At 44.1% G+C, this 263,299-nt stretch overlaps 18 protein-coding genes, 3 long non-coding RNA genes and 1 other non-coding gene across 49 annotated transcripts; 10 read left to right on the top strand and 12 right to left on the bottom strand.

Annotated features, from left to right (window-relative positions):
- Positions 1-561: 561 nt before the first annotated feature.
- On the bottom strand, positions 562-8,042 carry shbg (sex hormone-binding globulin). Of its 3 annotated transcripts, XM_049027619.1 has the most exons (9): positions 6,918-8,042; positions 5,830-6,039; positions 4,739-4,836; positions 4,196-4,385; positions 3,606-3,767; positions 3,318-3,477; positions 1,805-1,947; positions 1,417-1,609; positions 562-1,104 (listed from the first exon to the last, which is right to left on the bottom strand). In XM_049027619.1, the coding sequence occupies exons 2-9, from the start codon at positions 5,923-5,925 to the stop codon at positions 923-925; spliced, it is 1,224 nt and encodes a 407-aa protein (XP_048883576.1). In that variant the 5' UTR covers positions 5,926-6,039; positions 6,918-8,042; the 3' UTR covers positions 562-922. The 3 variants fall into 3 exon arrangements, with proteins under 3 accessions (XP_048883576.1, XP_048883575.1, XP_048883577.1); XM_049027618.1 differs by having other exon boundaries at positions 4,305-4,385; positions 5,830-8,042; XM_049027620.1 differs by lacking the exon at positions 6,918-8,042 and having other exon boundaries at positions 5,830-6,059.
- A 150-nt stretch (positions 8,043-8,192) lies between these two features.
- zbtb4 (zinc finger and BTB domain containing 4) lies at positions 8,193-30,399 on the bottom strand. Of its 2 annotated transcripts, none has more exons than XM_049027617.1 (2): positions 30,271-30,399; positions 8,193-16,643 (listed from the first exon to the last, which is right to left on the bottom strand). In XM_049027617.1, the coding sequence occupies exon 2, from the start codon at positions 16,625-16,627 to the stop codon at positions 11,381-11,383; it is 5,247 nt and encodes a 1,748-aa protein (XP_048883574.1). In that variant the 5' UTR covers positions 16,628-16,643; positions 30,271-30,399; the 3' UTR covers positions 8,193-11,380. The 2 variants fall into 2 exon arrangements, with proteins under 2 accessions (XP_048883574.1, XP_048883573.1); XM_049027616.1 differs by lacking the exon at positions 30,271-30,399 and adding an exon at positions 21,315-21,837.
- Positions 30,400-36,793: 6,394 nt separating this feature from the next.
- polr2a (RNA polymerase II subunit A) lies at positions 36,794-52,574 on the top strand. The gene is made up of 29 exons (XM_049028404.1): positions 36,794-37,143; positions 38,024-38,156; positions 38,443-38,579; positions 39,066-39,239; positions 39,504-39,785; positions 40,030-40,191; positions 40,508-40,728; positions 41,126-41,258; positions 41,408-41,532; positions 41,771-41,981; positions 42,131-42,340; positions 42,490-42,658; positions 42,771-42,865; positions 42,990-43,193; positions 43,357-43,579; positions 44,244-44,427; positions 44,705-44,876; positions 45,038-45,143; positions 45,578-45,783; positions 45,936-46,160; positions 46,306-46,552; positions 46,653-46,753; positions 46,836-46,940; positions 47,105-47,287; positions 47,409-47,612; positions 47,762-47,948; positions 48,043-48,156; positions 48,274-48,423; positions 48,857-52,574. Exons 1-29 carry the CDS (start codon positions 37,057-37,059, stop codon positions 50,014-50,016), a joined length of 5,910 nt encoding a protein of 1,969 aa, XP_048884361.1. The 5' UTR covers positions 36,794-37,056; the 3' UTR covers positions 50,017-52,574.
- A 3,489-nt stretch (positions 52,575-56,063) lies between these two features.
- Positions 56,064-61,988, top strand: capgb (capping protein (actin filament), gelsolin-like b). 5 transcript variants are annotated; one of them, XM_049029839.1, is made up of 9 exons: positions 56,064-56,299; positions 58,174-58,367; positions 58,699-58,853; positions 59,537-59,698; positions 60,097-60,246; positions 60,709-60,795; positions 60,877-61,009; positions 61,116-61,207; positions 61,487-61,988. In XM_049029839.1, the coding sequence occupies exons 2-9, from the start codon at positions 58,175-58,177 to the stop codon at positions 61,550-61,552; spliced, it is 1,038 nt and encodes a 345-aa protein (XP_048885796.1). In that variant the 5' UTR covers positions 56,064-56,299; position 58,174; the 3' UTR covers positions 61,553-61,988. The 5 variants fall into 5 exon arrangements, with proteins under 5 accessions (XP_048885796.1, XP_048885795.1, XP_048885797.1 ...); XM_049029838.1 differs by having other exon boundaries at positions 56,065-56,287; XM_049029840.1 differs by lacking the exon at positions 56,064-56,299 and adding an exon at positions 56,758-56,915 and having other exon boundaries at positions 60,709-60,735.
- Positions 61,989-64,449: 2,461 nt separating this feature from the next.
- On the top strand, positions 64,450-73,683 carry si:dkey-219e21.2 (E3 ubiquitin-protein ligase TRIM39). The gene is made up of 11 exons (XM_049029804.1): positions 64,450-64,811; positions 65,867-65,934; positions 66,150-66,286; positions 66,392-66,490; positions 68,195-68,320; positions 68,570-68,701; positions 69,249-69,377; positions 70,526-70,577; positions 70,748-70,774; positions 71,290-71,316; positions 71,413-73,683. The coding sequence occupies exons 2-11, from the start codon at positions 65,874-65,876 to the stop codon at positions 71,943-71,945; spliced, it is 1,323 nt and encodes a 440-aa protein (XP_048885761.1). The 5' UTR covers positions 64,450-64,811; positions 65,867-65,873; the 3' UTR covers positions 71,946-73,683.
- Positions 73,684-77,845: 4,162 nt separating this feature from the next.
- LOC125751179 (receptor-type tyrosine-protein phosphatase eta) lies at positions 77,846-89,101 on the bottom strand. The gene is made up of 11 exons (XM_049029788.1): positions 88,974-89,101; positions 86,191-86,244; positions 85,234-85,749; positions 83,952-84,212; positions 83,591-83,845; positions 83,222-83,488; positions 82,518-82,784; positions 79,704-79,973; positions 79,198-79,295; positions 78,984-79,060; positions 77,846-78,523 (listed from the first exon to the last, which is right to left on the bottom strand). Exons 1-11 carry the CDS (start codon positions 89,008-89,010, stop codon positions 78,517-78,519), a joined length of 2,109 nt encoding a protein of 702 aa, XP_048885745.1. The 5' UTR covers positions 89,011-89,101; the 3' UTR covers positions 77,846-78,516.
- A 2,706-nt stretch (positions 89,102-91,807) lies between these two features.
- LOC125751036 (cellular tumor antigen p53-like) lies at positions 91,808-103,515 on the bottom strand. 3 transcript variants are annotated; one of them, XM_049029480.1, is made up of 11 exons: positions 103,406-103,515; positions 98,790-98,864; positions 98,184-98,241; positions 97,742-97,891; positions 94,411-94,597; positions 94,225-94,328; positions 93,831-93,940; positions 93,576-93,712; positions 93,401-93,489; positions 93,165-93,268; positions 91,808-93,083 (listed from the first exon to the last, which is right to left on the bottom strand). In XM_049029480.1, the coding sequence occupies exons 1-11, from the start codon at positions 103,498-103,500 to the stop codon at positions 93,029-93,031; spliced, it is 1,164 nt and encodes a 387-aa protein (XP_048885437.1). In that variant the 5' UTR covers positions 103,501-103,515; the 3' UTR covers positions 91,808-93,028. The 3 variants fall into 3 exon arrangements, with proteins under 3 accessions (XP_048885437.1, XP_048885439.1, XP_048885438.1); XM_049029482.1 differs by lacking the exon at positions 103,406-103,515 and adding an exon at positions 100,379-100,489; XM_049029481.1 differs by lacking the exon at positions 103,406-103,515 and adding an exon at positions 100,229-100,450.
- Positions 103,516-108,626: 5,111 nt separating this feature from the next.
- On the top strand, positions 108,627-122,427 carry LOC125750736 (solute carrier family 2, facilitated glucose transporter member 4-like). Its single transcript, XM_049028951.1, has 11 exons — positions 108,627-108,967; positions 112,362-112,457; positions 114,116-114,276; positions 115,724-115,848; positions 116,674-116,789; positions 117,084-117,246; positions 119,742-119,929; positions 120,042-120,146; positions 120,460-120,561; positions 120,902-121,105; positions 121,406-122,427. Exons 1-11 carry the CDS (start codon positions 108,935-108,937, stop codon positions 121,637-121,639), a joined length of 1,527 nt encoding a protein of 508 aa, XP_048884908.1. The 5' UTR covers positions 108,627-108,934; the 3' UTR covers positions 121,640-122,427.
- A 1,788-nt stretch (positions 122,428-124,215) lies between these two features.
- On the bottom strand, positions 124,216-128,412 carry LOC125750737 (Y-box-binding protein 2-A-like). The gene is made up of 9 exons (XM_049028953.1): positions 128,253-128,412; positions 126,929-126,992; positions 126,632-126,755; positions 126,305-126,553; positions 125,527-125,615; positions 125,249-125,438; positions 124,998-125,132; positions 124,653-124,724; positions 124,216-124,353 (listed from the first exon to the last, which is right to left on the bottom strand). The coding sequence occupies exons 1-8, from the start codon at positions 128,329-128,331 to the stop codon at positions 124,689-124,691; spliced, it is 966 nt and encodes a 321-aa protein (XP_048884910.1). The 5' UTR covers positions 128,332-128,412; the 3' UTR covers positions 124,216-124,353; positions 124,653-124,688.
- A 1,849-nt stretch (positions 128,413-130,261) lies between these two features.
- Positions 130,262-137,069, top strand: LOC125750679 (eukaryotic translation initiation factor 5A-1). Of its 2 annotated transcripts, none has more exons than XM_049028852.1 (6): positions 130,262-130,492; positions 132,511-132,685; positions 132,862-132,966; positions 133,227-133,358; positions 133,710-133,782; positions 134,589-137,069. In XM_049028852.1, exons 1-5 carry the CDS (start codon positions 130,470-130,472, stop codon positions 133,770-133,772), a joined length of 498 nt encoding a protein of 165 aa, XP_048884809.1. In that variant the 5' UTR covers positions 130,262-130,469; the 3' UTR covers positions 133,773-133,782; positions 134,589-137,069. The 2 variants fall into 2 exon arrangements, with proteins under 2 accessions (XP_048884809.1, XP_048884810.1); XM_049028853.1 differs by having other exon boundaries at positions 130,265-130,626.
- Positions 137,070-137,961: 892 nt separating this feature from the next.
- LOC125750678 (G protein pathway suppressor 2-like) lies at positions 137,962-144,541 on the bottom strand. 6 transcript variants are annotated; one of them, XM_049028845.1, is made up of 12 exons: positions 144,304-144,537; positions 143,775-143,892; positions 143,370-143,479; positions 141,865-141,977; positions 141,590-141,669; positions 141,134-141,213; positions 140,659-140,833; positions 140,367-140,450; positions 139,780-139,856; positions 139,308-139,403; positions 138,549-138,632; positions 137,962-138,420 (listed from the first exon to the last, which is right to left on the bottom strand). In XM_049028845.1, exons 1-12 carry the CDS (start codon positions 144,409-144,411, stop codon positions 138,202-138,204), a joined length of 1,344 nt encoding a protein of 447 aa, XP_048884802.1. In that variant the 5' UTR covers positions 144,412-144,537; the 3' UTR covers positions 137,962-138,201. The 6 variants fall into 6 exon arrangements, with proteins under 6 accessions (XP_048884802.1, XP_048884806.1, XP_048884804.1 ...); XM_049028849.1 differs by having other exon boundaries at positions 137,962-138,298; positions 144,304-144,528; XM_049028847.1 differs by having other exon boundaries at positions 137,962-138,358; positions 144,304-144,525.
- On the top strand, positions 143,224-143,297 carry trnat-agu (transfer RNA threonine (anticodon AGU)). Its single transcript has one exon. It is a non-coding gene; the product is annotated as a tRNA-Thr (tRNA).
- A 2,671-nt stretch (positions 144,542-147,212) lies between the features above and the next one.
- On the bottom strand, positions 147,213-149,957 carry LOC125750543 (gamma-aminobutyric acid receptor-associated protein). The gene is made up of 4 exons (XM_049028490.1): positions 149,740-149,957; positions 148,400-148,478; positions 147,908-148,026; positions 147,213-147,731 (listed from the first exon to the last, which is right to left on the bottom strand). The coding sequence occupies exons 1-4, from the start codon at positions 149,827-149,829 to the stop codon at positions 147,651-147,653; spliced, it is 369 nt and encodes a 122-aa protein (XP_048884447.1). The 5' UTR covers positions 149,830-149,957; the 3' UTR covers positions 147,213-147,650.
- Positions 149,958-151,607: 1,650 nt separating this feature from the next.
- Positions 151,608-164,051, bottom strand: LOC125750541 (CTD nuclear envelope phosphatase 1A). 5 transcript variants are annotated; one of them, XM_049028487.1, is made up of 9 exons: positions 163,299-164,050; positions 157,517-157,583; positions 156,573-156,691; positions 155,020-155,091; positions 154,786-154,902; positions 154,210-154,321; positions 153,340-153,424; positions 153,015-153,066; positions 151,608-152,859 (listed from the first exon to the last, which is right to left on the bottom strand). In XM_049028487.1, exons 1-8 carry the CDS (start codon positions 163,401-163,403, stop codon positions 153,030-153,032), a joined length of 714 nt encoding a protein of 237 aa, XP_048884444.1. In that variant the 5' UTR covers positions 163,404-164,050; the 3' UTR covers positions 151,608-152,859; positions 153,015-153,029. The 5 variants fall into 5 exon arrangements, 4 of the variants coding, with proteins under 4 accessions (XP_048884444.1, XP_048884443.1, XP_048884445.1 ...); XM_049028486.1 differs by lacking the exon at positions 153,015-153,066; XR_007400367.1 differs by lacking the exon at positions 153,015-153,066 and having other exon boundaries at positions 152,797-152,859; positions 153,340-153,857.
- On the bottom strand, positions 161,486-163,279 carry LOC125750544 (uncharacterized). Its single transcript, XR_007400368.1, has 2 exons — positions 162,966-163,279; positions 161,486-162,577 (listed from the first exon to the last, which is right to left on the bottom strand). It is a non-coding gene; the product is annotated as an uncharacterized LOC125750544 (long non-coding RNA).
- Positions 164,052-167,033: 2,982 nt separating the features above from the next.
- Positions 167,034-169,240, top strand: LOC125750869 (uncharacterized). 3 transcript variants are annotated; one of them, XR_007400446.1, is made up of 5 exons: positions 167,034-167,300; positions 167,377-167,463; positions 167,614-167,780; positions 168,023-168,144; positions 168,868-169,240. It is a non-coding gene; the product is annotated as an uncharacterized LOC125750869 (long non-coding RNA). The 3 variants fall into 3 exon arrangements; XR_007400447.1 differs by lacking the exon at positions 168,868-169,240 and adding an exon at positions 168,446-168,795 and having other exon boundaries at positions 167,614-167,734; XR_007400445.1 differs by lacking the exon at positions 168,868-169,240 and adding an exon at positions 168,446-168,795.
- A 977-nt stretch (positions 169,241-170,217) lies between these two features.
- On the top strand, positions 170,218-177,459 carry zgc:77439 (uncharacterized protein LOC378987 homolog). Of its 2 annotated transcripts, none has more exons than XM_049029274.1 (8): positions 170,218-170,286; positions 171,423-171,638; positions 172,341-172,479; positions 172,765-172,907; positions 173,682-173,734; positions 175,032-175,156; positions 175,249-175,563; positions 176,074-177,459. In XM_049029274.1, exons 2-8 carry the CDS (start codon positions 171,424-171,426, stop codon positions 176,434-176,436), a joined length of 1,353 nt encoding a protein of 450 aa, XP_048885231.1. In that variant the 5' UTR covers positions 170,218-170,286; position 171,423; the 3' UTR covers positions 176,437-177,459. The 2 variants fall into 2 exon arrangements, with proteins under 2 accessions (XP_048885231.1, XP_048885233.1); XM_049029276.1 differs by lacking the exon at positions 170,218-170,286 and adding an exon at positions 172,157-172,239 and having other exon boundaries at positions 171,510-171,638.
- Positions 177,460-181,475: 4,016 nt separating this feature from the next.
- Positions 181,476-186,415, bottom strand: LOC125751207 (uncharacterized). The gene is made up of 4 exons (XR_007400546.1): positions 186,317-186,415; positions 184,561-184,656; positions 182,757-182,819; positions 181,476-182,616 (listed from the first exon to the last, which is right to left on the bottom strand). It is a non-coding gene; the product is annotated as an uncharacterized LOC125751207 (long non-coding RNA).
- An 82-nt stretch (positions 186,416-186,497) lies between these two features.
- serpine1 (serpin peptidase inhibitor, clade E (nexin, plasminogen activator inhibitor type 1), member 1) lies at positions 186,498-191,745 on the top strand. Its single transcript, XM_049029330.1, has 9 exons — positions 186,498-186,590; positions 187,048-187,283; positions 187,862-188,086; positions 188,170-188,364; positions 188,626-188,824; positions 189,045-189,142; positions 189,794-189,880; positions 190,433-190,516; positions 190,654-191,745. The coding sequence occupies exons 2-9, from the start codon at positions 187,049-187,051 to the stop codon at positions 190,698-190,700; spliced, it is 1,170 nt and encodes a 389-aa protein (XP_048885287.1). The 5' UTR covers positions 186,498-186,590; position 187,048; the 3' UTR covers positions 190,701-191,745.
- Positions 191,746-202,574: 10,829 nt separating this feature from the next.
- On the bottom strand, positions 202,575-208,890 carry vgf (VGF nerve growth factor inducible). Of its 2 annotated transcripts, none has more exons than XM_049029796.1 (2): positions 208,704-208,890; positions 202,575-206,557 (listed from the first exon to the last, which is right to left on the bottom strand). In XM_049029796.1, the coding sequence occupies exon 2, from the start codon at positions 206,520-206,522 to the stop codon at positions 204,597-204,599; it is 1,926 nt and encodes a 641-aa protein (XP_048885753.1). In that variant the 5' UTR covers positions 206,523-206,557; positions 208,704-208,890; the 3' UTR covers positions 202,575-204,596. The 2 variants fall into 2 exon arrangements, with proteins under 2 accessions (XP_048885753.1, XP_048885754.1); XM_049029797.1 differs by lacking the exon at positions 208,704-208,890 and adding an exon at positions 208,281-208,365.
- Positions 208,891-222,907: 14,017 nt separating this feature from the next.
- Positions 222,908-230,731, top strand: LOC125750243 (beta-galactoside alpha-2,6-sialyltransferase 1-like). Its single transcript, XM_049027728.1, has 5 exons — positions 222,908-223,355; positions 223,623-223,720; positions 228,095-228,196; positions 230,158-230,332; positions 230,421-230,731. The coding sequence occupies exons 1-5, from the start codon at positions 222,908-222,910 to the stop codon at positions 230,729-230,731; spliced, it is 1,134 nt and encodes a 377-aa protein (XP_048883685.1).
- Positions 230,732-232,719: 1,988 nt separating this feature from the next.
- LOC125750941 (T-cell surface antigen CD2-like) lies at positions 232,720-262,309 on the bottom strand. Of its 5 annotated transcripts, none has more exons than XR_007400456.1 (7): positions 262,127-262,309; positions 252,595-252,903; positions 252,182-252,436; positions 251,654-251,839; positions 251,389-251,502; positions 250,849-251,295; positions 232,720-233,200 (listed from the first exon to the last, which is right to left on the bottom strand). XR_007400456.1 is itself a non-coding variant. In XM_049029311.1 (7 exons), the coding sequence occupies exons 1-7, from the start codon at positions 262,173-262,175 to the stop codon at positions 233,546-233,548; spliced, it is 1,026 nt and encodes a 341-aa protein (XP_048885268.1). In that variant the 5' UTR covers positions 262,176-262,309; the 3' UTR covers positions 232,720-233,545. The 5 variants fall into 5 exon arrangements, 4 of the variants coding, with proteins under 4 accessions (XP_048885268.1, XP_048885267.1, XP_048885269.1 ...); XM_049029311.1 differs by having other exon boundaries at positions 232,720-233,623; positions 251,258-251,295; positions 251,389-251,499; XM_049029310.1 differs by having other exon boundaries at positions 232,720-233,623; positions 251,258-251,295; positions 262,127-262,307.
- Between the last annotated feature and the right edge of the window lie 990 nt (positions 262,310-263,299).

Genomic DNA, 263,299 nt, shown 5'->3' with positions numbered 1-263,299 from the left:
AGGAAAGTACAGCAACAGGCCAGAGCGAAAGTGACAGGACCCCTCATACTTTCCGATAACAGGCTGGACACAGTCAGACGTGATGCATAATCCTGATGAAACACAGTGCAATATGTTGGAATAAATCGCTATTAAATTTACTTCTGAATGTCTGCCTAGTGCAAAATGGAACAGTACGATACGCAGTGAGAACTGCCAACAGTCATATTGTCTGCTTAAAGTATTTTGTTTCGTCTTACTCCTTGTGGATCTCATTCCCGTGTTTGTGTCGCGAACACATTTGAGTATGTCTCTTCGGCTAATCCTTGGATCTACTGTGATTCAAAGCGTATGGGAGTAAGAACCAGGTACACCCTGGATGAGCCTATCTGGGGGGAGAAAAGACGTCACAAAAGCAGATCTAGGATCAGTTTCAGACCTGCAAGCTATCCACCCTCTGTGCCCTGTCACTGATATCGCAAAACACATACTGTTGATCATAAATTATAAGATTTCTGTCTGATAATATACAAAAGCAGAAAATGGAAGAGCAGGACAGAGATTAGCCACACAAATCTTCGGTCAGGGATGATCATCTGCGCAGTTTTTATTGAAGTCATCTCTGAAGGGTATTTGGGTCAATTTCATTCAATCTCTGTCTTGGTTAATTGTCCATATTTTAAAGATCAGGTCATGTAGATCTCAAATGCTGCATAATTCCACTTTATAGGAAGTGGAGGTAATGTTGGGAGGTCTGGACAGAAGATGTGGAAAACCAGATGCAGAATGTCTTCCTGAGCATCACGTGGTGAAGGTCATGGGGTCAGAAGTGGAGCATTGAGGAACATGGAAAGAGTGACTGGGAGTGAAACAAGGACAATGGCCTGGAAGTCGAGTCTGAGGTCACTGACGGGTCAGATGAACCATGAAAGGTCACTGGAGGTCAGCGATCAGCAGTAAGCAAGGCTGAGGATTCGAGCAGGTCGGGCGAGGCGGGGCAGCTGTGTGATGAGATAGAGCTGTGTTTGTAGAGGGCATGGTCCAGATCTAATTCCCGGTCCTGAATTCTGATCCCCCATATACAACCGTGCAGATACTGAGAGTCACTAGTGTTTGTACTGTAGTCTGTGAGGAAGAGAAGACCAATGATGAGACAAGTTAGTGACAGCTGCGGTTTAAGGGTATGGACTCAAATCGCAAAATTTGTCAGTTAGGGCTCAACCATAAAATATTCATCCATCCGTCTTCTAAAACCACTTGTCCCATGCATGGTTGTGTGGGTCTGGAGCTGCAAACTCCACAGGCATAGCGCCAGGGGGGAGACTCAAACTCTGAACTGAATCCCAGAAGTGTGAGAGGAAAAGGCAAACCAATGTGCCAAGGTGCTAGATAGTCCTCTTTGGACTAATGGAATTTTAGGCTTAAGGAACTGCTCACCTGGTACTCCCCCAAAGGCCAGCAGCATGCCATCATCCCAGATGTTCAGCCAATCGCGTGCGTCATCTCTGAGCTCTGCGATGACTTTGTTACCCAGTGCAATTTGCATCACATTCTCTGATAGGTTTAGCAAGAGCTCATTTTGGGCCAATGACAGACTATCTGTCCGTTCACCAAATGTCACTTCCAGCTTCTGTGGGGAAAAGATAAACATATCCAAATATAATGAAATACTGACCATCATCTTAGGCAAAACGTTCACGTCATCCCAGAAAACATATTTAAAACATATTGATCTTGCATTGATGCCTGATTCTGGGCAGCGGACAACAGTTGTGCTTTGCTTTTGCAAAACATATAAGATGTGATTCTGGCTAGGATCCCGTACCTGTGTTTGGTTCTGGGCGGCAATGGTGAGTATGGCTTTGTGCTGGGAGTTCAGTATGGCCAGAACAGTACCAGTCCAATTGCCTATGTGCCCTTCCATTTCTATGGTGATGCTTCTGCCAGTTCCCTGGTGTGTGGGGAAGTCTGTGATGGTGTAGAGGGTACAAACTGTCACACAAACGCTAAAATGCTCCTGGACCCCCTCATTCTCCCTCCCTTGCTTATTGGGGATGCGGGGAACACGGTTGTGCCCCCTACTGGTCAGATGAAAATGCTATTCAAACAAGTTTTTATAAAAAATTCATTTCATTTTATTGTAAAGTTATATTTGATAATGTGGCTTTGTTAGTCATATCAGTGCGTAATAATAATCTATTGTACCTGTATTTGTCCTTTGTGGGTTTCTGCTCTCTTACCTTGCACCTAGAGTGACCGAGGCCCAATAAAAACCCAATCTATCCACCCTTCTCCAAGGAGGGGGGGTGCAAAGCCATTACTAGGGTGTCTGATGGAAATGGCCCACAACCAGTTTACATTTATTTAGGGGTGGGGGGGCGGGGGTTAAAGCCCCTGTAAAAGAGACCCCTGCTTTGTCCTGTCTATCAATAGCAAACGTCACATTCTCCTGTCACATAAAGTTAAAGCAGAAGAAGTTAGACTAGTTGTCCAGCAGGGGGCACTCTTCTCATTAGATGGTGCAGGAAGACTGTTCCTTCTGGTGCAACACGGGTCCAGCGTGCTGACTCTATCGTCATTAACGATCCTAAATCAGTCTAAGGAGATTATGGGTGTTATCACTAAGGGGTATCACTGTGTCCTTATAATAAAGTAATCTGAAGGAAAATTTTTAAATCCCATAGAATAACATTCAGTTAAATTCCTCACTTGATCATCAGAGGTGCGGTGAGCTGGTTAGCAACCATGCATCCCCTAAGTAGATGCAGGTTGAAGGTGGCTTAGGTGAGTAATCCCTACCCAAATACAACGGAAAATACCGGTCAAGCCCACTGGTCCCCCTGTCCAGGATGAAATGATATTGGTTTGTGATGTCAGCACCCCCTCAGAAGATGGTGCTCAAGGTGACCACCTGTGTCATCTAATGGGGTGATCAGCACTGATAAGTATGTCTGACTCCCTACAAAACAACAGAAACCCCCCTCCTCACTGCCATGTGCCTGCCTTAACCCAGAGTTTCCCAATCCGATCCTCAGGGACCCACAGTCAGTCCACATTTTTGCTCCCTCCGAGCTCCCTGTTAGACAGTCCACATTTTTGCTCCCTGTTAGACAGTCCACATTTTTGCTCCCTCCGAGCTCCCTGTTAGACAGTCCACATTTTTGCTCCCTGTTAGACAGTCCACATTTTTGCTCCCTCCGAGCTCCCTGTTAGACAGTCCACATTTTTGCTCCCTCTGAGCTCCCTGTTAGACAGTCCACATTTGGGAGGGAGCAAAAACGTGGACTATCTGTGGGTCCCCGAGGATCGGATTGGGAATCGCTGCTTTAACCTCTCACCAGAAGTGTTAAAAACAGCTAGGCCTGTCCCAGGGAAGAAGCTGCCCCTTCGAATGTGGGTGAAGCAGGTCCGGGGCTCCCCCACCAGCTCCGTGGCCCAGGGTTGGCTCAGGTTCAGCCAGTTCCCCGCTCTCACGCAGCCGTCCATCTCCAGCCGCAGCTGCCTCGCAGCAGAGAGACGACGAGGAAGAGAAACGGCACACAGAGCAGAATGAGCTAATCTACGAGGCTCAGCACTGCCCCCTGCTGACGGCTGATTGAAAGCTTTCATAAAGGGCGACTCCTGACCGAGTTGAAAAGCTCCAGGTCTTTGACCAGGATGCCCCCCAGGGACAGGCGAATGAGTCCCATGGTGTCCTGCTCGGCATGCTGGGAATGCAGCCCCAGCACCAGTGCCTGACTGCCGTTCACCTCCAGGACCACGGACTGACCTTCATTGCGCAGCTGCACCTTGGGGGAAGGGGGGTGGATACAAAGGGTAGCTATGATGTTATAAATGGTGAAGAAGCACAGGGAACATGAAAGACCAATGACCTTGAGCGACCTTGAGTGACCTTGAGCGACCTTGAGTGACCTTGAGCAACCTTGAGTGACCTTGAGCGACCTTGAGTGACCTTGAGTGACCTTGTCCTGAAGTGTTTCAGTTGTTATGGGAATTATAAGGTGAGCTGAAATGCCCCCCCCCCCTCCCCGAATTGGGACACACTAAATGTGTGCATCTCGGCGAAAAACTTTGGTTGTTGGTAAATATTGTTTAGAGCAAATAGGATATGTTCCATACGGGGGCCTGGCATAATGCCCTGGACGTCTCCTCCCTTGTGCCCTGTGCTTTGTGGTACAGCCCCCCCCCCCACAGTCACGGAACATGGGTCTCATACTTGGTGCCAGTGGCCGTTATTAAGCCTAGGACCCCCTGTCACAGCCACTATCATTCCTCTTTTCCTGATCTGCATCTCGGGAACGCCATCGCGCAGACCCAGCACGAACCACTCGGCACCGGCCTGCGTGTCCCCATACAGAACCAGGCCCTCGGGGTCCAGGGTCCGGAACTCGAATGTGGACCTGATGCTGCAAGAGGGCGACACAAACCACGACGCACCTTTCAGTGAAATAATTCACCTTTCAAGAAATTTTGTCCGCCTGTCGTTCAATGCACAGTTTCATACATCATAACTACTTGCATGTTAATGGATTCATTTTTGTACATATTACTTGCATATTACATGTCATGTCCTTTGTTTTTGTTTGCTAACTCAGTCTCTTTGTGCTGTTCATTCATTTATTCATTCATTTATTCATTCATTGACAATACAGAATTGAATCTTTGAATGACTGTAACTGCACAGGAATGACAATGCCTTACATACAGCAGATAATATTAAGGTCATCTGTACATTCCACAGAGGTTGGGATACACTGACCTTGTGACCTCTGTCAGATTGGCTTTCATGTGCATTAGGGGCGTCTTCAACCCCCACCTCTGTCCAAGGTCCAGAGGGCCATTTCCCGATATCAGCCTCTGTAAAACCCCACGCTTCCCTGTCACCATCCTTATACACAAACACACACACAGCGCTGTGGCCTTATACGCACTCGCACTACACACTGTAATATCCTCACAGCAAACGTCACAAGCGGACACCTACCTACAATACACTCACATACAACGCAACACTGCGACAGAAGGTCGCTAGTTCGAATCCCATATTCGATAAAATTATCACATTGCCAGCGAGCCTTCAGCAAGGCCCTGAACCCAGACCCTCTACTGTGACCCCAAGCCCCATATTCCCCCTGTGTATTGGTATCCCTCAAAAAAGGAGAGAGAGAGAGAGAGAGATGGAATATACAAAAAAAACGAAGAATTAATATGTACTTGTGTAAATCACACAATACAGCGTCTCATAACTGAGACACACAATACTGTCTCACCATTATAGACACACACACAACCACGCAATATACACCCTGCCATACACACACAGAGAGAACACTGCCTTCCTGTTATGCACACTGTCCCAGAGGTCACACTCAAACAGAGAAAAAATGTTTCATCATACAGTTATACATAGAAATGCATTTTGTGGAGATTCTGATTCCAGCAGCCAGACGTATCAGTTCAGGAAATTTACAGAGCGACACCATCTTATGCTAAACGGCGAGCCGTCTGTACAGCTCGCGGCCGAATATCCTTGATTCACTGACGCAAATGGGTCTTATGTGTTTGATTGGGTTTTTCTAAGACATCTTTCTCTACTCGCAATCATAAGATGATTTTTCTCCATTTGTTATCTGCTTATTCTCCCGAGAAGAAGCATATTGGAAGTTCAGCATCACTCAGTTTGTGGAACCTTTTCATAATCAATAGTGAAATTGAATCGGGCTGAAATCTCAGTCTCTTTGTTCGGGGGATGAAGAAACATTAAGTTTAAAGTTGACAGAAGAAAAAGACGAAAAATAAAAGACGCTGGTTTTTCCCTGCGAAGCCCATTGCGAGAGGAAAGGCACTTACCCCCCTGAGCGCAGGTCCCTCTGCTGTGTCTCGCGTGCGCTGGGCCAGACTCACACACAGCAGAAGCAGAGGCAGAAGCAGAGGCTGCGGGTCCATTCTTCGGCGGAGCAGCGACCACAGCGGCCGTGGAAACCCTCGCTATGCGATTTGCCGTGAAAAACCAGCATCTGTGCCTCTGTTTCGTCGCCTCCCTTCTGACCTGCTGGAGACCTACCAGGACAAACACGTCTGACATTTTGCTCCCTGGAAAGTATCGATCGGCAGAAGCATGTTCGTGTCAATCTGCCTGCTTCTCGCGCTTTTCTGTACGGGTCAGGCGACAGGGGCTGGGTCATCGGTGCCGGTCCTGAGCATCCGAATAGAGTTTGTTATGCTGATTCGCAGTTTGTCATAGTGGAAAGAGGACCTGCTCTGAATGTTTCTTTCAAGGACATCGATATTGGTCAGGGTCATGCGGAGATCTGGGGCCTGTACCAGATGGCACAAGGCCGAGGAACAGGGTACATGCTCACACATCAGCCAGCTTAGCCTAGCTGTATAACCTAACTTTTTCATAGGGCTGTAGGAAGCAGCCAGCGTAAGCCAAGGTAAACTTGTGTGACACAGGCAGGACATGTTAACCTCACACAAATACAAAAGGGTATTCAAACCCCCACCCCAGGAGGTGCGAGGCCATGGTACCACCCCCACTTAGAAACATTCAAGGACAGAGCTATGTGTGTCTGTCTCCTTGCACTACACCTAGTATAGTATTAGCGCTGTATTACTCTTACAGATTCTCAGTACTAAGCCCGATTTAATAATTATTGCTTATTAAATTATTTGTAAAATCCCTTTCGAAATCCCTTATTGATTACAGAGTATATTAAAGCTTATTATCTTATCACTCTTTACACTACGTGTAATAATGTTCAAAGTGAGTTTCTGCAGTGATTCTTTAAGTGGGAACTGTTAGTACGAAAACACTCAAATCACAGCCGAGACCCCCAACCCCCCAACCTCTGCTTTTTTTGCTGAGCAGGGTGGGCTCGTGTAAGTACGTTTGCAATGCCGGTGACCTTTGTATGCGGCGACTGTTGTTTACTCACCTGTTACAGGGAAACCTTGACTCACTCACGAGGTAGGCCTGCGTGATCCTGACATGTGGGTGCATTCTCCTTACCACACTAACCCTACTAGGGTTAGGTGCCGATCGATTGGGGCAGGGGGGCGGGGGGCCGCAAGGATTTCCTTCTTCTACTGTAGGGTAAACCACTTCAATGGCTCTGCTTCTCACATAGGGCTGATGATGTCAAACTCTTAACTGGGTTGGGAAATTCGACAAATTATATTGCATATGTGGAGTCTGCATGTTCTCCCTCTGTTACACAGGTGTCTTCCGGGAATACTGGTTTCCTCTCACTGTGAAAAGCTGTGCAGGTTGGTGATTTGGGTTCCCTAACTTGGCCATAGTGTGTGTCTGTGCCCTGAAACGAGTTTGCATCTCATCCAGGATGTTCGCCTGCCTTGTGTCCTATACTGGCATAGTTCAGTACCCCTCTCCCATGCCCCTGTACTAGGTATGAAGGTGGGAGATAGATATTTGTATATCTATAATTTATTATGTGTTTTCTACATACAGTTTAGCAGAATAAATCACTCTTCTTTCTGTGGGAATGACAGACAAAATGGCCGAGGGATCCCAATGGAATCCATGCATCGCTTCCCAAAATCAGTCAGGTGCCTGTGAGTTACTAGTTGCTTGCAGTGAGAATATATTCCCCAGTTGGTGCTTGGCTGCCTGATGCAGTGGCTGAGTGGTAGCTTGACAGTGCATGTACAGGAAAAGCTCATATTAGGTTCCCTCTGTAGATAAGGTACTTCTGTGAGCAGCTGTCCTGTAATACTGGACTGGAATTGGTTAATTCAGGGGGCTCCTTTGATGTGTTTAGAATTTGGTTTTGTAACGCGTAATAAAAAGTACCAGTGTTTGTGCTCGTCATCTAAGCTGTGGAATCTTCTACAAAAGCCTACACGGTAAAAAAAAAAAGGTGACTGAGGTCTACCGCCATTAGACCCCGAAGCCAGCCTTATTAAACCAGCAGGCTGTGTTTACATTAAATCTCTGTCTCCCTCTAGTGGAAAAAATTAACCTGACGTTAAAATTAACATCCATCGGTGTCCAAATATGATGGGCCTTCATTTGTGCCGCAATAATTTATAGCTGCGACCATCAGTCTGTCAAAAATATAAGAAGAAAATGCCATTAATATATGGGTTTATCTGCAGCGTTGCATCGCAATGTTATGGCAAAGCAGCTCTTGGAGAGAAACAGCAGTTAATGGGACATTATAACTGAGCTGAGCAACCGACAGACAACGGACTGGGTCATCAGGTTAATACTTTATTTGTTTGATTGTAGCGGGAAGGAAGAAAACAGGAAAAAAAATGAGGAATGAATGAAGTAAAATTATGAAAAGACAGAGGGTGGGATCGGTAGGGTCATTTGTGGGTACAAGCCTTTGTCAGACCTGTGGCAGAACTGAACTTTATCCCATATTCGTAACCGGCCTGTTCTACCTCCCTCCCTCCACTACGACTTTGGACCAGTGTCAGAGCATGACGTAGGTGCAGATTTCCCAGCTTCCCCTGCCTGATTGGACTCCTCCGAGCTTCCCCGTGAGACGAGAAGTTGCACGTCGCGTCAAACCCGAGCTCGCTTATCAACCTCTTACAGTCCTCTGAAGTCAGCATCGATGCTTAAGCACAGAAATGGAATGCCACATGATTTAGGGTAAAATTACCTTAACATAATTTCTCCCCCCCCACAAACAGGAATATCAGGTGCTCCTGTTCTAACACTCAGCCTCACGAGTCACCCGATCAGCTAGACAGTGCCAAACAGGCGTGTGCGTGCAAAACCCCCTGAAGGTCGCCGTCGTGGGAAATGTGTGGACACACAGCATAACTGGTCGGGTCTGGAGACATAATCACAGGTCCACACGATTCACATCACCATAACATGAAGCCATTCTGAGGGTTTTCTTAATGCTATTCAAAACACGGATATAAACGACTATAAATACAAATATAACTATAGGTGCGATTAATATACGTTGAGTTTCTTTAGGATTTGTTAACAAAAAAAAAATGCAAGAAAAAGTCAGTAGTAATGTGCTGTAGACACAGGTCCTGTTTTTTAATTTGTTTTTTTAGAAATAATTTTTAAAAAACAGGTGCAAATTGTCACACCAGTGCAAAAGTTCGCCAGATCGGGGGAGATTTGTTTGACCTTTGACCGTTTTTTTTTTTTGTTTTCTTTAACGAACCAAAAGGCTTGTAACCACACCCGAGCCATACGAGTGCTATGGCTTAACCTCCTGGTACAGGCACAGCAACGTAAAAGGTGTTTGGGGGAGGGGGGGGGTGAGTAAAGTGCTGGGGGAGAAAAAAAAGTGGGTGGAGTTTTAGAAGGACAGCTCCCGTTGTGGTCATGAAGACATGGAAGCCTTGTTTTGTTTTTGGTTTCAAATTTTGCAAATATGGGAAGGGGGGGTGAAATATAGATGTAGACCAAAAAAGAATCAAAAGATGGAGGGGAGAGTAGTAACTAATACAAATGAAAGTGAAGACATACCAGAGTTGATACTGTAAAGAAGCAAGTCTTGCTCATGCTTTGTAAATACAGAACCCAACACAAGTTCCTACAGGACTACTGTATATATACCAGACCATTCAAAAGTGGCTGTAGATCTTTAACATATTATTATTCAAGTCAGATAACATAATCCATCTACTTTTAGTTGTTATTGTTTTTTTTTGTTTCTTTTTTGTACTTCATCAACCTTGTGACTAAATTACATTCATTTTTTTTTTCTGTGTATGCAAACCCCTTTTTTACAGAACTCTCTGTCTGGTAACAAGGAAAAAAAAAAACCGCAAAACAAACGGAAGGTTGTGTATTAAAAAAAAAACAAAAAACAAAAACAGGGAGATACACATGAAAGAGAGGCCAGGAGGGACCCGGGAGGTCCGCCGTGATTGGCTGCTCTGCACACCCCCCCCTGCCCTGCCCCATCCCAGCTGGGGATGGGATCTGCAGCAGATGATACCAAACCCTCGTCTACTTTGGGAGAAATGGGAGAAGCGTATCCATCCGCTGCCCCCCCCCAGCTGTTACTGACACAAATATCACAACTTGAGAGAAACTGCCCCCATTCCTGTGCTCATTTTGGGGGATGAGTTTCATATATATTTTTTTCAATTATCCTGTCCTTACTTACGGCAATGCGACTGAAGGCAGACCACCCTAACCCCTTCAAATGTGTCTCTAGGAAATAACGCAAGGCTCAGACTGAATTCTTCCCTCTCTCGCTCGCTCTCTCTCACACGCTCCCTCCCTCTTCACAGACACACAGACACGCGACACACACACGCATGCTCCCCAGGCCCAACACACAGAACGTGTCTTTGGGGGGGGGGGGGGGGTGCACCGGAGAGGCGCGGGGGACTGAAAGAAAAGCTCACTGAAGTCAGGGTAAATCACTTTCTTCCTCTCCTTTTTTCTTTTCATTTTTTTTTTTCCCTTTCAATCGTAGGAAGAGATGAGACGAGTAACGAGAGTCGGAAGTACGTGAACCAGTGCCTGCTCTGTGTGCTGTGCGCTCACCCCAAGCAGCTGCTCCCCTGCAAAGCCTTCAGGGCTTAACGCGGCTGCAAGTCTGGAATATAACAGCTTATAAGTAAAAGTTAAGGTGGGGGCACCTGCAGCTCCCTACAGGTAAAACCAGAGGACCTCTTCACCCTCAGCTCGAACCAGCGTCCCTCCCCAAGCAGAGGTACATCTACCCCCGACGGCGCAGGCCAATGCTCTGCAAATGACACATCTGTCTGGCTCTCCCTGTCGGGCTACCTTTTCTGTGGCGTTTTGGAATGAAGTTGGGGGGGCACACACACACACACACACACACACACACACACACACACACACACACACACCGAACACGCCGCCCCAGTTGCCCTCTGACCTCCGCCGTGTGCAGTGATGCCCTCTCATCCTTTTCTCTCCTAAAACTTTACCAGCCTCAAGTGAGGTTTTTTTTTTTATTTTTTTGGATTTTTTTTTGTTTTTCTTTTTGCGGTCACTATAAAGGGAAGCAGACGGAACTAATTTTTGCAAAACACACACCCTGTTAGCTGTAATTATTGTTATATTATAGTTATTAATATTATAACAAGTCTGAGAGGACAGTTAATCGAGCACTAGTACTACCACAGAAAGAAAGGATAAAAGGGGAGAGGTGTACTGGAAGTGCTAGATAAACCGGGGGTGGGGGGAGAGGTCCTCCATCCTATCCCTCCCTCCAACCACCCCCTTTTAACTTCCCCCTCCAAAGCCTCGCCTCTTTTACTCCTCCTCTAAAATTGCCTAGGTCTCATCACTACTTTACAAAAGAGAGGCAGGGACTGAGCAAGTATATTCAGTCACAAAGGAAAAAGAAGCCCCCCCCCGCCCCCCCACCGAGAAAGCCCACCCGCCTTTTTAAATATTCCTCCTCTGAGCATCCCTGGCCTATGGGTTGCTGCTGTCCCTCTTCTTGCCACTGCCGCTGCTGCTGCCGTAGTGGCTGGGATTGGCCACCAGGGGGTGCGGCACTGCGCCCACATAAGGGTTGGCGCCGTAGTTTAAGAGGGCGGGCAGGAAGGGTAACGGCTCCACCTTGTCCCCCGGGGCCATCATGTTCAGGGCCATGGGCAGAGCAGCTAGGCTGTAAGGGTAGGGAAGCAGCTGTGGACCATACAGAAGCTGATATGGGTCAGGGTAAAAGGGCAGTTTAGCCAGGTCCCCATTGGCAACCATCTTCCCCAGGGGGCCAAAAGGGATGGGGCTGGCGGGGTAGGACACTAGGATGTTGTCTTCATGTTTCTTACTCGAACGGCAGCCCCCAGGCACAATGAGGGGCAGGGGGAACTCCTGGACAGGGTACCCAGCTTCTCCGTGGGAGCCCACAGAGGTGTCCTCCTCGGCCTTGGTCTCCGGCGGGGGGGCTCGAGGAAGTAGGAGGGCATGTGCAGACGGGCGATCGGTGGCTCTGGATGAGAATGGAGGCTGCAGGAGCAGAGGCCTCTCGGAAGCGCGGACCCCCCGCGGAGACGGGGAGGCCTCCAAATGCGCTCGTGCCAGGAGGTCTGTAGCATGCGGGGAGCAGCGTGGTGACTTGAGGGCTTTCTGCGGGGTGCTGGTTACAGTGGTCTGAGCAACAGAATACTCCGGAGTCTCCACCTCTTGTTTAGGCACCAGCAGGGTCACCTCCCTCTGGTCCATACCTGTGTTTGCCTTAGCCTGCTGAGTTAGCTCCCTTTCTCTCATCACGACGGACGGCATCGTCAGGTCCTGTGCTTGGCCGGGATTCGGGCTTTTGGGCAGGGCTGCCGCCCTGAGATTCTGAGCCGCCCTGGAATCGTCCATCTCGCCGTGTAACCTCTTGACCCCTCGGCCGAGATTGCTCTCGATCTCCTGATCTGCAGCACCCGCGCAGACCACCCCACCCCTCCCACAAGCAGCCATCGTTATAGGCGCTGCTGCAGTAGATTCCATTCGAGCTTGCAGCTTCATCGCCACGTCTGGAGAAGTGTCAGATTTCTTGTCTTTCTGGGCTGGGCTGTTCCTCTGGCTGTCCTTCCCTTCTGGGCTTCTCTCTCTCTGTGTTCTGAAAGAATGGGTGGCATCTATGGGTTCTTTTCCTTTGAGGACCAACACACTCTGAAGGTTAGACGATGGGCCAGTGACGGGGCGAGGAGGCTCACCGCGTGGACTCGGGTTTGGATCAGTAGCTAGACCAGTGTTCCTGTGCTCTGAACTGCCCCTGCTTCCCAGATTTTGTGGTGCTGCCTCTGCTTTTCCAGGATGCTCAGAACTTGCTGCTTGGGCATCAGAGCTGCCATTTGTCTGTGAGACTGATGCAGGGTAGCTGATAACTGGAATGGACTGAGCATATTCTGTCCTCACGTCCGAGTCAGTAGTCCCCGGTGGTGGCATTTCCTTTTCTGGAGCAAGGGCCCCACATTCGGAATCTTCCTCTGCAGCAGGACTGCCTGACTCATGGAGTTTGGCATGGCGCCCCAGTGCAGCGGCGGTCTTGCACACCTTAGAGCAGTGCGGACACACGTGCCTTACAGAAGGCCTTCTGCCCGCGCGCCCCGGGCTGCCCTTTTCTTGCTCAACCCTCTCTATCTCCATCTCTGGGTCCAAGTCCCGGTTTTGCAATGCGGAGGACGACTGCTCAGGGGCAATGTGCTGGACCCTCTGGTGCTTCTCCAGCCGGGCCTGGGATGAGAAGGTTTCTCGACAGATTAAACACACAAACTCCAGAAGGTGTGTCAGCTCATGCTTGTCCCTCTTGCGAGTGGTGGAAAACCGCCGCCCACAGGTCCCACACTCGGGTGAGTGCCCCATCAGCTCGTGCCTGTCCTGTCTGATTGGAGAAGGACAGGATGCTTTTGGGAAGACCTGGGCGGGGCTTAAAGCTGGGCTGAGTCCACAATCTGACTTTTTATTTTTTGTGTCCCAACCTTGCTGCTCATTAGTGGATATCGGACTGCCATTTGTAATATCAACAGAGTGCCTGTTCTCTACTCCTTCCTTCCTCATTCCCTCATTCTCCTCGTCCTCCACCCCCTCCTCATCCTCCTCATCCTCATCATCCTCATCCTCATCCTCATCGTCCTCATCATCCTTTTCCTCATCCTCCTCTTTGATGCTGTGGTCCATGATTTTTTCTGCTCTCTTCATCAGTCTAAGAGAGCGCTTGTATCGCAGTTTGCGGTGCCAGGAGGACTTCTTCACCCTCTGCACATGAAGCGTCTTGCGCTTAGGCTTGTAGGTGTAATATGGTCGCCACAGGTTATCCTCCGTATCCTGGTCACTGTCCTCCTCGCGTACCTCCTGACGGAAGTAGTACTCTCGGACTTTGCTGGGGGATTTGGGGGGTTTTGGGGTTTTCTTCTTGGTCTCCACCTCCAGATGCTTGCTGGCGTCGCGGTGCGGGCGATGCCTGTGCCGGTGGTGGTGGTGATGTGCGTGCTGGGGCTCGGCGGCATCCTGTGGAACAAGATCAGTCTTTCTTGATTTAGTGGACGGGGGAGGGCTTGTATCCCTCATGAGGTCCGTTTCGGAGATTCTTCTCTTGACGATGGCTTCCTCCCCGATACGCACCGTAATCTGACAAAGAGGAGCGACGCCCCTCACCTCGGATACGCCAGCCATGCAGGCCGGCTTAGCCATGTATGTTATGCTCTTGCTGTGTGCCTTGCGCCCCTTTGGGTGCCTCCCCTTTTCTTCCTCATCGATCGCCTCTGTGCTTCCGAGATTCTCTGCGGTAGTTGAGCCGTCTTCCTCCCACAAGCCCTGCTTCTGTGCCTGGATGTATTCTTTCAACATATGCTTTTTCATGGGTCGGTGAGTGGCCTTAGGGGACAGCTGACTATTGGCGGGTTCTGGGGAGGAGCTGTTGTGGAAGTTTGTGCCAACCCCGGAGGTTATCTGGTTGCTGTGCACGATGACAGAGGAGGAGACAGCTGTGCCATGGACAATGACCGAAGGCTTAGGATGTCCGTAAGTGATAACAGAGGAGACCGCCGCTTTGGAGCCTGAGTTCCCCTTAGGCAATTCAAGGTTGCTGCTGCTGCCCACAGACTCTTCCTTGGATGTCTCATCCTCGGCCGCGCTTACGGGCTTATCCAATGAAGCAGAGGAAACCTTGGAGGTTTCCCCTTGATCCAAACCCCCAGAGCCTAGTCTGAACGGGAAGTTGGTGGGGTCAGGCTGCAAGCCCTGTCTATGGTCATCTCCCATGAGTGAGCGCAACTCATCCGGACCCAGGGAGGTGGGTAGACTGCAGTCCAGGGGCAAAGGCAGAGGCATAGCAGAGTCAGGGGGCAACAATAGGCTATCAGCAAGGGTCTGACTGTAGGTTTTGTAAGGCCTCTTCTGGGATCGCATGGGCAGCAAGCGGTACAGCTTCAGAGCGTTAGCCTTCTGCTTGTAGCCACCATTGGCCGTCTTCTCGCTGGAGATGAGGCCAGGGCTGATACCATGGAGGGCTTTCTGATGTGTCTTGAGGTTATAATAGGTGGCGAATGCCTCCCAGCAGAAGATGCACTGGTAACGGCGCTCACCGGTATGCCAGACCTCGTGCTTGGTGCGGTATTCAGCCAGGGCGAAGACCTTGTCGCAGAAGCGGCAGGGGTACTTGCGCCGCCAGGAGTGAACATTGGAGTGACGCTTGAGGCTGGAGAGTGTCATGTAGGAACGCTCGCAGACAGCACAGAAGTAAATGATGTGTCCATCCACCACTTTCACAAAGTGGTCCTCCTCGGCGAGTAGGTCTACCCGGGGAAAGCTACGGTGGTGCCGCCCGACGAAGCCCCGTCCTTTCTTCACCGGTCGTCCAGGCCCCACGCGGCCTTGGTCAGACTGCTCCTCTGTCTCTCCTCCTCCTGCTGCCTCCTCTTCCCCCTCTTCTAGCGGCTCTTGCTTTGTCTGAACGGGTAGGATGGGAGGAGCCTGTCTGCAGACGGCCTCATGGGACTGGAGCCTCTTGTTGTGGATGAAGGCTTTGCCACAGTGCCGACAGCTGAGCGCCCGCCCTCCCCGGTGCAGCCTCATGTGGACGGTGAGGGACGAAGCGGAGCTGAATAGACGGTGGCAGACCCCACACAGCAGCTCGGGCTTTGGCGCTGTCTGGTCGGAGCCAGGAGGCATGGGAGGAGGAGAAGGGGATTGTGGCACAGGGTCAGGCTGAGGAAGGCCTGATCCTATGGACGGGCTAACCGGTCTTCCCTGTTTCTCACTTGGACACTGCTCTGGCTCAGCGGGCCTATGGCCCTGGAAGGCTGCAGTGCTCATGTTGAACAGAATCTGCGCTGTCTCTGCGGTAGAGCGCTCAGAGTCTACGCCTGCAGGGAAGCTGTCACCCATCCCCTTCTTTGGATAGACCAGCAGCTGTCCGGGGTGGGGCGTTGGAGGAAGGCTCTGGAATTGTGGAGAAGCGCTGGTCATGGAAGAGGCCGGCGAGGATCGTGAATCCTTCCTGGCAGGTGCAGTGAGGTCGATGGGAGACGACGAGGTGGGGGACGGGGAGCTCTCGGGCCTTTTGTGGAGGCGATGCAGCTGGCTGTCCACGGAGGCGGCCATCTTCCACTGGGACTCCTCAGAACTGGTCATGTAGGCTGGGGAGGAGGACGGCGAGTGGGAGGAGGTGCAGTGCTTTTTTGGTACAAGGCTGGGGAAAACCGTGCCAAGGGGGAAACAGTGGGGCGTTCTTGAACTCTTGGTGGCATCCGCCTTGTCCGTTTCCTCCATCCCGTTGATTTTGCCCAGTCCGCTTTTGCTTTTCATCTGATTTGACTCCCCCACTACTAGCCCAGCCAGGAAAGGCACACCCAGGCTACGACCTGCTTCAGAGAGTCGCTTGGTCCCCTTGGCGCAACGCTGGGAGACGCGAGAGGTGTAGATGTAGTCCAGTAGGTCAGACAGTACCTTCGGCTGAAGGTGAGGTAACTCAAGCACCCTGTCCTTCCCGAGGCTACCCACGGGGTGAGGGGGAGGTGGAGGTGTCAGAGCAGAAGGTGACAGCAGCTGTTGGTAGTAGGGACTGCAAGCAGCTAGTACGCTCTTGTGTGCGGAGAACTTGGTGTCGTTGGCGGCGATGAGCGTGATGTCACAGAACGGGGTGGGGCCGGCCAGCCGCTGTTCATTCAGCTGTGACAAGAGCGTGCCCGCGTGGAAAGGGTCCCAGACTTCTGTCCGGGACACCATGACCTCGCGCCAAAACCTAGCAAAGAGAACGGGACGGAGAGAAGGGGGGTCAATAAATAATGCAACACCATATACAGTCTAAATAAAAGGAAAAAAAATGTCCCAGCCAAAAGAGTGTTGCTGTGAAATACGGCAATCTGTCTCAACAAAGCACTATTTAATTAGCCGGTCACCATATGACATTGTGTCACAATGGGTGGGGGGGATATCAGAGGCTCGGAAACAAGTGTAAGTCCAGTTTTAAGCTCCAACTCCACTCTTTCCAGTCCAATCACAGCCAGTCTGTAATAACATCCCAGTGATCCAGGCAAGCAAATGTATGTGCAATGTGCTATAAAAAACATCCCAAAACATCCTAGAACTGCGTGCTCATCTTCCTTAGGTCACCAGGGCTGAAGGTACAAAAAAAAGCCACTGAAAGACAAACTGACGCATGATTCCTTGAATTCCCCTTTAATACTGTGGCTGCGATTACAGAGGATTTCAATGATGCTCAAAAAACAGGGCTTAGCTTAACTCGAACTGACTATTAACCTCAGATCATTTTAAATCGTCCTTTAAAAACATGGCGAGGACTATTTCCTTTTTTGCAGAGGATGGGAGTTTGAAGAGGGTCTGGGGTGGGCTGAGGGGGCTGGGGGATTTGGGGAAAAATGAGCTCTGGTAGATTCCCAGTTCTGACACAGGGACCTTCGGCGGTATCCCAGCGATCGGATCCAGTGTGGCGTAGCGACACCGTCGCCTAACAGAAAGCAATCGCGAGCTAATCAAGATTCCCCTAAATAGCGCACTGAGTGACACATGGCCGCTGAACTTAAAATAGACCCGTGACAAGCAGGCGGCTGAAGGCGAGGGAGGGGTCATTTTCATGGCGGGCTGCTCCTTTCCCGTCGTAGTCACTAGCGACCTTTCGCTGGGGGCCGCAGGCTTCGTTGTTACGGGCGATCGGGGGCTGGGCAGATGGGGGGGGTTAGTTTTTTTTCAGCTTGCTGCATCCGGCCTGATCTGTCGCAGCTCTGCTGGGGAAGGCGGAGAGCCGCTGCCCTTTGCAATATTAATTCCGCCTAGACAGCAGAAAGGCGCGTTTTGCGGCCATATTGTACGAACGGGGCCGCCTTGTGTTACTGCCGGAGGTTTTCTTTGTGGCGTGTGTGTGTGTGTGTGTGTGTGTGTGTTCTTTTTAATCTGCTGGGCCTACGCAGTGACAATCTGCGAGTCAGGACGACAGTTGGGACGTAACCATGCGGCAGACGAAAAAAAGGAGGCTCTCCTCCAGCGCTTCGGTCCTGCCGGCCCAGCCAGGCAGGCCCCTGTAAAATTCCACAAGCAGCCCTTAACCGACAGAAACTAGGTCAGCACTGTTATTGCAGAGAGGAAAGGAGGGAGAGGTGGGGAGAGACCGAGGCCGAGCCCAGGAGCACACAAGGCGGGACCCGCCAACAGGCGCCCTGCGTCCGCGCTCCGGTGCTGCGCAGCTACGCGGCGACACACTGCAGAGCCAAGCGCCAGCAGGAAGGAGCGGTCCAGACAGGCGGGCGTGCTCCTTGCAGGGACGGCCATATTTAATGGCAGGCAGGAACAAGAGAACATACAGCGCGGAGAGGGGCACGCAGGCCCAGGTGACAGAGTCAGATGCGAAGCGGCAGGACGGCTGTCCTCTGGCGGAGGGGCATACGTGTGCAAAGCACGAGAGGCGGAACAGCACCCGCAGGCCATCCGCAGAACACGCCGGAAACCCTGTTTTAAATTAAGATACAAATGAAGAGACGGGCAGACAAACAAGATGAGACTAAGTCACGATTTCAGGCGACGTTTGAGCTGACACGCACATCCACCGCCCCCTCGCTCGCTCGCTCGCTCTCTCTCTCTCCATCTCCGAGTGACGCACACTGCCTCACCACAAAACAGACCGGCCAAGCGTGACAGGGGCTCGGCATGCAGTCCCCTCCCCCTTCGCAGAGGGTCGACTGATCCCCCCCCCCCCCCTCACCCCCCACCAACACACCCCCAGCCACCCTGCTCTGGCCCCTACGTTCTCCTGGGTCACCACTCCAAACACTCACCCACCATTGGAGCAGCGGCTCTTACTGGCCAGCCAGAGCTGGATTCCCAAGTTCAGTTTGCTGCGATAAATCTGGTGCGATTGTCGGCGGGCGGGGGGGGGCGGTGAGGGGTGGCAGGGCACTAAACGGGTGATGCCAGTGCCCGTCCATCCGACTGCAAGCTTCGTGATGCAATCCAGGCCACATCTGGCCTCGCATGGCACTGAGAGTCCCCTGCGTTTTCGGGACTTCTCCATGGGTGCGTTTACTGCCTTATCTGGGCCAGCTCCTCACTTCAAATGGCGTCGATGCGCTGTTTTTAAAGCCCCCCCCCCCCACACCGGCATTTTCCACATTACCACCTTAGAAAAAGACCGTTCAGCTGTCCGTCGTTAAAAAAAGTACTGCTGCGATTATTATATACCAAAAAATTGCAATAAATGCGGTCAAAGTCTGTTTGGTTATAACAGCCTATGAAACCACAGGATGGTGGCGGCGACGATGACAACAGCACACGGCTTAGAGAAAACCGGCGCAGCAAAATGGAAATAAACGACATGAGAAACAACAAAGTGCAAGAAGCAGAGGCCGCAAAAGTGTCAGCAGGGCTGCGAGCTGGCTGCGGCGCATGGCGCCTTGGCAGTCGGATATGCGACCAGGGCGTAAAAGTTAGCTGCACGATCAGGAGTGACCAGCTGGTGTGTTCCCCTGCCCCCCAGGACTAATAGGAGACAGGGAATCGCATGTAGCGACCGGCGTCCGTGTGGGCAACTGCGGGGGGGGTGAGGGTGTCTGTCGTTAAAGGGTCTGCATTCTGCACAACCTTCGGCCAAAAGACAGTGCAAAGCCAATGAAGGGGAATAGGGGGTCAGGTGGGGGGAGAAGAGGAGGGGGGACAGTTTATTTCAAACACAACTCTTCCTTGTACAGATTTCATGGTTTCCTTGTCTTTCAGATTCTGCACAGCATGTCAGGACGCCTTCCTGTGCGCAGGCCACGCTACCGTGGCGATTTAGCACACCACCCTGCCCCCGCCATCTCGCCCGCCTGCCTGGCCCCCCCCCGAGACGCAGCACTTTCCACGCTCTGTCAGAGTTCAAAACGCCAAATAATTCCCCTAATTCTGCCACTGTAACCCAATCGCAGGAAGTTGTTTTCTTTAATTCCTTGATTTTTTCCGATGGGGTTTTTGATCACCAGCCTGCATGGAGGTGTGGGGAGGGCAATCCAAAGCACTTTGAGTCTCCCCCCTTTTTTGGATGTTTTTTTTTTTCCAGCTTTAAGGGAGCTCAAGGAAAAGCTTTAGTCTTCGGTGAAACATTCAGGGGATCGACAGACTATTTTCGGCGTCGCCTGACGATGCTGTGCACCGGTGGGTCAAAAAACGAATGGGGAACGTTTCCCACAACGCACCTGTGACCACAAAGTTATGGTCGGGCCTGTTGGGGCTGACCGTTTGCGTGACACGCTGTGCCCTCGCGGACGGGCCTGGGCACGTGAATTCCACACCGCGGTCTGCTCGCTGACGTTAGCGGCCACTGCGGGTTAAAAAAAAATGCAGCCTGTTTGCGTTTAAAGGCAGAACCGATAAGAGAAAAATGTGTGACGACATTTAGCAAGTGGGATCCCTGATCGCTGACCTCTGACCCCATCGCCCCCGTGGGCTTTACAGGCCAGTTTTTTTCACTTATAAAACGAAGCATAAAAGCAAAGCTACAGCGGGACCGACGACGAGGAATGTGGAAATATTTGGCAGACCTACTTTTTTTTCTCGTTGTTTTGGGGACGGGTTTGGGGGGGCTGGTGGTGGTGAGGGGTGGGTGCGGGGGGGCGGGGGGGGGTTTAGGGATATAACAACACAACTATGACGTCAATGTTCCCTCCTAGTTTTCGCAAAAACGCTCAGTTCCAAAAGGCGAAAAGGAGAAGAGTTCATTCTAATGACGAGGCAAAAGAGTCAGGGGAAGCTAGAGACCCGGGAACGAGCGGATCTACGCAGCTCCCGTATCCTCCGGGACGCGCAAACGGGCGCGTTACACACAACTCGCTTTGTTATTTTGTCACCAAGTGGATGGAAATCAAACCGTAGCAAAGAGACAAGGCCTCATTAAAAACAAAAAAAACAAAAAGATAAAAACCAAAAAAATCCCAAAGCCAGAGTCCTGTCCTTCCTTCCTTCCGCGATGCCCGCTCTACCCCCGGTGCCGGAGCTGCAAGCCTCTCAGTGTCGCTCTACCCTACGCTCCTTTTCTCCATTTTTTTTTTTTTAAATGGGAAGTTGCCTTTTATCTGCCCCCATCACAATCGCTAAACGAGTCATCGCTCCTGAAAAAAGCCCTGCGTGTTGTTCCGGCGAGACGGTAGAAGGACAGAGGAGACAGGCCCTCTCTAACGCCGCACACGCATTCACTTGCAACACACAGATGCGCACATACGACAAGGAGGGAGGGAGGGAGAGAAAAAAAAAACATTTGAAGTGCTCTCCTTCCGTACAAAACAAAAAAAAAAAATAAACAACAACAACAGTGGAGCGATTGAGGGGTAGAAAAAACAGTCAGAAAAGACGAGAGAGCAATGAATCAGGTGTCGTATTCCTCTCCTCCCTCTCTTTCTCCGCTAGGTAATCACACAACAAGAAAACATACCTCAAAGGCCCGCTGCTGCATGTCTGCTGCGATGTGTTCTCTCTCTCTCTCTCACGCTCCCTCTCCCTCGTTCTGTGTGTGTGTGTGTGTGTGTCAGAGAGAGAGGGAGAGTGTGTGCGTGTGACTGTGTGTGTCTGTGTGTGTGTCTGTGTGTGTGTGTGCGTGCAGGAGAGACGACGCACACACACACACAGGCAGCAGTGTGTAAAGACGGAGGGCAAGATCGGCTCTCGCGGTGACGCGCTCTCTCTCTCTCTCGCTTGGTCCTTCGTCCGTCCGCTCTCTCTCTCTCTCTCTCTCTCTCACTTCAGCGCTGCCTCTGACACATGATTCTCTGTTTTTGCTTTCTGTCTCTCCAGATAGAGGTCTTTTTTTTTTGCCCGCTCTTGTTCCTCCTCTTCCCTCCGTCACCCTTTTCCCTCGATTCCGGCCATCTTTCGCATTTCGGAGTGCTGTCCCCAGCGGATGGCGACATCCACAGGCACCACTTTATATACACAAAGCTCAGAGATAGAGGGGAGCAGTGAGGGAGCGAGCGAGCGAGGGAGAGCGAGAGAGAGGGAAACTGAGGGAGAGTGAGAGAGAGAGACGGAGAGAGAGCGAGCGAGAGGACGCCATTTAAGCAGTTTGTTACAAGCACTGCCAGTCCCCAAAATGGCTGAAAACAAACAGGAGCCATGCCAACAAAAAAGCCCGAGCTGGGGGGGGTGGGGGGCTGGGGGGGTGCAGACAATAGTCTGAACGGATGCGTGTCTCCCTAAATGAGCAAAGTTGTTGAAACGAGGCAGCGAGATTAAAGGAGGGCTGTAAAGTGGTGCGGAACATGCCGCAGTTTCGATTCACCTCCTTTATTGCTTCCGTAAAACCAGCGGCAGTTTGCGGCGACTTGTGGCCGCAGAAGTTGAGCATGACTAAGTAACTGCTTCCTGTATGTGAGAGTCGCCACAGCAGCGCTGAGGGCAGCCCCCCACCCTGCAAGTGCAATACCTGGAGCGGACACCTGTTTCACCGCCGTCCTGGAACCCCGCCCACCCCAGTCTGTACCCCTGGCCTGCGATGATCCCCCCACCCCTGACACACACACACACACGCACACACACAGTCCCCAAACCAGCCCCAAGAGGGAACTGTGGGGGGACAAGCTATGAACTTGGAAATGGGATGGAGGATCTGGGTCAGGAAGACACTGGGACACACGAGAGGGACATGGGGGTCGGGGGGGGCGGCGAGGGAGAGTCGGCAAATGGGAGAAGAGGGAATAGTGTGAAGAGAATACGGTAAAGGGAATGGTTGGTGGAATTTTCTGGAACCCTCTGCCTCACACTTCCCTCTGTTCTCTTTTGCGTGTTGACTATCCCTCCCCCCCCCCCCATCTACCACCAGCCCCTCCCTCCTGCCCTTTCTCTTTGTATACCCGCGCACTTGTCTCCATGGGAACTGCGTTTGGATTGGGTGTTGTTCCTATGACCTCTCCAGCTTTTAGAAGAACTTCGTGGCCGTTTTTTCCCCCCACTCTCACCTTTTTTTTTTTCTCCCCCTCATCAGGGGTAGGGGGGGGGGGGGGGGGGGGGACATCCCATGGGTGAACCCATGTGCGTGAGCCGGCCGGGCAAGACACCCGTGGCCTCGGCATCCTGAACCGACAGCTATGCGCTAAACCCACTCCTGCCCCGGTGCATATAATATATCTGCCTGCGATCCACCTTTACAGACGCAGCGGCTCGCCGGTGCATGTCGGCGGGGCGTCTCTGATGACACTCAGCGGAGGGCTGACATGAGCGGGCAAGTAGGCGCTGTCACCTCCTGACCAGCACTTTCGGGGAAAAGCGGTTTCACTTCAGCCCTGGCTGTCTGCTCTAAAATAACCGCGTTTCCCACATTGCGTTACGTTAAGTCATGCAGTCTCAATCCCGTCTCACATATGTTCACGGTACCCCTCCGGTTCTGATGTTTCCAGGCCAGCCTGAGGCCTCACACCACAAGGACATACACAGGCCGTAAACTAACAAGTCACTTTTACATATTCAATTCCAACACCAGTGAGAATGAAACTAACGATCTTTTTATAAAATTCGGCAGCTACGCTGGGTGATGCAGTGGCGCACTGCACTGGTTATCACTGCTGCCTCGTAGCAAGAAAATCCTGGGTTTGCTGCTCAGGTTGAGTGCAGGACCCTTCGGTGTGGAGTTCGCATCTTCACCTGGGTTTCCACCGGGGGCTCTGCCCTCTTCCCACCTTCCAAAAGTGTCTGCTTTAGGTTGATTGGTGATTCTAAGCTGCCCCTGTGTGCCGTGTGGTTTGTTGGTGCTGGGGTTGGTTCCTGTCTGTGCCAGTTGTTCTCAGGATAGGGACTGGTGACCCCAGTTAGGATTAAGCGATTATGAGGATGGATGGGCCGCCATGTTTGATCATGCTTTGACCATGAGACTATCGTCTCTACATAAAAAAAACCCCATAAAACTTAAGATCAGTCTATTTACAGCTGATCTCCGATGGCCAAAAGGAGAATGATCGCTATGGAAGTTGACCTGATTCACTTAGGCCTCATCTTAGGTCTTGCTGCAGGGTCTCATGCTCTGTGCACTTGTCCTGTAACACAGGGGTGTGGATCCTGTTCCACGGAGAGCCGGAGCCGGTGCGGGTTTTTGGGATCACCTCTCAATCAGCCAATAATAAAGCAGCGATTCTCAACTCCAGTCCTGGGGACCCTCTGTTATTGGCTGATCGAGATGCCATGCCAAAAACCCGCCCCCACACTGGCCCTCCACGGATCAGGTAGCCCAACCCCTACTGTAACATATACTTCCCCATTCACTTTCTTATTAGCAAATACTTTTTTCCGAAGGAACGAAGGAAGTTAGACAATCAGTGGAGCAATTGAGGGATAAGGTCCCTGCTTAAGGGCCCAGCAATAAAATCACTCTCCCGACTCTAACCAACAACCTTCCGATCACAGGCACAGTCTTCCATGCTCCTGGACATACTATGTGACAAACCCCAGCCCCATGACCCACACTTCTCCCATGTGCTTTCCTACATCTAGGCCTTATGGCTTTCAAGAAGACTATACCTGGCGCCCCTTAGTCTGACACCCCAGGATTCCCTGGGGTCCAGATCATCATGGCACCGATTGGTTGAGGAGTCATCACCTAAAATGGATAGATGGTCTGATTCAGTGGGGTGACTCATCACTTGCCATAGCCAGTGCGGGAAGGGGGGCTGGGGGCTGGCCCACGTAATAACCTTTGTGAAAGAAGGGGGGAGTACGCAGTAGCAGCCCGACCGGCCCTCCTTGGAGGTGGCAGCGTTAGCGTAACAGCTTTCCCCACACTGACGGCAGACGAGACTTCGGCCACTGTGACCTAACACCGACCTCCGAGCGACAAAGGGCCAAACGAAAAACAAAAAAAAAAAAACGATTCATGCATGTTCACACACTAACACTGTTTATTTTGGTCACAAGCTGTGACTAAATGTGTGACATAAAATCACAGTCAGACTAAAGGGGAAAAAAAAAAGCTTTAAGAAAAAGCAATCTAAAAAAAACAGCAATAAAATTAAACCGCAAGATTGATATCATGATATCATGCTTGTCGTCATAGTTACGGTTTATGCAATAGAATTTGTTTTTTTTCTGTTGACGCGACAATCTCCTTTTTTGAGCTGTGTCAGTCTGATGAATTGCTGTCAAAACGCTACAGTAAAACATGTCAGATGTGATTTGACTTATAAATGATAAATGTTAAATTTAAATGCAGACATTTAAACTTCAATGATTATTTTTCATGCCGCTTCAAAACCTTTTAAAATGCATGTCAAAATTATAGTCAAACAATGAATTTTACTGAACAAATGTAACCGGTTCCTCGCTTTACATCAATTCAGGCAGCCTTTCATTATAATTTTGTCAGCATCTGTAATCAATCCTCTAATATTTCCTTAACAAATTAAATCTGTCAAAAAGAGCATTACCTTATTGGTTAAATCTATCTTTTAAAATAAATGACTCATTAAGAGAAAGAAAACATTTACTCATTATGGCAGCCTGTTATGTCAGATACTTGAAAATGTAACCAAATAACATCCTTAAAATGTTTATCCTGTCATATAATGGTCATATGATACATTCTGTGTCACTGGCTTCTTCAAAAATGACAAAATCATTGATAAGCACTCTAATATATTTTTAGCATTGGTTAATTTGTTGTTAAATATATTTATTTCTGAGCTCAACTTAAAGGTTTAATGAATTTCAGTGAGGTTTGGTCTTCAGCCACCTGTGACAAGAAATACAAGATTAGAATGTCAAAATTATAAAATATTGTCCAGCATGGAAAAAAAAAACATATTTACTAAATACTTTTGTTGTCCCCTTTTCGCTCTTGTGCTGTAAATATGTTAGACATAATAACGTTGGAAAATGTTATTTAACTACTGTAACTGACTACAACACAGAGGAAAATTTATATCTACATTAAAAAAATAACATGTATCCTTTACATTGAAAATTAGTTTCATGTAAAAGATGACGTTTTTCATTAAAGATCATATCTGTTGCAGGGAATAATTCTGATATTAGCAAAGCTACTATTCAAATTTAGAACAGAGCACCTCAAGCATGTTACCCAGCGCGCGCGCGCGCGCGCGCGCACACACACACACACACACACACACACACACACACACACACACACACACACACACACACACACACACACACACACACACACACACACCTTTATATTAATATCTCTGTGGGGACCAGCCGTTAATTTCTATCGGAAAATCCCTAACCTCAACAATGACAACCTTAACCCCCACCCAGCCCTAACCTTAACCATAAGTAACCAAACAAAATAGACTTTTGACATTTCTAGTATTTTGATTACAATCATAGATTTTTATAAAATTGAGTTTCCCTTTGTGGGGATTGGGATAATGGTCCCCACAATGTCAACATAACATGTTTTTATCACGCTTCCGGGACATTTGGTCCCCATGATATAATATATACATGATCCACACACACACAGACACACAGACACACGCACACACACACACACACACACACACACGCACGCACGCACACACACACACACACACACACACACACACACACACACACACACACACACACACACACACACACACACACACACTCACACTCACACACACACACACACAGACGCTCACTTGCTCACTCGCACACGCACGCAAGCAGATCCCCAGGCCTTATGAGACCCGTTACATTATTTATACGAGTCACCCGAGCAGCTGGGTCTCGTACCCCAGTCTGACCACGCAGGGTCCACTTAACCGCTGCTGTTTATCAATAATTCCAATATTAGAAGTAATGCTGATGGATGAAATGCTCTTGAGCAGCGGGTCTGTGGTACGTTTTGGCAAAAGCGGCCCCCCCGAATTCCCCTCGCGGCAGAAATGCCTCAGGAGCGACGTGACACCGACGTGACGGTGGAGAGGCACCGTGTCACGGACAAGCCGAGGGATGGAGTGGGGGGGGGGCAGGGCGGGAGCGTCGGAGATGTGACAAGGCAAATGGGCAGCAAGCGGCTCAGGGATCCGAACAGGGGGAAGTGGAGCAGGTAGTGGGGGCACAGCGATCACGCGGGAGGCGAAATCGGGGAAGGAGAAGGGGGCTGGGGGGAGCGGAGCAAGAGGCCAGGAGAGACTGGAAGAGCTGGGTGGAAAATCAACAGGGAGGGGTGCCTGATGGGGGGGGGGGGCAATTTTTCCGCTGCCAGGGAAAGAACGGCTAAATCAAATTAATTAGCAGCTTCATCTCCCAGCAGCTACTCAGGCATGCTGTACCAACTGGTGGGGGGGGGGTTGTTGTGTTTGTGTTCCATGCAGGAGAGCTGGGAGGGAGGGGTGGTGGTAATTGTCTGATAAGGGGCAGGGTTGTTTTGCTGGTGTTCAGTAGTTAGGAGGGGGCCGTCTGCACCGTAATAGGAAGGGGGGGAGTGAGCCTGTGTGCTCCTGTGTTTGTTTCCGTCCACGACACGACGCTGATTGAGCTTCATATTTCCTGTTCCTGTGCCGCGCGGTTCCCAGCGCGCTGTCAAACTGCCCCCCCCCACCCCGCCAATTTCTCTTTAAATAGAGCCCTACTCCAGTTTGCGCCTGACAGCAAGCTGAGCGTGACAGAGGAAGAAAGAGTGGAAGGCGGGATGAGAGCGGGTCGGGCAGGACAGAGGGCGAGGGGCACAGATGCGGAGGGGCGGGCGGCGCGAAATGGGAGGGGCCTTAAAATAGGCGGAGGAAAAGAGAGCGAGAGGGAAAGGGCAACGACGGCACTGACGTCAGGAGAGGGGGAAAAAGCGAGAGATAAAGGGGAAAGAGAGATAAAAAGAAAGAGGGAGAGGCAGATGGTCAGAGATGGTGGCAGAGTGCCAGCAGAAACAAGGGAGGGAGAGAGAAGAAAAGCGAGGGGAAAGGTCGACTGAGCGACTGGGAGACCTGAGGAAGAGGCGGAGGAGGCCAGCCAGAGAGGGAGGCGTGGCCTGTGAGGGGGGGGCAGCCAGCAGCTGGCAGACAAAGAGGGAGCAGGCGGGGACTCGGGGCGGGGGGAACTCGGGGGCAGGGGGAACTCCGTGGCACTTCTCGGTCCAGACTTGGCTCGGACAGAGGAGCACAGATTAATACTAAGCCGATTGCAACGGAGGCCTGGAAAGAGGCGCAATTAATTTAGCGCCTGGGTTTTTCCAGAAGGAGGTGTTGAGTCTCCACAATGCGGGGACAATGGGGGTCCGCTTTGTCTGCATTCGTCTGTCCCTCTGGACATCCTGCCTCTCGGGGCCAGACCCGGTAAAAAGGGAAAAACACAAAAAAGAAAATCGTTTCAACCCATCTGCTTCGGCTGAGCATCGATCAGTGGCTCGCTGGCCGCTGACCGGCGGCCAATCGCACGCTGCCCTCGGGGGCTCCAGGCCGACCTCGGCTCTAGTGCCGCCAGGGACCGGGCCGCCGGAAAAAAGAGCCATGCTTCTGTTCCCGCCCAGATCCCGTCTGTTCACGGTCTGATTTACCGGCCCGCGTATTTATTTACGCAACCGCCTGAGCCTGCGGGACAGGGCGAGGCAGGACGTACAGGCAGGGGGGCTCCCTGGCAAAGTGTCTGGGGCATGACGGGCATTTTAAGCAGGGGATGGATGGAGGGAGGGAGGGGGAGTCAGGTCACACACACACGCACACAGACACACACACAGAAATAACATATAAATGAAAAAGTGGAAACGTGTGAAGTGATACCAACACGCACACATGCACACTCAGACGCGGCTGCACGCATACCCAAGATCACATGCGCTCCTAGCGATCACAGACCCGGAAAACATGCCTCGAATTTCTACCCATGACGAGCTCAAAAACAACATCTATTGGCTCAGACCTGCGTTCGGTTTAAATGCATATCAATTAGGTATGGAGGAGGATGCCAAAATAATCTGGGGAATTAAAAATATATGGATATTCTAACTAAGGTCTCAAAAAGAAAGGAGTTGATATTTTGGGCAGCATGAGGCTGAAATAGCAACAAGTGTTTGTGTTTATATCATATTCCTAGATGATGATTTTGAACGAAATTCAAAAAATAATCACAGCTGCCGAATAGTATTTAAAAAGGGAAAACATTTGGGTATAAGAGGAGAGGTATAAAACACAGCCCACAGACCAAGACACTTGATAAGAGCTTCCTGTTGCGAAGAACTGCACGGCGATGTCAACAAAACTAACACCATCAGAACAGGATGTACTCCTGCCTCCCCTGAGGAAACCAGGACTCTTTCCGCCCCGAATGTTCTTGCGTTCAGCTGACGTCTCCCATAAATACTCTCACGCTCTTATTTATTTCACACTGTTTGTACATGCCGGCACGCAGTCTACGGATGTCGAGGATATCTGTGCGACAGCATTCCATTCCGTCCTGACAGATGACCGCAGACTTGGCCTCTGCCTGCGTGCGAGATCACTCCCCAGCTTTCACGAGTATTTCCTCGTGAATGACTTACCTGACCGTGTTTTAAAACAAGTGTATCATTGTCATATATAAAAAAAGACAAAACATTTCCCAGAAGATATACTCCATAAAATTACACTAAATTGATTACTCTGGTTCTAAAGGGTTTTATGTGGTTTTTAATTCAATAATTCACCGTAAAAACATGGGCTAACCCAAGAACCAATTTTAAAAAGTCATGCATAAAATTATATGGATTATTGTGTCCATGATACAAAGGTGACTATCTGGTTTCATGTATTCATACAACATAATTTCTGTGTTGAGCATCTACGTTTCTGCTATGCCAAGTGACTCTCATCCTGAGGGACCATAAATTGTGTGGATTGCTTTCCCATTCTCCTATAGAACCTAAACGAGACCAGGCCAATCTTTAGCAGTGATACAATCTAACCTACCTCCCCAACTTGAAGTCAAACCATCTTACAGGCACGATGAGTAAACCTACTTTTAAAAACCTTGGAATCAGAGTCAGGTCAGAGTTGAAAGGTGAAGGTTATATTAAGAATGGGAACAGGATAAGGTTAAGATCTTGTCACTGACTCACTGATGCTGAAATGCCCCTAATTATGAAGCCATAAATAAAGACAAATATTCTGACGGTTCCTTCCTAGGCTGTCAAGCAGCTGAGCAGCAGTTACCCTTAACCCTCACGATGAAATACCTGCAGAGGACACAGCTCCCCTCTCAGCACACGTACACAGAAGCGCTCGACGGCCGCCCTGCACACGCACGTTCCCGACGCCGTGAAACAGGCGAACTTGCCGGCAGCAAATCAAAACACCCGCGCGTGCAAACACCCTGCCAGGCCGGTCGCTTAGGCCCCGCTACAGGCGCCTACGTATCACACCCGTGGTAAGAATGCAGCACTGGCACCAGAGCGAACGCCCCTACCCGGCTGTCTGCCCCTTACCCCTTACCTTCTGTCAGTCTGTCTAGCGGACGGTTTAAGAACAATCCGGAATTTTCTAGCCAAAATGGAGTCCCTTCTGCCTCCCCTATGCTGTTCATGCTTTGCTCCAGGTTCTCTTTCGGGTAGTCTCTCTCCCTCACCCTCCCTTTTTCAATACAGCCCCCCCACCCCACCCCCCCGGTCTCTCTCGCTTTCTCGCACTCAGTCTCACAAACACACGCACTCCGAGTCAGGCAAACACTGACATCGACAGGGAACAGCTCCCCCTGGGTCGACACATCTCCCATTCTTTTCCGTCTCTAAGCCGCTTTGTGTGCACCGGCCGACGACGTCACATCTAAACACAGACAGACACACCTGAGCATCTGCTTCTGTATCATGAAACGGCAACTCTACCAGCTGCACTTCTTTCTCTTGTTTTGCCTTGGGATTCATCCAGGGCTGTATCTGGAGAAGCGAGAGAAGCACAGGCACACTTTCCGTGATGATCTGGATGAACATTCTTTCTTGAGGCATCACGCAGCCAGAGTTCTCACTGAACTGGCAAGTCTGTTGCACAACTCGAGCCCACTGGCACAACTCAGAACCGTCCGAAATGCACGTAGGTCAGCTTGAGAGCCAAAGGCTGGTAAACCGTGTCCTTCCTGAATACCCATGTGACCTGTGACTATATCAAATAGAACCTCCTTTCCGGAAGCGCGGTACAAGGACAGGAGACGTCTCTCAGACGACGTCTGACTCAACAGTTCCTGCGGTCAGCCGTTCGTACTGCAGAACGGCAGGCAGTGGGGTCAACCTCAGATTTAAAAAGCTAACTCCACAAAGCCCTTGGCCATCAGGCTAATTACTCTACATGCTGTTGTCTATATTCATACACCATGAAGTGTTGGATCAATGATGGATTCATCTGCTTCATAGTCATACTTCCACTTATCTCCTCGAATTCGAGAAGCTGACATGGCTACCGGACACAGGCACTGCATTTCTAAACAAACCTGGACCCAGCAGCAAAACATTCAACAAAGCAGGTCGTGCCTGGAGGGTAACACGAGTCTTGGACAAACACTTTTTAAAAATATCATTTAATAGAAAATAAAATAAAACACTGAAATTACTCAAGAATGGCCAAGAGGTTTCCTACATTGCATGTTGCAGTGCACCCTTCGTCGGGAGGGGTTGCTGTAGTTTGTGTCTGTGAAGACAGTAAGTGGGGGTGGGTGAAGCCAGTAGAGTCATATTCAGTGACTAAGAACCACTTCCGGGTCACTTACTCCGACAAATTTCTGCTCTCATTGTACTCTCTTGTCTTTCATTATAAAATCTGCAGTCACCAAGGCCCATAGCATGTCTTTCAGTTTATTAAACAAAAATATATACCGCTGTCTTCCTCTAAAGATCAACTCTTTCATTTTGACAGTTACAACAATCCTCGCCGAAATTTCATGCTGATTTGACAATGCATTAATTATGTAAAACAATCAAACACAATTCTCAAAACCTATTACAAATAATGTATTTAGTACTAGCACTTTGTTACCTGAATTTGTGAACTAAGAACACCTGAGACAACTGTCACATTTCTACATTACATACAATATCAAGCATTCCATTTGAATTAATTTGACTATTGCTTGTTTTGTAAAAAAAAAATATACATGGTGATGTTTATATGGAGCCCAACATAATTTTAGGAATTATGTAACTGGCCCTATGTCGTACCAGCGACTGATTCCAAATGTGTTTTGAATTCTTAAGAAGGCTAAATAGCGCTTTTTAAACGGCAATTAAGATTAATATGGATTAAATGAATGTACCACGCACTTCACATAGGACCAACCAAAAATCTATCTTTGTAATGCAGCTAATCCCGGTCCTGGAAGCCGATTGGCTACAGGAAGGTTCGAGGCCGTGCTTCGTCCCCTGATAAAGTAACGCGTATGACCTGATCACCTTACTGTGTCAAATATCACTGCGCAAACTTCTGATCCCGTGTCCGTTTCACTGACTTTCAAAAGTAGTATTAAAGAGGTGAAATAGGAGTTTCCCAGTGAATTTATCAAATTATTTAAAATGTATAAAACAGGAATGACGCACTCTTATGAGACAGAAGTTGCTGGACTTAAAGCAACAGTGGTTGTTGTCTGGCTGTTTGATTATATATACTGAGCGCGTTCTGAATTTTCATTTAATCTAAAATTGTAAAAACGGACTTTTAAAATATGTTGTACTTGTAGAAGCAAATCTAGGTATTTTCTTGTAAATACGTAGCAGCGTTTGCCCTAAGATCAGAGCGACAGGCTATTAAAAGCAACCCTTCACTCGTGACTTCATTAACGAAACAAGACTTACGCGTTATTAATACAACATCCAGTTTTAATCTTGATTCCTATTATAATGGCAAAAGGATTTAAATGCTGCTCAAAGCGCTAAATCATCGGTTAATATTAAAATAAAGTTTCCACGCCTTTACCTAAGGCAACGAAGGCCTTACTAATGTGGTTAAACGCCCGGTATTATAAACAAGCTGAAAGTTGTGATGAAAGTTATTCAGATAAATAGCAAGTAAAGGTACCCATTATTCGGAAGCGTAACGTAACATTCAGTTCAGCCAAAACAACCCTGAAAAATTAAAACTTCAACGGGAAAAGTTAAGAGCTTTCGATAAGGAGCGTGTGCTCCACGTCTCATGCATGAGCCTACATGCACCACCAGGCGGAGCTATGCAGAAAAATAATGTTGCGCAACTTAATTACAGTAGGTAGTAATGTTCCTTCTCCGCTAGAGGGAGACAGAGGCTAAAAACGAACAGGGAAATTAAAGCGGTGAGGCCCATTTTAAAGTATGAAGCAAAATGTATGATTTACAGGTGCATCCGTCCACTGTTACATTTGCATGACAATTCTGATATGAGCCAATTGAAAATTATTTTATATTTGCACGCACTAACACAGCATCTCAAATATGCATGATAGAAAGTCATGGACATAAATTATGATTTTAACACAAATGCAGAAACAGGAGGTCCAGTGAACTAGTCAAGATAATTCGTCATAGATCTGTTCTGACGTGTTTAATGTTGGCACTTATTTTGAACTAGTTTCTAGCAAATGTCAAGGAATGTGTACAGTCAAACTTATGAAATCAACCAGGATGCTGTCAAATAATTCACTGTAAGTCTTGAAACAGTCCGTTGGAAGGCTCAAACGGGGGGGAAGAGTCATTCCAAGTGAACTCCACATTCCTCCTCCCACACATGTGTGTCCTTGCTACATCATGTGACGCAAAACTCTAAACCACACATCAGCATATGAGAGCGAGAACATTAGCATGATCACCAAGTAGCCATCTGGACAGAGCATAATTCCTTTGCATGCCAGAGAGATGTTTACAGACATAAGCGACCTTGTAGACTGGTATGAAGATGGTCTATTGCACCCCTTCGGAGGCTGAGAATGTTACTAGTCAAAACCGTAAGCATGCTCAAGGTTGTAAAACCATAAATTAGGGTAAAGACAGAGTAGCCAACAGTTGCAATGACCCCCCACCCCCCGATCTGGGCCCAAGAATCATTTTCTAATTTAAAGCCTTAACTTTTATGATTAACTATCTGTCACTGTGTCTTCAAATCATAACCAAGCAGTCTCCATATTATTAATATGAAATAAGAGATTACAAAAGTTTAGGAAACCAGTTACACTTGCATATTAACTTCCCAGGACCAGGTAAGACTGTGTGTGAATGAGTTTGTGAATATATAGGCAGAACATAAATTCTAGGCTACAAATATCATTAGTACACATCCTTCACTCAACAATTAAGTCTTATAGTCCTTGCATTTAAAACATAGCTTTACATCAAACAAAAGAAACGTGTAGGTCCATTAGGAGTTAATTTGGTGTTTATTAAAGCAAAGATACATGAATGTGTCACGAGTATACAGTTACAGTTCATTACACATCATCAAAAAGAATTAACGGTTTCGCACCCGCGCAGTCTTTATAAAGCATCAGAGGCAAGCATGCAAAGGTATACTCGCTTGGTACTTGTGAGGGTTCCAGGCAGGACATTCCATGTGGGTAAACGGGAATTATTTCGCATGCGCAGTACGTCGAAATTCCCAGCCATGCACAAGAACGACACTCACACACACAGGCCATTTTTGTTCAAGCGAGCCTCCTAACAAGATTATGCAACCGCCCGGCGGTGGTCGCCAGCTTCCCCATAGGGCTCGGCCGCTAACTTCACGGTTGAAGGACAAGCGCAACTCAGAACGTCAGTTTATTCCCAAGCCTTCAGTTTTTTTCAGCTTGGTTTAGGCTACATTAAACGAATTAAGGTTAACGTTCGTTGTTTCGACGCGGACATTTGCCCTTAGTTAGTGTGTAACTTATTTGGATAGTTATACAGCAGAATATGCTGTCCTTTTGTGCCCGCCCCGTTAAAAAAAAAAACTCCATTTTTACGACCCCCGCCCGCCATGTTAAGCATACTTAGGTAGCGCTAAAATAGTTACCTCTTCGGTTTTTCTCATTTTAAATAGGAGATGTTAAAATATTCCACGCCACCAATGCCAACGTACTTAAGAAAATAATTTATATCTAATTAAAGGCGTGCTTTAAAAACAGCGGGCTTCTGACAGATCGTTCTAAGCACAACACAGAGAGATTAGCTAACTAGGTAATAACAGACTGAGCTGGATGATAGTCTATCGAAGTTGGTGGTCTATCTACAGTCCATAGCTACCGAAGACGTCTGGAATATTATTTCACTGCGCGACATTTGGATTAATAGACAGCAACCCGTCGATAATAATAAAACTTTACCAAAATTTACATACCCCTGCGTCTGTACATGATTTAACCACAGCTCCATTACAAGAGTGGTCCTGGGGCTACTGTATAAACCTAATCGAAATGGCTGTTTTGTACACTGCCATTTCTTAGGGGAAAAAGAAACCTTTCGTGGAAACAAAGCCCTTCCCTAATAATTCACTACATTGCTAGTGTCTCCGTATTTGTCGAGCCAACAGCACGAAGCCGGCGGCGACTCGCCAGCTGCCCAACACAGCCAAATAAATTCAATTTCAGTCCGTGACAACGAAATTTAAAGGTCTTACTGTGAATAACTACATACAAAGTGCACAGTTCCTCATGACTTGCCAAGCCAATTCCATGTTGGCAGCCATATTGTTTAAAGAAAGCTACTTCACTGCTATTTTAACCCAATAAATCATATGAATCTGTACTCTCTCCCGCCTAACAATTTCGATTTCTTCAGATTTATTACTAATTGATAAGCATCTAACCGCACTGTCATATCTTCGACACCAATCTTTTAAATATCTCGAACTATTCGCCGTCGTGCTGGTTAGCAAGAACAAACCGCGAGTTAGCATTCCTTCTCTCGCCACCATTGCAGAGTATCGAATATAGTTACTACGCCACCTACGAAATCTAAAACTAATAATAATCACAATTGTACAAGACGACGGATAACTGTATTTTAGCCTTATCAAAACTACAATACTAAAAATCCAAAATATTCAAACTTTTGCCTCCTTTACGTAGTCTTAAGTTGTCGTACCAATTTCGGCCTTCCCGTTTATATTAGTTTTTTTGTGGAAAAATAAACTTGTTACCTTAATAAAACACATATACTATGCAATAGCGTCCTGTTTACTTCTACATTAGTCAGTTAACCATAATCCTTGAAAAGCAACAATATTATACAATACAGGCTTTCTTCGGATTTTCCTAGACGAGATAGCCAGAGAGAGTGCCGGCTGCCCAGCATTCGCCTCTACTGGAGACCGAGGAGCGGAGCACATTCCCGTAAAAAACGAAGAAAATGTTGAAAAAATAATAAAATATCGACGTCGATCAAAAACTGAAAGGAAATAACACCTGTGAGACCACTTTGTTTAGCTAAATTACCGTATTTGGCTGAAAAAATATTTCGGTTTTATGAAACAGTCTACGTAGGCCTTAACGCGCGAGCTTCTTTTCCAAGAGTCGTAGCTGATCCAAAGCGAGACGGGCGAGACAGCGCGGATTTTTTTTATTTTTGCTAAGAGGGAAAATTCCTATTCGGCCGAACTCGGAATTGTTCGGAAATAAGGCGGGACAAACAAGAATTAATTCAGAACGGTCGTTTCTTGATACTATTGGTGAGTTCTTCTTATAATTTACATATTCATTAGCCTTTAGACGAACCGTGTAAGACTTCAAGAAATACTTAAAAAAACTAACTGAATAATATATTGAAACTCCTCCTCGTATATAATATAGCCAATAGAAATATTTCTCAATTGCCTTATGCACTCCCTCTCTTCCAATTCGTCCCTAAAAAATAGCGTGCACATTCATTGGATGTACGTCCGATCTATTTCATAATTCAGGCGTATCTCTCGAGCAGCCAATTGCCGTTTTACTACACTAGCTTATTGCCCACCCCCAAACTGTTCAGCCCCTGCAGTGTGGACCTTGTAAACCTGTAGCCCATTGTACAGTCTATATAAAGACGTGTGGAAGCAGTTCTTGCTCAGATGCGCTTAGAGCGCACCGGAGTGTAGTTCGGGAAAAGGGAAGGAGGTATCCCTTAGTAGTAGTAGCTAGTTTAAAAACGTAAATAAGCAGCCTCATAGATCCGTAAACAACGTGGGTCCTTGGGAACTCGCCATCGGAGACATTCCGGTCGCCGGTGGGGGCTTGGACAGAGTCTCAGTGGCAATTTTACCTGTTCCTCTTTACAAAGCGGCGTGCCGAGGGAGGACGCGTCTCTTTGAATAGACAGGATGCACGGACCGCCCTCCGGCGACAGCGCATGCCCAATGCGCCTCATCAAGAGGGTGCAATTCGGCATCATCAGCCCAGATGAGCTTGTAGGTTTTGGTTTGGGGAGGGGGGACTTCATTTAACTTTTTGAATGGAGTATTCTCTTATTGATCCTCTATATCCAGATAAATATACCAGTGGATTTTCATTATTTATCCTTTTATTGAATGTGTTGGTCTTATTGTAGGCTAACGTAGTTAGCCTAACAGCTAGTTCACGTTAGAGACCGCATGTTTACAGAACTTCACTTTCACTGAAAAACGGATGTCTACAGTAATTAAAGAGAAATGCCCTTAATGCTTAAACGTGCTTTGATGGCGTCATGCATTTCACTGTAGCAGACAAGTTTAATGTTGCTTTTGTCAAACGTGCGTTTTCACATGTTATCGCATTCACACACACTTTCTTCGTGTTGATTTAGAATAACAGCTTTGCATTCCTTTATGTACTTTTAATCTGTGACTTTGACAATAAAGCCTGTTTTAAAGTTGTGCAACGCATGTCTTTCTATGACATTCACACGTATCAACGACTCGATCGCTGTGGTGTTCGCTGACTTAATGCGTTTTCAACGTGGACATTTTTTAGCTTTCTCGCTGCATATACAGGGGAACTTTCCCGGTAGTCTGTTTGATTATGACTCATTCGGCAGTTGAGGTTCCTGAATACAGTTTTAACTGGGATATTTTCTTACTGTAAATGAACGACGTTCCTGCATAAGTTGGAATTTTGGAATAACTGCGGCGCGCTTTCATAAATGCAATTTACGTTTATTTCCTTTGCACACGGCTCTTTGGCTTATAACATGCCACACGTATGTACACGTGCACTGCGTTATATGTTATAAGCTTCAAGTTATTTTGCTGCACCTTTATCATTATCATTTTGATCACATTTCTTTTTTCCCCTCTTCTCTACTCCTTTCAGAAAAGAATGTCGGTCACAGAGGGGGGAATTAAGTATCCTGAAACGACAGAAGGAGGACGTCCAAAACTGGGAGGTCTCATGGATCCCCGACAAGGCGTCATCGAGAGGTCGGGGAAGTGTCAGACATGTGCAGGTAATTTATTTATTTATTTTAACAAATAGCTCAGTCCTATACTTGTGACAACCATATGTTAGTCGAGTGTTTCCCAGCCCGATCCTGAGGGACCCGCAGAAGGTACATGTGTTTGCTCCTTTCCCAGCTCTCTGCCAGACAGTTCACATTTTTACAGAAACATGGACTGTCTGTGGGTCACCGAGGTTGGGAAACAGTGTATCAGGGCTGAATTGTGTGACACGTTTTGCTCTTAATTCAGCCCATGGCTCACAACTCTGCTTGCATTGTTCTGTGCTTCCGTCAGGTAACATGACAGAGTGCCCAGGTCACTTTGGCCACATCGAGCTGGCCAAACCCGTCTTCCACGTGGGCTTCATCACCAAGATTATGAAGATCCTGCGTTGCGTTTGCTTCTTCTGTTCAAAGCTATTGGTTGATGCGGTCAGTTTTTTTTTTTTTTTTTTTTTTATATATAAAATGCACGCAAAGACTATTTTGCAGATTAACCATAAACCCAACCATACTGCACTGGCAGCCGCTTGGGCAGTAGTTCAGTCCTTAGTTGTTAGATGTCATAACGTGGGTGTCAGTGAAGTATGATCTACAGGAAGCAGAACAGCCTAGGTTACCTGTTCTTGTGCTCCTGTTATTGCACATGCAGTAATTAGCATATGTTTTGCATGCCTGTAATTGAAGAAATTAAAAAGAATTTTGTCTTATGCAGCTATTTTTTTAGCACGATGAGCTTATCCTCACCGCAAACGTGTTACTTTCCATCATGCTTTCCAAAAGAGTCGTGCTCTTTTTCCTTGTGTATTTGTGCAAGTAATTGTAGGTAATCGTGTGGAATTAGTTTTGCCCGCAGTGCTTCCCCTCGCTGTTCTGTTCCAATAACATGACCCCTCCCCCCCCTCCATGGCCTTCCAGAACAACCCAAAGATAAAGGACATCCTGGCCAAGTCGAAGGGTCAGCCCCGGAAGCGTCTCACCCACGTGTACGATCTGTGCAAGGGCAAGAACATCTGTGAAGGTGGGGAGGAGATGGACAATAAGTTTGGTGTGGAGCAGGCTGAGACTGAGGAGGACATCACAAAGGAGAAGGTGTTGCCATCTACTGACCTTTGTTTGTACAGTCTGCTCTCAAATTAAATTGATGCCCAACTTCCTGCTTAGTTCTGTTCAGCCAGTATTTGTAATTAAGTAATGTGCTGTATTAACCTTGTCTTGAGGTGCTTTTTGCTAAAGACTTGACCTCTAATAATATGGTCACGCTACTGTCTCTACACACATTATTTTCCCCTTTCAGTTCAGCTACTCGTTGGGTTGTTGTTCTTCAAGGCTTCCTCCTGTTTGTGTTGCTGTCAGGGCCACGGTGGCTGCGGCCGCTACCAGCCGCGGATCCGGCGCTCGGGGCTGGAGCTGTACGCGGAATGGAAGCACGTCAATGAGGACTCCCAGGAGAAGAAGATCCTCCTGAGCCCTGAGCGCGTCCACGAGATCTTCAAGCGCATCTCCGACGAGGAGGATATCATTCTGGGCATGGATCCCAAGTTCGCCCGGCCTGAGTGGATGATCGTCACCGTGTTGCCTGTCCCTCCCCTGGCAGTGCGACCCGCTGTCGTCATGCAGGGCTCTGCTCGTAACCAGGTAATGACAGTCAACCAGCTCTCATAATGGGCATTTTATTTTGGGGTTTTTATGATCCTTTGGGGTCTGTACTGATGTCAGTCTCCAGTAGGTGACTTTGTGCATGTGTAAGACGCATTATGACAGACATTCGGGATGGTGTTCTGTGGTATTATGGTGTGGCCACTATCTTGTGTTAATAGGGAATGTGCTTGGTTTTGGGTGGCAACAATAAATGATCATAAACACCTCTTTCCCCTTGCAGGATGACCTGACGCACAAGTTGGCCGACATCGTGAAGATCAACAACCAGCTGCGGCGGAACGAGCAGAGTGGGGCAGCTGCTCACGTCATAGCTGAAGATGTCAAGCTGCTGCAGTTTCACGTCGCCACCATGGTGGACAACGAGCTTCCCGGCCTGCCCAGGGTACCCTGACCCACTGTGACCACCATGCTGCCATGAACCCTGATTACTTGCAAGCAAGTCTGAATGACAAGAGGGCCGAGCCCCTTTGGGGTAGTGAAGAGCAGGAGGAAAAGCTCTCTCATGCTTTCTAAAATACTTATTAACATTATTCCAGACTCATTCTGTGAGACTTGTATCAATTTAGTTCCTTACTAGCGTTCAGATTTGGCTTTATGTTCCTGAATCAGCATTCCCATGAGAGCACGGTGAATTGTTTGACTTGGAAGTTGTATTTTGTCCTGAAGCCAGTGTACTAAATGGCATATCGTGATTACAGGCGATGCAGAAATCGGGTCGGCCCCTGAAATCCCTCAAACAGCGGTTGAAAGGGAAGGAAGGCCGTGTCAGAGGGAACCTGATGGGAAAGCGTGTGGACTTCTCCGCACGTACTGTCATCACCCCAGACCCAAACCTGCAGATTGACCAGGTCGGTGTCCCACGCTCCATCGCTGCAAACATGACCTTCCCGGAGATCGTCACCCCGTTCAACATCGACAGGTACGCTGTGCGCGCGGTGAATACTGGTGATACTGTTTGTTCTCTGTGCAGGATTTAAATTCTCAGGCTAGTAGTGGACATTCCGGACAGTCCTCTGGAAATTTTAAAAACTGGAGAAGTTTTTAAAATTGAAGTTCTAAAGCGAGAGGTTTTCATTTAAAGTGTTATTCAACAACCTGTGACCCAGTAGGATAAGTGGTTTGGAAAATGGATGGATGGTATTATTCAACAAGCCTGAAATGATGGGGCTGGGACACTTTGCTTTCTAGTTCTGTTAATCTTCATGTGTAAATTTTAGTCACTTATTAGCCAGCAGTCTCTTATTGTGTAATTGTAAGCAGAAATGAATCAAGCTATTGGCCATCTGCTGACTGTATGTTGATGACATGTGCTTCAGGCTGCAGGAACTGGTACGAAGAGGCAACAGCCAGTATCCAGGGGCCAAGTACATTATTCGTGACAACGGGGACCGCATCGATCTGCGGTTCCACCCAAAACCCAGTGACCTGCACCTTCAGATCGGCTACAAGGTTAATGCACATTCCCTTCCCTCTAGTATCTTTTGCACTGGCTGTCTCCGTTACAGAATGGACTGTTCTGCCTCTGGCGTTCATAGTGGCCTGACGCTGTCCCACAGTTGGACTTGAGTACGATTAGGACTAAACACTTTTTCCTTCAGGTGGAACGGCACATGTGTGACGGGGACATCATCATCTTCAACCGACAGCCCACGTTGCACAAGATGTCCATGATGGGGCACAGGGTTCGCATTCTGCCCTGGTCCACATTTCGACTCAACCTCAGGTGGGCTTTTCAGGCAGTTTGCATGTGATATTTGACGTGAGATTGTCAGATGGGCCTCTTTCTTTCTTTTTCTTTCTTTCTTTCTTTCTTTCTTTCTTTCTTTCTTTCTTTCTTTCTTTCTTTCTAGTTAGTTGCAGGCTTCCTTTCTGGAAGGAAGGGTTAGGAGATACTGCATGTTTGTGTGATAATGAGCGAGACAGGCCAGCACTGACTTTCCTCCCCTTGTTTGCTCACCTAGTGTGACCACCCCCTACAATGCCGACTTCGATGGGGACGAGATGAACCTCCACTTGCCGCAGTCACTGGAGACGAGGGCGGAGATCCAGGAGCTGGCCATGGTGCCCCGGATGATTGTCACGCCTCAGTCCAACAGGCCCGTCATGGGAATTGTCCAGGACACTCTCACTGCCGTGCGCAAGTTTACCAAGAGGGACGTCTTCCTTGAGAGGGTGAGGCTGCCCTGCTCTCCGTAATGATGCCTCGGTCTCTGAGCTCTTGCTACGCTACCGATTCCTCCCGTTCTTAATGGCCATTTCTGCCGCCGAATGTTGTGTGTGTGTATAATTTCTTGTATTTGTGTCCAAAATATCCCTTCCAGGGCGAGGTGATGAACCTGCTCATGTTTCTTTCCACGTGGGACGGCAAAGTTCCCCAGCCAGCCATATTGAAACCTCGGCCACTGTGGACTGGCAAGCAAATATTCAGTCTTATCATCCCAGGTCATATCAATGCCATTCGGACTCACAGCACGCACCCTGATGAAGAAGACAGTGGACCCTACAAGCACATTTCCCCTGGGGACACAAAGGTAGCTGACCCCCCTTCCATAACTATACTGTTTAGGCATTAACTTGTCCACTGATACCCCCTTGATTTTTTTTTTTTTTTTTTTTTTTTTTTTTTTGACTGCTTTTAATACATTGCTTTTAATGCACTGCTTTGCCTCCTGATCTGCAGGTGATTGTTGAGAACGGGGAGCTGATTATGGGGATTCTCTGCAAGAAGTCCCTGGGAACTTCTGCCGGTTCTCTCGTCCACATATCTTATCTGGAGATGGGTCATGATGTCACCCGGCTTTTCTACTCCAACATCCAGACAGTGGTCAACAACTGGCTGCTTATTGAGGGTAATGGGTCCAGGACATCACTGCCAGCCTGAGTTTTAATGACGTGCCTTAAATCCGAGGCAAGTGTGTCAAAACAATGTATTTTAAGAACAAGTCTTGATGTCATATCCAGGTCACTCCATTGGTATTGGTGACTCTATTGCTGATGCAAAAACCTACTTGGACATTCAGAACACCATCAAGAAGGCCAAACAGGATGTGATAGAGGTGAGTCTATTGTTATGATTGCTAGACAAAGGCATTACGTTTGCGTGGCAGATCTCTGTTATACAACTTAGGACGTCTTTAAGTTGAACTTGTCAAATGTACTTGTTTCCTTGCTGGTGTCCAGGTCATCGAGAAGGCGCATAACAACGAGTTGGAGCCCACACCTGGCAACACTCTGAGGCAGACCTTCGAGAACCAGGTCAATCGTATCCTCAATGATGCCAGAGACAAGACTGGATCCTCAGCCCAGAAGTCCCTGTCGGAGTACAACAACTTCAAATCCATGGTGGTGGCTGGGTCCAAAGGGTCCAAGATCAACATTTCGCAGGTGAAAGGAAGGATAGTATAGTCGGTTCAGGTCTACTTTGAATGTGTCGTCACTGTACGCTTCCCAATGTCTCTGCCGAAGAGCACCAGGCACAGTTTTGATTAAAATCAAATTCAGAAAATTAGCCTGAAACAAATGTAAACCTTTCTCTCTCGCCCTGCAGGTTATTGCAGTGGTGGGGCAGCAGAACGTGGAGGGGAAACGTATCCCATTTGGTTTCAAGCACCGCACGCTGCCCCACTTCATCAAGGATGACTATGGGCCGGAGAGCAGGGGTTTTGTGGAGAATTCCTATCTGGCTGGCCTCACACCCACGGAGTTCTTCTTCCATGCCATGGGTGGCAGAGAAGGTCTTATCGACACTGCAGTGAAGACTGCCGAGACTGGTAAGTGTCAAAGGGGTCACCTGTAGTGTTGTGTACTGGCAGGAATCTGGGGATATGATGTGTGTCATGACACATGGGTCACTATTCAGTATACTGTGGTATTGTAAGCCAGGAAAGTCTCAAACTGTCTAAAATAGTATAAAAAAAACACACCACCATGTGCATGAAAAATGAGTAAATGGTACAGCTCTTGTCTATCTCTTTAGTGCCTTTATTGTAGAAGCTAAAATGAGCCAAACCTTCAGCTCTTTACATCATTGGAACCAATCTACTAACAGTATTGGATTCAGCCATCGGTGACAGTGTTACTAGTCGGCTAAGTTTCATAATGCTGATGTTGGCGGAGCACTCTTCCAGTTTCAGTTTGTTGCATTTGAGTGGAAGAGTCAAAGGGCTGAAGATGGATTACAACACTGCTCTCTGGTGGCAGGGGGTTTAAACGCAGCACAAAACCAAATGAATCGCTGTGTGGCGAATCTGCATGCAAACTATTACTTGATCAATAGATTTTTTTTTTTTTTTTTTTGAGAATGAATACAGTGTCACAAAACGTATTGCAATATTCACATGTATTTATTTTCTTACACCCCCGGTTAGCCACCTCCAAAAGTTTTCACCCCCGTTTGACCCATCCTCATTGCTTACTCCTTTTGTCTCCCCCTAGGCTACATTCAGCGCCGTCTTATCAAATCCATGGAGTCAGTGATGGTGAAATACGATGCCACAGTGCGCAACTCCATTAACCAGGTGGTACAGTTGCGATACGGGGAGGATGGACTAGCTGGAGAAGCTGTGGAGTTCCAGAACATGGCCACACTCAAACCCTCCCACAAGGCCTTTGAGAAGAAGTAAGGAATGCAGACGCTTCTCCATACATTTCTACTTATGTATCTCACCCAGTTCATCTTTACAAGTCTATCATCTAAGCTTCCTGTCTTTACCATAAAATGCCTTAGGATGTTGCTCTTGTTTTATTCAGAGTAAATTTAATAAACTACAAATCTTGCTGTTATTTTGCTTGTCTTGAGGAGGTCAGGGTTGGGTGATGGTTAGTAGATTGGCTAACTTGGTCCACAGACCACTTAAAGAGCTGCTTGAACACATCCACTTGCTCTTATCTCTAAGGTTCAAGTTTGACTACACCAATGAGAGAGCTCTTCGGCGAACCCTACAGGAGGATGTGGTGAAGGACGTAATGACAAATGCACATGTACAGAGTGCTGTGGAGCATGAGTTTGACAAGATGAAAGAGGATCGGGAGATCCTTCGAGCCATTTTCCCCACTGGGGACAGCAAGGTCAGAGGTCACATACATGCATGTCGTCATGCTCTCTCCACTAGCACTATAACAACAATGGTTGTAGTTCTGCATGTCTGCATGATGTATACAGTTTCCATTTCTGCATAGCATCTGTCCCACCACGATTTCATTGGATATACATCTTTGTCGTTCCCTAGGTGGTTCTGCCGTGTAATCTTGCCAGAATGATCTGGAACGCACAGAAGATTTTCCGCATCAATCCTCGCACCCCAACAGATCTCCACCCCCTGAGAGTTGTCAATGGTGTGTACCTCCCGGTATTACTTCGGTAACATCTGTTAGTGTAATAGAAAATGAATGTGGTCAGGTGTTTAAGTCCAGTGGTATGTCGTGCTTATGGACTGGCCAACCATTGATCTTGTGGCATCAGACTGTGGGACAGCACCTGAAATAGTCCATCTAAATCAGGTCGTGAACTTTTGCACTCACCCAACCTCTTTGCACTTGTTTAGACCTGAGCTCTTATTGCTATATTAGAAGTAGATTACTTGCTAAGTTGTGAGGATCAGTGCTAATGTGCCTTCTAATTCAACTTAATTTGTCTCCTTTATTGTACATCCAAGAGGGAAAACCTCCGCACTTTTTGAATTAATGAATTAGTCCTATGTGTAAATTCTAAAATTATACATCGCTGAAATGCACTTGGTCCTACTGATTGTGGGCGTTCATGTGTCCAGGTGTGCAGGACCTGAGTAGGAAGCTGGTGATTGTGAACGGGGATGACCCGCTGAGCCGGCAGGCCCAGGAGAATGCCACGCTGCTCTTCAACATCCACCTGCGCTCCACCCTCTGCTCGCGCCGCATGACTGAAGAGTTCCGCCTCAGCACTGAGGCATTTGATTGGCTACTGGGAGAGATTGAGACAAAGTTCAACCAAGCCATTGTAAGCTCCAGGGTTTGAGAGGAAGGGACAGTGTAGTTTTGTCTGAAAGCCTTAATGTTTAAGTAATGAGTTTAGACTGGTGTGGGTAATTAGAGGTAATTCAAGGAATGTTATTTTTTGGGTCGTGGTGCTAATGACTTATGATCTTCTAGGTGCACCCAGGTGAGATGGTTGGGGCTTTGGCTGCCCAGTCGCTGGGTGAGCCAGCCACCCAGATGACCCTGAATACCTTCCACTACGCTGGTGTATCTGCCAAGAACGTCACTCTTGGCGTGCCTAGGCTCAAGGAGTTGATCAACATCTCCAAACGGCCCAAGACCCCCTCGCTCACAGTGTTCCTGCTGGGCCAGGCGGCACGGGATGCCGAGAGGGCCAAGGTACCCCTCCCTCTCTGCTGCGGGCACCACTTTGGTTCACTCTGCTTTGAACTATGTAGTTTGCACATCCATGGTGGACTTTACTGTTGGGCCCTTGAGCAAGCCCCTGTAACCTCAATGTCCATGTGACCACCTCTTTCCAAAGGACATCCTATGCAGACTGGAGCACACCACCCTCCGGAAGGTGACGGCCAACACTGCTATCTACTACGACCCCAACCCTCAGAACACCGTGGTCACTGAGGACCAGGAATGGGTCAATGTCTACTACGAGATGCCTGACTTCGATGTGACCCGCATCTCGCCCTGGCTGCTGCGCATTGAGCTGGATCGCAAGCACATGACTGACCGCAAGCTAACCATGGAGCAGATTGCCGAGAAGATCAATGCAGGTCAGGACCGTATGCTATATATGGAGGAGGTTGTGGAAGTAAACGTGACTCGGGTTGGCATGAATGAACCTGTGGCTGTCCGGATGTGATCCCCCATCAGGTTTCGGTGATGATCTAAACTGCATCTTCAATGACGACAACGCTGAGAAGCTGGTCCTGCGAATCCGCATCATGAACAGCGACGAAAACAAATTCCAAGAGGTGTGGGTCTGTCGCTACTTTTAAGTAGCTCATTGCTGCGAATCTTAATGAATCTGAATGATTGGGTCTCTCCTATTCCCAGGATGAGGAGGTGGTTGACAAAATGGATGATGACGTGTTTCTTCGATGCATCGAGTCCAACATGCTGACAGACATGACTCTCCAAGGCATTGAGCAGATTAGCAAGGTATGGGAGGAGCCTTTTGATTGGTTGCCCTGTCTACACACATTCCAGTGTTCGTCCAGTGCATCATCAGTGTGAGAGCTATCAGACGACATATCGAACTTTATGGTTTTCGCTGTAAATGGTCATTTGCGATGTGATGTAAATCTTACTTCGTCCCCCCCCAGGTGTACATGCACCTCCCGCAAACTGACAACAAAAAGAAAATCATCATCACGGAAGACGGGGAGTTCAAGGCGCTGCAGGAGTGGATCCTGGAGACTGACGGCGTTGGCCTCATGAGGGTCTTGAGCGAGAAAGACGTGGATCCTGTCAGGACAACTTCCAACGACATTGTGGAGATCTTCACTGTAAGCAAGGCTTAGAGCTAGAATACATGTAATGTTCGTGCAATGCACAGGATATCTGACTTTCTCAGGAATGGTTGTATACTGTCGTGTCATGCATCCTTGGGTTTCCCTTTCCTTTCAGGTCCTGGGAATTGAGGCTGTACGCAAAGCCCTGGAGAGGGAGTTGTACCATGTGATCTCCTTTGATGGCTCCTATGTCAACTACCGCCACTTAGCCCTGCTTTGCGACACTATGACCTGCCGTGGTCACCTGATGGCCATCACACGTCACGGCATCAACCGGCAGGACACTGGACCCCTTATGAAGTGCTCCTTCGAAGAGACGGTTAGGATCAGAGTCGGCCTGGGGTGGAGTGTAGGGTGTGGGTTATGGTAGAGCTGATGGCAAGCGATGCTCTGTTTCTGGTCATGAAGAGATTTAAGAAATTGCCTAGACGGACAAATGCATCTGCATGGTTTTTTGCTGCCTTCTAGGTGGATGTGCTGATGGAGGCCTCCTCCCATGGGGAATGTGACCCTATGAAGGGTGTGTCTGAGAACATCATGCTGGGCCAGCTGGCACCAGCAGGCACAGGCTGTTTTGACCTGCTGCTGGATGCTGAGAAGTGCAAGTATGGCATGGAGATCCCCACCAACATCCCTGGCATCAGCATGGCAGGACGTGAGTGCCGAGCTGCTCTGTGTGTCTGTGTGTAGTGCGATCTCATCAGCAGACCCTTTCCAGAACATGCTTGCTCACCTTGTTCTCCTATCAGCAACCGGAATGTTCTTCGGATCGGCGCCCAGTCCCATGAGCGGGATGTCACCTGCCATGACTCCCTGGAACACAGGAGCCACACCTGCTTACGGGGCATGGTCACCCAGTGTGGGTAAGTACGCCCCTTTGCTCTGCCCTTCGGCTTTCACTTTGCCGATTGGCTGCCTGTTTGGTTCGCCTCTTCCCTATTGGTTAACTAAAGCCTGGTCTCCGGTCATTGCCTCTGCAGGAAGTGGAATGACTCCAGGCGCTGCAGGTTTCTCACCCAGTGCTGCCTCTGATGCCAGTGGCTTTTCACCTGGATATTCTCCTGCTTGGTCACCCACGCCCGGCTCCCCTGGATCCCCAGGCCCCGCCAGTCCCTACATCCCCTCTCCTGGTAAGTCCACACTCGATCGCAGTTGTAAGTATTGCTGCATCTTCAATCATAAGCATGGGTTTCTACTGCTTAAGTTCAGCTCCTTTAGCAATGCTGATCGTATCTGAGGGTTACGAATAACGATGCCAAAAACAGGGCAGGCATGTTGTGGCTGAGTTTGCCAAAGCTTCCCCTCACCCACCTCTTGCGTCTCTATCAGTTCATGGCATCAGTTGTCCATTTTTGAGGATGTTTCTGCTTTGACAAGCTCATAATAGTTACCTGACCTCGTTACTTCCCTTTCAGGCTGTCCTTTTTTAAATGCTAACAATTTCTCAAACGTCACCAGTTACTTGAACGGCAAATCAAACATGAAAGTAAATTCCTTCTCAATTGCGAGTTGCTGCGATATGTGTGGTTCTTGGTATCGTAAAATGTTCCTCCATTCCTCCAGGTGGCGCTATGTCTCCAAACTACTCCCCCACTTCTCCTGCATATGAGCCTCGTTCTCCTGGGGGCTACACACCACAGAGCCCTGGTTACTCCCCTACATCTCCCTCGTACTCGCCCACCTCCCCGTCCTATTCACCAACGAGCCCCAACTACAGTCCAACTTCGCCCTCTTACTCCCCAACCTCGCCAAGCTACTCGCCAACGTCACCAAGCTACTCGCCCACTTCCCCTTCATACTCCCCCACCTCCCCCTCTTATTCTCCTACCTCCCCCTCATATTCCCCAACGTCGCCTAGCTACAGTCCCACGTCGCCTAGCTACAGCCCGACGTCTCCCAGCTACAGTCCCACGTCTCCAAGCTACAGCCCGACATCTCCCAGCTACAGCCCCACATCGCCTAGCTACAGCCCCACATCTCCCTCTTACTCCCCTACCTCCCCCTCTTATTCTCCAACCTCCCCGTCGTACTCTCCAACTTCTCCGAGCTACAGTCCTACTTCACCCAACTACACCCCAACCTCCCCAAGTTACTCACCTACGTCACCGAGCTACTCCCCTACATCCCCATCCTACTCCCCCACTTCACCGAACTACACACCCACCAGCCCCAATTATTCTCCGACTTCTCCGTCTTACTCCCCGACCTCTCCGTCGTACTCCCCTTCCAGTCCACGCTACACCCCCCAGTCCCCCACCTACACACCCAGCTCCCCATCATACAGTCCCAGCTCTCCCTCCTATTCGCCCACCTCCCCCAAGTACACGCCTACCTCGCCCTCCTACAGCCCCAGCTCCCCAGAATACACCCCCACCTCTCCGAAATATTCCCCAACTTCCCCAAAGTACTCGCCCACCTCTCCCAAGTACAGCCCGACTTCACCCACCTACTCGCCAACCACGCCCAAGTACAGCCCGACTTCACCCACCTACTCGCCAACATCTCCCACTTACACGCCCACCAGCCCCAAGTACTCTCCAACTTCGCCTACCTATTCCCCAACCTCCCCCAAATACTCCCCTACATCCCCCACCTACTCTCCTACTTCCCCCAAAGGCTCCACCTACTCACCCACCTCCCCAGGCTACAGCCCCACCTCCCCCACGTACAGCCTCACCAGCCCAGCCATCAGCCCCGACGACAGCGACGAGGAGAACAACTGAACGAGTCGCCATGGGGGGTTGAATGGGGACTGATGTTGATTCTCCTCCTGACCTGCCTGTCTGCCCTTGGCCCCCAGGCAGTTCCCAGAAGGATTGGGCTCCCCCTAATGGTGGAGGTGCACAGGGGCATGGTGAAAGGACCCCAGTGTTCGACGTGAATTTTTTTGCCCCACTTCTGTTTTGCCAGCCCTCCTCCATCTGGGGTCCCTAATATTTACTGTTGTTTGATAGACTTGAACTGTCAGCCTGAGCGAAGGCTGCCTTTTGGATTTTCTTTTCCCACCCCCATCTGGGTGTCGAGTAATGCCCCCCCCCCCTTAATAAAATGAAAAAGGGAACTGCTTGTAGAAACACATTCTCTGTTCCTGGTGTAAAATTCAGAGTTGGCAGCGGCAATACAGAAACTATTCCAGTATTGCAAAAAATTCAAATGGATTATATTTTTAAACTTCGAATGGTAATGCTACGCAGTACTTGTCAAATGGAAATCACTTTCACAAAAATAGAATTGTTGATCTTGTGTTACTAAAACTGCTTTGGTAGAAGCGCCTTTTTTTTCCTCCTGTAAATGTACATAATTCAAGACTTGGCAAAAAAAACAAATGATGGGTGAATCAACAAAGGGTTAGTGACGGTCCCTGGTTAGTTTTGGTCAAACCTCTGGATTCGCGGTGTTTTTATGGAGGGATTTGAAATTCTTTATCTGAAGTGACACTGAAACAGCGTTCAGGTGGGCCGGCTATGTGGGCACTGTGGTGGAGAACACTAAGGATGCCTTTCTTGTCCTGTCCCACCCCCTGTCCCACCCCCTCGCTGGGGGCAGCATTCCACAAGCCGGATTTTTGTGATAAATCGACTTTGACTTGCACCGCAGGTGTAGAGCTCCATCAGATGGTGCCGTAATTGGTTCAGCTCATACTTCATGTCTCCAGGAAGCACAAAGAATAGAGGGAACCCTCTTCTCTCCCTTCCCTCCTGCAGGAAAAGGGTGTGGACTTTCAGCAGCTCCTACCTTTGTCACCCACGCAATTTTGCAGTAGAAGCGGTTGTGCTGAACACAAGGGAGTTATGACTGAACTGTTTTTTTTTTTATTATTATATATATTTAAAATGTTAAGAATAGGAGGAATGGGATGTTCTGGTGCATTAGTCATTTGCATGAGTGGCGCCACCTTCTGGTCATACTTTTTTTCCCCCCCCCTTTTAGGTTCAATCCTCTCCATCCTTTTTATTAAAATTCCTTCAGTCCTGAACCAGCAGATATATGCTTTATGTTCAGATTTAAGAAATAGAAATGGGAACTTTTTATTCTCTAATCAGATTTTTTTTTTTTGTAAATTTGTTTTTCACTCTTCATTTGCTTCTCAGTTGATGCTCTTGTAAGCTGCTGACTTGGTGTATGTCGTCTGTTTTTGGATGAAGAGTAACGTGGAAGTGAAATCAGACCCCAACAGCCAGACTAACCCCAGAATCCTCCATAAACCTCCCCACTGCCACTGGACCCCTGACTTTATAAGTTTTGTCCCAGAAACAGCAGATCGGAAAGGAAGCCGTAGTTCATTTGCACCTTGTGCCTGTGTGCACAGGCTGATTTCTTGGATTCTTCACGCTGCAAATGCTGTGAAGTTTGTAAATAAGGGGTGGTTTGGATTGTGCTTCCTGGGAAGGTCTGGGTGTTTGCTTTTGATCTCTTGAGCACTGTAGATTCCTGGTCCTTGGGATAACTGGTTATGACCAGGGTTGGATTAAGAATTGCTATTAGTATTAAGAACTGAGTTCCCTGTGTGCAGCACTTTTGCTAACTTTGCGTTCCGCTCACTGCGTTTTGTTGGGTTGGGTGAGCTCTGACATCGAGGGTCAGATATGCAGTGTACACTGGGCTCCAGTGGGGTTGGGTATCTCCTACCCCCTAAATGCAGTGTTTTGGTTTGGCAGGAGAAGCACTGGGTTATGATTTGAACTCTTATCCTCCCTCTTTTTCTCAATCCAATTGCAACCCTTCTCTCCCCCCTCCTCCCCCCGTGACACAAGTGTTTGTCCTACCTATATGTTAAGGCGGTTGAGTGGAGTTGATACTGTATAGGGCTGGGAGTCGGTGTAGGTTTGGTTGGGCCCAGGATTAAATTTAAGCTAATTTAATATTAAAACTCTTTGGTACCTGCAGCCTGGTCTTTCACATTTTTTATTTTTTTTTGTCCATTTGCAAAATGATTTGCCTCAAAACATAAATCGGTCTTAAGTTCTTGAGAGAACTGGACAAAGACTTCTGGGTGATCTGTGTTCTTTGGCTGTTTCAGGCTCAACTTGGTCAATGTCGATTGGTGAACTCCCAACGTGTATGTGTGCGTGCGTGCGTGTGCACTCGTGCCCAGATGAACTCCTGGTATAAGAGTTTGCTGAGACAGGGTTTCTTTTTCCCCCCTTTCTGATTTTGAGACTAGACAGTCTCTGGGGAAAGGAAAATTTAAATTAATTGCCACTGTATAGAAATTGATCCAATATTTCATTCTGTATCTGTTTTTGTTTTTTGACTTGAAAATTAAAAGTTTTACAAAATACCTGGTGTGTGTGTGTTTCTTTTTCAGGAAGTTTTAAGTTTTCAAATGCAGCTTTGCAATTGAGGATTGAGGATAAACTAAATTCAGAAGTGACGTCAGCCTCTAGTTCTGCATTAAAGCTGGTATACACCAGATGGCGCTATGGTGCTGTAGGATTCTTCAAGGCCAAACGAGCAATTTCTGCGGCCGAACATGCTGTGCATCTGGAATTAAGCACAAACCTACTAAAACCGCAAATGCAATAGATTTCTCAATTTTGAGCAGCTCAGGCATTCCATGTAGTCAGTGCTTTCAGTGTAATTTTATATTCATCTGTATTGTCAAGCATGCTTGGCATTCTTCTACAACATTTGGCTTTCTGCTTGCATCCTAAGACCACCTACTTCACTGCTCTGACGAATATCTGTCTGACTTGTCTCTAATCAACCCTTTCTCTCTCCAACTTTTATCTTTTCTAAGAGTTACGGTCTTTTACTGTGACCTGCATCTTCTCATAATACACCTAAAATAATTTCAGTCTGGTCATTTGCACTTCAAACTATATTTCAAGCTTCATTTTATGTGTATTACGAGCACCAATGTCTGTCCAGTCCTATTTATTTATTGTCCAGCTCTCACTTCTGCAAAGTTACAGAAAATACCACATCCTGCAAAATGTTGATGTTACACGTCAGCACGATTCTTTGTTGTAAAACCTTTTGTTGTCTCAATCAACACTGAACTTAGCTGTGAATCTGCGCTCCCATCTCAGATCTTTTGAAAGCAGCCCAGATTTTTTGCATATTTGTTTCCTTCTGTATTTGTTGCCTTGCCTTTGTAGAACTTGTAATATTTGATTTTGTCTTTTCTGTTTGATTTCTGAAATTTGCTATTTGTTATTTTTTAAAGATCTTTATCTGTCCTGATTTTAATTACTTCTCTGCTGTATTTCCCCTGTGCTGGTTTGTCATGCTATATGAACCCATTTACTCACTATATAGTTGCGTTGAGCCTGGATCCAATCCACAGACGCATGGGAACACCGTGGATAGGAAGCCAGTCTGCCACAAGGCACACAGAATCGTGCATGTGCAAAAACCGCTGCAGGCAATTTATAGAAACCAGTACATCTAACATTACTGTGAATTTCCACTTTAATATGCATGCATTTAATTGTCTGCTCATTTTGGTAGTGGGTTGCCAGGTTACTACAAACACTCTGAAAGCTTAATTAAACCCATGAATGGACATTCAGGTACCAGAATTGTGTTGGTTCTATTAGGGCACTGATGTATTATTTAAGGTTTTTAAATTCATTAAATAATATTCACTCATCACCAGATTAAAAAAAAGAGCATTCAGCTTTTAATGCTGACTGTTCCACTCCTACACGGTATTAAATTTACTGGTTTTGTTCAGTATAATCACAAATGTGCCCTTGTATGCAATGGTTTCTATTTTATAATAACAGCATGATTACCTTCATGAGAGAATTCCTGATTGGGGAGACAGGGCCCCCCACCCTGGTGCCAGGTCTGGGGGGAGGGGGGGGGCTCCATCCATGGGACCTGATTGGGCACAGCCTGAAAGGAGAACATGGGTCAGTTCTCCTGTGGGCCCCCCCACCTGAACGTAGGACGTGGGTGCAATGTAGATCGGGTGAATGTCAAAGGGAGGGGCTTCAGTTGAGGTGGTTCGGGCATCATCTGCAGTATGTAGGATGCCTCCTGGGCGGCTCCCTGGGGAGGTGTTTCGGGCATGTCCAACCGGGAGGAGGCCTTGGGGCAGACCGAGGACACGCTGGAGAGATTATACCTCTTTGCTGATATGGGAACACCTTGGTATTCTCCCAGAGGCGCTGAGGGAGGTAGCTGGGGAAATGGAGGTTTGGACTGCCTTCGCAAACCGGCCCATGATAATTGACAGATGATAGATGGATGGATGGATGGAGAGCACTTCTGGGTGTGCTGATGCTCAGTTCAGCTAAGCCATTTATTTATTAAGTGGGAATTAAATCATTTTAATTTAAACCTCCATACATAATACAATTTTCTACAATTTTTGATCATATTAAGTCTATCTGTTAGCAAAATGGCTTTTAATACGTATTGATCAGGGTTGCCAATTCTCACGCATCTGGCGTGACACTCACGCTTTCAGACTCTGAGGCTCACGCAAGAAATCTTCCGGCAAATCTACATTATTCCATTATAAACCTAAAATTAGCTACATCAAAAGCGTTGTGGCAGTTTGCAAACGCTACAGACTATTTACAAGGTAATAAAACTGCTACATACATGTAAATGCGTGTGCAGACTTGTCTCAAATTGAAAATCTCACTACAGCCAAATCCTGACTAATAACTTGTGTCGCAAAGTAAATATTGCATTTTTAGTAATCGTTAAAGTAATTAACCGACGTGTTATAATTTATGTGGAAAATGACACATTCAAACTCTTTGCTCTTTGCTGAATTCAACAATTGTTCTATTTAGATAACGAACGTCGCTTTAATCGTTGGAAAGGCGGACATTATGTCATTTCTTTCATAATTACAAGTTATACAGAACATCTTTGTCCGAAGCATATGGTAGGTTAAAGCGAGTCTTCAGTTAACTCATTAGAGTTAATGAGATTTCATGCGTGCTTTTCACTCGACAGCTCAAACAAGCCTAATTAATAAAATACAAGGGTAGGGAAACATTCCATTGATCGCTCATTGCCACATTATACGGTCAATACTGTGTAACAATGGGTGTGGGCTTCCTCACAATGGCGAGATGTCTTCCATGACATCTTGTTTGGAGCACGAGCTGTGTTGCCCGGGAAACACGCGAGGCCTCGCCCACGTTAGAAACTAGATTTAACAGAAGCATCTGCCTCCTTTTTTTTCACAGAATAATGGAAACACCCGTAAACACCAAAGCATGGGTGTCAGTAGGTCCGACCAATCGGGCTATAGCTCGAGTATTTTTGCCCCGATGCCCACATAGCCGGCCCACCTGAATGCTGTTTCAGTGTCACTTCAGATAAAGAATTTCAAATCCCTCCATAAAACACCACATTTACAGGAGGAAGACGGCGGGGCTTTTTTTACACCTGGTCAATAGAGTAGTAAAAAAAAGTCAAGCCTCAGGTAAACTTGATTTAGCCTCGTAACTTTTAAATAGCTTGATGCATCAGAGAAACGGCGACGCCTGACATAACCTAGAAGACCGGCATCTTGCCTGTTTTGTTTTACAGCTCTATTGACCAGACTGTGTAAAAATAAAGCTCCACCGTGTTCATCGTGAAGTTATTCAGGGTTTTCACCTCCATCCTTCTGCCATGTATCAAATACTATCAAACAGAGCCCTGCTTCTGCTCCAGTACATCCATTTGTGCACTGAATATTCAGCCAGAGTACTGCCCTGTATGCTGCCTATGGTGTGCAAATGTCCTCAGCACTGATTTTATTTGGGGCATTAAACTGTATTGCTGGTGTAGGAGACCGGCCTTTTCAGTAATATGTGTTGGGGGTCTGGAAACAGCAAATGATAATCTACTCAGATATACGCAGTGTCTGCAATAAAAGAATTGCACTTCTTAGGAATGTGAAAGGACACAGACGCTTTCCACCCCTAAAAAGGCAGGTGGGGTGGGCCAGTGGGGAATGGGGAAATCTAAAATGTGAAAACAGGGCACTGGACGCTGCATTTTCTTTTGACCCGCACACACCATACCTTACAGGGAACGGTAAATCGAAATGTTGGTTCTTTTTCGTTCCTTTGACTTACTCGGAAAGGCTTGTATTGCTAACTTAATAACTCCGCTTTAATAATGACGTCTTCCATCTTTCTATCGCGTCTTCCTTCCTGAAATTAACCGATGTTTGGTTGGTCTTAAATCATACCGAAATTAGTTCTTAATTCTCTTACTCGGTCTCCTTAACTTTGTCCCTGCCATTTCCCCTTCTTGATAAAACAATGAGCCCGCTGGTCCTTCTTGAGCCGACCTTGCTCAACGCCTCTCCCCATCCGCCGATCCCTTTCCTTAGGCTATATAAAATGCGGCTATTTGTGTTTCTCTTGCTCTTTCTCTGCGTTTTCTTTTCTTTTGCAGCGCCTGGGGAGATGGCAGGTGTAGTAATTATCCTTGTGGTCCTCAACAGCGCTCGGGAACCTGATTCTTCCCCCACAGGGTGTCCTCTCGATGGACGCTCGGATTATTGCCCCGGGTCCGGTTACCTCCTGCATATAAACTAACCGGGCCAGGCGAAGGCTGACACAGTCGTAGTCGTTCACCCATAAACATACATAGGTAGACGGGGCACAATGGAGCCGGAGTCGGATACCGTTCCGGAGGCAGAGGAGTGTATCATGCAGTTAAGTGGACCGGGGCTTTTCCACCATTATTTACTCTTCACAATATGCTCGGGATCGTTTTGAGCAAACATTGTGGCCTGGGCTTTGTGAAGCTTTTCTGTGTCTAATTTAGTAGTTCTGCCTGTGATCTAATTTGCATGATGGGTCCTCAGTCTTGCAATGGAATGCACGTACCATCTACACATAAACGTCCTACGTTCAGGTTTCTTATGCAAACCTAGCTGTTAGATAAAAGGACGACGTTTTGTAATGGCCATATGGACTGCTGCGGGGACCAAGTTCGTGCTGTTGCGATTAATGTATTTGATAGATGGAGCAGAAGACGCAGCGTGTCTCATTTGAAATTATACTCTATTTGTCGCGTACTTTGTGCGGTTTCCACCCGACAAATTTAACGAGATGTTGACACGCTCTGAGACCCCTGCTGTTGTATGTGGTTTACCGCGGCTAGGTCTCTCTTGCTATTACATTGAAGACAGAGAATGTCATGAAGGGGTGAATTATACCCACTACACATGAAGATTGATCAAATTGTGGCACTATGCAGACGTGGACCCATGGAGATACAAGTTCACGGCATCACGGATAATTTAAACTAGTGGAATTTGTTTTTAATTGTTGTGTTGTATGGTGTTGTTGTATTTTCTAAAGTAAACATCAGATTTGGACATTTAGTTTCTCACTTGGACTGTAAAGTCAAACCCAGAAGAACAGGCTGCACAGTCTGTCCTAAACCAAAGAGACTCCTTCTGTATCGTAAGTGTTACTGGTATGGGGTTTAAGCGCTGCTGCTCCAGCCTCCTTCAGACTGCTGCAGACGCTGTTGAAGCGTGCCACCACTTGCTAGTGACCGTCTCTGTACCATGCCGGAGGTTTGCCTGGCCGGGGTTCATTACACAACTATCGCATCTAGCTGATGACTTTGCCATCGCCTCTGCCTGTGTCTCCTGACTGCTACTTCCTTTACTTCCTACTCAGGTCTACTCATTCCAGCTTTTTCATGCCTTTGCTTTCTGTTCATCTTATTTGTTCCTGTGCTGGCATCCCAGACCCCTGTTCTTGGCTCCTGCTTTTCCTAGAAGCCCCTCCCCATTTTTCCTTTCACCCAATGAACTCCAAAGCCAGTCGCCTTCCTTCGCTGAGCTCTAGCACTGATGACTTCCGTTACCAGTCCTCCCACTTTTTTTCCCTTTCTCTGCTCTTTGATTAATCTCCTCCCTGACCGGTCATGGTATCTTTTTGCCCTTCGCGCTACAGAATGCTCCCATTCTTGGCAGCACCGGGACAGTTTGGGCCAGAGACCCGCGAGCCGGGTCTGATGTGCTGGCGGGTGGAGAAGATGAAGGCCGTGCCGCTGGAGCCTGCAGAGTTTGGCGCCTTCTTCAGCGGGGATTCCTACCTGGTGCTCAGCAACCGTGGGGAGGAGGGGGCGGACCTGCATATGTGGATTGGTAGGCTGAGTGAATGGGGCGGAGCCTGCGAGTTCTGCAGGGTAATGCGATGGTGATGGTGGAGATGTTCTGGATGACGTGGGAATGCAAAGATACAAACAAAAAGGGGGTATGAGCTCAGAGGAGGGACAAAAAGAATAGAGGCAAAGAGAGAAGAAAATTGGAAAGGCTGGTTTTCTTTGAGTGATTAACTTTTCATGTGCCCCGTTTCAGGACTCTGATGTATCTTTCTCCACCGTGAATCCATTGCTTGATTAACACTAAGCTGACTTACTGCAGTATGCAAACCTGACCTTTCTTCTGACTTTTCTCCAACCCCACTGTACGTCAGGTGAGAAGTCTTCCCGTGATGAGCAGGTGGCTTGTGCCATGTTGGCCACCCAGCTGGACAACTATCTGGGGGGGGACCCCATCCAGCACCGTCAGGTCCAGGGTTACGAGTCCCCAGAGTTCATGAACCTGTTCCCCAGAGGGGTCACCTATAAGGTGGGGAGGAAGGTGTTTGTAGAACAGTATTCGAAGATGTTGAATAAGAAAAAATTATGTTGGTAAAACTCCAAACCACAGCCGGCCCTTATTTCCGTCTTGGGTTGTCGGACACCTTCATTACTGGCACTATAATGGACCCAAATTATACAACAATATAATGCTTTTGCCCATTAATTTCTGCCCAGTAGTGTACAGACTCTTGTGACGCTCTATACAGTTCAGATCTCACACACTGTCTTTCAAAAGTCATTCAAATCATTTTACGTTGACCATCCTTTTCTGAAATAGAATGGCTTTGAGGTCATTACTCTGTGATGATGGGCTTGAATGGTCTGTTAACTATGCAAACCATGGCAGGAATCTGACCAGGTCCTGACAACAGTGCTGGGTGTCTGAGAAACACCAATTTAACAGATGGGAACATGAGAGCTTTATACATGCTGGGTTGTTATTGCTTGTTTTGTCTGCTTTTGTTTGGGATCCGATATGATTATGTTTCATTCCGGCCACATACCATCACACTCAAGCTAAGTGGGAATACATTAATTTTAGATCCCCGGCACCATCAATAATTTATCCCCCCCCCACTGGGTGCCACTTTGCCTGTTTTTGTTTGAGTCGCTTCGCATGGAGGCTCGCTTTCCCCCGCCTTGTCGTTTATCCGCTCCCCTTTCTGGCAGGAGGGCGGCGTCGAGTCCGGTTTCCGGAAGAACCAGTCAGACTCTGGCCTGATCCACCGGTTGTATCAGATAAAGGGGAAGCGTAACATCCGGGCCAAGGAGGTGGAACTCAGCTGGGATAGCTTCAACAAAGGGGACTGTTTCATACTGGACCTAGGAGAGGTGAAGAGAGATTCGCCCTGGGCCCGGGCCTGGGGGCGAGGGGGGGGGGTGAAAACAGATCTGTGCTGGTCCTGCAGGGTGGTGACGATTGACAGGCAGAGAGAAGATCAGCTCCCAGGCTGTTTACTCGATCTATCAAACATTTTCAGAATTACGTCACCAAAGTTTTCTACGTAGCAGCATATGCTCCGAAATGTTTCACAATTTGCACATTGACGCTTCTGTCCAAAGCACGTTCAGTCAGCTGGGCCCTGGAGCAGTTGGAGTTAATGGCCTTATGACGGGCACCCTCTGACAATCACGGGATTTGAACTGCCGACCTTCCCGATGAGGCACGGAACCACACACCACCCCAGAGTGATCAAATATCACCCGTAACCCCTTTTATTGTATCGCAGACCATCGTGTCCTGGGTGGGATCCCAGGCGAACATCTTCGAGAAGCAGAAAGTGCATGAGATTGCCACGTTGATCCGCGACACCGAGAGGCATGGCAAAGCCCAGATCACCAACATCAGCGAAGGGGAGGAGACTACTGAGATGCTTGAGGTGGGATTTCCTCCATGCACTCATCCCTTATCTTCAGTGTGCTTAGGGTCTCAGTCATTGAGAGCCTCTCAATGGAATGATGTGGCACAAGGCACAGTGAACACACAACGGGTCACCAGCCCATTGCAATAGTCCAAGAACAATAAGAGCTAAATGGAAGAGCATAAGCGTCCTATCAAAAGTTGATTTGACTCCACTCAAATTTGGCAGGAATTTTTATTTTTAATGATGGTATTTATGAGTATGAACAGCTCAGTTAACCAGTTCCATGGTTATTTCCAGACTTGTGCAACTTGCACTACACATATAAACCAATATAAGGATTAACCTCAGTCTAAGTTTCAAAACAAATGATTATGTTTGATTGCAACACTGTCAGGTATTGAATGAGCTGATAAGTAAACTTGTTTCGGTCACGTCAAACTTTACTGCCTTTCTTATATGGCTTTATGATCATGACAGGTGCTGGGCCCAATGCCTGCCCTGAAGGTGAGCACCTTGGAGGAGGACACCAAAGCTGACGCGTCCAACTCTGCCTCCCTCTACAAGGTGGGGGGAGCCAGAGGGACCTCGGCGACCAATGACACAGATTCCACTGAATTGCTTAATAATTCTCATTTTGCTCCGCAGGTCTCCGATGCCACAGGTTCGATGAAACTGACCAAAGTGTCCGAGAAGAGCCCGTTTAGTCGGGATCTCTTGGTGCGTGATGACTGCTTCATACTAGACAATGGAGCCAACGGGAAGATCTTTGTCTGGAAAGGTACAGGGGAGGAATGGGACTCGAGGGTGGGGGACACCTGGATCGAGGTGAAATTGGGAGAGAGCGGCTGAATGCACGCGCTCAATTGCTTCATTCTGATTGGCAGGCAGTGGAGCCAATGCAGAGGAGAAGAGGGAAGCTCTAAAGATGGCTGACGATTTCATCCAGAAGATGAATTATCCCCGGATGAAAACACAGGTGAGCAGTAAAGTGGTGCAACACTCAGTCACTTTCAGAAATCAATGTTCAACATGATGACATCTTTAAACTATGACGTTATATCATTATTGGAATAAATTATAACAGCGGTTGCCACTGACATAGTACCATTAGATTAAGATTCATGCAACCTGCGCAGTAGGTAATGCCATTCTTTGCATCATATGAATAGATGAGCATGTTTGAGGTTTGACCCCATATCCCTCAAGTTCTTTTGATGCTCTTGGAGAGTGATGTCCTCTCTGTTTCCTCTTGTAGGTGGAGATACTTCCACAAGGCAGAGAGAGAGTCATCTTCAAGCAGTTTTTCCAGGATTGGAACTAAAGTCAAGTTTTTGCTACCGTTCCTACTCCTGCGCAAGAAACCACACACAGTCTCGCACTCGGTGACATTTTGAGTCCCATCAAAAATACTTGGTTAATTTATGTCCAACATGTTTGTATATTTTTACAAAGATGTATATATTTGGGGGAAAAAACTGTTGTAATCAGTCTGACAAATTTATGTGACATTGTGCTATATTTAATATTGAAATATAGAACAAGACCCCCCTCGGGCTGAATCACACGTCACTTTGCTTCAAAAATGCTGATCACAATAATATGGGCTGATAGAGCGCCCTCTAGTGACAAATCCCAAACTCTAATTTGAACGTGCGCCAAGAAACTTTCATTACTTTTTTACGTGTTATGTTTTTGAGTTCGTGTAAAGGCTTCACAGAACAGCAGATTGTGGAATAAATATGTGAGACAAATAAACTCGCAGGTTTTTTCATGTTTTTTTTCTAGATACACGTATAAATCTTTTCCGGGTTGTGCGGGTAGCGCGGGCGTGGATACATTACAACGAATCACGAAGACGAGTACTCAACCTTCGTATTCTCCCACCCCTCAAAAAAAGTCTCTGCTAATCACCCTAGATAATCTCTATTTAACAGGCTAGAGCAATCAACCCTCATTTTACAAGTTTATACCATAGCAAACTTTAACTAATAATGTATAAAATAAATGATTATTAATTACATTCTTGGGCACACACAACAAATTCTCACGCGTGAATAATCTGCTAATGATTATCCAAATGGTTGCATTGCTCAGTTTTCACATGGTAATTCACGGTACACGGTAATTGTGTCCCGTGATTTTAGTACCAAATACTGCTTCCTTGGGACCAAAATGTCTGTCAGTACTGGTTCCGCCTGATGTATTTATGAATTAACATAACAGACAATCGATAAACCTCTCTACCATTTGATAGCTGACAGACCCTGACTTTTCTGAAATGTGTCGAGCGGATATATTATGTAAAATGAAACGTGTCCGTTTTCATGTGACCTTAATCTTTAGAATTTATGTTTCAGATAAGTAACTGGGAGGCAGATTAATAAAATGTTTGAACAGGCCTACATCTTAAAATTGTTTCTGCGAAGGAGCTGTTGAGGAAAACCATGAGCCCAGTACATATCTGCATATCTACATACCCGGCGTGTCTGCAGCTGCCTTTTTCATGTGTCACAAATACGTGTAGCATAGGGAATCGCGGGAGATAAATTTATTTATAAATAAATTTAGGGGATTAAAAACGACTTGCACACCATGAGTTTCCAAGACCAGCAATGGGATTAATTCTGCTTTGAGATGGCTCACATCAATACTGGTTTTGTATTACATTTAAACTTTAATGTACATTTCCATTAGAAAATGCTCTGTACGTTCAGCAAACACCACTTGAGGTGACTTACTATCTGATCTGCTGGGAATAAGGAAACGAGTTATTACAGTATATGCGCAACTCTGTTTAGGGAATTTATTTATTGTTAGTCTTCGTGTTTATTTATTTGTATCGCTCAAAATTTCTTTATAAAAATTACAATTTGGCAGGGAGGGCGGGGGTTGGGAGACATATATGTTGCTAAATTTATTGATATTTTTGTGTTTGTTTTAATCCGATTCACCAATAAATAACAGACCTTTCTATATCTTATTTTCTGTACATCATATTATTTATTGACAGTTGTGGACAGATCCGATCGAAGCCCATGTGGCGCCTTAGGGAAGCTTCACCGCTGGCGAAGCGGAATTAGCTGGCGAAAATCAGCGGCCCCTCAGTAGATGGCGCCATGGATGGCCGACCAGGGGTCCCCCTTGGTATATTTCGCCGATCTGGGGGCGGGGGGTTTCATCGCGGTATCCAGATTACAGTGACCGCAGTCCGCCATTTGAGTTACCCCGGCCTCAGGGTAAGATCTTTATGGGGCTGGAAACTTACCAAGGAAACACATAAGCGAAATCAGAAGAAGGGGGCAGGGATTTATCCATCCATCCATCCATCCATTTCCCAAACCGCTTATCGTACTGGGTCGCGGGGGGTCCGGAGCCTATCCCGGAAGCAATGGGCACGAGGCAGGGAACCAGTGTTGCCAACTTAGCGACTTTAACGCTAGATTTAGCGACTTTTCAGACCCCCTTGACGACTTTTTTTTTTTTTTCAAAAAAGCGCCTAGCGACAAATCTAGCGAGTTTTGGACAAATCTTAGCAACTTTCCAAATGTCGCCAGTACTGTCCTGTAAGCGCGAGGTCTTGCTTTCCCGGTACAGTTACTCGTCTCCCTGTGTCTGCTCTGATCAGTGAGCAGTAGCTCCGGCTGAAAGGAGCAGCAAAATCCCGTTACCGCACGGCAGCTGACATAGATGTGAATGAGCTGCGCATGTGCAAACGGTGTTGCCACGGACCAATCACTTACCTGCTTCTCCTTTGCTTGAAATAAAACTATTTAATTTCACCGTTTCTTCTTATTTTTTCTTATTTATTTATTTTTTCTTCTTATTTCATTGCAGAGGATGTAACTGCTGGTTAATAAGTTCCGTTGTGTTGTCTGACAAAAATATGCAACGTAATTGATAAGTTTTATATTGGACACGTGAGGAAGGATTAGGAAAAACACGCAGAATGCAAATACGACGTGATCACGGCATCAATATGCAAATATACGCATGACGTCATCTAGCGACAATAGGCGACTTTTCGAGCAGACTTTACTTTCCAGTACTTTACATTGAAAATTGTTGGCAACACTGCAGGGAACAACCCAGGATGGGGGGCCAGCCCATCACAGGGCACACTCACACACCATTCACTCACAGATGTACACCTACGGGCAATTTAGCAACTCCAATTAGCCTCAGCAGAGATATGAGTGAACAGTGCTAACCACTGCACCACCATGCCGGCCCTGGCAGGCGTTTATTGCAATGTATTTCCGTAATGTGTAACCCGGCCAACGTAAATGTGATGCTGATGGGTAACGTCATCAATTACTGTCTACAGTATAGTGATAACAGGAATGTTTACTAGTTACAAATTTCAGTTACATAAATTAGTGTCAGAGTCATTATCTGTTATGGGTTAAATTGCCCACGGTAATCACAGGTACGCGCGGGTCAGCACGCCCATTAAACGCAACCGTTTGCGTACAATAAAGTCCAAAGATCTTCAAGCAGGTAACAAAAGCGGCGAACCCGAGGGATTCACTGTCCAGTTTGCCCAGCTCTGCATTGCGCACCGGCCCGTCTTCCATAAGCGAGTAAGAGCTCCAATTATTTTTGGTTTTATTTGGTCAAATAAAAGTTTAATTTATAGACTATGCTCTTGTTTTAACTGCAAATAACTTAATTGTAAGTATGCATACAAGTAAAGTTTAAACCATTATAGAAGCTATTCAAAAATATTTAAGTTTTTTCTTTATGAAAGTGGCAATCAAAAGTATGCAGCTTGTAACAGGAGGTACATTTTTAAATAAAATTAACTGTATATAAATGTTCATATGCGACGTTCAGTTTGCGCATTACTGTAAAAAGGGAAAGGGGGAAAAAGTTTTTTTTTCACAAGAAGAAAGTTAAAAATTAATAAAGCTGAAAGCTAGCGTCTTATTTGTGCTCCCAGAGATCTGCCGTGTTTGCTTTCTTTGGTCAAAATTGAATTCTAATTAATTAGGCTACAATTAAGCAGATTTCTCACCATGATTGGTGATTTCAGTTTTCGGTCATAGATGAATTATTATTATTTAGCATTATTTTGAATACGTGTTTAAAATCATAGTTACATTTCTTCAAATATCTCGTCTTCCCAAAAATGTTTATTGGTTAATGGCTATTAATTATTAAGTTTGGTCATGAACAGAAAGCCGGACTGTAGGAGGGAGAGGGTAATTGTTTCATAAACGTTCGTCCATCCATTTTCCAAACCCGCTTGCCTCAGGACCTCCGTGATTCTGCCTTATATAAACGCATATTAACCCCTTAGATAATTATCCTGGTGGGAACTGCAGTGCTTTATACGGCTTTAGAATTTAGCTTTTCTTATGCATTATTCTTTTACTCTTAGCATGATCTTGCAGAACAATATGAAAGTTATAGGAAAATCTTTTAAATACGTATACTTGCTGATATTGGTTATCCATGGGTATCAGTGACAATGTTGTTATTATTACATAACCATAATTACATTTCCAGTCCATGAAAAATTCAGTTTTTAATATACAAGGTTAAAAACTTCATTTTAATGAATGTTTATGAATCATAATTAATACCATACCACACTATTTGCCTTTTTGTGATGTTTTTTACATCTTTTGCGCAGATCGTTTATGCCCCTATTTGAGGTGACAGAATTTGAAATGAAGAGCATTCTGAAGGAGAAAACTCACAGTGAGTATTTTCTTCCTGTCAAAAGTGTAGAATTTGTTAATTGTTTATCTCTTGACAATGGCTTACTGCTGGTTCAACTGGTAAAACTGCTGCCATGTGGGGCTGGAGTGTGGCTGTGCGATTGAAGGTGGGGGGGGGGTTCAAAATGTAGCTAGAAGCACAGGCACAGAAGGAAAATAAAAGCAAGGTGTGACCTTTGACCTCTGCACCCACAGAGACTCGCAGGGTGAGGATGGAGGGCACGACACAGAGCCACTCCATCAGCGCCGTGCGCTGGTCCGTTCCCCAGGAGGAACTCCAGGCTCACAGCTCTGCCCCTATCAGCCTGGTCAAGAGTTCCACCTGCATGCAGGTATTTCCCAGGACGCAGGTGTTCAGCGGGCATTACCCATAGTGGCTGATATACATGAGAATTATTCATCGATTGACTCCGCTTTCTTCTCTTCATGCTCGCCAGCATAATTCCAGGCACCAGGGCCTGAGTAATTTACGCAGCCTGCAAGAGTGCGTCAAGTTCATCAATGAGTGGAAGGAGAGGGTGGTGCAGATCTGCAAGGTAAGCCTACACTGTGAACTCAACCTGAGCGAAATTTTGGAATGTAACAAGCCTGCTAATCAGGGCTAGGTGGAGGGGTAGGCAGCTGCTTAAGGCCTGATCGGCACAAGGAGGCCCTGACAAAATGTGAAATCTACTTGGGGGAATCCCTCCCCCCCCCCCTCGAATCGGTGAAATCTACTGAGGGGAACCTGAGTCAGGGTGAGTCAAGCATGAGTCAAGCGTGTGACGCTGAAACCTGGAATTCTCACCCTTGCCCTAATGACTCTTGAGTCAGAGGTAAGCACTCATCTTATCAGCGATGAGTTCGCCTCGGCTGTCCTCCTCTTCTGCTATCCTGCTCCTTTGTCACACGCTCTTATGGGCCTCTTAGGAGCTTTATAGCCACGTCAGTACTGCTTCGCATGCCAGTGGCAATTCACATGACAGTGCAGAATGCAGTGACATTCACCCCGTTGTCCTGAAACCAGAGCTAAAAGGACAAATTACTCTACGAGCTTAATTCAATTACACGTCTGTTATTTTCAATCTTGGTTTATAAAACCAAGTGGTAACTGGTATGATTTTTTAAAAATGTTATGAATCCATGGAATCTTAGTAAATAACGAGCTGCCTGCCTCTTTACGAGTTTTGAATCATTAAGGTTTGTCTTTTGGTGCTTAACCAGTTCGCTAAGTGTTCTATTCCTGATAAAGGGAAATATTGCCTTTATTCTTAACTGCATTAACCACTGACATTCTGTCAGTTCTGCTACTTTGTGAGTGAGAAATAGTGTGATAGGTTTCTAAAGGCAACATAATAGATATTTAAGGTGAACTCAACTGAAGCACTGCGTTGATTGTTATATTGCATTATGTTACTGGACGATGGGTGAGACTTACTGGTTCAGGAAAATAGGAAAAATGTTTTGAAATGGGCCAGCGAGGACTCACAGTGTACCATGCACCTTTGTGTGAGCGGAGAACTTCAGGATTTGCTCAGTGGAATTGCCGTCGAGGCGCATTGGTTTGCTTGAATCTTGACCTTCAACTGCTGTTGTTTATCCAGTGAAAAATTATAAGTATGGGGAAGGGAAGATAAGGTTTTATGAGCATCATGAACTCTTTCGTGCTGAGGTGTTGTGGCACCTTTTAATTATCCTAGTGGTGCCAGAAATGGAGACCTTACAACATTTATGACTCAGTGATATTCTCACGGCAGCTGGTTTCAAGAGTCAGGGTTAAGGAACCTGATGATTTTGGGAGGTGGCTGTATAGCACAGCTCATACACAGCGGTATGTCAGTGCCTTACACTGAGTACAAGAATAACATGAGAAAGGACAAAAGCTGAGACAAATTTATTAGAAAGTGGTATGTTGATTACAGAACAATATCAAGAATTTTAACCAAAAGTGAATGACGGTGGTTATTTGGGGGGTGGCATTGCAGGACATTAGATGCAGGAGGTAGTGCTGTCGTTTGGTAAACAGAGGGTTGCAGGTTCAAGCCCCGGTTCCTCCTGACCCCATCGAAGTGTCCTTGAGCAAGACACTGAACCCCGAGTTGCTCCCCGCCTTGCATGTCAGCCTCCGCCACCGGTGTGTGAATATGAGGCATGTGAAGAGCAGTAGAGAGTAGAAAAGTGCTATATAAATGCAGTGCATTAAGGGACCCTAAGCTACCAAAGCAGTCCATGGCATTGAAACTGGAACTGCGCCGGTTCAGGAGCCTGATGGCGAGGAGGCGTCGTGCAGCAAGCAGCAGCAGCAGCGCAGCCTGGAGGAACGTAGCCTGGAGGAGAGCCGCAAGCTCATTCTGCAGTGGGCGGAGGAGCTGAAGAATGTGGACATGGTGAGGAGCAGCTCATGCTTTTAAAAACTACGCTTTTCAGAGAAACCCGCACTTTTCAGAGACCCCTTTAAGCTCATTACTAATTGCTTTAATTAATAAACTCTTTCAAGCAGATTTATTGGTTTCGTTGCCTTAATCCAGAATTGCTGATGCAAATCAGACAGCTGTATTAATACCTAAAATGAACATATGGTAGTGGATGAAAGCATCAACATTTTAAATAATTATTGTCCCTGTCTGTCTTCTTAGCTGTTCGAACAGGCCGAGACTCAGGGAAAGGACAGTGTGGAGGGCAGAGAAGATGACAAGAACACCAATGACCAGGATCTTGTGGAGCAGAGGATCATGGGATGGGCCAGAGAGCTGCAAACTGTGTCAGAGGTAGGGGATCAAGTGTGTGCGTGTGTGTGTGTATCTGTGTGTGGTCATGTGTATATTGCATTGTGGGGACCAAATGTCCGACTCAGCAGAATACAAATATCCCCACGATGTAATTAAAATCTGTTTCACCGTGCAGGGACATTTTCTCGGTCCCTACAAGGGGACACTTAATTTTATAAAAATCTGTAAATGCCATCAAAACACTAAAAATGCCAAAAGTCTTGTATTTTGTTTGACAACTTATAGTTAAGGTTGTCATTGGTGGGATTGGGGTTATATCAATAGAAATGAAGGTAGAGTCCCTACAAAGACGTAGACACCTGTGTGTGTGTGTGTGTGTGTGTGTGTGTGTGTGTGTGTGTATCTGAACAACCTCTGACCTGTTTCCTGAGAGTTTGTGCTACATGGCTACTGCCCTGTACTTTCTGCGGATGGACATAAGTTGGCTGTATTACGAATCGACACCCCTCTGTGTGTGTGAACAGCCTTTGTTGGGGGGTTGGGGGCTGCAGCAAACCAATGTTGTCATGATGTCTCACGCTGACAGAACTGCGGGGTCCCGAGTGACGAGCTGTCGCAGACACTTCGCCACATGGGACTGAGGAAGAAGAGGCTTGTGCACCTCCTCCCGCTACTGGAGTTCATCACCTGGTCTTTGCTTAAGGAGGACAGTAAGGTGAGTCCAGCAGAGGGGGGGGGGAGGGGGTGGCACAGCCTATTACATGTCAGCTGTGTGCCCTCAGCAGTGTCTGAAAAGATAACATTTCCATCTTGAGATTTTTCGATGTCCGACATTAAGTCTTATTACAAGACCAGCTGACCTTATGAAATTGATTATATGTTTGCTTAATGTTTAAATGCAGGCCCTCCTGCTTTTATTGCTTCAGGGCAAAAGCCATTGAAATGTCATCTTTTGTGCATCTAGCATATTAGTGATTGGTTGCGTCATTATCATACCATTAACTTTACATTGTGGCTGAATGTCATCAAGCTGACATCAAGCTCTCGAACCTTGGCCACTTGGCGATCGGGTGTCGTAAAAGTCCGACGCTGCTTCTGAAGCCTGCTTAAGTAACGTTTAATAAATGGTTATAAGGGCCAGAGACCGGGTGCAAACCTAGTTCACTGGGATCTGCTCAGTTTGCAATGCCAAATGCACATTATAATATCTAACAGGATGTAATATTGGGGGCGGCACGGTGGTGCAGTGGTTAGCACTGTTGCCTCACCCCTCTGGGACCCGGGTTCGAGTCTCCGCCTGGGTCACATGTGTGAGGAGTTTGCATGTTCTCCCCATGTCGTCGTGGGGTTTCCTCCGGGTACTCCGGTTTCCCCCCACAGTCCAAAAACATGCTGAGGCTAATTGGAGTTGCTAAATTGCCCGTAGGTATGCATGTGTGAGTGAATGGTGTGTGAGTGTGCCCTGCGATGGGCTGACCCCCCATCCTGGGTTGTTCCCTGCCTCGTGCCCATTGCTTCCAGGATAGGCTCCGGACCCCCCGCGATCCAGTTGGATAGGCGGTGAAAATGAAGGAATGAATGCAACATTGTGTTTGGTGGGTGGGGGGGCAGGAGGTGTGGATTCCAGTTTGGCCCTGCCCTCCCTAAGACTCCTGGACCTGCCAAATACTGTTTCATTCAACCAGCACCCCCTGAAGGGGGTGTCCGTGCAGAGAAGCATTCCTGTGTACCTGTACTTGTGTAAATGGCAAATAAAGGATCATTTAGTTTTTGAATACTGGTACCTCCTGTTCCCCTGCTTACTTCTCTGACTCTCTTCCTGCAGTGCACTTCCCCTCACACCCCTTCCTGTTTCCTCCGCAGGGCATCGTCCCCCAGGTCTGGCTGTCGGCCAAGCAGCACACCTGGAAAGCGGGTGAGTTTGTGCCCTTGGCCGCATGGAACCGTGGTAACAAAGAGCGCTGTAGCAGTATCCAGCGGCCTGCGATAAGGCGAGGAGACCCAGACATCGCCAAGGCGAGCGTCTGCGAGCATCAGGTTCCCACAGATCAGGCCTCTCTAACCTGTCGGCCTCTTTTTGGGCAGGGACTCCGAGATACATCCCGAATTCAGGTACGTGTTTATAAAAAGCCTGTTCATTGGGAGCTGGGTGGGGTGCAGGTGGCTTTAAACCCTCAGTACCTCGAGTGGAAGGACTTGAGTGTTTGTCCCTCGAAGGACAGAGGGATGCATGTAGAGCCGTGCAGCTTCTGCTGCCCGAGCGCGACTTTGTAGGATCAGCCCTGCAAACTGGAGCCCGTGACACATCGCCTGCTTCTGCTCGCCTCCGGCACGTCTCACCACGCCGGTATCTCTAGTGCGGCTTCTCTCTCCCTGTCGTCTGTGTGATTTTTATTATTGTTTTTAGATCACTGCTTCTCCTTTATCCTTTACAAGCCACGCTGCTTGTTTTATTCTCATTTATCCTTCACTTTGTTGTAATATCGGTCAAAATGAAGAGTAATAAACTCTTGGGTCAGAGGTGCATCCTTAATCCACATTGTCCCCCCCCCGCCCCCCCGTTTCGCTGTATGGCATCTTTTACCATCTTCATTGATTTTAACCATGAGTGTCGTTCTGCTTTACAGTTTGGGACTGGATCTGCAACGCTGAAGGTAATTGACTTCAGACCCTGAAAAACTCGAGGAAATAGCCGCTGCTTTCTGTAGTGACGATGCGCGTGACCCCTCCCGCCCCCCCTGTGCACACAGATGACGTCACGCTGGATCCCTTGAGCAGCCACCCCTGGCTGCTGCTGTCAGACGACCGCAAGCGCGTGCAGGAGGCGCTGTCTGAAGCCACGCTGCCCCCCAGCAGGCAGCGTTTCGACGGCTGGCCCTGCGTCCTCGGCTGGGAGGGCTTCTCCTCTGGCCGCCACTACTGGGAGGTGGACCTGGCCAACAGCGGCTACTGGCGCCTGGGCCTGACCACCGCCTCATCCCGCAGGCAGGGCCGCTTCCCCATGGCCCCGGCGGCCGGCTACTGGGTCCTGTGGCGCAGCACCCACCACTTCTACGCCTGCACCAAGCCGGAGACGTCACTGCCCGTGGAGCTGGTTCCGCGCAGGGTGGGCGTCTACCTGGACTACGAGGACGGGCAGATCTCTTTCTTCGACGTCAAGAACAAGTCGCACATCTACACCTTCACCGGCACCTTCCGCGAGAAGCTCTACCCGCTGTTTGCGCCCCTTGATGGCAGGACGCTGATCACCATCTCCTCCGTGAAATCTGCCGCCGTCCCCTAAGTGCTCAACTGGGAACATCCCAGTAAATCGAGTACAGTAAGCCGCTCTGGAAATCCACACTTATTGGCCACTTTATTCAGGGAACCCTACACCTTGTACTGGGTAGGACTCACTTCTTCCTCGCGATGCTTTTCAGCTGGGTGTTCAGGGAAGCTTATCTGCACAGCACTGTTGTACTGAGCTATTATTTTTGCTTCTGGGAGTTATACTTACACAATAATGTTCTGAGGGCAGAATGAAAAATGATTGGTTCAGAGCCGATAGATAACTAATCAGATTGTTGAGGAGGTGGGACCAGGCAACTAGAGTAAGCACAACCAAGACATCTGATTTGTTGATTATACCCCCTCTAGTTGCTCCTCTAGTTGCTCCTCTAATTACCTTCCCTACAATCTGATTGTTTATCTCTCTGAACCAATGATTTTTCATTCTGCCCTCAGAACATTTTTGTGTAAGTAAAACTTTCACAAGTGTTAATTTTGCACTTAGATTTCATTTGATAAACTTCATTGAACCTAGCGGGAATTTTTCTTACGGTCTTCCTGTTACCTTTAACGAGTCTGGCTATTCTTCTCTGACCTCTCTTATCTACAAGATGTTTTCAGCCACAAAACTCTCAATGACTGGATGCTCTCGGTAAACTCTGGCCACTGTAGTGTCTAGGAAGACAGGTGGCTGGTTCTGAGAGGCTGGGACCACCATGTACGGTAACTAACAAGCACTCCATGTTTAAAAGTCCTCAGATCATGTCTTAGCTGTTCTGATTGGCTGCATAGCCACTGAACCTCTTGACTCTGTCCGTGTGCTATATGTATTCATTTGTAGCCATGCGATTGGCTGTTCAGAGGGCTGTTTGTGTTAACGAGCAGGCGTGCGGAATGAAATGGCCACTGAATGTAAGTTCCTTGTATTGTCACCAAATAAAGCACCGAAGAGATAAATAATATCAAGCATAAAAATTTGCAGTTAAGAAAAATATAGATAAAAGCACAGTTTTAATACAGCCTTGCACAAATAGCCCGAATGTTTTAAACCATAACTTGAGCTTAATATATATTCCACATGGTGACGGAAATTGTCACTTTTTCTGGGTCAAACATGTATAGTGTAAATAACATGTACAAATAAATCAACTGTTACTTCTTCTTTACAGTTGTCTCAGCGCTCTGCATCACCCTGTATGTTATATGTTCCTTATCTTTGTAGTATGCTAACCCCTAAATGTCGACAATCCCGTCTCTGGTGGGAGTATAAGGACACTGACGATTGACTGCTACTCATGACTTTCTCTCATGGGCCGGCCTTGACTGGTCATAACATTTACCATGTATTCAGAATGAGAATGTTGTGTATGTTGATAAAGAAGCACTAATAAAAGTACATCTGGAACAGAGAACGGCTTGTGGACTGACACTAAATGCATGGTATGCTGCTAAAACCTATCATGTCAATCATTGAGGGGTTTTGAAATATACAAAGCCTTGGTTACAGTAACTAAGTGAACAGGGGAATTCCCTCTGACTGTTTCCTCCCAAAGTCCAAGAAGTCATTCACAGCTCCATGAACTTATTGCTTGGGACAAAGTTTTGCTTATATTGGTGTGTCAGGCCGGTGAATGTGCACAAATGGCCAAAATTGTGGCGATACCAAGCATTTTTGGCATTAAGCTTTAAGACTTTCTACACAGATACTGACGGAAATGTTTATAAACAATCAAAGAATGGTACAAATACCATAAACTGGGCGATTAAATAAATAACTGGAATAAAATTCTGCAATCTCTAAAAAATGGAAGTGTTTCCATGCTTTTTGGTCACCAGTTGAAAACTCGTCCTCTGCCAACTTCCCTTCCACTATGACTAAGCATCTCCGCACCTTTGGAATAGAGCACAAGGCTGGGCTCCGCACTGGGCAGGATGCCAGTCTACAGCAGGGCACGCACACACATAGGCACACATTGTAGGCACCAATTAGCTTAACAGCATGTCTTAGGGAAGAAAGCGAAGTGCCAGGAGGGCACCAGCACAGAGCACAGATGATGAACTACTAACAGGACTGATCACCCGGAAACAACAAAAAACACCCAAAGGATCTTGGCCATCAGGAATCCATGAAAATCAGTCTGCAGTGAAGCACGTTGATCTGATTTAAAATGATACCAGTAGGTAGCATGATAAAACCAAAGGTCTGACTGCCTGGAAGAGGTGTAGAGGGAACTGAGAGCGTCCCCCCAAGGTGGCTGTCAGGGGTCAGGGGTCAGGGGCAGCGAGGAAGATGCTTAACTCTGTGCACAGGTGGGAAAGGTTTCGAGGAGACACACTGCCATAGAGAGCAACGCCAGGCACCCCCAGCTGGCTTGTCTGAGCTCTTAAAAACAACAGGGATTTAATTTTTATGGGGGGGGGGGGATATTTAGTCTGCTGGGGGGGGGTCATAATTTTGCTACTTTGCTGCATGCACGATCGGTAATAACAACTGTGTTTTTTTGGGAGGGGGGGTCAAGCCCAATATTTTACTATGTGACTATGTGCCTGTCCTCTCCTGCATCCCTCCCTCCCTGAAGCAAAGCCAGCCCTGTGGGCATAGCTGGCACTGCCGCTCTGGTTCTGGGAGGGGGGCAGGAGCTGGAAGAGGCAAAAGTCATGGGGCCCTGTGGGACTTCCTCAATTTCCTGCAGATTTTCCATAAATACATAAAAACACAAACCTGAAATTCCTGATTGGCTCCCAGATTCTAGTCTACCTTCTGTGCAAAAAAAATCATTAATAATTAATAGTTAATAACTGGAGAGTTAATAAAAATGATGCATTAAAGGAAAACAACCAGAGAAAATCAATTCTTTTTTTCATTAATGAAGCTAATGACCCAACTGTTCGTTAATAAGTAAAGTAATAAAAATGCGAACGAGGTAACTGTATGTGATCCACTGTCAGCCCTCTGTGTGTGTGTGTGTGTGTGTGTGTGTGTGTGTGTGTGTGTGTGTGTGTGTGTGTGTGTGTGCGTTTCCATACGGCAGAGAGATACTGACCTGTAGTGCTTTGTACTTCATTGGGCACTGGTGACATGGTACCCAGACCCGCCTGGAATCCTGCCGACTGCTGGCCCACAGCAGCCAACCACAAGTCTTCCCAGTAACATGAGGATGATCACATGATCAGTCACATGTTCAAATGACAAAGAAATTGTACAAGTGCTCCGGAACAGCTCAAAATTGTAGTAGCTGGCTGATGTTCTTCTAAAAAAATTATTGTGCCCTTCTAAGTAAAAAAAGAAAAAATATAATTTTGAAATGCTTCTGACTATGTGGTAATGTCAGTGGCATTACGAGTGTTTGAAAACATATAATTATTAACAGTAGCCTGTAGATAATAGATATGAGATCTCCATCAAAAGCATTTTCATAATAGGAAATTAACTTACAGAACATGGCTACAGCCGATATTAGCCCCACTGTCACCAATGATACTACTGTACTAGATATGATACTACTGCACTAGATATGATACTACTGTACTAGATATGATACTACTGCACTAGATAATCCCCAAGTTTGGCTCCATCTCCGTGCACCTTCTAAAAACTACATTTCTCGTCACTCTTCCAAAAGCAGAAGTGCGGAAATGGGTGTGAGTGTCGCTGTATGCTTCCTGTTGAACTTTTTTTTTATAATTTTCTGGTCGTCAACGAGTGCTTAATGGACACCACAGACTGTCTCCATGGTTATTCTTAGTCATTATCTTTGTGAGAACCCCAATGCTGAGATTCCAGCCTGGTCAGGCAGCAGGACACCTACCAGGCTCCATCTACAACACTAGCCATACAGGAAGCGGTAGGCCTGCGTGGGCCGCATGGATCGGATATAAATCCATATGAAGATGTCAAGCAACAGGTCAATGCACTACAGCACCATGAGATTGCGGCCTGCACCCTAGGGCCAGTGCGTGCTTTGGGCTCCAAGAAGCCAACGTACAGCCAGATCCATCACACTGGGATGTGAAATACGGGGAGGGCAAGACAAGACCATGGTTTCCATGGCTAAAAAAAATCACCATCAAGGCATTTGAGGTATTGAAGAACCAACTGGGTGATGCAGGGTTAACGGAAGCCTACATATTTGCCCATATTGCAAAAACAAGATTCCTCTTCAGAAACCCTTCAGTTCTACCATGATGATCAGCTGACCATCAGACAGCATCATAAACCTGCCGTTGAACAAAGAATCACAGGGCACGCAGCCGAAGATAATGCTGACAGGCACATTGACTGACGTCTGCCATCCGTGAACCGAAAGCCAAAGCAGCAACATCATACTCGCCGCCATTTTCTCACTGATACAAGGACGCCACCTATGGGTGAGGGAAGGTAACGGGAAGCACGTCTTTGTCACATCGAGATACATATTTCTTTTGTCACTGCTCCACACGACAGTTACAGAGAAACAATGTGATCTGTTATCTGGAAGAAAGGCATTTATGACAGCCTATGCAATATATCACCAGGGTTGCCTCATCCACACCCATGAGGCAACGCTCCAAGTGTGTCGAGGTAAGTGTTTCTGTTTCGATACACATACAGCGACATCTGGTGGATTGCAGACGGTATATCAGGCAACCTAGATGAACTACGTGCAATTAGATAGCTGGATGCTGTTACACACGTGTTACCTATGTGGGAAGTATATGAAATAAGAATGAAGTTTTACTGAGAACAATATTCAATAGCAAACAAACAAATAACTTGCTTATTTGCTGGACGTATGTTCTGGAGCTTGCATTGAGGTCCCTGGTGCTGACGGGGAGGAACTGGACTCCTCAGCTTTAAGCAATGGGTCAGAATTATTGGACTTGATGAACTGGAAATGCCAGGGATTTTTTTTCACCTTGTGTCCGGCAGAGTTGCCATAATCATGCCAGTAAAGGACTCCAGATTACTCAGACTGTCTCTGGTAGCCTATCTCTGTCCATACTGTTCTGCTGCTGTCTGTGAGGTTAGTTTCTTCACAGAGAAATGCGTAATGCAACATTTTCATCATTGGGATGACTTTGGATGCAGAAACTACTTGCTCCTCAGAGTTCCACTGTTGCCTCATAGAAAGGAAAGTGTCTGCTGGATGACCTGAAACTCCCCTCACTTATGGTCATGAGCTCTGGGTAGTGACCGAAAGAGATCGCGGATGTAAGGGGCAGGAGTGACTTTTCTCCACAGAGAGCCTGGGCTTAACCTACAAGATAGGGTGAGGAGCTCAGATATTGGGGGGGGGGGGGGTGGGCAGCTGAGGTGGCTTTGGCACCTATCTAGGATGCCTACTGGATTGCTTCCTGGGGAGTTTTTTTGGTTTGGTCCAACCGGGAGGCCCCTGGGCAGACAGTAGAGATTATGTCTCTCGGTTGGCCTGGAAATGCCGTGGAATTCCATTGGAGGAGCAGGAGGAGATGGATGGTGAGAAGGAGGTCTGGGCATCTCTGCTGCTCCCGCAAAACATCACAATGCGATGACAAAGCAGAAGTTGTTTGGGCCACCTGGAGATATCTCTGTATTATTTGCAGCCTGTGCATTGTTAGATGACGCTCTGTAATACCTCAGCATTGACTAGATACTTTTATTCATGCATGCCAGCTTTTTGAAGCAGAACCGACACTGAAATAAAACAATGATTCTCAAACGTTTTTAACCACATACCATTGTTTGATAACAACTGAAACAAAATGTTTTGTATCTAACATTAAGCACACAAATTTTATTGTAAATGAATGCAGAATAATATCACAATGTACCTGATCGGATTATATCATTTTAAAACTTCTCCTCTTTCACAAAGTCTCCATTAGTCGACACACTCGACTTGGCACTGACCCGCAGCTGGCATCTGAAGTTTTGCCTCCAGATATTCAGACCGACACCTCAGCTATATCAGTCACGTGATTCTCATTGAACCGATACTGGCTTTGATGCGGGGCTTTGGCAGGCATCGTCAGTGCATCGGTCCTGAATGGACCGTACCTACTGTTCATTGTAACAAAGAGTTTTTTTCCACTCTCTTCTGAAATAGATCACATCGCGTCGAATTACTGTAACGAATTGGGTTACATTTCAAAGTTCACCTGTTGTATCGTGCTGAAGTGACGGTACTACGGTTAGTGTATGATAATGACCCCTATTGAAAAGCAAGTGAATGAAAATATAACAGGATTCCGACGGACGAGTGGACACAGCGAAATCACTCGTATGTTTCTATAGCAGCTAATCTGCTAATCTTTATTAGCAAGCATGCAAAACGCAGACGTATTTTTACAATCAATGCAAATACATGCAGTGTGACAAATTATACTAACACAAAATCGAAGAAGTACCAGTCTAACAGAACAAAGAACAAAGCTAATCAAAGGAAGAAACACTCCTTTAAATCATCATCAAGAAATCTCTGGAGTGGAATATCTACAACCGGGTTTATAAACTAACGTGCATCATAACTATGTGTCATGATGTACAGACATTTCTGAAGACAAAATCTCAGATGCTTTGTATTCACATGTTCTGCTCCAGGTGCAGTGTGATGACGGACAGGTTCAGTTCACGGCCTGGGAAGGTAGAGAGCAGAACGTCTTTACTGCCATCGTACAGGGAGCACATGCAGATATATCCAGGTGAGGCTGAGGCTCGGATGTTCATCTGGCACCACTAGGGCAGCTGAGGTTAAGGGTCCTGCTCGGGGGTCCACTGGTAATATGATAAATCTTCCAGCCACAAGATTGAGACCTTTGGCACTGGTAGCAGTTTCACTGCATAGGTATGGGCTCGTAACACAAAGAGCACCCCCCCCCCCCCCCCCCGAGTCAAGACGTACAACAAAAGCATGTTTATCAGAAGCGTGATAGGGTGGTTGCTCTGCAAAGTTTCATTAAGGCCCCACACAGAGGAGGATGACTCTATGCCTCTCTCAAGTTCTTTTAAGATTAAGTTCTTTTGCTTTTGACCTATTATTCAGTGTTTTTAAATAGTTCAAAATACCAAAAATAGCTCAGAAATAACTTGAAATACCGTAGTGCTGTTTTATTGTTCCAATTGAGTGTCCACTGCACTTGGGTTTGAAGATTGTCGTTCAGTGCGGCCCACAACTGCACAGACATTGTCAAAGATACGGGCAGTTGGTTAGTCACCGCTAGTCACTTGTGTTTACCATATATGCCTTCTCTGGCATATGTAACAGGTCACATGGTTAATGTAGTGTATATAAATGATATATGGGCCTGACCTTTTTAAAGGTAGCATTCTTGGCAGTGTCAGTTTCACAGAAGAGGGTCTCATTCGATGAACATTGCAACATGATGGTAAGAACTTTCAAGATAGGCACTGGTGGAGATAAGACAAAGGTGAAATGCAAACTCATATTAGGACATTTTATTAAGAAATTATACTCCGGATTTGAGCTTCCAGGAAAATGGAATCCAATTACATTTTTTATATCATCTTAATTAAAAAAATGAGTCTATTTCACTCAGGAGAAATATGAGTTACTGAAAACTTCGTGGTTAAATTGGAATAACATCAGTAAAAAAATCAACAAAAATCTATCTGTATACTCACTGTACACTCTCACTCACTCCTATCTATCTATCTATCTATCTATCTATCTATCTATCTATCTATCTATCTATCTATCTATCTATCTATCATCTATCTAAATCTGGTATTGAGTGAAATGAAAGGGGGGTATCATGAAAGATAATTTCATAGAAACACAGTAAAGGATAAAATTACCTGTGGTAACATTGACTGTAACAGGGTCACTGCGAATTTTTCCTGCCACTGTCTGAACGTAAAATTTATATTGAGTTCCTGAACGAAGGCGATCGAAACTTGTTGTGTTGCTTCCAACAGTTTTGCTCCCCCAATCCTTCCAGAATGTGCTATTGTATGTCACCAGAAATGTCGTTCCTTCCGGGTTCAACTGAGAAGGGATTGGCCATGTCAGCGTGACAAAGCTCCCATTTACGAAGGTAACATTGGGTGGACCAGGTCGGACAGGCACTGGGAACAAAAACCAGAGAACACTGTAAATTTATGCCACATGTGAACCTGTGAACAGACTGCAACTTTACGCGATTTCATATAATTCATTTAATTTTTGAAGGTATATTTCCAAATATTGTCTGCTAGCTTGCAAACATTTTACAGTTTTTCTCAGTTGCTTTCATGCAATTTCCTCATCAGAAACACCATTCTCACCACTCTTAATGCAGTATCGCAGGGCAAATGTTAGACAGTAATTTGATGCAGGTTTATCCATCTATACACATATGTATAAATGTATTACATACTGTAACATAATGTACTACAGTAAATGTACAATGTTCAATTCCACATTTTTGTGTATATTTTCTGTTACTTGGTTCTATGCTTTCTCAGTTACAGTAATTGTACATTTATAAATGTTTCACATTACATTTTATTCTGTTTTTTTCCTCTACATTAGATTGAGTAAGGGTTTAATTAAAAGACTAAAACATTTGCTGGACTTGATGCACTGGTGAAAGTGTTTTATTCATTTGTCGCAGTGATGACGTAATTGACTGATGTTCTATGCTCTGATACACGTGCACGAGGCCTTAGTGGTTCTGCACAGGTGATTTAGGGTTAGGAGATGCATTAAGAGTGGTGAGAATGGTGTTTCTGATGAGGAAATTGCATGAAAGCGAGTGAGAAACCGTACATTTCAGTCTTCAAGGTGATGATATTGCATTAGCCAAGTAATTTTCATTCATCTTTATTTTAATTATCTTAATTTTGAGGTGCGGTGCCTCAGTGGGTAGATGCTGCCTTAGTTAGGACATCCTGTCTCAGTGGGTAGATGCTGCCTCAGTTAGTACATCCTGTCTCAGTGGGAAGATGCTGCCTCAGTTAGTACATCCTGTGTCAGTGGGAAGATACTGCCTCAGTTAGTACATCCTGTCTCAGTGGGAGGATGCTGCCTCAGTTAGTACATCCTGTCTCAGTGGGAAGATGCTGCCTCAGTTAGTACATCCTGTGTCAGTGGGAAGATACTGCCTCAGTTAGTACATCCTGTCTCAGTGGGAAGATGCTGCCTCAGTTAGTATATCCTGTCTCAGTGGGAAGATACTGCCTCAGTTAGTACATCCTGTGTCAGTGGGAAGATACTGCCTCAGTTAGTACATCCTGTCTCAGTGGGAAGATGCTGCCTCAGTTAGTACATCCTGTGTCAGTGGGAAGATACTGCCTCAGTTAGTACATCCTGTCTCAGTGGGAAGATGCTGCCTCAGTTAGTATATCCTGTCTCAGTGGGAAGATGCTGCCTCAGTTAGTACATCCTGTCTCAGTGGGAAGATGCTGCCTCAGTTAGTACATTCTGTGTCAGTGGGAAGATGCTGCCTCAGTTAGTACATCCTGTGTCAGTGGGAAGTTACTGCCTCAGTTAGTACATCCTGTCTCAGTGGGAAGATACTGCCTCAGTTAGTACATCCTGTGTCAGTGGGAAGATACTGCCTCAGTTAGTACATCCTGTGTCAGTGGGAAGATACTGCCTCAGTTAGTACATCCTGTCTCAGTGGGAAGATACTGCCTCAGTTAGTACATCCTGTGTCAGTGGGAAGATACTGCCTCAGTTAGTACATCCTGTCTCAGTGGGAAGATGCTGCCTCAGTTAGTACATCCTGTCTCAGTGGGAAGATGCTGCCTCAGTTAGTACATCCTGTCTCAGTGGGCAGCTGCTGCCTCAGTTAGGACATCCTGTCTCAGTGGGCAGCTGCTGCCTCAGTGGGTAGCACTTGTTTCCCCAGCTTTATATGCTGCATTTGTTTATTTTACTTTTTCTTGGTATCTATCCTGACCTGACCCAGATTAACTATGTGGACATTTGACCATGTGTCCAGGGGGACCACATCCCTGGGGGTGGGGGGGGGAGGTGCATCAGGCAGAGCAACCCCGCATAAGCTCCCCCATCCCCTTAAATAATATCTTTTAAGTTACTGCAATTTAATAACTAATATATTTAATATTGTTCTGTTAATATAGAGCTCGCTGATAAGCCTATGTGATGTTTTCCCTGTCTTAGATGCATTTCTGAATGTCGTGAGACAGCAATCAATTCCTTGTTGTGACTTATTCTTAATCCGGCCCTGTCCAGAGACATGTAATAGCAGGGCTGTTCAAATCACGGTCCTCAAAGTCCAAGCCTGTGCTGTGATAGCCAGGTGTAAATCCTCCAGTCAGTCGGAATCAGCAATTATTAAACTTGCTACCTGGAAGATCTGAAAATAAGGTCCAGATATGAAAAGCCCTGTGCTATGGTGTCTCTAAATTGCCCATAGTGGGTAATTACACCCATTGGGTGCACCTTTGGGACAGTCTCCAGGCCAGCCTGAACCCTGCCTTGGATAAGCCGCTATCTCAAACCGATGGATCTACCTTTGACAGCAACCAAGTTTAACAATTCACGGCTGAGCAGTTAAACCGGTTGAAAGTCAGTGTGCGATTGAAGGTCTCAGCTTCGGCTGGCAGTGTGAAAGAGACTGAACGAAATTTTAACAGTGAAGGCAGTGGTTAGCATTTACTCACATGTGTATTGTACTCCGGACACTGGCCCACTGAGGAACATCCCGTTGCCCACCTCGGCGTATACTGTCACATTATATTGTGCAGCTGATATGAGGTTATAAAAAGTGCCTTGGGTCTGGGTGGTATTAAGTTCACCAGAGCTTATGGTTGTGTTGCTGATGCTGATATTCAGCTTGTAAGATTCAACGTTTCCAACATTATGCGTCCAGCTGGCTGTGATGGCACTTTCGTTGCTGTTCAAGGTCAATGAGGAAATGGGGCTTGGATCTATAAACAAAAACACAAAGCCGCTGAACGTTCTGCATCACCAGGACGCTGGAAGTGCACTTCTCAAGCTGATTTTGTGTTTTGAGTCACCTGTGGTGATCTGAAGCCGAAATATTGATATCTCGATAAGTATGAGGTTGGGTAGAGCAAAGAATGCTATGTTATTACGCATACCAATGTCAGTTAATGTCATTATAACGCATATCCTTCAATTTATCTTTGTTCATTATCTTACAGTTAACATCTCAAGCTTTCGATTGAATAATCACGGTGGATATCATACAAATGCTTATGTCAGTTACTATATGTTCTCGAGGAAACCTTATGTTAAAGTTTTTCTGTTCCGTTCAACTCTTAATTGTTCTCCTTTCCTGTCTGTTTTTATATGCATTGTTCCTGCCAAATAAACATACAGCTGTAAAAAGAATGTAACTTACTGGTAAATGTCGTGATTGTGGCATTTTCCCCTTTCAGTGAAGGATCCGGCACTAAGGAAAATACACTCAATTGATACTGTGTGCCCGAGATGAGATTATTCAACGTCACAGTGGTGCCACTGATGTTCAATGAGTTGCTCTGGTTTGAGCTCAGCTGAGCAACTTCGACCAAAAAGCCTGAGCTATTCCCATCTGGCCTGTCCCACATCAGCCCGATCGATGTTTCATTATTAGAAGTCACATGTAGGTTTTTCACATTGCTGGGTCCTGGAAAAAAACAGTTAAACCAGATTTAAAAAGAAGATGCAAATCTCATATTTTTGGTTAAAACTCTGTGAAGTATTTCCACTCTCAGTAGACTTTGCTTACTAGTGTAGGTAGAAATGTTCTCTGGGTCCCCCTCAATGGACTTATCCAGCACTTCAGAATAAACTGCAAATTCATAAAAGCCACCGGGTAGGAGGCCAGTGATCCAACAGCTTTCGTTAGTTGTGCTATTGACGATAGAGTTGTTGACCACTCTCACAGTGTAGGAGCTATGGCCACCTACTGGCCTGTTCCAGAAGAGAAGGACAGAGCTCGTTTGGACTTCTTCAACAGCTAGTTTAAGAACCTGATCAGGTTCTTGCAGAGAGGAAGACATACAGCATCACAATTAATACCAGGATCCCCTAATTTAGTAAATCATGAGACATGCCTCTTTCTATTCCCATGCAGAATGGTTACTCACTGGTGTAGAAGGAAATGTTTTCCGGATTCAGGTCCCTACTACATTTCAAGGGGAAGACCTGCACATTGTACAGCATGCCTGGGGTGAGGTTGGTAAGAGGCATATCCAGGGAGGTTGTGTGATATGAGTCATATGATGAATTTTGGAAAGTCCCATTGATTTGCACCCTGTAGTTGGTAATGTTTCCTGGTCCGGCCATCCAGCTGAGATGTGAGCTGTTCAGGGTCACGTTAGAGATTGTCGCCTGCCCATAGAAGCGGTCTGTCGAATATTTTGGAGAGATGGTGAAGTTGACAGGAGAGTTTTGAAGGATATTGTGAAAAAAATGCAAAGCGTCACGATGAATTAATGAAAGGATTAATTGAAGGACACTTAAGTAGAACCTTAGCAATTCATAACAAGTCTGGAAGTGTAAACAGTAGGGGTGTAACAGTACACGAAAATTATGTTTCGGTATGTACCTCGGTTTTGAAGTCACGGTTTGGTACGTTTTCGGTACAATGGGGGGTCAAAGAAACAAAACATAAATAGTTTCTTTGTTTGTTGAATTGTGGTTTACTAAACAAAGTATGACTGTCTTTCTTAAACAAAAGGTCTCCGTCAATACTGCTGCTACCTACTAAAAAACAACTAAAATTTACTTAAAAGCTAATCAAAATAAATATTCTCTCAAGTAAATCCATTAAAGTGCATATTTAGAAAATAAACTGCACCTGATCTGTACTGTATTCACATTAGCAGCTTCATATTTAAATCGCGCAACACAAATATTGTCTCAGAATAACAAAGCATAACAAAATAAATATCCATTATGGTGCCGCATTAAAAGAAAACCTGTTCTGTATTCACATAACAGCTTCCAGCTTCACGTTAGGGCGTACGCTCGCGCGCGTAGAGGCGCGGCTTCAACCGCCCCTTTCCCGATACCGCTTGGACGGTAAATGCAAACACACACAGTCTCTGCGTTTGCAGCATTTCTTTGGTACATATCCATAGCGAACTGAAAGGCCTGTACCAAATGGGTGGATTGAAGCGTCAGTAGGAAATTTGCATATGTTATGACCGGGGCTTTCACGTTTCATCAAAAGTTCGGAGTGAGATTACATCCGTTAGAGGTGGAGTGTGTACCTCGCGGTCAATGCATGCGACGTGAGAGCCCTGGTTATAACATTATACTGTGATTTTTGTTATGAGCAAATAATATACTTATTACCCAGATAAATAGCATTAAATATTTCCTTTGCCTGCCTAAGACTTTTGCACAGTACTGTGTATCCCTTACCTTCATAACAGATGTAGGGTTTCAGTTCAGAGCAATTTTGGTCCTGCCACATCCCAAAGCTCATCACCGATACACAGGTGTCTTCAATGATGGGCACCTCCTGGATGACTGGAGGAGGTGCCTCGGACTCTTCTTTATAAACATAAAACTTCGTGTAGTTGGTAAAGTTTCTGCACACATCCTCGATTTCTATGTAACAGGAATTGTTGGGTATCTCCGGCGGAAACTGGGTCTGATTGATCACAACCTGCTTGGTCTTGGGGGGTGCGGGCCAGCCCGGGTACCAGTTTTGAAATGTCACAGGGTCACCATTGGACCACACGGACCAGACACTCAGGTTCTTGCGCAGACCGACCCAATAGGATCCATTGAGGCAGCTGGCGATTAGTGCCATGTTCTCGGCGGTCAGGCTCGCCAGATCCTTGAAGCACAGCTGACAGTACTCTCTGGCATCGTCCCAGTTGGACGCATTGCCTTGTAGGTAGTACTGCCGCTCCGCCCAGCAACCCATACACACTGGATTAAAAGTCCACAAATTGGGAAAGAAACAGTAGGGTTACCATCTGGGGGGGGGGGGTTCACTGGTGGGTAAAAACTCACAGTAAAAGTTATTAATTGGGTGAATGGGGGGTGATTGTATAAAATCACTAATGATTGGTTAAATTTGTTCAGTCCCTCATGAATGGGAAGATGATTGGCTGGCCAGATGAGCCAGTGCCCACCCCCTGTGCACCTGTAGCCATGGCCCTAGTGGTTTAGGCTTCAGGACAGGGAGAAGCATGATTTAATAGTTGACACGGGAGGGAATTCATGTAAATTCAGACTTTCTGACATAGATTAGTCCTATATATCTGGTTTGTGTTAGTTCTGTTTATTGTCAATTCTCCACTCAGGCATTTTTACCACTTACCGATTTTTAAGGTTATTAAGGTAACACTGGGAACAACATGGACTTACCCACAAGTAGCACAAGTCCTATTTTGTACATCCTCAACTCATGCACAGAAGTATCTATATAAAAACAGACAAAGACATCAAACTGAAAAATACATAAATACAGCAGAAGCACACGGGGCTCCAGCATTGATGCGGTTTGTAGAGTTTAACCCCCCAGCTCATTCTCTTTCTTAGAAGCTTTCTGAAGCTGCACTGGTTTCCCCCCACTGGACACAATCCAAATGAACCAATGACACTAAGACAGGCATTTATGCAGGATTAATGCAGCCTCACTGCATTGACCTCCTAGGATTACTGTACTTATTTGGATAAAGTCACTACAAGCAAATGGACACACACACACACACACACACCTACACACACACACACACACCTACACACACACACACATACAATAAAATACCCTTCATTGTGTTTATAGAGCAGATACGCAAACACCAATTGAGAGAAGGAAATACAGATGAAGGATAATAGAAAACAAACATGTAGCACAGGCTGACTTTAAACCTGCTAAATGCAGACGCCTGCAAGACATATGATTTTATTACCACGGATTTGCCAAATGAAAAGAGCAAAACACGTAGAACAAGTTGGAAGAAGGCAGGGCAGATGTTTGTGAAATATATGTACATGTCCTCTGTAAAAATAACATTTATGTTTCACATATTCTCTGTTTTTGTAAGTCTTTGCAAATCCCGGTTTGTAGTTATGAGTAATTATGATAAGTGCAAAATCATATCATGCTCACCACATTTATTTTACATTATCCATCCATCCATTTTCAAAACCGCTTATCCTACTGGGTCGCGGGGTGTCTGGAGCCTAAGCAACGGGCACGAGGCAGGGAACAACCCAGGATGGGGGGCCAGCCCATCACAGGGCACACTCACACACAATTCACTCACACATGCGGGCAATTTTAGCAACTCCAATTAGCCTCAGCATGTTTTTGGACTGTGGGGGGAAACCGGAGTACCCAGAGGAAACCCCATGACGACATGGGGAGAACATGCAACCTCCGCACACATATGATCCAGGTGGAGACTCGAACCTGGGTCCCAGAGGTGTGAGGCAACAGTGCTAACCACTGCACCACCATGCCGCCCCTATTTTATATTATCCATCCATCCATTTTCCAAACCGCTTATCCTATTGGGTCGCGGGGGGTCCGGAGCCTATCCCGGAAGCAATGGGCACGAGGCAGGGAACAACCCATGATGGGGGGCCAGCCCATCGCAGGGCACACACACACACCATTCACTCACACATGCACACCTATGGGGAATTTAGCGACTCCAATTAGCCTCAGCATGTTTTTGGACTGTGGGGGGAAACCGGAGTACCCGGAGGAAACCCCACAACGACATGGGGAGAACATGCAAACTCCGCACACATGTGACCCAGGCGGAGACTCGAACCCGGGTCCCAGAGGTGTGAGGCAACAGTGTTAACCACTGCACCACCATGCCACCCCTATTTTATATTATAATGTATAAAATTAAAAGAAATATTTTTGTCTTGTTATTTTGTACAGATAAAAGAAAATAGTCTTGGCAGTGACAGTTATTCTTGACATGACAGATACAGAATCAAGCAATAATTATATAAACAACCACTATTTAATACAGGGTTACCAGGACATGTACAAATGATGTCATACATTTGAAATTTTCAAACATGCACTCACAAGAGCTAAAATTCTGATGTTTTATTCGTATTTTTCCAATTGTAAGTAGCCAACGTAAAAATACTCATCCGAATTTGTTTGTATTGAATTGAATACAAATGGTCTTTAGGCATACGTGCGAAATATTTTATAATAACAAGCCAAATCAGTGTTGTATATATTTTTCATTTTGCCAGAAGGAGTCTGGCCTATTACTATGGGGTCACCGTGAATTATGAACCATTATTAGTAATAAAAATTGAAATAGATAATACTTGTAATAACTTTTTGCTTAACATTACTTTTTCAAAACATCCTATTTCATCGGGCTTAATTGAACTGTTATGGTGTCCTCACACAAATGTTACAATACAATAGCACAGAGCTAGGTAGGTGTATAGTAATAAAAATCTTTGTGGCTTCAAATAATTCACTGGCCCTTTCATGGTATCAGTATTCTGTAATAACTATCTGTTAGTCACACTTCATATGTATCAGTTTTGTGGTCATTTGCACCTCGATCTTGCAGGCATATTAGTCATTGAACATAGAGTCATAGATGGATGGAAATTTGATATTGAAAGTTTCAAATAAGCTTTAGAAATCACAGTTTAGTCATTTCAATGCCAGTGAGCATGTGAATGCTTTGACGAAGCGTTACACAATTTGAGAAAATGATTATGCTGCTTACAACCTGGGCAACAGATTCACGTTGCCTTTGGTTTTCCAGAAGTAAGAAATCTAACTGAACATAAAACATCAACACCGGTTTGAAAATAGTCACAGCTGCAGAACTTAGCAAAACTATCAACCAGGAATAAAAAGTAATAACATTTTTGCTTGGTTGGGCAGAGAAATGAGGGGTAACACTTTAGTCGAAGGGGCAACAAGAAACTTAGTAACCCAGTTGCAACTCAAGTGCAAAGCATGAACAAATACAGTAACTGAATGAAACACAAGAATGGTTATGATTAATTAATGAAGAACGAACATGGAATCAGTACATAACTAACATTTAATTTCTGGTTATTTAATACATTAAGTAAGAGCGTACTACTACATTATCTGTGCCCCCTCAAGTAGAGTTAAGGAAATGAGAAATAATCGAAATATTTACCTAGTGTGGAAGAGACGAGTGTCTTCATAAATCCCATTTTGCATCCTCTGACAGTCTTTTCACAGCTACGAGGAAAGAAATTTAATTCGGCTTGGTGAACAGACCTGCTATGATCTAGGTGGACATTATCTTTGTTATGTCTATGCAAACACGCCCTACAGTTTTTTTGCTTTAATGGGGAAATATTCGTCTATTTGCATGTATGCTCACCGCCGCATCAATTTTACTGTGCATGTAAATATCCTTTCATTTTGCAAACTGCACGAAATGAGGCGGACATGCAGGCAAGGTACATGCAAAGTGATGGGGTAGAGGAGTGTGCAGCCCTGCAAGGGAGATTCAGTCGGCCAAACATTCAGCCACCGTATTTCATTAGGTTTGGGCCATTTGTCCCTATTTGATCCAATACCAAGGCTGATAATGCCGAATTCGGTACTGATACTTGGTGTGGGTCCAATCCCGATGGCAAAATGTATTGCTGGATAAATTACTCCATTTCCCTGGACACTAGTGTCTAAGACCGTGAAAGTCTGTTCCCCTCTTATGGGAAGTAGTAATTCACATCTTGCTCCATATATAACAGTATTAACATTTAAGTTACCAGGTAGAAAGACGCTATTTTAACGTTAGAATCATTATTTCAGTATCGATCTACACCTCCTTATAGTTCAGGCAGGCCTATTTCGAGAAAATAACACTAGCCTGTCTCAGATTTTATTACATTTTTATATAATAAATTGACTAAATGTCAGCATAATACTTTCTTGCTAATGTCCGGTGTTAGAGGTGTCAGAGATCTTTGCTCTTTGCTCCTCCCTCCCAGCATATTTTACCAAGTGCACCTTTTGATAACAGAGGATCTTCACAACAATTTACAGAGAGCCCTTTCTCTGTCCCTACCCCCTGGTCACACAGCTCCAAGGGCTCCATTTGCATTTCGGTATGCAAACTAATGAAGCTGACCCACCATGCGCTGTGGAGCACACAGCTCCGTAATATGGGTGTAATAATATGCAAAACTAAAACATCAGTTTCACTGTTTATGCTATGCAAAAGCTTTGGCTGCAGAAATCCTATTAAAGGACTATTAAATGCCTGGATTTAGGAACAGGTTTCAGGCAGGCAAACATGTAAGGATGTTTAATTTATGTTTGTGGGCTAAATGTAAAGGCGTGGTTGGCATCTTAACATGAATTTATCTGTACGTGCATACATATTGAGATACTTTGATGGAACGGTTTAAATCAACCAGTTTAACATGGTTAGTCCTTGTATAAGTACTTTAATTCACTTGCAAGACACCTGCAAGTGTCGAGTGACCAGAGGGGAGCAGAACTCTGAGGTCTGACCCTTAGTTCCCTCACTTTGTTAGGAGCTTTAATGTAGTTCCTGATCCAATACCGCTTGTACTTGTAGCTGGGGATTCATTGGAAGCTCAGCCCAGCTACACTATGGACAAAACTGGCTGCTCAGTATGCAAATGTAGACGTGACCTGCAGCGATTTCACTGTCAGACCCCCTGCCCTCCGTTTCATAGTGTATCCAGCATAGTGCATCACCCAAATAAACTGGCAAATCCAGCATCCAGCAGACAGCAAATTAAAGACAATAATTGACATACACCAGCAGACTGTCACAGCTGGGGCCAGCGCAGCCCAGAGACACGTGTTAAATTACACAGTATACACATCAAATGACTGCTACACGCTATACATGCTTACAGTGTCAGGACAACTCAAACCTAACCCTAACCCTAACCCTAACCCTAACCCTAAACCTAACCCTAAACCTAACCCTTTCAGCTTTCCCTCCATGTTTATCCTGCCTGTAGCTGGCGATGAATCCCGGGAGACGCGCGCATACACACTCACACACACACACACACTCACACACACACAGACACTCACGCGCATACACACACTCACACTCACGCACATACACACACTCACACACACACACACTCTAATCCCAGCATGACACCCTTAACCCCCACCCAGCCCTAATCTTAACCATATGTAACCAAATTAAACGAGACTTTTGGTATTTTTAGGTTTTTTTTCTTTCTTTAATGCCCAAGCACCACCCCCCTCATCGGAGGACAACTTTATTTTTAATTAGCTAAACAACAGATAAATAGTGAAGCCACACCAAACCAGCCCACCCCACCCCAGGTTGCATTCAGAGCCTTGTGGGGAGCCTTTTTTTTTTTTTAAAAAAAAAGGTTTCTATCACAATGGGGGGGGGGACATTTGGTCCCTGCAATACAATATAAAACGAATCCACACACACCCCTGCACACACATGCATAAACACATACAGACACACGCATATGCGTTCCTTCCTGTTCCTGTTTCCAATGGCAGTGCGGTTCAAGGCTCCAATCTCATTGGAGGTGTGAGTTTGAATCCCACTGTTGTCAAGGATCTTGGAGCATAATGAGGCCCAGTGGGCTCAGCCTCTGTGATTGGAAGGTTTGAGCCTGGCCTTGGTGTGTCTGTGGCTCCTTGAGCGAGGCCCCAGGCCCCCTGGGTGCTGCCCTTCACAGCCAGCTGGCTCTCACCAACAGAGAGCAAGTCGGGGGAGGGTGTAAAGAGAATTTCCTCACACTGATCAATAAAGTATCGGTTGTCGCTGTTATTAGGTGAATCAGTGGCTCCAAACTGCCTCTGCCATGGGTTTGTCTGCGTCCTACAAAGGATGTCAAGCAAATACCTTTATTGTTCATGAAAACCTTCTTGCTACACACATTGCATGTGCAAACCTTCGGCAGGTCAGAGCTTCGTCCAAAATTAAGATAAGAGATGCACGAACATATGAACAAGACCTCTTTGAGATGAGTTTATTTTTTTATTTTTGCACATTTAAGCCAGGAGACTGCACACATAAGAACATAATTTTTATGCAAAAATGAAATGAATTAAAACTAATATAGGAGGAAAATGAGAAATGAGAGAAACCAAATCCTGTGTTTAGAAGCACAGTCTTTAGCTGCTGGGATGCGACAGGCTATCAGCAACCCCATGTACAGTAAACATGCACTGAAATGAACAAAATTTTGCATAATGGAAGGCAAATTACAGTTGTCAGACAGGCCTTTTCTCCTTTGAGCAGTGATCTTAATTAACTGCCTCTGTACATCTGTGTTTCCTTATAAGTGTTATAAACAGAGCTTAACTAATAAAATAGTGTATATTTAAACCCACAGTTTCAGAACTTCCAACTAAATTTAGGAAACTTCTAGCCTAATTTAAAGATGTGTAGTAAAAAAATGTAATGTGTAGTATAGTGTTAGTATATGTATAATATATGTGTAGTATTATACGATATATTTTTTATATATTTTTATTATTGCTGAATTAATGTTCACACTCACCTACTGACCTAAGGACAGACTTATACTGGTGCGACATCTGACAATTTTTCATGTGATTAACCTGTTGTAAACGTGCTTCCAAAGTCAGTATAAAATCCCGAGCTTTGCTCTCGTCATCTCGATTGCTTGATGCAAAGTGGTGGGGATGGCCGTCTTCTTTTGGTCTGGATGTTTCGATAAGATCAATCATGTTTAATATAGGTGGTTATTTTCAGCTCATTCTGGTGTGGACATCAAGCAGCAATAGGTGAGTCTTCTCCACCATCAGAAAGACGCTGCGAGAGCACAAGTCTGAACTGTAGTTTGTGACTAAATGTCACACTGTCTTAAGATGTGACAGGGTGTTTTTTAGTCTTATAGTGTATGATTAGGGTTAGAACCTAGGGACTGCCTGTATTCCCCTTTAGTTCTTTTATAGGGAAAGACTGAAGTCTATTTAATTCACAGTGCATATAAATTGCTCAAGGGAATTACAGAAAATTCAAACAACACCTGCCAGTTCTACTCTGAATTCATTCAGAATAATAGCAAAAAAAAAAAATATCGCAAAATAGCAAAGCAAAAGCAGAAAAAGAGTAGAACTGGAAAGCAGAGCAGCACGACGTGCAGGATGAAGGCACTGCAATCCCTGCCAGATACATCATCTCCGAGCTGCTCTCCTCCTTCACAAGGAGCATCTTCCCTATTTTCTGGTCAAGTGCTTGTTCTTCTGGTTTGGTTGGTTCTTCGGGAGCTCTCTGGATGAAACAGCAGTGCGATCAAAACAACTTCACCAACAGACAGGAAGAACTGGCCTTTAGACCCTGAAGGCGACTCACATTGTCCGCAGGTACTTGTCCCGATCTGCTGGGGGCAACAGGTCCATGAGATTGAGAGCGTCGTTGATTTTCGTCAGCATTGCAAATCGCTCTTTCCCGTGTACCTGGGGGTGCACCAATAAGTCCAGCACAGATACACACACATACACCCACACAAAAACAAGGTAACAATATGAGATAAGATACAATTAGTATTGATGTGCATATCTAACATATGGCTGTGTACTTCAGCTCACCTCCAGCAGAAAGGTCTCCTCACTACTGGTGCGCTTCACCTGCTTGCGGGGCTTTTCCTGAGAGGCCGGACGGGACACCACTGCGATACCTACCAGAGGGCGCAAGGAAGTAAGCCCAATTTAAACTCACTGCACCCCGAACCCGCGGAGGCGAGCAGCCGGACTGCACTCTTACTGCGCTTGGTCCTGGGGGCGGTCTTGTCCTCGGGCTTCTCATTCGCCTTCCGAAGCTTGTCCTCCTCGGACTTCCTATCTCGGCCGGGACAGGCGCACACTCGCACCTCGAAACACTGGCGGCCCAGGAGCTGGCCCCTGCAAGAGAGGTGCGAGAACGTGAGACGTCGACGAATACGTGTATTTGGGGAAACTGGTGTTGCAGGAGCTAAAACAGAGGGACGCGTGGACGCTGGGGACGGGGGGGCAGACTCACTCCGGCGTCTCCAGCGTGATGATAGTCAGGATGGGCCTCCGGTTCATGCCGCCCTTGCAGCTGCTGTTACACATGTAGCTGTAGAGCACCGTGGTCCCATCTGAGCCGGGCTGGGCACACACACACCGAAGGGGTTGGGCCTCTTTTTGGCACTCAGTGCTCCCCCAAGCAAATGAACCATGGGGGGGGGGCAGGGCTATACAGTACATTTCTTAGTATATTTACATTTATTTAGCAGATAAGTTTATTTAAAGTGACAAACAAGTCAAAAAACAAGGTCAGCCAGTCTAATTTACGATTAAGGGCCTTGCTAAAGCGCCCAGCGGTGAAGTGAGTTTGGTGAACCGATGACTTTCGGATCACGAGCACAGCGCCCTGACCCACGGAGACACACCTGTGGGCGCTCATACGGCACCACGACACTCATGTGTCCGTCCTCCACGTAGCGAGCTTGCAGGCCGCCTCCCACGCGAATCAGGTGACTGCGGGGGGTGGAGTCTGGGGGAAGAACGAAGTGTCTTGGTCAGAATTTCAGCTGGCGCCGATCCCTTCCTGGCGAATCACGGACCAGGGCTCTCACCGTCGTTGTTCTCATTGGTCTGTTCGTGGAGGGGACAACGACGCACCGCAAGACCTCTGTGCTCCAGGCCCTTGTAGACAACTGCTGCACGCAGGACGGCGCCCTGTGGTGGAGGATGGTCCACCCGGACTTCCACAGGGCATAACTTGCCCATTTGACAAAAGAGTTTGTTCTGATCCAAGGAGTACTGGGGTAAGAAGGGCAGAATGGCATTAAACTAAAATGCATCAAACCTCATTCTTCCTCTCAGTCAAAACCCATATTTACTTCATCCTTAGACAACGAACATACATCTGAGAACAAGCTTCAAAAATCGAAACATCAAATGCATCACACAAAGCTGTAGTTTTATATTACAGGAACATCCCTGTCTGCTCAAAGCCGGGCCGCCGACCACAGGTGTCGTGCAAATAGCAATAAAGCATTTCATTAAGCAACACCTAACTATGCAATAAAGAGGGACTATAAAAACAAATGTATAAATGAAATATTAATACATTAATAAAATAGTTCATAGTAAAAATGTACAAAAATTTTTAAATGTCCTGTTTCACAAAAACACTCAACACATCATAAAAACAATGAATTCTTAAATTAATAATGAAATTTCAAAATCTACTCGAAAATGCAGTTTAAAAAGAGAAATAAATAACTGAATAATCAAACAAGTAAGAATAGTGATTTTAATTTGGCTTTAAGAGGGTAGCCACCTTTCCATTTGCATTTTCCAGCTGCTTTTCCTTTTCCGTATTCAATTTGCTTAATCACGTCTCCTTTAGCCTGTTTGATTTGCTTAATCACTTGGCTTCTCCATTTAGCCTTTCTGTGACACTTTGGGCCTCGTGCTGGTAAATCAAGGCCAAATAATGCAAATTAGTCATGGGATACAAGCAGCTCTCTGATTGGTCAGAGAACCGCACTCTCTCATATCCTATAGCTACAGGTCAGGTATCTGTTTGAAGGCCCCACATAGGTTTCAGATTTTAACCAAACTGCCCTTAATCAATTGTGCTACAATTGTACAGATTTGTATCACTGAACTTTTCATTTGTGGCGATTTAGTTTCAGAGATATAAATGTTTTTATTTTTTACATGGTGATGTCACCATCCATGTGTTCAATTTGGGCCAAACCACTCTGAAACACGTTAGTGTTTGTTATTTCTGAGTCAAACCACTTAATTTATGTCTTACTTGTTGTACACAACTGTTAAATAAAAGTGTTCATGAATGAAAGATTTTAGTCTCCTGATCCATACAAGCCGAAGCACCATTTATCCAAGCGCACCTGAGTCTTGATGAGGTGGCGACCAATATGATTTCAGGTAATAAATACCTGAATGCACCAATCAGTGACCACTCCATTACAAAAGTGGTCATTAGGATACTGAAGGCAGATAAACAAGCATTCCATTGAAATATGAACAGTTCAAGCAAAAAGCTAAAGTAACAAGTGGACAGGATACAAACAATGTGGCCAAAAATTATTTGTACATTGTGGAAAAAATGGCCAAAAATGGAAGTGATACTGAGGATATTGAACAAACTTTAAAAACGATCTGAAATGTTACAATTATGTGTGTGTTATGTGAAGAAACAAGAAAAACATTATGCAAATTGTTTTCAAATGATGTAATTTCGTCATCATCCATTTTTTCCCTAGAGTACAAATAATTTTTGGCTACACTGTATACTTAAGATTCTTACTTTCTATTTAATCATTCAGGAAAGTGTGCCCCCTCAAAATGAAACATGTTCCACAAAAATATTAACAACAATAAAAATATATGTAGATATAATTAAAATACAAATGGGCAGTATTTGCTGAGAATCTGAATTTATTCACCACAATTCTAAACTGTGGAGCCTGGCTCGAGGCTTCGTCACAAAGGTATCAAACTTTTCACCGTTTGTTCACGAGAAACATGAGCATGAGCCCCTATACAGCGATGTAATGCCATAAACTAAGTGGTCTGAGTCGCACAGAACAAAAGAACAAACATTTTTAAATGGCACAAACATGGTACAAATGACTGAGACAGGTTTGGCCCAGAACGGACACATGGTAAGTACTGGAAAGTAAAAAAAAAAAAAAAAATGATATCTCAGAAACTAAATCGGCACAAACGAAATTTTAAACTTATGGGTGGCCAACTTCACATTGGTGCCAAACCTATAGCTATAGGATATGAGAGAGTGCAGTTCTCTAACCAATCAGAGAGCTTGTTGCATCCCATGGCTAATTTGCATTACTTGGCCCAAAATGTCACAGAAAGACTAAATTGAGAAGCTAAAAGGAGAAGATAATTGCTTAAGCAAATTGTATAGCTAATACGAAGAGGAAAAGCAGCTGGAAAATGGAAATGCAAGTGGAAAGGGAATTGTCCTTTAAAATGCCAGAGTAAAATCACTATTTTTAATTCAATTTGTAAATTCAGTTATTTCTCTTGTTAAACTGCATTCGAGTAAATTTAAAAATTCCATTATTAATGTATGAATTGATTGGTGTCTTTTGTAATTGGTGTATTTATTGGGTGTTTTATGTTGTTTTTGGAAATCCTTCTCAGTTTGAACTATTTATTGACGAATTGATATTTCATCTAGAAATTCTTTATAATCCCTCTCTTTATCGCTCAGCTAGTTAGTTATTAATGAAATGCTTAATTCCTATTTCTGTGACACCTTCGGCAAACTCTTAAATTCGGACATTAAAACAGTGAGCGTAACTAAACGAATGTTTGTCACGACATATTTATATTCAAATCTTTTCCAATTAGCAGTTACACAGACAAGGACAACGTCTAAAAAAACCTTATGCCGAAAATGTATCACTATTAAAGTTCTGTTTGGGAAATCTTTTGATGAATATTTGTGGCAGCTTTTTAATTATTAATATTTTTTTCGTTGTTTTATTTTTATTCATTTTTTTGGTTTCGTTTTATTAGATGCTAATTTTTCGTACGGCAACAATTTATATTGTGTTTGTAAGGCGTCCTGTGTGCCTTGAAAGGCACCTTTAAATAAAATTTATCATTATTATTCTTATTATTACTATTTTCTAGAGCAGAGGTTCTCAGCTATTTTTCCCAGAGGGCAAACTACCTTGAAAAGGATAGAAAACAATGGCAGCTGGGAAGGGGCTCTGCTATTGGTGCTATTCAGCATGGGGGAGAAGGATGCTGTCAGGATTCAGCTGCGTTTAGCCTGCCAGGTGCTGTGCCCACTGCTCTACAGTGCCAAGCTCTGTGTAATGCCAGGGCTGCCATCTCACACATCATGCAGAACTGCCTCTGATATTTAATAGCTCTAGGGCGTGATAACCCAGAACTCACCGTGAACGGAACACTCTTGGACACACCAGACTCTGGGAAGCCGAGCCGAAAACCGAACTCCCCCGAGCAGGCAGTGGTCAGCGGGGACGTGGAGCTGGGCTCATGGCGTGCTTCAGTCACTGGAGGTAGGATGGAGGAGGGAGGCAAGCTCTGCGGGTAGGATTACATTAAGCAAAATGCTATAAAAGACAGAGTACATTATCTAATACTAATTTCACATCTTGGAGTAACATAGCAGCATTCTTATTGGAAACACGAAACTCCATCAATCCATGTGGATGACGTCACCACACAGTGAAGGACACATAGTCACCTGCTCAGTACCAAGCTACTGTTTATGAACCATTTCATTTCCTGTCTTGTGCCGGATCCATAATAAGTGCAAGAACAGCAAGGGATTTAAAAAAAAATAAATAAATTTAAAGGCGTTATTTTCACTTACGTTTTCCCCATTTCCACTGTTGCCAGGGGAAGAATAATCATCAAGTTCAGGTACAGTTCTGCAAAATAGACGGTAGAGGAAAGAAAACCTCAGTGAGACGACCTCAAGCAAGAAAAAAAAAATCTTTTACTGAAACCAGATCATGCTACAAGAGTGATATTTGGCGACTTCACACGCAGCACGACTACTGAAGAGTAACACCCCAGCAATGATTTGCCAAACATGGGTCCTATAAGCACAGGGGGGTCAAACTGCAGTCCTGGGGGGGGGGGGGGGGGCGGAGCCTTGTGTAGCTTAGTTCTTTCCCTGTTCGACCACAAATGATTCGGTTCAAGAGCTGTACGTTAATTAGTACAAGGAGGTGCACAGAGTTGAATCAGAAGCATTAAATGAGGGTAAAATGTGCAGGGCTCCGGCCCCCCAGGACTGGAGTTTGACACCCTTGTATAAGCGTATCAGACAACGCCCCCTACTGGTTAGTCAATAGTAGCACCTCAGCACCCATGCACCTATATATAACATAGATAACACCTGACCAACACTGGGCCCTGCATTCATAGTAGAACAAGGTCCCACATCGGCAAGTCCCTAGTGATGAGAACATACATCAGGTCCCACAGCTCCTGAAAGGTCTCCTGGCTCAGCGGTAGGGCCTGGGAATCCTGCTCAGCCATTGCAGAGCTACAGAACAGGACAGCAGCAAGGGGCCAGTCAGAAATGCAAAAGGAAACACATAGCAACAGCTTTCGGAGCAGTGATGAAGGACCTAGAGCAAGAACCAAAATAATCACTAATTAAAAAAAAATAAGACTGCAGGTTCAAACCCTGGGACCAAGATGCTGCCACCTTGATAAAGTAAATTAACAGCTTTAATTACTATTGCATATGGGTTAACATACAAATTTACTGACCTTTTGGAATAGAAGGCTGGATTTCAATTAATAAAAGAGAAACAGATATGAAAGGGTTGCCAGTCATCCTTTATAATACAGCATCATCCCATATAATACAGGATGCCACATTTTTTCCGATACGGGATCATCCCATATTATAAGGAACAGGCGCCAACCCTAATTCTTGTATATCTGCACCTTTCAAGACACTAAATCAAAACCAACCAATCACATGTGGGGTAATTAGTGACGCACTTCACAACTTAATCCTAAAAGTTAATTTTCCACAGAACCTATGATTGTGATATTTTTTCACGTGTCTCCTATTCTTTTCCCAAATTATTATTTTTTTAAATGTGCGACATTATTCAACCTTGTGCCTCTGTGGGACCTTGTTCTTGATTACATAATATATAACAGGGCTATCAAGTCTCACGCATTGGCCGTGAGACACACGCATTTCAACCAACTCACACGCCACAGTTTGTCTTTCACACGCTGTGACGTAACGGATAACACGCACCGAGGTGTCCCATTTAATTAATGGACGAGGTGCAAGAATACAGGGTGGAGTTTTTAGCGGAGTTCACAGCCAATCAGAAAATAGCATTTCTTATTTCCGGGTAAATTCCAAAATACGTTACATGTGATCCGGACCGCAAGCACGTTATTACATGGATGCGCTCATAGATGGATAGCGGAAAAGGTGGAAGTGTTAAGAGTTTTTGATGAAATTTGAGAGCCTTGTATACAACCTTTGCAATTTTGCTAAATCTGAATTTATAAAAAATGGGCAAGTCTAGATTAAAACATTAATACAGATTAATAAAAAAAATACATTTCAATGCACTTACTACTTGAAGTGACAGCGTTATTTCTTAACCGACAACTACATGCATAATCATTCTTTGCACTTTTCTTGTCATGACAGATCAATCCGTATTTTTAACTGCGGGAGGAAAAATAAACATTCAGAATAAAAAGTGTAAATGATTGATCTAGCACCAAGTATAGAAAACAGAGGACTTTATGCTACGTATTTTAACATCCTATGGTGGGTGTACAAGGTATTGCGCAGACAAGGCTTTAATGTACTTCACATTATACTCATTACTTGGCAAATTACACGAGTACTGGCTATTAGCAACTTACATGCAAAAGCATGGCGAAATATGCACAACTGCCTCTTCTTCCGACTTTGTCTCGCCGTACAAGCAGCGTAATATTGTGTCTGTCTTATTCTGCTTGTATTATTCTGAACTACATGACACAGCTCTACCTACTTTAATATTTTAAACATACTTTAAGAGAGGAGTCCCCGCTCCGGATCTTGACAAATAGCAGCGGGCGCGCCAAGCAGGGTTCAAAGGTGAAGACTCACATGACTAATCCATCTACCAACCAGGAGCCGGAAAAAAAACGCGCGGTCGATTTCGAAAAAAGGCGCGTAGCACAACCGAAACGTCTCTGAGCTCGCAGTTACTAGGAAGTTGGCCACGTGTTCGTAGTGAAAATGTGCGAAATTAAAGTATGATGCGCAATGGCTTCGTTTCACTTAGGGTGCTAGAAACTAAGCCTCTGACCTAGAAAAACGTCAGCATTTTATGAATGCGCATATGTATTATCAGTTTACTATACGCACCAATAAACCGTATGCCCATAAATATTTATTGTCCGGTACTTGAGCATATGTTTTAAAATATTTATTTTACAATTACAATTATTCATTGTAAAAATAGTGTACGCTTCAGGGAATTTTCCTCTTCCATCGAGAGTAATCGCTTTACCACAATTCATAACTGAACAGTCATACTACACTTCCATAATGACTGTTTTTTATGTATTGCCTTATGTCACGGCATTGTAATTTTATCGACCGTTTTATCACGTGCTGATCAGAATGTATGTTATTGTTTTGGAAGGTGGATATCCAGTCCTGAGTACACATGGATTCCTCTGGGAAAGTCGAATGTAAAGTGTAGAGATATATACTGAATTTCCAAAATTAGTTTAATCTCTATCAGGAACAGATAAAACATTACACTCTCACTATTCAGTATGATGTAGAAATCGTTTTATAGTATACAAGTTACTGATTTAATAGTTAAAGAAATCCTATCTCCGTTTAGTGCCTTACAGTTAGTATCAGACATTATGTTTTAACCGATTTTGGCCTGTGTATCTTGAGAAACAGGATACCAAGCTTTACTATACTATAGTAAACTTTACTATAGGTGCTACACATATAAACATTCACCAAACAAAGCTTTTATTTCATGCATTTTCTCTTTTTCCATTGTTTTATCCAGTAAATAAAATGATGCAGCACAGACAATGGTGTCATCAGTGTATGGGCACGTAGGAATTTCATGTCTCAGTCGACTAAGCCTCTGTGCCTATTATCAGAAGGTCGTCAGTTCAAACCTGGCTTCGGCAGAATAGTTACATGTCTGTGGGTGATTGAGCGAAGCCCCTAACACGCAGCTCCGTGGGCACCGCTGCCCTTCGCTGCCAAGTCTGCTGTCACTGACATATGTGTCCGTGTGTTGTGGAGAGCAAGACTGGGTTAGGTGCAATGAGAATTCCCCCCATGGCGATCATTAAAAAAATTAAAAAAAATGCATTGAGAGCATCAAAATATTTCTCATGTTAATTAAAATATTTCAGCATTCTCTTGCCTACTACCAGACCTATTGTTAAACAAATACGGTCTTGTCTGTACAGTTATCATGACCTCCCAAATCTACAGATAACGGCCTTGGTATTTTATAAAAGGAGTTCACTTGCAACTAAAGCAACCATTACGAGTATAAATTGCCACACCTACATCCCCAAATATTTTTAGGGTAGTATTAAATGCTGATGTGTGTAATTTACATATGTGCCATGCTGGAATACAGGGTTGAAAGAAGAGAAAAAAAATCGTGGAAATGGCGGGAGTGAGCTATTCAACCTTTGGTTCAGAATTCAAGTGTAACGGAAACCGTCAAATACTACCACAGCATTAACAAAAGCATAAAATGTCTAACTAACCATTTACAGTAATTTCAGTAATAGTGTGGTATTCAGAATATCACAAACAAAACAACACACATTCACTGAAATGATCTGTAGCACTACAGCCAATATTTCCTGTAAGAGCAATATAAATGTTTCTAATCACATACGTACGTAGAAAATTCAATGGATTTTCTAAAAATGCTTTGTTTTAGGTGATGCATTCGAATAAATTATATTCCTCTGTTATACTTTCAGTCTAAAGAGTTTGGTTAAAATTAAGGGGAGTAAAATATTATGCATGTTAAAAATATTAAATACTGAATACTACAGCCTTGGCTTTGTGTACATTTAAATATACGAATATTCAGTATATAGTTCACTTTGGTTAAGGTCGCACACATTTTTTTGTCAAGTCAGAAGCACATAAGCAGGCCGATGCCATGAAGCTAAAGTAAACTACAAATGAAATGAATATAACATTTTATAAAATAATGCAAACAATCAATTTACAAACATTGATATTAGTCACAAAACACAGTTACATTTAAAGGAGTTTAGCATTTGTAGATTAATAGAGATGTTAATTCTTGTAAGCGACTTCGATTTTGGGTGATATGACTTCTACTGCTTTTTCCTTTTAATTACCTTGAGGTCCGTCCCAGAACAATTTTCCTTCTTTTAGCCTTAAGCGTATGTTAAAAGTGTATCAACACGAGCAATAAAAATTATTATCCAAAACGATATTGAAATGATCTATTGTGAGTTTTAATTCTTGTTTTTGCTATGTATTTTTAAATATAGGCACCTGTTGGTAAATTTCATGAAGTTCGAAGATAAATTACGTTTTTTGTTTGGAAATGACAAAAGAAAATGCAAAAGTATCTTTTATATATTTATATGTGTGTATTTTTAATTTTTAAATATTTTGAACTTAGTTTAAGAAGGAAAACCTGTTTAAAATGGCTGCCTCTTTTATGATTGCATGTCCTTTTCATGCCCTCAAACCACACATCTCAGCACTGCACAGGCAAATCTGAGCAAAAATAAAATCACTCAATCAGCACGTTTATGTGCATGGTGATGGTGGAAATTCCTTCGAAATTTGTCACAGTTTTGCACTTTAAACCCTCTCCTGATTCATCTCTCTAGGCTGCAGGAGCACTTCAAGTCATGTGGCGATTTTAAATTTTCAGAGTCGGTAAAAGTAATGAAAAAGGGCCTAAGTGCAATATAGCTATGTGCTAAGCATGGCTTTAATATAACCTAAAGAAGAAGCCGAAATAGTGCGTAGCAGAGCAAGCGATGTATTTCCAATATGAGGTAACCAACCTGTCAGAGATGTATGGAAAGTCACAAGGTCCTGTAAAATTTTCGTTGAAATTCAATGGAATGGGAGAATTTGACAGAATCGCATGTTCTTCCATGGCTGCTATGTGCAAGATAGACAAAGGAACCGATTTCCCTTGTATATATCTTAATAACCCGGAAGGGGAGGTAGGTAATCAGTCACTACAAAGGAGGTGAAGGGAAATGCGAAAGAAGAGGTAGAAACCATTCAATACACGACATGCAGAAGCCTCATGACACACCAGAGATGGTGCGAAAAATCGGGGTCATTGAGTGAGGCTAAATTAGTCATTTTTTAAAGTTATGGTGCCTCGTACCCGCGGTACAGTGACTAAGGTTGGAACAGCCAGTCACGTGAGAGATGGAAAGCAGGAAGCGAGGCACACTACATCTTAATTAACAAAGTAATATATTTATTCTGCAATGGAGAATTTCATAAGGTCGCTTTGTTCACAAGAATCGCAATAACAGAAAAATGTCGCGAACCAACATTAAAGAGAAAACAGTCAAGATGGTTCTTTCGATTTCAGTGTTCAGATGATGTGCCTTTTCTGCCAGCTGCTTTCAGTTGCTAATGTCACAGGACTAGTGAAAGAAACTGTAATCCAGGATGATCTCATCTTCTTGTCTCTCGCCCCCGGCTCTTCTTCAAACAATTTTTGCCATTTTTCCGGTACTTAAAGCAGCATCACACAGTATTAGATGATTCGGTTTTTTCGATTTGCTGCGCCTCTCCCGCCCTCTCACTCTCTTCCTCTTTGAATCGTCTCACTCAGCTCGGACACTGTGGCTCCGCCCCCCTGCTCTCGCTCTGTCAGTTTAGGTCACATCCCTCTTAAATTAACTTCCGCTCATTTCTGGCTTGTCACTGTTGTCCTTCATCATTCAAGTTCTATTCTCAAGCATTTTATCTATCATGCTTTTGCTTTTTTCACTTTCTGTCGTTCATTTATGTTTCTTGCTCCCTACGTCTTTTTTACTTATGGTTTGCCCTTCTCGCTGTTTCGGCCTACAGTCAGACTACCATCCCTGCTGTCTTATTACACACATGCAGACACACAAATATCAAACACAGATGCTAAAAACACACGCCCATCCCTCTCGGAAATGATCCAATACAAGTAAAACAATGGACCAATTGTCCTGTTCATGTTCCGTAAAAATCACAAGTCAGGTGCAGATAGTTTTTGTTTTGTGCCTTGTAGACAGTGAGTCACAGATTTGTAATGACATCATTTGTGATTAAATTGGTGACTATATGGAGACAAACAGTAAGCCCTCGTGCCAAGTTCCATGTGCATTTCTTAAACAGGGATAGGGTTGTGAGGACACACAAGTATTTGATTGATCAAAAACATGCACTTGTGGGAGAAAGGATTTCTGTGAGAGAAATGGGACAATAAGCACAGGAGATTTTTGGAAGACATACCTGTTTATGACACAAATGTCAAGTAAGTTCCCTGAGTAGAATTAAACTCTATTTGCTAATGTTCATTTTTAACCTTGTTTTACCTGTGGACAAGCAGGTTAAATTCCTTAATTCAGTTTTGATTTACTCCACAACGAACAGAAAAGGAAATGTCAGTATCACAGACTGAACGACTGCTAACGGTAGATATCAACTACAGCCAATCAGAGGTCTGTTGCCATGCACAATGTTTTGAATTGAAACGTCGTCGATGTTGCACACGGCCGCGCATTCTGCATGGGTGCAGTCTTATTCATGTATTTACAACGGACTTCCACTTTTCTGACAAAGTTTATCATTCAGTCATTGTTACAAATGGCCTATTCTAGTGTGAAATTGTGTGACTGTTACAAGTCATTGCCCCAAGTCTGAAGATTTCAGGCAATTTTAAAACTCGTGCATGGCCGGGCAAACTGCGTGGGATGGTGTGTGCCATGGTGCTGTGCCTGGGATTAGAAGTTTGCCAGTTCAGGTGAGATTGGCAGTGTGATTTCACTGTTAGCCCCTTGTGCAACACTGTTAATCTAATTTGCCCCCGGGGTAGGGGCATATCCAGCGCTTTTCTACTGGGGGTGGGATATCTAGGTCCAGTCACTTTATTGACAGAGCAGCTGCTAGCACCTGAGAACTAGTGGAGGAATCGATGAACACAATCTGATCCGAGGCAAGGGTCTCATCCCCATCGACAGAGACTCTGTGGGGCATCCACACTGGAGGAGTAGTCCAGATGCAGAGCAACTCTCTGGGATCCTCCTCCATTGCTGAGATTGGTAATTCTGTCGTACCCAAGGGAACAGAGGAAGTGGGAGCAGGCAAGGTGCCAACAAGCGGCTAGTTAGACCACTCCCAGGGGAGAAAACAGGAGGGTCAGGCAGACATGACAGACAGTACATAACAGAGAGTTCCTGGGCCAAAGTAAAATCAACCCAAAATGTTGCAATGGCATGCAGGGACCAGAAGGGGGCGAGCTAAGCCATGTGAATTTTCTAAAACAGTATTTTTTAATTGCCTTTCTGCTTTCGTGAAACATACTTAACGTTCAAACCCAGCCTCAACGTGTCTGCAGGTCCTTGAGCAAGGCCCTTACCCCCAGCTCCCTGGGCGCCGCTACGGGTGGCTGACCTTCACGGACAACTTACTCTACGAAAAAGAGTAAGCTGAGGGAAGCGTAAAGACAATTTCCCCACGGGGATCAATAAAGTATCGATTATTATAAAATAATGTTCTGTGGGAACCAAAAACGCACCAAACGCACCAATGGAAATATTTATGGAATATATCATTTTCACAGCTTGGTTAACTGGTTTGCATGTGGTGGCTAACATGAATCATATTTCTGGGTGCAAAATTATTATGACAGGAAACGACGTAATCTATTTTGACCAATAAGACTAAAGCAACTGAAAATTGTACCAAATGATGACAATTGTACAAAACCATTTGCATATATGTACTAAAACATTTTGAAATTTGTGTGAAACAATGAGAAATGACGTTCTGCTGTGCACAAGTGGCATTACGGTGTGGGGATCACACTTGTTGTTTTGCAAATGTTGTCATTTGAGAAATGCTCTAAAACTATAGAAAACAAAACTGTAACAATACAATACAACTAAAACTAACACCAGGCTTTCTCTCCCCAAAGGAGGTGGTCTGAAAATGGTGAGAAGCTTCTTTAATAAATACAAACACCTGTACAAATATCACATTACACAAAAAAAGAAGAAAGCCTCATTTGAAGCATAAAAATGATGATCGTCGGGTTTCAAAGAGAGAAGTTTCCGCAAACAACATGCGTCGACTCCCTCTGACTTTTTGCCCCCTGACTCATGAGTATATAAGAACATTCTTCTGGGGCTGTCAAAGGGGAAGTTACTGCCAACTGCAATTTTTCCAGACACAGTTCAGGCTCGCTTGTAGTTTCTCAGTGTTGAGTCTTAAATATACGTTTATATATGTATCTTACACATATATATATAAATTTTGCTGTGTGATTAATGGCAAGCGATTATTGTTATGCGCAACATATTTATTTATATTCGACCTGGCATATGACAAGCGGGTATGTAAAATGGATGGATGAATGGATAGATGGAGTAATGCATATAATGGAAATATAATTCACGTCTTCAGTATGTGCATTAATAATAGAACCGGAATACTGGATAAACGATGTAATTCATATGCAGTGCTTCTTACACACCTGGGTAACTCTTTGGGGGGGGGGGCTTGCTGTACCTGACGGTGTCGTCCGTTATTCAGCTAATGGCCGCTGCTTCTTTAAGCCACGGCCCTCACACCCGGGGCGGCCCGTTCAATTGAGATCAAGTTTCCCTCTATTTAGCGTGAACCACACATGACTCTGGCATGACTCTGGCAGCTGGTATCAGGTTCAGCCGCTCTTTCTCAATCAGCGTCTTGGTTATCAGTCGGCTCGGGGAGACGCTGGGTTATTTGACCAACAGGACGGGTGGGCGTTTCCATTACGTTCTTCACATATTCTACACCGGGCCAGCGGACAACCTTCAACAATCTTCCTATTAATAACTCTTTTAAGAGCCCAACCCTGCTGTTCCCTGCCCACGTGGCCACTCTCAGCCCAGTTAAAGGACTGAAGTGGTATATTCCACATCTAAGGACCACCTGTTGTGCTGGAGTGGGATTTACATATGGAACATGGGGGCGTCAGCCCTCGCAGGCTCTCCGACAGGCTGACCTCTTTGGCATGCATCCCAAAATAGCCAGGGATTTACGACGCGCTAAAAAGACAGACAATGGCCACCTGCGCAGGCTACACGCACCCCCCGGCTTCCAGAAACGTCAAGTCATGGCTTAAGAGGGGTGGACATTACCAGTCAGCCTAAATCGCTCCGCTCACTCCCCTCTACAGCTCCATTCCGCAAAATTGGTTACTTCAGTTTCCTTAGTTCGCCAATAGTACCTCGCAGAATCCCAGTATTAACATTACACAATGCAATGGGTAATTACAAGTAAAATCATTATTAATCGGTTTCAACAAGGGCTTTTCCTAGCTGAACTGGCCTGTATGACTTTTTATTACATCTACAATTTCCAAACAAAAGCGACTAAGATCTATTTGTGAATAATTCAGACCAGTTCAGCAGTACAAAAAACCAGTTTGAAACTGGTTCAAAATGACTTTTCCTACATTTCTCCTGACCTCCACGCTGTAAAGTCATTCAAAGGTGTCAAAATTAAACATGCAAAAAAAGAAAACACGGATGACAACACGAACCAGCAGCAGAAATGACCTTGTGAAGCTGGTCCCTGGTAGGAATCACCTTTATTTGTTAACTTTACAAATACTGTTTTAACTTAAATGTTCATAAATTTTCTGGTTATTTTAGCAGATAAACCAGTTAAACGTTTCTTCGACCTGTATTTGGTCTTAACATTCATACAGCTATTTCTTATTTAACAAAAAGCTACTCTTTTTGCAAATTCAAACTTTTCACAGGCTCGTTTGCAAACGAGTACTGAAAGTACATTTTCTAAAAAAATAAGTCTGTCAGTCGTACTCCAGAGATTCAGGAAATTTTCTTCCCTCTTTACCAAGGACAGACAAGGTCGAAGCACCCGATCCGTTATCGTTTTACCTCCTGCAGACGACCTCTGTTTTAAGACCAGGAACGAGTGAGGAGGTCCAACGCGCTCCGTCCCTCCCCGCTTCCCTCCCTCTTTCCCTCCCTCCTACCTTTAAAAAATATCAGCAGAGCCAGGGGTGTGTTTAACGCGTGTGTCTTTCTATTGAGACCGATCGGGCTTTCTATGCACTCCGATGGGGAGGCGTAACTTCTAACAGTAATGATCAAACTTGTCCTTTACTTTGCGCCTCACACCTGATTGCATTTAGCGTTTTCCCTATTTGCATCCGCAGACCCTGCTGAGATTTCAGTGGCATTTCAGTGGGATCAGTCCTTACTGGGCTTGGACTGTTTGCGGGTTGACAGGCTTTCATCGTCCTCCCCAGGATCTGCGAGACGGGACCAGGATTAAACCCAGTCTATCACGCTGTCAGAGATATGCCGGCTGGCTTTCAGCAGCTAGGAGGGGAGGTAACGCCAGTGTCTTTCGTATATAAATATTTCAGCCTGTCTGGTCTTAACTGTAAATATTACTGATGCAGCCTTACCTGACCATCTTGACAAAATATTCTGTTTACTCACAATGGAAGTGTAATGGAAAATGTACAGCCCAAATGTATTCATCCTAATCGAACTTGCATAATCTTAAGCATATGTAACCTTGCATCCATATTCAATAATTTTAACAATTATTAGTCTATTACAATTATTATTAGCTATAAATGGGCTGCAAGTAGCATGGACATTGAATCATACTTTTTGATTGAAGAACTGTTGTTACCGTGGAAACCTAGGGCTGTTCCTTAAATTGTGAGATTGACGTTTCCATGCAAAGATTAAGAACTGTCAACTGCTTCTTTAGCATGAATGTATACATAAGAAAACAACTAAAGCGGCTAAAATTTCTATTCGTCAAAGTTTATTTTTCATCTTTATTTACTCGTGCATGTCTTTGAATTGTGTCGGATCACTTCGTCTTCCATGTTGCTCGAGCCCTACGGTTGGGCTCCATTACTAGACCTGCTCAGAGGTGAGGGCTGTGCGGTGGATTTCAGTCAGTGATCGGTAGGCCTGCTGCTGGACATTTTGGGCCCCATGAAAGCATATCATGTCAGGCAGGCAACCTAGACCAATCCAGTTATGCTCCAGTTATTTTAGGGCCCCCGACTCTCATGGGCCCTTGGAATCATCCTAACTTTCCCTTCTTCCAGTGCCCCTGGGGATAAGACAAAATATTTTTATTTTGAGAGCGATAGATAGATAGATAGATAGATAGATAGATAAAGAAGGACAGACAGAGCATTATTACTATCCTGGCCTGTAAAAGGAAAAGAGGGGAAATATCATTCTATCCTACTGCAGGGTGACCAAACATCACGCTGAAATGAGACTAGTGGGACCTTTACTTACCCAAAAATGTTCTGAGGAAAAATGGAAAGACGTAAAAGGAAACATGATTGGTTCACAAAGATAACCAATCAGATTGTAGAGGAGGTGGGTCCAAGCAACTAGAACCAATAATTTTTCCTTCTGCCCTTTTTGTGTAAGTAAAGACACCTATGAGCTAAAATGAGACAGAAAGGTGTTCATAGCTGTCCTTGGGTCTTGTCTCTCCTAAAGTGCACTAGTTAGGACACATTATTCCTATCTATGACAAAGTGGGAGTGACTAAGTGCACAACATATGTAGACCCCCATCATACATGACGAGCAGTAGCAGTCACATCCCCTATTTTCCTAAAGATGGTGATGGTACTACCACTGGTTCTCAAACCTGAAATGGTCTTGCTTTGTTTCACAACGTCGAGCTCCAGGTCGTGTTTGCAGAGTAATCTTAATGGATGTTTGACGAAGTCTCTGGCTAAGTGAAAATAAAGTAAGTAAGTAAAATAAGTGCGCAATGAAGAGAAATAGAATATTTCAAAACAATGGGACATTGGCACTGAGAAATAAACGTGCCCCACAGCTGTGTGCACATGTGATCCCAGGTGTTCTGGGTTTTCGTCATTACAAGTCAGTCTCTGCGTTATTAGTGAGGACAGGATTGCTGACTGGGGCAGATGAGACAGCTAGATTGAATGGAGTAGGTAAGGAATGACCGAGGATGACACCGACGGCAGGGTCAGGAGAGCAGCATATGGAATCCAGAATGCAACGCTAGAGAAGAAACCAGAGAATAACCCACCAACTAAACCAGAACAGATAAACCAAAAGGTGCAAGAAATCGAGCATTCAGAAACAAATGAGAAATAAGAAAGAGGTGAAGAGAAATGAATGCTGATTAGATGAACAGGATTCCCAGGTGAACTGCAGGTGTGAATGATTGACTGAAGGATGACCACACCTGCAGCAGGTAAAGTCAAACGGGATTTGGACCGGATGTGAGAGTCCCCCTCCCCCCAGTGAGGTAACTCAGAGTCCATCATTCACCAAGGCCAGGAGTGTAGTGTTTTTCTCGCCAATAAAATAAAATCTAAGCGGGCGTGGCCACGAGGACATCCGAATTAGGATTGGATGTGATGATACATATTTACTCAAGATCATACGATGGAAGCTGACAAACAGGATTTACAGGCTGCATTGGACAACATCAACCTTTAAATCATAATAGCATCAACTCTAAAATAATATTTCCCTTGACTGTGAGCCAGACAGTGACTTGATTCAAAGTGGAAAATTACTTTCATGATTTAAGTGGGTGTTACTTAGAACCGCTAGTTTATTTTTCATGGAGTGAGTAATTTCGATGCCACGATCTACATTTAAGGTAAAGTCGACGATGCCTATTGTCAGTGCAGCTTTGAAGAATGTTCACTGCCTTAATAGGTTAATGACCGTTTGGGCTACGCTAGTCTGCCAATCAGAGCTGAGACAGTGACTATCGATTGGCGATATCATTCCTGAGAGAAATCCAGGATGCTAACAAAGTGGCATTAGCAACAACTTTGATTGAAAAACACATTTAGTGCAGAGATAATTTAAAAATGAAATTAGATTAGCTGAAGTAGGTCTCATCTCTTGGGACTGTGTCTGTCTGCGTGGAAATGGACATGGGCAGCCTGACAGAAGAAGAGAACATAGAGTCCAGGCGCCCTGTGCACAGGGGGGGCCATTTTAAGGGTCGCTTCCTCATTACCGTCACCTTTAAATATAGCACACAGGGGCACATGAGAGCATTTTATTGTTTCGACACATTCTATCCTGAAGGAAAAAAGCCTTGTGTGAGAAGAATGTGAAGATCTCTAGAGTAACCAAATCGTCCTCCATGAAGCCTGAGGAGCAACTGAAAACTTTTCGACTTTATGCAACCTGTACATTTTTGACGGACGTGATAATATCATATGAGTAGTGAATGAGTATCGGTATGTGATGTTAAGGAGAGACTTTCAGGATGTGTTTGAGCCTGTTAATGTGAAGGTGCAAATTTGTTCCAGACAGGGTCATGCATCAGATATTGAGGCACATGTGCGCAAAAAATATTGCGGAGACTATGCCAATTCACCAGACAAATTGGTCGATGTAGAAGAATAAACGCTATCGGAGCTATTCTGGATGTGGAACGATGCGAAGTTTGCCTCTCTATGCACAGCTTTAATATTCGGTTGTCATAGGATGTATTAACAGCTTCCCATGAGACTCCAGGCAATTGTGGTCACGTCTTCCCCGATGATCCATGTGAATTTATCTGAGTACTCAGGACAAAGTAGCCTGATCAGCCAGAACAATTCAGGGGACACGCTGTTCACCTCGATGTCGGTCACTGTGTGTTGAGCTGAAGAGATGCAGAGTTGAAGACTGGTGTTGATGTTGAGCTTGCTCAAAGGGAACGCTGCAACATATATTTTTTTTCCACTCCCCCCCCCCAGACTGTGACTAGAACCCTTGCTCTCTCAGTGTTTACTGCGGTTCTGGGATCTCTTCAGTTCGGCTACAACATCGGAGTCATCAATGCTCCTCAGAAGGTGAGGTCTCCTTTAAAACACCCTCTCTGAACTTGTATCTCAGGTTCCCCAACACCAGTCCTGGAGAACCTGCATGGAGGACTGAAAACTGGGTTGGATTCTGCCCCTCCCCCAGGACCAGAATTGGGGAACCTGATGTAGATAAATGGTGAATAAAGTGAACCATGAAAAAAAAAATCATGTAGCACATTGGATGTGGCTGTAATGCATAAATAAAGAGTGTAAATATAAGTTTGGCGACGTATCAGTAATTGATGAATTTATGACCGATCTATCAATGGCAGCAGATGCATACCTTTGTTTTGAAATAGTATTACTCAGGATTTTGATATGACTCAAGTTTGATCTCAGAGTGTGATTTTCAAGTACAGCTTTCAGTCACACATGCAGAGTGCAGCGCTTGTCAGTGGCGCAGAGCTGACTGGCAGCAGCTGTTTCTGTTAATAGCACAGCGCTACGATCAACTGTAATAACCCACAGACAGTCATACAACAGGCCACTAAATGTCACAGGTGCATTCCCTGGGGTTTGCCGGCGATAGCGAGGAATTGTCAGGTGAAAAGACTAGACAAGATTAAAGTCACTTTGGGACATGAGAATTTCAGTACTGTTAGTATGCCTCAAGAAACCCAAGTCTCCGCTTTTCAGCAAACGTGCCCCTCCCTGCCCTGCAAGCCCCCAACTTGGGCGACTGCCACAGCCAGGACTGCAACCGGAGGTGGCAGAAAGGCCTTGTTCCTAGTGTCATGGGAAAAGAGGGCTATTTCTGGGGTGGGACCCATAAAGTTCACTCAGGGTTCATATGTCGACACAGACGGTGGGGACCAGAGACGGAAGGGGGTCAGTCTCGCGTTCTGAGGGTGACGTATGGAGGCGAGTGTGTCCTCGTGCTGATCCATGTGAATGTTGGTGGATGGACAAAAAAATATATAATTAACTTTACTCGATAATACTGTGGTTAAGGAATAACTTCGTAGCATGATAAGTCAGATGAGGGATTTTTATATTCAAAAGCCAAACATCTACAAATTTAAAATGGTCAAAACATTATGTCACTTTGGAAAAAAAGTGCTAATATAATGATGTACCGTGAACGATGAGTAAACAGGTATTTTTATCGCCATTTTTGTAACTGCCTGCACACAGAAGTTCATGACTGAATGACTCATTTGAAAACTCCCCCGGTATTTGTGTGGGATTCCCCTGGGACACTGGGTATTTCCTTCCGTTCCAAGGCACACAGCTCAGTTTTACCAGTCTCTCCCACAACGTGAAACATCCTGATGTGTTAACAAGCTGTCATGGGCTGGCATACAGTGCACAGCGAACCCTGAATAAAAATCCGCGTCAAGGTCGTGGGAGAGAGACGGATTTTGAGGGGAGGACACAAATTACATAGGAAAGCCAAATTACATATTAAATACACATCACCCCCCCCCCCCCCCCACCATGTCCCCTGACTCTTTACCCTTGCTTACAGTAATAAATCTCAATGTAAAGCCATAGTTAAATAAGTATCACCAAAGACAGATTTTAATATGCAGAAAAGGGAGTCTCCTATGGAATTCAGTCACTGTTTTGTAGGACAATGTCTACATGTGTCCCCCTGTGCACTTCTGGTGTCTTTATGTAGTGTCTTGCCTGTGTCCCTCACACAGATAATTGAGCAGGACTACAACTCAACATGGATCCACCGGTACGAGGCACCCATTCCCCATGCCACACTCACCTCCCTCTGGTCCCTCTCGGTGGCCATCTTCTCCGTGGGGGGCATGCTCTCCTCCTTCTTCGTGGGCTTCATCTCTGAATGGCTTGGCAGGTACCAGGCATCTGGGGGAGGTGAAAATGCGTTTGGCCACACACATACCCCACCAGTCAATGGTATCTCACACCAAGGCTTTTCACCACGTTTCCATTTATTTTTTTCCATCCTTGTTAAGCACTGGAAAGTTGAGTGAACAATTTAAATCAAGATAAAACAACTTTGTTTTATAGCATGGAAAGATTATGTAACACCGCATGTCTGACATCCTGTCTGACATCCTGTTAACTGATTGTGTGGTCGTGTGGTCTAATTCTAGGCTGTCCTGTAACCTTTAATGTACTAGTTAACGGTTTTATCCCATGAAACAGGCCAGTATTTAATGTCCCTTATAGAAAGCATGCCTCAAATTTTCTTTGCTATTGCAATTGTGCAAAGGTCACTTTGATGAATCATTATGACATTTTCTTGCTAATAGATATTGTCAATTTATTTGTTGGCAAAGAATATTGAGTATATTTTTGTAAACGTTAAGTGAGTGACATGCAAAGCTACGAGCAGAAAATCTCAGTGTGTGGAAAAAACTTCTGACTGCTGGTGTATGTTTTACTTAGCAGTCACTTTCATCCAAAGCAGCATACAGCTGAGGGTCACCCAGTCCCTGGGGCGATGGGATTAAGGGCCTTACTTATGGACCCAGTGATGACATCACTCTGTTGGCCTTGGGATTTGAACCAGTGACCTTCTGATCATTAGCTCGCTCAGCCAAACACCACCCCCACACTCATTAGAGATCAAACTTAGACAATGTAGTGCTACCCGGCTCAGTAGGTATCAGTAGCTATTGGAAAAGTAACAGCATGGCTGTCGATGACTGAGTCGACTCAGTTTGTCATGGTAATTTGAGCCAGGACCTAAACTGGACCAAAGCCTGGTGTACTCAGGCTGAAAGGGGATCCATAGTGAGACAGCCACTTTGCCCCACCTCCCTCTTGCCTTCCAAATCCTCAAACTGTCATCAGGACCAGGCAGGCAGAGGACACAATGAGTGCTATAATTTGAGCTATGCCTGGTACTGCATGTCTCAGCTAAGTGCTGATTATTTACACTCAGCCAGTCAGACAATCTGCTAGTTGTGATCATTTTTGATTGCTGTCCTCCTCACTATCAGCACCATGAGTCTTGCATGTGATGAAGAGAGATTGTCTTACTACTTGCGCCATGCATAAAATGCACTTCAGTTGTGTTATCACTCTTTTGTCTAGTGCACATCTCCCATCTAGTGGTTAAAACCTGTCATTACTAGGGAAAATGGCCTTCAACACATATGCAATATTAAACAATACCTCATCTGTATATTTTTGTTTAATATTATACTAATTACCTGAATCGATGATGTTCTTAATAGTATCATTTTTGGCTAGTGGACTGGCTATATAATGTAAATACCTCCACTACCTTTTCAGGGGGCTTCAAAGCTATGTTTTGCTCTTTGTTCTGATAGGAGGAAAGCTATGCTCATCAACAACTTGCTGGCCTTTATTGGAGGAGCCCTGATGGGCATGTCCAAGATCTGCCAATCATTTGAAATGATGATCTTTGGCCGTTTCGTCATTGGTGCATATTGCGGTAAGTTCTCATGTCATTAGGAAACACTGCAGATGAGAGTCCTATAAATGGGATTTATAAATATCCGGAGGGTTCGTATTTGTGAGGATTTAACTTCAGGATAGAGTTATTTTCCAATAGGCCTCCAGTAGATAATCTAGTAGTTAGGAATTAACCATCTCGTCTTTTGTTACCTTGTGTGTGCAGGACGCAGTAATGTGCAGAATTATTAGCAAGTGTCTATTTCCTAGAAACAAAACTCAATTTAAGATAAAAATGTATTCAAATGAATAGCAACACAACAGAGAATAGTATGTGTTTGCCAAAGTTACTGATTTCTTGTTAGGTGGCTAAATGGGCACCACATTGGTTCTCAAACCTCTGTATAGGGTATTCCTCCCCTCCCATGTGTTTGGTAAATTTCTTCATTAGTTAATTATCTAAATAACTTGAAGAGGTATTGATAGCCAAACATGGTGTGTTAGTGGTGAAGTTCAAAAATACTTGGGTGCGTTGGATGGTTGCGGCAAATACTGGGGTGACTGTAGGAGAGGTTTAGAAATGGCTGATACGCTTTGACAGACATCATTGTTTTACACCAACATAAAGATCATTTAAACCTGATTTTGATTGGCTAAGACTTTTGCACAATACTGTACACAAAATGAAATCATCGAAAAAATGAAAACATAGTTGTTGCAGAAAAAAAGCATTATTTACATTGCTAAGGGCATAACCATCGCAGTACTTAAACTAGTTAGGATACAGGGATCTTTAGCCTACTTTGCTAACTGATGTTGTACAGAACAAGTAAAGCAGTTTCTGACACACGCCTGTCCCACTCAGGGCTGGCGTCTGGGTTGGTGCCGATGTACGTGGGGGAGATCGCGCCCACCAGCCTGCGGGGGGCTCTGGGTACCCTGCACCAGCTTGCGATTGTTACCGGGATACTTCTGGCTCAGGTAAAATCCTACATACCAGGGTCTGTGTATTCATTATCCGTCTTTGCGGGGACATAATTTTAATGATCACATGAAGACATTATGGGGATATAATGATTATTACTGTGTGTGATGCTTGCAATAAGAGAGCCTCATTTCGGTGTGCAGGTGCACGGCGATAATAAAGTTGACTTCGACGCCTCCATGAAACTATCTGATTCTTGTAACTATTTTAAAAAATCAGGATAATCGCATAGCCTGTCATGACCCATCCCTCTCGTCCCACTCCCTCCTCTATCCGCTGCCCCCCTTCAGATCCTGGGTCTGGAGTCTCTGCTGGGTAACCCAGAGCTGTGGCCAGTTCTTCTCGGGGTGACAGTGCTGCCTACCGTCCTGCAGATGGCGCTGCTGCCTTTTTGCCCTGAGAGTCCCCGTTACCTGTACATCATCCGCTGCCAGGAGCACCACGCCAAGAGTGGTGAGGGTCATTACGAGAACCACAAACCTCATTGTCATGCTGAAGTACACAAAGCCTTCTCTGAAAGAGACCTTGTCTGGGTGGCAGCGTATTTTGCTCTGAAGCTTATATATCGTTCGGCATTAACGGTGCCTCCCCAGATCAGCACACTAGGTGTGGGTATTGATGCACCCCCACACCATCGCGGAAGGTGGCTGTCTGCTACCCGCTGATAAGCTTGGATGGTTCCTCTCCTCTTCAGCTTGGAGAACGCAGTGTCCACGATTTCCAAAAACAATTTGAAATTTTGATATGTCAGACGACAGGACAGTTTTCAGTCCATCTTAAATGCCTCAGTCCGCCTTAAATGACGCAGTGATTTCCATTACAGAACTGTGTCTGTTTTTAATTCAGTGCTGCCTGAGGACCTGAAGATCACGGTTATCCAGTATTGGTTTTCGGCCTTCTCCCTTGCATACCGAGATTTTCCAAATTCTTTGCAAAATTACGTTGAGGAACATTTTTCTTAAATTGTTGCGTGCGCAGTCTTTCACAGCGTGGTGAACCTCTCCCCATCTTCACTGCCACAGAGACTCCGCCTCTCTGGGAGGCTCTTTTTATACCCAGTCATCTTACTGACCTGATGCCAGTTACCCTAATTAGTTGTGACATATTCAACCAGGTGTTTTGTTTTAGCATCACACAGCTTTTCCAGTCTTTTGCTGCCACTGTCCCAACTTTTTTGAAATGCGTTGCTTGCATAAAATTCAAATTGAGCATATATAGCTTTGGGAAAAAATTGAGAGCTCACTCTATATATTTTTTTTAAATCTGTATTTTTAAATCCTGGCTTAATCTTGGTTCTGCTAGCAGAAGGCTACACTACAAGACAGGCTGCATCCAGGTTCAAAGTTTCTAAGACAGCAGTACACAAGAATAAGGGAAGCAGGAGACACTGGGAACGACCAGAAACCAGCCAGGCAGAGGGAGGAAGCGGCTTTCTAATGTTAGAGATGGCTGTCAACTTACCCAGCAGTGCCTCATAAATCGAAGGATGACCTCAAGTGACCTTCAAATAGAATGGGAAGCATTCAGTGGTGTGAAGTGCACTGCTAGGACAGTTTGTATCAGGCTCATAGAAGCAGGACTGAAGTCCCATAAAGCAAGGAAGAAGCTCTTCATTAATAAGACACAGGGAAGAGCCAGACTGGTGTTTGCAACAAAAAAATATATACTTCACACACGTACAAATCCATAAACTGAGAACTGAATGAAACTGAAAGTTTTGCTGGGGTCTTTACATTTTTTCCAGAACTGTAATTGTCATAAAACAAAATTTCTTAGTTTCAACATTTGACGTGTTGTCTTTGTTCTATTTTCAGTTAAGTATAGGTTTATATGATTTGTAAATAATTTTATTCTGTTATGTACATTTTACACAGTGTCCCAACCTTTTTGGAAACGGGGTGGTAAATACACAAGTGTACACAATATTGCCAAAAGTATTGAGACACCTGCCTTTACATACACATGAACTTTACTGACATCCCATTCTTAATACACAGGCTTTAATATGGAGTTGGCCCACCCTTTGCAGCTATAACAGCTTCAGCTCTTCTGAGAAGGCTATCCACACGGTGTAGGAGTGTGTTTATGGGAATTTCTGACCATTCTTCCAGGAGAGCATTTGTGAGGTCAGGCACTGATGTTGTATGTGAAGGCCTGGCTCGCAGTCTCCGGTCTAATTCTAAAAAGGTGTTCTATTGGGTTGAGGTCAGGGCTCTGTGCAGGCCAGTCAAGTTCCTCCACACCAGACTCGCTGCCCCATGTCCTTATGGACCTTGCTTTGTGCACTAGTGCGCAGTCATGTTGGAACAGGAAGGGTCCACCCCCAAACCGATCCCACAAAGTTGGGAGCATAGAATTATCCAAAATGGCTTTGAATGCTGCCGCATTAAGAGTTCCTTTCACTGGAACTAAGGGGCCAACCCCTGAAAAACAACCACACACCATAATCCCCCCCTTCACCAAACTGTACACTTGGCACAACGCAGTCAGGCAAGTACCGGTGTCCTGGCAACCGCCAAACCCAGACTCATCCATCAGATTGCCAGACAGAGAAGCGTGATTCGTCACTCCAGAGAGCACATCTCCACTGCTCTAGAGTCCAGTGGCAGCGTTCTTTACATCACTGCATCCGACGCTTTGCATTGCACTTGGTGATGTAAGGCTTGGATGCAGCTGCTCACCCATGGAAACCCATTCCATGAGGTTCTCTATGCACTGTTCTTGAGCTAAACTGAAGGCCACATGAAGATTGGAGGTCTGTGGCTATTGACTCTGCAGACAGTCGGCGACTTCTGCACACTGTGCACCTCAGCATGCGTCGTCCCCGCTCTGTGATTTTACATGGCCTCCCACTTCAGGGCTGAGTTGCCTTTGTTCCCAGTTGCTTCCACTTTGTTATAATACCACTAACAGTTGACCGTGGAATATTTGCTTCCATTTTTTCACAGGCCTGCGGCGCCTGACTGGAAGGCAGGAAGTGGGGGCCATCCTGGCAGAGATGAAGGAGGAGAAGAGGCGAATGGATATGGAGAGGAAGGTGTCCATCGCCGAGCTCTTCCGGTCTCCAGTCTACCGGCAGCCGATCATCATTGCCATCCTACTGCAGCTCTCCCAACAGCTGTCTGGCATCAACGCGGTGAGGACTGGGCTCTCTGCGTTTGCAGATCTGACTCTGGTGAGAAGGTCCCTTTTATCGGCTGCTGCTTCTTCCATTTCACTCCCTTGGTTTTTGTCCTCTCATTGTACAGATATTCTACTATTCCACCAGTATCTTCCAGAAGGCTGGCGTGCAGAGTCCTGTCTATGCTACGATTGGAGCCGGGCTCGTCAATTGTGCCTTCACTGTGGTCTCGGTAAGCTGGAACTGGACACTGTCCTGTTTGCTGCAGGGTATTATGGGTATTCATCACTGTGCCCAGTACAGTGAGAACTTAAATCGACATGCAAGCTTTTCTAAAATGGGCAGTAATTCAATGATTTTTTTTCTCTTAATTAGTTTTAAAGGGAACAGATTTTGAGCTAAATGTATTTTCTTTTATTATAATGAGTTTCTCGATAAAGATAAGAGAAGTAAAATTAAACCAGAGATAAATAAAAAGGCCAGGATAAAGTGCACGCTTCGATGCTTCATTCTGACCTGCCTCTTTTTTCTCATCCAATGAACAGCTCTTCTTGGTGGAGAGGATGGGCCGCCGGACACTTCACATGCTGGGATTGGCTGGCATGTGTGGCTGCGCCATCGTCATGACTGTGGCTCTCGCTCTGTTGGTCAGTTCAGTCAATCAATCAAGCACAAGCAGCTTTTACGCAGCTAGTCACTTTGACTGTGATAATTTAAAAAGAAAGAACGGCAATATACTTTATATAAATTAAGATGGGAAAGCAGAAAATCCAGGAAAGGGATCATGGTCTGGTAAAGCAGCTTTTGGTTCTGACAGTGTTTAGCTGAGACAGTTGAGATCAGGCCAATGTTGGCATTTGTTCCACTGATGTTGCTGAAGTTCAGACGTTTATGAATCACATGCTTGTTTCTTACTCATCTTACCCAACTTTAAAATGCATTTTCTGCCATCATCCCTGCGATGTTTCCCTTGTGTCATTCTGGTAGGACACAGTGGCCTGGATGAGCTACATCAGCATGCTGTCCATCTTCGGGTTTGTGGCTTTCTTTGAGGTCGGCCCGGGACCCATACCCTGGTTCTTTGTGGCCGAGCTCTTCTCCCAAGGGCCCCGGCCTGCCGCCATGGCCATAGCTGGCTTCTCCAACTGGACTGCCAACTTCATCATCGGCATGGGTTTCCAGTACATAGCTGTGAGTGGGATGTGGACTGGCCTGGCGGTGGCTATTGGGCTGCCTGGACCATGATGAAACATTTAACCCATGGCAGCAGATCCCGATAACACATTTACATCATCACACTGCTGTTGATTCGCATTTAAAAACCAGCAACAATATTGGCTGTAGTTTTCTCTCCAAACCCTCTTTAATATCTGAATTTCATAGTAGCCACTTCTATAATAGGCTCTTTTGAGTGAATGATTCATCTGTAACCCGGTATCTTTGACACTGTAATTCATGCAAACAACCCACCAGATTCCTTTCCCTCCACAGAACCTCTCTGGCCCCTATGTGTTCCTGATCTTCGCGGTTCTCCTCCTCTTCTTTCTACTGTTCACCTTCTTCAAAGTGCCAGAGACTCGAGGCAAAACCTTCGATCAGATCTCCGCCGGCTTCCAGCGCCACCCCACGAACTTGATGGGCCTGGACATGGACGTGGACATGGACGTGGATCTGGCCAAGGCCAGCACCGAGCTGGAGTACCTGGGCCAGGACACCCTCAACTGATGGTGCGGGAAGATGAGGAGGGGATGTTGTAGGAAGAGAGAGAGGGATTAAGAAGGGGAGTCTGGACCATGCAGCCTGAGAAGATGTTGGGTGATGGATGGGGAGGTGACAGTGGCATTATGTGCAATAAGATAACAGGGCTTTTAGATGTTATGGTAACATGCACGTCTGTGAAATTCCTGCACTTTATACTCTAGGTAGCAGAGACAGTCTCCCTGTGTTATTTCCACAAAGAAAACACAGGCGTGATCAACTCTGCAGCTTCATCCGAATTCGCTATTTAAATTATTGAAAGCCAAGAGTCTGGATGTGTCTTCAGTCACCAGGGTCAAACCGCAGCAGACTAAATGCCCCCCCCCCGTGTCCGATTGGCTTGAGCTACCCAGTGGGAAAATCACATCAGATATTACCTTCATGCCTACACTGCTGGAATACGGTTCATTTCTAAAACACACACAACAAAAAGCTTCATACTTACCGTAGATACGTGTGTGTGTGTGTGTGTGTGTGCGTGTGCAAAAGCACAATGATCTATAATGTTTCCTACAACCCAGTAATTTTTACAATGAGTGATTCCTTTTTGAGCAGATGTCCACACTAAGCATGATTGTAACCATTCAGGTATTGCCAACAGAAATGGACGGTGTGGGTTTGCAATACTACCCATTTAGTCGAAACCTGTTAAGCATGCCTGGTGACAGTCGCTGAGGAATCTGTATGTTTCTGCAGCGATATTGCTAAATGAATGGAAGGTTTGTACTGTAATTTATATAAAGTGTGTTAAGATAGTGTCGTATTCTTCATATGGCTTTGCAGCAACCATTAGCGGGGTAGCCAGCTCTCACGCGTCAGGCATGACACTCACACTTTCAGATTCTCCCGCAGGAAATCTTACTGCAAATCTATACTATTCCATTAGCCCAAAATTAGCCAACATCAAAAGCAAACCCTACAGACTATCCATGAGGAAGCCAAAACCGTCACGCATATGTAAACGAGTGTGCATTTGTATGCAGATTTGTCTCAAATTAAAAAATCTCACTCCAGCCAGCTGACCAAAGTTGACAACCCGTGTTAGTAATTCCCCCGACACTGCAGTCTTGCTAGCGGGAATTAGCAAAGAGTAAATCATGGTACAAACCATGTGAACAATAAGTATGTGTTTCTTTGGTTTTACATCACTGTTGTGCTTTAATCTTTATACAACAGACTCAACATGCAAAGGAATCCACATATTAATGACAATTATAGGTTGGGTTTAAATCATGGTTGGGAACTAGTTTCTCCCTGGTGTCACTAAAGCTAATCATAGTCATAATGTTATTTTCATACCGTCCATACATTATATTACGGTATATGGTCTTTAGATATTTTCAAAAGCAACGTAAATCATTAGCCCAGTGGTTTGGGGCGGGAGATTAAAAACCGCGGGTGAAATCCAGACTGCTTCCCAGGTCTGGGAGTTGCACAATTACTCCATTCCTCTGATTCACACCTTAATTCCTTGCAGCCTACTTTCAACCATTTGGTCAGCTCAGGTTTTAGAATCGATACCATTTCACACCACTCGCTTTAATTTTTGTTTGAGTGGTTAAAAGGTTACCGGGTCATGTTCCACAAATGTCATAATTTTGCATCTCTGACTGTTTTCAATACCACACGACAAAGATCAGTATCCAGTAATAAAACGTGCAACAAAGGACCATGGTCTATGGAAAAAGCCATAAGGAGTTACTGTCACAAAAAGAATACAAGCAGCTAAAACTGTAGGACAGCTCTAGTATCTCAGCTACAGCTATATGAATGATCCACAAACACGCAACAGGGCAAACTGTATTCCATGTGGTCGCGCATAATGGGCTTATTTTGGGTTTGTTTTCAGGGGTGAGCTTGTGTGTCACGAGACCTTGCAACACGTACCAAGCCATTCCTTCTACAGTGGAAAAGCTGAAGGTCCTATATGCTGGTGGAAAAGAGCCATAGAGATTAAAGCGAGTGACCCCAGGAACTGAGTATAGCTTTACTCCCATTGGGTTCCAATGATACGTTGGGCCTATGGAAACGTCAGCTAGGTATCGGAACTGGCCGTTTAAGATGCAGGAGGGAGGGCCACTCGCATGTGAAGAGCATGAACACTACATGAAGAGAACAGTAAATGCCAATTGAGATGCGATTCTACAGCATGGGGGCTCCAGGCATGAATGCTGCAAGATGAAGTCAGAGTTTTTTTTTTTTTTTTTTTTTAATACAGGACAGATTTATTGCATACAATCCCCTCCAAAAAAAGTGCAAAAACAGACAACACAAATTTCAACTGGGAAAGGGACAAGTCATCCAGGTAAGAAAAAAAATATATATCAGAAGCAGGTGTGGTACCCTTGTCCCGGGTAGGAGGTGTTAATCCAGCACCCTACCACCCTCCTTTACTAAACTTAAACAGCCAAACATTAGCATGTTCATTTCCGCCGCTTCTGCCCATTTTCAGTAAAATAAACTGGGGAAAACAGGGAACATCTGGGCATTCGTGCAGGCATCCTTTAGTTTGTAAATTTCCACACCCCTTAACATAGACACATCCCCCCCCCCCCCCACCACCTCACAGGAACATAGCTGAAGGGTCCAGACAAACTTCCGAGTGGCTCTGGGGGTCCATCAGACTGTGGGCCAGCCGAGAAAGGGCAAACAGACCCCCAGTAACTAAGCCACCCTGGATCCTAAAGTTTGGGGGGAGAAAAAAAAAAAAAAGTTCAAGCACTGAAATTTTACAAAACCTACAGTTAAATTCCAGATGAGGAAAACCTAGTCAGAGTACTGAGACTTAACCTAGACTTCATTTGGTTAAAAATATGCATTGAGAGGTTCAGTCAAAATCAGCAGAAAAGAAACCAAAACAAGGCTTTACTGTGGCATTTGCCATTCAGTGGCTTGTACATTAATCTGGTTTCAGTTTTAGGTCCCCCGTGTACCATCTATTGCTTAGAAGGTGTGAACCAGTTTGTCCTGTACATCTCACCTTTTGTTAGGCACATATTTTCTTCATCTAATGAAATCACTCTGTGGGTGGGGTTGCTGGAGTCACAGGAACCTGTTCAAAAAGGCAGGGTACGATGGACATTAGATGTAGCCCAGTACATTCTGGAATTTACAGGAAGGCAAATCAATGCCACAGAACAAGATCATCAAGATACACGTGTTAATCCTGAAACATGGCTTGAACTTCATAACAATAATCCATTCCAATGCTTGACAGCCAGCACATGAGCTGAAGTGATTCATATCTGATGTATGAAAACGACGGCTCATGATGCGCTTCGTGAATGTTGCAGAATCAGAGAGGAGCAGCAAGGCTTAGCTTCACCTCTTCAGGCAGCTTGACCGTCCTGGGTGACACTCTGGGGGAGGATTTCGGGGAGGGCTTGGGAGAAGACGTTGGGTCTGTCGGTTTTACGACCTGCCTGGGTGAAGCCTCTTCAGCAGGCTTATCCGCCACATCCTGGAACAAGGCGGGGATGAACAAGGTTTATCTATGGTCTTGCTTTTCAGAACGATTGAAATGCCACTAGGAGTTTCCCCCCCCAAACCGAGTGCTAGATGACCCCCGCCAATCACCTTGGGCGCCGACTCTGAAGGCCGCTGCCTGCGACGGCTGAACTGTCTGCGGGGTTTCTGAGCTTCTGGCTGTGCTCCCTCCGCTGGCATAGATCCTGCTGCCTGCTCGTCTTCTCCCGAGGTGGCTGGGGCAGCTCCTGGCTGCTGCCCCTCCACACGTTCCTCGGGGGACAGCTGGGGGCGGAAAGGCCTTGGAGCAAGGAATGCCCAAAGGTACGTCAGGATTGGTGTTCTCCAAGACGCAGCATCAGGTTAAGCATTGTGGCGGCACCACAGACCTGCGATACTGAGGTCGGAACCTCCGAGGCAGCGGCCTCTGCTGAACCATCTCTCCTTCTGCATCTTCTGCGTCCTTCTCCTCCCCAGCCTCAAAATAAGCATATTAGGCCATCAATGATACTTTCGGCTACTGATGAGAAACACAAGTACACAGGAATTATGAGTTTGAAGCATCCCCATCTTGGATTGGGGCACATGGTTAGCAATCTCTCCAACACTGCTGGAGCAGCTTCTTGGCGTTAAAGGCTCTTGAGCAAAGCCCAACATTCTGCTGTCCAAATGATTCAAACAGGTGAACCCTTGGGACACAAGGACTGACTCCTCATCCAGAGCCCCTCCACCCACACATTAATGTTTCATTGACATGACAGGGGCACAAGTAGTACAGCAGTAATTGTTATGCAAATCAGTTATTTAACAGCCGAGTACTTTACTAGAGAAAGTGACAAACCCATTCCTCTTAAGGTCACATCCTGGTCAAGGTCACATGGGAGTCAGGAGTTTATTCCAAGCAGCAGAGTATGCAAGGGTGGGGTGGGGGGGGGCACTTTGGATGGGATGCCAGTCCCTCACTGTTGCCAGACACACACAAGCAACTTGGAGACACCAACTAGCCCAACTGAATGTCTTGTGAGTTTGAGGTACCATGGAAAAGTACAGGAAGAAGATGCCATCTCTTGTCAGACAATGCTAGCAGAGCCACCATGCCCTGCCTTTTGACAGTTTCCAGATCCGTGCCACTAATCTGGATACCTGCCATAACAGCGAAGTTCTTACCACAGTTTGTCTCCGACGCTGCCGTCGCCGGCGAGGAACAGGCCGAGTCTCTCCATCGGCAGCTGGCACCTCTACCACACCGGGGGATGGTGCTAAGGGAGCGTCCCCCCCCTTTACCTGGTCAGCTGGGGGGGGCGGGCGGGGTCCACGGGGAAAGAACCGGCGACGGAACCGGCGTTTGTTGGGGGCATAGCGGCTGCCTTTAACTGGGACTCCTCCTGGCCCGGTCACATTGGCTGCCTCAGAACCCTGCATTTCACATACAAGGAGGAGCCTGTTTAGACCAGGAGAAGTGTCACATGCAACCTCCCCTAGAAAAGGACTCGCCTTCGCTGCCTGGACGACGTCAAACTCGACAATCTCTCCATCCCCGACGCTGCGAAGGAACTTCTTTGGGTTGTTCTTCTTAATTGCAGTCTGGTGGACAAACACGTCCTCTTTGGTGTCATTCCTAAGAGTCGGGAAAATCAAGTCACCTCAGCCATGTCAAGACACACACATGCACTGCACAAGGTAGACCAACTCCCGCCAACACTGCACCTCAGGGGCACACAAACGAACAAAAGCAAAGGAAATGACAAGCATTTCATTTCTGCACAAGTTATCTTCCAAGTGAAGACACACCTGTTGATGAAGCCATATCCATTCCGAACATTGAACCATTTGACGGTGCCTTGGACTAGAGTAGCTGAAACGAGATGAACAGTTGGGGGGGGGGGGGGTCACATAAGGTTACGACAGGTAAAAAATTAAAGTCCATAACTTGCAACATGATGAGCTAACAATGTTTGGCAAAACTGGATATAGGAATAAGAAAGATACCCACCCAGGGGAGGGAGGGTGCAGGGAAGACCAAGTTAAGTATTTTATGTTTTCGGCAATCATAAGGTTGTGTGTGGACAACGGCACGCACTGCACGACATTCGGTTCATCGCGTAATCAACTAATCGTTTATCAACGAAAACGCCAGAAAGGTATTTGTACAGTGCGTTACCTATTAATCTTTAACCAGTGCCAGTTGCCCCAAGGTACCCAGGTCAAACGAGACCCGGGCTGTATTCCGGATCAACAAATCGTCATCGGTTTACAGAGCTTCTCAGGTGAAGCATGACCTGGCGGGCATGTTTACAAACACGCCTGGATTAATTGAACATTACTGCGTGTTTAGCCGTCACTGGAAGTGACATCAAAAGTCAAATGCAATCTTAATGGCTTGACAACCGTCACACGGTTGACAGACTTGAATATCGAGCCTTCAGATATTACACAGCAACATCAAAACATTCTCCACCTTAAACCAGGGAACAATAGCAACAATTCAATTTTATTGACGAAGGCTTACCGTAAATCGAAAATGAGAGCAAGTTTTACTACTCAGAAGTAACATTACAAAGGCTCTTCCCTTACCCTAAATAACCACTAGGCACGTCTGACGTAAAACAAAAATGCGAGTAAAAATCGAAACTACCGAGACACGAAGCGTCTGAAAATGAAGTTCCTGGTGTGATTCATCAGTCAACCGGCGATACGTGATTAGGACTCTCAGGCTGCGGGTGAATAGACGTTTAAGATCCTCAAGTAGACTTACATTAAGAGCAGAATTCACCAATCCCACAAACGAAGCCATCCATATCATGGGTCCAAAGTGTAATGCGAAACACGTGAAAGTGCAACGGAATCTGGCGTTCTAATTGCAAATAATCAACTTGAAGCTTTCGTTAAATGGAAATGCCTGTAATGTAATTGTAATATTGATACAAGAGTTTGTTACCACTTGACACACAACAACAAACGACAAAAAACGCAAACAAGACTTCACTAATATTGTCAGTTGCGTTATTTTGTCGCCTTTATGTTGCGGCCAAGCAATTTAAATTAACAAGGAACAGCAGATACCTAAGAGCTTCCCGACTGCCTCGTTTAAATGAGCGCAGGCAGTTTTCCTTACCTATGACTTTCCTCTCCGGCTGTGGCTGCTCTTCCAGCGGCGCAGGCGACGGGGACCCCTGCCCTTCGGCTTCGCTCATCTTTCTCTCTAGCACGCGCGGCTTGTCCCCTTCCCTCTCTCTCTTCGCGGATTTTCACTGCCGGCCGGAGCAAACTTTTTATCTTCGTCCTTTCGGGATTGGACTGACTCAGCCAGGCTCCCATTGGCCAGCCGTCGGCCAATCCCCGCAGCCTCATTGGCCCGACGAGGCGCTGCAATTGGCAGAGTGCAAGGTGTACAGCGGTCGCGGGAAATAGAGCCAGGTTCAAACGTCAAGCTCGCCTTTAAATACATTTATGGTTGTTTGTATACTGTGTATGAATTGTTATTGGCAATTTTGCACGAATGGTTAGCGCCTGCGTAATGGTTTTCGGTGCGATGCAGTAATGGGAGACTTTTTTTTAATATCCAAAAAATAAAATAAACCAGGTTATTAAATAAAATAAAAAGAAATCGATCAACATGAGGGGCCTATACAGAGCTTTTAGAGCCCCTCATGGTAAAGCAAACATGTTTGGCACAGCAGTGCATTCAGACCATGATTCTGCTTGCTAAAGCTGCCGGACAGGACAAAGGGGGAAAAAAGCCCGTTTATTATTAAAAAGAAATGCTTTGTTACTTAATATAAAGGTGATGATATGCTCAAAATGTAAAAGTACCAGTGGAGACTCAAATATTGGAATATACGAGCCTTCATGTTCCGCAGGAGGCCGCAGTACAGACAGCCGGGCCTCACGGGGGGGGGGACGCTCCACCCCACATATATTCACAACGTACGTTTCGGGCATGCTTTATTAGGATTTTTTTTAGTATACTGCCAAGTAACATTTTAATTAATAAGGTTTCTTTAATGTTACTTCACAGAGATAGTAACTAGGCCACTACTTACACTTAAATCTAATATCAATTGAACAACGACTGCTAGGCCTACTGCTACTTCTAATAACAATAATAATTGCATATTTGATATCAAGTACAACTCATTTATTACATTCTGATATATAATATTCAGAGTTTCAAAGCGGAAAGAGGGTGGTTCTAATGTGCTGCCTTCCGTTTTTCTATCACAGCACTTGATATATCCTGCCCACCTGTCATCTCATAGTACGATTTTCAGCTTGTGCAGCCGACAGTGACAAATAAGACAAGCCACTCCAATTAAGAGAGCAAAACAGCGCCCCCGCCTGGCTGAAAAAATGTTTCGAATAGCGGCAGCCCCCGACTTACTGGGTCCCTCCTTTCCTCGCTGCCTCGCCCTGAACATGCATAGGTCACTGGATTCGTCTTTCACTGGGCTATATTTAAGCGGAACAACTTCGCACACTTTCTACACTTTCTCCTCCAGGAAACCACCAGCAATTGCTTGCCTCAGGATTAGTTATTTGAAATCTTATATCGTATACAGTAATTCGAAATATGTCATGTCTAAAACACCGTCACATTAAACGATTATGTGCATGATGTTGTTTGTGTTTGTACACAACTATGGTCACTATGTGGGACCACATATTTGCTTTAAATGCCCCCTTGAAATTGTTCAAAATATGATCAGTGCTGTTTTATTTCGTTCGGATTATTTTCCTTTGTGGTTAGTGGTTCAGTTTAATTCTGCAGTTCAAATAGAATGTGTTATTTTTGACAACGCCGTTTAATCAACCCCTTTCCCATTAGATAACGATAAACGAACATATTGGGTGTAGTTGCCCTCGCATGCGTTCTGGAGACCTCTTGCTATTTCTGAGTAGACAGGAATGTCATCAGTCAGCAGGACAGTCCACCTCTATGGCTGTACTGCCAGTAAAACATCGTGGTTTTACTAATAGAGTTTAATATCGATACGCGCGGAAAAAATTGATAATTGTCTAAATTGCACCGAGATTCCATAAGTGAGCGAAAGGCCCTCTCCCGATTATGCGCGTCCCCATCCTGACCATAATTTGAGAATTTATGGGGAATTGCGCCTGCGCAGATGCGAGGGAACTGTCTGGGTTCATTGCGTGGTTCCTCGGATGACTCTGGTGAGGGTGTGAGTTTAAGGGAGAGAGTGTGAGGGACGTGGTGGGGTTCAGATTCACACTGAGGACTGCGGCCGCCTTGAGTGTGTGATCGCCCGGACCGAAGCGCCGCGAAACACGGCAGGGGGACGGGGGAAGGAGACCAGAAAGCCGACGTCTGGGAATGAAAGAGGGATCAAGGCAGAGGTAAAGGAGGAAAAGGCACCAGAATCGCAACGGCAGAAGCAAAACAGGGGACACGGGCTGAAATAGTTACTTTGGACTAAGGGCCAGAAGTATCCCGACTCAAAACATTCAGATAAAAAAGGCTCCGGAAGTCGGTGAGTTTATTGCCTGTTAAACCGCTACGACCCCAGGCGTGACTGTGCGTGAGAACCACCTCGCCACCCCCTTCCCCAAATCTCGTCTTGCACAGTTGATTTATTCTGAGCAGTTTTAGGTTTTCGGTATAAATGACTCCATTTTAAACATACTATTATTATGAAGTTATTTCCGTATCATTTTGAAAAACCCGTGCGTTATTGTACTACCGCTTGTCTGATTGTCTCTTGAACTGTTTATAATTTGCCTAATAGCTACGTATAACTGTTGCGATTATTTTATTTTACTGTAACTACTATTAGTGGCAATTTAACATGCCCATAACAGCTGGATGAATAATAAAAAAAAAACACCCGAGGACTTAAATGACCAATGGATGAATTAAATACGGCTACTACTAGAACACATTCCAGGATCAGCGATTTACAGTGCGTACGTCGTTTCAGTTCCCAGTGCAATAAAGAACAATGCATCTGGTTACTGCATTTAAGTGTCCGACTCGATGTAATACCGACATCGGAGTTTTAGAGTAAACAGTATTATATATTAAAAAGATATCTGGATCTGCCTTGATCAGAAAGGGTTCCGTTTTCGCTATTATTGATGTTGGGCCTCGGCCCTTCAGCTGTTCCGGGCGGTCGGTTCTGTATCACACACACGCACCAGGCCGGACGAGAAACGACAAAACTCCGCTGGGACGGAATAGACGCACCCAGTGCTGCCATGAAAAGAAACACCACCGTTATCATTTAGGTATAAAAACCCAGCCACCCCCACCTAGTCATTACCTTATGTACAGACGAATGAGTTTTTGTATATTTGCATTCCATGCTGAAGATCGTGCATGACAGCATGGTCAATGGTCATCTAATGAGATAATTCAGACAGAGGCGAGTTTCTTTTCATCTAAGAACAATGTAAACTACTATATATTTCAAATTTATGAAAAGGTAATGCAATCACTACAAATTTCCCAGTAAGGCCCGTCAGTATAAATACTAATATCTCCCCGCCTAGATTCGTGTGTTCTGGACACCCGTGTGCAGAAAACACGCGTCCTTCTCGAAAACCGACGCGGATTTGCATTTATTGCGCATTTTGACGGGCGGCTGCGAAATGCCGAAGACGCCCCCTTCTGTCTCCGCGTATTAAAAACGTTTTCAGCTCCGATTAATTCGGCAGCTCGTCTGTCGCTCTTTCACTTAACAGGTGCCATGTTTGCGTATCTTTATTTAGATCCTCCGATCCGTGTTAGTGCCACCGGGCTACTTTACAAGACCGACTCTGAATGAGTGACGTGGTTTTTAATGCTCCCACATAGCTGCATTATTCTGTTATTCTGGACATTTATAAACCATCACCAACGAAAACATTACAGGAAGATATTTATTTTACAGAGTTGCACAGTTACTACAATCTCCCACTGATTGGATAAAAACGATATAGGCCTAAGCACTTGTAACCTGGTAGGATTTTCCCGTGTTCTGGTTCAGCTTTCTAACTCATTGCTCAAGAAAAGTTTCATCTATCAAATATTTTATCGTTTCGTAGCATATTCATTTACGGAGGCTGGTAATCCTACTTATAATTCTCCTCATCAGTAAAACATAGTTTTATAGCATGTCGTACATTTATCAAAATTGTATCGTTAGATAATAAAACTATAGCGTTAGATAATTACAAATGTAAATATTTATACTGAGACCAATTGTTTTAAACTGCTTTAACGATAAAATTGTAATGGTTTGATATCGGAACATGGACGCCCGTTAGGTATTGAAGTTGTATATTCCGAAATAATTTATGTGATCTGTGATATCGGATCGCACTGTCACCCTTACATTAAGCATACGACTCTAATGAATCCATCTGTGCATGTGCAGTGCTGGAATGGCGGATGCAGATTTGGACTTCCAGACCGGGGACGCCGGTGCGTCCGCCACCTTTCCCATGCAGTGCTCCGCCCTGCGCAAGAACGGCTTCGTGGTGCTGAAAGGGCGGCCTTGCAAGATCGTGGAGATGTCCACCTCCAAAACCGGCAAGCATGGCCATGCCAAGGTATAGAGAATGGCAGTTACTAAAATGAAAACCAATACGTGGACACTTAACGGATGGCTGAGATATATGTATGTGTGTGTGTGTGTGTATAGGTTAAACGATTCATTGATTGTTTTACACGTGACTTTTCCTTGAACCCTTGCTTTCAAATCAGCATGTGTTTTTTTATTCAACAGGTCCACATGGTGGGCATAGATATTTTCTCTGGGAAGAAGTATGAAGATATCTGTCCCTCCACTCATAACATGGATGTGCCCAATATCAAGAGGATGGACTATCAGGTGAGAGGTTACAACAGGAGCGTTAGTCAAGCATAGTCTGTAGCCTAGTAGTTAAGGGTACAGACCAATAATGTGTGTTATAAAAAAATCGCTTCTAATAATTACTGCAATCCTGTATAGATGACGTGGTTGGAAAATAGGTTGGGGAACTGCTGATAATCATCAGTTAAGCAACAGAGTAAAAATTTCAGTATTTATTAACGAGAATTGTTTCATGTTGCTTCCACTTTCTCCCATTCCAATCCTCTGTGGGTCCCTAGCTGATTGGCATACAAGATGGCTACCTGTCTCTGCTTCAAGACAGTGGTGAGGTGCGGGAGGACCTTAAGATGCCAGAGGGAGACCTGGGCAAGGAGATAGAGAGCAGGTTTGACGCTGGAGAAGAGATCCTGGTTAGTAATCATCTATCTTTTATTATGCTATAAATCAGGGCTAGGCAACCCTGATCCTGCAGTGCCGGTATCCAGCAGGTTTCCTATCTTCCCTGATGAGTTCCTATCTACCTGAGATCAGGTGCAGTTCATCAGAGACCTGGTAGGATGGAAAAGCTGCTGGGTACCAGCACTCAGGATCCGGGTTGCCGACCTCTGGTGTAAATCGTGCTGCTTCCTCCTGGATACTGGTCCCTAGGTCTTACATTGCATGCACTTACATGCAAAGTCAGTCCCAGATTCTTTGGGAAAGGAAATTGGATGGAAGGAACATCTCCGGTTCACGGTCTTCTCCTGTCTTCCCTGGAACAGATCACTGTTTTGTCTGCTATGAACGAGGAGTCAGCGGTTGCGATCAAAGCCATGGCCAAATAAATCGATGCAGGTAAACACAGGTCACCGGACCCTTAGACCTTCCCTCCCCACTGCTTCCGCAGCCCCAGTGTAATGTGTCTGCCTGCCAGTAGCCGCCCAGAGAAAGAGAGACTGGGAACCTAGATTGTTGAGGATCCGAATATCTGTCCATTTTTATCATCAGACTATTAGAATGTAAAATAAGACTATTGTATAAAGTAGACTGAAAGTAGCCTGTCACTGTTACTGGTATAGAATGTAGCTTGTAAATTATACAGAAGTATTTTTGCATTCAGCATGTGTTATACATGAATGTAAATTTTAAGCATAGTTTTAATGTCAGTGCAGCACGGTCAGCGTTTTAGAATTGACTTATTTATAATTTGTTCTGGCAGGCAGGTGATTGAATGTATGAAAAGCAGAGTGAGCAAATCAGAGCTGGGGGGGGAGGGGGCACGACCCACAGCTTTCAAATGCACCATGTCACATGCAGGTTTGCCGGCTAGGCTTGTTCTAAATGTGAATTCGGCTAACTGTCATATACAGAATTCTCGTCTGTGTTTCTCCATTGAGAATGCGGAGACCCTGTTTTGGACACCTTAGAGCCAGGAGTGTTCTGGGTACTGCGGTCCCAAGGCCGTCTTTATCTCAGTGTCCTTGGTTGTTGGGTTCTTGCTTCCAGATAGAGTTGCAAGTGTGTTTTGGTATATCACCAATTATTGGATAAAAGAATGATTTAATCTGTGGGTTCTGTACTCTCACTCCTCTCTTCCTGTTATCTTTCCTTCTTTTCTCCTTCCATTCCCTTCTTCTCTTCCCTCCTGCTCTGATTTCAAGGCTTGACCAGCTGTACTGAGTCTGTCAAAGAAGAGAAAATGACCTCAGCATCGCCGTACCCCCCCCCCCCCCCTTCATTCTGGCTCTGTTAATTTATTTATTTTTATTTATCCATACCACACTCCCACCCCCCGAAATCCAAGCCTTTTGGGTGAAATTAAGAAAAAATGTAATAATTGGAACAAAAAAAATCTTCCCATATAGGGGGAAATGAAACATCGGAGAGGTTTGTATTCTCATACATACTAAGTGCCCGCTGGGGCTTGGCGGTGCAGGAATTTGGTGGGGGGGGGCGGTTTTGTACCTCTACAAAAGCAAAATCACGGAAATTTAAGGGCTTCTGCATGTAACACAGTTCTGCCTCTGTTCTGGTTCTCCGACGCGTTCCGAGTTTCTCTTGTAAGTAGGATTCGTCTTCCTACTGGCTGTCAAACTATTTGTCAGGCTAGATCTCTCTTAGTTCACAGGAAACATTTGATGGTTTATTCAGTGCCAGTTTCACAAGCGGAATTAAATAGACAAGACTTGTAATATGATTTTCATCTGCGGCCATAGTTTTAGTAAAGTCCTTTGTGCGTGTCCATGCAGATTACGTAAGGCTGTACATCAACCTCAGTGTGACATCACAGCGCCGCCGAAAGCAACCAATAGGAACGTATTTCTTGTCTCTAAGTTTATTCCCCACCTGCTGTGAGATTTCATCCTGGCTATGCCGAACGTCATTTTTTTACACTCACTTTTACTCTGATTCTAACAAAGACCTCAGACCCCAATCAGACTGATCCTGTTAGAAGTCTGGTTGCTTATGTAACCCTAACCTCCTCTGCCTGTGTTGCTCCTCTCTGGAAAACCCTGTTAAAGACTCTTTGATCCACTAATGAGGAAAAACACAGGGTTCTTTAAACATCATTGCATTTGATTTGCTGAATACCCTTACAAACGCAATTTGTTAAAGCTTTTATTATAATTTTTTTTTTTTTTGTAACTCTGAAACTTTGGCTGTCCAGCCGAAAGGCTCCTTAGAATCTCTCCTTTGTTAATCCCCAAACAAAAAAACGCTGCTCTAAAAGAATGTCATTATTTGGGATTAATTGTCGAGGTTAGAGTTTTAGTCTTGCTGTGGTGTTGATGCCATCTCCTTTCTTTGTTTTCCATGGGCTTCGCAAGTGACTCTGTGGAAGTTTGAGCTTTTAAAGTCCTCAGGAGGATAGAATTCATGGCCATGGTAGCACTCGTTATGGCAGAAGGGAGGAAAGGATGAGAGAGGAAGCTCACTCAAGCGTGAGCCGCTTAGCTGCGATGTGCTGCTTGGCGCTCGCTTGTGCCTGTTCGTCTTAATCACATTGTGATGGTTCTGCCCCGGTCACGCCCCTCAGCATCCACATAGCGCAGGCTACCTGCTACATGCTAAAGCCCTGAGCTTCACCTAATCCCACGTAGCTTCGGCGGTTTCCATGGCAGACTGCGAACAAAGCAGTCACATCCCCTTGAAAATGATACAATCTGCCATCTCCTTATCCGTGTGGGTCTGCCAGTTTACTGGCTACTGCCCAGTGATTGTGGGAATACATTTTTGGCATTTGACTGGGTTAAGGAAAGTCACTCTGGAGCACTGACAACACACATGTAAGCAGTCACTCTAATCCAAAACGATTAAATTCCACAAATGTTAAGTCGCTATTTATTTTATACACACAGACACACACACACACAAATAAAGATTTAAGAACCACTCCTGCCTGTATATTTAGCTTGATGGAAAGAATAAAAAGTAAATGAAGGGAATTGAGATTTCTAATGTACGTAAAGTCAGCGTGAACATCGAAGTGGGTGATGTTGGGCTTTTCATTTGACTCCGATTTTGGTACAAGCAGCTCTCATATTGTGATGTCCATGAACTGGATAAATCACTCTGGAATCGCTTGATCCAAAGTTGAGATGAAGGCCTTTCAAACGGTGTATTTGCCAGCACCGTTTCCGAAGTGAGCCAAATCTTCGGATTTTACGGGGAAGCATCAGAGTGCTGTCATTTTCGGGAAGAGAGGAAGAGCTGCAGTCAGGTTCCTTAAGCTGAAACGGTTCAGAAATGAGTGTTGGGTTTTCATCATTCTTACCATCTGAAGACGTCTGGCATCACGAAAGGAAACAAAAAATACGATCTAATAGTAAATAAATTATCCAGAAACCTGTAAGTATGTAACTTTTCACAAATGTTTTACCCTGTTAATCGGTTTGTATGTTTTTTCTAATGATTGCTGTATGTAGAGTTATGACTATTATCGTATTATTTACAAACGAAGATAAATAAGACCCCGGTAGAGACGCACAAGGATCGAAGCCACATGTTAAGAATGAGAAACTTTCTCATTGTAAGAAAAGAGGTGTTTGTGCTCCAGTTCTCCAGCTGTAATGACTCTGTATAGATGCACCTGTGCACCAGAACGCTATTAAAACTCTTATTCCCTGTGAAACAAGTGAGAACCACATCTGTCGAGTTGTGATTTCTGTCTGTGGTTGTGGTTTGGGGGCGGGAGTGGAGTCACTTTTGCGAAGCTCCCTGAGAATAGGGGCCCGGTCCAGTGCAGGAGTGTAACTGTCCCCGTAAACCACAGCACAGCTGCACAAAAATGGACACAATAAGAATCTGTCCCTTTACTATAGCGTTTCTCAAACCAGTCTACAGGGAGCCCTAGATAGTTCACTTTTTAGATTTGTTTTCCCACTTTGTAACACACCTGTACCAGGTATTTGGTGTTCAGTTCCTGAGGACTGGACTGTGAAAGGCTGCTTTAGCAGGACAGGAATGGTTTGTGAGCTTTCTAACAATCCAGCAAGCTGAATTTAATAGACATATATTTTTTTGCCATTGATGCTTAAGAAATTGATTTATAACACATATTTAGTATGTTATTTTTGCATAACTACTTGCTCATATTTTCAAGAGTATTATGTCTTAATATTTTCCATAATTGGCACTTCAACAAAAATGTAAACATTTTTTCTGAATTTTGTTAATGATCAAGGACTTTGAGATTCGAAGCCCATCTACGCGATGCCTTGGAAACCGACAAACATTACAGGGCAAAACCGCAAACGCTGCGAATCGCACCACAGCGTGACCAGGTGGACATTTTTAGGGTGAGTCACCATGTCCATTGTCTCGCAGCCTTAAAACTCAGCTCTTGGTGAGAATGACCAGTTCCAAACCCCAGCTCAAATGCTGACCTAACGGCAGGTATTAGCTTAATTTATGAGTCCATGCCTGGTGCAATCATGATGGAATGCAAGGGATAGAAACAGTAAATTCATGGTGTTTAGGTCAGTAAAGATCAGGCGCTCCGACCATTAGAAGAAATGCACAGTCATGCACGAGTGACCAAATGAAATGTATTTATTGACGGTTTTGAAAAGGAGACTTGCCATTCAAGCGTGGAATGAGCAAGTGCAGTAAACCTAGGTAATATGTCAGGTCATATTTTAAGCATATGACAGTGACTGTGAGTCACCTATGGAGAATGACGAAGGCAGATCATGCAGTAGGACAGAGAAGAGTCACAAATCCTGATGCTTCTCCCTCACACTCGCAGACAGTCTGACCAATCTTTCCAGCCGTCTATCCGCAGGACGCCGGCAACATCATCCCGTCTGACAGGAAGGCCGCCCATCTGGACCGGTGGCTACTTGCCGTGGTGGTAGAACCTGGGCGCCGTCTGCGGGTGCGAGAGATAAGCATGGCGAGATGCGGGCTGGGGGGAGCTCTGGAACGTGGTCTGCAGAAGAACGCAAAAACAGGACCGTCACAGGACGCGAGGCGGCTCGGAGTCTTCATCGCCTGGAAAGCCACACGGGGGCACGAAGCCAAAACAGCCAGGGGGAGACAGACAGATACTAAAATCATATGTTTCTCACACCCGACACCAGATCTTGGTTTTGACTTTTGACCAGGATGGTGTGACTCACCGCGTGGGCTTGCTGAGGGGAGGTGCTGTGACTGAAGCCCCCAGGAGAGGCGGGCTGGGGGGGGTGACCATACGGGAGCCCTGACTGTATCACAAACACAACATGAAAAATCTTATATATATGTATATATAAAACCTTAACTCTTGCAAAGCAAAGGACAGCAAAAACTACACAATAAGAAATGACTCCTGATTTGTTTGTGCGTTTTAACTGGTGCGGCTGAAAGAGCTGCTATTCAGCATTATATATTCACCAGTATTTCTCAACCCAGTCCTCGGGGACCCCAGATAGTCCACATTTTTGCTCCCTCCCAGCTCCTTACACAACTGAACCAGACAGTCATATGGGAGGGAGCAAAAATGTGGACTGTCTGGGGCTCCCAAAAGACTGGGCTGAGAAATGCTGATATACTTGATCAGTTGTTGTATCTCGCTGGTAGAGCTTTAGCATTTATTGATGAGTCACTTCATTGTCGGGGTCCTACTCAGTACAGAACACTTTTTTTTTTTTTTCCATTTTGGTGCTAGAGCACTTCGGTACCACTAGAGGGCATATGTACCACTAGAGGGCATATGTACCACTAGAGGGCATATGTACCACTAGAGGGCATATGTACCACCAGGCCCAAATAAAAAGGCCAAAGTAACGAAGCCCTTTCGAACGCCTCTTCATTCGTAATGTCAGCTGGGGGAGCTGGTGGACTACGGCTGCAGATATATGGCCTGGCCTGCATCGTCTGTCTGTGCGCGAGTGTTGCACCTTGGAGGGAGGGATCTGCACAGCGAGGGAGGCGGGAGCCAGGAGGCCAGCAGGGCCGGTGTGGAGGGCCTGGGTGGGGAGGGGCCTCAGGGTGCCCTGCGGACAGACGAGGGACGAATCACTGACCACAGACACCTGCTCTTCAGGCCAAAGCAAAACGTGTACCAGTGTTTCTCAACCTGGTCCTTGTCCACATTTCTGCTCCCTCCCAGTTCCCAGCCAGCCAGTCTAAATTTTTGCTCCTGGTAGAGGGGTCTCAAGGATTGGTTCGGGAAACACTGATGTATACTACTCATTCATAAGAAGAGCACGCAGACAAGACATGCAAGATCAGCGTGCCTGGATATAAAAACCCAAACCACTTGCTTTACAGATCTAGTGTTAATCTAAGGCCGGCCCACGGTACCTGGTCAGCTATCTACGGTTCTGGAACATTCTGGCGTATCCCCTCCCCGATATGTTAGAGACTCACCGAATCAGTGAAGCCGGACTGCTGGTTGGCATGTTCTAGCTGCTTCTGCAAGGGGATGCTGGCACTGGGGATAAACCCTGGAAAGACATTAATAATGATCAGCATCAACTGTCAGGAGCGACTTCACGTGTGACATGTGGGAGGCGCAGAGCCACTGTCTTTACTGAGGATTCATTTTATTTAGATACCAACAGAGGCGGGTTTGTTGTTCCTGGCGCCCCCCCCCCGTCTGCGTTTGCAAAGTTTGTTTTTTTGATCTTTTATTTTATTTCTTTTCATGACACTGGTGGGATATGATCACTTCATCATAACCTTAGAGTCAGAAGACCATAGCAGAACATGGTCCTTCACCTATAAGGAACGTGCTTAATTAATATTTTATTTAGTGTAGTGACTGGTTGTGGCCAAAAGGGGGAGCCCAAGCCTCAGGGGTGGGCAAATGTGTGGTTGAAGTGTTAATCACCACCAAACATGTTGCATCTCAGTCATTTCTATCGACAAATTTCAGATCCGCAGAGTGGCACCACCCCTCCGAGAAAATGGCGCCCTGTGCGTGGATGGAACCTCCCGGTAAACGGCAGGCCTACCTGTCTGAGAGGCGAAGTGGCTGTGAACGGCGTAGCCTTGCTGCTGGTGGGGCAGGTACTGCATGGTCTGGAAAGCCGGGCCACCTGCAGACAGAGGAAAAGAAGCCACATTTATCACGTAAGCAAGCAGCCTTAACAACACACAGAAGCGTGAAAAGCACCCGAGTCCTTACTCCGAAAACCCGGAAAAGTCTGCCAACCTCATCCGGGAGTCACATGCTCACACACACACACACACACACACACACACAAGGCACGCACACACACCCACACACACACACACACACGATACCTCTGAGCTGCGAGCTGCTAGCAAAACTGACTGGCACAGACTGGGCGGCCGCATAAGGGGAGGCGTGTTGCTGTTGGCTGACGCCGTAGGGCCCGTGAGCCGATTGGCTGGCAGAGTACTGGCCGTGCTCTGAGCTTCCTGTGCTGAAGGCCGGCTGGCCCTGGAAATGACGCACCTGCCGTGTGACACGTAGAGAGAAGAATGCATGCTGCCACATTTACACACTTTCACCTACATTTACCCGCTTTAACTGCAGACATCCAATAAACATAGAGAGCGAAAATATAAACAGGTGTATAGCACAGCGATTTCTATGTGGGAACAGAGTGGATGGAGGCAGCACAGAGGTTTGCACTGGTGCCTCTCGCGTCTGGGACTGGGGTTTGAGTCTCCACCATAACTCCCCCCACCCCCACCCCCACCCCGAGTCTTGGACCAGTCAAAGTGGTGACATTGGGCTTATCCCGGCACTCACCGGGATCACGGGCGCCTGGAACAGCTGCTTACTACGATCCCCCAGCAACACCCCCGTGCGGCCATGACTGACCGGACTGCCTGAGAGAGCAGCAAGGTGGGGTTAGTCAGAGGAACCACACTGCGGGCTGTAGTACTGCCATCACCCACATTCCCACAAACATATCCAACATGCGTCAGAAGTCCGTGTCTGATTATTATCTCACTTAAAAATAATAATAATGCTACATAACAATTTGATGCAGGTGCCATCGCGCTTTGGCTCGTTCCTTATGTGTCAAAGCAGAGTCAACCAGCGTAACGGTGACATCACTCTGCCGACCGCAGAGTTTGAACCTGGGACATTCTGATCACGGGCACAGAAGAGTGCCAACCTGCCGAAGCACACGCTGCTTCCCCCCCACCTCACGCATCCTGTAGGCTGACAGGGGCAGGACCGGCACCCCAGCCCACTCACCTTGCATGCTGAGCAGATGCTGCCCTGAGTGAATGGGCATGCTGGTCTGGTAGCTGGCAGAGGTCAGAGTGGGCATGTCGCTGTGGGGGGGGGAGAGAGCAAGGCAAGAAGTCGGGGGGTGAAATGCAGTGCAAAACCAGAGATATCCACAATGCCAGCATCACACTGGCACACGTCTTCAGATACATTTTTCTGAAATACGTTAAGGCAGGTTAGGAACGGAAAATTACGCTTTCCGGTTTAGCGAAAGGAGAGACCCCCCCCCGTACACTTACCTCTGTTCTTTCCTGCGTCGCTTCTCCTCCTCATGAAGCACTTTCTTCAGCTGAAGGAAGAGCTGGTGCTTCTCCTCTTGTAAGCCCTGCAGCTTGCCGCCCATCTTCATGATCTGAAATGGGAAGGTCGAGTCGGGAAAAGTAAAGGATGATGTGAAAATCAGCGATATCCCACAGGTTTACTGCATGCCGCCCGGTAAAATGAGGCTTCTGATTGAGTCCTGTAATCAAGAGCCAGGGTTCAACACCAGTAAAAAAGTATGTCGGGCAAACGGATTGGCCAGTTCGGCCACTGACGGCGTTTACGCCAATCACAGTCACGACGTAGCATGTGCAAGGCAAGTGCTTCAGCTAGCTAATATGTGTTAGTGTAACCTTGTTCAGGCACAAAAGGCAGCTGTATCATATCATGTCAGTCAGCAACTAAGTCACATAATGTAGCCAAGCTACGCTGCATTAATCTACCTTAAGATACTATGCTAGCTAGCCAGCTAGCTAATTTACGAGAAAAATTTCATGTCTTTTGCTTTGAGAATAAAAAAACATGCAAGTACCCACAAAACCACACTCCCCATATCCATCAATGCTTTACAGCATGGCTGCTGTTGTGTTTTTACTGTCCATGATGACATATGCTATCCGATATCCAATCCTCACACTTAAACGGCAGAAGTCGAGAGCTGTTCAAGCTGTCTGCCGCAGACATGCATTACTGCTGAATTGCAAATGTACCGCATTGCTCCGGTGATGGTAGCCGTGGGCTTCATGCGAGTGCCGTTTAACCATGTGCTACATTTACACGAGCAGACTATCCAGATGAAGGTAACAATCCATTTGATTTAGTTTGTAAGCGTAAGCTTGGGACTGGTGTAGGTAATTTTGTATAATTTGGTGAAATTTTACTTAAGGGGGAACAAGTAATTTAGGAACTGGGTTACTACTCAAGTAGAAATCATAAATAAATACCGTAACTGGGTGAAATATATGAACCATTATGATTGATTAATGATAAAAGAACATGGGATCAGTATGTAACTAACACTTAGTTGCTGGTTAATTAATACATTAAATAAGAGAGCACTACTGCTACAGTGTGTTAGCAACATCAATTTACATTCCGGCCTAGGAATCTGCAATCGAGCGACGTCATGTTTAAGTTTGCGGAAGTTGGACGGTCCAAATTTGCAGTATTCTGTAAACAATAAACCCACCTAAGAGGTGGCTGAAGGAGGCAGACAGAAAGAGCTTGCAGTGAAGGATCCATAGTACTCACCAAATGTATTCGTATGAATACTGTGCTGACCATTAATAAAACTACGCTCTTCGTTGCCACTCTTAATGTAACAAGTTGCGGAAGGTGGTGCTGTGGCTTAGTTGGTTAAAGTGCCTGTCTAGTAAACAGGAGATCCTGGGTTCGAATCCCAGCAGTGCCTTGGGCTTTTCCACTTCAGGGCAGTGGTGGCCTAATGGTTAGGGAAGTGGAGGGGAAAATGTTATGTCCTCACCTGTTCTTTAGTCTCCTCCAGGGACATCCGCTCCTCCATCTCTTTTTTCCTCTTTCTTTCTTCCTCCTCTTTCATCTTTTGCTCCATCATTTTGTCCACCTCTTCTTCCTCTATGAGAGAATGAGAGTGGAGGGGGCGGTTCATGACGTGTGAGGATGGGCACCAGTAAGGCGGCACAGGTAAAGGCGGGATTTCTGCCAGCGAAGGTGGAGGTGAGTTTTCGGTGTATATTTAACTAGAGCACGCTGCTGGGTACTGTGTGCCACATACGTAAAATCGATATAGACCGTAATATCCCGCGATTTTGCGTTCTTCTTGCACGACTGGAAGTGGCCATGAACTTCTATCGGTAGAGGTACGCATATGTGTTTCTACATAGTCTGTTCTGTACTAAACCACAGTTACCCTGCCTCCGGCGCTCCCTCTCTCTCATGATATGCTTGTGGAGGGCTCTCGCCATGGCGTTAGACAGTTTGGGTCTCTCCAGCAGAGCAGGCATGGTGATCGGTGGTGGTGGCGCCAGCTAAAAGAAGAAAAGACGGTCATATGAAAATTAAAATATTTCCAATTAGAAAATGTGTATTATATATGCATTTACATATTATTTTGTTCTGGTAATATTCTCCGCAATGTCAATTGCGTCTGATACCAATAAAACTGTGCAAGTCGCATGATTTGTTAATGCGTCAAAAGCAAATTCCTCAGCGCGATGTCTGTTAATATATGCTTGTTATGGATACCGGACGATAGCTGAGTAATATTAATGTTGAAGATGTATACATATGGAAATACATGTCAGAGGCCAAATCCCACTTACCTGGGGTTTTTTACCATATGCTGTTATGTGTATTTATTTGAATCTTATATTTATTTGTGTATAAGTGATATAACAGTCAAATAATTTCAAATTACTAAATGATAAATCTGTACTTACCAACCAGCAATGCCGCAATATTCGCGAAGTCGCACTTCCGTTGACGTATAATATAGGAGACAGGAAATAAAACAATTTCCGGCTATTGGTGTTTCGAAAGATGGGCATTGTAGTTTTACTCAACAAAACTTCAATTCTACGTGAAGTTGTCTATCAGCATATGCTGGTGAGTGGGTATGACACTAAGCTTATTAACTATTACCAGCTTTGCTCTCTTGCAGCAATCGGACAACTCTATTGTGCTGTTAAATGTAGAAGGAGTGTATTTTTTCTACGACAGACTTATTTTAAGTTAACACAAACCGCCTACTGTCCATCAGTGCCTGTGAACAAAAGATTGTGGGTTCCAGCGTGGCTTTGGCAGAATAGTAACATGTGTGAGAGTCCTTGAGAAAGGCCTTTAACCCCCAGCTCCATTGGTGCTGCTACAGGATATCCACAACACACATCATAATTACAGTAAGTCATTTAAATCCTTCACGCAGAACATGGGCCGTGGTCTGGAACACAGTGAAAGACATTGTCATTGCCATCTGTAGACCTTTTGCACCAGACAGAACAGTGGTTTTGCTGCTTAATTTTAAAACAATAAATGTACGTAAATGAGAAGTGAAAGTCACACCTGATTACAGCAAATGCCCCAAGATGTTCCAAGCAACTGAGCTACCATGGAACACAAACTGAAGGTCTCCCTTCAGTACCTTTCAGAACTAAAACTGTGAGCTTTGTAGCGTGACATTGTTACTGGTACTGGTCGGCTTCAGGTGGCAGGTGATGTGAAACTGAGAACATGTGGGTCGGCTCAAAAGACTAACGCAACTGTGAGAATTTCACTTTCCATTGGCGTGTTTTTTGTGTCTACATACAAAATAAAAATCGTGCCAAGTTTGATAATAGAACAGAAGTCAAGGTCACTGTTAATGAAATCGTACAGTGGTTCTGGGGGGGGGGGGGGGGGGGGGTTATATGAAACTGAAACTTGGAAGACCTCAAAAAGTATCCTGGTGAAGTTCTACGAATAAGCCGGAAACCAAAACTGGAGTGTGACAATTTAGCCTCACTCATACACCTCAGAAGTAGGTTTTAGGTTCGTAACGGAGTTATTCAATGCTGAAAGTAATTGCTGACTTTTTTTTTTTGGGTGGGTAGGGGGGGTGCAATGTTAGGGTAGGGAAGAGTGCCTGTCGTCAAGACTGAACTCATAAACAAGGTCGTGTCCAGCCTTCTTAACATTACAAAGCGGAAGATATTAAAATATGATTGGCATAGCCATCGGTATGCTACATATTAAATGTTCTTAAGTGATTGTATTGCTAAACTCCAGTGACCAGTGGGCAATGTGAGTCAGAAGGGGCTCAACAACACTGATGTGCAGTCAAGCATCAGTATTTAAATGTGCTAAATATAAATCCACACTGAGTTTCCCTTTAAGAACAAATGTAACAGTCCCCACATAATTAAAAATCATACTGCTTACTTGTAGTATGCAGAGCTCGGCCTCCGTAAACCCAACTGAATTAGTCTGCAGGCGTGTTTTTAGACAACATAGTGAAATATGGAGGAATCCAGATATGAAATTTCATTTTGCTTATTTTTAATGGGATGAATGTTCCTTCCATGTTGGTAGAAAGTGATTTATTTTTCATTTATTTCTTCGCCATTTTTTGGTGATCTGTAATGTGAATAGTTTTGCAATGAACGATGCTTCATTTTAAAATTTTGCTCCTCTTGAAGTTCTTCACGTCATCCAAATGCACCGAATGCTATGACTGGCCAATAAAATGTAAATACATTCTGGCGACTGGGGATAAATGTAGGCCGCTTAGTAGAATGAAACCCGACCTGTTCGGGTGTATGTTCTTTTATGACATAAAGTATGTGGTGAATGACAGTACATCTTTCATGGGTGTAGGAATGTGATTATTATAGCTTATAGCTGCATCAGAAGTGTTTAAGTAGTCAGTTATAAGCAAGCCAATATCCTGGTCAATATCTGGTCATTCAACCAGCAGAATCAAATATTTTCTTGGTTTCTCTCCACACGTTTTCTGGTCGTCTCTGAACCTTTTACAGATGGAGCTGGGAACACAGGTTTCTAACCAAATTCATAAACTACCGATGCTCTTCGGCTTATGATGGTGTTACTTTCCGATGAACCTATCGTACGTTGGAAATATCGCAAGTTGAAAATATCGTAAGTCAAATAAGAATACCATAAGTAAATGACAACTGTCACTGAATAAATAAATACATGCTGTGACTAAATACCAGCAATTGCAAAGTAAATAAATGAATACAAATCCTGTCATCCTGTCATTAAACGTAGAGTTTGGTTAAACAGAAGAAAAAAAAATTAAAAATCACCGTACGACACATTGTTAAACACTGCATGAGATGTTTACGCTCATGATTGCTGGAAATGTCGCTGCGTGGATGTTACCACAGCCCAGCATTAATAGAAAGTACTGTACTGTGTATCGCTAGCCGAGGAACAGATCGAAATTCAAGTTCTGTTGATTACTGGATGTGTATCACATTGTAAAAAGAGGTGCATCTATAAAGTAGTTGGTATATTTTTATGTGACATCCCCTACTTCTGTGTAAAGATGTGTCTGCTGTTTGACCGCAGCTGTTGTCGACCATTAAATTAATAAAGCACACAATACATAAGAGGATTTCTCATTACAAAATGTTTAGAAAATTCCCAAAAAAGTTAGAGAGACTTCGGAAGGTTTTTTTTGGCAAGTTTATATGGTCGCAGTTAGATTCAGAAATTTAGCCTCATACAGATTAAAAAAAAAAAAAAAAAAAACTTTAAAAGAAAAAAAAGAAATTGCACAATTCTTTACAACTGATTAACTGACCCACCTAAAAAGTATAATAATATTAATTTCACAGCTGAAAGCAGAAACACAAAGTCTGAATTTTATTACGCTGAAATACTAAGTTAATTTTAAAGCCAATGCTGAAAAACTCACACATGCACTGCTGAAAGTGCTACTGGTAAATACATCACACAACACCGAGCTCCTTCTAATGGGTGACCTACACTTTTATTCAGATTCACTAGTAATATTTCTGGCATCTTGGTCTTTAGTTCCTGAACTGTGTTGAAACTGGTCAAACCTTTAGCAGCAACCTTCACAGCAGGAACTCAGTTGACGAGACTGATCTTACAGAAGCCAGGCAAGAAATAAAATTCAGACTAAGAGCAATAAGACAAGGCGCAGGACACAAGGAAGAGAAAGTGCATTATGATGTCTCTTCTTAGGGTTCTCTAGGCTTCTCAACTGGGTTTAATTCTTAGAAGGTGGGTAACATACTAGATTTTCGGGGGTGTGTGTGTGTTACATTTTCCTTTGGCTTTCTCCATACACACTCTCGTCACTGTAGGCAATGTACAGGAAGAAATCTTCCTCATGGTGTTCCTGAAAAGCAAGGAAACTATTAATGCGGAGGGAGAAGCAATGTGCAGACAGTGATGCATGATGGGAGTGAAAGAGATTACACTAGAGTGATGACACCAACAGAACACAAAACCAATAAGAAAGATGGAAGTTTAGGAGAGAAACAGCCTGGGAGGGTGATTAACGCAAACCCATACCTGGTACAGCAGTCCCATGGTGGCTGAGGTGGGGGGAATGACATTGTTGACAAAGAAGAAAAGGGCATCTTCAGCCCGTAAATGGATCCGCTTTCGGATGAGGAAGTAGAACTGGCCCACTTGTAAAAGATAACACCAGAGACATAAAATGACATCTCTGCTACTAAAGAAAGTGATCTACATGGTCTAGTATTTTTTATGAAACCAAGAATATTTATGTTGAATTTTGTTGTATAATTTGCCAGCTAATGTTATACGCAGGGTAAATGTCCTACACATCTTGTTGGTAGAGTATATCGTACAGTGGAAATTAACAGGCCACATAACATATACAAAGAATCCATCCTTTATAAAACTCTCCAAGAGATTTCATACAGTATATAAAACGCTATTCAAATCACAACATTATCCAAACTGCCCAACTGAAATCCTAAGCTTATCTTCAGAAACTAAAGCTGAATTGCATTTGTCCCACATAAGTCAGTGGGTCACCTGTTAGATCGGAGGGAACCAGGTATTTCTTCTTGTCCAGGTCACCTATCCTTGCTTTCGGTGCTTTTTCAACAATCACCTACAATTAAAAAAGCACCACAGTGAGACAACAACGAAGTTGGTTTACTTACGGGACACACCATCAAGGCCAAATTTCACTTTCGTGATCTTGAAGAAAGGAGAACTGATATTCTCTGACAGCGAGAAACCATGATACGAATCTCAGGATGAAAAATACTTAAATATCTCCCTCTAAAAAGGGGGGGCATGTGGTTGTTTTTTAAACAATGTCCTCATTGTTCCACAGAACTGGTACCAACAGCCTGTCAACTGATCTTTAACCAAAAGTATGTAATTAAAGTAAAGCTATCTAAAAACCACAAGCAAAGGCCTCTTGGGTAGGCTAAAATTGGAAACTCAGAAGTGGAGATGACTATCCAAAAATAATTTGTATCAGCTGTATTGTGTCCTGTTTAAAATCATCACCCATACAGAACAACTTTTTAGTTAACCAGTATAAACACTTCAGCTATTTTAGCTCATTTAAAATAAACCAAACAATTACTTCGCACTACATTTTAACAAGTTCGTAACACATGCCAAAATATTTTAAGTCTGGAGAAATTCACTATGACTCGAAGAACGGAGTGTCTGTAGCTAATAGTAAGCAGTCAGTACAGAAAAGTAAACCAAATTCGCCGAGCTTATATTAAGGCAATTTCTCACACACTTGGAACATTGAAATTAAAGGCAAAATTATTATTGACAATAATAATAAATAACAATAATGTTATTACCATTATTATTATTGTTATTAAAAATGACAGTTCTTTAGCACGAAAAGTTTCCAAAACGTATGTATATTTTTTTTACAGAGGGCAATCTTAATTATTTAACCTAAACAGAAATGTACAGGTGCTTTCGGAAGGACATCGTAAATTTTTCGTCGGCCGACAGTATTAAGTAAAATTCTGTTCATTCATGTTGTAGAAATCACTGCGTAATGAGCAAGCCTAATTAAAGGGGGTTAATATTTAAGTGACATTAACTAACACTTTAACATACTACATTGTAGTTAACAATGATAAGGGTGCGACTACGTTGGCGTTCACTAGACAGCTCGTCACGGCGAATTGGCATCGATAAATAAACCAACATTTCGTCTATAAGATGGACATAACATCAAACACGATGGTTAGTGATTTTCATTTAAATGTATCAGTATACAAAACTGACTGGTTAACAAGACGAAGGGTCTTCACAAAGACTTTCTTTGATAGCCTGCGTTTGTTGTTCGGTTAGGTTTGTGTTTACAACACGACTCGGCTAGCGATACTCACTGGGACCCGGTCCGGGTACTTCTTTCTTATTTTTTCACCCTCTGACCGTCTCTTCTCGAATGGATGTTCTTCTTTGTACTGAAACTTCATTTTTAATGGTACTGGAATAAGCACCACGACACGAATATCCGTCTGGGTCGCTTCGATGTGGCCTCTCTAGCTAAGCTACCTAGCTACAGTGCTGCGTTGAATTCGACTGCGGATGGATACAATAACAACACGAGCAAAGTAAATACGTAACATCACAATTCACGAAGCCCTGATACGCCTGGTTGTGCGTCTCCGAGTAACGGAGAACTGCAACAGAATTCCCCTTGACAATTCGTAGACGGTCTAATGTCAGTCGCCTGTCATTTGGTCATGAATACTGAATAAATCGTGGAAGCTTAGTGACGCCATGTGCGTGGACACTTGGAAGTGGACTGCAATAGTAAACCACGACTTATGGGCAAAAATACAGTTATTGGTGTTTTGTAAGTTCACTTAGTTTCATTATAGCATCCAATATAGTCTTTTATATTGCGTGACGGTTTAACAGGTTATTCTATGGGGATAGAAGATTCTTCTTGAATGGCAAACTAATACATCCGAAAAGTGAAACTGAGTCTTGTTAGTTTCCGCTTTCATTAAGAATTCCCCATGAAAACATTTTATACGGTCTATTAACAGCAATAAGAAATAATAATAATTTAAAAAAATCACTAGAACGTGTCGCACATTATAAACGTGCTACGCTGAATTAGCAGGTAAGTTGCGCAAGGAAATGATGGCGTAATGGGCCGGCGCGTGACTCTGCGCCGTACAAAAAAACTTCCGGTTACTGGTTGTTCATCTGGCGGTATAACATATTCTTATAAACCCATACAGCTGTTATATATATTACTAGGATACAATTTTGTTTTACACGGCATTATCTAGGAAATGACTGGTATCATGTCATGTCAATTTTTGGAAGTAACGACTCTTCCTCCAAAATACCCAAAACACATAATTTGAAATGTTATATATATATATATATCACAAAAAAATCTGTCGATAATGGCCACAACGGAATACATAGCCGGTACAACACTACTGGTGCTACTTTATTCTGACGTCTTTCGTTTTAGACAGCGGAAGGACTGGGTGGTAATTTGGCTCCACATCACGTGACAGCTCTCGCTACCTTTTGCTCCATATGACAATGAAGGAAGTCCTGTGCGGAAGGTGCCTCAATACCAACCCTGAGATGCGTTTTCATGCTCAAAACGCACAACTTAAAAATAACTTACCATTATTGATAGGACCAAATGCATAATTTATACGTGAATTCATGCAACTATAGCTGCACGTTTTAGAAAGCAACTAAAAAGATGAGGGTTCTTGGTTTGTCGCCCCGCATTGGATACAGAGAGCAAAACATCGTCGCGCCCCTTAAAAGACTAGACAACAGTGAAGGGATTCATCGGAAGACATAACAGTTGAATTCAAAGGGTCTGGCCTATTAAAATAGGTGTAATTATGGCATACGTTTTTTTGTAATATTGCACAAAAACCAGCTCGAATGATGGGAGGTGATTCAACGTCGTAAAAAGGACGACTGATTTTTTTTTACGTATTTAACAGAACCACTCTGTTTTACTCACCCACGCTACAAAACCGAAACTAAGGGGAGTTTAAATGCTGGACGTTTTACTTTAAAGGGACCAGCGCACCCTCGGCATGCATACGCCAGTGACATGGCAGAAGACTGTTAGTAATGGCATGGAATCCGAACGGATATATAAGCAAAACGTTATGCGGCGATGCTGCATGAGGAGGGGGGGGGGGTCATTTTACAAAACAAGTATAGGACAAACTTTAAAAGGACAGCCGGATGGACAGAGCGGTTGATACTGATGTGTTTTATTAGTAACACGCACAGACCTGGGGACCGAGGCAAACTGAGGCCGCCTGAATACTTACTAGACTAAAATTGTTCAAATGGCAATTACATGGAAGGAGAAGGGGGTACATAAAAACAGAAGAAACAGAGTGGGGGGGGGGGGGGGGGGTTCCGTTCAGTTTTAAAAAATATAGATAAATGAGGCAGTTATAAAATGGAAGAAATAATAATCAACAGCATTCCAGTTGTTGGTGGCTTGTGGTTAGACCTATTTACTGGAGCAGACTGGGAAAGGAAATGAGATGGGTAATCTCTACACATTCAAAATGGTTCTTTTATACTTTCATTTGCATCTTAGTCTCCTGTTTCTGTCAGGTGAACAACAATTACGAATAATAATGTTCAACAAAACAAGAGGAGATCACTGATTTCTTCCCATCATTTCAATATATACATATAAAAAATAACTTTTTTTCCCCCCCATAGGCAAAATTATTACAGTCTGCGGAAATGTACTTAGAACTAACCATCATCTTCACCCCCCACCCCCCCAACCCACTAAAAATGCTCAGTACCATTTGCCAGTGCCCCCTTTCTGGGAAATGGGAGGCGGCGGGATCCAGATTCTTTAGTCCTTTTTCCTTTTGGCTTCATTCAGTAAATGTAAATCCATGTGACAGGTGATGAGTTTGCTGAGTGGGATGGGAAGGGGGGCAGTTTGGGAATAGGTCTGTGCCAGTTCAGGTTGGGGGGGGGGTTGGGTATAAAGGAAACAGGCCGGCTTCATTGTCTCTGTCCGTTCACCTGTTCAGTTTTGTCGTCTTGAATTAAAAAGACAAAACATGAGCGTACTCCTGTACAGACACACACCACACATGCACACACTGTATCAGAAACTGTAAGGCAGAGACGTTCTGAAGAAAAACAGCAGCTGGTGCCCCAGCTAATTTCCAGTTCCCTGTTAGGCTGCCACACTCCCTTCATCCCTCCTCCATCCTCCTCTTCGTCCCCCAAGCCCAACTCCACACCACTCCATAGTGATGGGTGGCGGCGGGTAGTGGGGGTGTTGTGGAGCAAGGAGAGGTCAACAGTGAGACTGGCGGGTGAAGGGGGGCGGTTTTGGGGGCAGCAGCCGTGGGATGGGGAAGAGAAAAACTATGAGGGCCCAGATACAGAGGTGGCCCCCACTGGACTATCACCAGAGCCGATGCTGGTGGAGGTTTCGACTGAGGACGGATCTGACGTCAGCTGTAAACCTGCAAACGAGAAAGTGTGAAATGTTCAGATTTACTGTGCATTACAGGCAAAACAAATATCCTATATGTTACGCAATGGTAAGAAAAACAGTTAAAGGTGATGAATTTAACGGTTAAGTCAGTGGCTGTTTCTCAATATGCGTACTTGACCGTACTTGTGTTCTCGTGTTTTACATCATCTTCCATTGCTGAAGACCAGTTCCAATACTACGAACAGAAGTACAGAGGACGGTAAAAATCCCCAGATGTCGTTCTGATCAGATGCCTCAGATATGAAGGATGCATCGGTTGTATCCTCGCCAAACGAGGACATTCGCATGATTCACTGCATCCCAAAGGCCAGCGGGCAAGGCCACTCTTGCCAGGACTACGAGTACGATCTTTGCGTTTTTGGTATTAAGAAACACACATTATAAAGAGGGTGAGATCCAGGGAGAGGCAGAGTTTGTACTGCACATGCGATGCGAGTCAAAACCTCACCTTAGTGCGTCCAGCATGGGCAGCAGATTCAACAGTGCTGTGTCGCTGGGATCGCTGAACCAGGACTTAATTGGTATCGCATTGTCTGTGAAGGCAAATTCGGCACATAGAAAGCGAGAAAGCAAGGACCAACGTGCAACACATCAATGTAATTTACTGAAGGGGATCCCATTCCCACGGATCTTGGCTTTGTGGGGCTGATGAAATTTGGACCTTGGGGAAAACCTGTGTGAGTACCTATGCTGTATAAGAATACCCTACACTACAATTTCAGGGACAAAGCTATCATCTGTGATGGTCAAATAGGCATTAAAGTTATGGACAGATTATTTAAATGTTTGTGACTTTAAACAGAACAGTACAAGTGCAGGAATCCCTTGGTTATGCCTGTCAGTTCTCCCTCGAGCAACCGGTCCGGTTTCATACTTGTGGCTAATGAACAATTTTGCAGCTACACTGGCTCCCGCATCTTTCGAAAGCTTCCTACCGATCACCTGGCACATCGTGAGCTATGCACCCTGTGTGAAACATCATGTCGTCTTTGTACAATCATGCTTTAAACTGAACTGATTTTTAACTCCAACTCAAATTGCATGCTTTTTAGACAGAGAAAATTTGACTACCCAGAGGACACCAGAAGGTGGCATTACTTCAAGGTGACCCTTGTTACCGCCCCCATGCATGAAAACCATCGCACCTTCACACAAACCCGATATAACAGAACAACCAACAAACGTCCTGAGTATCCTGGCTAAAAATAGGCAGCACGTGCTTCTGTACCCAGATTAAATTGCCAAGGACAAGTACAGCAAGCCTGAGCAAAATTCTACGTGGTCCCTCTCCTGGGAGGAGACGGGTACTGCAGCTCACCTGGGTGACTCCGGTAAGCTCCGGGTGAGTTGTCCAGGATAACAATACTGGAGAGGTCGTTGTGTACCACTGACAGGTCTTTTATATAACTACCCAGGTCTAGGGTACAGTGCTGCAGGGGGGAAGGCCGAGAGAGGCAAAACGTGTTAGCTTAAGAAGACCACACGGCAAAAAGCAGAGAAACAGATGGTGGTTAAGGACTAACAAGGGCGAACTGGGGGCGGGGAAGCAGGGAATGACACTCTCAGGAGGGGCTCTGCAGTTAAGGTACCCAGCTAGAACTGTGCCAAGAAAACCAGCCAACGCAGGAGTTTCAACCTTTCTTAAACAAAGGATCCTCAAATGAAAATGAAAGGAAAAGACTCAATCTGACAGAGAATGTGTGATCGCAGAACTAAGAATTTATGTGGACTTAATGGGGGGCCAAGGGAAAGTGTTTCAGTACACTGTCTACATGGATATGTTGACAAAGAATGCTTGAGTCTTCAGTCTTGAAAATTGCTTCTGCCGAGCTTGTTGTGTGTGGCAGCAGGACAGCGGAGTCCTTCCAGAGCGCCGTGCTTCTACTGCGAGTACCTGTCTATAGTATCTCCGTCTCAGGATCCCCCTGTTGTTGTCCAGCTTGTCCGCAACTGCAGACCCATAGATTTCCATACTGGCCGTGAACACGACGAGCTCATACCACTGACTGACCTGAGAACAGAGGTCACGTGACATTGAGGAGACCAGGTCAGGAAGCCTGTCACGGCCACTGAGGAACATCACACCTCTATAAACTGTCTAATCATGACAACAGTTCATTTTACTTACCACTTCTAGGAAAAAATCCACATGTGGTCTTTTATGTACAAAAAATCTGACTGGATGTTTGTCTATAACCACCTGAGAGAGAGAGAACAAGAGTAACAATTCAGGGTTTCTTTGCCAAAGGGAACGAGTACAATGGCTTTGGAGCCGTGGGTTCAAATCACAGTCCTGTGTCTGGGGAGGCTGCATTTTCTCCATGTTACATAAGATTTACTCTGGTTCCGAGTTCAAATGAAAGCAGCCCAAGGCAACTCGGTGCAATGTGTTTGTGAGAATGCCCTCTACTGTTAGGTTTGTGCCCTGTCTTGTGTCGTGCTCTTCCTGGTACATACTCTGGATCACTGCAACAAGGGGTGGGCGATCTTCCCAAAAAAAAAAAAATAAATCTTTATAACGCACGATCCCGATTCACGATCTGAATTGCAATCTCTGTTCCCACAAGAATATCTAAAGTAAGCCTAAGGACTTTCGTATTAGCACCATTTAAAACAATATTGTATTTAAGACACCGTTTTCTAAATGATATTTAAAATAAAAGCTTAATTCAGGATTTGATTACTAAGCTTCATTAAACCAAAAACTGTCAGAAACCTAAAGTTGTGTCAGACGCTTCCTTTTAAGGTGGTTCAATAGATTTGTCGTGTTACCTCCAGAAGAGCCAAGTTCATAAACTTTGCCTTGTGAAATATCTTACTGTGCATGCCTAATTTGTACCTTGCACGTCTGCGAATGCACAGCATTTCATTATTGCATGTTGCTGTAAATATAGACAATATGGTTTGCTATAAAGCTGCAACATGAACCAATCAGGCACTGCTAGAAAACATATGTATTGCAATGAAATATAAATAGGGCAATGCAGATGTGCGAGGTACAAATCAGGCAGGTGGTATGGATCAGTTAGTTATACCTTGGATCCCTGCTTCATACAAAAACCAAGAGAATGACTTCGTACTAAAAGGTTCAGTTAACTGATTGGCCAAGTTACATCACGCGTCTCGTAGAGTCAAAGGGTCTCTCATGGGTGACGTATGTAAAGCACGATTCAAATTGGCATAGTGGGTGAGTAAGTGTGGTATGGAGCAGGTAGTGACACACGTTACTGGTCATTGAAGTTTTATGTGAAGTTTGAAAGTATTAGTAGGAGAATTTAAAAGACCACAAGCTCTATGATTTGCATGAAAAGTTGGTTTTTAAGACGTCCATGATCTATCATGGAATACAATCATCAGATCGCTCACCCCTAACAAACAGAGATTAATGGTTACAAATCACAGAAGGATGAGCTGTCTGTTGCAACATGCAATGTTGTTCATTCAAATAAGCTTTGTTAAGAGCACAAGTGATCACTTTTGTTCAGGTGTGTGGATTAAAGACAACAAAGGATTCTTAAGGCCCAAAAACACAGCCGTAAGCAGCCTTCAACCCTATTTCAAAGCCCATACACGTTATGTTGGTTACGTGTGTCCACTGAAGCCTCAAAGCCTGTCTGCTAAGTGGTCACCTGACATCAAAGCCCGTTTTGCGTGTGTATCGGAGTGTATCCTGGACCGTACCTTGAGGATGAAGTCCGGCGGCGTACCGGGTCGCACTGTGGGCCTCAAGACCCCATCGTGGTGGGAGTGGATTAGTGTCTCGTCCAGATCCAGAACCAGAATCTTCCTCTTCACCGCATCTTGAACAACCACAGAGCATCACTCGTTGGATTAGATTATCAATCTGGCATACGATTCTGATGCAAGGCTTTACACCTAAACCTAATACCTGTGTTATATGGAAGTGCAGTAAAACCTTGGATTGCTAGTAACTTGGGTCTGCGAGTGTTTTGCAAGACAAAATTTATTAATAACATTTTGTTTACCTTGATAAACGAGCGAGATATTGCAATATGAGTATTACATATACGCTTTGTCTGCCTAGCGTCACATTGGATAGGTTCCTTGTTAAAGTCGCACAAAAAGAAAAAGATTGCAGTGAACCAACAGACAGCAGTGATTCCATTACTTATAGTGAAAGTCATCCTACAAAATAACCCTCCTCTTCTCTCTCTCTCTCTCTCTCTGATCTCCCTCACACCATCCATTACTCCTTTCAAAGGTAAAGTGCAGATTCATTTGATTTACGTATTTGTATTTTATATTTAAAAAACTTTTTCTTGAATATTTTTGGGTTTTGGAACGGATCATCCGAGTTTCCATTATTTCTAATGGGAAAATTCGCTTTGATATACGAGTGCGTTGGATTACAAGTTTCCAGAACGAATTATGCTCGCAAACCAGGGTACCAACGTACTTAAATGATGTAAGTCAACAGCTAACTCCATAGATAACATAAAATAATCCTTCTCCAAAACCCTCTTTTCACATTCTTAGGAAGCCCAAGCATTGAACACGTTGCATCAGAAGGCCTCAAAGGGCTCCAAAGTATGAAGATTCACTGGGAAAGTGCTTGGGTTCTGGAAGCATTTCCAATATGTGCAGTCTTACCGAGAGGTACTTACTGAGTCTGTTTCTGGAGACAGGTGACAGAGGTAGAGTGTCATAACGCACTGTCTGGTACTGGATTATCTGAAACAGGAGTGGGAACACGGTTATTTGTAGTTAACAGCAACAAACAAACGACAAAAAAAATTCAAAACGCCCATTTTCCCAGTTGAATGATCAGTTCCACGTCGTGTTACATGTCAAACTTGACTTCCCACAATATCACACCTATGATGCAGCAGTAAGACAGGGTTGTGGAAGCAGTACTTGCTCTGTTTTATTCACACCAACAGCAACCAATCACAAACTCACTTTTCAGCAGGGTCTCTCACCCTGTACCAGCAGTCATGGTCTAGTCCATGTCAGCCGATGATTCACACACCTAATGAAATATGCAGGACAGCGCAGAGCCCACATACTGATCCATCCAAATGTGTCTATTTTGCAATTAAATTCTACAAAATTCATGAATAAATGAAAACTTCAAAGCCAAACTCTAAAGTCACACGGCAGAAAAAGCAAATGACTGGTATATTCACAGATCCAAACCAAGACTGAACCAAATAAAGGTGACGCGGAAATGTAAAAAAAAAAAAAAAAAAAAAAAAAATCAGCCTGCATTTTCACCTCAACAGAAAAGGTACATAACAGCACAGCTGTTTCATGGTTATATCCGTTTTAAGTTCTACTTTTTATTAAAGGCACCTACAAGTACAGCAATAAAACATGACATTCAGTTTAAAAAGTCCTCACTGCGGATTCCTAAATACAATTTTGGAAATAAACACTTAACTCCTGTGCAGGATTTATAGTAAATGGCAATATGGCCTGCATCTGCATCATAGACGCTCACAGATGTTCTCTGACTTCCTGTGTAATGGTGTCACACAGGAAAATAAGGCCATTAGCACTGGGTCTGGCACTTCACGTGTAGGAACCAAATCAGGGTAATCTGAAGATGATACCCATCCTTCCAACAAACTGCTTATTCCGATCAGGGTTATGAGAAGGCCTGAGGCTTATCCCTGGCTGCACAGGGCACAAGGCTGCGATGCCAGTCCAGTCTGACACACACACAATCATACATCATGACTAATTCAAAGACTCTAATATAAACCATGTCTTTGGACTGTGGGAGAAAACCAGAATACCCAAAAGAAATGCAACACAGGGAGAACGTGCCAGTTACACACGCACACACGTAAAGTAGAGGTGGGATCTGGTGAGAGGCAACAGTGTTACCCAGCGCCACTGGGTTGCCGCAGTTATACATACAGTGTCCAACATAAAGGAGTACAGCCCACGACATACACTGCAGAGGAGTGATGTGCAAGGGTGTTGTCGATAAAGGAAGCCACTACTTAAGCCAATGCACACAAGAGCCGGTTTAGCATCTGCCTGGGGCCATGTTGACAAAGGTGAAGACTATTGGGACTCTACTTGGGAGTGATGATATAAAAGGTAAATCTTTTTGGAACGAATGGTCGTCCAAACTGACGTCACAAGGGCAAGGAGTAGTATGAAAAATGCACGGTGCCCACAGCGTTCTTCTTGGAGTGTATGAGTGCTGCAGGTGTCGGGGAATTGCACTTCACTGATGGCATCATGAATTCACAGATATGCCGTGAGATGCTGAAAGGGAAGATGGTACCATCTCTCCGTGCCCTGGGTGGCCGGACACTCATTTAACAACGACCCAAGACATACATCCAAGGCTGCATTTCCGAGGAAGAACACGGTGAAAGTGATTCTGTGGCCAAGCATATCAGCTGACCTCAACCCAAAGGTCACCGGTGGGGAGTATTGGAAGGACAGGCTGAGCATCATTATCCATCCAGCATCCAGGATCTGGAAGAGCTCATTCTCCCAAAGTAGCACGTCGCCAACTTGTTCATTCCATGTCTAGAAGAGCTGGTGCTGTTCTCAAAAATAATGGAGGCCATACAAAATATTAGTACAATTTGCTGTAGGGCGTGTTCATTTTTGCGACACTTCCTTTGAATACAGTTTATTATTTTCTCATCCTAATGATGTTGGTGATCAGGTTATGTTGTTAATGTAACAAATGTTTAAGAAAACTCTAAGAAAAGTTGTGTCAAAAATCTGCTAATTGTTCTGGTGTTCACTGAGAAATTGATAAAAAGAAATTCTAATTTTCAAAGGGGGCGCTGTAGTGTGCCAAAGCAGGCATCTATTAAATTAGAATTCTAGCTTTCAGAATTGCATAACTAACTAGACCAGGAAGACAAACACAGTCGTGACATTGTGTTTCCCAATAAAGTTACAATGTGTTTCCCAGAGGCCTTCAGCTTCTCCGTTTTGATCACGGCAGTGAAAACACTGCTTATGGTGCCAGAGCCGAAAATGCTGGGCTTCCTTTTTGAACGTCTGCTAGGTCCTTCAAACTGAGATTCACAGGCTTTGAAATACATGCAACTTGCAAGCCAAAATGAAAACTAAATTTAGGGCACGGTTTTGCAGTCCTGAGGTACTGCTGGCTTTGGCTGCACCTTTGATGAAAATCATCCATTTTTATCCTGAGCCAAAAATAAGCTGAAGCCTTAGGCCACAGATTTGCTTATACAATAAAAAGTTACCGAAAGGCAAAGGGTGGGGTTAACTGTGAATCTGCCTTTAAAATATTACTTACTCTGTTCGTGCAGCAGTTTGGTCAGATTCCAAAAAAAATACATGATTCAACTGCCAAACAGTATGTGCCCAAAACTGCTGTCATAATGAAATCTTTAAATCACTGTCATTTATTGTCTTTTTAATGGAGGCAATTCTTTTTGTTTTCACCGTTGTTAAATTAAAGCACACAGAAGTATTTGCTTGTCACATATAGGACTCCGTGCGACTGGGTTAGTTATGGTTTAACAACACCCTTGTCTGCACAAAAAAATCTGAATCCAAAATCTCATATTGCTATTAAAAACAAATGTTGGTTTTCATCGTGTAGCCCAAGGCAAACTGATACAAATGTATTCATTTACCAAAATTATGTATCAAAGCAGTGAACAGAAAAAAGAAACATTTTTAATAGTCAAGCATAAAAAAACTGGCCTCTGCCAGCCAATGTTGATACATTTTAACTCAAATTTCAAGCACAGTGAATACTACAGCATTCTTTAGAGGATTGTAGCCATTTTAATTTTGAGCTTGTGTTGATGGAATACCTAACAGTGTGTTACCTGCATTTCCATTTATGAAGTCTGCATGAACCTCCAAAACCACAACAGAAAATAAATGCTTACAAGTTTTTCACATGTATTGTGCATCACCTAATCTTTGGCCCATATCTCCAAGCCTCCCAGATAGGAATAGCCCAGGAATTCGAGAGAGAATCCCACAGTCCTCTGGGATATTTATATCCACTGCCAGCTGTCCCAGCATGTCAAGGGAAGTAGAGAGAGCACATGGTTGTGTATGTATGAGTGGGGGGGGGGGGAGCGGCAGAGATTGGGAGCCACAGGGTGACTTTGAACCGGGTATACCACTATTCCCCCCCCCCCCCAAAAAAAAAAAAAAAAAAAAAAAACACACACAGGCAAAGTGTCTTAAGTTGCCCAGCTGCTACAAGCAACTGCTGTATTTGCCCCCCCATCTATCTCCTTAAAGGCTTGACTACAACATCATTGACCATTCTTCACTCTGGGCCTCTGCTCAAATGTTACTCACACAAGTGGCTATTGACCAGCTCATGGATTTTAATTATTTGTGCTTATCATGTAATAAAAGCCACTGCATTATAAAACAAGCAGTTATACAGTATAAAGCTTCTAGTTCTGTAGGCCACAATAGCCTAGTTGTGAGGGGAAGGAAAAAACTATATTCTAATAAATAAATACAAAAATAAGTTGAATAGCAGTGTTTAAAAACAAAATTCTTTTTCATAAAGGTCAAAGTGCATCAGCCACTGTTTGTTGGCCAACCACATTCTGCTATCAGGGGATACAACTTTTTCTAGCCAGAAAAAGTTCACAGAGGAGTTTTAAAGCTTTATTTCCAACATGACTCTTTGTATCATTTACAGACTGAGCTAGCCAACTCTAGCTATGTGTTTAGGGTGCAATCCCTCAAGAGGGAAAATAAAATTTATGTCAAATCTGATACTTAACATGCATTTGAATCTTGCTTGGTGTGGAAAGCATGTGCGAGGCCCTTTACAACCCACCTAAAGCTAAAATTTCCTGGCAGAATGACTTGATTTTTGTCCATTCCAATCCCATGGCTGCATCAGTACATATATATAGCAGCAAGACGAGTGCAAGGACACCTCTGTACAAGTCAGACTTCAATGGGGCCATAAACACCACGCCTTTGATGGAGGTGACAAAACGCTTCCCTGTCCTACAGTGACAAGCAAGGAACTACCATAAAGCCTGCCAAATACCGGATGTATTAAGTGAAAGTGAAAGCTAAACACCTGCTTTGCATGCATTTGTAACTTACTGCAAAGCTATTAGAAATATTTCAACTGAAGTAACAAAATGCTGGGATCTGCCAAATGTTTAGGTGAACTACATCTACAACTGAAAATACCCTCTGTCCATTAACCCCGGGGTTGTTGTGTTTCTCGAGGTCACTTTTTTTAACCTATTAGACTATGGCTGCAGACTGTGAATCAACTAGTGCAGTATGTACTTCAAATAACATTGCGCCTGCTCTGCTACACCATTCAACATTCATTAACAAAGTACGAGGTAAATAACTTCGGAAAACAAACAAAAGCAAGGTGCCGCTCTCCACATGTGGCGCACAGCAGGCTCGTTCTCACTGAAACATGTTGAAAGAAAACACTTTTGGGCTAAATTAAGTGCAAACATTCGCCACTGTTTATCCTACCTGCTCTTGGAACTTTAAAAAACAACGCAAAAAGAACATGCTAAATCTGAAGAAAAAAAAAATTGTTATGCAATACAATTTCATCAGGGAATACCAGGACATAGATTGACAAGTCACAAAATAAACATTTGGCCAATATCTCAGGTTTGTGTCCGAGCCCTAATTCAATCAACTGTTAGTTGTTTCTAGCAGATGGTTCACGTCAGCGTAGTACTCTAGTAGTCTTCAGCTTCCTGTCAAATAACACAAGATGTTTTGGTGGATAAAAAAAACACCCGAAAATGCCAAAAATCATGTCAACACGGATTTCGCCGTTTGATAAAACTTTTGTTCCTACCATTTGGGCACCATCCACTAAGTAAGGGCTTACAAATAGGACCGAGAATGGCAGTATACTGATTTAACTTAAGGTTAGCCGGTATCTCCTCATGACCATGTACAGGACAAAACGATTTCCTAACCTTCACAGCAAACGCAAGTTCTAATATATCCAACAATTACTGCTTATCAGAAAGCCTCTAAAGTTACTACGTCTCAGCAGGCGACAATATTAGATTTGAATGAGATAACATTCTGCCAAAATTGTAAAAGTGAGAAGTATTGTTTTCCTCAATATCTTACCATGAACAACTTGCAAAAAATCCCGGGGAAACAAAAAACAAAAACGTTGCGCGATGCCCTTGCCCTCACAATCCCGACTGACATTTCTGTGTGTGTGTGTGTGTGTGTGTGTGTCTTATTTTCATGCAACAACACGAGAAAGTGTCGAGCGAAAAAGTCAAGTTTCTCCTGCACTGCAAATAAAAGGAAGCTGGCTGACCGGCTTGCAGTTTTTCTTCTAAAAGCAAAAAAAAAAAAAACTCAGATAATAAACAAATGAATAAAATTGCAAGAGCTCCCCATCAAAACAAAATGAAAAGATTTACAATGTGGCGGCCAAGCAACTTAACTCACCGTGCGTAGATGTTTCCTGAGCAGGTACAGGATGAAGCCCCATATTCTGGACGTCAAGCCGAGGAAAGTGCGGATCCCGAGCAGCCACTGTCGGGTCTTCAGCATGTCGGCAGCCACGCGAACGTCCGCGCGCGACCCGGGCGGACCAAAGGGCTGGATAGTTATAGCAGCCTCTACCAACCGAACACTTTCACTCGACCAGGGAACTAGTCAGACCGAGTTTACCCTCAACAGAACCTCTCATAGAGAGGGGGAGGAAGGAGGGGAAGGGGGTTGCTTACAAACGTGCTGAACCCGTCCGGACCGACGGGCACCAGGACAAGAAAGCGCCTAAGCCTCCGTAGAAAAGATTTCGTCTACTTAAAAAAAATCAATAAATAAAATTTTAAAAGTTCACAAAAGCCAACTGACTGGAAGGTGAATGAATCCGCAAGCCGGCTAGCGGTCGATATCCATGGGGAGCTGTTAAAGCCAAGAAGTCGCAAGGTGGCTAGCCAGCCAAGCTAGTAAGTTTGTTGGGCTTCCAGTCCGATTTCTAAAGCCGGAAAAAACAAGTCTGAACTTCCAGTCCACACGGTCTGTTCTGCTATAATTCCTCGTTTTTTAGGCGAAATGGAATAAAGTCCCTAAAACACCAGAACTCATAACAGTCGCCATCAAAACCCCTTCTGCTTTACAGCGAATCCGGAACCGAACTGCGAGCCGCCATCGTCGCCTTTGCCGTCACTTCCTCCTTAACCCCAGACAGCTCTCCGCTGCGGCGCGCGGCGCGCTCCCGAAGCCGCCGCGGACGAGCCTATGCACTCGTTCAGTGCCTATGCACTGAAAATGCTATTGTTAACTCAGTGTTGACAGTAATTTTGAGAACAGGTTAAACTGCAATAGTTACATAAACATAACGATAATTACCCAGTCATTAACGATAATGTTCTCGATTAAACATTTTTATTCAGCTTAAGACAATGAACATGTAAATCTGACACGTATTGAATGAAAGGTCATCTTAAGTCACGATTCGTAAATTCCACGTTTTATTACGCTAATTTAAGGCGCAATTTCAGCACCTGTTTAAATTGCCGAATGCATTGAAAACGAGATGGAGTATGTATCTATATATAAAGCATCATATAGTCTGACAAAAGCTTTTTCCCATTTGAATGTTTAATATGATTCATAATATGGCATTAAGCAGTTCAGAAAATGGATGGATGGATGGATGGATGGAATATGATTTTCTGTTGCCTTGGGGTCGGACATTGAAACAGCCAATATAGAATGCATAGAAACAAGCCAGTTTTTGCAAATGCATATGTTGTCATTGCGTTAACTATATCCAAGGCAGGGCGAAATGGACTTCCATGGGCGGGGGCAAATGGGGGAAACGGGGGCAAAAGGGGGATAAACAAATATGAAAATGAAAAGAAAAAACAGCATTAAGTTATAAGCCAAAATCATTTTTAGTTTTCTGTTTGATCGGTTTGTTTGATCGTTTTATTTGCGTTTTACATTTGTTTCAGTTTTGTGTTATAATCCCCGTTATCGCAGCGACGCCGCATCCGGGAGCATTTCGAAATATTTGTATGTATGGTGGTGCAGTGTTTGCATTTTTAAACGAATTTTTATGTATTTCTATGTATAAATATGTAACGTCAACTTGATTTGGTATGTTCGAAAAAACTACAGGATTGTAATTAATAAGATATTGCTGCGTTTTCCATATGAACCAACAGGGGGCGGGAATGTATTTTCAGCAAAAGACCTGTATAGAAGTTGTTGCAAACAGGCCCAGTTCATTGAAGATCCACACTGGCTCACCCAGTCACGAGGTTAACCTACTCCAAGACTGGGAAAATGCCGACCAATCACATTTTTTCCATTAGTCTAAATAAGAATGAATCAAACCAATAATTAATTAAGGATCATACTTTGAATTCCATAGATACAAATGTCAATATTGATCAATATTGCAAGGTCATGATGAGCACACGATGTAAAACCCATTTATTTTTATGTTGTTCACAGATCTGTCAAATGGAGATGTAGGGTTTCCCGAAGCCTTCTTAATGCTACATTGTTCGTAAGTTCTACGTTAAAAGATAGAACTTACTAACTAAAAGATGGAACTTACGAACGATGTAGCATTAAGAAGGCTTCGGGAAACTCACCCATAAGCTCTATGCCTGAAGAATGATTTTCAGACATAAGTCTACAGTTTCAGTGCAATAAACAAGAGGGTTGTTCTTACTATAAGTAAAAGCACATGTATCCACTCCCAGAAGTGATGATGATGATGATGATGAAGTACCAGAAACCCAGTGATACAACTTCTTAGTCAAGTGTGTTAGAATGTGCTGAAGTGGCATATTTTCGGCCCAAAGAACATTATTACACTGGTTATAAAGAAATTTGAAGTTGCTAAATTGCCCGTAGGTGTGTATGTGTGAGCGAATGGTGTGTGTGTGTGCCCTGCGATGGGCTGCCCCCCCATCCTGGGTTGTTCCCTGCCTCGTGCCCATTGCTTCTGGGATAGGCTCCGGACCCCCCACGACCCAATAGGATAAGCAGTTAGGAAAATGGATGGATGGATAAAGAAATTTGAAACTCTGGATATTTCTTGATTCAGGGAATAAATGTTTCGCTGTAAAAAAAAAAAAAGACTATAATGAATGCAGTCAGATAAACTCTTAAAGTGCTGCATTATATTTAGAGAAGGTCATTTCTAGACAGCAGGTATATACAGAAATTGAGTTGTGCCTTTCCAGCGGTTGTCACGTTTCTGTCAATCTCGTCCTGCTCCTGTTTGGCCAGCAGATGTCACTGCTGGCCATCCTATGCCTTTTCATTGGCGTTCATCCCAGCTATTTCTCATCCCTAGTTATGAGTTTATTTCCCACACCTGCCTCTCATATTCTCCTCGTTACAAGTGTTTATATGTGCCCCTCTGTCCTGTGTTCCGCGGTCCTGGCATGGTTACTTATCATGAGCCCGAGCTCCCCATAAATCCATGGGTCCGCCATAGTTAGGCCCAATCAGTCTTCCTTCCATCAAAACAATGTCAAGTCCCAGGTAAACTTGACTTAACCCCTTGACTTAACCCCTCTATAGTTACCTTAATGAAGTTCCCTTTGAAGGTTCCCCTATGCAAAGGCTGCCTCTGGGGTTTATACTCCTCCTCAACGCTATGCACATGACAGAATGTACCCCAGCAGGTTTTACCCCTTACATTCCCATTGAGGTTCTCTGTTCATGTCAGACCACATTCTCCGCATCCCCAGCATCTCAGATTGCATCTCAGATTGCAGTGGACCAAGGATCCTTCCAACTATGTCAAGCCCCTTGAGGCGCATCTGGTATTTGGCTGCGTCGCACCGCCTCCTGGCAATGGGCTTCTTTGTCCGGCTGGCTACACCACTAGAGTGGAGGTGTGATACTGTAGTGTGGATGTTCCCCGAGGTGAAAGCACTCCTCCTTCAGATGGATAAGTTGTTGACGGGATTCACCCCAGATGCGGATACTCAGGAGGCACTCAGCATCCAGTAGGTTTTAGGAGATGTGTGGTAGCTGGCTGAGGCAAGTCGACTTTAAGTCCTGTAGGAGCCTGCATTTCCGGGTTCTGGACTAGGAAACACTGCATCCGCCACCACTCCTCTGGGGATTTCAATTTTCCCAGCGCAGCTTCTGTTGCCGCACTGGCGCCTGCCTCACCTACTGTCTTGCTGGCACTTCCTGGTGCTCGTCGGCACCCTCCTCTCTCTCGCAGCCTCACTGGGGTGCTGCTCGCCTGCAGCCTTCTTGGTATCTCCTGATAACCCCTCAATGTCCTTCTCTTTTGCCCTTCCATCAGTCTTCATCCGGCAGTTCAATTCTGCAGTGCACACCAAGATATTCAAATAACTCACCAGCTGAGCTACCGTGCCCAGTGTTTGATCATTTGTTATTGAAGCTGTACCTGTGGGACTGGCATCCGGCATCACTTGGAACTGGCTGTGAGAATCTGCACCTGTATGTATGTTTTGTGCAGTACAATTGTTGGCAGATGAATTTTGTGAAATCATTTTACCTAAGTTGCATTTTCCAGGAAACTAGGCCTGATTCAAGAGGAGTCTCACACAGTCCAGCCTGTGCTTCAGATTGTGAAGACTTTTACTCACCATAGCCTGCTGAGGTGATGTATGGTTTTTACAGTGCATGTTCAATGTTGTCTGTACATTAGGGGTCTGTGGGGCTTTTCTTCACAACTAATATTGCTGTGCCTTTGTCACATATGACAATGGCAGCACTGTCATGCAATCCAAACATCTTTCCGTTGCATCAGGACCGTTCCTACGCTCTTCCTTTGGTGTGCATGGGTTGGCCCGTCGGCGTTTGTCTAAGCAACTGAGCAGCTGAAAGCCCAATGCGGATGTTCAATGTGCTTTCGACAATGAGCTGTGGAGGTACGATCAGGGTGGCCGGTGCTGATAGCAGTAAGGTGTTGTCAAGGTAGGTAATGTGTGTCACAGTGTCAGGGGCAGGTTCCGGGAATGTATCAGTGTTGATAGAGGACATTTCAAAGACCTAAGAGACTAAACATGACCCAACCAGTACTGTCAAATAAAAACTGCATACCTACTTTAGGTTCACTAGGTATAATGTATATATTGGTGATTCATTACAGCTTAGCTAGGATAAATGACGTAGTTCAGTGCTGCTTGGCTAATTTATTTCGCCTTATCTTTTGTCAGACTGTTTGTGATCCGTGGCCAGGCCGCCCACAGACCTGACACCCTTAGAGCTTCAGAAGGTCTTTGCCTGAGGCTGTTGATGGAGTATCAGCAAGAAAGAAACAGACCAAAAGACTGCAAGGGTAGAACTATTCTGATTCCTCAGGCAATTGTGCAAACATGGTCACATTACACAGTGGTCAACGGCTGCTGGTTACCATTGACAACAGCACTGTGTCTTCACAGTGAGACTTTCGTGTCTTCGGATATTTCACAGTAATATATAGGAAAGTTATTGTATGTTCAGGTTAACACTCATACTCAGAATGATCAAATTGAGTTGAATATGTGTATGATATGATCTTATGTATGAACCTACATAAGAAACAGACAGATCTGATGTAATAATATATCTTTACTGATCAGTTATAGTCTTCTCACCAGGGGCGAACTGGTAGGTGGGGCACTGAGGGCTCCCCTGCGACTGTAAATCTCACACATGCAAAGCATTCATGAGGATTAAGGTACTGATGTCACGGATATTGTATAGACTTGTGACATGCTACTTTTACATATTTAATTTTTATGTATACAATTTCATTATGGTGGGAGTCTGCAAAAAGTAAAATGGTACAATACTTAAAACACTTTTGAAAGTAATAGCTTGTATTGTTTTGTATTTGTTTGTGGAATTTCCTAACTACTGCAGGGCATTATGGGTATGATATCTGGGTAGGGGGGCATGCCCCAGGGCCCAGTGTTTACATTTACAGTATTTCACAGATGCCCTTAGCCAGGGCGACTTACATAAGTTTAGTTGTTCTGCCACTGGTTCTGATGCTGAGAATTTTGGTGTACTTTTCCAGGTTACTTGATGGACAGAAGAGAACAGTTAAGGATACGTTGCTGCAGGGAACAGAGCTACCTCAGCAGGTCCACCTTGCAAACCATTCCCTGCAGAAAGCAAAAGAGCCCCCCATTGGTACCTGTGGACATCAGTGGTGGTGATTTCAGATCCAGAGAGTATAAATCCAGACCACGACTTTGTTTCGACCAACCAGTTGTGTACTCTGTGACTGTAACTCTTTATATTCAACTGGTTGGTTGAAAGAGCCTGTAAATCAAGCGGGGGTGGGAAGGGAAAGTGCTACACCGACGTCACGGTAGCAAAAAAAAGTGTCGATACAAAAACTACACCAACCAGCGCACAACATGTGGGCAGCCCAAAACTGTCCAGCGTTATTAAAAAGCCTTTAAAAATGACTTTGTTTGCTTCATTTTTGTTACAATAATACATCTGTTTAAAAAACTGCTTTGCCATTAACCTTCTAGTGTTTTCAGAAAATAAGTATTATAAAAAAGACAAGTAACATGCAAAAGACTGAAAGGGGGGGGGGGGGAGCGCAATTAAAACAGGAAAGACTGTAAAATGCTAAGAAAAATATCAAACAGAAGAATAAGCTACGTCATAGCTTATAACGTAATACTATTTCTCTTTTCATTTTCATGTGTGCGCCTCCCCCTACCGTTTCAACCTTTCGACCCAGCCCTGGGGGTCTGTTGCGTCCTGCCCATGACTGAATGGTTAAGGCGTTGGTCTTGTTGTTTGCTCGATTTTCCCGACGCAGGTTCGAACTCTGCCCTGATAATCGTGCGGTTTTCGGCTTATGTCAGAACTACATCGAAATAAAAGACTCGCCCTAAGTGACATACGGGGCAGGGTACCTATTAGACAATGTGGGGCTGATGTATAAATGTCCATTTTGAAACGTTTTTGCCAGTACATTAATTCAGTCACACAATTGCATAGTAAACGAACACTACTAAATCAATTTAGTAATTTAAAGAAGCTTTGGTATAAAAAGCTCTTAAAATGAGATTATAAGGCTGTTGTACATGTTTCGGTCTGATTTTACGGATGAGGTATTCTATGTCATCCCGTAATATACGATCTCCAGCATTTATTTATTGTACATATTGTTTTTATTCAAATTTCATTCACTTAAATATTGGTTTCATTAAAATCTTGTATGTATGAATATATAATTTACAATGTACTGACTGCGAAAAACAATTGCGACCTCAAGTGTCCCAAATGAATAAGGTTTTCATTCCTGGACTGGAGATTAAGAAAGGGGCGGTCTTAGAATTGGAGGACAGCCAATCATTGGAGGGAACCGATCACGGTGGGCTGGGCTTTGGATTGACCTACATATTTACAGCATATGAACACATTAGACTGCCTTCTCTTCAACCGGGAAACTATTAAGTCCGGACGCTACACAGTAAGTCCAGTATTTGCTGTGTCTATTTATGATAAATGCCAATTATGAGAAATTATGTCTTGCATACATCTGTAGAAAAAACAACAAACTACATGCTTTGATGAAAACAACTGTGATGGTTAAAGGTAGTTTTTCCACTTTGCATTAAAGCTGTTTTTCAAACTGAATTGTAGGCATTGACGATTGAACATTTTTATTTAACTTTTTTTGTAACTTGCCCGTCCGATATTTGTTTTAATGGACTGCTGACTTGGTGTTTTACTTCGAGGCTGCTGTCCGCCTCCATCCACAATAGCCCGACTTCACTTCCGTAAGCGCGAAGTCGACATTCGATACATACGATATATGAGTGCTATAAATAGCAAGAATGAACATTGCAAACTTTTCATATGCATTTTGAAAGTCTGCAGTAGTTCACTGTACCGTGTTACCACTTTTTATTGGAGATAATGACATAATGTTTTTAGAATCTCTGGTGCGGATGGTTGTCACTTGAGCAGCCAGGAATTCTGTAGTATTCTTTGAAATACTACTGCTAGTAGCTGCAGTAGTAATTATATAATAATAATAATAATAATAATAATAATAATAATAATAATAATAATAGTCTTCACAGTCTGTTCCAATACAAAGTACATTACAGGCCTCTACCATGTTAAACATTTTAGACCTAAATAATCAAACGGCACACATATACACACACTATATATACATCCAGTTAGAAGCGGAGATGTGATGGGTACAAGATTAATGTGGCAAGTTAAGTGCCCTCACTTGGGAACGAAACGCTTGCCGAAAGGAGCCCGTGTCCATTTCAAAGTCCTCTATCTGCGTCCCGATGGCAGCAGAGTAAACTGTGTGTTCAGAGGGTGACTAGATAGCCATCGGTTATGGTTCTTGCGAGGCGAATGACAGTTTATTCTTGTGATTATTATTATTGTTGCTGTAGTCGTAATTATTATTATTATTATCATTAATTATCAACAATAATAATAACCAGAAGAATAGCTACAATAGTGATGAATAATGACACACTGTCACCTCACCCCCCCCCCCCCAAAGCCCTGAACAGAATGATAATGGTGACTGATGAATGCAGCGAATGCTTTGCAGTTGAATGTTCTGTCCTTCCACAGCATGGCTGGGCTGAGCGGGCTGCGGGTGGCGGTGGTGGGGGCTGGGGCTGCTGGGCTCTGTGCAGCGCGACACCTGCTGGCTCGGCAGGACATCTTTGCCCCACCGGTGGTGTATGAGCTCAGCAAGCATGTGGGAGGCACCTGGGTCTACGAGGAGCGAGTCGGGACCTACGAAAATGGGCTTCCAATCCTTAGCAGCATGTACCGCGACCTCAGGTGAACCCCATACACATGCACGGCCCGGGGGAGGGATCTCAGCCTAGTTGATTGGTTCCTCTGTTCTCACCCCTGACACGATTGGCTGTTTTCATACATGAATACTGATATCTGTCTTGTATCTGAGCTATTACCCATGTAATTTATAATTATAAACAGGTGCATAGATGACCAGTTACTCTTTATATATTACAGGCTTTACAGGTATTAATCATTAAATTGTAAGAAAATGACTTCTAAAATTTTTAATTAATTACAGGAATATGCTGAATGATTACAGTACCTGACACATTTTAAAGTTCACTTTATGTACCTTTGGCTTCATAGCATATTGTAATAATATTATTAAAATAATATATGCCTTTGGTAGTGTAACATCATAAACACAATATAGGCCCAAATATACATTTGCTTGGATGTGTTGGCTTTACTCAGCCTGTTAAGCAGTATCCTGTGAGTGAGTCCAGCAGTGTCATTTGATTCTCTTAATTGTGGGTATGTTTCCATGGATCCTATAGCTCAAGTTGAGTATTGTACTTATGACCCTAAGATCATGGGTTCAAGTCCTTGGTGGCACCCATACAGAACGTAGCCTTTTCATGTAAGTTGTTTTGGACGAAATTGTCAAATAAAAGTGGCTCGCATTTATCGGTGTTGTGTCCCTTATTCAACGGTAATTTTTTCGGTTTTTCTGCTGGACAGAACAAATATCCCCAAGGAAGTGATGTCATTTCCCGACTTCCCCTTTGAGGAGCGACTTCCATCCTTTGTTCATCACACAGAAGTGCGGAAGTACCTGGAGCACTATTGCGACCGATTCCGCGTGAGAGACCACATCAAGGTAGGTGCAGCAGCGGCTCGTCGAGAACCTGCCGGTGGCTGGGCGGGGCCTGTTTCATCTCCAGCAATATGGAGCTTTACTGATGTTCTCCGGCGGTAATAAGCTACAAGCATGGGCTCTTAATTTGCTACGACGCTGCATCATTCATACAAATTTCATGCTGTGTCATCATTGCACACTTTTTTACTTTATCTGAAAAGCGTATAACATTTTGTTGGGATATTTTCAATGTCTGCAGAAGCATATTTTAATATCCTGAGGCTGCTCTGTCTCTCCACTGTCAAGTTTGGCACCATGGTGGATTTGGTGAAGCCCGTTCAGGTGGAGAATGGTTGGCACGGACTGGCCTGGGACATCACTACCAGTGACGGCCTGGATCCGGGCACGAGTGTCACTCAGCGCTTTGATGCCGTCATGGTATGCAATGGGTTAGTACAAACCGCCTTTTATAGGGGAGACGGACCCACTGCGTTTCAAATATCAGTTTTTCTTCTTCGCCAAGAATAAGTGCCCTCTTAACCTAAGGGATATAATGGCTAATTTGTAGCAAAAATTTGTTTAGTCAGTGTTTTAAACAGGCAGTAAAGGGGGCTGCTGCTATCGTGGTCTAGTCCTAATCTCGTTATAGAAGTACGTAGCTTACACATGCATGAACTGGCCCATCATCGCCGTCGTGTGCAGTTCATGGGATTTATGTAAGATCTTTTAAAATCTGACATGACTTGCTGGTTGAAGTGCTAATTTCTTGGCAATTAAATGGTCACCTGGTTCCAGTTCCCCATATTATTTAGAAGACACATGGGCCCAATTCTGTGGAGTTTGCATAACACTTGGACTTTTAATCTGAAAGTAGCCTGGTTCATTTTGCTTCACTTAAAAATTTGACGTAATCGCATGAGTTCACGATACCTTTGTTACCTTATGTTACTACAACTCCTTTAGCTAACGAGGGATATATTATAGGGATTTAAGAAATATTCAGTGATGCCCATCTTGCATTGTATAACAATGTTAGAATTATTAAATAAATTGTGATGCAGTTATTTTGTTTGTCACGCAGAAGTTATTACTGTCGGCTTTCAACACAGGATGAAGCTTGATGGTCTCGTTGTTTTCGCTTTTTTCGTCGCTACATGACAGACATGCCGTGAAGATTGTTTCTGGCACTTAGTTCTTAACAATTCTTGTGTATTGCTTTTCAGGCATTTTTTCGAGCCCTATATCCCCGAGATTCCGGGCTTGAGAAAGTTTCCAGGTGTGTTTGAATCACTTGTGTTTGTTCCGCATACTTTCTGCATGCTGTGTGTTTCTGTGGACCTCACAGGACAGTTAGATTTGATATAAATGCAGCGTGAATGCTGAAGTGTAGCGCACTTAGCCCTGTAGCTATTTGTTAGGCTTCTGTGTGAAGTAACCATATTAGTCAACTTGCGCGTTGGGGGGGGGGGACTTGGAGTACCCGAGAACCTCCCCCTTTTGCCTGAACGGATGAAAGTGCCCCCTCCAGCTTAATGTTCCAATACCTCTTTTTTAGATAATCAGTGATCATGTAAAATCTCCCCAAGTCCTGTCCTCCCGTTAATGTACCTGCCCCTTGAAAAGTTTGCTCATGTTCCTGTTAATAGGTACAGAAGGGTGAGTGTATTTATTTTAGCAAACCCTATTTTACATTGTTTAAATTTGTAGTACTTAGGGTTATTGAATTTCAACTTGCATTTCAAATTTTTCATCACGTTGATGCATGTCAGGTCTCTCAAACAGTCAACCAGTTCTGCATTTTCACCTAATGAGTTCGCTTGGTACCGGTTGGTAACTTAGATAAGAAAGTACAAATGTGCTTTTGTTTTAATTCACTTAGAGGTGAATAAATGCTAATATTCATACTTATGTATAGACATACTGTATAACAATGCACAATGCGTGGTAAGGACATACGAATCACAGAGTTAAACATTGTTAAATGATTCGATTTTTTGCCGAAGTCAGCTGGTACAGGGTGTGCTGTGAGCTCTCTGCTTCTCAACGCCTTTGGTGAACCTGGGGATGGACGTACTGTTGGGGTCATTCCAGGTCCTCTGCGCTGGAGCAGTGACCTCCAGCTGATGTCAGTCCACAGCAGTCATCGCCCATGCAGGACCGGGGGGGGCTTAGAGGCTGCCGTCACCTAAGCATATAGCCCATTGATTTCCCGAAGACCTTGGATTTGTTTAAGCCGGAGAATAGTTCAAAGGGGCACCTTTTCAAATAGGACCAGCCATCCATGCAGACTGACCCTTTAGTCTTATCTGATTTCCCAGCAAATAGGCCACAAAATCCAAAAATGTATGAGTTAATCATCACCCGCTGTTATATTTCCGCAGCTTTTAAAACCATGTTTCTGTGTTGCTCTGATGCTTATGCTTGTGTTTGCTCAGTGTGATCAGTCTCTGTTTCTGTCTGTGCGATGTCACTCATTTTGACTCTTCTTGTACCATGTGGGCAGCTCTGGTCTCCGTCTTCATCGATTGGCTCCTCCCTGCACTCCTCTAACATGATCGGCTGCTTTTACACAGGGAAACTGATGCACAGCCATGACTACCGCAGTGCCGAGCCCTTCTCTGGAAAGTCTGTGGTGGTGCTGGGAGCTGGGCTTTCTGGACTTGATCTTGCCATGGAGCTGTCCAGCGTGGGCACACAGGTCTTCCTCCTGCGGCGCTCGGAATTCTGGTAGCTATTCAACAGCCCTTTCCATGTGTGACCTCACTGGTGCGCCCCTGCCCTGTGCCTTAGGTAATCCTCAGCCACGCCAAGCATCCCCTGTTGAGCCCCATGCCCCCGGGGGTGCAGCAGGCTCCACCTGTGACACGTGTCCTAGAGGATGGGGCACTGGAGTTCGAGGACGGCCGGGTGACCCGGCCTGAGGTCTTTCTGCTCTGCACTGGCTACAATTTCACCTTCCCATTCCTGCACAAGCAGCTGGGCTTGCATGTCCAAGACCACTTTGTTTCGCCCCTCTACAAGTTCCTGATCCCCCCTGCCTTCCCCTCACTCTTCATCATGGGCATCTGTAGAGCTATCTGCCCTTTTCCCCACTTCCACTGCCAGGTGAGTAATTCTGCAAAGTCTCGGATCACCTCAACGAAGCATTACTCAGTTTTTGTTTAACATATTTACATTAGGTCTCCAGCTGATTTCGGTAACTGCGCATGTAGATGTGTTTGTGTGGTTGTATAGCATATGTAGTGCGTGGCTCAGTGGTTCAGGACGCTGTGCCTGTGACTGAAAGATTGCTGGCAGAGTGATTTCACTCTTAGGCCCCTGAGCAAGGCCCTTAACCCCCAATTGCTCCATGTCGCTTTGAATAGAAGCCTCTGCTGTGTATTGTCCATGTGATTGGCACATTTCAGCCTTTGACCTGAACATAGTTATTCTTTGCTGACTCTGTTGAATGTTCTGCACGTAATTAGTTAAGTCTTATCGTTTGTGGTCGAGGTACAGGGTCTAGTCCTCGATGTCGCAACACGTGCTGCAGTTCCCCCGCTGTTATCTCCCTCTGTCTCTGCTCCCATTCTTGATCCTTTCTTCCATCTCTGATGGTTCCTGCCTCTTGGCCAGACCCAGTTTGCGCTCTCTGTACTGGATGGGACATTCGTCCTGCCCTCGCGGGTGGAGATGGAGCGGGAAATGGAGGCGGATGTCGCGGCCCGGCGGAAACGCAGCATCGCCACACGACACATCCTTAAGCTGGACTCGGAGCAGTGGGCGTACAACGACGAACTGGCCCGGCTTGGAGGCTTTAAGCCATTGCCTCCATACTGGAGCGACCTATATGAGGCCAACAAAGTGTACCGTGCTCAGGACATGCTCAGTTACAAGACGTACCGTTACAGTGTACTGAATGACAGGGAGTGGGTAGTATACACACAGGAGGGCCAGCCAATCAGAAAGCCCCTACCAGCCCACAAGGCTGAAGTTTAGAAGTAGCCAATCCTGTAACCTCTGTCATAGGATTTCCCAACCTGCACATTTCCATCGTAAAATAACTTAATCCTCAAACCAATTTTCAGCCTTGGCCGAACCAGACCATAGAACCTTATAATTGTTCCGATAACTGTTTTGACCACCCTGACCCTGCCGTTTTCCACAGATAAACTCACTTCTGCAGAAGGAAGCTTTAACACAAAAACACAGAACAGCACTTTGGTAGAAACTATATGTAATGAAACCATTTTCCCTTGTGACTATATGGACCTTTTGACTGTGAAATAATAAGAGTTTTTAAAATACATCTTATGTTGCATTCAGTATTAAAAAGCTACAATAAAATATGTATAATCATGAAATGTAAAATGTTAAATATACTTATTGATTGAATAAGCTAATGGAAGGAAGAGACAAATATTGCACTACTGACTCTACACATTAATAAAAAAAGCACAGAGCTAGACAGCATTTTTATCACTACATATCTGAGACTTTTAATACTTTCATAATGTTTTGTGACTTTCTTGGAAGTGGCTGTCTGACTGGTCAGTAGTGTTTCCTGATTGATGACCATTATGAGTTCCGGTGCTTTCATGTTTGCCCTGTGGTTTACAGAATCGCTGCTCTTTGTATGAATGCGGCTTGTTTTAAGGTCTTGGCGGAGTGTAAGACTCCTAAACACCTCTTCATTCTGATCAGTTTCTTCATATTCTCTGCTGTTGTGTGGTTACCTCAATGTGCTGTATAGCAATGTAACACAGAACCCTTTTAAACATCTAGTTTAATGTAGTGGATTTTAAAAGTTGTTTTTAAATTCCAATAATCCCCTTTAGTCGTAGTTTCTCCTTTTAGCTTTTGAAAATTGATGGGCAAAGTAAAAGAGGTTTAGAATATTGTTAACTTTCATGTTAAGTATGTAATCATGAAGTGAAAGAAATAAATATTTTACCAGTGTCAGATGTTGCAAAATTATTAACTTTTTTTTAAGTAATAAAGTATATCAGTTGTCAAAGATCAGCAATTCTCAACTTGTGGTTTCTGCCGGCCTTTGAAGTTTTTATAAATGAATTAATTGCTGTTAAGTTTTATTTAAATGTTTGATACAATGATTTCCCTTTGCAGCACCACCAGATGGCAGCAATAATAGCTTAACTGCTGAGAAATACCCTCTCCGGAGTCAAAGATTCTGTGTCTGCTTTATTTATGTCAGTTTTAACACTTCGGTGTTTAGTGAGCAGATTTCTGATTTAGTTGTAATTGAAGGCTAATCATGCATGGTGAAGTTTGGGACAATTCTGAGAATTGCACTTCTTGAAAGAGCTGAATTTCACCAGGATCTCTGGAGAAACCAAGCAGCACAGAGCGTGCAGAACCCTCCAAAAGACACTGAACATTCCTATAAACTTAGTTACCGGAAGAGAAAAGTGCCTCTTAGGGAAGGGACAGTGAAGCCTGCTGCGAGCTTCTGACTGCGTTACGGTCTCTGCGGGTGACGGTGATGCTCCTGGATTCACCAGAACTTTCCACAAGAAGGTCCTTCATGTGACAGTGAGGAAGAAGCACAGACTGAAAGAACCTCAATATCCTAGATGACGAAGAGTCTATAAATACCGCAGAAAGGGGCAAAAGTGTAACTTTTTGGCCTAAATGTTCAGAAGTATGTTTGATGCCCCCCCCCCCCCACAATAGTAGTATTATGCTATTATTCTATTGTCAGGATTAATGGGATTAAACTGCACATCTCTCTAAGCTCCCCTAAGCGCAATGCCAGGGCCACGCTGGGGTGTCTTAAAATGAAGTAAAAGAGATATTCTCGATGGACCCATCAGAGGCCTTCATTCCGTATAAAGCATTGGGCAATTGTGGAATGCTAGGAGAGACTGATCCATCATCTGTAATGCTTTAACATTCATTACTTTAACATTTGCTTTCTCTTTGTGGGTGCAGAGGAATGCATGAGTCAGAAATCCAGTTTCTGGAACTTTTAACTTTTAAACCTGGTTACTTTGTCCAATAAACTGTACATTTGTTATTGTTTTATTTTGTCATATATTAACATTAGTATGGCCTAGCTGTATACTGTACAAGTACTTGGTAAACTCTGAGTTTAGAGTAATTGGTGCCCTATTGAATATTTATATAAGTATTTAAATTGAAAATGATATATAAATGATAGGTACAGAGGCTACTCTACTTACGAACTTTCAACTTATGAACTTTCAAACATACGAACAAAGAGGACTGTCAGTCCAAACTGTGTCCATCGGGCTCCCGTTTCCTGTCCGCAACGTCAAGTTTTTTTTCTGCGCGCCAATTCCGCCTCGTACGACTTCTGCCTGCTACTCCCGCCGCGCAGCAGCGTAGCGTGCGTACTCCCCGCAGACTAGTTCTTTGTACTTGCGTATACACTTAAAATGATGTTGAATAACGACTTACGAACATTTCAAGTTAAGAACAGCCGTTCGGAACGTATCTCATTCGCAAGTAGAGGAGCATCTGTATATATAACTATAAAAATATAACAATGGCTCTTTCAGCTTACATCCAGATGCACACTAAAGTGTGGGATGTTTATATATAATCACCCATTAACGGTAACGGTGGCATCCCAGAACATCACAGTCACATTCACGCTGTGGGAGATTTAGTGACTCCTAGTGTTTACTGTCATGTAACAATAGGTTTCTGATTTGTTGATTGAAAGCCAATGGAAACACACATATGCAAAGCCAGATTCAGGTCTCTAACACTGGAGTTGTGAGGCAACAATACTATTCTCTGAGTTGCTATTCCACCATTAATAAACACGATGTCATTTTAAATGCATCCGACCATTTTCTGTAGCTGCTTGTCCTATTCAGGGTTGCTTGTGGTCCGGAGCCTGTCCTGGAGGCTATGGGTGCAAGGCAGGGAACAACCCAGGATGGGGTACTAACCCATGGCAGGACATTCTCACAGACCTATGGGCCATTTAGTAATTTCAGTTAACCTCAGCATGTTTTTGGACTGTGGGGCGGGGGGGGGGGACTGCAGTACCTGGAGTACATGCAAACTCCACATACAGGGAGTCAGGTGGGGACTCAAACCCTAGTCCCAGAGGTGAGAGGCAACAGTGCTAATCACTGCCCAATTTTAAATGCATTTAAATGTAATTTTTTGCTTTAAATGCAATTGACAGGACATAGCTGTGACAGAAAGGTGCATCTTATTGTGGGCCTTCAGGTCCGACCCCAGGTCTATCCCTCTGAGACCCAGAAATAGTAAGAGCAGATGTTGTTTCAGTGGGCTTTCACTGCCCCATCTGGTATGGGGGCTGCCTGTTTGATGGGTGGAAAAAAAAGGTAAACTTCACTAGGGAAAAAGAGTAATCACCTCCCCCCGAGGACTGATGGTACAATCCATCTTATGTTCACACGGAAACCAGGCTGGTTGTTTCCTTCTGGAGAAATCACCCACTCATAGTAACCGCTCCAAACAAATAAAAAGCCTCCCACAAGTCGTCCTACACCAGTTCAGCAACTGTGACCTTCAAGAGACTCACAGTTGAATATGAAACATTTTAGTTAGCAAAGGAATAATGTAAATAAAGGCTTGTTTATTTTTGATCATATATTCACAGTCACTGATTCAAAGTTATACCAAAGAAACAGAATTCTGTTCATTACAATTCCTCTGTAAAGATCTAATTTGTGAGATTATGTATCTTTGTTTCCTGTGTAGTTGTATATACACTTTCATATTTAGAAAGAGTCATTTTTCCCTTTTCTTTCTACAACTCTAAGCTGCCTGAGCATGATGTCATTTCCTGTGTGGCCTGCGTTTGCCATACTGCTGATATGTCATGCTTAAAGCATTCTGGGATGGCGTCAGTTTGTTAAAGGGCTAAATATAGTGATTCACAGTATGGTGCTTTAAACTGTAGCCCATTTGCATTCCTCAGACAGATTTAGCCATGGGGGAGACATTAATGGAAGACTTGAGTCACAGTTTGTAGTCCCAGACCCCATATGCCCCCCCATCAAATCCAGTAGATTCCCACTCATGTCTTTTATGGCCCCCCAGAGAACACATTCTCATGTTTTTCAGCCAACAGTTGTTTTCGATTTAAGGCAGGTCTCGGATGCAAATGTTACGTTCTAATAGCTGCCGACACCAAGAACAAAACTGACATTGACTTACTGTAATAATATTGAGAAAATGAGAGTGACTCTAACTTCCTCAGAGACGCTTTTTTTCAGCCACACTGTCTCTTGTGTTAATGACACAAAACCTGCGTAGCATTTATGTCACCCTCCGAGCTGTAAACCTCCCTGCGCTGTCATACGGAGCTGGAAACCACACTACTCATGAAAATGCCCTGTGTTGCTTCTCCAGACGTTGGTTTTTGTTCATTATTAAATTTTGGTATTTGTTCTGTACCCGGCTGTTTGCCTTTGTTGGTACAAAATGTTTCCAAAATGTGCTGTAGTTGGTGAAGTTGGGGGCGGCCTGTGGTCCCGTGGGCTGAGCCTGTGTGCCTGCGATGGGAAGGTTGCCAGTCCAAGCCCAGCCTCCGCATGATTGTGGGCCCTTGAACAAGGCCCTTAGCCCCCAGCTACCTGGGTGCTACGTCTAACACGGCATGAGGAGGCAGAATGGCCATTTCACATGTACAGCTTTAACCTATCAGCTTGTGTGCATTTTCAGTGGCCACCCTCTGTGTCCAACCCCAGTTGTGGATGACATGGACTTCCTTCATGGGGACGGCCTAGTCGCAGTGATCCTCTCAGCACACCTGGACTCGTTTCAAACAAAAAAAAAAGGAACTCCTGAAAATTGTGAACATCTTCTTCAGAGGAGTCACCCAGCGGAATGACCTTCAGCACACGCTGTCTCACGCCGGTGTAATGCTGCTCACCAATGTCAGTGCGCAAAAATGACTGCTCAAGGCTTAAAAACCACAGACACATGTAGTACGAATCTGCAGATGACGTCATTCATGCAGGTTCTGGCATCTGTATGGCTGTTAACTGGAAGATACATTAAAACCCATTTCAAAGAAAATCTACAATTTATATTACATGCCTACCGAGCCGCACCCTGAGTACCACAGAAGTGACTCTGCTCATTTCGGCGGCTGTTCTGTAAATTTACTTAGATTGTAAAGTCATCCCAGACATGATGTTTTGCTGAATAACATTGCAGACAAAATAAAGCTCTGTGGTTTTAATTGTCAGTGAATTCTAATAATGATGAACGTATAGCCCAGCAAGAGTTCCATCTGTTAATGTACTTGTAAATAGATTGCATGTTCAAATCTTAGGAGACTGTTCTTGTGAATAATTAAATAATATAACATTTGTATTTAGCATAAAAACCCAGGAGCTCTTGAGAAAATACACTCGGAAGAAGAACTGCAATTATAAACAAGTGATCATCTAAAGGTTCCTGGCTTGGGTGATAAAACCATCTATCAAAGTGCTTAACCTGAAATGCTTCAGCATGTAAGTCAAGGTTCCCCAGTTCCGGTTCTAGAGGGCCAGTCTGCAGCACAGTTTGCAGGTTCCCCAGTTCTGGTTCTAGAGGGCCAGTCTGCACCACAGTTTGCAGGTTCCCCAGCTCAGACAGACGTTACTCAGCTCACCAGCGAATCGCCAGGTTTAGTAGGTGTGCTTGAGCTGGGAAACCTGGACACTGCGTTGCAGACTGGCCCTCTAGAACCGGAAATGGAGAGCCCTGATATAAATCCACCTTCTAAGCATACATGTTGTGTACTTCTTTAGATAAAACATCCAACTAAGCAATTAATTATAAATCAACAGCTGAGTAACTATGATTAGTCAGTGGCGGTTCAGCTGAATTGAGTCTGAGACATAACACTAGTGAGGGTGAGTAAAAGTGTACAATATGCATCCGTGACAAAGGTGTTCTAGTAATACTTCAGTCACTCTGTGCCAGACCATGACAGTGAATCAAGGGTGCGATCCACCCACCTCACCCAAGACACAGGACATGCATGGTTTCTGGAACGATGAACGGGCCAGGTGAATTCACAGCAAGGAGAGTGGAGAAGCTTTCCTGGTATCTTCCTGGTATTTCCTGGCTCTGTTGTTGGCTGAGGGCCGCCGGCATCTCATAACTTTGCACAGATGAAAGCTTCTTGGTGGCTGAATGCTTCATGTAGGATGTCACTGACTGGGAATGAGAAGAGGTCATTTTCCAAGCCAGTCTTTATGGGTGGACCGCGTACTGTGCACAGTCCACAGTTTACAGTCACAGAGACAACCCCCCCCCCCCCCCCCCCAGTACTGACTCAACCGGGAGTGTTGACTCACACGGACTTGCTGTTGAGAAGAGGGCGAAGGGAGAGGAGTCAAGGCAGCAGCCGCAGTCAAGTTCTGGAAGAATAAAAGATGTGTGAAAACGAATATTGAAATGTTTAACCATGAGACCACAAATGTATAATGAAGTCACACTGTCAGAATTTCACACTGACCCGGAAATCTTCAGCCAGCTTCTGAAAGGTCTTTTCCCACATTGAGTTTACTGTTCTCTCTTGTGTCAGTTTCAGCTTACTTTACCTGAATCTTTACCACAGACACAACAGCAGCAGACCAAGATTCATATCTCTCTGGGTATACAGTATACACCCAGGTGGGTATGTGTGTTCAGCCCAACAGCGGTTCCTTGCACATTCAAATGATTATGCTGTTGCTTAACATTAAATTAACAGTCAACACTGTTGCATTGTGAAAAATAGCTTCCAAATATGGACACGAATGGCCGTATATTTTAAACGATGTTGTTTTTATAATTCATTATGTTTCCATTTCGTTCCATTTAAACATCTTAAGCTGATTCATGTAATTAATATTCATTGGTACTATCGTGTCCCTAGAGTGAAACACTTTTGAACAGTAATTCATGTTCCAGATTTAAATGTAATGATAAACAGAGATTAATATGTGAATACACCCTAAATTAGTGGTGAATCATTGTATACTTATTATGTAAGATGTTGCACAAAATATTATAATTTTAATGAGAACAGGGTGTTCAAGATTTTACACCCGTTCGATGTTTTGGCATTACCAGTACAGCCTTGTACCCTGTGCTTCTCGGAAAAGACTCGAGAGACCATGATAAGTGCTTAGAAGATGAAGGATAGAAGGATGGAAGGATGGAAAACAATTGTACACTCCTGATGTGGCATATGCGTCATTTTCTGGAATGTGCATGACAATTGCAGGTCATATGGACAGATCAGCATGCACTGTAGAATTCCTGACATATCGAGCACTCTCTCTTTTTACCCAGGGGCCCGTAACCGCAATGCAATCCACTCGAGGAGAACACAGGAAATGTGTGTGTGTGTCCCGCTCAAGACTCAATCAGCAGTCACTTCCTATTTTTAAACTACAGCTACCAATGACACTTTTTAATCATAAAAACACGATCGAGTAAATTCTTAAATTTTTAAAAAATCATTTGCATGAATTCTTTACAATATATTGTTATGACAATTTCAACAACAACAACAACAATAATAATAACAATAATAATAATAATAATAATAATACTACATTGGAATCCCTTCCTAGTTCTTATTATCCTTGTTTTGTGTTACTTTCCTTCTTCCGTCGTTTCCCAAATGATTCACATCGCTCATATTCAAATTCCAGTTACTGCCCCCTTCCCACTTTCTCAGGCTCATAATCCAACTGTTGCAAACTTCCTCCCACATATTTAGTCTACTGAGCAGAACAAGCTGATACACCGCTATTGTTTTTTTCTGTGTTCCTGGCGACAGAATAAACGTAAACAGCAGGTTCAGGCGAACAGCCAGGATGTGCGATAGGTCCAAAAAACACCTTTTAGTACCGTCTCCCAATCCGGCCGAAATAATATAATGTTTTAGCTGATACCTCCATTGCTTAGCTGAGATTAGACGCTAATAGGTTTTGCAGAGTGATGGATGGTGCATTTTAAACAGAGAGTCATGTTCAGCTGCTGCTTGCAGCCTGGAGGGCGTGATGCATCAGGAATGTCGCAGGACGTGCAGGTGTGGCAGCGCCTGTGGGGTTTGCACAGCGACGCTGCGCACGTCAGGCCTGCCTCGGCACGAGGTTTCTTCCTCACCTCGGCTGTAAGGCTGAATCTGTGGTCTCTTCGCTCTCCGGACTCAGACTCCAGACTCAATTTCAGACCTCCTTTTTATCAAGGCATCTCCACCATCTGCCAAAATAGAATTATATTTTCAAATACGAAAGCGAACATTTGTAAGACTAGACGTTATATAATCTGACTTCTACGTCAAAACACTAGTCTAGTGTGGTTTTATTGCTTTGCTAGCAAAGTTGCTTAACCACTCCATTGTTACACCAGGGCTCAGGACTGGCCCACACAATTCCTGCACCCATGACAAAATTATGTCAATATGGCCCCGCATGAGGATCAGTGTCTCTCCTGCCCCTTCCCCAGTTGCATCCCCCCCCCACCCCCCAAGATGCCAGGCTTGCATATGCTCATGAACACCTTGAAGTCATTGTTTCCGTACTTCATTTAAATAGGAATTTTTGTATATATGTTACTTACATAGCACATTTCTGCATGTATATCTTTCAAAAAATTTCAAAAAAGTCTTGTAAAGGAAGACAAAAAAGATTTCTCATGAAGGTAGGGAAGTTAGTTATGAAGTACAGAATATTTTATGGATATTGGTTTGCATTTTTTCTGAGAGATTCCTAACGCAGTGAGAAAGCGGCTCATGATGACCAGCTATTCCTCACTCCCTGCACACACGCACAATACAGAGAGTCTTACTTACCTTTTTGGCAAAACAATTTTCCCTCTGGAATATCTAAAATAACAGCAATTCATTCATATTTATGCCATAAACAAGCATTACTACACATTCAATCATTTTAAAAAGTACAAAATTGCGAAGGGGGCACAAAATCTTACTAACCCTGCATCAGTACGTGTTTCCCTGAAAAGGAGTAAAAATGAATCTGAAACATCTGTGTTTAATAAGAGTGTATGGATCCTATTCATGAATGTTCTGTACAGGCAGAACATTGCTGCATGAATGGATTACTATGTTCACACGTGAATCATAAAACTGCAGTGGCATTTTAGGTAATAAAATTAACAAACAAAACTGATTATTGGAAGTTGTTTCGTTTCTTGCCATTGCCTCTTCATGTGTTCCGTACACAATATTACGGGTTGTCAAGGAGATGAAGGCATTCTGAGGAGAGACCCGTCCAAGCTTGTTGGCTCAGCTAAGCCTGTCAGTGCTTGTCCGTGCCTCACATTCACAATCGAAAGCGGAGCATTCACATTATAAATGTCTTACTTTGCACAATATGTGGGCTTCACATTGCTCTCCATAATATCACAACCAGCTGATTAAATTCTATAGCATGTATTTTTGCATCTTATGAATAAGTGCTGAGATGTTGCTCCTGTTTCCACAGCACCTCAGTCTCCCAGCATAGACTTCTCAATAAGTAGCTTCGACACATTGGACCTTATAGCATAATTATTGTACTTCAGTATGAGGACCATCTCAGACCCCATGACCAAATAAGGGGATGAGGGGTTTCCCCCCCCCCCCCTGCACATTCTCACTGCCTTCTAGAACACGAGAGAACGCTGCATGAATACTGTGACACGGAATGTTTGAAGTATCACAATGCAAATAACATACGTCGGGCAGTTTGTATTCCCTGAACCCAGAGGCCTCTGTTTTTATTTGGTGTTATTGTCTCATTGCTCTTGTAATGAGACACGATGTTTTTAACACCAGACAATTTAACTGACATGGTAAAGAAGTTAAACTCTTTCCTAATTAAAAAGAATCTGTGGCAGAAGACCAATGACTCAGACTGACCGTGCAAGCTGCTGCCCCATAAAGTGACTTGGCGAGATAAGGGGGTATAGACAGAAAGGAAGAGAGCTGTGTGCTTTGCTGTAAGTTAGACAGTCGCCGGGATGACATCACATGCAGTAATTACTTCCGCCTGTGTCTGCAAGGGCGGGGCTTGGGCTGAAGTCTCTCTTTATAAAGCTGACAAACATTCATTCAGACTCAGCAAGCGCTCTCTCACCCAGAGGACAGACTCAGCAATACGAACACAGACTTAAACATCCTCTTCAGGTCCAAGGTAACACCACACTTAACATGCTCTTACTTTCACTGTGATCGGAATTTATAACTTACATACTGTTCTGTAGAATTACAAAACTGCTTGTTATGTATTTATAAAACGCTTTGCTGTTATTAATAAGACCCGAGATGTATATTTTATAAGGTGGGTCATTAATGTGGACAGAAATTGTTATTTATCAGTGATCAGATCACAAGCATAATCATGTGGTAGAGTGTGATTCTGTCCAAATTTCCGAAGATATTTCAGGATTTTTCTCACATGTAAATAAATGTGGCATTAGATTAGATTAGATTCAGTAGATTATACTTTATTGAATAGTTCTTGTGCATTACAGCATGTGAATAATTTGTAGCTCTCCCTTTATGTGGCTATGACACCTATGAGTACCTGTTGACTCCTGTTGACTGTGTTCCTCCTGTTTACTGTCGCTGCTTGCCTGTCCCCCTCCCAGGATGCAGACCATGTACATGTGGCTGGTTTTTCACTTGCTGGCTGCAGGCCTGTGTAGCGTCCTGGAGGAGAAACAGCTGGACTTCGGCTTGCGTATCTTCTCCGAAGTGTCTTCACAGGACAAAAACGTGATTTTCTCCCCGTATGGTGTCACCGCTGTGATGAGCATGGTGCAGTTAGGAGCCAGTGGTACCACCTTAAATGTCTTAAAATCCAGCTTGGGGTTCTCCTTGAAAGGTGAGCTCCTGCCTTTGACGGTCTGAGCAATCTTCACTCTCAGGCAGTTGCGCTAATGTTAGTCTGTCTCATCACAGTGCTTAAAAATCTAGCTCAAAGTTACGCCACTTATGTAACATAAAGTGCTGTAATAATGTTGCAAATTTACTGGTTTCGTAACAAAAGTCTATCAACAAGCAATGTTCAGCATATCTGCACGCATCTTCCACACAGAAATTTCCTTTTAAGTGTCATTTTTTTTGACTGACTCATTTAGTTCTGTTCTTGGCATTTCACTAGTAATTGCTATTGTTGTCACTGGCTCCCAAAGGGACACTAAACACAAATGTTTGCTGTTTTTTTGCTGTTGCAGAGTTGTTACTAATTAACAAGCACCCAATGATGCTATCGATTAACTTTTAAATGAATGAAGTAATGATTTTTATTATAAAACCAATACATTTGCAATATTTTTACTGAATTAAGCAAGCGTCGTGAGTGCTGTATATATTCGCATCAAATTCTATTCAAATAGAATTCTAATTAAGGATTAAGGGAACGGCATAATTATCTCACTGTATTGGTTCTGTCATTCCCAGATCGTGGGATTCCCAGACAGCTGCGGCTGCAACACAGGGAACTGTCCATGGAGGACGCAGTGCAGCTTGCCAGTGGGGTGATGGTGGAGAAGAAGTTGGGGCTGGAGAAAGGCTTCAGGAAGGGGCTTCTCAAAGCCTTCCAGAGCATCCCTTACCAGCTGGACTTCTCCAACGCAGACAAGGCCGTGGAGTTCATCAATGCATGGGTGTCCGACAACACAGACGGTGAGAGGAAGTGTCAGTATGCATAACGTCACATGGAAGAATGGTTTCCATCAGTGTGGTGATACTGATCTTTCTTCTTCCAGGCATGATCCCTCACTTCCTGTCTACTGACACTTTAACTGAGGACACCAAGCTGGTGTTGCTCAATGCCGTCCACTTCCGAGGCCTGTGGAAGGTGCCCTTCAACCCGCAGATGACGCAGGAAAGGCTATTTCACTGCGCCAACGGGAGTTCGGTGCCTGTACTGATGATGCAAATCACACAGCGTTTCAATTATGGTGAGTTTTGACATACAGCCACATGACACTAATGTTAATCAGAAAATGAGAAGAATCTCTTGAGAAGATAAAACCAGGGAATGAGAGTAACCTAAAAGCTTTATTTTGTCATACTGATTATATAGTGTGGTACATGCATCTCTACAATTAACACGAAGAGTATAAGGAAGTACAAGCAAATAACCTACATGGGTCCTTGGAACGAAATAAAGTGTAATATAAAGTGTTAAGGTGATAATTTGTGTGGTTCCTTCTATAAAGGTGACTTCATCACTGAGGATGGCGTGGAGTATGATGTCATTGAGGTTCCCTACGAAGGCGATTCACTGAGCATGCTCATAGCGTCTCCCTTTGAGAAGGACGTTCCACTCTCTGCGATTTTCAAAAGCCTCGATGGACAAAGGATAAAACAGTGGAGGAACGGCTTGAGAAGAGTCCGCCGGCAACTTTCGCTGCCGAGGTGAGATTTCGGTTGCTCAAATAAGACAAAGTTTAGCACAATTGATGGCACCTCAGCACTGCTATGAAAAGGAAATGCTTTGACACGTTGCACTTTATAGCATAATTATTGTACTTCAGTAGGAGGACCATCTATTAGTTTTGGCTGAGAGCTCACAGCATGGCCATCTGTCAAAAATGATTTATAGTTTTGTTCCTCATCTTCTACATCTGCTCTTCAGGTTTACCATAGATTCTCAGCTGGACCTTAAGCCTGCCCTCTCCAGACTTGGCCTGGGCCAGATTTTCTGGAAGAATGCCGACTTCTCCGGCATTACCAGTGAGTGCCGAATGCAGATCCCACGCCGGTACCACTTTGCAGCACAACAGGACTACCCTTATGAAGGGTTTATAACCAAGTTATTAACTAATACGTATGACTTTGTAGGTCATTAATAGACACAAACATGTTATAACAGTTTTCTTTTTATTAATGACTTACTACCATTTGTGCCCTTGAGAGGTGAAGTGGGCTATCCCACAAAAACAAAGTTTTGAGAAAATGAGCTCCAAAATTGAATTTTTAAAAAAAAATCAGTGTGCCTATACCTTACGATTGATATATATCATAGGTAGCACAGATCTCGGTATATTTAAAAGATAGATAGACCCTCAATAATTAATATTGGACACTAAACTTTTAGTTGACTGACATGTGGGACAGCCCACTTTACCTCTGAAGGGCACATTTATAAGCAACAAAGGGGGGCCTTATTGTAAATTGGTACCCACATATCACTTTCTCGCTCTCTCTCCTAATGTTATAGGTTCTCCATACTTCTCTCTTATTAAACCCCAGTACAGAATACACAGTGTTGGCATCTATGATAATGTGTGTCTGATATGGTACATATATTTGGAAAACCATAGGTTTTCCATGAACGCTGTAGGGGTCATGTCTTACTTACCCAATGGCCTTACCCTTATCCAGGTGAGGAGCAGCTCTACGTGTCCCAGGTTCTGCAGAAGGTGAAGATTGAAGTGGATGAAGAAGGAACCAAAGGCTCTGCTGCCACAGGTATTGACACCCAGATACCCAGAAATACCCCTGCCCACTTCCACAAACCTGTCCCTTCTAAATTCTCCCTCATTAGTGATGAAATTTGCTGAAATGGGGCACTGGCGATGAAGCTTGCTGGGATGGGGCACTGGCGATGAAGCTTGCTGGGATGGGGCACTGGCGATGAAGCTTACTGGGATGGGGCACTGGCGATGAAGCTTGCTGGGATGGGGCACTGGCAATGAAGCTTGCTGGGATGGGGCACTGGCGATGAAGCTTGCTGGGATAGGGCACTGGCGATGAAGCTTGCTGGGATGGGGCACTGGCGATGAAGCTTGCTGGGATGGGGCACTGGCGATGAAGCTTGCTGGGATGGGGCACTGGCGATGAAACTTGCTGGGATGGGGCACTGGTGATGAAGCTTGCTGGGATGGGGCACTGGTGAAGCTTCTCTAAGGCTACATGTGCTTTGGTCAACACTGGCCATGAATATATGTGTAAGTGTGTAGAAGCCACTTTTTATTACAATCTAACAAGCAAAATATCCCATTGTGTCCTTTTCGTCCACAGGTGCTATTATCTACTCACGCATGGCTGTTGAAGAGATTACGCTCAATCGGCCTTTCCTGTTCCTGATTCAGCACAAGCCAACAGGTTAATGTCCCCCATTTCCTTCCATTTAACCTTGGAATTGTTAGCTTATATTTTCCAGAGTCTTATCATATGCATCTTAGTGTTGTTAAGTTTCCTGATGTTCCGGCTGTAACCTCAGTTTCATGTGTTTCATTTAGGTGTTCTGCTGTTCATGGGTCAAGTAAACCAACCTGAGGAACACTGAAACATAAAGGAGCTACAGTGAATACCTGCTTTTAGGAGACATTGCACTGCTATAGTCTGCTGGCTTCTGATTCTGAACAATTTATCCAAGTTGCCAAACATCAGTTATGTCCAATCTGATATTTGGACAATCAGGGTATTTCAACTGATATTTCTTTTTTGGTAACTTCACTGCTGCTATAAATGCACTGGACTTTCTATGGAAGCTTTGCTTACATCCTTTTCTGAACATTATACAAGTGTTTTATTCAGTGTAAATGCTATATGACCCTGTACTGCATAAGTTGTTGGGACCTTGATGGACAACATGACAGCTGCAGAATGCCAGCCGGAATAACTTTGACTGAACAAGATCGGTTCAAAAGTCACTGCAAAAATGATCCAATATAAGAATAGCCCTCACTAACTATACTACAACAGTGCTTGACAGGGAGTAAAAATGTGGACTGTGTCTGGGGGTCCCAAAGGACCCCGCTTGGAAACACTGCACTAGAAGATTACTAACTACATAATATGCAGGTGTTTTTACATATCACAAGGAATTCTATAGTGATTTGCATGGGCATGCAGATATATTACCAGAGCAGAAAAAGCTGGGTGGCCACTTCCAGACGCTGGAAGAGAAGGTGCTGGAACAATGTCCTGACACAAATCACAAGGGTTAGCAGAACATATGAGAAATAAAGATGACCATCCATGCGTCCATCCACAAAAACATCATGTGATGGCTAATGTGGTCAGGATCAGTGGGAAAACAAGCCTATGAGCGGTTCAGAAAGATGAAGGCACGACAGAATTTAACTGAGTGTAGAACGTGTGGAAGATATCAACTTTGAGCATCCTGAGATTTCATTCACACATGATACTTTTCTGATTTCTTCATTACTTGCTGGCTTTGAAGTGAAGGTCAAACCTAAATATGTGTTCTTTTTTTGGTTTATATATGTTATATTTTCATATTTGTTTAGAAAATATTTTTGTCACAATGTGTATATTTGCAAAGTATATATATTTATTAACATTTTGAAATAAAATCAGTATACATATCGGTGTTTTGAGTATATCTATTTATTTTCCGGATACCTTACGAATGACTTGGGTGTAATAAGGCAAACACTGACCTCTACTGTTGAAGCAACGAACTGCACAGTTTGGTAAATAGGCGCCAAAAACATCACCGTCAGCTTGCTTCGCGACTTATCGCTTTATCTATTGTGACCCCGTGTAGCACTGTTACTTCTCACGTCATAGGTGTGAATGATTGTCTTTTATTATATTTTAAATAACTACAATATGCTGACAAATACTTCCCAAAAATATTAATATTTTTATTGCGTTTAGAATCATTTCAGGCTTGAAAATTGAACAGCTGTATTGAAGTGTCCTTCATGCTCTTCAGCAACCAACATAAATGAAATAATAATACCTGACATTAAATCCTGTGCCAAAATTCATTTTATCTCTATAATGCGTATTAGAGAACCCTGCCCTAGAGTATGAAAACTGATACATGTGAAATGTAATCAATTTACAGAATTGCAGCACTTTTATGGTTTGACTGAAATTGGTCGTTTCACTGCACCTCCAACTAGGCTACTACAATGTCCTACTACGCCCGCTAATGACCTAGTACATCCACTAATGTCCTACTGCGTCCGCTAATGTCCTACTGCGCTTGCTAATGTCCTACTACGCCCGCTAATGTCCTACTGCACCCGCTGATGCCCTATTGCATCCATTAATGTCCTACTGCGTCCACTAATGTCCTACTACGCCCGCTAATGACCTAGTACATCCACTAATGTCCTACTGCGTCCGCTAATGTCCAACTACGCCTGCTAATGTTCTACTACGCCCAATAATGTCCTACTGCACCCGCTAATGCCCTATTACATCCACTAATATCCTACTGCACCTGCTAATGCCCTATTACATCCACTAATGTCCTACTGCGTCCGCTAATGTCCTACTGCGCTCGCTAATGTCCTACTGCACCCGCTAATGCCCTATTACATCCACTAATGTCCTACTGTGTTCGCTAATGTCCTACTGCGCTCGCAAATGTCCTACTGCACCCGCTAATGCTCTATTACATCCACTAATGTCCTACTGCGTCCGCTAATGTCCTACTGCGCTCGCTAATGTCCTACTGCACCCACTAATGCCCTATTACATCCACTAATGTCCTACTGCGACCGCTAATGTCCTACTGCGCTTGCTAATGTCCTACTACGCCCGCTAATGTCCTACTGCACCCGCTAATGCCCTATTACATCCACTAATGTCCTACTGCGTCCACTAATGTCCTACTGCGTCTGCTAATGTCCTACTGCGCTCGCTAATGTCCTACTACGCCCGCTAATGTCCTACTGCACCCGCTAATGCCCTATTACATCCACTAATGTCCTACTGCGTCCGCTAATGTCCTACTGCGCTCGCTAATGTCCTACTGCACCCACTAATGCCCTATTACATCCACTAATGTCCTACTGCACCCACTAATGCCCTATTACATCCACTAATGTCCTACTGCACCCGCTAATGTCCTATTACATCCACTAATGTCCTACTGCGTCCGCTAATGTCCTACTATGCCCGCTAATGTCCTACTACGCCCACTAATGTCCTACTGCACCCACTAATGCCCTATTACATCCACTAATGTCCTACTGCACCCGCTAATGTCCTATTACATCCACTAATGTCCTACTGCGTCCGCTAATGTCCTACTATGCCCGCTAATGTCCTACTGCGCCCACTTTCGGGCGTCTCTCCATCAGTGTATATTATTTACTATGGACTTTGGATGTAAAGTTCCCTTTTACTTGATATTAAATTTCTTACTTGTTTTTGTTTGCATTACATGTTAGTGAACAAGTATTTTTACATAGAAGAATATAGATTTACTCTTTGTATATAAGAAGATCTTTTAGCATATATTTCAATTCTAAAATAGACTGACAATGCAACACTTTTAAGAAGCACAAAATAATGAATGATGTTCCCCCAAAATCTACAACCAATAAAAATCCAATTACATGTGAAATGTTTTTAACTACATTTAACTGAATTTAGAAGTGTTCTTTCTTGTTACAGTAATAAGCTGGTTTCTATGGCAGCCACCTTCGCTTCCACTAGTCCTGTAAACAAAGTGACTAAGCAGTGTTGTCATGGTAACACTGGCCCAGAGGCTTCCCACACAAAGTGTGTTCAAATAGATTATTGCTGAAGGCTTGCTGCAGAATTGTTAAGCCAGAAGTGGTCTCAAGTAAACTTAGCAAACATTCCAATAAATTGTAGTGAAGGTTTTAGATCAGGGGTCTCCAACCATACTTCTAGAGATTCGAGTTTCATCGGCAACACAAAGTCAAGGTTCACTGAATAAGTTGGAGTAGCAATCTGGTGACCACTAGTGTAAATAGACGAAGTTGGTATGATACAGTGGTCGTTTTGAATGATATCCGAAATCCCAAAGCTTCCTATGGGACCAGCTGGCCTCTTTATCCAGCTGAACACTTCCCCTTAACTGTGGGCCACCTAGGCACACTTATATAAAATAAGTACAACGTAAAGCACAACTACATTCAACATCAATTTGTCACACCACCCCCGCTTGGGAAGCGTAACCTCATCTAAGTCACCTGTTTCACTCCTATTTAACTCTGTTCTGCCCAATTATCCTTGTGAGGTATTGTTGATTGTTTGCCTGAGCCATAGTGAGCATTCCTACTGAGCATTCCCTCTACCCTGATCTTCCCTGTCCGCCCATTTTGATATCCAGCCCCTCTGACTCCGCCTGGAGTGGACAGACTCTCCCGGTTCCGGACCCTTCTCACTTCATGCCCCTGACTTCGAAACAGTCCAGTGAATTGGTGTCAGTTTGCCTGTTCCAAGCCTCCCTGGCTCCTGGCCTGAACTGCTCCCAATCTCAGACCCAGACCCAATCTCAGATCTCAGTTGCCAATTCTGTTCTTGTTTACTTGGTAATTCTCTCTGTATACTGTATAGTGCAGAAATCTGTGTTTAATGAATATGAGGAAAATTTCATGAAAGTTTGTCCAATCCAGAACTGGCTAAGGCTAATCCATCAGGTCACTATGATGGATTCTTGTATTTGACCTCTTCCATCATCGAAGGTTCCTACATGTATCAGACGTCATAAAATATATTTTGCTGTTCAATAATAAGAAACTGTTAATAAGCTGTAACGTTGTGTTGAATAACGATCTTTGCTAGTACTGGTTTAGGTAACGCTTACACAGTTAGCTAGCTAGCTAACATTACTATTGGATAGGAAGCTCACCAGAACAGTACAGTGGAACCCCCGTATCCGCTGATTTGGTAACAGTGGTCTCAGTGTAATTCGTAAATGTGACTTTATCGTAGGCATGTACGTACGCAAAAAAACGAGTAATTTATAGTGTTCACTGCTATCCACGGTTTCGCGTCTCCGCGGTAGGTCTTTGTGACTACGGGCGTGCCACTGTATTTCGCTAACATTGATATCAGCGCGGGGTTGCCAAGTTTGGTCGGCTGCCTGGAGTCAGATTTTCAATTCGAGATACGTCTGCACACGCACACGTATGTAGCAGTTTTATTAGCAGCGGTCAGTATAAATAAAGTTAGCTGGTTCTTATATACAGGTTCCTGCGTTTGAGTTCTAAATTTGCCTTTGATATGCCAGTAGATACGCTTATGTTTGTGTAAAGTTTACGTTTGGTTATAAGACACTTCTATCCAAAGCACCTTACAGAAATCCAATAATAATAATAATAATAATTTGTCTTTCCTGATTAGAGAGATGACCATGAAGACATAATGTAGAGAAAATAAATAGTTCAAACATGAAATATCAAAATGTCCATGTGCCCCACTTATTTCACTGTAGTATAGTCTATTGTGTGAAATGCCACCCATTTCTGTTTATAATTTTAAATTGCCCCCCAACCTGAGCGGTGTAGATCCAGGCCTGCTTAAAACATGTAGTCAAGAGCTACTAGCGACATTAGCTTCCCTGCCAGTTGTAAGTATTAAACCACTACAAAGAAAAGCAAAGCACACATTATGAATTTTTCATTTAGAAACCTAGTTTTGGCAGTTGCGTGTGCATCTTTCCCACCATTCAAATGGAATGAGACTGGCTTTAGAGCTGCACCAGGGTAGACACAGAAGAACGGACAGTAAAATGGAAAGGGTTGATCTTAGAGTACATTGCTTTTTATAGCAGGGCAACCCAGGAGGAGAATCATTTAAACATATTTCAGTTCATAAGTATATTCATTTTAACAGCACTACTTACACTTTTTTCACACACTAAGATTTTCTGCATGTTCACGTTACTCGCTTAGCATTTACGAAAAATACACTTATTTTTCGTTGTAACAAATAAATGTACAGTATGTTCTCCATTTGAATACCTTTATTACTAAGAAAACTTCATATTTTTGATTCATCAAAGTAACCTCCTCTAGCAATTGTAGCAGCAGAGAATCCCAGGCATTCTTTCTACAAGGGACCTTAAACATTGCTCATTGAAACAGTCAACTAGTGCATTTAAAGTTAAAGGCCTAGAATTTGACTATGCCATCACCACACAACCAGTTAATACAATGTCAGACATGCACTATTATATACTCTTTCCATGTTTAAAAGGAAGTTTGTTGTATTTGACGTGAGTTGTTAACTCAGTGCTTTACAAGAATAGAAAAAAAATCTGCACTTTATGAAATAAATGGAAATGTGGTAAAAACCCATTTGACTGGTAGTGTATGCTCCACACCACTGCTGTGAGTCTGGATGATTACGTCACATACAGAAGGTTTTCAGGCAAATATTTATTTTAACTCATATTGGAAAAATGCGTGAGCAAGCTAAGTATAAACCCTCCCCCTTTAAAAAGTATTTAAGGAAATTAGTCATCCCCTCCTCCGGGTTCAATGAAACTGGATTGAAATTGCAATGATTATTGGACCAGACGTTTTTGGAGCGTGTTCTAACACTTTGATGCAGTAACAATGCATCACGTGGAAGTGTGTGTTTCTTGACAGCAGATGGCGCTATAAGTCTCCTCTATGTTTGATCTGCGCAGTTCACTGGTAAGCAGATCAAGAGCAGGTTAAAATTTGCACACACACACACACACACACACACACACACACACACACACACACACACACAGGAACATTTAGTAATTTAGTCGTTTTTGCTCAGTGCATAGCATGTAATGATAATATCTTATACATAATATTTTCTTCTACAAGAGAAACCAGTGTGAGAAAACAAATAAGAAAAATAATGCAGTACAAAAACATAATTAAGTAATATACTTAAAACATAAGTAATTAAAAATATGACTACAGTAGTCAAAATACCTGCTAGAGAGTATTCATGCTGCTGTAGATGCTAATGCCATAAATGTGTATTTTGGTCTTTATGTGTGTGCAGTACTCTCATGGTATGTCTACAGGTATGCAGTACTCCTGATATGTCTACAGGTATACAGTACTCTCATGGTATGTCTACAGGTATGCAGTACTCTCATGGTATGTCTACAGGTATGCAGTACTCTCATGGTATGTCTACAGGTATGCAGTACTCTCATGGTATGTCTACAGGTATACAGTACTCTCATGGTATGTCTACAGGTATGCAGTACTCTCATGGTATGTCTACAGGTATGCAGTACTCTCGATATGTTTACAGGTATGCAGTACTCTCATGGTATGTCTACAGGTATACAGTACTCTCATGGTATGTCTACAGGTATGCAGTACTCTCATGGTATGTCTACAGGTATGCAGTACTCTCATGATATGTCTACAGGTATGCAGTACTCTCATGATATGTTTACAGGTATGCAGTACTCTCATGGTATGTCTACAGGTATACAGTACTCTCATGATATGTCTACAGGTATGCAGTACTCTCGATATGTTTACAGGTATGCAGTACTCTCATGGTATGTCTACAGGTATGCAGTACTCTCGATATGTTTACAGGTATGCAGTACTCTCATGGTATGTCTACAGGTATACAGTACTCTCATGGTATGTCTACAGGTATGCAGTACTCTCATGGTATGTCTACAGGTATACAGTACTCTCATGATATGTCTACAGGTATGCAGTACTCTCATGATATGTTTACAGGTATACAGTACTCTCATGGTATGTCTACAGGTATACAGTACTCTCATGATATGTCTACAGGTATGCAGTACTCTCGATATATTTACAGGTATGCAGTACTCTCATGGTATGTCTACAGGTATGCAGTACTCTCGATATGTTTACAGGTATGCAGTACTCTCATGGTATGTCTACAGGTATACAGTACTCTCATGGTATGTCTACAGGTATGCAGTACTCTCATGGTATGTCTACAGGTATACAGTACTCTCATGATATGTCTACAGGTATGCAGTACTCTCATGATATGTTTACAGGTATACAGTACTCTCATGATATTTTTATGCCAGTATGCCAGTTTGGGTTTCAGAACAATAAATTTGTTTCAATAGAGCTCACCTACTATTTTATGCAAGAATGAGAACCTAAATTCTTTCCTAAACCTCACAACTGCACATATGCTGCAAATTGTCCTCTGATTTTTTGTCCCACCTCTGATTTTTATCCATCCTGACACAACATTAACCTTCATTCAACTCTCCACTCGACCATCTTCTACTCTCACCATGGTGTCTTTAGGTCAGTTTCAGAATCTTTTCTCTCGTTCTGCAAGAAAAGGCTCCTAATTAAAGTGTAGTGAAGCTCAACCAGTTCCTGGCAACATCTTTTTAATTCTTGTGCAGGTTTATGAGCTGCTCATCTTTTACAATTAGAGCCTCTTTAGGAACATATACACCATCTCTCATAGTGGCATTACACAACGATAAGGAAACCCGGCAGTCAGTGACATCACACAAAACACTGAAGGGGAATCCTGCAGCTGCTGATATGACAAATTGTAGCAGAGGAAATCCTGCAATCGCCAATATCACATACAGTACAAGGAAACCTTGCATACCGACACACAAAGTATATAGGAAATCATGCAGTCACCTAAAACACACAGGAACCCCTGCAGCCAAAAGACATCTCTCTGCATCATGCACAGCTATAGAGGAACCCCTGCAGCCAATAGCATCGCACTCTGCATGAAAGGAAATCCTGCAGATGCTGACATCAAATACAGCAGTAAAGGAACCCCTGCTGTCATCGACGTCACACTCAGCACAAAAGGAAACCCTGCAGCCCTTAACACTGCACACAGCACTAAGGAGATCTTGTTGAAGCTGACATCACACACAACAGTAAAGGAAACCCTGCAGTCTCTGACACTGCACACAGCACTAAGGAAATCCTGCAGAAGATGACATCACACGCAACAGTAAAGGAAACCCTGCAGTCTCTGCCATTGCACACAGCACTAAGGAAATCCTGCAGAAGCTGACATCACACACAACAGTAAAGGAAACCCTGCAGAAGCTGACATCACACACAACAGTAAAGGAAACCCTGCAGTCTCTGACACTGCACACAGCACTAAGGAAATCCTGCAGAAGATGACATCACACGCAACAGTAAAGGAAACCCTGCAGTCTCTGCTATTGCACACAGCACTAAGGAAATCCTGCAGAAGATGACATCACACGCAACAGTAAAGGAAACCCTGCAGAAGCTGACATCACACACAACAGTAAAGGAAACCCTGCAGTCTCTGACACTGCACACAGCACTAAGGAAATCCTGCAGAAGATGACATCACACGCAACAGTAAAGGAAACCCTGCAGAAGCTGACATCACACACAACAGTAAAGGAAACCCTGCAGTCTCTGCCATTGCACACAGCACTAAGGAAATCCTGCAGAAGATGACATCACACGCAACAGTAAAGGAAACCCAGCAGTCTCTGATACTGCACACAGCACTAAGGAAATCCTGCAGAAGCTGACATCACACACAAGTAACATCTCACCCAGCCAAATAAGAAAAGGGAGACACCTGTGTCAAAAAAGAGGACTAAGACTTAAAAAGGAGGACACCCATGAAAAGCTATGTAGTGCAGTGGGGGGGGGGGGGTATATCATACGCATGCCACGGAAGCCAAGAGTGGTATGTCTATCGAGATAATGATCTCGTTATATTGACAGAGCTACATCAAAGAATACTTGCGAGTGCGGTCATTCCCGCTATGCATACCATGTGTGTGGGTGTTTCACTTTTTTTTTTTAACCAGGGGTGGGGAGGAGTGGCGTGGGAGTGGAGAGTGAAGGGGAAGTCGGGGACTAAAAGGAGGACACCCTACAGCAGTCTGGACAGAGGGCTGAATAACCGGACTGTCTGGATGAATTCCGGGAGAGGGGTCACCCCCGCGGTAACAGGCATCCCACACAGCATTAAAGGAAACCCTCAAGCCATTAACAGCGCTCACCATTAAGGGAGACCTGATGGTCACTGACATCACACTGCTCACTAAAAGCAACCCTGCGGTCACTGACTAAACACACAGCCAGAGGAAACACGCACCGTCACTCACTTCACTTTCAGCATGATAAGCGTGTTGCCTCTGACACACACGCCGGCACCCAAAGCCTGCTTCTGCCTGATTACAGCTCAGAATGTCTCGGTCCATGCAGCCTGACGTATCATCATCAGTTTGGCATTCAGGAAAGATCAGGAACCGAGTATTCAGGCTGAAGCGAAATGACGCCGCCATTCGCGTCCCCATTCTTTGCTGCAAAGAGGCCGGCTATTGATTTTGCACTATATAAGTGACACGATGCATCTCCTAGGTGCAGCGTGCTCATACTCTGCAGGTCGAATGCTCGTTGGTGAGAAACGTGTTAAGTGTCCTGCAGAGGCTTCCGCTCAGCGTGATGCCATTCTAGAAGACTGTCTCAGGTCCCAGAGCACTTAAGCCCGACAGCTATCAACAGGCTATCGTAGAATGCTGTAAATGTAACTTGGAAATGATTTAAGCAGTAATTAGATGCTCATAAATTGCTATAGATGAAGTATGCTCTGCAATCAGCTAAACGACGTGATGGTGCAGTGTTTGTATTTTATTTTATTGGTTCACATAATATAACATAATGTTAGGTTTGCTCCAGCTTGTTTGCTGCCTCTTAGCGATCTGCTGTTGTCTGTTAATCATGCACATGTGCGGAATTCTGCTGGGCTGCAGTGCAAAACACATCTGTGTTTGTTTTTACTGCTGTTTGTCTGGGCAAATAGCAGCCATTACTGGCTGCGTGGATGAGTCACCCAGCACGCTGACAGCAACGCGTCGAATCCTCCCCGGGTAGATCTGGGCACGGTTGTCCGAAGTGCTTTTCCTGTGTGCGTGCGCCTTCCCCTTATCTTGCACTTCTCCCTTTCCCATAAATTTGTAGAAGTTTGTAAAGATGCTATATGAGGAATTCTGGCATGCAAACATCGACCCTCTGGCCTCACCTTTTCCCTCAGTAGTCTCAATAAACCTGCATCTTTTTTCTTTTTTGAAGCATCACCTTGATACAGTGACTTTAATACTTGTAAATAATGTCAATAAAAGGAGTATAATAAATGTATCATTGCATGCATCTAAGTCACTGTGCTTATCTTTGCGCTGCTTCTTCCAGGATGACTCGTACAGTTCAAAGATTAATTTATCATAATCTTTTTCCCTGCCTTTCATATTTTCATCACCTGGCAAATCAGCGCTCACAGGACCAAATGCTCGCTGGCTTTTATGCAGTGGCAGCTTCGGCTATTTCATAGTATGCTTCCATTATTTCAATTTACATGTATTTATTGATCACCCGTGAAAAATATGCATGCACCTGCTTGAGGCTAACGGACGGCGGGGATGGCGTCTTTATCGGGATCTGTGTAAGCACACGTCAGCCATGTGGGCGTCTTTGCAGATAAGACATCAGTGCCAGTGCTTTGGCTCCAGGCAGCAGCGCATAAGAGAGCGGCCATGTGCAGCTGCTCCTGTGCTGGGGGCTGTGAATCACAGCAGCGCTCTGTGTGGGTGTGGCAGGCGGCGCAGTGCGGGTGGGAGCAGCGGTCGATGATGACTCACCCATAACCATGTGACCCATGACTCACTGATCCTCTGTGGGCAGAGGTGTTTGCATCGCGCCTTTGCTCTTATCGCCTATATTTTTTCTACGCTGCCCCCTCCCTTTCATTGGGTAGCACGGCCCTGATTTAGGGTTTAATTTATTTTAATTAATTTTTTTTTGGGGGGGGGGGGTCATAAAAATGGACATCTTGTATGTAAAAAGCAGTGTGGTATTGCAGCCATTATAGTTCTCTGCAGTGCTGTGGTGTTTCTAAGCATGACTCTCCTCTCTTGCAAGCTGGGGCCCCCTTTGCGCTTGAAACCTAATGTAATGATGGTAATGTACCGTGGAGAGTCATACTGGCTAGAATTGGGAGTGACTGATAACTAGCAGGGGAGCTGAGAGTGGGTTTGTATGAAATGTGTGTAAAATGTGTAGGCTTGTGAAATACAGACAGTGAAATCAATGTTTAGGGACAAGTACACAATGTTTCATGGTAACTACATAACTGTGTGCATTTCACGTTTTTTGCTATAACTTGCCGTCTTGTTCTTGACTCCGTGACACCTTTTATGCTGATCAAGGGAAGCTGATTGTTGTCTGAAGTTTTAGTCTCATTAACAGAATAGAATAGAATTAATACAATGCATATTTTGTCATTGTAAGTTACAATGAAACTCAATGCTGGTGATTCCCCCAATGATGCTCTGAGGTGCCGGATTCAGTGTGAAATATGTGTACGGACTGATCGGATCCTTTGCGGGATTTCCGTGCAGAAAATATCGCACAGTAGGTTTCTTTCCAAAAAGGAATTTTAAACAGTGTTAATAAAAAATAATTTATTTTATTTATTTCTTTTTGTGTAGCAAAACTAGTCATCAACATGCGCTTATTTACATCCAGCAAACGCATGTTTATTACGGTAAATACAAGGTACATCTAGAAATAGCATCAACGACAAATTTCCTTTATACGAGACTGAACAGATTTACTTTATACGCTAATAAATGTAATTATTTTTTTAGATTTTTTTCAATGCTCATAATGTCTTCAGAGAAGCAACATTTTTAAAAAGAGATGCAAGGTACACATCAACGTGCAGACTAATCTGTTTTGACGCCCCGTTTCCTTTGTTAATCACACTCTGCCTTTTTCCCTCTTAAAAAAAACGTCAAATTAAAGAATGTCCCATTTTCTGACTCCCCTTTTGGATCTTCCTCTACAATGTAGAAAGATAACGTAGCTGAGAGAACCCAGATCTGGGCACTTGTGTGAAAGAGTTGGTAGATGAGGGTACAAAGGTGTCCTCTTTCATCAGTTTTCATCAGTCAATGATGTCTTGTTGGCCTGGAGGGATTCCAGAATCAACTAACTGCAGCGAAGGAAATGAATGAGTCACAGCTCATGTCGGCAGGTTGTTTTCTTGTTCACATTTGCTCAAAATAAAAATATTTCAGCGGAACGCTTGTGGCCAGATCATGCAGTCTTTCAATTTGGGAATCTTGTTTCGGTGATGTGACATGTGGATGAGGGATGATAAGTAGGCAGACAAAAATGGAATGTTATTTTCCAGACAGGATAAATTGAAAATAAATCATTTATAGGGCTAGGAACATAATGGAGACCTTCATGTTTTTGAAGTAGCATTTACACAGGTGATCTTTGAAGAGCTGGATATAGACAAAATTTCTATAACAAAAGTAAGGATGATGTATTGATAAGGCAATCATCTGTGTTTAATAACTGGCATTAAAGCAATCAGCCCCCTAAAATGTGTTACACACACACACACACACACACATATATATATATATATATATAAAATTCTGCTTTCATGAAGTACGAATGAACTGAAAAAATACTGTAATCACTATAATACAGGCAATACGTTTAACAATGCAATAAGATCATGATTTGTGAAGAAAAACACAATAACGGATCAAAAATGAACTGGTTGACTTTTTAACAGGTACTGGAAACATACAGTGTGTATGTACATATTTATTTGTTTGGAAATTTGGCACCTTGATTATCAATTATTAAGTGTTCTGGCTTTGTGATTGTAATTTGTTTTTAAAATGTAACACTGCAATGCAATCCAATGTATGCATACTTTTCCAAAATGTGAAATAAATTACGAGTTAAATTTTCAACTTCCAAAACAAAGACCCCCATGGAAGAAAAAAATAAGGCTTTTGTTTGTGATTTAAAAGCTGCCACAGACTGATATTGATGAAACAGATGAAAGATATACAGTACATATGTTAAAAGAAGTAATCAAAGTGGTTTTGGTTTGAAGTTCTTTGTGCATAACTCTGGAACCCTGTTGTACTATAATGTTTTACTGCCTTTAAATTTTTTAGCCTATATATTTTATAAGATTTTATAAGAGTTTTGGCAGGGGCACTGCCATATTTTGGCTTGTGTCTTAGTAATTCAGTTGTGAACTGCCCAGGACACCATTAAATGAACTCACATATCTTACATTCTGTGACCAAATCAAACTGAATTAGAGAATGTAGACCAGGGGTGGCCAATCTTACCCAGAAAGGGCCGCTGTGTGTATGCCGGTTTTTGTTGCAACTCCCTAATTAGGTTACTAATTAGAGGACTGATTGGCTGAAGAGTCCTCACACCTGGGTGTGAACAGCTGACCTAAAGGTTACCCCAAAAATCTGCATACACACCGGCCCTTTCCGGATAAGACTGGCCACCCCTGATGTAGACCTTTCCTGCTTCTGACAAATCAAAATGGAGGAAACAGAAATGCAATCTTTCTATGATTCTCTATCACTAACATCTTCCTTCTTCTCTTCTTTATTCAACAAATCCTGCTTCACTGGCCTTCACTGAAACAGTCTAGGCCTCTTCAGAAAGACCTTCTGGATAAAGTTTTCCAGATCCTGGTCGCTTTTAGCCAGTTGCCCCACTGGGCTGAAGTAGTCTTCATCTCGGAGAATCATGGGAGTTGCCAGTGGGTCATAGAAAGGTGGACGCCGGCGAGGGGGTGACCGAGGTTTGGGCATTGGCACTTGCTTGAATGTCCGGGGATTGGGAAAAACGTACTTGGGGAGGTAAAAATTCCGCCTGAGAGCTGGTTGGGCCCAGGATCGCAACTTTTGTTTTGGGGAAAAGTCAAAACCATAATCCATAGAGCCTCCCAAAAGATTATTAAAAGAAAAAGCAGGCTTTACATAGTAGCGAGGTTTTGGCTTGGGAGGTGGGAAATAGATTGGGTAATAGCCACGGAGGGGCTTTTGATAAAACTTAGTAGAAGGGTAGGTCCAAATTTGCTTCTGAGGTTTGGGCCCAAAATCTTGTTTGATTTGCTTGACTGCAAAGTTTTCCTGCAACCATGGCTTGGAAGGCCTGTTGAGCTGAGTGGGTTGCTTAGGAGGAGGATTTAGGGGGGAAGGAGCAGCGGCAGGGACTGGTGGGGGGGCGAGTGGACGATACCATGGCAGGTTTTCAGGGGCATCTTTTTTTTTCTTCCTTTCTACATCACTGATGATGTCAACGACATCATCAGCAGGCAGGTGCAGCTTACTTGAAATCTCTATTAGCTTGTCAATAGTCTGAGGGTCAATGTCGTCCTCGTCGTTATTGTTGTCCTCTTCATCCGAGCGCTTATCTTCTGCTACATTATTCCCGAGAAACGCTTTCTTAGCCTGGTCCTGGGTCTGCTTCACGTCTGGTTTAACCATGTATTGCAGCAGCATGTCAGACGCAATGTCAGCCAGTTTCTCCTCCTCAGCCTTTGCTCTCTGGGCTTCTGCGGCCTGCCTTCTGACTTCCTCCTGCTCCGCTTTGGCCCGTGCCTCCTCTTCCTCTGGGCTCAGCAGCTCCTCCTCCTGTTCCTTGTCGCCTTCTTCATGACTGTTAGTCTGAATATCAAAGTCATCCATAAAGTTTCCACCCTTGTAGAAGGGCTGCTTTTGTTTTTGCTGTTCTTCCTGCCATTTCATCTTATTTTTCGACATAGCTAGCTTATATCCCTTTGGCTTTATATCAATGTCATTATTCAGAAAGTCCGTGTTTGTGTTTGTGTAGGACCCACGGCTTTCCCTCTGGCCTGCCGAGTCCCACTCTCTTTTGGTGGTGGTGCTGTACTGATGTAGCTCCTCCAGCATGGTCTGCAGGTTCTTCATTTCTTGGGAACTGAGCTGTTCTCCCTCTTTTGCTTCTGGCACTTTTAGGACTTCCTGCTCAGATTGGTCTTTTATCGGCATGGTCTGACTGGTGGTCCGGCTTTTCACCTTCTCTGTCAGCCGGTCCTCCTCCTCCTCCTCTCTCTTTCTCTCCTTCTCTTTTTCTTGTGCCTCTTTGTCCTCCGCTGCAGCGGCAGCCATCACCAGCTCCAGCTCGTGCCGCCCGTCACGATCCCTGTCCCCCCCCTCAGGTGCCTCCTCTCCTTTCTCATTCTCCTTTCCCTCCTCCCTCTCTTCCAACCTGCTGCTCTTCTTCTCATCCCCGGGGTGGTTGAGAGCTTGGAGAAGAACAGCAGCTAGGGTTTTGGGATCCACGTCTTTAAAAAGCTCGTCCTCGTCCTCAGGACTTATCTGAATTAGCCCAGTACCTGCGGGTGTCACACCTGGCACCTTTCCATTGTCTGCCCCATCCAGCGGGGGAATCTCTGAAGGCGGAGGCGTGACGTCTAGGCCATCACTCTGCCTCTGTTCAGTTAGTGGACTGGCAGTCGTGAGCTGCGGCGTAACACAGAACAGGAAAAGCAGCGCGACAGTGGCCCTTGAGTTGTGTTTGTACCAGGTCATGACCTCACAAGGGAAACAACACTGAAGAGACGGACCTATCAGAGAGGAAGAAAGAAGGAGAAACGTCTGCATTCACGCAGCAAGAGAAAATGGCCTCAGTGACAGACACATAATTGCACTAATTTAATGCGCAGCACAAACATCAATAAATGTCAACAAATTTTTATCAAAACCACGTACTAGCATTAATGTTACAACGGTAAGATGCCATGTTGCATCTACACATGATTTTGTTTATTTGAAAGCTTTGAAATGACCCAGCTTTCGTAACATGCATTATCTTGAGGGTCAGTTGCATGTGTCCGTCTTCTGTCTGATTTTGCAAAGCCGGGTCAGTAGCCCATAGCAATGCATATATGAAATGCTCATATACACTGGAATGAGAACGATGTGATTACGTAGATGCTGATTTCGAAGACAACATTATATATGCAATAAAAATGTCCTGGTATATCAACTCTGCTTTTTAAAAAGCAAAATATTTGCACGAACACTAATTCAAAATTAGCATATAGTTCAATTACTGGATTTTTTAAATCGTTAAAACCAAACAATTTAAACGATATGAAACTCCGTTGGCGTAGTCAGAAAACCCCTGCAGTAGATAATGCTTGTTTTCAGTCGCCCGCACATTGGAGTTCCATTGCCAAGCCTCATTAATCGGCTCGGAAGCTCACTCTGCTCAAATATGCGATTTCATTAAGCCCGGCCATACACGTGACTTAACAGGCACGCGGAACCGCACAATTAAAGTTTGACGGTAATGTCAAAGCCTGATTTTTGACTTATTTATTGGAGCTGACAAACACAATTGGATATGTGCGCAACCGTGTGGACCAGCGGTTTGATTTCTGATAAATAATAATAATAATAATAGACTATATAAACACCATAAATAATAATAATAGACCTAATATTAATAAACAAAATCAAATGCAGTCAAGATAATCTGATAAAGTAATTCTAACGTTCAAAGCCACTAATAACCGCACCGATGTAATCGGAAAAGCTTTAAATGGGTTTAAAATAAGAATTGGTAATAAGGATGTCGCACGAGTCCTGTGTGAGGGAAGCAGGGTGGAGGCCTGATTAGTGTCCCCTCTGTTGGAACACCTACCCAGAACCGTATGATGGCGCATTATGTAGAAGAACCCGAACTGCTTGAAATGTAAACTGTTTCGGATGTATTTACCAAACAAAGAATCGAGCATGTCATACCCAAATTGTTAGTTCGCCTTTTTGCCATGGGCTTTACAATCAGCGCTTAACCTTTCCGCAAATGTGCGCATTTATACTTGTTTTGTACAATCTGTGTCACTTTTTTGAAGACAAATTTGCAATACATACTTTTTCTCAAAAGTGTTTTCTGAGAAACCTTCTAACGCACATCAATACATTTGTCCTGGACCTCCGTAACTTTCAATTTACTCAGGGCACACCCTTGGACTTTCGTTTAAAAATCGCCTTCGCTATTATCCGCGACTCCGTTATCACATTTAATACTTAATAGATCATGGACTCGCTTCTATAACTGGCTAACCCGCTTTAAGAAAACAATGACTAGTTTTATAGTCTAGTCACTGCAATCCTCCCGATTATACCCTTATCTAAGAATCGGCATCTGTATATATGCAAAATGTTCGCGTCGAGAAATGTACAAAGTCGCCCGAAAAGCAACTTTGGCTCGTTTCTCTGTATATCTTCAGGGGACAAAAAATGTGCTATAACACTTAATGCGAGTTTCTGTTATTTTCCTACCTCATGTCTTCATATCGCCATTGTTTTGTCATAAACATCACCAGAATGATCTTTGTCTCAGAAAACTAATTATAGCAGTACACGTCTGCCTTTACACTCCGCCCCTTATCATGCTCTCCTTTTCCCTCCCCGATTCAGTCTTTCCTAAACCCTTCTATCTCTGTCTGGCGTCCTTGTATTTTCTATCTGTTTATCGTGCAGCCTTATTTATTCATTCACCTCCTTTCAAAGCATGTTAATTGAAACCAATTTACTTATACAAAACAATGGACGATGAATACAACAGCCGAGAAATGTTCTCGACCACATAAACATAGTTTTACATTTCTCTAATGTGTTTTCAACCAAGTTTTTATAATAACAATTACTGTTACTTTGTTATTAGCAATCATTACAGTGCTACAGATATAACTGATTACTTACCTGGAATACGTCGTAGGAAAACGTCGGTCTCCCTTGAAGTTATTTTGTTTTTACTCTCTTGAATAATTATATATTTCTCCTTTTAGCTGATTTGTTCAAGTATTTATAATTACATATAAAACTACGATTTTGTTAAACTATTTCTGTTCCAAATGATGTTCATATACGGAACGACCAGGAGATGATTCGTCAGCGCAAAGATATTTTCAGCACCCAGGACAGTTCCACCTTATATACGTAAACCCAATCCGCCCATGTGACCTGACGTCACGGCTTCTTATTGACGTAAGCGCCTCCATTGATAAGAATTTTCCTCTCGATCGAACCAGGAGTCTTCGCTACGTTGCAGTCTTCTGATGAATGAATGGAAGCCGGATGAATGAAGTAGTATCTTTTTTTCCTTTTTTTTTCTTTTCTATTTTTTTTACTGAAGGGCAGACAACAGCACAGAGAACGGCAAGGTTTTTCCCAAGTGTTGTTATTGGCGTATGTATGGCATAACGGAAGCTGATAGTTGTAGAGATAATAATAATAATAATAATAATAATAATAATAATAATAATAATAATAATAATATGATTCTTGTGGTCGTGGCGATGATGCCAATGCTGATATTTGTCATTGCACCTATAATATGTAAAATGGGCCTTTGGAGTATCAAACTCGACATGCTTTTCATGCTGCATTCCTCGCCTAGCTGGTCGCGTGCAGCGGCGCGAGCAGTTCGGCTTCATCATCTTTTTGCTGCATTTTTTTCCGGTCTTCTTCTCTTTGTCTTTTGCTGTGTCCCGCCCTCCTCCGCAAACGTCCAAGTCTCCGTTCTCTTTGTGGCAGATTTTAGTTGATCTGACCGGGAAATTGTACGAAAACCCATCAAGGAATGTACATTGAAAATATGGAAAATTGATGCCGTGAAAATGTTTTTAAACAATAGCTAGGTGTTGCATTTGATTGTGTAATAAATTCCATAATAAATACATTACAATGAATTTTTTTAGGTATATTTTTTCATAACCGTTTCTGTAATTTTCATTTAGCGAATTATGATGTTATTATTAAGATTTGGTAAATCTCTGAAATGTATGGTGTATTTGGATATGGATACAAGTAAAGCTATAAATATTATTTATGTTTGATAATTTCGCCGGGTTTGCACCAGTAATCTAAACTATATTACGTTTTTTGTTCTTGTTATGGCATATCATAGTTTTTCTCCACTTGACAGTTTCACAAAAGCATTTCAGGTTGCACTAAAAATGCCTTGTAAGAAAAATACAGGAGATTTTATTTAAAAAAAAATCTAAACACTTAACCGTTGTAGGACAGCTGGGGATAGGCTGCAGATGGTATGTTAATGAGAGATAAGCAGAATATTCACGACATTCAGAGCGCATATATTTTATTTCATAATAAAACTAACAGAAATATCTCCCAGTGACGTCAGAGGATTTTGGAAAACAAAATGTTTATGGGACGTCTAATTACATTCTATTTTAAGACATGACAAACTTAATTATAAGCCTCGTATGTAAATTTCATTTAACGATTGGACACTCCTGTGTTTAGGAACAACAACACCTGAAATACAGAAATCATTTAAATGTACGGTAGTAGGTGTGATATACCACACAAATGGTGAATTTAGCTGTAGTTTACCCTGTAAGGGAGAATTATTGAAACAATGGCAGATGCTGCAGTGTTCCGTTGTTATAATTTTCTCTCTCATACTTGGCAAACACGTGGTTGCAAGTAAATGCCATTCATTGGTTTATCTGTGAAAAAACAAATACAATTACAGGGTAATTGATTTGTGTGGAGCAGTCTGACATGCGGTTTCATTAGAAACTAAAGTGCGTTACAGAGATGGTGTAGTGGGTTTCTGACTGTGGGGGGAGATGGAGACGGGCAGAGAACCCGGAAAACAGATACTTATAGCATATATTTGCTCAGCAATATTGACTAGTGCTTACCATGGTGACTTTATAAAGTCTTATTTCAAAATGTAAAAATTTAATGAAGATTCTGCGATGACATAAAAATATTTTTAACTTAACAGATGACGCATTTTGAGACACTGTATTTATTTTTTAAAATATATTTTCATCACAATTTTTCAATCGAATATAAAATGTTCATTATATGTCTTTTTAGCTTTTTATTTTGGTCTCGTGTAGACTGCATGGTTCAGACTTGAGTTTTACAAATGCACTGAAATTCACGAGTGGAGGGCAGAATGAGCTGGTTAATTTGAGAATCATATACAATTACATAATTTGCAAATATCTTAAAAATGTATCATTTTGAAGATACATTTTAATGTTTACGTAAAGATCGTCGAGCTGGTGACTCTTTTACCGGCAAATGCGTATTCTGTATGTTTAACTCAATAAGGGACCTTAGATTTTTCTAGAAATCCATGGATGGCGGGCTAATGTAACTAAGTTAATAGCAGTCGCAGTAACTGATTTTTAGAATTTATATTTTCTATAGCTGGTTTTGTTTTTTCAAACATCCTGATGTTTATAGTTGTTAACGCAGCAAAAAGTTAGCTTTAACATTCGGTTCGTTTTATAATATTGGGAATCGGATCATGTGACCCAGAAATGTCCCCCTACGAAAGCAAATCATTTGTTATTCCACATCGCCATAATTCTAGAACTAGATATTGCATAAGGATTTATTTGTGTTCACTTGCATCCAGTCAGGGCTGTCCAAAGAACTGGGTTAGCATAATTGAATAACAATGGGAAAATTTGTTCTTTCGGGAACTTAATGGGTCCCTCTACACATTGCTTATAGTTGCCTTGCAGCAAATTTTCCCATCAAAAACAAGATGTTCCTATAAAGCATTGCAGATTATAATTCTGGCATCATCTAACGACAGAACATTGCAGTATTTTTACCTGGACTGAGCTCACTTTGTACTGCAGGAGTTATGAAAACATGTCTAAGTAGAGAAAATCCACAGTCTGTCATGTTTAACAGTGAAATTTCAAAATTGCTTGTTATTCTCTCGAGCAGACACTTTAAGAATCACAAAATCGTTACGCGTTCATATTCCTGCTGCAATTTTGAAGATAATGTTCTTTCCACCTTCATGTGTCATGAAATGCTGTACAGCTGGTAACTGAAAGCATTAAGAAGTGCTTGACTTTCAAAATCTCAGATAACAGAACTTGTTCTCGAAGAAATGCAACTGCAAATCGTTTCAAGAATCATGCACAACAGCAACCAGTTAAAAACACACCGGCAGTACCCCTTGTCATGGATCATGAAAGAAGAGCTTATTTTAAAAATGCACGTGCTCTTGTAGAACCCACTGAGTATGCGATCAGCCAAATAAGGAAGAAGTCGTTTGTTTATGTTCTTATACTAAAGATTTTATTAGCTTTGCTTTTTAGAGAAAACATGTAATACAATAGAGCCAAATTCCTGGATATCACACGCAATATCCCAATGGAAATAAACTTGGTAGCAAATACATAAGGATTGGTGCATAGATGATGTTGAGATTGCCGATCCACTTGGTCCATCAGGTAAGAACATGGCAGTTGTCTTCTGAGATCTTCTCAGTCGGCCCTCAGAATTTCACAGTAGTGATGGTGCAGCTGGGGAAGAGGTGTGGATTTAAAGATTCTTGAAGAAGAAGGTTCGTATGTCAGCCAGATTTATTGAAATATCAATGAACTGATTTTACTGTCTTGGTGCACAAGTTCTTACTTGTCTTCGGGGGACCTGCAAGGTGGACGAGTTTCGTCAGTTTTGTTCAGCCATTTTAAGTTACATTAGGAAAGTTTATTTCAATTAGGATGAATTTGTTGCAAGGCTTAGAGGGAATCGGGTTCCTGTAATCAGAAGGTTGTTGGTTCAAACCCAGCCTCAGCATATCTGTGGGTCCTTAAGCAAAGCCCTTAACCCCCAGCTTCCTGGGTGCTGCTACAGGTGGCAGCCCTTTGTGGAGAACATAGTCCACAAAGAGCAAGTTGAGGAAGGTGTACAGATGGTTTCCCCACAAGTATCAATAAGAAGTATTATTACACAAAGTTATCTTAGAGACATTTTACACTTGAATGTCTTAATGGTATGAGTCATACTTTTCCATGCAGCCTCAGCCAAAATTTGGTGGTAATGGTCAAGAGGATATTATTATTGGATATTACTGAAACTCATGCTACGTTCCATTTGAACTCATAACTCGTTTCCAAGTTTCTAGTCGAAAATTTCAATTGGAGTACTCCCTGAAGTCTGAATTCCAACTTGTGAAGTTAGAGGAATCTACACAAGCCCAACCTCAGAATTCAAGATGGCTGCACCCTTTATCAACAGAAGTTAAAGCTGTGGTTTTATACTGTTTATTAGCACTTATGTCTTATTTGTGGCCCATTAAATCAGTCATACTAACAAAACTGCCCAACCACTATCTGTGGACATGTTACTAGTGTTTTATGCACAAAATATCACGTGATGTGATATCAACTGGTATTGCGAACAGTGACTAACAATGAACCTAGCTAGAACTGGAGCTTAAATTAGTCAGATTTAAGATGTGCTAAACGTAAGTGAACAAAGGTAAAGCTCATTTAAACTGGGGTACCATAAATCCAACAAGTTGTCTGGCTAAGTAATAAATCCTGCTTTATGAAATAGGTCCCTGGTATTGCTAAGTGTCTTTCCGGTTTGTACTGCAACGGGATTAACTTGGGTGTGACATCATTCCTAGTTCTGACTTCCGACCGCTGAGGTAAATGGAATCTTTTTTTGTAAGAGTGTAAGGGACAATATAGAAAAGATTAAACAGAAAACAATGTGCTACCTAACAAGAAAGGGAGTCAGGGGCTACTCTAACAGACCAACAACACCACCCACCTACCCACATACGCACGCACGCACGCACTCTCACTCACTCACTCACTCACTCACTCACTCACTCACTCACTCACTCACTCACTCACTCACTCACTCACTCACTCACTCACTCACTCACTCACTCACATGGCTAACATTGACATATACAATGACCGGACTAATGGATAAGGCATAAACAGGAACATATATACACTGATAATGAGGACTAGATGAGATACAGGTGTGAATCATTGATAATAAGCCAATCACTAGGGATTACATGACACGAGCTACAACTGGTAGGGACGGACCCCGACACGGCCAAAACATTTTGCCACGATTTGATTTGCTTCTCTGGTCCATGAGTTGACCTGTAGAGCATGAGGTTTCAGTCCAAGCATGTTTCTTGAAGAGGGTAGTGCATGATTCACGCGATTTGAAAAGTACTTGTTACCTTGGCAATGAAACACGTCGAATTTCATGGGCAGAGGAAATGAAGAATACGAAAAACACCAAGCCACGCTGAATGGGCCCCGTGACGTGAAAACGTAAATATTACACAAATTAGCAAAGCGCTTGCTTATCTGACTCTGAAAATGTTGCCAAGACATTAGTCTGTAAGCATGTTGTAGTATTAGGTTGCATTTCTGCTAGCTTTGCATGCGTGTATGGTGACATTTGTGCCTGAAGGGGTTGTTCATTCTAGGAATTTTACCTGAGACAGATGGTCTGAATTAATTTTTTTGGAGACCTCTTGTTTTTTTAGTCTTTTTTGCTCTAAGTCTTTTTAGCTTAGAGTAGATCTCAGCTGGAACATTTATAAATGTAGATTTTGTTTGCTGGATTTTATTGTATGATGTATAAACAGCAGAAGTATGAAAACAAAACAAAAGAATGGATCTGTGTTTGTTTCGGTGTCTCACCGTCCGGAGCCCTCTACAGAGATAAAATGTTCTTAGCTTCTCCAGCCAAGGACACATCCCAGCGTCATTCCAGAAAACCCCGTGTTTGCTTTGACCTAACGAACCTGATGGCACAATATGAAAAAAATGCCAGCCAGTCTCTGTCAAAAGCCAAAACTGTGGAAATACCAACAAAGTAAGGGAGGAAGGCAAGATACAGAACATAGTAGTGTAGTGAAACAACAAACTGGCAAGAATATATTGTAGTGCTTGGCAGGCCCAGGTATCGCAGCGGCAGAAGGGAGATGAGGCAAGCTGATTTCACACAAGGCAACTGTTTAATTGGAGTCCTTAAAAGGACTGTGAAACAAGCAACCAGTGTATGCTGGGCTGCTATCAGGCTCTGGGGTGCGGCTCATCTGCGCAGCGTGGTGGGCGTCCGCTCTGGGCTGCTGGGCTGCATCGCTGGCTGCTTCCCTGCTCCCTGAGTCTGGTGGTCTTACGCAGCAACTATAAGGCAACTAGCTGCTCCTGCGGCTTCCCCAGGAGTTGCCCCTCCCGCAGTTGCCCCTCGTCTTCGTCCAGCTCGCGGCACTCCAGAGCCAGCTGGGCCTCCATGCTGTGACAGGCCTCCTTGTTTTTTGCCTCCTCTGGCTGTCGTTCCCAGCTGGCCGGCTTCCCATGCAGCTGCTCCAACTCCCGCCGCTACTGCATTGCAGACTCACGCAGCTGTTCCCGGTCCTGCTGGTTCTGCTCCCGCCGGTCGTCCAGTTCGCAGCGCTCCTGAGGAAGCCAGGCCTCCCAGCTGCAGTAGGCCTCCTCGTGGCCGAGCAGAGCGGCCTTAGCCTGCTACCTCCGTCGGCTGCAGGCACAGCTGGGGTCATGCTGCGGCCCCTCGCAGGTGGCGAGCGGGAAGCCCTTGATGGCCGGTGTGCCGGCAGGGGCGGCTTAAGAACGCACCATGGAGGCCTGGGCCGCTTCAGAAAGATAGGCCCAACCACTTCACCAACACACTGCCCACCGTGCAGGGCAGGCCGTCCCCGGTGGGTTTACACACGCACAACAACGATTAACATTAACACTACGAACGACATCACATACAGCATAATAACACCATAAAACATGGCAAATGCAGAGAAGTCTTTCAATTTTCTACAGGGTTGGTACCAGTTCAGCATGCTGTGCTACTATATAATTAAAAATATATGATTTCCCACAATACCAAACACTAAGGTAATGGAATCAGTTACTTGTTTTTTTAAGCTGGTCAGTGTACTATTCTAGTGATGATCTTCAATTTTGTGCAGATATAATATTTAAACAGGTAGTAGGTGGGGCAGACTGAGGTGTCACAGTGGCGGTTTTGTTTTAAGGGTAATGGACACCCTTTTATTAAAGCCGATATACTGGGGAAATACCGGAAGGTCTAACACTGGACGGTAAGGGACACACACGGCGGGTAGTTTACACGATAACTAGAGACATGCGGGGATCAGACAGGGTTTACGCATAACTCAGATGAGGGCAGACATTACAACTGGAAACACAGCAAACATTCACAATAACCCAAAAAGTGGCTGTTTACACACGCTCTGCTCTGTCAGTGGGCTCTGCTATGTAGAGTCATCTTGCCGGCACTACGATGTATTATAAATGCAAAAAAAACGTCTATGAATGCCAATAACGTTTTTCGTGACATGAGTGACTGGGTACAACGGTGATGGAAGAGGTGAGAATCAGCCAGGGCATAAGCCGATTACAGTTGGGTCAGGTCTACCCTTGGAGCTGATCTGCTCTTAAAAATGTCTGTCAAATTATTGAGCGACAATTCATTGTCAGAAGCAATAATATTACCGAGAAAGTCTACCCATCAAGTAAAGTCTGTCTGTATATGTGTGTGAGAAAGAACGATTAAATGCTGTGTTGGTTTCTGTCCTGATGCTTTTCATCTATCCTGACCAGATTCCAAACTGCGCAGGCAAGAACAATGAAATCCCTAATTAGAAGAGTACAGGAAAAAAAGAGTTTTAATTATGTGTTTGAACAATCTGTGTGCTTCCATCAGCAGAGAAGCCCACCATCCCTCATATGCTTGATAAATTAAGGACAATTAAAATGAGCATTTCAAGAAATTTCAGAAATTCACGGCCGTATGTTCAAAATGCAGGGAAATACCATCAACGTCACAGATTCAATCGAGAAACAACTACTAGGCTGCACAGTGGGGGTGGTGATTTTGTGGAAATGACGCGTGGGATGGTATTCCCTGCTCCATGACATTTTCTCTTTGTGGAATGAAATAAACTATTTGCATTGTGTTGCACTATGGCGCCTGCTACGTCTGTTTGCAGGATGTTTATTATCAACCTGTTATTGCTAAATGCACCTTCGCAAATAATAAGACTGTACATTAACTTATGTGACAGTATATGTAACTGTCTCTTGCAATGCGGTATATAAAGCTCATGCCATTATATCCCTCAATAGCAAAAGTAATTTACCTTAATTTTATTTGCTGAACCTAATTTTTTAAATATTTGTTTGGCAGTTTGAGTTTTTTTGGGTCGTACGATCCAGAAGGTTATGTCATGGAGCAGCCACTAGGGGAGCTATAATCCCAGGCCTAGCTGAGCAACTGCTGCAAGTAAAGCAGTAGTAATTACTTTGTAACTGTGTTGTGGAAAACCTGTCTTGTGCAGTAGTGTACTGTTGATAGCAACACAGAACTACATTTTTTCCTGCTTCCATAATTGGAGAAAAAAAAAACATCTTGGTCTCAAAACCCAACTCTTAAAACGCTTTTTAGTTGCAGGCAAGCAAGTAAACAAGATTAGATGTTGGCAAGTGCATCGGAAATAGAGGGAATGGGAAAAGAGACACAAAATCATTCTTTGTGATCAGGAATATGAGTGTGTGTTGCGTGAACACACCAGGTGAGCCTTAAGATGATGATGTAAATAATCTTAAAGTACTACAGTGTCATAATTTTGAAACTGTTCATAACAGCGCATTTTGCTATTTAACTCATGTATGTCTTGACACAGATGAAGCAGATGCGACAAAGTAAGAGCGTGTTTCTAATTCGTTATTATGAATCTGCACATTACTGAGGGCAATTCATTGCATATGCGGAGTGCGAGAATGAAATATGACAAAAATTGTAGTTCTATATTTAAAAAAATCTATCATATGTATCAGTCAGTTATGCTGTGAAACTGCAACCTAAACAGTGTTAATATTATTTTAAATGATAAAATCTTCATGATTTAAAAATTATTTTTAATTATTCTTTCTTCCATTGCAAGTCACAGTTTGACTATTGCATGTGTACCGACTGCGATATACATCACACCCCCCCCACACCCCGCCAGGGCAAATTCAGTCCCTCCCCATGTTAAATTCTTCTGACACCACTGAATGCAGGTTTACATTATGATCTTTAACGGCCAGTGATGTAATATTTCAACTGGCATCGGTACGTTTTTATATTTCAAAGCAACACTTAGAATATTTGGATAGTGTAACAGGGGCAGTGAATCACAAAATAAGTATTGTGCATTTATTAATAATACTGAACATAACGAGGAAGGCACAAAATAAAAGGACCCCAAAGGGGTCAAAACCAAACTGGAAAAATAAGAATGTTACAAAGAAACCATAAACCAAACACACCGAGGAACTGAGCAACACAGGGAACAGGCCTGAGCACCAGGAGAGAGCGACCAACACACAGGACTAACCACAACCACATACTGTACAACTGCAATGAACCATCAAAGAACAGAACCAGAGGTACTTAAATACACACAGAAACGGGTGCAAATTGTAATCAAATAAACCAATAACAAAAGGAGCAGGACGACAAGTAACAGGTGGAACAATTAACAAGCACAGAACCAGGGAATACTACAAACACTAAAACCAGAAAACACTAACCAACACTCTGGGAATACACTAGGATAATTTACAGAGGCAAATAACACGAACAAGACCAGAAGTGAACAGGAAACAAGCAGCGTAACCTATAACTGGGAAAACAGAAAGGAGAACAAGAAACACTGGGGAACGAAACTAATAAATATAAACAAAGACATGAGGCTGGCCTGGAACCTACAAGCAGATGGTTAAGAGTCTACAACCCACATACTCAATACAATGTACTGCATGGCACTCTGGGTCACAAGGAAGAGATACACTATGGATTTCAGACTAAGACATAGGAGGGAATGGGACAGCCAGCAAAACCTGCTGGCCAAACAGGGACTGAACACAAAGCACAGAGACGGACTATACGACAGAGGGGAAAAGGCCGAATGAACAGCAATGACTGCTGGTCAAACGGGGACTGAACACAAAGCACAGAGATGGACTATAGGACAGAGGGGGAAAAGGCCGAATGAGCAGCAATGACTGCTGGTCAAACGGGGACTGAACACAAAGCACAGAGACGGACTATAGGACAGAGGGGAAAAGGCAGAATGAGCAGCAATGACTGCTGGTCAAACGGGGACTGAACACAAAGCACAGAGACGGACTATACGACAGAGGGGAAAAGGCCTAATGAGCAGCAATGACTGCTGGTCAAACGGGGACTGAACACAAAGCACAGAGACGGACTATAGGACAGAGGGGAAAAGGCAGAATGAGCAGCAATGACTGCTGGTCAAACGGGGACTGAACACAAAGCACAGAGACGGACTATAGGACAGGGGGGAAAAGGCAGAATGAGCAGCAATGACCGCTGGCCCAACGGGGGAAGGTCACAGAGGGCAGAGTCAAACAGGTGCTGACGCTGACAGCTGCAGAAACATGACCATTGTGCCACAGGTAGTAATTGGGATTTATATTACATTAAGGTCTTGTTGTCCATCTGCCCATTTCCAGGTGCTACCCTTTTCCTCTGAAAGTCTAAAGTGTACTTTGAGATCCAAGCAAATAGAGGAGGCAGGACCAACCAATCAGATGTCTTGGTCCTGCCTCCTCGAGTTGCCTGGACCCACCTCCTCTACAATCTTGTTCTTTTTTTGAATAAGTAAAACTCCCACAATCGCACTTCCTGGAATAAGCTCACTACTGGCCCACTCCTGTAACAACAGCAGTACAGGCTCAGATCAATATGACACTCAATCTCTCTATTCCTTATCTCTGTATTGCAGTGGTATTTCTCCACTGAGGCCTTTGTTTCTGATAAGAATCTCCTCTTAATTTGTTCTTCTCAGTATTGTACCCCTTATGTATGGTTTATCACAGCAGCAACCAGTCTACTCATTAACTTGGGTAAATGCTCTTATATGCTCATGAAACAATATGAAACTTTTTCTCACTAGCCAAACGACTTCAAGTTTTTTTTAAAGTCACACTTTATCAAATACAACTTTTCATGACATTTGAGCTCACAGTTTTGTACTTCCCATTACACCTACACTTGCAAGGCGATGGGTTGTAACCAGTGACAGTTCAGTCATGATTTTTTTTCAGATAAGGGCCATAACAGAACCAGTGACAGTTCAGTCATGATTTTTTTTTCAGATAAGGGCCATAACAGAACCAGTGACAGTTCAGGCACGATTTTCACATAAGGGCCATAACATGTTATGTAATTGCCGAAACATCAACATTAGTCAAATTTTAGTAGTTATTTTACTACAAACAGTATAGCCAAGGCTCAAAAAGCGTGGACCAAATATAAAATAGTGTGTGGACCAAAACATTTCATGACAGGAAGTTAGCCAGTGGAAACCTAAACAAGTCACCACATTGCAGACAAAGCATTGAAACAATGGAGGTCTTCTTTACCTGCCCTTTCCTACCTCCACCTATGTCAAGTGCCAGCCAAAGCCATCTCTAATTGTTCGGTTCCACAAACTGGTCTATGGCCTTATCTATTTCCTATCTTCTCCTCCTGCTTCTTCCTGTTTTTAATGAACCAACATTTTTTTCTTAATGTTTTTTTTCCCCTAACATCTTTTAACCTGGAACCAAAGAAATTCCACATTTCCTCATCCAGCAGCATAGTTTGTTGCTCGTGCTTTGAAACAATCCATCGCTCCACTCCTCCTTTTCATCCATCTTTCAATACATACCTTAGATATTGCATAGATATATAACTGCATCATACACTTACAAAATGTAATACACACCGAGTTAAAAGTTGATACACCAGAAACTACAAAATACAAAAAAGACCAGTTAGCACTTTTTTAGCAGTGATGTCATCTCAAAACAAAAATACGAAATTACCAGCATGATTGTGTCATCCTTGGCCCAAATTAATCTTTTTGCCATTAGTGATATGACATCTGGCAGAAATATTTCTTGCCATATCTGGTCCACATACGAGATGCCAGATGTGAAAGTGAACTCAATGATAATGAGTTTTTTTACAGTACTGTGCAAAAGTCTTAGGCCAAAGAAAATGATGTTTGACTGATATTCATGTTGGTGTTAAATTCTGAGACTATACTTGTCATAGTCTTAGCTTAGTTCTTTCAAATCTTCTACTAAAATCACCCCAGTATTTGCAGCAACCATCCAGTGCAGCTCACCTCATATAACTGTAACGAAACACTTCCGTGCCCCTGCTTGCAAGAGAAAGAATATCTGCTTCTCTGATCTTGCAATCATTATAAAAATGTGCTGCGGTTTCCTTAGTCCCACCAACAATTAATGCATTTTGTTTATTTTTAGCTACCCTCGCAAGCTGGTGTCTTCTTCAGCATGGTGAGTCTCTAATGCCACACCGTCCCCACAATGGAACAATGAAAAATAACAGGGCTTTTTGCTTGTAAAACTGTAATGCTGGATTTTTAAAATATCAATATATCAATATAATATAATTATCAATATAATTTTTTGTTTCTAAATACTTTACGCTTTATAGCTCCTGCTGGCATTGAGTTTAACACCAGTGATGTAAAGATAAAAAAATAATGAATAAACACCCTGTTCTTTAGTTTTTTCATTTGTGCATGGGATATAAAAAGTCAGATGCATGAAGTAAAAGCAAATATGAAAAAAAAACTTAAATATGCAAATTTGGTGGTAATATGCAGTGTTAAGAGCTGCAGCATATCCTTTCTGTTCTACATCACAAGAAATAAAAGGGTTTCCATCAAGGGCAAAGCATAATGAACACTGGGAGGGTTAAGGTCTCTGCCCATTTAGGAGGAGCCAGGGACATGCACTGCCCGGTTTTAATTACTGGGGGGGGGGGGGGGGTTACAACCCTCCAGTATTTTATGCCCATAGATCCTACTGCACCTCGTCACCTGGTCAGTGAAATTTCTGTACGACGTGATGACCTAGACACGTCTGGGAACATCGAAAGGTTTGGATACCTCTATCATATCATATTGTTATGCTCCATTTGGTTACTGTTACCGGTCATCTCAGCCTATATTTTAGTTATACAGCACTGTGCAAAAGACTTAGGCAGCCAAAGAAAATTATGTTTAAATCATATTCATGTGGGTGTTAAAATATGCTATTATGTTATTTCAAAACTTCTGCTAAAATCACTGCAGTATTTGCAGCAATTTTCCAGTGTACTCATGTATTTTTGACTTGGCCACCAGCTCACCTCCTACAGCTAGTCAAAAATCTCATTGATTTTTTAAACTAATTAAAGTAATTTATTAACGGAGCTGGTGGTGAAATTTAACAAATCCATGGAAGGGCCGAGGTGCTCCTCAGGAGCGGTTTGGGAACTGAACCAATGCGCATCCTGCCATCCAACTGTTCTTTTGGAGAACAGAAGGAATTATCAATAGTTTTTTTAATCTGTTTCTCTTAATTTGCATCTGCTGTAATGTTAAATCTGGTTATTTATTCTGAGCAAAAGTGCACCCAGATAAACAGCTTTAAACATGACAGGAAGTTCGCACATGGTCACATGCATACATATAATTAAAATTAGCCCCTAGACACATTTTCGTGAACCGCATGAAATGTTGAGACGAACAGTCCTGTTTTTTAAGTGAATAATGTTTACTTGTCTTAATTTAATTGGCCTAGACTGAATACGGTAAATCTGTCTATCATAGACAGAACAATGAATATTTCAGTAGCTATGTTGTTGTACTCAAGGACAAAAACTAAATGTATATTTGGAAAACAGAAAAAATTATTACACGTTTTTATTGTGTTACTCTTAATTTGCATTAACCCGGTTGCTTACAGTATATGTTTAAATGCCTGCCCCTGTTCTGTTCTTTACTGTTCTGTTGTTTACCATGTCCTTGGTTATGCTACTGCATGTTTTTACTCTGCCTGTTTGCCTAGTACTGTTCCTTGTGTTGCTGGTTCCCTTAGTAGGTGTAACTGTGGTTCTGTGTTTTCCCCTGTTTAGTTATGGCCCTGTTATTTTGTAGTTTTCCCACTGTGAGTCTGCTGTGTCGGAACCACTCAGCTGGACGTCATCCTTTTCCCATCGGCACCCTGCCCTACCGTGGAAGGATCATGAAGCTAACGCTACGGCCGAACCGTCTCCATTGGGGCTTCAGGTTCAGGATTGCGACTTGTCTGCTGATAGTGGTGTTCTTCATCCTGCTGAAACAGTTGATGCCCATGCGGTTGGACCCCACAGCCATAGAGACTGCAGTGTGGGATGAGATCAGTGGGGAGATGCAGCGTACCATAGGGAAGTTTTGGGAAACAAACAAGTTTGGTGTGCCACCCAGCATCACGCATCAGAGTGTGATGGTGAGCCAAACCGAGCTCATGCATGAGTTGCGGACTCGGGTTCTGCTCAGGACGATACAGCCGGGAGACGGTCCGTTCTCTGGGGATGGGTGGCAGGAGTACTTACCCAGGCGGAGTCTGGAACAGACTCTGGGACCGCAGAAGACGTGTGCTGTGGTTATGTCTTCTGGGTCCATTATAAACTCTGCGCTGGGAGCAGAAATTGGTGAGTTTGTCGCCCCTTGTCACCAAAAGCGTGTAACGACATGGAGCATCATAAGAGACATGTTCCGTAGAGCCACAAAACGGTATTTGTTTCTGTTTGGAACTGCAAACTCTGTTTTAAAAAACAAATAAACAGTAACTGCACTAATAGGGATTCCTTTCTGAGTGGAAATGTAATCAAGTGAAGCATGCGAGTTTGGTGTGGAAATGTCAGTATCACGAGAGACGTGTGACAGAGGTTGTATGCTCCTGCCTCTTCACTGCTTAGATGAGCATGATGCTGTACTCCGGTTCAACGCGGCTCCCACCCAACGCTACAGTGCAGACGTAGGCAACAAGACAACCATGCGCCTAGTCAACTCACAGGTACAGTTATTAAAGTCTTAATTTTAGTCTGCCACTCATTGGGGGATTGATAAGACCAGGAATTCTGCATTTGTATGGGGTCATATGGTCTCAAAAAGGAGAGTCAGAGGCTGTGTTCAGAATGTCCACCCACCCTGTCACTCACTCACTCACTCACTCACTCACTTACCTACCCACTCACTCACTCACTCACTCACTCACTCACTCACTCACTCACTCACTTACCCACTCACTCACTCACTCATCCACTCACTCACTCACCCACTCACTCACTCACTCACTTACCCACTCACTCACTCACTCACTCACTTACCCAGTCACTCACTCACTCACTTACCCAGTCACTCACTCACTTACCCACTCACTCACTCCCTTACCTACCCACTCACTCACTCACTCACTCACTCACTCACTTACCCACTCACTCACTCACTCACTTACTCACTCACTTACCCACTCACTCACTCACTTACCTACCCACTCACTCACTCACTCACTCACTCACTTACCCACTCACTCACTCACTCACTCACTTACCCACTCACTCACTCACTCACTTACCCACTCACTCACTCACTCACTCACTTACCCACTCACTCACTCACTTACCCACTCACTCACTCACTCACTCACTCACTTACCTACCCACTCACTCACTCACTCACTTACCCACTCACTCACTCACTTACCCACTCACTCACTCACTCACTCACTCACTCACTCACTCACTATATAGTGTTTGCTACACAGAACACTCACTAGGGGGTAAGGGCAGACAGTGGTTGATTTTGGACACCAGGGTGATGTTACACTGCTGCATAATTATGTAATTTCGATTTGTCCATGGATGGGGCTCCGGAAGGCTTTCCCCCCATCCCCTTCATGGTGTGTGCTGCCTTCCTGCGGGCAGCTGCAGCACAGCTACTCCTGCGGAGAGCTGAAGAGGATCATGGTTGTTTGTATCAAGCAGTTGTGAGTTGTTTTATGGTGGCTGGAGTGCCAACCCCATCACCAACCCCCAAAAATTTCCCTGCAAGTTGGAGGGCCTCTTGCAGAGCCAGATGTTTAAGTTTAATGTCATACGCAGGACATAAAAAGTACTGTAATACACAAAAAATTATTTGTTTAGAGGGGTCAGCTTGGGTTACAACACAGCAGGTTGCTAATTCTGTAGTCGGCAGAGTGGTCCCACCATTGGGCACTTGAGCAAGGCACAGACTGAGAATACATTGGCTGCTTTGCCTTCACTCTTCAGTCAGGTGACCATGTCAGGTGACGCAACACTATCACTCTTGGTATGTCTAAATTTTCGACTGGTTGAGTATGTCTTCACAATATTGAAATAAAACTAACTAAAAATAATTTACTTCTGGGCGTGTTTTAAGTATTTTATAAACACATTCATAATGCATTCATATTGCATTATAAACATGCCTCTATAAATCATATATATATAATTCAAATAGCACTACAAACTAGCCAATTCATTATAGAGTGGGTAAGCGGACATTTCGAACATCCAATGACCAGTTTTGCTTGAAGTGGAACTCATTCTACTCCGCTACCTAGAGGCACTTTCATGGTGGTGTGAGTTCGAGTGTTTGTTGCCACTCTGAAACTCTCCCCGAACCACACAGTGCCCTGTGTTGATCCATACTGAAAGTATGACTGAAGCCAACCTAGTTAAATGACCTGAAGCTCCTTCCAACAGTAAACAGTGGCTTAATAGACATATTTCCTTAACTCATGGTAACCTGTCTGATATAAAAACAAGTACAGCTGTCCATCGGTATCCTTGGGGATTGGCTTTGGATACCGAAATCTATGGATCTATGAAGTCCCTTATATAAGATGTCATAGTATTTGCATTTAACCTCGGCACATTCTCTTGCTATTTAGGTTAATTTTAGGTTAATCCCAAGAAATTTGTTAAAAAAGACACATATTCCATGAATATTAGCATCCCTAGAAATTCTTATGAACAAGATGTAACTGAAACATTCGGCTCTATTTTCCACCTTGCAGAGCTTGAGGCAGAGTGCTTTTGCTACTATAGTTTAGTACCAGCGCATTGCTCATTTTCACGCCCTGCATGCACGTCGCTAAATTAGTCGACGGTTTTGAGTCCGCTTTCCACTCATAGGAGCAGTGGTTTTTAAATGAAGCACGGCCGGGCACATTCTCAGCACATTGCTATTTTAAGACAGCGAAATGACATTGTGCTTTAGACCAACGAAACTCATGTCTAAATTCAGTGGCACATTGCTAAGCGGTATTTAAGTGGCGTGTTTTAGAACCATGTGGGTGCGTGATGGTCACAATGGACACGAGTCATGCCCTTGAGGTGCACGAATGGTTTTTTATTTTATTTTATTTTATTTACATTTTATTATAGAGTACATCTGGTCCTTTCACTTAGTCATACTGTTTAATGAAACACCAAAGAAAAATGAATATATTAAGTAAAGAACAAAGCCAAGTCGAGAACAAAATCTTTCAAGTTCATTGTCGGAATTAAGCACATACTGAAAGTGAAAGGACATCTGGATTGCCGAAAATGCACAAGTCAGGTGGAACATTACGATACAGAGGGTCGAGGCTCTCTTTGTGGCATGTTGTATGTTGCGTAACATTGCCAGGCATGACGGACGTCTGTGGGACATAAATGAGGACACAATAGAGGACTTTAGAAGGCGTGAGGATGAACTGCGTGTGCCGATGCCAACAAAGTTGCATGCTGGCAGCAGCTGACAGAAGAGCTGAATCGTCTGTAACCTGGTAAAGACTCTAAATTATGAGAGTAGAAAAATAACAGCCCTATTGCCTTTTATTTCAACATTTTAAAACACCTTAAAAGCTGTAGGTCGTGTTTTGTTTGAACAAAGATTGCACTTTTATTTATATTTTACAAACTGTGGTCCCAAAATTAAAAAAAAAAACAAAAAAAAAAATTACAAGCATAATTAAGTCCCCCTTCCTAGCCGCTGTGCTCGTTCAGCAGTCACCTTCTGTTTTCCCCATCTTCTGACATCATGATACGGTTTTCAGCACTGCATGGATGATCTGGTGATGTCAGAGCATGAGGACGCACTCATCCCACGCCTGCTTCACCCCAAACGCTTAGGTAGAGCAGTGCTGCTCCCATAATCGACATGCTCTCGCATTTTCACGCGCACTAGCACGCCTGTTTCCTCGGCCGAAAAGCGATCTGGCTCGCCAGGCAAATACGCCATTGTAATAGCAATCGGCAGTAGATCATGTATCGCTGCCTTTTAAAGGTGAGGTGACGCGCAATTCTGATTGGTTTATTGCTGGTTACGCCCAAAACAATTAAGAGAATTAGGACAACCTTTTTGGGCCTTGTGCTGGTACAAAGTCTATTTTTTCCTCCATCAAGACAGCGAAATGGATTAGGACATGGCCAAAACTGTAAGTTCCGCTTTGCGTTAGATCGTCGGAATTGAACCCATTGTCTCCAATGTTCGAAAGCGGAACATCTTATATTTTAAAGTTGTGTAGAAACTTTCAGTGTAGTAACTTTCTGGCGGCAATCCATGATTTCCTAATTCACTGGGGTATAAATATGAAGTAATACAGGAGCCAAATTCCTTTCGTCAATCATCAACAAAGGAAAGATAAGATAACACCCCAATCAAATGAGAGAGGATTGTTTTGGCCTTTATAACTCAGGGAATGGAAATTTTCTTAAAATGCCCATTTGTACCATTTGGGCAATAATTCAAAACTTCAGATTAGGGGTGCAATGCTATGCCAGTATTGATGGTAACCATGATGTTTAAAAAATTAAATACTGATATTATGTTAATAATGCAAGTATGAAAATTGTGAATACTCCACCGCCAGTAACTACCTGATCACACTCCGGCACAGTTGGTAGCAGTATTGCTTGTTAACGCTGATTTTCCACCAGCGCTTAACTTGTAAACTTGTAAAAGGTGCCAGAACTCGAAAAGACCACAGAGACCAACTGTGACACCTCTCAGTCACAGCAAAATGAAAGACAGGCAGATCCTATCAGAGGACTTCAATGATCTAGAAGGTAACAATCTATTTTATTAGCCATGTGTGGTGTGCTTTTTCCCGTTCATAAATACCATAAATATATCCTGCCATTTTACAGTAAACCATAAAAGAAGGCAGGCTATACTGAAAAGAGCCTGATTCCCGCTGTTAGATATGGTGGACGTTCAACAAACAAAAATAAATATATGTATGGCTTGCTAATTATTCACTACAGAGGAACACATATGTATGCTACTGTAACTGGGCTGAGATACTGTTGATCAAGTTGTTACACTGTGATAAGGTGAATTTCTCAAGAGTTTAGTGGATTTTCTCCCTCCCGCCCCAAAGATTCTGACTTCTAGTGACATTGGATTCCTCACTGATCCCCTGTACAGGACAGGCATCCTTATTGTGTGGGACCCCCCTCCCTACTCCAAAAACCTCTACGCAGTAAGTGCTACCGAAGACCCCCCTGCTGGGTCAGCTGTTTCGAGTTGCTGTCATTAGTCCTGTGTATTTCAGTCTGCATTTAAGTATGTTTCCCCAGTCCGGCCATTAATGTTGTGACGTTGCTGCTTGTTTTCCTCGTGGTCAGTGTTGGTTTTCCCTTGATTAATCCCCAGTTCACTGGTGTCCATCTGCTGCAAGTCGTTAGTCGCCTGAACCTTCGCTTGCCATGGTTTCTGTTCCCTCCTCCCCTCCGCCAGTGTCCACTTCGCCTTCCTCCTCCGTCTGTCCCTCCACCTTTGGTGTCCCCTCCGGCTCCGGCCTCGCGGTCGCCAAGGGTCCCTCCAGCTCCGGCCTCGCGGTCGCCAAGGGTCCCTCCAGCTCCGGCCTCGCGGTCGCCAAGGGTCCCTCCAGCTCCGGCCTCGCGGTCGCCTGCTGCCCCTGTGGCTCCCGTTTTCCACCCGCCGGGGTTCCCTCCGGCTCCCTGTGTCCCCCCGCCCTTTGCCTCCTTGCCCCCTGCCTTTGTGCTCCCTGTGTATTTTCCCCCCGTCCCTTTGTGTCTCCTGCTTGTTTGTCCCATGGTGTAGCCCCTTCATTGTCCACCTCCTTGGGTTCTGTGTTTCGGTCATTGGTGCCCCTGTGTTTGTCTACGTTCCCTGTAGTGTCATTTGGTGTCGTGGTTGTTGCCCTCGTGCCTGTTCTGTGTGTCGGCCCTGTTCCCAGTGCCTCGTTAATGTTTCTGCTTTTGTTCCCCTAGCTTCGGTTGTGTCCCCAGTTTCGTCTCTTCGCTCCCCTTAGGCGTGCCCGGAGTGCGTGCCTTTGGGGGAGGGGGTCCTGTTATGCCCCGTTTATCTGCTCCTCCCGTGTGCCACGCTCCCTCGTTAAGCCCATGTGGAATCCCTGTGTGATCAGCTGTTTCGAGATGTTGTCATTAGTTCTGTGTATTTCAGTCTGCATTTAAGTATGTTTCCTCAGTCCGGCCATTAACGTTGTGACATTGCTGCTTGTTTTCCTCGTGTTCAGTGTTGGTTTCTTAATAAATCCCCCGTTCCCCAGTTCTCCGTCTCCCTGCTCCTTCTTCCCTGGTCCGATCCATGACACCTGCTTGGTTTCTTTTTCCTATGACAGAATAAAAATGTTTTAGTGAGACTTAAACTCCTTGCATCATAACGTTCAAAGGAAATTGAAGGGAAAAAGGCCTGAATCAAGGTCACAAGCGTTGTAAGAACTGAATGTGCATAACGTGTGATGTTGGTATTAATATCACACGTCATCCAGCCCTACTACAGCCATTTTTCGAATTTAGTTCAAAATACCCCGTCTCACATTGTGATGTCATTTGGTTGCAGTACCAGTTTTTATGGCAATGCCAACACCTTGAAGTACCATACTTTTGGTACCTTCTTGAAGTCCCAAAAGTATGGTACCTGATGCGGTGGAAAAGCCCCCTTTAGTCTCACGGTGAACTGGACAGCTTTACAGTGCTGTTCATTTTGTATGAGCTGTACATTGTACTTTATTTTCTTTTTTACAAATGAGATGCATGGTGTTCCTTGTGGCTATGGTGTTATCTGAAGGCAGATGACACCGCCGTATGGTGCTGGTGTGTGCCAACAACGTGACCTCTGCTCTGCTCCATGATTATTTTGTGTACTGGCTTCTTCTGTTACTTCCAGGTCAAAGCATGTCTTAGTCTAACATTGAGAAATTCAATTTAGTACGATTTCAGTCAGACTAACATGTTTAAATGTACTTTAAAAGTCTGGTTTTAGTCGGACAAACACAATAATTTGATTTTCTTCAGTCTGCATGTAAATGTACTAATTGCCTGTCTCTGTGGTCAGCGTCTGTGGTCAAGAGCCTTCACACCTCACACCAGAACATCTCGATTTGCAGCGTCCCATTTGTGAGGTCACAAACTCTCACGTTCATCACTGTAAATTGTGGCTGCTCTGCCTCCACAGTGGTACAAGAATCCAGACTTTAACTTCTTTCGGACATACCAGGAGTACAGGACGCTCCACCCAGAGCAGCCATTCTACATCCTGAGTCCAAGCTTTCAGTGGAACCTGTGGGACATCATTCAGGAGAACTCCCCAGTGCCCATTCAGCCCCACCCCCCGTCCTCTGGCATGCTGGGTAAGTTAGCTGTTAACCAGATTGCAGTACAGCACTAAACAGAAAGCCGCTGGGTAATGCATAACTGCTTCCTGTTTCTTCTCTGAAGGCATTGTGGTGATGATGAACCTCTGTGAGCAGATCAGTGTGTATGAGTTCCTGCCGTCGCGCAGGAGAACCAGTCTCTGTCACTACTTTGAAAGATTCCACAACATCCAGTGTACTGTGGGACACTACCACCCTTTGACCTTCGAGAAGAACCTCATCAAGCGACTCAACCTCGGGACTGACGATATCATCTACATGTCTGGGAAGGTGACTCTGCGTGGATTCTCACAGCTGAACTCTTCCCCAAGTATTTTACCCATCAGACAGTTTTTCCTTGTATGGACAGCGATGATATTGCTGATTTTGACATGAAATTCAATAATAGGTCCAATGATGCCACTAGAGATTTTGGGCCCCATGAGACTCATCCAATTATATTACACTTTTGTCTGGCCCCTGTCACTCAGGGGCCCTTGGAATTGTCCTGATTTCTCCCTCTTGACGGCACCTCTGGGTGGGCCTGTATAGCCATGTTTATAATGTTTCATGCATGTATTATTATTTATTATGAATGTGTTTATAAATTTCTAAAAACATGGTCTTAAGCAGGGGGTGGCATGGTGGTGCAGTGGTTAGCACTGTTGCCTCACACCTCTGGGACCCGGGTTCGAGTCTCCGCCTGGGTCACATGTGTGCGGAGTTTGCATGTCTCCCCATGTCGTCGTGGGGTTTCCTCCGGGTACTCCGGTTTCCCCCCACAGTCCAAAAACATGCTGAGGCTAATTGGAGTTGCTAAATTGCCCGTAGGTGTGCATGTGAGAGTGAATGGTGTGTGAGTGTGCCCTGCGGTGGGCTGGCCTCCCATCCTGGGTTGTTCCCTGCCTTGTGCCCATTGATTCCGGGATAGGCTCCGGACCCCCCGCAACCCAGTAGGATAAGCGGTTTGGAAAATGGATGGATGGATGGATGGTCTTAAGTGTTACCATACTTTACTTGAAACACTCATAATGCATTATGATGGTTTATACTGACCATAATGATGCATTATTTAGGCATTTATTTAGGGTTTGCAATCTAACAAACATGGCTGTAATGTGTTAAGCCTTTTTTATAAATAGTTACGACTGTGTTTATAATACTTTATGAATGCATTATAATGTATTATGAAGGTGGCTATAATGCATTATGATGACTGCTTTAAATAAAGTGGAAGCAAAATTATTTGTTTATATTCCTTCCTTGGTGAAAATCATTCAATGCAACATAAGATCTTTTGTTCATTTTGAGGATATCAGTACATAATGTGCACTATGTATCCATGTAGGATTCTCTAAAGATAAGAAACATAAAAAGCCCTACAATTTTCAACCTATCCTTAGAAATAAAATGACTAAAACGTAAACTGAAAGTAAAATACATGAAAACTAAACAGAAATGTTTTGTTAAACTAAAACAAATAAAAACTAAACAACACTGGAAATTAAACTTGGTTCCAAATGAAAATTGAAAACTAAATGGAAAAATCAAAACTATAACACTTGTAATTCATTTTAATGTGGATTTCAAGCATAAATGGGATCGGTAGCATTGGCAGTAATGAAATATTTACTGTAGTAAATACTAAATGTTCAAACACGTATGTTACGTGCTACTCATCATGATTGCTGCACCCTCTTGCCACAGCGGAGTCATTTTAGTGTGACAGTGTATTTTCAAACCATTTAAGATATTGTTTATTATTATTATCGTTTATTATTATTATTATTATTATTATTATTATTATTATTATTATTATTATAGTGAACAGTTCAAAGTTGCTACCATGGAGTCAACATTGGGGGGGACCAAAACTACGGCCAATAACACCCCCCTCCCCCAAAAAAGGAAAACACTTTTCCTGCCGTACTAAAATATTTTAAAATTTAGTAACATGGGACTTATTTTCTATTTTTAATATGAAGTACAATCATAAACCTTTAAAGGCAAGTCCGGGCACTGAGCCTCAGGCCAACATTGTGGTTTACTTACACGTACTCTTTGATGGGCAATGGGAGCTGAAATGGCCCATTTAGGGGGCTCCTTACCCATTTCAGTCTAGGGCTCCCAGAGTGGCCCTACATGTGAGAGTGATGAAATTCAACAGAAAAACAATATATTTTGATGACCAAGACAATAGTACTAACACAAGTACAATAACTGATTCACCGTTTTGTGTAAAAGTGATGGGAAACCTACCGTACAAACTGCCGGGATTCTATGGAATGTTGATCCGAAGGTTTACTTATAGTGTTGAAAGAAGAGTAACTGTCATTTGAGGACAGTACAGTAAGCAGATGCAAAAAAAACTTACACGAAGACAGTTAACTGTTAGGTAGCTTTGATTTAAAAAATAACAGAAGGCATTTTAACCCAAAGGTGGCAACAAAGAAAAAGTAAAAATCAGGGTACTGGTACCACAGAGACTCTGACCGGCACCGTCAGGGGGAGCAGCACAGAACCCGGAACTGGGCAGGGGGCCTCCTACAGCCGGGATCCCAGTTTGATCTCCCCCAGGCCACATCAGCGGACAGTAGGAGCCCTTAGAGCACTGGCACTGGGCGGCTCGCCGGCTGTGTTACTCTGCCCCTCACCGGTCTACAGACGCGTCTGCTGTCAGCCGGGCAGCCACAGGGCAGTGAGCCCAGCCTGTAGCGCTTTCCACCAAGTCTGCTACGTGGGTCATTGTACCTTTAGCTGGGAGAGCAGGACATGTGGCTGACAGGACATATTACAGGGTTGGCATGCTGTGGCCGTCGGCCTGCTCAGGTCGGTGGGGGCATTTTACTATGGTGGGGGGGAGACCTGAACTGGGATTAACTGGCCATTTCAGAAAAACGGGGCGAAAATTAAGAAGGAGAGCAGTTAATAATGTATGGTTGTTTTATTAACCTGATAAGTAATCTGTGATGCAAAAACCACAGAAAACCATGTACTGTAATTGGTATAAAAACTGCAAAACCTTCTGAGGAAAAATTGAATGAAAATTGTTTTTATAAATAAAAACTGGGAAATAAAAACAAAATTTATTCCATTTCCTCACATGGCACATATTTTGTTCTTGGAGACTGTATCCCTAATACTACACTTTGCATATTAAAACACTTTTTCATACATAACGCCCTTCTTGTGCCAAAGGTGCCGCTCAGGCTATACCCTGACCTCCCCGTACACCACCTCCGGTTCAGCCCTCTTCTCTCTCCTGCTCTTTTTCCTGTTGAATGTGACCTGGGCGTACGTCATTTCTTCAGTGCCAGGTTTACTCTCTAGGTGGAAAGAGATCAGAGAGTCAGGTTATTCTAACAGTTATGTGCCAGCAATATAAACGTAGCTGTTAAGTTCCAGTGTGCAGTGAATGCAGCCGTTTCATTCCTGACCTTCTGCCTGCACATGGGGTCTCTTCCTGCAGTAGCTGTAAACCCCCACTGTCAATACGAGGAGTAGGACCACTGTTCCCAGTGCGGCGAAAACAATCTCCATCTCATCAACACCTGGAAAAAACATCAACTTAGCACATACAGCTTCATCTTTTGTATACCTTCTCATGAAGAAATTTCCATTAATTTTCTGTTCCTTCTTGTCCCATTCAGTGCCGTAAGGGGTCCAGAGCCTATCCCAGAAACTACAGGTGGAGAAGCACCCAGAATGGGGCACCAACCCATCACACCGTTTGCACCTTATGGACAATTTGGTAACTCCAGCTAACCTCAGCAGGTTTTTGGACCGTGGGAAGTGCCTAGAGGAAAATCCCCAATGACACGGGGAGAACATGCAAACGCCACACACATGGAGCCATGGCGGGGACTCGAACCCGCGTCCCAGAGGTGTGAGGCGAGAGTGTTAACCACTGTGCCCCATAGTCACTTAAACTAATGCAAGATAAAAAAAAAAAACTCTGTTCTTCATAAAGAATGATTGAGTAATACATCATTTGATTGGTTACTATACTGTATCTCATTGCATATTATTTGAAACTATACAGGGGGTGTTCTCTCAGTTCTCTCAGTTAGGTGGGTTAACTTAAGCTACAAGTCATGATTGTCCAATAGGAATGCTCCTTACTTAATCTCTTATCGGACAATCATGACTAGCTTAACCCAGCTAACTGAGAGATCCTTCAAGCTTCCTTTATACTGTAACATGGAGTATGTAACAGTGCATGTCTGACATCTTATTAACTGGTTCTGTGATGATGGCATAGTCAGATTCTAGGCTGTCCTTTAACTTTAAAATTTACCAGTTAACCGTTTCCTATGAAAAAGAGCAATATTTAATGTTCCTTGTTGAAAAAATGCTTTGAGGTTTCTCTGCTGTTACTGTACAACTGCTAGAGGAGGTGACTTTGATGGATCAAAGATCTGATAAGTTCTTGCTAATAAAGGTACTCAAATGGTGAACATGCTCTAAGTTTATTTGTTAGCAAAGAATATAAAGTTTATTTTTGTAAATGTGGAAATTCTAATTGTGTGCTAAAACCTGACTGGTGGTGTGCATTTTGGTATAAATCATTTTGGTAGCAGATTGAGGGTGGGGTGGGGAGCATTTGTTTGGGGGGGGGGGGATGATGACTTTTTGTCAGGAGTCCCAGAATTGATAACTACACCCCTGGGCCCAGTAACCAACGTCCTCACCCTAATGCCAGGCTGATAGCAGAATTATAATCCTTCTATGACATAATTCATTTCAGCTGAGGAACGTCAATGGGACAAGAATCACAGACCAAGGTAGGACTGAGCTGGGGGGGGGGGGGGGGGTTACAGGCTCTGGGGGGAGAAGGCCGCACAGTGTCAGGGTGACTGCTCTGAGTTAGTACCATGCGGATACTCATCAGTAAGATGGCGGCCGGGAGTCAGATACACCGTGCAGACAAAGAGAGTCTGTAAGTATTAGACATAGTTACACAAGGATAAATATCTGACTTACCTTCAATGATCAAGCGGAATCTTTCAGTTCGTAATGACTTTCCGTTTGAGTCATATATTTCCGAAGTATAAAAGCCAGAAAGGCTTCTTTCTGCCTTGATGATCATCAAGGTGCCGTTGCTATAAAAATTAAACTGATATTCCCAATTTCCTTCAAATGTAGTTTTGTCCTTTTTAAAAATGAAAATATTAATTCCATCCTTTTTGAGCGTTAGCTCATGGCCACTGGTCCCATTTATCAGCTGTATAAACGCAGGTCGTCCCAGAGCTACATCATGTGTTATAATGTCACTGTCTGGGCCTGCAGAACCTGGAAGTGTCAGAAAAGATAAAGGATTCTCAGTTATTTTGAAGAACATGATCCCAAAAATCTGTCACTATGTAGTATTTTTGCAACACACCCCAGCTAATCCAAGAACACATATAGTGAAACGTGAGTGAAAAAAATTAAACAATTTTCTATTAAAAATGTAATTAAGTAACTGAAGAAACTGAAGTAGACACTTATAATGCATCACAGTAACCTGATGACACCGATGAAAAGCAAAGGCTGTGACTTTGCTCTTTGCAAGCTACCGAATGTCTTCTCATACTCCTGTAAGCGTTTGCTTCACGCGTGGCTTCTGCTTGCATTTCTTGTTCGTATTCTAATGTTTGGTGTTTGGTTATTTACCCAATATTCCATTCCGTTTGCCTTTGCCTACTTCCCACTGGTTTTGCCTGCCTTTGGATTACGAACCTGGAAATAATCTTCAGGTTCCTACAATTGTATCCTCTCCCTATCTAATGATTACATATTTATTTCAGTGGCTATGTGTTGGACTGTCAGAAAAGTTATTGAGGAAATTAGGAGGTCAGGGTGGAATTGAAATCGGGAGGAACACAGGTGTCACGATCGCGGAAAGGCGGAGCGGTGATCGTGCGGGTCGGCAGGCAGGAACAGGCAGACAAGCCGAAATCAGGGCAAAACTAGGGGTTTATTATGGGAACTGGGAGCAGGGAACATCAGACACCAAGAAACCTCACCAAACCACAATGACGGACCAGGGAGACAAGCAAGACAAGGACTTAAATAAGACTGGACTAATCAATGTAATCGGACACAGATGAAGACGATCAGGGAAGCACACGTGGGTAATCAGGGGGCGTGGCACACACGAGGAGCGGACGAGCCGGGCATCACAACAGGTCAGCAGTGAAGCATACCCCTCTGGCTTATGATGTGCCCAACAGAACAGCAAAGTCCTAGATCTGATCACAGTGCCGGACGTCTCAGGCAGCGAGATGAGACCTTTCTTTCAGTCTCTACTCCTCTCAGCGAAAAACAGGAGTTTTCCCTGAATCCAGTGAGAGTCCAGCAAGGCGTGCATTCATATTTTGCACGCTGTTGGAATAGTTTCCCACCAAAGGTCAAAGGTCTCTTTCCATGCTCTGCCACCAACACGCCTCTAGAGGAATTCCAGTGTGCTGGATGTCCTGTGAATTATTATGAAAGTCGGCACTGTAATACACTGGAAAACAAAGAGCCAGTCTGTTGGACATGGGTCCTCCTCTGGCTGCTGCACTCTCCTGGGCATGATTTCAGTGTCACACCCAGGGGCGCTGCTAAGGATTTTGGGTCCCATGAAAAGAATCTTGACAGGGCCCCCAACACAGTTTATTGGGGGCTTCTCTGGGTCCCCTCTCAGTCATGGGCCCCGAGAATCGTCATCGTTTACCCCCCCTTTACAGCGCCCCTGGTCACACCAGACAGCTGCAACAATCCAGGAAACTTGGAAGGATGAGCTGTGGATTAGGACCCTATAGCACACTGGGCTTTTTATTTTTGGAACACAGGAGATGAGGAAGATGATGAGCTTCAGCCGGATTCTGTTACTTAACTTCCTGTGTTTTGTGCATGATCTGTCCAGATGAGGAAGGCTGGGTATACCATGGAAAATTCAGGCGGCCTAGCACTGCACAAGGGCCAGTGAATATGCAGAAGTATGCGTGTGCTTCCCTAAACATTAGGCCACCACTACCAGTGAACACTGGAGGAAAACCCCAGACAGTGAGCAGACGGATATTATAAGTAAGCAGAAGAGTATCATCATCATAACACTCTGCAGTTAGCAGAAGGGCATCATTATCATAGCACTGCAGTGAGAAGAATGATGTCATTATCATAGCACTGCAGTGAGAAGAATGATGTCATTATCATAACACTCTGCAGTGAGCAGAAGGGCATCATTATCATAGCACTGCAGTGAGAAGAATGATGTCATTATCATAGCACTGCAGTGAGAAGAATGATGTCATTATCATAACACTCTGCAGTGAGCAGAAGGGCATCATCGTCATAAAACTCAGTGACAGACTATAAGCTGATGAGGTTATTGTGGAGTAGGTATTCATGTCTGCCCACTATGGTTTTCAATGCGGACCACAGCTGTTCATATCCGTTTTGACTCAGTCTTGCTACAAGACTGCCGGTTAGACTCTCAGAAAAGATGAATCAGATAAACTTTACTGAAGAAACAACACGAAACAAAAAAAAAAAACAGGTAAAGGTGGAAGTTAAGTATAGTAGAACACAGGTGCAATCCAAGTAAATAAATACACATGTAAGCAATAAGGCACAAAACAATCCAATGAATGAAGACCGTCACCTTCAGGCAATCAACTGAGGAGGCAGCGGCTGAACTAAAAGTAAATCAGGAGGTGCAGGAATGTTGTTAACCTTTGTCTTTAAGATGAGGAAATTATTGTACAGTCTCAGTAATAAATCCTTATTTTATCAACTACAGATACTGATTTTACCAGAGTAGACAGTTTGTCATGAGGTGAGTGTAACACATCTGGCTCTGAATCATCACAGAATCTTCTGTCTCGCCTACTCCAGAAATTATGGTAGATGGTCACAGTAGGTTTATCACAGTTCTCCCATCCCTGGACAAGTTCTGGCTCTTCCCAGAAGATAAAGACAGAAGGTTCAAAAAGTGCTGGGTTCACCACAGTAAAGGGAACATTTCCCCAAAATTTCATCCTTGTTGTGTAAATGTGTTACTGGTTTTGCCGGAATAGGACGTTTGTCATGAGGAATGAGGATGACGCTTGTCCGTGATCCTACTTCAACCCTGAAATACTGGGTCAAGGAGCTGTACCGGCAGTCCAGTGTGTCTTTAAGTCAAATTTTTAGGCAAGTTAGAAAAATGACACAGTACATGATAATAATAAACATTATACATTTATGATAAAAGTAACAGAAGACTGGCCATTGGGAGGTTTGGGAAATTGAACCTCCCATGACCAGCGGCAAGATGTATCAAGAGGGACCACTTGAGAGCAAACTCCTGGGCTGCTTTTTGTTGCCAGTCCGCCCCTGTGCGGTTCTGTACTGTAGCCGTGCAGTGCCGACGTGGCCGTGCAGTGCCGACGTGGCCGTGCAGTGCCGACGTGGTCCTGCCGACGTGGCCGTGCAGTGCCGATGTGGCCGTGCAGTGCCGACGTGGCCGTGCAGTGTCGACGTGGTCCTGCCGACGTGGCCGTGCAGTGCCGACGTGGCCGTGCAGTGCTTTCATGAACATCACAATGTAGTGTGTGCGTTTGTTATTAAGACCCATTGTGATTAACTTTAAATTTTAATAAAATTTGTAAGTTTGTTTGTAAGTACAAGTTGTCTGGAAGTCAGGTGTCTGTAACCTGGGGACTGTATCATGACAGCAATGAACTTCTCAGGGTTCAGCCTTGTTTCACAAACATGGTATCACCCCACACAGGGCCGTCCTGTCCAGATGACTGCTTTTCTAACCAGTGCTTCCCAACTAATGGGATTTGGAGCTGCTGACTGGTTGGAAGGATCCAGAAAAATTGAAGGATTTAAATGAGGTTCTTTGGTACTTTTTATGCAAAAAATTACCCATTTTGTTACAATTACATATAATTGCGATTTTTGGAACTAATCTGCTAATGATATTATAACCACATATTGACACTGGCTTTAAAACAGGCATTTTAGTACCTTCATGGAAAAAAAACTAAATCTTGTAAAAGTACCATTGGTGTCTTTGTTAAAAGGTAAATGTACATACTGTAAAATTCCAAAGTCAGTCCTGCAATTGCATATGAAACAGGAAATTTAATACGAACAGACATTCTTCCTCACAATCTGTGATATATTAACAGTAAGTGAAAAGATGGAACTGATCTCTGTTCCTGTTTTTATGCACCATAACATGCACATACTGTATGGATAAGAGGAGTATTTCTTTAATACAACGTAAGAAACGGAACTCATGTGACTGGGGAGCCTTGTGTCCAGCCTTGTGCCGGTCTTCTGCCTCCTGTCACCTCACAGCAGTGAGAAAACATGTACAGTATATTCCATCCATCCTCCGACCGGATCATTTCATATCATAGGACTGGTTGCAGACCTACAGTAGGGAGATAACCTACCCAGAGAAAGCTCACATACTGTAATGTGTAACACACAGTATGGCCAGGATTCAAATCCTCAAGCCAAAAGAGTGTAAATCACCATGCCAACCAGACACTCATACCTAGAATTCATCCATTTTCTGTAACTGCTTATCCGATTAAAGGTCAAAGGAGGTCCAGAGCCTATTCAAGGGGCGTGAGGCAGGGAACAACCCAGGATGGGGCACCAACCCATCGCGGGGCACAAGGCAGGGGACAACCCAGGATGGGGCACCAACCCATCGCGGGGCACAAGGCAGGGGACAACCCAGGATGGGGCACCAACCCATCGCGGGGCACAAGGCAGGGTACAACCAAGGATGGGGCACCAACCCATCCCGGGGCACAAGGCAGGGGACAACCCAGGATGGGGCACCAACCCATCGCGGGGCACAAGGCAGGGGACAACCCAGGATGGGGCACCAACCCATCGCAGGGCACAAGGCAGGGGACAACCCAGGATGGGGCACCAACCCATCGCAGGGCACAAGGCAGGGGACAACCCAGGATGGGGCACCAACCCATCACAGGGCACAAGGCAGGGGACAACCCAGGATGGGGCACCAACCCATCACAGGGCACACTCTCTCACACACACCCTTCTCACACTCACACGGGGAATTTGAGAACTCCAATTAGCTTCAGCATGTTTTTGGACTGCGGGGAGAAACCGGAGCATCGAGAAAACCCCATGAAGACACAAGGAGAACATGCAAACTCCACATGCATGGAGCCCAGGCAGAGACTCTTAAACGCAGGTCCCAGCGGTGTGAGGTGACAAAGCCAAGCACTGCACCCGCATGCCGCCCGCACACCCAGCATGTCAGCTGCACATGGTCTGAACAGTGTCATAGCTACAGTACAAATACAGATTATGGAATGACAGTCCAATTTTGTCTCTATATTCCAAATGTAATTTCTCATTACATCTACTTGTTTGCAGCCATTACTCTTTTTAAAGTCACTTTTTAAAAACGTTTAAAACATACAGTTTGTAACACTGAGCAAGCAGGTTCCTTTTCTCTATCGCTTGTTTTAGACGTTGCTTGTAGTTAAGCAACTAATTTGGCAAGAACGGAAAGTTCTGTTTCCTGGATTGTGTAGTCAAATTGCATTTTGTCTAAATATATTTTCTTTTACAGAGTGTTTTAATTATTTTCTTGAACAACCACGGCAAGAGTCTGAAGCAGGGCTGCTCTCTGTCTCCATAGGGGTGACCCACTCTACTCGTGTTCATCTCCACCTGTTCTTCCTCCTTCCTTTGTGTGGCCGAGTGCCTGAGTTCATCTCTGTTGAATTAAATTCCTTCCTCCTACCATTATATCTAAGCTTTCTGTACCACACAGCTCTCACTTAATGAGCTCTACAGACTTTCAATGAAGGAGTAACTAGCATTGGCAGCACGACTCAATGCATTTTGGATTGAGCTTTCAGTGACAGATACTTCAGACGGACTTTTTCCTATTAACAAGCAGTACATATATATTAGCCTTGTAAACAGATATCGTGCCACGTAGCTCAGTAACTGTTATATCTTACTTACCATGTGCTGCCGTTGCCATTATTAAGAAAAGTCCAAAAATGGGAGACATTCCACAGATCAAGAGACTCAGTTAAACAGTTTATGAGAATAAGATAGAAGCTGGTTCCCATGGGTAAAGCAGAACAGGCTGACTGAGAAATATAATACAGACTGAAAAAGAGGAAGTTTTATTGCAAAAATTATTGGCAACTAATTCTTCATTTTTTTTCCCCCATGTTCACTGACTGACCAAATAAGAAAAAAAAATTAAGACTACATCTGTCACGCCCTGCTCGTTCGGTCCTCTCGTGTACCACGCCCCCCTCAGTAACCTCGTGTGAAGGTTATGGCTTAACACTGAGACAAGTAGGAGTTATTTATAAACTTAGGACTTGGATGTATCAGAAGTTTGAATCACCATGCAATAAAAGACTCCTACAAATGGGGGAATTTAAGAAATTTAGGATTTTCCTGACAATGTCACTCAATCAAACCTCAGCCAGCCACGTTACTCTGCCCTTCACCAGCAGGGGGCCTATAATTGACTGGGCACAGAGCAGGGAAACGTACTGGAGGGTATCTCATAATCAATGCACGTAATATGTATATATTATATATATATGCAGATACAGTATATCAGATGGAGAGATAAGTTGACTCTCATGGGTAAAGATGAACAGCCTAATGAACTGTGCATGAAACTTAATGCAGACTGAAAAAGAGGAAGTTTTATTGTGAAAAATATTAATAAATACTGCAGAGGATGACAGACATTTGCACGTCAGGGAGGGAGATTGAGTCAATGAAGATGATTATTGCAAAGAAAAGTACTAAAGATGCCCCGATGTTCTTGGTTGATGGTTTGATTGAGAATAAGAATCTTTTTGCTCCATGGCCACAGCACAGCTCGCTGCTGTAGGAGACACCATGACGACAGGCTCAGAGGGCATGAAGCTGACAGAATATATGCAAGATGCATGACACACAACAGGAGTAAATGCAGGGACGTGATAAATGTGTCCCTTATTAGTCATACAAGTCTGCACACAACACAGACGCATTTCAGCATGTTGCCTTCCTCAGTGTGCTATAGACGATGTGCAGTTCCCATTTCCATAGACACATCCCAGCGAGACAACCAATGATGACACAACAGGTGTAATGAACATCACCAGGACCTTGTCAGGCTACACCCTAAAAACATGGCGTAACAGTAGATTGTCACGATTGACTGCAGGCCCATAAAACGTAGGGAATCGCACTCATAATTCGCTGTATTAAAATGTCGGGCCACTGGAGACGATTCATTCCTATTTCGAATGGTGCATTTATGCTCACATATTCTGGCTTTTAATTGACGTTTAGTCTTCACAACAAAGTAACCCACATGGGCATGACAACAAATATACAACAAATGTGGATAAACATGTAGTTCTCCTTCTTACCTTAAAGCAAAAGGTTGAACAGTCCATGGCCTGGGTGCGTGAGGTCTCTGACTCGCGCGGTGAGGTCTCTGACTCGCGCGGTGAGGTCTCTGACTCGCGCGGTGAGGTCTCTGACTCGCGCGGTGAGGTCTCTGACTCGCGCGGTGAGGTCTCTGACTCGCGCGGTGAGGTCTCTGACTCGCGCGGTGAGGTCTCTGACTCGCGCGGTGAGGTCTCTGACTCGCGCGGTGAGGTCTCTTAAGGCAGCGTGACAGATCTCATATAGACCAGAGGGTGGTTCTGATGATTTTCTCCGCCATACTCACCACTCTCTGGAGGGACTTCTGGTCATGGACTCGGGCAATTGGGGCACGAGGACGAGGCAGGGTGCAGGCAGGAATGGAAATGTGGACGACCCACTTGCGGCTCACGGGAACAGAAGGCGTTTATTAACGAAAACAGAAAACACCAGGAACACTAAAAAATAAAAGGACCACGAGGGATCAAAAGTAAACAGGAATAAACAAAGACTAATTAAAATGGGTCAGGAAAACAATGGGGATGGGGGGGGGGGGGGGGGGCAGGCGGGCAACAAAGAACACAGCAGACACCATCAAACAACACCAGCAACATTAATGATTCAAGAAGGAACAGAACAGGGTCAGGAACTTAAATACAACAGGCTAAGAAGGATAACGAAGGACAGGTGAAAATAATTAACAAGGACTAGTAAAACAAGCAACAGGTAACACTAATAATTAACTGACAAAACTAAACAGGGAAACTAAGAACTGACAAAGACACAAGGAAAACAGAATCTAACACTAGGAATAACAAAGAATGGTAAAACACAACTAAGGCACAAAGCAAGGAACCAAAACTGAATACAAATCACAGGACTAAACTGATACAAATGAATCACTAGGAACATAATATAAAAACAGAGGACAAAAACAAGACAAAGGGATTCACAGGCAGCCACATGCTCAGCTCGTAGAGCCAGGAGAGACAGGATGGCCAGCGACACCTACTGGCTAAACGGGGAAGGGTCGCGAAGGAGTGCGACAACAGGAGCTGAGGTTTGCTCTCCTCATCCTTCACAGAACGTGAAGCTGCTTCTGTGATGGTCTTGCAGATATTGTCTGTAAAGGAGTCTAATATCCTGTTGTATAGTGAGGTCTCGAAGCCTAGTGGGAAAATTTTTCTTAGCAAGTGCAGGGGGTTGACTGTATTGAAGGGGAAGCTAAAGTCAGTGAAGAGCAGTCACACATGACTCTTCTTGTTTTCCAGATGGGCCACGGTCAGATGGAGTGCTGCTGATACGGCATCATCGGTGGAACGATTAGGGTGATAAGCGAACTGAAGTGGGTCGAACGTTGCAGGGAGTCCGGATGTTATGTGGTCCTTGACCAGCCTCTCAAAGCCATTCATCACGATGGAAGTGAGTGCTATAGGGTGATAGTCATTCAGCATTGATGCTGGTGACTTCTTTGGTAGTGATAAAGATTCTTAGGTGTGATAGTAGTGGCCGTGCAGTATGGGGGTACGATGGCTTGATTTGGGAGATATTGTAAATGTCTGTAAGAACATGCGTCAGTTGGTCAGCGCATTCCCTGAGTACGTACTCTTGTATGTTGTCCGGACCTACAGCTCTCTATGGGTTAACCCTGTGCAGTGTCCTCCGAACATCAGCTGGGTCAAGACAGAGTATTTCATTATTCTGGTTGGGGGGGGGGGCTTTCAATGTTTTGATATTGTTATTTCCTTCAAACCTGCTTAAGAGGGTGTTAAGTGTAGTGAGGAAGCCAGTGTTGTCATCACAGGGTGGTGGAGGTGGCCATCGCCATTGACCGCATGCCTTCCCAAAAGCATCTGGGGTCCGTCTGTGGCAGTGAAGTGAACCAGGATTTTCAGTCCATGAGCACGTTTTGCTGCTTTCACCCCTCGGTTTAACTGACCATGTACAGATCTAAGAGCATCTTTGACCCCAGACTTGAAGGCAACATTCTGTGCTCTCAGAAGCGTCCGCACCTCTTCTGTGAGCCAGGGTTTGTGTTTGGCACGTGTAGTGATATTTTTGATGACTGTCATATCATCCACACATTTGGCTATAAATCCCATGACAGACTCAGCATACTCCCCCAGATTGATGTGTTGGTTGACGGTGGCAGCCTCCCTGAACACAGTCCAGTCTGTACATTCAAAACAGATTTGCTGAAGTGCTGAAGTTGTTCCCTCTGGCCAAATCCTTACCCGCTTCACAGATGACTTTGCCCTAGTTAGCAGTTCGCCTATATTTTGGAATTGGCATGACGGAGAGATGGTCCGAATTTCCAAGGTGGGGGTGGGAATGCAGCCGAAAATGCCCATTTGATGTTTGTGTAAACCTGGTCTAATGTACTTTCTCCCCTGGTTGCAAAGTCCACATGTTGATAATAATGTGGCAGAACTGCCCTCAGGTTGGCCTGATTGAGGTCTCCAGTGATAATATTAACACAGTCTGGAATAGTATTTTGTATCGCGCTCACCGACTGATACAGTGTGGATTGTGTGCCTTTTGTATTCACGCTGGGAGGAACGTATACAGCTGTACTGCTAATAGCTGTGCATTCCCTGCACAAGTAGAACGGTCGGCATTTTAGCATCAGAAACTCTATATCTAACAAGCAGCGGCTTAAGACAATTTCACTGTTAGTGCACTGATTGTTGTTAATGTAAATACATACACCTCCTCCTCAAGTCTTACCGCTAAGAATGAAGGCTTCTGTCCACTCAGAATGCTGTTTACCCTCCACATGAATAGCGCTATTGGGAATAATGGTGTTGTATCTTTATTATTTGATTAATATTGTTTTATGTTGAATTGATATATATAAATGTAGTGTAATTCAATAATAACTATCCATCCATCCATTTTCCAAACCGCTTATCCTACTGGGTCGCGGGGCAGTAATAACTAGTTGATAAATAATTAATATAGCAAATCTTACTTATTTTAATTAGGGACAACTTACAGAAATTGCCAGTAGGTGTCCCTGTGAGTAATATTGAGTAAACGAAATGAAAAGGAAGAAAGTTTTTTTTGGTTGATGTGCGTAGATAGAGCAACTGATGTTTGTGTCAGTTGTGACCAGGTTTGGTATTTCTTTTGTTAAGGTACTGGAACCAGAAATCGGCTATGTCACTCCGTTGGTACCAAGAAGCTGCAACGGTGTTAATCGACAACAAGTGGAACTTAGCCATGTCTTGGACTTCTGTGCATTGGGTAGTTAAATCCAGTCCCGTAGAGGTTAGCCGTCAGCCTAGCGCAGATCACCACTCTCTTGCTGCATTTGTGTCGCCTAGGCTACTTTGTGCTGGTTTCCTCGGCAGTGAAAAAAACTGGTAGCCTAGCACCAGACTCCAGTGAAAAAAGGAAGCAATGAAACTGACAAACACTGGCCAAAATAGAGTTTGAGGTCTCACACCTACACATGCGCTGCCTGGTGACCCGTCTTCACAGCTTGTACATTTCATCAATGAACGCAAAACGCGAAGCTTGAATCAGCAGAGCAATAGCACAGCTGTACATTAAATACTGCAATCCAAAGAACATAACGGGAGACATGTCAGAGTTCAAAAGAGGACAGATTGCTGGTGTGCTTCATGCTGGTGCCTCTATGATGCACCAAAACTTTGTGGTGCATCAGGAGTCGCGGTGTCCAGTGTAATCTCAGCATGCCACCGTGAGGGATGAGTCACATGCAATAGGAGTAACAGTGGATGCAACAGGAAGCTGTCTGAATGGGATGCACTGTACTAACCTGGACTGTATCCAAAAAACATAAACAGCTGCCCAACTCACTGCTGAATTAAATGTGCAGCTCGACACCTGTTGACACCAAAACTATTTGTTGGGGACTCAATAGGGACAATGGTGGTCGGGCTGCTATCGCCAATCCCTTGGTCACCCGTGCCAATGACAAATGTCAGTTTCAATGGTGCCAGCAGCGTAAGTCTTGGACTGGGGACAATGTGAGACATGTATTGTTCTTTGCCGAGTCCATAATCACTGTCTTTCTTACATCTGAGATCGTTATAGTGCGGAGCAGCCCCAGAGAAACTTACCACCCAGACTGTTACGTTCCCAGAGTGCAGTACAGGGGTGGATCAGTGATGGTTTGGGCTGTGATATCATAGCATTCCCTAGGCTCTAGGTGGGCGCATCACTGCTGAGGACTATCAGACCTCTCTGGAGGACCATGTTCATCCAGTAATTTAAACACTGTACCCTGAAGGTGGTGCCGTGTATCGGCATGGTAATGCACCAATACACACTGCAAGACTGGTGACAGAGCGGTTTGATGAACATGAAAGTGAAGTTGAACATCTCCCATAGTTTTCAGTCATCAGATCTGAGTATTATTTATTATTTATAATTAGTATTAGACCCAAAAGGAGGCCATACAATATGCTAATAAATTATTCTGGTTTCAGTTTCACTGTCTAACCCCTGTAGGTAGCGTGAAGTCTCCAGGACGGGGGGGGGGCAACATTTCTGTTCTTAAAACTGCGGCTAAAAATGCAAATAGCAGACATGTTGCTTATCTGATATCCATAAATGTAATCTTTCAGATATCAGCAAAAGGATGATATGATGTAATGCAGTGTAGACATACAGCATGTACTGAAAGGCAGTTCAAATACATATTAAGGACAGTTGTTTACCCCTCTTAATACGCCATAAGGCCCCCCCTACAAGTTATTGTGTTTAGGTGCTGTGAGTGAATTTGTGAAAGGATGACCTGGAGTGTGAGGACAGGATGGAAACTCTGACTACTGGCACTTCAGTTGCTTCCTTATCACTCTAGTGGTACAGACTGGAACTCGCATTCGATGACTGACTTTCCTCATCTTCATAAATTACTAACACTGTCTATATTCAAATGATCAGTCAAGAACATTGGGGCATTGTTCCTGATTCTCTTTAAAATGAATCGGTACATATTTATAAGAATGGATTTTATTCCCTCACTGTGGCCACGCCCCCTAACCATGGCCATGCCCTTCACTGTGGCCACGCCCCCTGGCCATGGCCAATCCCCTCGCTGCGGCCACGCCCCTAACCATGACCATGCCCCTCACTGTGGCCACGTACATCAATCATGGTCATGCCCCTCACTTGGGCCATGCCCCCTAACAATGGCCACGCCCTCTCACCCAGTCTTCCTTGCTGAAATACTGCCAACTAGTTAATTGTTAGTTAATAATTAGGGTTATTTAAACCAATCTAGTCGGTTCCCACATTGTGAGCGTTCTTTTACCCCCGGCTTCTTCCCCTGAGTGTTTGATTCTCCTCCTGTCTGGTTTTGCATGTGTGATTCTCCTTCATTCCCTCCCCAGTGAGTGTGTCCAATACCCCTTTTAGTGCAGGTACGTTTATCTCCCCTCCCATGACTGCGTGTGTGCCTGCTTTGCCCTGCACCCCCAGGACTGACCTTGTCACTTTTCGAGCCCCCCCCCTGTACCTGACCATGACTCCCATCTTTTCCATCATTTCCTGGTTCTTCCCATCATGTTGCCCTGTATTTGGATCCCTGGTTCCTGTGATGTTTCGTTACAATGTTAAATAAATATGAAATTCATATGAAATTACCTAACAAACACAAAGGATATTCAGAAACCTATTGTGACCAACCAACTTTATGTCTATACTGTACAGTATGTCAACATTCCTTGTAGCAAACTACTGAGAAATCAGACATTTTCTGAACATTTTTTTTAAAGACATTTTATTGAGTTGGCAGGACAAACAATGACAGTATCAAGTGAGAACACACAGTGTATCAATGTGTTAAACAGTGAAAGGTACCACATAAAATATATGTTACTCCCCTTATTGAGTTGCTGCAATGGTCCTTCATACAGTTCTGGTTTATGTTTATACTGCTGTTACAAAATCTTAAGGCCTTTTACAAAGTTTATTTGGTTGACGTTTGCTTTGTTGAAAATAGCCGCACTGTTTCATAAAACGAAACGAAAACTGCTAGCTAAGCATCCACTACGGAGCCTGCAATATACAAACCACCTTAGTGTGCTTTGTGGAGCCGTTACATTTTCTTCTTTCTTCATGTGTACATTATGAACATCCATTCTCGGTCTTTCCTGTCCATACATGCATGGATGGATGTACAAACAAGAAACAAATGCACTTATTTACGAAAAGAAATTAACTAATATGCTAATTTCCACTGAGGAAAAAGTTAGGACACCCTCACATTCATTACTATTTAAAATTCCTACAATTAGATTAGATCAGAAAGAGACGCACAACTTTGATTTACATGGTAGCTGTGCAAGGAGGAAATCCTGCTGTCAAAGAAACATCTGGGCAGCACTGAAGTTTGCCAGAGACGACCTAGACTAAGACTGGGACTTTTGGAACAATATAATTTGGATGAATCTGAAATTGAATTTGCATGCAGTGACAGAGGACATGTTTGGCGTGAACCAAAGAAAACTTCTGAGCAAAGGAACCACAGACCAACTGTGAAGCTGGGGGGTGGAAATGTCATGGATCGGGGCTGCTTTGCTGCAGCAGAACCCGGCCAACTCACCATCAGAGAATCCACTATGAATTCTTCATCATAGCAGAGGGTGCGTGAGGACAATGTGAAAACATCTGTCCAGAAGTTGAAGGTGAAGCGGGGGTGGACCATGCAAATGACAATGACCCAAAACATTCCAGAGCATCTGCCAAGGAATGGCTTACAAGAAAGAAATGGAAAGTTCTGGAATGGTCAAGTCAAAGCCGGATCTGAATCCTATTGAGATGCTGTGGGATGATTTGAAATGCATGCAGGACACCCTTCAAACATCACACAGCTTAAGGAATTCTGCACTGGAGGACATGGGGAAAACTTTCTAACAAAACTTTTTGCGAGATGATGTCAAAAATTGATATATGGTAAGTGAATTTGTTTCTTGTTTTGCATAGGTGATGCAATTACATCACCTTTATCTACAGATATAATTTGAAAGAAGATTTAATATTGATATTTTGATATTTCTTACTAAAGAATTAAATATTTTATGGGGAGTCCTAATTTTGTTACATGACTGTACATAATTGTCATGTATGGTTATGACTTAGCACTGTAACTTATGGGCTTTGGTGGCTTAATGGTTAGGGAAGCGCAGTTGTAATTGGAAGGTTGCTGGTTCAAATCCCCAATCAGCAAGGCACCACTGAGGTACCATGAGTAAGGTGCCGCCCCAAGCACTGCTCCCCAGGCGCTGAATTAGCTGCCCCCTGCTATGTCATGATGTCACATATAGGTTAAATGCAGGGGACACATTTTGTTGTTGTGTGTCAACAATGATTGTTGATCATCAAAACTATAACCCCTTTTTTCCAGGATATTTTACCAGCTTGTCTTTATTTCCTAAATAATAGCTTTAGTTTGAATAAAAATGCAAGTTTGTCTCGGCAATATGATTCAAACCAGACACCTATACAATTGTGCTTGGTCTTCAATCATAGTTCAGTTATCGGTTCTTAGAAAATTAAACATACAATGATTAAGCGAACATAAAGGAATATAACGCATAATACAAAAAATATAAAATAAAAAATATACAAAATACAAAAATGCTGAAATCAGGGGGTATTCCTAGTGGCAGGTGCAGCAAAGCAGGGGCCTCCTACAGCCGGGATCCCAGTTTGATCTCCCACAGGCCACATCAGCGGTCAGTAGGAGCCCTTAGAGCACTGGCACTGGGCGGCTCGGCCAGCCGCGTTACTCTGCCTCTCACCAGCAGGGGGCCTCCTACAGCCGGGATCCCAGTTTGATCTCCCACAGGCCACATCACAGCGGTCAGTAGGAGCCCTTAGAGCACTGGCACTGGGCGGCTCGCCGGCTGTGTTCCTCTGCCCCTCACCGGTCTACAGACACGTCTGCTGTCAGCCGGGCAGCCACAGGGCAGTGAGCCCAGCCTGTAGCACTTTCCACCAAGTCTGCTACGTGGGTCATTGTACCTTTAGCTGGGAGAGCAGGACATGTGGCTGACAGGACATATTACAGGGTTGGTATGCTGTGGCCGTCAGGCTGCTCAGGTCGATGGGGGCATTTCACTATGGTGGGGGGAGACCTGAGCTGGGATTAACTGGCCAATTTTGACAACCGGGGTGAAAATTAAAGAGGAGAGCAGTTAATAAAGTACAGTTTGTTTTATTAACCTGATCTGTGATGCAAAAACCACATCAAATCAAGTAATTGGTATAAAATAGCAAAACCTTGCAATTTTTTTATTAAAAAAAAAAAAAAAAAAAATTATAAATGAAAATTGGGAAACAAAAAGTATTAAATTTCCTCACATGGCACATATTTTGCTCTTTCAGACCATCACTAATACTACACTTTGCATATTAAAACACTTTTTCATGCATAACGTCCTTTTTGTGCCAAAGGTGCCGCTCAGACTATTTCCTGACCTCCCCGTACACTACCTCCGGTTCAGCCCTCTGCTCTCTCCTGCTCTTTTTCATGTTGAATGTGACCTGGGCGTACGTCATTTCTTCAGTGTCAGGTTTGATCTCTAGATGGACAAAGACAAGTCAAGGTTATTATATGAGTTATGTGTAGCTGTTAAGTTCCAGTGTGCAGTGAATGCAGCTGTTTCATTCCTAACCTTCTGCCTGCACATGGGGTCTCTTCCTGCAGTAGCTGTAAAGCCCCACTGTCAATATGAGGAGTAGGACCACTGTTCCCAGTGCGACAAAAAGCATCGGCATCATATCAACTGCTGGAAAAGAAAACACTTTCTTATTATTTTCCAGCAAGCATATCCTGTACATATTTATCTTTTGTATCCTTATGAAATAACGTGATACATATAATCACTAGAGCCAGTGCTAAACAACAAAACAACAATAATAATAATAATTTTCACTTACAATGATTATCATTTTTTTCCCCCGTTTGCTGGCTACTCGCATTACAAACAGCAGCCAGTGTCTCTCTCCCATCGACAGTGAAGAATATTTTCATATTATATAACAGAGAAGGGTTCACTGTAGCATTCATTCGTACTGCGATCTCTGTACCATTAGTCAAGGTGCAGTTTACAACTGGTCCAAGTCCTGTAGTTTCAAATGATATGCAGTGAGATATGCTAACCAATCAAATGATGCATTATTCAGTCATTATTTAAGAAGAAAAGCGTTTAGACCTAATCAGTCACGTAGTGGGGAAAAAATGACTAAATAAATGGTCCACAGGATTCATTTTTGCCCCAGTTTAATTCCCCATTGGGATCAAAGTATCTCCAGATCCATTCCTGTATCGCAGTGACAAAACTCACTGTACATTTTGCTGCAGATCATTTCGGTAGCAGATTATTGATTCAGTGCCAGTAAAGGGCCCTTATTTAGCATGATCATTCAGAGACCTGCATGCCTGCAGTAATGTAACACTGGATTGACCTGCGCAGTTGGGGAGCGTCACTGCGGCCTTTTCCTCGCTGACGTTATTCTTGGCTGTACAGGTGAGGCTTCCGGACGTGTTCTTTCCCAGAATGATGGCCCCTTTCCCATCGTCATAAACGGGCCTGGAGTTATTCAGGAACAAACCATCCAGAAGCCAGGAGTACTGGGGATTATCCCCCGCTGAGGAGCAGGACACCCTCAGCTCTCCGTGGGGCAGGCAGACTGAAGACAGAGCTGGGGGGGTCACAGGCTCTGGGGGGAGAAGCTCGCAGTGTCAGGGTGACTGCTCTGAGTTAGTACCACGCAGATACTCATCAGTGAGATGGCGGCCAGGAGTCAGATACACCGAGTAGACAAAGAGAGTCTGTAAGTATTAGACATAGTTACACAAGGATAAATATCTAACTTACCTTCAATGGTCAAGAGGAATCTTTCACTTGGTAAAGCCTTTCCGTCTGAGTCAAATATTTCCAAAGTATAAATGCCAGAAAGGCTTCTTTCTGCCTTGATGATCATCAAGGTGCCGTTCGTATAAAAATTAAACTGAGATTCCCATTTTTCGTGAAAAATAGTTTTGTCCTTTTTAAAAATGAAAATATTATTTCCATCCTTTTTGAGCGTTAGCTGATAGCCACCGGCTCCATTTATCAGCTGTATAAACGCAGGTCGTCCCAGAGCTACATGATGTGTTTTATTGTCGCTGTCTGACCCTGCAGAACCTGGAAGTGTCAGAAAAGATAAAGGATTCTCAATTATTTTGAAGAACATAAACTTCCTGCTGATCCCAAAATCAGTCACTATGTAGCAGTTTGCAAAACACCTCAGCTAATCAGAGGACACAGGCAATAAAATCCTCTCTGTCAAAGATTTTTTGAAATAAAAAATTACTCAAGCTTATAGCAATTATAACACCAGGACAAATTGATTATGAACAAACTGATTGTGAGAATTAATTAGCAAGCTGATATCTCTAAACAGAGAGGAATGCTCGATCACTGTGGTGAGAGTATTTATCAGGCATCTACAGCAGTCAGCCTCACTACTGAGCCTATTGAATGTCCTCTCATACTGAGTGTTTTGTTTCCTGTGTGTCTCCTGTATGCTTTTCTATATTTCTTGTTCTTAATCTAGGAGGCATTAAAGCGGGATTAGCGTGAAATCCTGAGTAACAGCATGATCCTGAAGCTTGTTTCAGAAATCTGGGTTTCTGGCTTAACTGGTACAAGAACTTTATCTTCATTAAGTTACATTTAGCACAAACTGCTTTAAATCGGACAAGTTGTTCCGTTAACTAAAAAACATCTTGCTTTCCCAGGCTGTTCCAGAAACTGGGAGTAGACTTAGTGTCAGTCAGTCACTGTAGCAACTAATCTGTGGAACTAAACCTACCAGCGGATTGGCTGACAGAAATCCGGGTTTGATGGGCAGGACCCGGCTTGCATCAGCAAGAGGCGTTTGACATAGAAGTGGAAATTCCTCTCTGGTTAGACATTCTAATATTCCCTGGCAGATACAGTACCTTCACAGATAGTACCATTTGAATTGAATTTTGAGTTTAGCGATCAGTGATCATTGTTGACACACCACAGCACACTGTGCACAACAACGAAATCTGTCCTCTGCATTTAACCCATATGTGACATCGTGACATAGCAGGGAGCAGCTAATTCAGCGCCTGGGGAGAAGTGCTTGGGGGTGGGGGAGCAGTGCTTGGGGGTGGTACCTTGCTCAGGGTACCTCAGTGGTGCCTTGCTGGTCGCTGATCCGAACCAACAATCTTTCAAATACAATTAAATTCCCTAACCATTAAGCCACCACTGCCCAGTCCATGATTATTTAGTGATGATCACCTGAGATCAGTAAATTTTAATTTTATTTGATTAAAATTTGTCTAATTTATTTGAACAACTGCTACACCTGATTTCAAATGTAACACACTGTAGATTTGCACTCACACTGGCCACTTTATTAGGTACACCTGTTCACTGCTCATTGAAGCAAATATCTAATCAGTCAATCACATGTCAGTAGCACAATATACTGTATAAAATCGTGCAGATACTGGTCAGCAGGTTCAGTTAAGGTTGACATCGAATATCAGAATGAGGAAGAGAGGTGATTTAAGTGCCTTTGGACGTGGCATGGATGTTGGTGCCAGTAGGCTGGTATGAGTATTCACGTCATGAAGGTGCAGGCATGGGGCTTTTGAGGAATCTTTCAAGCACTTTACTGAATCTTTGTCACGCAGAAATAAGGCAGTTCTGAAGGCAGAAGGGAGTTCAACCTGGTAATAGTGGTCAGTGAGTATATGTGCATTTCCATGCAGTTTTCCTGCGGTGAACGGATGGTCAACGTGTCAAAGTAACATCCACATGGATACCAGGACCCAAGGTTTCCCAGAAGAACATCGGCCAGAGCATCACATTGTCTCTGCCGGCTCGCCTTCTTCCCATAGTGCTTCCTGGTGCCATCACTTCCCCAGGTACATGATGCACACGCACCCAGCCGTCCACATGGTTTAACAGAAAGCATGACTCATCAGACCAGGCCACCATTGCTCAGTGATCCAGTTCAGACGCTCACATGTCTGTTCTAAGCACACTTATGGGCTTTTGAGGTATTAAGACCTCAGTGGCTATGGAGCCCCATACAAGGCAAGCTGCAATGCGCTGTGTGTCCTGACACCTTTCTTATCACAGCCAGCATCAACTTTTTCAGCATTTTGTGCTACAGTAACTTTCCTGTGGCGTTGGAGCAGACAGGCTGACCTTCGCTGCCAATGCGTACCGATGAGCCCTGGGTGTCCGTGACCACATCGAGCCTCAATGCAACAATCAGCAGTTTGTTTATAAGTGATCCACCTATTTTACAACTCTCACCCCAAACTGCTAGGAGAAAACACACACATAAAAGATTATTCCAAAGAATCCTAGTGCATAGTTAGCATAAGTCCAACAAGCTGCTTAGTGTCCACAGAGATTAAAAAACAGTGATGAACAAAGCTAATCAGCAACACCGCCAACCCATCGGCAAGTTGTAACACTGGCTGTTTAGCAGATTATCTGTATGTGTTTTGTTTCACGTTTTATTTTCAGACTTTTAGCTAAAAGAAATTAAGTGATGCGTGTGTGTGTGTGTGTGTGTGTGTGTGTGTGGTTGTGTTCAGATATTTTTTTTTATTAATTTTTCTTTTTATGTCACCCAGCCGTACCACAGAGATGCAGAGAGATGGTATAATGTGAAAATGTGTACATTAATTGTTGATTATTGATGTTGATAATTGTTAATGTACTGTAGAACATCACATTTTAACATTAATGCACCATACATAGGGGCAGCATGGTGGTGCAGTGCTTAGCACTGTTGCCTTACACCTCTGTGTCCCGGGTTCGAGTCTCCGCCTGGGTCACATGTGTGTGGAGTTGGCATGTTCTCCCCATGTTGTCGTGGGGTTTCCTCCGGGTACTCCGGTTTCCCCCCACAGTCCAAAAACATGCTGAGGCTAATTGGACTTGCTAAATTACCCGTAGGTGTGCATGTGAGAGTGAATGGTGTGTGAGTGTGCCCTGCGATGGGCTGGCCCCCCATCCTGGGTTGTTCCCTGCCTCGTGCCCATTGCTCCCGGGGGATAGGCTCCAGACCCCCGCGACCCTGTAGGATAAGCGGTTTGGAAAATGGATGGATGGATGCACCGTACATGAGACGTGTGTGTGATGTGTACTGTATGCACAATATGGTACTGAAAGGAAGGAGAGAAAATGTGAAAGTGGAACATACCATCATTTACTGGAGGGGTGGCTGCTCTGAGCTTGGGAGATTATTTTTGATGTGTTTTAAGTCAGAAAGCCTCTAACTTGCTGACTACGCGGCGTTTATGTTGCGACTGTGGCGTAGAACCGCTGCGGCGCCGATCCACGCGTCTCTAGTCGTCACTCACTTTGCTGCTACAGCAGCCCTGCAGCTTCTACCTCATCTTTCTACAAGTAATGGTCATCAATAACATTTGATTTAGATAAGTCAAGACTATGAAGTTGACCAGTTTTAACCACAGGACTGGCAACTTCGGTCAGCTGGCTGGAGTGAGATTTTTGCTTCTAAACAAGTCTGCATGCTCATTCACATGTGCTTCTGATGTAGCTAATTTTAGGTTAATAATGGAGCAATATAGATTTGCTGTATGATGTCTTGTATGAGCATGAGAGTCTGAAAGCGTGAGAGCGATGCCAGATGCATGAGCGTTAACCTTGTTTGAACAGCAAGCAGTCACATGATTTTTGTTTATCCTCCTTCAGAGTGAGGGAGCACATCTTCAAAAACTACTGCACTATACTTAATGTTCTGGTAACTCACCGACATAATTTTCTCCTCTGATTATACAGAACACATGCAACCTCCACTTTCTCCTTTAATAACATGCAATTGGCAAAATTGTTAATTTTCAGCGTGTGGCTCAGTGGGCTGAGCCTGTGTCCTTGTAATCAGAAGGTTGCCGGTTCAAACCCAGCCTCAGTATGTCTGCGGGTCCTTGAGCAAGGCCCTTAACCCCCAGCTCCCTGGGTGCTGCTACGGGTGGCTGACCTTCGCGGTCAACTTACTCCACAAAGAGCAAGTTGAGGGAGGCGTAAAGATAATTTCCCTACAGGGGGTCAATAAAGTATCAATTAATTAATTAAAATAATGAATATTCTACATATTTTTTACGTGTATTACACACACCGAGAAACTGAAACTGCAGTGTCAGTTATGTACAGTAATGTTGCAGGTATGATGTCATTATGACTATCGACAGATCTTTTAACTGGCTAATGTTGTCACGATCCGTTTACCTAATCTGTAGCTGGCCGTAGGCAGCATCGAAAATCAATTGTTTCACATGAAATGAAAATCAACATGTTTCACAGCCGCCAAACACATGCCATGCAGCCAGTGCTTCCCGGGTTCACAGCAAAAATATGCAGCTAAAAGGCATGATTTGCATATTATAAAAATATACAGTTCATTTGTATTGATCATTTATGGTTATTAATTGCAGCAGCTGGGCAAGCTCTCAGGCTCAATGAGCACATACACACATTTACAAGATTCCATTTTTAAAAGAGGAAATTGTGTAAATACCCTATATGGACACCAATACAGTCAGGCAGGTAACGTTCTCCTAGCATCTGCTAAACCCAAACTCGTCCATCAGACTGCCAGAGACGTGTGATTCGTCACTCCACAGAACACATTTCCGCTGCTCCAGAGCCCAGTGGTGACATGCTGTACTCCGCTCTATCTGACGTTTGCCATTGCGCTTAGTGATGTGAGACTTGCATGCAGCTGCTCAGCCATAAGAGTCCATTCCACGAAGCTTCAGTGCACAGTTTTTGTGTTGGGGTTAATGCAAGAGGAAGTCTGAATCTCTCAGAGACAACAGAGCGTAGGCGAGTAGTTATGCACTATCCACCTCAGCGCTCAGCAAGCCCACTCTTGATTTACATGATCTGAGTTTCTGTTGCTCCTCAATGCTTCCACTTTGCAATAATATCACTTACAGTTGATCATGGAATATCCAGCAGGGACTTATTGCAACGGTGGCATCCGATGAGAAGCACCACGCTTGAATTCACTGAGCTCTTCAGAATGACCCATCCATCCATTTTCCAAAGCGCTTATCCTAGTGGGTTGCGGGGGGGTCCGGAGCCTATCCCGGAAGCAATGGGCATGAGGTAGGGAACAACCCCGGATGGGGGGCCAGCCCATCACAGGGCACACTCACACACCATTCACTCACACATGCACACCTACGGGCAACTCTAATTAGCCTCTGTGGGGGGAAACCGGAGTACCCGGAGGAAACCCCACGACAACATGGGGAGAACATGCAAACTCCACACACATGTGACCCAGGCGGAGACTCGAACCCGGGTCCCAGAGGAGTGAGGCAACAGTGCTAACCACTGCACCACCATGCCGCCCCCAGAATGACCCATTCTTTCACAAATGTTTGTAAACCTGACTGCATGGCGAGGTGGTTGATTATATACACCTGTTCCTAAAGTTCCATTAATGTTGCAGTAAGAACATTCTCTGGCAACTTTGAGAAGAAATTCACATAACATTGACTAACATTCTGGGAACGATACCTGTCAGCTAGAAACCATAACACAATCCAAAGCATGAAGACTATATTGTCTTCTGGCAAATGAACTAAAAGTAAAACAGGAAGTGCAGGAATGTTGTTAATCTTTGTCTTTAAGATGAGGAAAAACGTTTATTGTACAATCTCAATAGTAAATCCTTATTTCATCAACTACAGATACTAATTTTACCAGAGTAGACAGTTTGTCATGAGGTGAGTGTAACACATCTGGCTCTGAATCATCACAGAATCTTCTGTCTCGCCTACTCCAGAAATTATGGTAGATGGTCACAGTAGGTTTATCACAGTTCTCCCATACCTTGACAAGTTCTGGCTCTTCCCAAAAGATAAAGACAGAAGGTTCAAAAAGTGCTGGGTTCACCACAGTAAAGGGAACATTTCCCCAAAATTCCATCCTTGTTGCATAAATTGCTACTGGTCTCGCTGGAGTAGGAAGTTTGTCATGAGGCGTTACACCACAAACGCTGTGGTTGTTACCGGAAATGATGGCGACGGTTTCCATGATCTCACCTCAACCCAGAAGTACTGGGTCAAGGAGCTGTATGAACTAGAGGAGTGAACTTTGCTCAGGGTTCAGCCTTGTTTCACGAACATGGTATCACCCCACACAGGGCCGTCCTGTCCAGCTGACTGCTTGGAAGGATCCAGAAGAAGTGAAATGTACATATTTTGTTCATTAGGTACGTTTTTCTACAAATATGGAAGAGCTACAAAAGAAATATGTGTATATATATATATATATATATATATATATATATATATATATATATATATATATATATATATATATATATAAAGGAAATATTAACAAAGCTGCAATTACATATAATTATGATTTTTGGCACTAATTTGCTAACGATATATAACCATATTTTGACATAAACTCCTAGTACCTCCAGGAAAACACTGAGGTCTTATAGATAATCATAGTCTTATAGGAAATATAAATTAACACTGATATATTTGTTAACAGTGGATGTATATCAGATTTCAAAGGCAGCTCTGAATGTTGTTTTGCATTTGCAAATGAAACAAGAAATTCGACGCAGACTCTTTTCCTCACATTCATTGCACTTGTATAAACTACAGATATTAATAGTGAGGTGAAAAGATGAAACTAATTTCTCTTCCTGTTTTTACGCACCAGAAAACGACATGAAGTTTCCTTGTCTGAGTCTGTGCAGATGGCTGGGAAATAATTGTATTTTTTTCTATTAGACTTAATACTTCCTTAAAACTAACATGATATCAATGTGAGCAACTATCTCTCATTTCACTTTCATCTCCAAAAAATAGCTCAGATGGCTCACTTAGGTGACCCCCTACCCATGTCTGCCTAGGCCCCTCAGAGAAGTTAGTCCGCTCCCACTCAAACTGGTTTGTTTGCCTACCGTAGGGCTGGAAACACTGGAAAAAGTTCACCTTGCAATATTTGAAAGTTTTTTTGTGAAATTTGGGAGTTGAAAATGATCCATGTAGCCAAATAGAATACTTTCTGCCAGCAGAGTCTGTCAAAGCCGTGAAAATCGCTTGCTTTTGCTCAATATCGTCTCTGTGGCATACAGAACCAGTAAGTAGTTTTTGTTCGCTTTTCTCCTCTTCATTCACTTTTGTTTGATTTCTCACAAACACGCCAGACAGTCTATAAGTTAGCCCAATAGCATGGATGACAATGATTATCGCAGAGTGCTTGAAGAATTCACACAGAAGCAGCAGCAGTAATCTTTAGCCAGATTTTTACAAGTTTTGGCCTATCCTAGATAATGTAGAAAAGGAACCACCACTGAAATTGCAAATATATTTGCTAAAGTTTGTTTTCCATGGCTTAGTAACAATGATTTAGTGCAACTTATTGATGGTCTCCACTGAGCAGCCAACTGCGGTCCTTGCAATGTGGCAATTGCATGTGCGTGAAATTCCATGTTGAAATTAACATCACACATTGTACAAGTCGAGGGCGGCATGGTGGTGCACTGGGAGAGGCTGTTCCCGCACAGCGGCGATTCGCGTGCATCCAGTTTGGATGTTTACCCCATGTGTGAGTAGCTTTTTGGTGGATCCTGTGCAAAAACATGCAATTTAAGTGAACTGGACTGCCTAAAATGTGCACTCTGCAACACCTGATTGGCTCCTGCCTCGTACCATAGCCAATGTCCATGGATCCATCCATCCATCCATCCCAGGACAGGGAGCCAGCCCATCACAAGACACACTCACACATGCACACCTATGGGCAATTTAGCGACTCCAATTAGCCTCAGCATGTTTTTGGATGTACTCAGCATGTACTCCGGTTTCCCCCCACAGTCCAAAAACATGCTGAGGCTGATTGGAGTTGCTACATTGCTTGTGTGTGTGAATGGTGTGTGAGTGTGCCCTGCGATGGGCTGGCTCCCTGTCCTGGGTTGTTCCCTGCCTTGTGCCCATAGCTTCTGGGATAGGCTCCGGACCCCCCGCGACCCAGTAGGATAAGCGGTTTGGAAAATGGATGGATGGATGGATGGATATTTCCTTTGAAAAGTGCATTCGTTATATATTTAAATAACCACCGTAAGAGTCTGCGGACCCGGCCACTGTCTGTCTCACTGCTCATGTTCATTTCCACCTGTTCTTTCTGATGGACCCAAACGTCAAGCTGTTTGCCTGGGAAATAATCATCTTTTTCTTCTCACTCTCCTGAAAAAAACTACTGTTTCCTCTCAGGGACTTTTTGTAGTTCAAATTCCTGACTGTACAAACTTTCCCATAAGGAGATATTAGCATTGGTGGCATGATTCAGTGCATTTTGAATTGAGCATTTTGTGATGGACAGTTCTGGCTGGGCAAAGAGTGTGTAGTTGTTACCATTCAAGGTACTTTGTTACCCAGTATTCCTGGGATAGATTCTAGGACCATATTACCCTGTACTGAACAAACCACCATGAAAGGCCGAGGGCATATATTACATGAATAGAGCACTACATGTACAGTCTTGTTCCAAAGTCTTAGGCACTCAAAGAAAATGCTTAAATTTATTTGTCTAGTAAATGTATATTTGCCTAAAAAAGACACAATTTAACATAAGTAAATTAACAGTAATGCAATAAAGACAAGAATTTCATCTGTTCTCCAGAAAATATATTTGGAGATATACAGTACTGTATAAAAGTCAAAGAAAATATTTAAAGTGTTTACAGAAATTATCAGTGTTCACAGAAAGGCATGGGACACTTGATTAGTTCAGTTGAAATTTTGGCTTCATAATAGAGGTCAAGTCATATTTGTTTGACTCATTCAGTGCTGTTCTTGCCAATTTGCTATTAGTTGCAATTGTATTCATAGGATCCCAAAGGAATAGAAAACATTAATGTTTGGTGTTTTATGTTATAGCAAAGGTGTTACTAATTAAAAATCATTTAATTAGACTGATTGTCAATGAACTTTTTTAATTCGGAACTATAATTTGGGTTTCAATGTATTACTACTTGAAATAAATGTTAAACTTAAAACTACTGGTTGTTTCCAATGTGTAAATATTTGTTAAAAGTGGATGTATATCAGATTTCATAGTCAGCTCTTGAGTTCATGAATTTAATCGTTAAAAATACGTATCACATTATATAGTAGTTTTAAGTAAAAGTCATTAAAAAAATTATGACTCGTAATAAAAAGAAAATGTCAAAATGTACAAAACATATGTGCAGATGATAAACTTTTTCATTAAGCAAGCGTCCCAAGACTTCCTGTTAGCACTGTAAGTATATTAACCTTGTAATCCGATGTCACAACCCATAGTTCAATAACTGTTACAAGCTGCTTACCATGTACTGCTGCTGTCATTATTAAGAACAGTCCTAAAATAGTAGACATTCCACAGATCAAGAGTCGAGGAGTCAAGCGATGTACAGTATCAAGTGAAGTGATGCGCTTACTCGCAAGTATAAAGCTGAAGCGATGAAATTAACTGTTTGCAAAACCTCACACTTTCTGAAAAAGAGGAAGTCTTATTGAGGGAATTATTAAGCAACAGTGCAGAAAACGATACACAGCTATGCTTGGCATTAAACGCCTTGTGAGAAGTCTTGTTCTCACAGAGGACGTGCAACGCAAAATTGGGTTTGTCTTTTGACACACTAAGCCCCCAATGCTTAAAGTGTGTGCAGTAACGTTTATGACGTGTAGACCTACCTGCCAGGACTGTCAGTGGTATAAAGTGTTTCGGTGATCATAGATGCTTTATGTTTGATGAAAGATTATTGTATTTCGACCACAACCAACTGACAGTTTAATGAAGTCGACTACGGCAGAAATGTATAGTTAAAATATATTCAAAAGACTTGCAGATTTAAAAATTTAAGATGATAGTTATTCGTCAAATAATAACAGAAACAGTTCAAAAGGTCTGTCTTGCCGTAACACACAATCATACCGTGAATCTGTTTTAACGCAATTGGTGTACAGTAAAATCCCGTTATAGTGGACTCGCTTATAACAGAATATCGTCTATAACGGACAAGGTGTGCTGATCCCGGCCGTGCACCTTTAAGAACATGCAGAAAAAGCATCGGATATAGCGGACTTACATATAACAGAATTTCTCTTATAACGGACAAACAATTTGCCCCCCAGGGCCGCTTTTAGCTGTAGTTTTGTTCTGCTATAACAGACATGCAGGCTCCACCCACAAGGCGCGTGGCGTGCCGGTGATATCCAGCTGTAATTATGTTCGCTATAACAGACATGCAGGCTCCGCCTACGAGGCGCGCGGCCAAAAATGTTTCATGTATTTTCTTCAAATTTGTGAAATTTGCATTATTTCTTAGCTTTCAGCAACCAAAACTGTTTGTTAACCTCTATCAGTTTACTGCTAGCCTTTATACCATTTCAAGTCATTCACTTGCTTAAATTTCAGTAAAATTGGAAAAATGAGGCTGTTCTGCTACTTTTGACCAGCTGTGTTTTTGCATTCTCATCAGTCTTGAGGCCCTCTGTGA

This window comes from Brienomyrus brachyistius, chromosome 10 (assembly GCF_023856365.1).
Source record: "Brienomyrus brachyistius isolate T26 chromosome 10, BBRACH_0.4, whole genome shotgun sequence".
NCBI lineage: Eukaryota > Metazoa > Chordata > Actinopteri > Osteoglossiformes > Mormyridae > Brienomyrus > Brienomyrus brachyistius.
This window is presented reverse-complemented; position numbering and strand designations above follow the sequence as displayed.

Bases quoted from the DNA above. Each gene is read 5' to 3' on its own strand.
- LOC125750736 (XM_049028951.1), top strand. From the start codon at position 108,935: ATGCCGGCTGGCTTTCAGCAGCTAGGAGGGGAG. The intron at 114,277-115,723 runs GTACCAGGCATC...TTGTTCTGATAG, and splicing joins ATCTCTGAATGGCTTGGCAG to GAGGAAAGCTATGCTCATCA. The intron at 119,930-120,041 runs GTGAGGACTGGG...CTCATTGTACAG, and splicing joins AGCTGTCTGGCATCAACGCG to ATATTCTACTATTCCACCAG.
- LOC125750543 (XM_049028490.1), bottom strand. From the start codon at position 149,829: ATGAAGTTTCAGTACAAAGAAGAACATCCATTCGAGAAGAGACGGTCA. The intron at 148,479-149,739 runs GTGAGTATCGCT...TTTTAATTGTAG, and splicing joins AGTACCCGGACCGGGTCCCA to GTGATTGTTGAAAAAGCACC. The intron at 147,732-147,907 runs GTATGGGTTTGC...CTTGCTTTTCAG, and splicing joins CCATGGGACTGCTGTACCAG to GAACACCATGAGGAAGATTT.
- polr2a (XM_049028404.1), top strand. From the start codon at position 37,057: ATGCACGGACCGCCCTCCGGCGACAGCGCATGCCCAATGCGCCTCATC. The intron at 41,259-41,407 runs GTTAATGCACAT...TTTTTCCTTCAG, and splicing joins ACCTTCAGATCGGCTACAAG to GTGGAACGGCACATGTGTGA. The intron at 43,580-44,243 runs GTAAGTGTCAAA...GTCTCCCCCTAG, and splicing joins AGTGAAGACTGCCGAGACTG to GCTACATTCAGCGCCGTCTT.
- LOC125750679 (XM_049028852.1), top strand. From the start codon at position 130,470: ATGAAAGAGGGATCAAGGCAGAG. The intron at 132,967-133,226 runs GTGAGAGGTTAC...GTGGGTCCCTAG, and splicing joins TCAAGAGGATGGACTATCAG to CTGATTGGCATACAAGATGG. The intron at 133,359-133,709 runs GTTAGTAATCAT...TCCCTGGAACAG, and splicing joins ACGCTGGAGAAGAGATCCTG to ATCACTGTTTTGTCTGCTAT.
- LOC125750541 (XM_049028486.1), bottom strand. From the start codon at position 163,403: ATGCTGAAGACCCGACAGTGGCTGCTCGGGATCCGCACTTTCCTCGGC. The intron at 155,092-156,572 runs GTACGGTCCAGG...TCTCTCTCTCAG, and splicing joins CGCCGGACTTCATCCTCAAG to GTGGTTATAGACAAACATCC. The intron at 154,322-154,785 runs GTACTCGCAGTA...TCCCCCCTGCAG, and splicing joins GACGGAGATACTATAGACAG to CACTGTACCCTAGACCTGGG.
- shbg (XM_049027618.1), bottom strand. From the start codon at position 6,064: ATGTCAGACGTGTTTGTCCTGGTAGGTCTCCAGCAGGTCAGAAGGGAG. The intron at 4,386-4,738 runs GTCAGTGTATCC...GCCCTCTTGCAG, and splicing joins AATCTGACAGAGGTCACAAG to CATCAGGTCCACATTCGAGT. The intron at 1,610-1,804 runs GTACGGGATCCT...TTTTCCCCACAG, and splicing joins CCGCCCAGAACCAAACACAG to AAGCTGGAAGTGACATTTGG.
- capgb (XM_049029837.1), top strand. From the start codon at position 56,866: ATGGAGCCGGAGTCGGATACCGTTCCGGAGGCAGAGGAGTGTATCATG. The intron at 56,916-58,173 runs GTTAAGTGGACC...TTCGCGCTACAG, and splicing joins GCAGAGGAGTGTATCATGCA to AATGCTCCCATTCTTGGCAG. The intron at 61,208-61,486 runs GTGAGCAGTAAA...TTCCTCTTGTAG, and splicing joins ATCCCCGGATGAAAACACAG to GTGGAGATACTTCCACAAGG.
- serpine1 (XM_049029330.1), top strand. From the start codon at position 187,049: ATGCAGACCATGTACATGTGGCTGGTTTTTCACTTGCTGGCTGCAGGC. The intron at 187,284-187,861 runs GTGAGCTCCTGC...TGTCATTCCCAG, and splicing joins CTTGGGGTTCTCCTTGAAAG to ATCGTGGGATTCCCAGACAG. The intron at 188,365-188,625 runs GTGAGTTTTGAC...CCTTCTATAAAG, and splicing joins CACACAGCGTTTCAATTATG to GTGACTTCATCACTGAGGAT.
- vgf (XM_049029796.1), bottom strand. From the start codon at position 206,522: ATGACCTGGTACAAACACAACTCAAGGGCCACTGTCGCGCTGCTTTTC.
- LOC125750941 (XM_049029310.1), bottom strand. From the start codon at position 262,175: ATGTCTACTATTTTAGGACTGTTCTTAATAATGACAGCAGCAGTACAT. The intron at 252,437-252,594 runs GTAAGTTAGATA...TTCTCCCCCCAG, and splicing joins ATTCCTCTTGACCATTGAAG to AGCCTGTGACCCCCCCAGCT. The intron at 251,503-251,653 runs GTAAGTGAAAAT...TTTCTTTTCCAG, and splicing joins GGAAAAAAATGATAATCATT to CAGTTGATATGATGCCGATG.
- LOC125750678 (XM_049028845.1), bottom strand. From the start codon at position 144,411: ATGCCCATCTTTCGAAACACCAATAGCCGGAAATTGTTTTATTTCCTG. The intron at 143,480-143,774 runs GTAACTGTGGTT...ATTCTCTCATAG, and splicing joins GAGGGAGCGCCGGAGGCAGG to AGGAAGAAGAGGTGGACAAA. The intron at 139,857-140,366 runs GTAGGCCTGCCG...ATGTCTTTCCAG, and splicing joins CCACTTCGCCTCTCAGACAG to GGTTTATCCCCAGTGCCAGC.
- LOC125750243 (XM_049027728.1), top strand. From the start codon at position 222,908: ATGAAGCTAACGCTACGGCCGAACCGTCTCCATTGGGGCTTCAGGTTC. The intron at 223,356-223,622 runs GTGAGTTTGTCG...TTCACTGCTTAG, and splicing joins TGCGCTGGGAGCAGAAATTG to ATGAGCATGATGCTGTACTC. The intron at 223,721-228,094 runs GTACAGTTATTA...CCCGCCCCAAAG, and splicing joins TGCGCCTAGTCAACTCACAG to ATTCTGACTTCTAGTGACAT.
- LOC125751036 (XM_049029480.1), bottom strand. From the start codon at position 103,500: ATGGAAGAACATGCGATTCTGTCAAATTCTCCCATTCCATTGAATTTC. The intron at 94,329-94,410 runs GTGAGAGCCCTG...TTCTTCCCCCAG, and splicing joins GACCAATGAGAACAACGACG to ACTCCACCCCCCGCAGTCAC. The intron at 93,941-94,224 runs GTGTGTCTCCGT...GTGTGTGCCCAG, and splicing joins TGCCGTATGAGCGCCCACAG to CCCGGCTCAGATGGGACCAC.
- zbtb4 (XM_049027617.1), bottom strand. From the start codon at position 16,627: ATGGTGTCCCGGACAGAAGTCTGGGACCCTTTCCACGCGGGCACGCTC.
- zgc:77439 (XM_049029274.1), top strand. From the start codon at position 171,424: ATGGCTGGGCTGAGCGGGCTGCGGGTGGCGGTGGTGGGGGCTGGGGCT. The intron at 172,480-172,764 runs GTAGGTGCAGCA...TCCACTGTCAAG, and splicing joins GCGTGAGAGACCACATCAAG to TTTGGCACCATGGTGGATTT. The intron at 172,908-173,681 runs GTTAGTACAAAC...ATTGCTTTTCAG, and splicing joins GCCGTCATGGTATGCAATGG to GCATTTTTTCGAGCCCTATA.
- LOC125750737 (XM_049028953.1), bottom strand. From the start codon at position 128,331: ATGAGCGAAGCCGAAGGGCAGGGGTCCCCGTCGCCTGCGCCGCTGGAA. The intron at 126,756-126,928 runs GTGTGTCTTCAC...CCCGACTCTTAG, and splicing joins GGATATGGCTTCATCAACAG to GAATGACACCAAAGAGGACG. The intron at 125,439-125,526 runs GTCTGTGGTGCC...CCTTGCTCCAAG, and splicing joins TTCCGACCTCAGTATCGCAG to GCCTTTCCGCCCCCAGCTGT.
- LOC125751179 (XM_049029788.1), bottom strand. From the start codon at position 89,010: ATGGGATTTATGAAGACACTCGTCTCTTCCACACTAG. The intron at 85,750-86,190 runs GTAAGTCCATGT...CTTTTAATCCAG, and splicing joins AGGACTTGTGCTACTTGTGG to TGTGTATGGGTTGCTGGGCG. The intron at 79,974-82,517 runs GTGAGTAAATGC...TTTTGTTCCCAG, and splicing joins GTCCGGAGTACAATACACAT to TGCCTGTCCGACCTGGTCCA.
- si:dkey-219e21.2 (XM_049029804.1), top strand. From the start codon at position 65,874: ATGCCCCTATTTGAGGTGACAGAATTTGAAATGAAGAGCATTCTGAAG. The intron at 65,935-66,149 runs GTGAGTATTTTC...CTGCACCCACAG, and splicing joins TCTGAAGGAGAAAACTCACA to AGACTCGCAGGGTGAGGATG. The intron at 68,321-68,569 runs GTGAGGAGCAGC...CTGTCTTCTTAG, and splicing joins AGCTGAAGAATGTGGACATG to CTGTTCGAACAGGCCGAGAC.